Genomic DNA, 288,358 nt, shown 5'->3' on the forward strand with positions numbered 1-288,358 from the left:
AGTTTTCATCCATATCAAGGGGGAAAAAAAGCAATTTTTTTTGAAATTCAGTGTGTCTTTTTAAAATAAGCTGTTTGTGTTCTATTACTTCTTATGGAGTTAGGGGGAAAAAATATTAAAAAAAATCAGTCAGCAAATGATCCCCTCCATTTAAAAGGATTTTATCATGCTGATAAGAATATAGATTCTGTTTTGCTTACTGAAGCCAATGGAAATTCTCCTAGCAATTTCGATGTGAGTTATAACAGCATGTAATTTTTTTTTTATATACAGATGTTCATCACAACATCATGGTATATCCCTTTAAATAGCTACCCTGATGCAAACAGCAGTAAAGGAAATGTTGTCCAATATTTAGCTAGATGCGGCATGATTCTTTAAAGCTGCTGTGAAATGCATGTGGTACTCTCTCTTCAGTATGAAATAGGAAACTCAGAAAACAGACATTCAAATCCTATTTGGTAACTCAGCACCTTTTTCTTAAGCAAGCTTGCCTAGTGTCTAAAACTTGGATCCTTCTTCTATTGTTCTTAACGTAATAGCTTGCATATCTCTTTTATGTCCCTCTTTTCATGTTCACACTATTTCCTAAGAGCAATTAGCTCTTTCGGCTTTACAGAAAGACTCAACAAGATTCTCAAGAAAAGGTCCCAAAATTGCAGAACTGTTCTGAGAAATGCTATTAAAATTCAAATACTGTATGATACTCTTGCTATCCAGTTTTAGTTCTACCTCTAGGAAGACTAAATCTAACATGGTCTTTAAAGTATGTACTTCTGACAAACTGTAAAATGTAACCACTACTATCTGTAATCAGATTGCTAATTTTTCATCAGATTTTTTTCAGAATTCTCACCCACTGCAGTCTATCAGATCCCAAACCAGAGGCAGTCCCTAATTATTTTGATTTACCAGTAACTCTAATTTAAAAAACAAAAAAAGCAAACAACCTAAAGACAGAAAGCCAAGCCCTGATTCATCTTTATGGTAACATTGAGACAATCACAATAACCGATCATAGCTCCTAGATTACTTAAAATCATAAGATTCCAGGCAAACACGATTTGGCTAAGATACTCAGGTTTTTTATTTTAAATGTGTGTTAAAATGAAAAGTACTGTACGGTATAGCAGAATATAAAACTTGTTTCTTCTTCTGCTACTTAGTGCATTTAACAAATAAAGCTATTAAGCAATAACCCTTCCAGTAGCAATATTAATAAAACAAACCACGACAATAATTTCCTACTCCACTCCTTTTGAGATGTGTATTGGCAGCAGAAAATAAATTACTCTCTCCTTTGTTTTGAGCAACCGATGTTCTGCAATTCTAGAAACTAATACTGAGTTAAGGAAAAACAGGACACGATCCTGACCCAAACACAGTCACCAAAGCTCTGAATAGCCTCAAAAAACTAGAATCTATAATGCCTTCGTAAGGGTTGCTTTTTCATAGCAATTACACCACTTTGCTTTTGCATTGGAACCATACAAGTTTTACTAGAAGAGGACAATACTCTCCATTTCCATGATAAAAGCTAAAGAGTTCTTTTTCTTGGAAGAGCATTTGTATTATCACTTCCACGGCAGTTATCTTTCACTTAATAGCAAACAGGAGATCCTTCAGAATACTTCTAGTTAGGGCCATAAAAGAAAATAAGGTAAAACCCCACACAACCCACTCTCAGTCTGGCTTCTGTTCTACTTTGGACTATTAAGATTAGTTTGAGTTTCAAGAGTTATTAAAAGGAGAATTACTCTTTTTGCACTTTAGAAATAGAGGTACTAACCTGTTGCCACTCTTAAGGCCAAATATGAATCCATTTAATTGAAGTAAATATTATGTAATATTTTCCCTTCATTGTTGGACCACATTTTCAAGGTCTCAGCTGTTTCATTGACTCATTATTTAAAAAAGATCTAGAAGAAATTAAAATTTAGAAGAAATAAAATCTCATAGGAAAAAATAGCTTACATGTTATATATTCAGGTTATGTTTAGCTTTGGACTTTCATCCAAGTACCATTCTTATGCCTTTGCCATTAAAAAACCCCACATAAACCAAAAAATTCACTAAGCTAGCCTAGTCAGAGATTAGGTTTATTTTGGCAAGACATCTGTAAATTTCCCCTCTCCCTGAAATGTTCTAAAATCAGTATTTATTCTAAACATTTGATACCAGTGGCAAACAACTATTTAAAAACTGATTTCCAAAACCCAGTAGAAGCATCTTATCACTGTAGAACCAGAAAGGGTTTAGGGGAGTTTTCCTCTAGAAAGAGCAAGTGGTGAACAGACATCAGGTTGGTTTTCAGCAGAGGCAGTAAGAGGTGTGATAGTAACAGCTTGCTCTAGAACAGAGCAGTGGTTATGCAGAGCATTGACAACATTGGTTCATGAAAACACTGATGAAAAAGCTTCAGCTTTTGGCTCAAAGTGAGTGAAAGCCTCTTCAACAATACAGCACTCCAAAACCTCAACAAGCCAAGTGAAGTTCTAGTTGTCAAAACAAGAGCATGCTGCTACCACAACGTCGCGCTCAACAAGGCCACAAGTAGTCGTCCCACCTACTTTAACAAAGAGAAAAGCTACGATATCCTTCACCCTCTGTCTGCAGTCTCCCAAAACACAGACAACCCAACAGCTGACCCCTGAGAGGCGGGAGGGGGCAGCCCCCAGAGAGCCCCTTAGGCCGCACCGGTGCCTGCTGCTAGAGGGCGGCGAGGGCGGGTGTGGCCTTTCCCCGCCCCTTCCCACTTGGGGCTACTTAAAGAGAAGAGCGGTAGCCAAAAGAAGCTGCCTTTCTCCACCTTTAAAAAAAAAAAAAAAAAAAAAAAAAAAGACTGTCCAGTGTTTGTTTTCTCGGAAGAGTTCGTTTTATATTTGTTTTAAACACCTCGTTAATTTTTAAGTGTGTGGGCGCTGCCTCAGCTTCAGTGAATGATGGTGAGTGTAGGGGTCGGGACGAAGGGGGAGCCATGGTTGGCACCGTGGGGGGTGGGACAGAAGGGGTGCGCTTGAACGCTGAGCCGTGGGGTGGCTTTTTGCTGGGGGCTGTAGTGGCTTGCTCGGGTCCTTCCGTGGGGAGCGGAGGTGAGACTTGAGCTTTTTTTGCTTGTTCTTGGCGTGAGGAACTGGCATCCCCACAGCCGCCGTAGCGTCGCTTTGTAACGGAGCGAGGGGTGCGCCGCTGCCTGGGGTGAGCCCCTGAGGGTTACTGCCATTCTTAGTAGCATAGGGCTTTAAAGTTTTAAGAGGAAGTGAGAGATTAAGGCCAAGGGAAGGAATACCGCAGCTAAAAAGCCCGGGGCTTGTGGAGGAAAGTGCCAGGGCTCGCAGCCGTCGGCGCCACGGTCTGGTGAGGACTTCGCGACGGGAGGCGCTTCACACCACGAGCGGCCATTTTGTGGCGGCCCTGCCCTGCCACATGGCGCCGGGCTCTTCCCGCTCTGCGCATGGCCTGGCCGAGCGGCGCCGGCCGGCCCCGTCCCCACCTTCTGTCCCCGTCGCCGCTTGCCGTGAGGGTCAGGTCGGAACCCTCGCCCCGGGTCTCGGGGGCGTTCAGACAGCTTCCACTGCCCTCAGAGGGGCGCCTCCCCTTCTGCCCGTCCCTCGTCCCCCGAGTCACTTGGGCGTCAACCCCGCCTTGCCCCGCGCCTCGCCTAGTGGCGAGGCGCGAAGCCCGCAGGACGTGAGGCGGCCGCCCCCCCGACTCCCTGTCGCGCTCCCCTGAGGTTCACCCTCTGTGGTGGTTTGGCTTTTTTTTTTTTTTTTAATCTCCCAGAAAAAACTGACTTCGTGTAGTGCGTTGTGGACTCCGTGTGGTCAGTAGGAGTTACTGCCTGAACTGGCACGTTGCTCCTTCAACATGCAAGTTGCTGTTTCTTCTTCAGAAATTTTTTTGCAAAATGGAATTTGCGACTGTAACCCAGACACTTGAGCAACACCTTTTAAAAGTAGGGTATTTTTAAAAAAAGTTAAGCCTTGTAAGTCGTAGCTGTTAGCGTGCGAGCGTCTTAAGTACTTGACTGAGAGCTCCACCTGCTGCCTAATGGAAAGAGCACATTGTACCGGCGGACATTTTCTTTCCTTAGGTAGTGTGCTGTCATGGTAACCGATTCTTGTGCACAGAAAGTAGTCTGCGGGACATATCAGGAGTTTTAAATGCTTAAATTAAAACCCAAAAAGTTTAATAGTTCCTTTAAACAAAGAGTGTATGAGATCAGGGAAAGACAGGGAGAAGCCTAAGAAATCGGGGACTTCTGTGACCGAAAGAAAAATTGAGGTTTTCCTTCCTTAGATGTGCATAAGACCGAGTGATGTTTGTAACCCACTTGAGTAGCTAGGTATTTCCACCACATGGTCCTAACGGTAGGCCTTTTCCACCTTTTTTTTTTTTTTTTGCCAAAAGTCTTGATTAGCCTCATGACTACTATAATCAAGAGATTAATCCAGTTTCCTGGCATCAATTTAAACTTGATGCTTGCTGGAATAATGCAAAAAGAGCAAGCTGATTAAATTTACCTTGTGATGAGAGAAAGGAAAAAAACTTGTTAATTCAGTAAACTGAAAACCTTTGAATAAGCGCTAAGTTTCCTAACATACAGAAATTTGATTTCAAAGGTATTATCTGAGAAGGATAGACAAATTAACCCCACTTAAGGTGTTTTTGAAGAGTTGAGTCACTTCAGCTGATGCTATAGTTTCAGGGTAGCCAATTATCATGTTCATGATTTTCCAGATTTTGAAAAATTTAGGTGGCTTAGGATTTGGACACTGATTCAGCAGCAGTGTGAGTTCTTTGTCCATACTGTATGTGGAAGTAAATTGTTTACCTAATGCTATATTAGGTAGTCAAATAACATTTTACCAATGCGATGTGTCATTAACGTGGTTTTAGATAGGGCAGTACGCTGTTCCAGTTGACAGAAGTTTTGCGTTGTAGTACTGAAGACTTGAAAAGTAACTTTGAAAGATTTTGTTCCCTGTTTTCATACTGTAAGACTTTTACTACAGTGCATTTTTCAACAGCTCTTTTTCAAGTTCTGAGAAATAAAGGTATTAACAGGTCTTAAAGCTTATTTTTGATGTTGACTAATTTGTCAGAATGCCTAAGTAGCCTGTTTGCTTCCTTTGTAAAATCATTAAATGAGTGTATTTTCGTTGAAAATTTTGTTCTGCGTCATTAGTGTGATAAACGAACGCTGCACTTCCATGGCAGCCGAGGCCATGGATGACTTGGGTACCAGCAGTATCTGCGTGTCTACCCACTTTCTTGTGCTGCTTCTGGCACTTGTTGGGTGCCTCTGCTGTGAGCCGTTTCCTGTTCTAGGTTGCCAGAGAATTTGCACGGCAAAGTGAATACTTCTCTTTTAGCCTGGTTTGCTGGAACAGATCCAGAAAAAAAGAAGTAGAAGCCACCTTAGGCCGGCTTAAGGTTGCTGTGGAGTTGCAGTCTCAGATTTCAGTTCAGATGCGCTTTAGCTTGGGGTGCAGCCACAGAAGTGGTCTTCTCACCTATTGCTTTGCTTTTGCACTTGTTGAATTCTTATACTAGCACAAGTATTTACCTAACTGCAGAATGAGCTCAGATCAGAAGTGGATGTGTCTGAAAATTAGTACAAAATTTTTCTCCTGTGAAATGTAAATGTAGGATTGATTTCCCTGCATAGTGATATGAAGAGCTGTTGTGGTACAATAGGAGGGAAGGGGGAGAACTACCCTCTTTCTGTTTACAGCAGAAATGTTGTATTACTCAATCTTTATTACCATGGAACAGTGGAAGTTGCTGTCTCCCAGCTTCACTGGAGGGTAGAGGGAGTTCTTAGATGATAAAGGGAAAGGATCGACTTAAAACTTCTGTTGAGAATTTGCAGTAGGAAGCATAGTTGGTAAGTAAATTGAGCATAGGCAACAGTATCTGGTGTGATGGAATCGGATTCTGTCGGAGGCATAGCTTCATGAACTGGTTTTGAAGTGACTTTATTGCTTAGTGCTTCTCAGAAGAGGCTAAGCTGCCTCCATCTGTGTTTCCTCTTCTGCATCCACTGATCCTGAGGTGGATCTGGTGCTTGTCTGATTCAATAGTAAGCTGATTGAATTCTCTACAATAGCAGAATACTAATTGGGTGAAAAACTGCTCACTTTACATTAATCTTCTTGCCAAATTTCTTGAGCCAGCTTAATTTGAACTGACAAGTGTTAGAACTTGTACAGAGGAGGCGCGGGCAAACCCTCTCTGGCTTTTAGTAATGGTGTGTTGTTAATTTGGTTCAGTCACACTGAAATCGTATTTGGAGGGCAGAATTCTCTTTTGGCTTTGTTTAATTGCTGGGCAAATCAAGTGCTACATGTATAATTCGGTTCTTGTAATTTTCTCATTCCCTTACTGGGTGTCCAGTTTGAATGAGTACTTACCACACACAGCTGCAGTTCAAATGTGCATTAAGCATGAAAATTGTTACATTGAAAAATTGGATGCTACCTATTGCAAATTATTAGGTTTCAAAATAGTAGATAACTTTGACTAAATCAAAGTTCAGAATATCTGAAGTGGGGATAATGTCAGACCAGTTGAATTGTAAAGAAAAGCTTATTAATGTTTCAAAGTACAGGGGGATGAGTGACTGAACTTGTCAAGAGTAGTTTATGTTCTTAGCAGCCAGGCAAAGCATGGCACATTGCTAGAACATTCAGATAGTAGAAGACATGGGGGTCTAGAGTTTGTGGTGCCAATGCTGCTTATGTTGTATTTTAGTTCTCGTAAATACATTTGTAAAACATCAAACCTTACGCAGAGTATGGAATGGATGTTTACTAGCATCAGGAACAAGAAATGGAATTGTATATGGTCTTTTCATCTGAAAAAATACTGAATTACTCTTTAGGGAGCATTGTATCTTCCTCTGCACTGAATGATTCCGTAACTCCTAGGTTGTTTCAAAATGCTTTAGGACCAAAAGGGTGTGTCTGAAACAGGGGTGTGCAAAGCATATTGTGACTAGTTGCTCTATAATCATAATGTTCTTTGCACTGCATGCACAGAAACTGCATGCTTCAGATTCTGCTTTGGTGCAGACAACTCAACTTCGTAGTTATTTATATTTCTGTTGTATTTAAATTGACAAAATCTTTTTTTCCTGAGAAAATGAATAGTGTGAATGTTCCATCAAGGTCTCATTTCCCTTCTTGTAGCTAACTTACAGTTTAACTCCATTACCTGTGCTCTTAAGACTGTTTGTAAGCTTACTCACATCTCAAGTATTCAAAGCTTTTGACCAGAAAGGCGATGGGATTTGTTCTGTTGGATAATCAATTTACAGTAAATTGTATATTTAAAGAATTTAATTTCTTGCTTACATCTGAAAGGAATTCAGTAAAGTTCTGAAATGAATTATTTTGATGTTCTTGCTGTGTGTCTGGTAGTAGCAGCAGTGGTCATGAAGCTTCATATAGCCAGACAGGGCTACTTAAATTAGCTGAGGTTAGGTCTAGATTTAAATTTTTAAAGCTTCTTAAAATAATTGCTTAAACTTTTTTCCAATGAATGGTCTATTTGCAGCAAGTACTTCCTTTAAGGAATTGGGAAGGTGCTGTTGAAATTCACTCTTCCAGGCTATATCTGTAGAAAGATGCAGGCATTCTAGTATCTTGAAGTGTACTTAAATATGTATTTGTGTTTAAATTTTTCAGTCGGCAAACACGGAGGCTCAGCGTGCAGGTATCTCAGAGGACAATACCCCTTTGTCAACAACCAGTACAGGATATGTTTTGCCAGAAGGAAAAATCATGCCAAACACAGTCTTTGTTGGTGGCATTGATATAAAGGTATTTATATACTTCTAATTGCTTAAGATGGGTATAGGGCACTTCAGTGGGAAGGAGATGGGAATTTAACTCCTGGAGTTTTTTATTTAATGTGTATCCTTACCAATCTTAAGGTATTGCAGTGTCATGAGAGAATTTTGGAACAGGTGAGTAACTTCAGTTCTTATGGTAGTAGAAGATGGATTTAAAAAATGGTACTGGCTGGTTTAAATCAGTTCTACAGTTGAATGTGTTTGAAGAAGTTTAAGACTTTGTTTCTTTTAGATGAATGAAGCAGAAATTCGGAGTTTCTTTGAAAGATACGGTACTGTGAAAGAGGTAAAAGTAATCACTGACCGAACTGGGGTTTCCAGAGGGTGAGTAGAACATGAATAGTTGTTTCAGGTTGCTGCCTAGGTGGCTGTAATTCTGTCATAGATGTTATGAGCAGCTAACTACTTAGAGGCACACTTGGTCATACTTAAGCCTTAATGCTAGCTGCAGTTTTCTGTTGTGGTAAATTAACACTGTGAAACCTGTAAGTCTAGATTGTTCCATAATCTTATAAAGAATAGCCTGATTTTTCTGACTTCAGTTTATCTGTTCAGGGAAAAGAGGGTTATTGCCACTTAGCCAGTGGAAACAAAGCTTGAAACTTGTGTGATGCTTATGCAGACAGATGTTTCATAGAATTTTTCTGATGGCTAAAGTAGTCAACAACAACCTGGAGAGAGTTGAGGGTGGTTAAGAGAAGTGGTAGGTGATCTGTTCAGGGCAATAGGACTGCAATCTTCTGACACTCAGGGATAAGTTAGAGAGAAAACAACCAAACTCATTTGGGTGAAGAGTGAAACTGTGAACAAAGTTGAAGCAAGGGAAGATCCCACTGGATATATAGAAGAATTCTCAATTAATTGTCTGTGGTGAAACACTTAAATAAGGATGTGTAGGACCCTGGGTTCTGGGGAAGCTCTTCCAGGTTTGAAGTTATCCCTGCTTTGAGAAGGAGTCTTTACTCTCAGGATGTTCCTTCCAGCCCAGTTCCTTTTCTGTCATTCTATAAGCAGATCCTAAAAGGTCTTGTTTTTTCTTAGGCATATGTATTAATTCATGAGCTGGAAATCTGTTTTATTTCCTCATATCCCTTGCTAGTCTTCATGGTGAATTCTGATGTGCAATTAGGCAGTGTATGTTCTGAGTATTGATAATGAATTGGCATACTCCATTAATTGACACAACTGTGTTCCTATAATGCTCTGAAATGATCTTAATTTTATAGACTAGATAAACTAGGGGGACAGTGAAATTGAAAAACCTCTTCAAGGATAACTTCCCCCACTGGTATTATGTTCCTGTAATGCCTGCCTTCATCCAAACCTCTGTACTAAATGCAAAATTGGATGATAATTCAGATCTTAAAAGTTTTTTTTTTTTACTTTGGGTTAGTAATATCAACAATAGTGCTCATTTTGAGTAGCTGAAATGGAAGAATAGCCCTTCTGTTTCATATTATTCTAGAATCTGGCATTCAGTTCCTTTCATCTGGCCCAGTAGTATATGCTGCTGGTTAGCAGTAAATAGATTTTCATGCTGAATTATAAATTCATGTCCTACTTCTGTCATGCAATATAGTGTACCTGCCATATATGCTGTTAACAGATCTTGTTCAAAATGATTCAGCTAACAGATCAAAATCTGATTATTGAATAACCTGTGTTTTCTTTTCAGGTATGGATTTGTATCTTTCCTGGACAATGTGGATGTTCAAAAAATAGTAGAAGTAAGCTCTTTGTCTAAATTATCTGAAGAAGTTAATATATGAAGGTTGGAGACATGTTCAGGGGAAACCAAATTATTATGTACCCTGTAGAGTAAATTAAGACAAGGAAGGTCTGGGGCTGCCCAAAAAGCAAATTCACTGAAGTGTGGTAGAGTCTTTGTATATTCAATTGAGAAAGAAAAAAAAATTAATTTTAGTCTTGGTGTGCTTGAATGTCTCATGTTGTTCTATTTCTGGTCGCTCTCATTCATTTATGTGCTTGAAAGCCTCACGCGTATGTTTGGCTGCTTGCTTTTTGTATCAGATGATCATCCTAGAACCCTTGTGCTTTTGGCAGATACAAAGACATGTCAGCATTATTGTTGGGAATAACAGTAACATGGAAAACAGCATTAGTTTTTTTACTTGTGTCTCAGCAGTTGAAGTATGTGTTTCTCTCTTGCAGTATTTGTGCATTTGGATGTTACCAGAGGGCAAGTATTTTTTTTAAGCCTCCTTGACTGTAAGATGCAACTTGTTCACGTCATACAGTTTTCCTGTAGCTCACACAGGAGGTAAAGGGCTAGAACTGTTACAGCCCTTCTGCTCTTAGAGTTCAGTATCAGAGAAATTTTAAATCTCAGTGCTCGCAATCAAATCTGTTACTTGGCTCTGATAGACTTGAGCAGGTCACAAGCCACTGACAAAGCTTTTTGTTTTCCTTTCTCCCCAAATGGAGTGCAATAACTGAAAATAACATGTATTGAAATATTTCCCTCTGAAGTCTTTGCTTCAGAAAACTCCCATGTTCCTGAAGGATGAACAGTCTCTCACTTGCTTCTGAAGCTCTTAAATAGGAGAGTAGATCTGAAAGACAAATCCAGATAAATGTGCCAGGCATCAATCTAGTGTTCTGTGATATGTTCAGCTGTGTTTACTGGCTGTCCAGCTCCTTAAAGGGGAAGAGAACATGTTCAAACAAAGTGGAGAGCAGTGAAATTTCAGCAGGAGGTTCTTGATGCTTGCCAAAAAGCTTGCTTTCTTTAACTCATGGTAAGCTGACAAAAATACTGCTGTGTACTTAGCAACAGACTTTATATGAGAATACCTTTTTTTTTTACCATGGGTTAGATTTATTGTACTAGATCAGTGTTGAATGCTTGCTTTGAGGCAGCAACCTCTAGAGGTCTCTTGAGTAGCATTGTCATTTGAGCCATGCGCCATTGCTGATTTTCTGTGCGTCTTCAAAACTAAAAGTGCTTAGTGTATCTCTATTAATATAGTACTCACTGATGTGACTTTGTATACCAGAGGCCTTGAAAGACCTGGAGGTGTATGGTGGATTTTTTTTTCAGTGCAAATTTCAGGTGTACAGGCAGTAAATAATTGCTGCCTTGTCAGGAAGAATCATGTCCAGATAGAAATCGTCTTACAGAGCTGTTGACTTCTGGAGGGGATGGAAAAAGGGAAAGAATGAAAATCTGCATTTTAGAGCTCAAGTCATAAGCAGAGATCACTTTGCTAAACTATTTTGGACATTATCTGTAGTAAGTGATCACAATCTTTTATGTAAATGAACACAATAGAGTCCATGGTTAGCACTCTAGATGCCTGTGTTTATCTGCCTAGCTCTATAGCTTTGTGCAACCTGAAAGTATTTTTTTGTCTGATTCCATTTGTAACTGCACTTTGGTCCAGCGTGAGCCTGTTTGCAGTTCAGAACAGAAAGCTGCCTTCTGCTTTGAGGGGAGGTCTATCTTCTGAGAGCTCTTGTTGCTCAGGTGGAAAAGGTGGTTGCATGGTTCTGGGCACAGTAAGATTGCAGGATCAATTAAAAAAACCCAAAACAAACCTGTCAAACTAGTCAGGGTGTTTCACCTTTTTTCCACCCATGTCTTATTCTATTTTTATCAGTATGAGAAGATGATCAAATAAGACATTTTTTTATATCACTATTTTTCTGCTTATTTTGCTTATTTTTACATTGGACAATAAAGCTGCTGCTATCTGTTCAAAGCACTTCCTTTAGTAGAAACGTGAGAACAAGTTTATTGAGGTGTCTGTTGAAATTACAGACTGCGTATTTTCTTCTAAAGCAGGCAGGTCCTTAGTGTGAGGCATGATGTGAGAATCTAGATAGTCTGTGTAGCTGCATCTAATTCTGATCTTAATACTTGGTACTAAACTTGTGTTAATTGGGGTAAGACAAAAATCTTCTCAGTGTAAAGCATTTGTAAACATCAATGTAGCCCTCTGAACTGTAACAGTACCTAGTTTAGGTAGTGTCATGTATGCTATGCACATCTTCATAGGTAGGTAAACGTGTTTCTAGTTACCATTTTGGCAGAGAATGTGAGGTCAGACCCAAAAGTGAATTCTATTTTGGGAGTTTTGTGTGGAAAAGTTACTGAGCACCTGAACAAACATTAATCTGCTTAAATCCATGTATTAAAGCAGGTTTATATACTTCAGACTTAAACTGTATTCTTGTAGAGAACAAATCTTACAGGCCCTCTTCTACAGTCAGTCCAAATAGACCTTGAAGTGTAAGCATGTTGTGGTGCCCTTTCAACCTACGTTTGTCAGTGAATGTTCTGGTTTTCAAACTAAGCAGTTTCACTGAAGAACGTAGAATTCAACTTCTGCAGGGAGGGAAGAGTGCTTTAAATTCTTCCTGTGCTTTTGTTATGGCTCCAGATACTGTGCTGCAAAGCAGTAATCAGTCACTGATCATTGAAAGTCTGGAATCCTGCCTTCTGAACTAGCATTTGGGCAGAACTTGGAGGATGAGAAGTGACACGTGTCTCCGGCATTTGCTGACTACTGAGGAGTGCTTCCAGCCCTGTCTTGCAAGTCTTTCAGATGCTGGGTTTGGGTATTTGAGGAACATGCAAACCTTCAGTCTTACTCTTTCTTGATTAGTCTGTGCTACATAGATGCTTTGGCCAGAAAAGTTCTGAAATGTCGGTGTGTTTGAATGTTCTGAAGGAATGCATGTGAGAATTTCTCTAGAGAGAATACAGTAATGTGCGGGTAAACAGTAGGGCTTACCCTTCTGTTTCCGTTAATATTAGGTATTCAACTTCTAACATGTTACGTGGAAGCCTCTTAGGAAGGTTGTGGTAAGGAAGATAAGTGGAAGATAGGGTTTCAAGGGAACCTAGACTATGGTCACTACATAAATATCCTTAGTGAGGCAAGAATAGTTGAACTCTGTGTAGAAAACCAGAAGGCTGACAGTCACTACTAATACATAGTTGCAAACTACTGGTAGTGCATGTTGCTGTTGAGGCAAGTGGTGTGTAGTGGGTTTGGAAGGTCAGTAAGCAAATGAGTGCCAAGAGCATTGCAGGAAATTAAAGGTAAAAGGTGTAAGATGTTGAGGCGGGAGAGGAGAATGGAGGCTGTTGAGCCTGTATGCGAGTTGAGAATACTGTGTTGTAGAAGCGGAGTATAGTCTCTTTCAAATCAAACCAACCACCCACCTCGCTGATTCCCCAGCTTACACAATAACCTGTTTTTCAGTCACAAATCAACTTCCACGGCAAAAAGCTGAAACTGGGGCCAGCAATTAGAAAGCAACAAAACTTGCGTAAGTATATATAAACAAATTTCTTCATATTACAAGTATATATTAGAGTGTTTTTTAATTATACGTTAATATCCTTGCAAATCCTTTTAATCTGATGAAATGTATATTACAGTTAAACTTCAGTTCTGAGTTTTATGACCTCACTACTTGTGTGGTGTACAGTTTTGGTAATAACTCAGGTTGGTAGCACAGTACAATACAGTTAATGTTGAGTTAAATTTAAGAGTCAAAACACGGTTTTTTGCAGCTTGATTTCAGATTACTAATACATGTGAAAATGTCTTAATACTTTTTATTTCTCTTTGCTTTAAAATAAGGTTCTTATGTGCATCCCAGCCCATTAATCTTCAATCCTCCTGCACCACAGTTCCATAGTGTATGGGGTAATCAAAATACAGAGATACTTGTGCAGCCTCCAGCTGTAATGAGCCCAGTAACCCAGTATGTTCAGGTAAGACTGTTCATGTCAATGATTTTGAAACATAATTAAATGTTTTTGAAGGTGCAGGCACATACAACTTCAGGAATATGTATTTGAGGCTCCAATCTTAACATACCGGCTTGTTTTCATATTACCTTCCCCAAAAAGAAGCATCTGACTTCAAACCACTTTAAAAGAATGTCAACAACCTTGGAAAATTAATTCATTGATGTGATCTCTTTTGTTATAAAACAAAGACAGAGATATTTTTTATTTTGAGAATGAGAGGTGGAGCTAAGATTTAATTATGTGACAGTTCTTAAGTGTTCTTATTACTTGTCACAGATGCCCTTCACAAATCAAATGGATCCAGATATTTAATGTACTGCTGCCCTGTGTCAGAATAAACCATAAACTTTAAAATTTATTTTTTTTAAACATGTATGGAATCAGAAGTTGGCTGTGGTACTGCCCCCCTGCCCCAGCTTCTTGTTTCTGAACTGCTGTTGTGTCTTTGTAAGAGTACTGTGTTAAGCATCTGCTGTTAAACAGCTGTGACCAGTACTGTACACCTACAGGACATCGCTTTATTGGTACTTCAGATAAGCATGCTTACTGAGGTGTAGGTGGAATACTTCTGGCCTGGTTTTGAGTCCTGTACTGTGAATAGGCGGCTTTCCAGGTTACGGTCTCTTCCTGTATTAACCCTATATGATATGACAATCCATCAGGGCTGTGATTCTGTTTTGTGTATTAAGTGAATGAAGACGAGCAAAGTGACTTGCATAAATATTTTTTCTGAAGTAGAGCGCTTGATAGTAGTACTGTTGCTGATTCTCTTGGGTCTATTGGGAGAGTGAAATAGCATCGGAGGAACTGATTCTGGAATGTGCCTTTAAGTATTCTCTGAAGAAGCTGAGAAGGTTCCAGGTTAACATTGTGTTAAAATGCTTGCAGTGAAGAAATGCCTGGAAATTGTCAGAATTGTAATACTTAGTTTGCCTTTGGCTCCAAGAAGATGATCTTCAGGCTGTAGTCCATTACTTCATGGTAGTTGGTCTGTTTCAGATCTGCTTTAGAAAGTTTATGGGATGAGTTCTGAAATTACTTAAAAAGATCAGCTACAAGCAGATGTGGGATTTTTAGATATGTAATACACTACAGAATCCCACTTCTAGAGTTTTTTAGTGCCTGAAGTTATGAAGCCCAATGGGGAATCTATAAGGGTTGCTTTTAAATAATAAAGCTAGTCTGACAGAGGAATTGAAGTAATAATGTGACTACGTACCTCTAAAAATGTGCTCCTGGCTTTATAAATACCTTTACAATATCATACTTTTTATCTTGCTTCAATCTTGCATTTTTTAAAACTTTTCTTCGCAGACATATCCATACAGTTCACCAGCTTTATTGATACAGCAGCAAGTTCCTGTAGGGTATCAGCCAACCTACAACTATCAGGTATGTAATTCTTTAGTAGCAGCAGAAAGGTTGTTTGATGCTTAACAAAACTTGAATGGAATGAAGTGTTAACTGGAGCCTGATCTTTCTGTGTTCCTCTTCCTGTGAATTCTTTTTCCCTTCAGCTCCTGCTTCACAGAAAAAAAACCTAGTGATATTCTAATGCAATGAAAACTATTGAATAACTGAGCATACTTTTAGTTTAAATTTTTTTCTTAAATACGCAACAATAAGGCAACTTCCAAATTAGCAAAAAGTACATGGATCAGTAGTACTTTTTCTCATGGGAAGGAACTTTGTGTTTGTACATGCTATACTGCAGATAGTTGATGTTAGTTACTTAAAACAGAATCACTGAGTCTTACCAGACTATGTAAATGTGGGATGTATATAGAGGGGATGTGCTCCTGACCTCTAAAAATGGCACTTGGCTGATAGTGATTTTTGAACTCAAGTGAAATGTGTGGGGAAGTCCTGTTACTGAAACTAAACTCGAAGTAGTTTAGTAACTGGAAGTAACTACAGGTTTGAGATGTTTTCAGTGTTGCTGCTGTGATTCCACTGATTTTCCTGATCTTTGGAAATCTTTTTTTTTAAACTTGGAATGAGGAGAGGAAGGAGGAGGAAGCTGAATTTGTGGTAAGGATGACTTTGTGCTGAACGCTACGTGAGGTACACATGAAAAAGCTATCTTGCTGGATGGAAGACTCTACTGTTTAATGAAAAATCCAGACATGAAATGTTATAAATGGTGGCTCTTAAAGAGTCTGTGTTGGAAATGAATCAATAAAAGCTAGTTCTTGTCCAATTCTTGTTTAAGGTTCAACCACAATGGCTTGCTGGGGAGCAAAGAAATTACGTTATGCCTCCGGTAAGTCTACAAAGTTAAACTTCTGTCTTGTCAATTAGCACACTGTTTTGACAGTTTAATACTTAAAAAAAAGTCAAACTGTTGTTTGACTGGTTCTGTATGTAATCTGGTCTATACAAATCTGTAGCTGCTGACAAGAGTAGGTAATTGTTTAGGATTTCCTACTGAAATGGTGCTTTTTCAGGGGCTGCCTGGCAGAACTACCTGTTTTATGGCATTACTCTATGTGTTCTGGTCATACAATTCTGGAATTTTAACATGAATGGAATTGGTTTTTCATAAAGTTGAAGTAAAAGTAAGTGGTGATCTGATGCACAATCCTGACTTACAAGATCTGTATAAAGTTACTGCTTATTGTTCCAGATTTTTTTAAATCTAAAAAGCCTCAAAATACTCTGCTTTGCAAGTACTGATTATTTTTTTGGCTCCTTTCAACAGCCTTTTAAATTACTTGCCAGACTGCTGTAGACTGTAGATGGTGCTGATGGCTTCTTAAGAAATCACTTGCTTTCTGTGACTTTACACAAGAGAGGAAAAAATCTTATGTATTTCTTTCAGTGTTGGAACTTAAACTTGCATCTTAGGGCATTTTTATGTTCTTTGGGTATATCTTGTATTTATTGAGTACAGTTTCTATTAAGTGTTTAAAAGCTGTAATACTTAATTTTCTTCTGAACAATAGTCTTTCAAGCTAATTCCCAGCAGATGTCTGTAGAATTTGTGAAAGGTAAATGGGGAAAAACGAAGAAAATCGAACTTTGTACATGTATATTGCTGCCCACAAGCATCTGATCATATTACAACAATACTTTATTTCTGCTCACTTCCAGTCATGAACTAAACTTTGCTTTCAGCTTCTTGGCAGAGAAGCAGCCTTTTTGTTTTCATGGAGAGTCTGTATTTTTTTAGTGAGAATTACCTTTTCTTTAATGGGGGCAGAAACAGACTCTAATTAGAGTTCAGAAGTCACTGAAATAACTGATTATCGTGTTGACTTGAAATAATTTTTGTTGACTACCATCCATGAACGTGATAGAGCTGCAGTATGTCACAACAATTAAATGGTAGCAAGCCAAAGAGTTTTTAGAGTAGGTGTGCATCATGGTTTTCATTAGACATTTTAAACTTGATTATATGAGCAGAGAACTTTTCTAGAAGTATCTCAGTTAAGCAACTCTAAGTATTCTTCACAGATTCTTTGAGGACAAGCATATAAGGAGATAGGAAACTTCATCCTTCAGGCTACTGCTTTATACCTACCTATTTGTTTGGTGGATAATCACAATTTCCATGCATAAATGGAATGTCCCCACTGTGATGAGGTCAGATATGATACCCTTTCTGATGGTTTGGGATGGTGCTCAGAAAGGAATAGTCTGTGAACATCGTAGGCTTCTGCCTCTCCCAGTATTGTCAGCTTGGAATTACAGTTTTGGTGTTGAAGGGATTTTGAGAGTGTCAGGTGGCACACCTTGTGTATAATCACAAATAACATCCTTAAGACTGGTGTTGCAAGAAACCGAAAACTACTGTCCAGTCTGGGTAAATCTGACTAATTGGGGGGGGAGTTTTGCCCCTGAAAAGTGATAATACTTAACCTTGCCGTTGATCCTGGTAAAATTGGCTGTAAAAGCTGCCGATCCTCTCTGGAAGCATCTGGAAGGATGCTTCCATAAAGAGTAACTGCTTTATCAGCCTCTTTGCTATTGTAATTAAACTCTGCACTGGGTTACCACTGTACTGTAAGCAGAGGGAAGTAGGGAGAGGTTTTTCTTAAATAAACTGTAAAATGGCTTGTGCTTTTCTAGACCATTTTACGTCTTGGAAAAATGTTAATTAGCATGAAGGAAGTTTCAAACGAGAAAGGAACTGTATAGAGAGAAGCAACTTCTTGGAAGGGCAGCAGTAGTAGATGTTTTGCTTCCCTTTCATTCGATTTTAGTGCTTAATTTCTTGAAGTTACCTGCTGGTTGTCTCAAATTCTCAGTGAATGCCTTCATTGCTCAATATGCTTGATGGCAAAACCCATACATGGAGGAAGTAGGTTGGGGAGCTAACTCTCAAGAGTGATTACAGTGGGGAGAAGATGTTACAACACATGCTTTTTGGAAGAAAGTAGAACTGTCTTAATGGATCAGGATATGGTATTTCCCCCACTCATGAAACTTTATCAAAAGTGTGAAGATAAAGTTGGCATACTTATGGGTAGGTGAGGACCAGTGACAACACAACTGTGTGCATTTTCCCAGTGTTACTGAAATACTGCAATGTTAAAAAAAATTATACAGGTTTATACTTCAGTGAGCTATCACTGCACTGAGGATCCAGAATTTATACAGACAGAATGTGCTGTTCCAGAGCCCACACAGTCGTCTGCCAACAGTCCACAAACAGTAAGTGCTTTCTCAAAACTTCCATGTTTTTTGTTGTCGATCCTATTCCCAGAAATTTGCATATGTGGTTCAGTGAAGAGGACTTCTGACAGGCATCCTAAAAATTAAGGTTACAGTTGCTGTATTAACCAGTTTGCTCAATCTATTGTATCTGATTTATGTGTACAACTTCAGAAGCTTCATGTTTTCTTGAAACTGTTAGTGCTTGTCTGTAGTGCTGAGGGCTGTATAGAATGTGTGTTCTGCTTCATTAAGTACCATAATGTTCTTAAGTGACAAGGCTTTACTTAATCTGCTGAGAATTACAGGGGAAATTGGCAGGTACTGAAAAAGCTGGTTAGGTAGTGCTGCCTGCTATCATATGCAGATTTATTTTAAGCTTCAAGCATATGAATTGGTAACATTTTATTCCCTTGTTCACTTTCTTTTGTGGAAGGTGATGCCGGTTTGGTCAGCAGTTTGCTCTGAATTCAATTTTGTAAAGGAGACTTCCTTTTTCAGCTGTCAGCCTATTCCACAACTGAACTGAGGTGTCACTGGTCAGAACTGTTACCTTGTAACGTCTAAGGGTGTTAATGAGTTACCAACATTAAAAGATTAAAAAAAAAGACAAAGAGATCAGGAAACATAAGGCAGTTGAGAGGAATCACAAATGCAAAGTAAACAGTGACACCCACACTGTTAGTAGTGGGCTAACTAAGAAAATCAGTATTGTTGAAGATGTGTAAATGTATTTCAGAAGTTTGTGGATAAAAGCATACAAACAGTAGTATCCTGTCTGTTTAATCCTGAGAACCGCCTGAGGAACACCTTTGTATCACAGGAGGACTACTTTAAGGTATGTAGTGAAAGCAAAATTAAATCCCTAAAACACAGCTGACCTTCAATTTGTTCACCTGCAGGATATCATAAAGATGAAGGGATTCATATCTGGAATGCCATTTGAATTTTTTTCTTGTACATGCTCTGAGACGTATGGGTTCGGCTCTCAGTGGATTTAATCAAGACTGCATAAAAAATTGCTGAACAGTCAACTCATGGACATTTAAGAGCATGAGGCTCACTAATCCTTCCTCGGTGACAAATTGTTGAAAGGATAGTGGGTTACTCCCTGGTTTGGATGGAGGATGTTGAGTTTGAGCCTTTTAATAATCTTTACACCAGTTAAGTACCCACTGTGGATGGTGGCTCTTCATACTTTGTGTAAATGCCTATGCCTTAACCAATAAACTAGTCCATGTTGGTAGCAGGTCATCATATTTTTGCTGTGTGTATTCAGTCTTTGTAGAATTGCAGTTTCTGATTCCATTCCAAGTGATGTTTAATTTCTGTTGTTTATTAATCTTACATTTAAGACTGTTTTTTAAAAGGACAGACACATGAACTAGGCACGTATACTCTGAAACAGGAATACAGAAGCTGTATTTATCAGTTTAGGAGGGGGGTAAATTAGAGTACAGAATGTCTTGAGATACTTTTCATGAAACTTCAGTTGCTTTATTCTGATTATTACCTATAAAAAATTGTCTTCCTGTCTTTTCTCCTATCTCAATCTAGGAGAGGAAGGCGCATCACTTCAGAAGAGGAAGAGCAGTACTCAAAAGTGTTTGATGAACAAAGACTTTAAAGTATCTAAATTCATTAATTTGATGTTACTACAGTTCAATTGAGCAATATATGCAGTATAACCTTTTTCAAAAAGTTGCTTCCAGTTGAAGTTTGTGTTCCTGTTCTACCTGTTTCGGTAGTTGTTTTTGCTTGAGTAGCTTGAAGTTTAAAGTTACAAGTTGACAAACTTGCAGGTTTTATTAATTGTTTGCATGTTTCTGCTGATAACTGGAATGTTAAAGAGTTTTTATATAGGAAAAACACTTTGATGCATGTTGATTTTCTTCTGAGCTTTAAGGTACAGTTTGTATGTTACACTTAATTTTTCTTAAACCACAATTCAAGTGACTAATACTGACCAGCTACCGCTTGCAGTTTAAAAATGGAAGCAGTTATTTGCCCAAGAGGTTGTATTTTAAAACTGAGCTCTTGATGTCTTCTGTTCCACTGATTAAGTTGTAACTCAACTGAAGCCCCTAAGTCCTGGTTGTCTTTAGACTACCTAATCAATGTGGTTATGTTCCCAAATGACAGTTTATGTACCTGCAGTTGTGAGCATCACTATTAGTTTTGGGAAAGAATTAAGAGAATCCTGAAATTCCTATATGTAATTTAAGATGCAAGAATGTAATTAGCTATATTGGCTACTCAGTAGAGTACACTTTTTACTTGAAAAATTTTAGCAACACCTGTATGTTAAAATTGTGAGGAAATACTGCCTTTAAAATATGCCTTAATGTCATGCAAACTGTTAATCAGAGACTATCTGTAAGCCTATTTTAATAATTATGTAGATTTTAGTCATGTAATTTGAAACAATTAAATTTTTATTTTGACTTGGTTTCCCAGATTTCTGGTGACATGCTAATATAATACTAGAGTTAATTTTAAGCTACCTTGAAAAATACTTACAGCATAATAAAGATTTGTTGATGCTATTAAAAATTTATTACCCTGTATGAGAATTCCAGTTTTGTAGTAACAAACGTCGTTTTCTTGTAGTTACTAGCTGCAGTTTTGAAAGAACTGAGAACTGTATTCAGTCTTATATGTTGGGTCCTAGTCTGCTTTTCTTACCCTACTCCCCTCAATCTCTTCAGACAAAAAAGGAAATGATGCCTCTCTTGTTGAGGATGTATACATGAGTTTGAATAGGATTGCATGTTCTGCTGCAAATTTCCAGAAGGCTTAGAAGTAGTAATGGCTAGGAAAAGACTTGCCCAGAAGTAGATGTTAGTGAAACGTATACAAGGGAACTGAGTTGTTGCAGACCTGGACATCTAAGGGAATATGGCCGCAGCATGGAAAATGTTCAAGGACTGCTTCTTGGGAGTGTTCTGGATGAAATTTTATTCAGGGGGCAAGGGGAGAATAGAAGTGATTATAGGTTTTGAGCCACTTTATGCAGAGTTGTGCTGATGTTCTGATAATATTAACAGCTTTGCTCTTTCAGGTCAGTTTACCTTTCCTCTGCTCAGACTGTTCTGTGTCACTGCATGTACCTAAACAGCCTACTCAGGCTGTTAAAGCTGTGATGTCAGTTTATTGATAAAGGTAATTGTTTCTTTGCAAATGCAGATTTCATTTTGGCTTAATGTTTTAGTTGGCTTGATTGCCCTGGGATGTATTTGAGGCTTTATGCTGTAGCTGTAAGAAAACACAAAGTGCCTATGTGTAGTTCTTATTGAAGAGTCAACACCAAAAGAAGAGATAAAACAGAAGATATCTACATAGAGTGCATATTTTATGTTTATTTGACCAAGTGTTACCCATAGGACCATCTGGTGAGTGAGTTGATTGTTCAGTATGTTTGAAATGGTGGTGCTAGATAGGAACTGTTCTTGCAAGCATGCTGAGAAGGCTTATCACAGTGAAATGCATAGCCCAGACCTTATGAGCGCCATTTATTTTCTCTTCCATTAGATGATGTTGTGCTGGTTTTGTTAGCCATTTCTCACCCGTAGGAAACTAATTTTTTTATTCCCATCTGGGAATTGTACATCTTGTGGCATATGCCAGTAAAAGTAACAAGTTATAACTAAGAACGTGCATTTTTAATGTCCTTTTGAAGTACCCTATAAGCGTAACACAAAAACAGTAGGTAAATCTCTTTTGTGTTGCATTCAGAAAGTTGAAACATCTGTTTAATATGGCTGTAGCTGAAGGCATTTCCAAAATAGGTGCACAATTGGAGCTTCTTGCAAATTTGTACCTCTTGTATTATCAAATCAAGTGGACCGTGTTAATTGTGAACTAGTAGGCAGTAGGGAGTTCTTGTGGATCTGCCTTTGCTTGCACAGACTATGTACATTCTGTGTGGGACCCAAAAGCATGCAAGTCTCCTGTAAATAGTAAGACAGCTTTCTGTCAAAAGAAATGATTGTTGAGACAAGATAGATACATAAAATGCTTGCATTTACTTGGTATTATAGGACTATGGCACTTGCTTGTTTTACAGTTCTTACCTGAAGTGTCCCAGTGAGCTGCTTGGTGCTGTGGCCTTTTCATACTGTGTTCACAAGCCTTGCCACCTGACAAAATTATTCTTGGAATGAGACAGCCAGCCAGATGGTATTCTTGGATCTCCATTAGAATGATTGTCTGGCACAGACACTAATTCCCTGTCAAAATGGAAATATTTTTTCCTTCTAGGTATTTGTGTGCTAAACCAAGATGCTAAATTCTGTCTTACGCGAAGGTGATCTGATCCTTAAATGCTACAGTGAGACAAAAGGCTTTTCTCTTAACTGTATTTCACAGGGTTTTCTTTTGCATGCCTTAATGGAACAGATTTTTGAAGTCCTTTAGCAGGTATGCAGTCTATATTCCTTGCAGGAATGACTCAGTTGACCAATATTTTAGGATAGATGTATAATTTAAAAGCTTTAATGTTTGTAACTTACAATGTAACTGAGAAAGTAAGAAAAGATGATTTCACACTATAAAGAGTAACTATCAAGGCTTCTTCAGATGAAACCTACATCTCAAGAAAAAGCTTAAGTAGCTTTACAACCTAGATGGATTCTTTATACTTTTTCATTTCTACTCTGAGGTGAATGTCACTTTAAAGTTTCTTGAAGGGGTGTGGGGAGAGAAGGGGAACACTTTCACTGTAACTTTTTTTTAAGAAGGCACTAGCTGAGGTTACAAAGGCCTCTGTATTGTCCCAGTGACTGTTCTGGCTTTGACTGAATACAAAACTTTTTTCTAGTAGTTCTGGTGTGAATTTCCGTGTACTTGGTGCTCAAGACAAACATGAAAAAGGGTTGTTCATTCTTTTAGCTTAAGGTTGGGAGGTTCTAGTAAGTATAATAATGAGGAGGACAGGTTTTACATTTAAAGATATGTTGCTGTAAAATATGATGTCAGAGCTGAAAATAAGGATCTTTATTCATACAGTGACTGTTTTAGGACTAGCACCATAATTAAAATCACAACCTCTGAAAACATCTGAATACATAGTTCAGTAAAGATGCATGCTGTAATCAGTATGTTTCTGATACAGTGAAATATTAGAGGTACTACTTGTAAGACAGTATTCTAGCTATGGATCTGCAACACTCTTCTGTTCTTCTTGGGGTGTGTGTTTGTAATGATGCCTTCTAAGGTTTTACCTGTTAAGCTGTTTCTATTGGTACTTCTGTAGTCAGGTGTTCAAATATCAATGATTGTTTGAACTGTCAAGGAGGCTGATTTTCTTTTCCCCTACCCAGTTCAAGGTAAGTCTGGCTTTATACACTAATGCTTTCTGTCTTAAATTTAGAGGAATAACACTGTGCTCAGTAGTGCCTTTTCTTGGCTAGGACAAACAACTAAATGTTTTTCCCCTTTATTTTGTGCTGGTTCCTTTAGTACACCATGAATGAGTGTTCAAGGAATTCTTAAACTTCTTGTGAAGTCTTCCTGGAACATTTGAGGACTAGAACCACTAGTTAATAGAAGTTGTTCACTTTTTGCCCTGGGAAGAATTGGTGCTTAGAACTCTAAAATCATAGAATGGTTTGGGTTGGAAGGGACCTTTAAAGGTCTTTTAGTCCAACCCCCTTGCCATGGGCAGGGACACCTTCCACTAGATCAGGTTGCTCAAAGCCCTGTCCAACCTGGCTTGTTGGGGGATGGGGATGGGCCATCCCCATGTTTCCAGGGAGGGGACATCCACAGCTTCTCTGGGCAGCCTGGCCCAGTGTTTCACCACCCTGACAGTAAAGAACTTCTTCCTTATATCTAACCTAAATCTACCTTCTTTCAGTTTAAAACCATTACCACTCATCCTGTCACTACCCTCCCTGATACAGAGTCCCTCCTCACCTTTCCTGTAGCCTCCTTTAAGTACTGGAAGGCCACTATAATGTTTCCCTGGAGCCTTCTCTTCTCCAGGCTGAACAACCCCAACTCTCTCAGCCTGTCCTCACAGGGGAGGTGCTCCAGCCCCCTGATCATTTTTTTGTCTTCCTCTGGACCTGCTCCAACAGGTCTGTGTCTTTCCTGTGCTGAGGACTCCAGAGCTGGACACAGCACTCCTGATGGGGTCTCACCAGAGAGGAGTAGAGGGGGAGAATCGCCTCTCTCAAAAGTTTTGGTCTGTAGCAGTTCATGTGGTCATACGTGGTTGAGCTGTGCAGCCATCTAGTTCTTGCCATAGGCTGGCTTTAAACTGATGTAGAAAGCAGTTAAATGATTAAAACAGGACTAATGGCTCCTGTGCATCATAACAAGAATGATAAATGATGCCTTAAAATATGCAAAGGGGATCCTACATGCACGTGGTGGACTAGTCTTTCAGGAATGCTTGTAATTGGGATGGGTGCACACTTCTACCTCTGGCTTTTAGGAGGATATTAAGGCAGATAATGGAATATGCGTTGGTCAGAGTCCATATACTACATCATAGAGTCATTTAGGTTGGAAAAGACCTTTAAGATCAAGTCTAACTGTAAACCTAACACTGCCAAGTTCGCTACTGAACTATGTCCCTAAGTGCCACATCTGCATGTTGTTTAAATACCTTCAGGGATGGTGACTCAATGAGGTGAAGAAATGTTTCCTAAAACCTAATCTGACCTTCCCCTGGTGTTGAAGGATTTCACCAGACTGCGGGTACCTCTAGGCTTGCTTTATTAATGGATCAGAGCTGGGCTATCGCCTCAGTGAGTGGCACCGGTTAACAAAAAGCGCCCTCTATATATATGATTTTACATAACATGCAATACAAAGAGTCTTTGGTGATTTCCCAGGCACTTTTCAGCTCTCAATTTATCAATTTTAAAAGTCCATTATATTCCACAATTTTGCTAGTTCTCGTTGTTCTGTTCCAATTCTGATGCCACTGCTCACTGATGCAGTCTTCAGTCATCATGGTTACTTATCTTCTGAACAATCTTCATCATAATTCACTCTTAGACTTCTGAAAAAGACTCAGTGTTCTGTTTAACATATACTTAATCTATGTCTAGTTTTTCATTACCTAGCTTTTCTAAATTGCTTACCCCAACTTAATAACTTACTTATCTTTTGTTATGTCTAAAACTTAATACCTAAGATTAATTTTTAGTAATTCAGCTTGACTGGGTTTTAAGACAGCCATGATGAGGGCTGTACAGGGGACAAATGTGCAGTATATGCATTGAACTGCCAGTATTGTTTCTAGAGCACCTGTGCTCTATTAATTAAACCTATAAAACTATTTATTAATTATTTCTGCTATTAATAATATTCTAAGAGAAAAGAGTTTTCTAAAAGCTTATTCCTTTTACTCCTGGTGCAACTTGAGGCTGTTGCTCTTGTCCTATCACTTCTTACTTGGGAGAAGAGACCAACACCCACCTCCCTACAATGTCCTTTCAACAACCCCAGTTCCCTCAGCTGCTCCTCATAAGACTTGTGCCCTAGACCCTTCACCAGTTTCATTGCTCTTCTTTGGGCACACCAGCACCTCGGTCTCTGTCTTGTAGTGAGAGGCCCAAAACAACACAGTATTCAAGGTGTGGCCTCACCAGTGCTTCAGTATAGGGGAATAATAAATCATTTCCCTAGTCCTGCTGGCCACACTATTTCTGAAACAAGCCAGGATGCTATTGGTCTTCTTGGCCACCTGGGCCCACTGCTGGCTCATATTCCTCTGACTGTCCACCAACACCCCCACATCCTTTTCTGCTGGGCAGCTTCTCAGCCACTCTTCCCAGACCTGAGGCATTGCACAGGGTGGTTGTGACCCAAGTGCAGGACCTGGCACTGACCCTACTTGAACCTCATACAAATGGCCTTGGCCCATCAATCCAGCCTGAGCAGATCCCTCTGTAGAGCCTTTCTGCCCTCGAGCAGATCAACACTCCTGCCCAGCTCAATGTCTGCAAACTTACTGAGGGTGCACTTGATCCCCTTGTCCAGATCATTGGCAAAGATAGTAACCAGAACCAGCCCCAGTTCTGAGCCCTGGGGAGCACCATTTGTGACCAGCCACCAACTGGTCTTAACTCCATTCACCACCACTCTTGGGCCCGGCCATCCAGCCAGTTTTTTACCCAGCAAAGAGCACACCTGTCCAGGCCATGAGCAGCCAGTTTCTCCAGGAGGATGCCATGGGAAACTGCCAAAAGCTTTGTCCAGGTAAACAACATCCACAGCATTTCCCTCATCCACTGAGTCACCTTGTCACACAGGGAGTTCAGGTCAGTCAAGCAGGACCTGCCTCTCATAAACCCGCGCTGACTGGACCTGATGGCCTGGTTGTCCTGTATGTGCCACATGATGACACTGAAGGTGATTTGCTCCATAACCTTCCCTGGCACCAAGGTCACACTGACAGGCCCGTAGTTCCCTCGATCCTTCTGGCTCTTGTAGATGTGTGTCACATTTGTTGTAGATTTGTGTCACACAGTCAACTGAGACCTCCCCAGTTAGCCAGGACTGCTGATAAATGATGGAAAGTTGGTGAGCACTTCTGACAGCTTGGTTGGCACCCTTGGGTGGATCCCATCTGGCCCCATAGACTTGTGTGGAAGTGGTGTAGCAGATCACTAACTTTTTTCTCTTGGATTATGGAGGCTTCATTCTGCTCCTTGTCCCTGCCTTACACCTCAGGGGGCTGGGTTCCTTGAGAACTGGTCTTACTACTAAAGACTGAGGCAAAGAAGGCATTAAGTGCCTTAGCCTTATTGACATCCTTTGTCACTATGTTTCCCCCTGCACCCAATAAAGGATGGAGATTCTCCTTAGCCCTCCTTTTGTTGCTAATGCATTCATAGAAATGTTTTTTACTGCCTCTTACCGCAGTAGCCAGATTAAGTTCTAGTTGGGCTTTGGTCTGTCTAATTTTCTCCCTGCAAAGCTCTGTGACATACCCTTAAAAGTATCTTCCTTTGTCTTATGTGCTAGGGTGGAAATCTCTGAAGGTAGTATGTTTAATTACTGGGAGAAAATCCTCTTCAGGCTTGGCAGGATTCGTAGGACAATACCCCGTTGCACTGAGCAGCTGCCCCTGTGATTTGCAGGTAGATTTAAAGTTTGCTATAGATGTTCTCACCATAGCCATTGGAGGCCTCTCACGTTCAGGGCTACAGAAAAGGGTCACACTGTAGTAGAGAGATGTCAAACAGCAATCAAGCTGAAAACATCATTGGTCAAGATATGTATATATAGCACATAGACAGAACTTTAAATTGTGGAGAAAATTTCCCTTACTGTGCCTTAAGGCTGTTAATTACCTTTTGAGTAAATATGCAGAACTGATTTGCTTGCAATACCAGAGTAAAACTTCAAAAGGAAAAAGTGTTTTTTTTTTTTTGCTTTGTTAGACACTTCACTTGTGCAGATAACTTACTGGTACAACACTAAATGTTTGGAATGCTAATTGAGGTTGCTTCTGATTCTACTTTTCACTAGAACAGAGATCTGTATATGTAGTTAAGCATCTTATTTGCTGAATCTCTTCTAAGGAAAAATATTGCAACAACAGATCTTTATTGATAAGACATTTCCTGTAAATGCTGTAGTTACCTATTTTTGACAAGGGAGTGTGTGTGATCTGTTTGAATGTTACAATAGCTTTCATAGAATGTGTCAGTTGTGCTTATCTCACTGTTGCAGCAGTTATTCCTGACTTAGGAAACAACCAGACTCAAAAATTATTTTCTTAGGTGGTCTGTGGTAGTTTCGTTAAAAGTGCAATTCTCTTCACAGGTTTTAAAAACAGATTTTTTTTTTGAAAGATAAAAAGGATCAGTAGTGGTGGAGTTTCAGAAATGATATTTTAGTTTTGTGTTGCCTGTTAGTAAATTGTGAAGGCTGAGCTGCTCAGCTTTGTTTTGCTGTGGTTTCTGGGGATTTGGTGAGCGCACAGCACTCAAGAATGCTAGGCTGCTAGAAAATGAGGAGCTGCTGTGCTGTGTGACAGTTCACACCAGAGTATGCTTTCTGACACTGAGACAGTACTAAATGTGTCTACTGGGGTGAAGGAAGCCTGAATAGGGATTTTTGACTTGTCTTGCTACTTGACTGTGTTTGTTCAGCTTCTAATAACCATGTTTTAGGCAGTTAATTCCATGCAGGAATATCTGCAAGAGGTTCAGGAGTCTCAAGCTGGGGAGTCAGGGGACAACTAGAAGATAATCCTAGAACTGACACTTCAGCAAATGCTGTATGTCCAGGAAAAGAACATTCCTGTGTGAATTCAGGGCTGCTGCAGAAACATTTCATGTCTTGGCATAGCTGAGCAGGTGTCTACTGACTCCATTTCACCAAGCTTGAGGGGATAGACATGACAGGCCCATCTGCCTCTGAAGGGTCCCTTATTCATGCTTTTTCAAATTATTAAGCAGGTCCTAAACTCAGGCTAGTGCTAACTCCAAACAGAGCTCCTTTGACCAAGTGAGGTTTGGTTACAAAGTGAGCAGTAGACTGTATGTGTTCTTTAAAATAAGCCAAGCTTTAAAACTGTTCTTTCAAATGGCATTCTCAAATGAGACTGAAATATTTTTACATTATAAGCCTTGACTTTTGTTTCTTCTCCTAGACTCTGATCCATTTCTGAGAAACTATACCTGAATATAACATAGCCCAGTATGGTGACTGAGCTGGGCACAGCTGAAGGTGTAGGAATTCTTACAGACTAAAAGATACATGAGGAGTTCACTGTTTTTGTAGTATTTCTTATTCACATTATGCTTTGTAATACTTCCATGTGATCAGTCCAGATGGATATTAAAAATCTTAGACAAACGTCTGTTTTGTAACCATTTAGGTTCTATTTCTGTATGTTAATCTTCACACTGTGGTGGACCCAGCTGTGCAGTCCATCTTCTACATAGAATTGTACTAGTTGCCATGACAGCATATAGCTACCTGCTGGTGACAGAATAATAGACATGTGACTTCTTTGATAACTATCACAATGTAATTTAGTCATCAGCCAGCAGGTGGGGCATTAAGCTAACAAAAACCTAACAAATACTGTAATTTAAAAAACGTTTCTCTTATGGAATGCTACAGTCTGTCGTTTTTACAGTGAATGCTGTCTGCTGCAGAATGTAGCAGTTCTTATTGTAGGCTAATTCATTTCTGTATTTAAAAATACAGCTGTAAGTGATGCAATGAAAATACTTCTTAGGTTACCAAAGGTTGTGTTACAATTCTTGATGGGTTTGGCAGAAATGTGGAGTTTGTTAGCAGGTTTGACACTGGTTCTGAGTATATTGTCAGGACTGAGCTGGGCACTCCATAGGGAAGCAGGATAGGGAAGTTTAAACCACTGATGTATTTTGTAGCTGAAAAATTCCTGTCAGTTTGTTCATAACTCTTTTTTTCAGTTCCTCTCCTTGTGCTTGCAAATCAAATCCTTAAGTGCACTTGACACTATTTCAGAGAGTTGTAAGTCCGAAAAGGTGCTGGTCCTCCTGCTTTCAGGTAACTCTAGTTTATTCTACAATCCCAAGAAATTGATTAATACAAAATAGTAAAAAGAAAAGCTTGTAGTGATACTTCAAGCTCAGTATATTCTGAATGTATGCGTTTAGTCACCTTCGTTGTTGCCTTTTTTACAGAGGTAGGATTGAAATGAGTAAGAACAAGGACCACTTTAAACTTGGGTACTCATTCTGGATCTCTCTTTTTTTGTAAATGGAACACAGTAACTGGCAACGGATGGAAACGCAGCTATGTGGTTTACCTCTGCTACTAGTGCTTAGTGTTGTCTGCTGTTTTCAGTGTTCCCTAGGACCAGATCCTTAATAGATTGGTTGGAGGAGGGGAGGTGGTTATCTAGCAGAAATTGTGGATAACTTAATTTTCAGTTGCTGTGTCTGCTTCCCCTAGGGAATTACGAGCTCTCTGAAATGTTTGCTTTATTGGGTGACATTTTCCAATATAAATGACACTTTATGACAGGGTATTATGAAGCCAACAGTGAACAGGCTATAAAAAAAAAATAGTTAGGGTTCACTTTAGATGTATGTTTATCTTGTTATTATAGAAGCACCACCCAAGAAGCAAAAAATAATAAAGTATTATTTTGCTGGGTTCCTACAATTGGTGGTGACCCTTAAACAAGCTTAGTTAAGAACTACTATACTTGTCCAGACTAAGGTTGGTTTAGTTCAGTGTTGTAGGTCATTACTGGAAACCTGTCTGTAAATGGAAAAGTAAAAAAGGTGAGAAAATAGATCCTCAAGAACATGCTTAGCTTCTAGCAGTTTGTGCCTCAGGGTTTCTGATCTTGTTTTTGATCCTTCCTTTTGGTATATATTGAATGGAGTAGCAAGGCGGTCTGTACTACAGTATTTTGCCACAATGTCACAGAATGCAGTTATAAATAAAAGGAGTTTATATTTGCTGCGTGAGTCCGATATGTTTTTGTCCTTGCCTTTACAGACTTAGTAATGTTTTAACCTAAATAACAATCCATTAATTTGCAACAAAGCTGCTACTTAAAAAAAAAATCAAACCATGAAGCAAACTTATTTCTGCCATACTCGGTGTTCTGAAAATAATTTAAATTCTGTATTTAAAAAACCCAACCATGTGACGGAACTGCCTAAAAAGAAGGCAGTAGTAGATAATACTATGTATTATACCTAGAGTTCTCCAGAAGTACTGAGCAATTGTTGTGAATACGCTAAGTTTCAAGTGCTGTGTACATGCTGCCTAACCAGCCCAAAATGTCCTGTATGCAGGATTAGAAGCAGCTCCTGAGGCCACAGGTTGTGTCCAGACAAGCTAAATTGGGGAAGTTCTAGTGTATATGATAAAGTATTGTCCGAATAAGATTCTTCTAATAAGTAAGGTGACGTACATAGCTAATAATGACTCTCACTGCGTTCTGAAGCTTTTGGGTTCAGCTACTACAGTGGTCTCTGAATCCAAGTGGCAGGGGTCTGTGTTTGGGCAGCAGACGATGTATTATGTCAAACCAGCCTGCTTGGCCTGTAATGTGCAGCTTCAGAAACCATAAAAATTCATGTTGCTGAGTCTGTTCCCTCATGTATGTACAAGCGAAGGATGAAACAGAATTGTATTGTACTGCTAATTATTTTGCATAGTGCTATTAATTATTCTGGAAATAATGCTTTTCAGCTTGGAAAGCAAAAATCTCAAACCTCATTGGAAACAAAATTCTGTCTTTAAGCATAGAAGCGGATAAGAGGATTGGCTGAAATGACTGTTAAGTGCCCCTTGCAAGGCACTGTGGGAAACAGACATGATCTTTCTTGCCTAATTTAAGAGCAAAGTTCATTTTACGTTGGTCTGAATTAAATAACATGGAGGGTTGACCTGTTGGGAAACTTTAAGTTTGAAACTTGTTTTTTGTGATACTGAATTTTAAGAATCCTGTTAGCTGCTCTTTCATCCTGTGTGTTGCGCTTCATACCTAGTGATAAAGAGAAGGTGGAGCTAGCAGGGAAAATGGAGTTGCTGTGACTAGTCACAAATGTCACTAGTGTTTTCTTTTACTGTATTTGTTACCTATGACAACAAAGATATACTTTAAATATACAAACTTAACTGTGATGTCAGGGATGAAACTTAATGGGTTTATTTTTCAAATACCGTTCCCCAAGTGCATTGCATAGCAGAATAATTTTTCTAAAGACTTGCAGCAGGTTTTGTACCTTACCATCCTAGAAAACTAAAATAGTGGAGAAAATACCAGCTTTTGCTGTTACAATTAGTCAGTCAAAATCCTTCTTTTAGTATAAGTGTACAGATAACATCAGACAAGTTTATGTTTTATTGTATCTATATGGAAATGCTAGTGAGTATAGAGTCCACATTTACCTGGTTCTAATGCTAGTCACTTTGTTAATCTGTCACATGTTCAAGTGGCTCCTCTTCAATACCATTGGCTTTCTGTCTCTTGCGTCAAAGATTATAAAGTTTTGCATGCTGAAATCACTTCCATAATGGAACTGCCTAGATCATATGGTGTTTTAGTTTTCAAAATCTGGAACTAATGTGTAGCTCCTCTACTCATGCTTTTCTCTTGATAACTGAGTCTCTTTGGAGAAGGCTAATCCTGTCCTGAACTGTTACTTCTAGTTGCACCTAGTATAGAAAGTGCTTTTTTATGTTCATTCTTTATACTGCCTCTTGGGAGGCTGGGGTAGACCGTGGTCCTTGTTCATATTCTCCCTTGCCAAGACTTTTCTTATTAGCTATATCTCATCCAGTACGCAACAAAGATAGCCAAAAAGTCTTGCACATTTTACAGTGGAGGGTAAAGCACTGTTTGAAGACTTCAAGGTCTGAGTAGTTTAAAGAAAACTTAGAGGTAGGGTAGTTCAGGCCAAGCTAATACTTCTGGTGTATTAACACACTCAGAATATATGGTTCATGTACAACTTGTGTGAGATCCTAAGTTTGGGAAAAGGATTAATTCATTACAACTTTATCATTCAGTAGGCATTTGACTGCTTCAGTGATTTGTTTGTTTGTTTCCAAACTAGCTTGGAGATGCATCTGCTTTGTATGCACAAGTTCAGTTTGCTGTACTCAGTAATGATTTCCTTAGGTGTGGTAGGCGTAAGTTAGTTTTCACCTGCAGGTCAGGAATCTGTATGTGTTTCTGCTGAGCAGGTGAAATTCTAATTATTGGAGGATTGGCTGTGCATTTTCAACTGTGGTGCAGCATGTATAAAATTTTTCCTCATACTTGCTGATAAAGATCTTGGCTTTAAAAGATTTCCAAGGTTTCTGTATCTTCTTTAGATTCTCTTCTGCCACAAATTGATAAATAATTGCCTGAGACTCTACACCCTTTCATCCTGATTGCATTACCTGTACAGGTACTTACTTCCAAGGGTGCTGAATGTTAGGGTGTATTCACAGACCACCTAGACTCAAGGCACTTTGCCCCAGTTATTATTGCTCAGTGTGACATTATGTACCTTGTACTGAATGCACTGGGTGTCTGTGCAGCTGTACAACATCTTTCGTAAGTTTGGGACTTCATCAAAGCTTGCTCAGATATATCAACAATACTGAATTTCTGAGATACTAATTCTAGTGTAAACCAGGCTCTACATACCACAGTGTCTTTTCACGTGGTGTCTTTTCTTTTCTTGTAATACTGTTCCCCGGGAATTGGGGAACGAGTTGGATCTCGGTCCTGTGCATCCATTGAAGCTGTTACAGATCTTACCTCTTTGTGACTAAGAAGCCTGAAGTGTTGTCTTATAGAAAACTCCCTGACAACAAATGTGAAATTGATGTGAAATTGCTTAGAAATTGATGCCATCCTCCTTTACCAGAGCTCAGACTGAGGCCTGAGGGCCATGTAAAGGATCATGGCTGCCATGGGATGTATTCTTTTGAAGGATCTTACCACTTTTCCCTGTTAGACTAGTCAAGTGGCTTTTGAATTGGGAAAAGTGTTCCTTGACTGGAAAGTCTGATTGTGATCCAGATCATTAAGTTAAAAGCAGTATCAACTTGGATGATTTAGATTCTATTAAGTTCCTATACTAAGCTGTTCTTGCTTCTCCCCTTCTACTACCCAGAAATATTTTATTCTGTAGGTTGGGAAATTGTACTTAACAAAAATACCAATTTTCAGATCATTGCATTAAGTACTGAATTTCCTGGTACTGTATCTATGTAGTGTTTATTCAGAGGGGAATGAAGCAAACTCTTTTTAACAAGTTATTACCAATAGGGCTAGAATCAGGTGCTCATAAACTTAAGATAGTGACCCGTTGTAGTCTTTTGCCTGGTCTAAGTCACTGTTTGTACCATTGGAACAGCTGAGCTGCTGCAGATTTGTGGAGTATTTATTTTCTGGGGTGTATCTTAACTATCCATCTACTATAAAGGTAATGGACTGTTTAACACTTAACTAAAAATTTCATGAATCTGTCTGCATTATTTAAAGTGTTGGTTGCCTAGTCCTCTTTCATATTAGTGAAATTTATTCTAATGAGAGTCTCCATTAACCTTGTTAGTATAGTTGGGCACCAGGTATCTGGTAGATAGAAATCTAAAACATCAAAAGTTCTAAGAATTACTTTCCCTTATATGTGAATTAGCTTAATGCAATGGAGAAATTGAAAAATGAACTGATTGGTTATAGTGCTCTATTAAACTTCTGGAATGTTAAACAGAAATATGAGTACATATCTTAACTCTGTACTGATGGTAGAGTAGTGTTAAGTCTGGATATCCAAAGAAAGGAAAAAGATACTCTAGCTCCTTCAGTAATTTAGTGTTTCTTGTTAACATTAAGTCTTACTTACCCTTCTGCACTGGCTTATTACTAGATGACCTTTTATATAGGGTTTTCACTCGTAGGTTTTTGAAGTACCTTACAAAAATTAATATAACTCTCCATTTTTTACTTCTGAGAACAGAGATGCAAGAGAAACAACTTGTGTAATGTAATCTGAAACAGGTCATAGCTTCTCTCATGCTTGGTTAGATTGGCCCTTCTGACAGAGAAAATCTGGCCACCATTTTGATCACCTAGAGCAAGAGCTGCTTTAGTGCCAACTTTGATACAGCAATAAATCTTGCTCTCTGGCCAACAGGCTTTTATATGCAGCCATTTTGGGCCATCTCTCTCCTGTTTCTGAAGGTTCTTCTACAGCTTGGATTTAACCAAAATTATTATTGAAATGAGAATGTGAAATCTGTGTTTGTCAGATGTGTACTGAAACATTCAAGAAAGGTAAAATAAATGGGGATGAATTAAATAAAACTGTCAGTAATTCTCAAATGTATTCACAACTTTACTACTCTTACAGAGGCATATCCTATCAGATGCTGTTCAAGTCAAAATTACGTGCACATAATCTTACATGTATTCTTCAGAAATGTATGTCCATAAATGTATTTTAAGTTTCAAGACTATAGAAACCAGCTTTCAGAAAGAGCTTCCAAAACAGAGAATTGATCCTTAATTATATGTAGCCTCTGCAGCTCCCTAGTAGTTGCCTACAAATGAGAAGTAGAAGCACTTAAAGAATAAAAAATTAAAAAAAAAAATTTCCTGGGACATTAAAATGCTGTAGTAGGTAGAGTCATGTTTAAGTTACTCTTCTTTGGAAATAAAATATGAGCTATTTTTAATAACTAATTGGGCTAAAATTATGACCCTCTGAGAATGTAAGTGTGCATAGGCTGCTTCCCTATTCTGGAAACCTGAAAAGGCAAAAGTAGCTACCGCTTCTGAGCAAAGGTCGAATTGTGTGCTGCTGCTGGGACAGAAAGGGTTATATCACCACCAGCAGCAGTAGGGGACTGGTCTAATTCTCTTTAGCAGCAATATAGACCTGACTTCTCCATACCTTTCTACTCCACCTTGGTTCCTTCTGTGATTTGGAGGCAGTTTTTCTGGTGTTTCTGAGAAGCTACGGCTTAGTTCTGAATAACACCCAGTGAAATAATTTCTTTGCAATAAGAAAACAGTTCAAAAAAATTTAATTTTCACTCAAGCTTATCACCTCTGTGTCTTGAGTGCTTCAGCCTGTTGATGACTCAAACCTGTTGGAAACTATGACGTTCAAGATCTTGAGAGTGCAAGAGCCTTGGAAAAACAAATTAGAACCTGACACAGGTCAGACAGCTACAGATCCTTTATTGGAGCTACCATGGTGGCAGATTGCTTGGCACTAAGGAATTGTGCAAAACTAAAGGAATTGTTTTCCCTAGCCATCATATCAATTTGTACCAGTTAAGGTGGAAACAGTAGTGAGTACAGGGGGAATGATATATTTGGCATTGGTAAGACAGAGGTGCTTTCTACTACAGTGCCCAAAATATAAACTAGAAATCAAAATGGTAATTTGTCAACAAATAAAGTCTGATCCTGGAAGAGTGAGCTGTTTCATAGCAGTTTGTACTGGTGATCTGAAACTAACAGTAACAATAATGAGGAAAATAAGCTAAAGGACTTGTCTACCTCAAATATAGTCTGGTTTTTCTCATTTTGGCTTTTCTTTCATGTTTTGTCTTAATAAAAATCTCAGTAGATACTAAATATGCTTTTGCTGAGTGGTAGGTAAATAACAAAGCTTAATTTTCTTTACTGGTATTTTTGTATCTGTTTCTGAATAAATTACTTCTGATTAACTTAAGTTTTGCTGAATCCTGTTCAGTGTGATGTTACAGGTGTTGCTTTTTGACAGAGGAAACAAAATTTGTTCTAAATCAGCTTTAAATATTTTTCATACTGCTGTGAAAACTAGAAAGATGGGATGTGGTTGACTTGAATGCTGGAGTCTATAGTGAAAAAAACAGTAACTGACATTACACTGAGTTTCATACAAAAAAATAAATGGCTTACTTGTACGCGGATTTTTCCAACTGGTTGTTCAAATTACACTTGGAATAACCAAGCAAGGGATTATCTAGTGGCACAACTAGAAACACCATGCATGAGACAGAAATGCTGCGCATGTGATTTCTCGCTGCTTTTCACAATGTGTAATCTTCTCTGCCTATGCCAAAATCAGTACAGCTATTTGGCAAAGCAGAATTCTTCAGTGCCCTACCAATAGCAATTTACACCTACATTGAACTTGCCTTACCCAGCTGCACCCCACACTACAAAGTGCAAATGGAAAACGTGATCACTCCTGCTTGTGATACAGAAGGTTGTAGAGCTCTGCACTGCTAAATGTGTGGATATACAAGAGAGATGGTACTGGCTAGAAACAGAAATAAAATGTATCAAAGCACTTTTTAACTCCTAAGGTAAACGAATATTCCCTGATGGAGTGTCTAGGGGCATCATCTTGCTGTTGATTAAAGCAGTAAAGTCCTCCAGTTGTTTATAGTTAAATGGTTGTTAGAGCTGTATTTTACTATTTAATTACCAAGTCACTTGTGTTTTGCAGTAGTTTATTGTTCTAGGAGTGTGTGTGTATATATGAGAAAAAGAACTCTGAAATGACTAGGATGCTTGTTTAGGTTTTTTCAAGTTCATCAGATTTCTCATAGGAATAACGTTGCCTCCTCTGAGTACCACATGAAATTACAGTCAGAGTAAGTTCTAGATCATATCTTACCAAATCTGTACCAGAATGGTTCTGAGAGGCAGATAATCTCAAAATAGGGGAGCAGTGCATACTTTTTTTTCTAAAGAATATATGAACACTTAACAAGCCAGAGTGGAATTCTGAAATTCTCACAGTGGTAGTCTAGAAACAATAGTTTAGATGTACAGCATCAGTTTAGGTTGTATGGTATGTTTCAGCTTACGTGCCTTGATAGCAGCCACTTGAGCCATCTTTCCAATGTAGACATCTCTACTATCACCTATTTGGGTGTATCCTATCCTGGTAATTTGCTGCTTCTGTAATAGACTTTTGTAGTCAGAGAAAAACACCTTCATGTCAAAAATCCTGCGGGACAAAATTTTAATTCAAATTTGTCTCTATTTAAAAAGTGCAGAAAGTTCTTAATGTGTTGTATATTTAACACTGGAATATAGGAATTCCAGGTTGAAATTGGTGCATCAAAACAACTTGTCTCTGATAGCTCTGAGCTCGCAGACATGTCTGATAGTTATTGACTGTGAAGTGGGTAGTGGAAAGATGGTTTGTAGTGGTGTGGAAATACGGTCTGTGCTGTGTGACCCACTGTAAACATTAATTTGAAACACTTTTTGTCTGCACAGTACTGTTGCTTCATATCAATCAATGGTCATCCAGGAATGTTGTTTTCTTAGTGTTGATGTCCCTTTCTGTATCCGAGAAGACTTTGCACCAGCAAAAGTCTTTAATGTTGTGAGACATCCTTTCAGTTCAACTCGAGGTGTAGATCTGCAAATCCTACGGTGTCTGCAAGGTCTGGGGCCCAGGATGCTCCTTCTGGAGCCATCTATGACTTGAAGTGTTTATAATACATGGAAAGCTGCACTTCACTTCTTCCTACACACTTAGCCAATCCTTCCCCATATGCTTTAACAGTAGTATCAGAAAAAACAGCTCAGTTACATGGCACCCTGATGTGACTGCATGCTGCTTTCTCACACAGTCAGAAAGCCAGAGAAACTAATGAGCGGAGGAAAAATGATGAAGGACAAGGAAAGAGGAAAAACTAAACAATTAAATGGAGAGGAAAAAACCAAAACGCACAAAAGGGAATAGGAGAAGGAGATAGCTAAAGTCACCACACAAAAGGCACTGCTGGTGTTAGCTTCATAGTTCATCACTGGTAAAGAAGTAACTTCATTTCCCCACTTCCAGTGTTTTGATGTTATGCTTTTGGCTATGGACGACTAGCTAATGCTGATAGTTGTGCTTTAAGAGGACTTGAATGCAGACGGAGGCCACTCTGGGGAAATTTTCTCATTCCCTGATGGCACTTGAGGGAAAAATGGAGGAAGTGCTTCCAAATAGATTTCATCTGTCACAATAGCAGCCTTAAATACAGAAATGTTCTGCTCTTAGGAAGGAATTGGGCTGCTAATGTAGTGTTTGCTTATATATTTTAATTTGTTTTATGCACCTACACAGTAGGGAGAGAGATTCTTAAGTGGACAAAGTGTAGCAAATGTAGTTGTGTCTGCTGGACATAAGGGCCTCAAGCAGTTTCGGTATTAATCAAGGGTGTTTCAGGAGCTGTTGAACAGGTTTCTGGCCTAATAAGGGGAATTACAATGAAGGTGGCAAGCAAAGTTCCAGACTTGGTCCACAAACGTGGTGTTTGGGATGGAACATGTTTTTCTGGAGAGATGGGGAAGATGAGGGTGGAGGGTTGCTCCTGTAAAAAGAGCAGGTGGAACATATGGAGCTTTTGGATAACAACAGGCTCGTTGAGAATGCTGAGGATCAAAGGAGAGGCTACTGAGGATGACGTGTTTGGTGAATTACAGAGCAGCTACTCATGATGAAAGTTGATTAAATTAGCAACTCAGTGGCATCTATGGGTCACAGATCCTCATTTTTGGAGAGGAATTAATCTCCCTGACAACTCGAAGGGTAATATGGTGGGATGCAAGCAATCCAGCAGATTCCAGGAAGCTTTCTTGGTAGATACACTGAATGGGCCAACCGGAGATGTTGCAGAAATGGATGTCCACCACCAAGGAAGAGTTCAGGAATGTGATAATAGCAACCCTTGCTGTAGTCATGATCATACAGTGGAGCACAAGATCCTGAAGGGAGTGAGGAAGGCAAGTTCTTGGACTTCAGAGAGCAAACTTGCTTATTTGGGCAACTGGTAAATGGGATGCCATGGGAGGCAGCTCCGAAGGGTGAGGGGAGCATGGGAAAGCTGGCAGGCTTTTAAGGGACACCTTTTCCCTATGCAAGAGCAGCACATCCAAATAGGAAAGCAAGTTGATGAGTTGGGATGCTAGCTAGGCTAAACAGGGATCACCTGACAACAACTTCCTTGGAAAACTCATGGTAGAAGCAAGAACAGTTTATGGCGAAGAAGTTATTAGAAATGCTGCCAAGGCATGTGGGGATGGTGTTGATGCACACAAGGGCTTGTGGAATCTCATGTTGCTCTCAAAAACTATGTTAACAGTAAGAGGCTGAGAACAAGGAGCATGTAGGCCTGTTGTTGAACGTGAGCGTAGGTAAGGCCGATGTACTTGGAGCTGCCTTTGCCTCAATTTTCCTGACCGTGTGCTTGGAGGCAAGGTTCAAGCAAGTGAAGAACTACCAGCAATGGGTGAGGATCACGACAGGGATTGTTTTTGAGAACTTAACCTGTACAAATCTTACACCATCTGGACTGTGTCTGAGGGTGCTGGAAAGAGCTGGCTAATGCTTTGGGAGCAGCTTCTCTCTGTACTACTAAGAGTGGGGTGAGGAGGGTCCACAACAACTAAAGCAAGACAAATGTTGCACCTATTTTCAGTAAAGGCCAGAAGGACAGTTTGAGGAACCATGAGGAAATTGGGCTCTGGGAAAGAGTCCCCTTGGAACAGACTTGCTTTTGTGTCTTTCATGTGTCTAGAAAGGGTGCCATCATGCCTCACCAGATGCCTTCTATGATAGAGTGGCTGCATTGGTAGGCATGGGGATGGTAATGGATGCCATGGCAACTTCAGTAAGGTGCTTGGCACTGGCTCCTGTGCTATTTTCGTATGTGCTTAGGATTCTGTAGTCTAGGTGGGTGGACAGCTAGATGGGTAAAAAGCTCAATGTGTAGTTGGGCTCAGACAGCTGCAGCTTAATGGGTTGTGCTTTGCCTGGAGGCCCGTTTTACTTAACATCTTTTGCAAGGACTGGGAGGAGATGGCAGGACCCACTGTTGCCATGTCTGTGCGTGACCCCATACTGGGGTGCAGCTGACGTGCATCAGGGCTGGGCTCCTGTCCAGAAGGACCTAGGCAGCCTCAGGAACAAGCCAGCATGAACTTTCTGAAATTTAACCAAGACAAACACGCTACCTCTGGGAAGGGAGGGCACCTTGCACAGACCTGGCTTGGGAACTGCCTGTCTGGACGGTAGCAGCTCTGTTTCAAAGTCTGTGGGCGTGTGACCACAACCAACAAAGGTAACAACAGCATGGCATCAGCTTGGAAAAAGCGATTATCCTTTTCGGTGATCATTAGGGCTCTTCTCGACCACATGTTCTGTCTGGGTGTGTCATTTCCCCTTCACAGTCCTGGGACAAGAAAGTTGTTGACAGCTGAGTGGAGGGCTACCGAGGCCAGGGCTGGAGCACAGGGCCTGCAAGGCGAGGCTGAGGGAGCTGAGCTTGTCTGGGCTGGAGAAGGGGGGTTTGCCTCCACCTGAGGGAGGAGGAGAAAAGGCACGTTTAACGGAGAGGTTCAGGCTTTGAGTAGGAGGCCGGTGGCACTGTGGACACCCCAGGTGTGGCTCGACAGTGTTGGGGCTGAAAGCACCGAGGTAGAGTCCTCCCGGCCCCGAGAGGAGGGAGCAAAGCTGCAGCAGGGGGTAGGGCCGGGGGCTGAGGCGGGCAGTGCGTGAGGGACTTCCAGCCCTGGCCGGCGGGCGGAGCAGTCCCCCTTTCAGGGCCGTGGCGTTGGCGGGAAGCGCCGCTGCCCCTCTCCCTGCCTGATCGTGGCTGCCGCTGGGCGCGGGGCTCGGGGCTCGGCCCCGCAGCTCGGAGGAAGAGGAAGTGGCCGCGGCCCCAGGCCGGCCGCGCTCGGCGCGGAGCGGAGCGGCCCGGCCCGGCCCCGCGGAGGCGCCTCCCCGCTCCGTGCCACCGCCCCCGGGCTGCGCGGCACAAACTTTCTGCCGGGCAGCGGGGCCGTGTGGCGGCGCGGCGCTACCCCGGCACCTCCCTGTCGCGGAGCCGAGGGGGGAGCGGCCCCGGAGCGCGGCGGGCGGGCGGCAGCCGTGGGAGGAGGAGGAGGAGGAAGCACTGTCAGTGGGGCCGGCCGTCTCCGCCCGCCGGGCATCCTTCAGCACCGCCGGGCTGCGCTTCGCCCGCCGCCTGTCCCAGGTACCGCCGCGCACCCGCCCGGCCCGGCGGGCAAACTTGGCGAGGGGGCGGTGGGGGGGTTCGGGGCCGGCCGGGAGGTGGCCGCTGGCCAGGGTCGGCGCGGCAGAGCCGGGAAAGCGGCTCCGGGGCTCTGAGTCGCCTTGATCCTCTTGGCTCCCGAAGTTCGGAGCGGGGCCCGGGCTGGCCGGCGTGCCCGGCTGCGGAGGGGCTGCTCCAGGCTTTCTCGGGGGGAGGCACCCCCTCCCGCCCTCTCCCCCAGCCGATTTCGGTTTGCGCGGCGCCGGTGAACCGCTCCTCCGGAGGGAGCGGTGGTCCCGGCCGCCTCGGTCCTGCCGTTTGCCGAAGGGCCGGTGCGGCACTCGCCCGCGCTGGGCGTTAGGCCCCGGGAGGCGGCGGGGCCGGCGGCCGGCGCCGTCCTGTCAGGCGGTGAGGGGACCCCCGGGGCTCCGCCGGGGCTTTCTGCGGCCGGGGCGCCGGCGGGCACCGGAGGCGGCATGGCTGAGAATCGCTACCAGCCAGCGCGGTTCTTCGCGTCCAGCCCCCGCCGCGATGGGGCATAGCCGGGCAGGGGATTGCTCCGAGCGGGGCTGGGAGGGGTGGGGTGGGGATGTGCCCGCCCAGCCCGGCCCCGCTCGGCACATGTCGGGCAGCGGGGCGCGGCGGTACCGCGACGTGCCATCGTGTGGCTGGCGGGGGTCTGTGCTTTTACAGTTGTTTTCAGAGGCTGGGCTGGCTATTGCCTTTTTAAGTCCGCGACACTGTTTCAGCACGCTTTTATTACAATATAGGGAGAGGCAGGGTTACCACGAGTCAGCATCTGTGTGTCTGAGTAGGGAATGCATCTCTCTCCTCTCTGGTTTAACTGAACTCTTGGCGGAGCAAACTCCTCCTCGCAGCCTGCGTATTTCTGGAAAAGGGGAATTTACTTGGATGGACTTCTAGAGCTCTTCTGTGATACTTCCACCTCGGTCAGGTAATTAATGGCAGGCATTCGTTCTCCACGCCGACCGAGCGCGCTTCGCTCCGGAGCGCCGCCAGCTCGGCCCCGGGGAGCCCGCTGAGGCAGCGGCTGCTGTGTGGCGGGACAGGCAGCGGGGCCGGAGGCGGCTTGGGGTCTCGGGAGGGGCGTCTGGTGTGCTAAAGGGGTTGGTTGTTGGGTGCGAAATAATAAAAAATTAATTATACCTGACAAAGCGTTCTTTAATGTTTTCAGCCAAAGTTTGGAAGCTATGGTATGATTTTATACAGCTTCTATTTTTATTCCTATAAAAAAAATTACGTGGTTGGGTTTTTTTTTTATTTAGTAGGAGAATAACCAACATTGTCAAGACATAGCTGATCTCTGCTTTACAAGGGGAGATCTTTTTGGACATCTGCTTTTATGTTTTATTTTTAATGAATCCAAGCCATTTCAGCTTCTGGTATTGAATAACAAGTTACTGGCAATAACCCTTTTTTTCACAATACTACTGGTCATATTGGTGTATTTAATTTCTTTTTTTTTCTAAGGAAAAAAAGTCTCAGAATGAAGGGTTATTTTAGGAATCTAACTTAACCTCAAGTTAGTTACACTAGACAAGGGGCTTTCCAGCGCTTGAATGCTGGCATTCCCCTGGTATGAGAGCGAGAATGTAGCACAGAATGAGTATATACAGCTGTGATTAAATACCTAGGGGAGTTATGAGCGGTGGTACTGGGAAACACAGATACCATACTGGCTGAAATGAAGTGGCCTAAGAATCTGTGGTGAAAAAGCTGAAAAGCTGGAGCCACAGCCTTTCAAAGAATTAAGAATCAAAATTGATGAAGCCTGTCTTTAAAATCCCATAACTATTATTCCATCCCCCAACTTCATGTGAGATCCCACAGCGTCACATCTGGCCACTTTTCCTTTTACCCTGTGTTGGCCAGGGTTTTACTCCATGGCAAACTAGCAAAAGACAGTAAGCATATGACTGTCAAGTCTGTCTAGCTTGGTGTTTTACCATGGTTTTATTCACTGTCCTTGAAGCTACTGTGCGTACCTTGCAATATGCATCTGTTTTTCATGCTTGTTTTCTGTGGGTTGAGTGGCATTGGATTAACTTTAAAGGAAGGTTAGATTCGTATCTAACATTCCTATGCATGCTTCTGTTGGGTCCATTCAGTCTTTAATTTGCTAGACAATAAATGTTAGGTGCTGTAGTTTCCCCTTAAGTTCTTGAGAGTGTTTCTCTAGTCCTTCTTGGCATCTCTGTAGTCTCTTGTCTTCACATGGAGGCATCTTGCTTGAACATTTGCAGCCGTGGTTTTTCAGAAGAAATTTTACCTGTGCTTTATCCAGTGACCAGAAATACCTTGCCAAAAACTGTTTTGTAGAACTGTGTGGTACATCTGAACCTTTTCTTGTACTGAAAGACAGCATCATGGTATCACACAGTATTAAATCATTTGGATAAATCCTATAGAGTGATGTAGGTGGGGTAAGAAGCAAAGTCTCCCATCAGCCTACTGTTCCTCAGATTGCTCCCCAACACCAGCACAACACTTGCCTCTCTCCTCTACCAGTTCTGTCTGATCCTGTTTGCTTTCTTCCTCCCACCCTCTCGCCCACGTGCACACACACACAAACCAGCTTTGTTTCCCCTAGAGAGGGTTAAGCGCAGCTGGTGGCAGCCCCTGGTTGAAGTAGCCTTCGACCTTCGGGCCCAGGGACAGCGCAGAGGAAAGTGGGTGTGTGTTACGCAGGGCAGCAGAGTTGAGCCCAAGACTAGTGTTGTGAACACCCTAATAAAAACAAGAGCACTTAATAATGTTTTGTTGAAATCATGTTATTGTGGTGGTGTGTTACTTGACGTGCTGCATGTGTTTCTCCATGAGCTGTGATTAAGACCTATCAGTCTGTTCTAACTTTGCTGAATCCATATCATATTTATCTGTGTATTAGTTTGTTTTCTTAAAGCTTCCTGAAGTTTAGCAAACTCTTGAGGCTAGACTAGCAATTGTCTTAACTGGCCAAATTATCTTTCCCCTTTTTTTTTTCATGTAGGCAGTACGTTTTCTTGTCTCCTAGAGAGATGGTGCGAAACCTGGTGCAATAGTTTGCTTTTTAATTCTAGCAGCTGGATTTGCAGTTCATCATGACAGGTCTTCCAGGGTTCTTGGTATGAGTCCAAATTAGTCCTCCTGATTTGTGTTCTGCTTCTGTTTAGTTGTGGTATCTTTGGCCTCTCTAACTGGGCTTGACTTCTGGCACATTTCACTTTATGCTGGTGTTTCTTGATCCAAGACTGTAGTTTCCTCTGCTGAGCTTTTTTTCCTGTCCTTTGAAAGCTCTCTGCTTATTCTACCTTAACTTCTTTATTAGGTAATTCATCTCGCTGGGTCTGGAAACCTTCTTATGAATTCTCTTGTCACTTCCTTGGGTTACAAATTCTGCAGATACTCATATTGGAGTTTAAACATGTTCCAGACCTCCCCTGTGCTCACGTCCTCCAACTTTCATTCCTGTTCATCTCACTAATGAGTTCCCCTAGTTTTTGAGATTTGCCTTTTTGAAATTGAAAACCTTAATGGAGATTTACTTGGGTTGCTCTACTGTTTAATTTAAAGAAAATCAATCATAAAGAATAAATCTAGGATTATTTTTTCTCCAACCTTTCTATAAGTAGAGATTTAGTTATCAGCTGCAAGTCTAATATCCTGATAGCGCTAGTTGAATTCGTAAGTATACGGGGAAAAAATTGATCAGTTGTGACATCTAGCAATGGATAGGACTGATTTACTGTAATTGTTCTTTGTATTTTCAAAATAAATCTTTGCAAATCTTTTAAATTATTTGGTAAACATTAGTTACTTAAACGATCCTTCCCCACAAAGAATAATTATTGCAGTGTTTATTGAATATATGCTTACATAGTTACCTGTATGGTAATACTCTTCAAAAAGAACCAAGTAGGTATCTCTTGGTATAGAATTTCCCTCTTAATGAGTGTAATCTCACAAAAAGCCCATATAGTGTTAAGCCAGAGAAGGAAAAATGGGGATATGTCAGGAGCACAGCTCTATTCTGGGAACCTATAAAGGATCATCCTAGCATACTATTCTCCTTTCTTTGTTTGCCTGTACACCCTGTTTGTCAGGTCTGGTGTTTTTAATCCTCTGCTTTGGTTATGCTTCCCTGGCTGATGTTTTTTTTTTTTTTGCCTTGTTATTGCTCTTCTGCTTCATTGCTTTAACTATGCTAGGAAAGGGACTCGGACATAATTTACAAGCTCTCTCAGGGTTTGTTTAGAGCTGAATGGGGGACTAAACACTCTGATGTTTTTTAGACTGGGAAGGATGCAAGAATTAAGTGACCACATGCCAGCAAGTGAACTGAGTTGAGCATGAAGTGCTTATTATTTTGAAAATGGAAAGGTCAGGATCGCAGGAGTGAGGGTTTAAGGAAATAAGTGCATCTCATTACTGCACAACAAATGTGAAGTCCTGTAATTATTTGTAAAAGCCTTCTAGCATCCCTGTGAGGTAGCTAAGTATTACCCACGGAAAGAAGAACCAGGATGAAAGGACTTAACCAAAATCAAGAGAGAAAACCTATTAATCCATTGCAGTTACCTTGTTTCACTGCTGTACTCACCAGTAAGAATCATATTCCATAATTTTGTGACAGGAACTTTAGCAGTAGCTTATGATATGTTTTTTAAAAAATAAATTCACCATAAAGCTTACAAAATGAGGTCACTAGTTCTGGACAATAAATTTTTAAAATGTGTTAATGCAAGCAAGCTCGTTCGCACTAACTGCTTAAAAACAAGCTGACAGTAGTGTAATCAGCCTGTACAGCACATTTTCTTTGGGTGCCATTATAAATATCAAAATTACCTTGTTTCAGGTGGTAGTGTATTGCAGTTACATATGTGTTAGATGATATTTGAGTATTCAGTCTAGTGCTATATGCTTAGCAGTTGACTCCAGTACTATGTGTACTGAGAAGAATTGTGTAGGAAGTCTTTTCAAATCATCCTTGTAAGTAGTCATTGACACAATACTTTCCGTAATACTGCTATAGTTGAAATAAACTGTTTAGCCAATATAAACTTAGTTGATAAACATCCCTTAAATTAGTTAGTCTGGTAATCTATTCAAGCTTCCATTAGCCATGTGGTTCTGCTACGTTTCAGTGTAATTTTCATTATTATTCCTTGGAGATAAATTGTTACGGGGTTCCATGAAAGGAGGGGGGCATACATCAGAAAATTAGCTCTATTTGTTCCCAAAAAAGCCCCAAACAAAAAATCAGATAGAAGGCAGGGGTTTTTTTCTTCTCTTCTTTGTGCCCTTTTCCTGCTGAAAAGGAATCCTGGGGCCTGAGCCACCGTTATCAAGAAAATAAGTCGTTAGCTTCTTGATATGCTTTTAACTTGTTCTTCTTTGCTAAATCTCAACTTGTTGTATTTCATGTATTTTGAACACAAGCTAGTAAAGTGAGAAGGCAAACCCAAACTGCAGAGAGTATTTTAACAAAGCTTAGGTTCAGAGATGATGAGTTGAAAACTTGGCAGATCTCTAAAAGAGCTATAAAAATTCCTGTATTTTATTCAAGATATGCTCATTTTCATGGATCATGGAGGTGCTTAAAAATGGAAATACTGGTTTTTTTTGCTTGCTGAGTACAATTTGTTGTGACTTTTTGTTTTTCATGGTGAAGGATGGTACCAGTTTCAATAAAACTTGCATTGGGAAGAAGTGTTCAGGGGCAGGTTAATTGCTGTGCTGAAGTGGGTTTCTGCTCTGTTCCTCCAGATGCTCCTCAGAGCTCCTCTACTCCTAAAATACAAGACAAAGGACAGTAATGGGGAGGAGGAGGAGGAGGTGGTGGTGGCAAGAGGCTTCTTCTGTGGCTTGCAAGTTGGGTGTTTGCTTGGGATGTACAAAACCTGGGTTAAATTTTTGAACTCAGTTTGCAGATGCAAACTGCTTGTTTCCTAACCAGTGGGGGCCTTTGCTGTCATTCACAAGACAAGCTTAGGAATTGACTGTAGGCTTTGCTGTTGTTCTGCAACTCATCACAGCTTCCATTTTTCATGTTTCTCAAAATTAAAATGAGATATAGACTAAAAAAAATAAATCTCTTGTTAGATCTGGGTTTCAGTTCCAGTTTTATCATCATGTGGCTGAACACAAGAACAATTTTAGAGATTATCAAGATCATAGAGCATGTGTAAGATTAATTCACAATCTAAGTGAGTTTGTGGACAGAATTAGTTTTTCCAGCATGTGTAGCTGTAAGAGCCCATAGCTAAATCTTAATTTTAGTGGTTAATATTCTTCATTGGATGTTACTTTTTCTCTCACTCATTTCTTCTAAGTATGGAACTAGTGAGTTGATAATTTTTACGTTAATTAAAAGGAAGAAGAACCTTTGTCTTAGAACCTACTGGCAGAGCCAGTATGAAAATATGTGACAAATAAAATATGTGACAATTTTGCAGTGTTTTTGAAGGATTGTTTTTTAATTTACTAATAAGTGAATATTAGTGATAATAATTTGTTTTAATACTGAATAAAAAAAAATACAATTTGTATACAGGTGTAGAAAGCCAGGATAAATATATGTATTACAGTAACCTTAACCATCACTTACAGCAAAACAATATAGCTGCTGAAAAAGGGGATTGAGGTGGGTTTAGATTACTTTGAATGCATCAATGATGAACATTTCTTACAGCACTCATTGGTAACTTCAGTGTAGGAAAGTAAGAAGGTGAATAATGACCTGTTGACAACTAGATTTGTAACTGAAAAGCAAGGAGATGTTTTCAGACGAGGATGGAAAGACAACAGCACTGACTTTGCTGCAAAAGAAAGGAAGAGGGTAGTAACTAATGTTAAAAATCTTTGGAAGATTATAAAGCAAGCTGTCCCGGTAAGAAGTTTGTGGGATAACATTGAGCAGAATTTGGTGATTCAGTGATTACTTGTCGTACACACATCATCAGTATCTTTGAGAAAACTTTAACTATTCATACATCTCTGGAATTTTTTTAATAGACTTCTGTATTAAAGTAGGAACTTTATTTCTTAAGCTTTATTTTCTACTGCTGCAGAACTGGCATCCTAATTACTGCGGAAAAGATTGTGATGTTGTGAAACTTCTTTTTTCTACTGATACCTCATTTTTGTTCAAGTGAAAACATCCTTTTCCATATGCGTGCTTTAGTAACATAAATATAACTGTGCCTATACTTAATGAAATGTGAGGAAGTATTTATCCTCGAGGATACTAATGGAAGTTTTAGCCAAGCAGCAGGAAGGTGAAAATCAGTCTTCTGGTAAGCAGTCACTTAGTGAATTAATACAAAAAATGTATGTTTTCAGTCCGGTCCCAGGTGGGCAGGTATCTCCATACTGAATGGCTTGTAGGTTGGCACAGTTTGCAGAGATCATTACTCGCAGGGGCAATGAGGGTGGACTGGTTTTCTCAAAAGGGTCGAGGAAATGTTTGCTAGAAAAGCAGTGGAGAGTGCCCATGGCTGCTGCTGGAAGAGCAGGCTTGTATTTTCTAGTGCTTTCACCCTAAATTAGGAAAGAATGCAAAACTCTCCGCGATGTGAAATACTGAGTCCCCAAGGCCTCCTCTGCAGCCATCACTGTCTGAAAAGTCCTGTGGATTTCAGACCCTTTGCATAACTGAGGTTTGCAGGCAATACTGCCTAATGACCTCTGAAATGGAATTATTTTGCTTACGAAATGCTGTATTGTATACTTATGATGTGTAAGAATTACTGGGCCATTGCTGAAACAAGAAATCTGATACACTTGCTAACACTTAGTGCTAGCTCACTCTACAATATATTAAAGCACAAGTATAGTCCTAGATGTGTTCCATTACAGTCCATGTTAGGAACATTAATATACAATATACATTTGTATATTAAATAACATTTTAGACTTAAGCTAATCATATTGCATGGGCAAAAGAAAGAAGCTGCTGTATAGATGAAAGAATAACCTTTTTTTACTTAATGGTAGTAGTTGTCATTGGAAAAAAGAATAAAAGTATCATTTTGGGAACAGAAAAAGATCCTGAGGATTTCTAACCTTAAATGCCAAAAGAAAAAAAAAAATCCCCAGACGTAGCTTTCATTTATAGAAACTGTTAAAGTAGTTTTTACTTTTCTGTCAAAATAAGCAGGGAAGGTTGTTTTCTGGTGGATGAATCCCCGAAATATTTAAAGTTCAGGAACATGTCTGACACATCATCCGTTTTTCTTGATGCTGCAAGTCTTTCTAGGAAATGTTTTTTCTGCTTCTAGTTTCCAAGTGATCAAATATTTGCTATGGTGGTTTTTTTTAAGGTTTCATGTGTTAGTCAGTCCTATTTTGATGTATTTTTTAGTGACTTTGCAGTAAGATGTAGATGTGCACTTACAGACTCTGCAGATGATGTGAAGGTGGGTGGCATTGCTGAGCCTGGAAAGACTTCCAGTTCTTTCAGGGGTGCAGGAGAATGGGATGAGATTATTACTGAGTAGTAGAAAAATGCAAAAGAATAGAGCAAAGTTATGGGGGATGAGTCGGAAACTCCTGTTAGCTGGGAAGCTGACAATAAACTGTGAATGTGATTCAGCTGTGAATGATGATTTTAGGTGTGGTAGGCATGTTATTTGCAGTGAAGACAGGGAAGCATCAATGTTGTTTTAATAGACCTTGTTAAAATCTCATTTTGAGCATATGGTCACCTGTGTTCACATAGAAAAATGAAAACAGGAGCGATGCAAATGAAAGTAAGTGGAGAGATGGAAGGAGCAGAAATCCTGTCTTGTAAGTGACAGGGAAGGACTTGAGCACATTTATGCTAGCAAAATATGGGAAGGGATTTGGTAACTATTCCTAAAAATGATTTCACAAGGAGATATGAGGGAGGGACAAAAATTATAAAAGTTAAAGCACAATGTAAGTATGAATAAATTTCTACAAGTAGATTCCAAATACATTGGGGCTGGAAATTTGACTAACTTTTTAACCCTTTGGGGGATGGAGCTGTGGCATAAGCTTTTACAAACACCTCTTTGGAGACAGGGAACCTGAACTGGTTTTTCATTCTCTGCTTCAGGTTTAGTAACTGTCAAGGTAAAGGCAGCCCTAGTCCGTGACTGAAGTTTTTCAGGTGCTTGTTGCTATCCGTCAGAAGTTGCAGGGAGGCTGAAACACCGATCTTTGTGATGCTTCATGCAGCACGATTACACTGAATGGATCCTATGCCTCAAAGTGTCTGGGTGGCCTGTGGGAGCCCCTCTTTGTTGCTGAGTGTTTATTCTGTATTTCCCTCCCCATCCCCAAAGCATGAGTTTCTCCATATAAACAGAGGCAGGATATTGGGTGGGTTGTAATAAAAAAACCTCAGGTGCCTAGCTGGTGTGTCTGTGTCTTTTCGTACTCACTGCTGGTTGAAATAATTTGCCTCAGTCTGACCAGCATTGTTGAAGAGGATTGAGAGGATTTGGATCATCTGAGTATTTTCACAAAGCAATTCTTCCATTCTTTCATACTCAGATGAGCTATAATGTGCAGGATATTGAGAAACATTTACTGTGTAGCAGAAATGGTTGATAAGAGTAATCCTTTAAAATGTTGTGGACTGACAGCTTATTAAAGAGAACTAGTCCAGTTCTGTGGTCATGTGCCTCTTCTGGTTTGAAGATGGATTCTGTAAAGTGCCATTATTTCCTGGGGTTTACCGGAAAAAATGAGGTGGAAGGAAGTGAGGTAGTTTCCTAAATGCTGGTAGTTCTCTACAAACCTGCTTCTTCCATTGAATTACAAGTCTAGATATTGATTTGAATGTTACAGAGATCTGTATAAAAGATAATGATATCTGCTCTCATAGTAACTGCATATATAGAAATTGTTACTGAGTAGTCAACCATTATATTAGCAAGTTGTTTTGCATTTTCAGCCACTTTTTATAATGGAACATATGTCTTCCAGAGTATACTATTGAATACATTTGAAAGATGTAAAATACATGCATTAAGCTGTCAATTTTCCAATAAAATAATAGCATGCCTGAGGGTTGAGATGAGTAGTACATACTTCAGTTACTGAGCATTTATTTAATTACACTATTTCATATAGTTTGTAGGTAGCTTGTATTTAAAAACTGAAAGTCACGGTAGTGTGACAGGCACTGTGGTGCATGAAACTGGAAGGAAAAAAACCAAAATAAATAGTGTTTCTGCATTTTCCCTTTTCCCTTTCCCTGCCTCTTTGTATCAGGAGCTGCTGAAATGGGTTGTGGATTGAACAAACTGGAGAAACATGATGAAAAACGACCTGGTAATATCTATTCAACTTTGAAGAGGCCCCAGGTAGAAACCAAGATAGATGTTTGCTATGAATATCGATTCCTGGACTTCACAACACTAAATGATAGTAAGTACATAATATTTTTCTTTATATTTTTTTTCTTCTATTTAAATTTGCATCTTAATTGCACTGTAATGTTTTTTCAGTAGTAGTTAAGTTTTTCAAATGTCTTCAGTTTAAGTAAATTCCTGTCTTCAGTCATAATGCTTACATGCAGAGATCTTACTGAGAATTAGAGCTAGTTGTAAGTTACCAGATCTAATTCTCTTATTGAGAATTAGAGCTAGTTGTAGGTTACCAGATTTTAGGTTCTTTTACACTCCCCCCTCCCCCTTTTTATTTTGTTACTCTAATATGGATATTTATTTCCTTAATTTGCATTTTATCCAAGTTTCATATGGTAAAGCAATACAAGTCTGCCAGGTTATATACTTTACTGCTCTTTTTTCTTCCTCCCCTTCTGCTCCCTGTGCTCCCTCAGGAGTATTTTGAGAGGTTGAAGTTAGTGTTTTCAGTTTTGCTAACTTACCTTAAATAACTCTTATGTGGTTACAAATACTTACAGGTGCACCCAATGTGGGTGGAAACGGGATAGTGGGAGACACTGAAGATCTAAAACATCAAAGTGGTGAAGGTCCAGTTTCATGCAATTTTTACCTTGTTTTTTTTTTTCTGTCTGAAATAGTCTTGCTTTAATTCACATGACAATCCAGAGATACTCTATTTCTTTCCTTCCTGATTGACATCAAGCATCTCTGCCAGTATTGCTCACACCATCGCCTGTGCCCTCTTTCACTTCAAAATTAGCCTGCTCTACAAGCAATTACTCGCTCACACCATTTGGAAATCTGAAGCTTGAGCAGAAGGCTGGGACCTGCTTCTTGCTATATATAAACCAACACAGTACCAAGATCTGTTATAGCTAGTTGGCAGGATGCCAGGTAGAGCCTTTATGCTTTTGCCCTGCAGTGTGCTGCTGCTTCTCTTGTTTTGCAAGTCAGGTCAAAGGAAAAGCCAAAGCGGTACGTCTCTCACTGTGTGAGACAAAGAGCTTCTGGTATGTCGCTTGATGTGTCACCTCCAGTGCAGTTCAGTATGTTCAGCCCAGAGTGATGTGAATTTGTTTTTCAAAACTTGCTGCAAAGTGAACTTGAATTTGGAAAAAGCTGGAGGTTTGGAGTAGGTGGTTGGACAGGAGTGTGCTTTTGTAGATAATGTGGGAGCTGAGAAATTTTGTCTTTGCAGACTTCCTTTAGTGCCTATCTCCTGCACTCGTGGATTCTTATGCTTTTTGTTAACTAATTGGGATGCACTGCAGTTACTGAGAGCACCGAACAAATGGGAGAGGAATTGTTTTCATGTTTATGTATTGCAGTTGTTTCTACGTTTATGTATTTTTATTTCAAAGTGAACTGTTTATGTTCTTTGATAGTTTGACAACTTTTACTGAGATGTACTGTATGTTGTGTCACTAATGAAAATGAATTAATATTGAGGACACTTCTATAGGCTTTTCTGGGATGCTCATCACTGTTCTGTCTGATTGCCTCACAAGCTTTGGTGTGTGCATTCTCCTGCTACCTCAGGAAGTCTTATCTTTGTCACTGTATGGAGGAAGAATCAGTACATGCGATGGCAATGTGACTTGCCTCAGGCACAGAGGATGTCTGGCACAGAGCAAAAAATTAAACCCAGACTTTCCAAGTCTGATTAAATGGATAGGTTTGTTGTAAAGCATACTTGTACGTTTTTCTTACTCATCATAGATTGTTTTATTATGAATTTATGAGGCATGGTTTTAAAGAGACTGTAAGTAGAAGTACTTCTATCAAATTCTTTGGCTTGCTAAAGAGCATAAGCTATCCAGCTCCCATTGAGTTCTGCTTTGGCATGTTGTATACCCATCGCTCCAGTCTCTGAAGATGCCAGTGGATAGGCAGATGAGGAGGGGATGGAGCTGTTGTTCCTGCTCTTTCTCCTTAATATCACCCACGACTGTGTGCTCTCAGGATTGGCAGGGCGCAACAGCTTGTGGTTATGCAGCTCCCTCTCTATTCATGTCATTGACTATATGAAGGCTCAAGTCGCACTACATAATGTTATGACGTTCCAGGTTTTTCTCAATGGTGACAGCATTGCTGGTTCATTTATATTTTTGCTCAGAAATAACCTCTGCAGATAACCAGAGCTAATGATGAGTGTTTCACCTATGTCTGTGTGCATTCAGAGGCTTCTAAAAATGAAATGCTCACAGCTGTGAAAAAGGAACATTTGGGTTGTGAAGTCTATCTTCTGTGAATCTACTTCAGCCATTTCAGTGTGTATATATATCCTGACATAATTTTTTCCACAGGTTTTCTGCTTCATTAGGTTTTTAGAATAAGCCATGCTAAATTATGAGTGGATGCAGAGTATTTTATTGTATTCTTATTCTAGGCTTTATTTACAACAGTAGTAAGCCTGGCTCTGAAGACAGGTACTCATTTTTCTCTGGGGCTTTTCTGTAACATTGACTGCTCTGATAACTGTATCTCTCACAAACATTTAATCTTAATGGTGAGAAGGATGTGATTATCTCCATGTTGCAAGTGGGGGCTAATACACAGATCACTGGCAGAAGTTTTCAAAGTCCTTAGCGTTTCTTCATGTGTTCCAAAAGCAGCGCTTGTTGACTTCAGATGTAAAGGTGGATACTGGTCATATATGCAGTTTGGTACTCCATGTACTCTCAAATCTGATATCCAGATAATGAGAGATCACTTCCAGAATGTGCTGTATGTTTTTACTGCAGTTTCACAGGCGGCTAAGTGGACATAAGTTTTCTGCAGCTAGATGTGAGGATATTGCTCCCCTCACTCGTCTCCCCGATGAGCTCTGTGAATTGATTTAACTCATGGATCTGGCAGAAGGCTATGCAGTCTTTTTGTTTGGTTATCCTCTGCCAGATCTGTGTCTTGTGGAAGGGTCTGAAGAATGCTGGAGCTGGTAGAATGGTGGGAGTATGCAGTCAGGGCAAGAAATAGGACCTTCTTTAAATCAGCTCACACTGTTATGAACTCATTCCATTAGCATGACTCTGTTGAAAATGTCCTGCTGGTCATTTCTCTGTTAAGTTAGCCAGAAACTTAATTTTGCTTGCTTGCTGTCTTTGGTTACTGTTACAAGGAAGTATACTCCTTTATTATACATTTTTATTCATTTTCAAGCTTGAGCCTTGCTCTGCACTGATGCAGATGTCCAGTGGAAAACAGTGTTTGTTTGTTTAAGTACTGTATAAATAATGCATAGATGCAAAAGACAGAATTAAGGTTGCAAATGTAAACTTCGTTCTGACATTCCCAATGTTACAGGATTGATGTACTTGGAAGTAAAGTGTCTAGAGAAAGATTTCCTAAGCTTTCAAGGAAAGCAGGCTATGAAGAACCCATCAGTTTCCATTGTGTGCCACAGCGCTGATAATCTTCATGGTACTTCAGAATTTAAATGGTTAGATTTGCCGCTGTCCTTTACTTCTTGAGCAAGTGTGATAATTGATAGTAGCAAAGGTTTATCGTCTAGTGTAGGTTGGCACTTGAGGGATAAGGAGCTCTTGGTAAGGCATTTCAAAACCTTGAGGTGGATGTGTTTTCTTGAGTTGTTGGCTTTGTAATGTCTGCTCATGAGCCTTACCTTGTTTCTGCTAAGGTGGCCTCTTTCAAGAAATCACAGGCTGTCTTCAGCGTTGTCCCTTGACAGTGTCATCCTGTATCATCTTTAGTTATCTGTACCGTGCAAAGCTTGTGGGCTGCTGCATTTCCTCAGGTGAAATCACAACAAATTTCACCCAAATTAAATTGATAAAATCATCACATATTTTTACTTGTCAAGAAGACATTAATAGGTATGTAAATTGGATGGCTCATTGCTGGGTTAGCAAAATGCCAGAGGAGGTGCAGAGGAAGAGCAGGATCTTCCCTCTGTGGGCAGCAGTGAGCTACTAGGTTGCCCTGACTATAACATGTAGCTTCATACCTGGTGGAATCATCCAGCTCCTGAACTCTACCCACCTCACTGTCATCTTGTAAGGCATTGAGTCAGGCTCATCTGTCACTGTACAGTCCAGTCCTGTGTCATCTCCATCTTCAGCTGGTTTCTTCTGACAAGTTTCTACCTCCAGTCATTTCTTCTGCTGCTCCCCCAAGTCATTCTGTCTCAGACCTGTCACTCCCAATGGTGGCATGCACTGGGTGCAGGTGATGCCTCGGAGAGGGTGCGCACTTTAACATCTTATTCTCAATAGCTTTATCTGCAGTTTAAATGATCTTCTAGCTCTCTGCTGGCTAATCCTCACTTCAGAGTTGCTCAGTTGGTTGCCTTCTCACTGGCTTTGAGACAATACTAATGCTTAGTGGCAATGATTGAATTTTATAACAAAAAAATTGAGGAAAGTAAAAGGCAGTAGCATGAGATTAATGTTGCAGCAAGCCTTTTGCTACAAAACCTTTCAGACAGGTAGGGTCTATGTCTGTATACTTCAGGCCTTTACTGGGAAAAAACCCCAAAAGATTATATCACTTGCCCAAAAGTAAAAGATTGTTGTTTATTTTGCATCCCTCTCCACATAAGTAGAAGGACCTGAATAATGATCATCTTGTACTTCTCTTATCTCTAAAATTTATTGGAAATAAGAGGTAAAGGGTGAGCAAACCTGAGGAGGACGTGCTGACAAATGGAATAGCTTTAATTTAAAGCAACCATGTTTTCAGCAGTGTCTCCATGGGGCAAGCTGGGTTGTTCTGGTTTGGTTTTGTTGGGTTTTTTTTGAAAGAGAAATATCTTAATAATCTGCATTCCTTCCGTGCTCTTATCTGATCTATTTATTTTGGAAAACTTCACTTGCAATGACGGGTCATACAGAAACTGAGCTCTCCCTCTTCTTCATCCTTATCTCTTTTCTTTCGCCTCTTTTCAGTTACGCTGACCTTCCGAGAGAAACTAGGATTCTCCTCAGAACGGTGTAGAGTTTTTTTTGGTATTTAGGTTTGGTTTTTTTTTTTTCCTGACTTGATTGGATCTTTCTTTGCTTTGCTTTACATTCCTATAGTAATTCATTGGCCTGATGAGTTACGACAGGTTTTGGCCTTGAATAAAGTTGGCATGAAACATATGCTAGCCATGTGATGAGAATGAAATGGGGGTATAAATTTTTTTAAATGGGGAAAGGCTATACTCTGAACAAGCCATTTGTGCTATAAAACCACTAAAATCCAGATGTTTTGACTGACGGAATGAAAAATAGCAATACTTCACATGTCCCAAAGAAGTTCTTAGGTTATAATGGGAATACAAGGGCGTATGGTTTTTATCCTTATTGTCAAGAATTTGTGTCTCTAGTAAAAAAAAATCAAAATGAAGAAAATTATTTAAAAAGTAAGATCATTAGTTACATTTTAACATTTCCACCCTATTTTTTGCTTGAGTGTTGTAAATGTTAAGGACATGTGTTTTACCAGGACAATACTCCTAGTATGACAAATTTACTACACACATAAAACCTTCTGATTCGAGGCATTTTTTAAATGTATGTGTATATATATTTTTATATATATATATAAAATTTGGAAGTGTATCTATCTTTCAAGTTCTGACAAGCTTCTGGATATTATACGGTAATGTTTTGGAACCAGTTACACTGCTCAAAAAACGTTTGTTACAGTCTTATCACAACTGCTGTGGCTGGGCTTTTGATTGATTTTTATTACTTTTTTTCTAATACAAGACACAAATAATATGTTAATGAACCTTTATAATTATTACATTACTATCAGTAGTTAAAGAAACCTTTCAGTATGCACTTATTATTAATTTGTGTTTAAATTTCAGTTGTGTGTAGGCTTAAATTAATAAAAAACTCAGTTTTCCCCTCAGAGAGGGAAAAGAAGTTGTCTAATTGGAACTTGGAAGTGTCATGCATGGGAAAGTGTGTGAGTTGAGGATAGAGAAGACATTTTTCCTATAGAGTATGTATGCATTTTTCATCAGGAAATTCTGTTTACTACAGAACGTAATATTTGTTGTTGACTTCAGTGCTTACCATCTCTTCCTATTGGTAATTTTTATATTACATTAAGCAGTTATTTGTGCCTAGCTTCTGCTTTCATGTTTCTCTTCACCGTTCACTTAAAAAAAACCACAACCATCAAAAATAAACAAAAAAACTCACTTCTCTGAACAAGCGGCTGTACGTCTGAAAAAAGAACAAACCCTGCAACCTTGCATTTTCAGGTGTTACTGTTTGATTTAAGACTAGTAAAAGCAATTGTTTCTCCATTGGTGAAGTTATTTAATTTCCTGTTTCCATTTCTGTAAGCAAAAGAACATAATGAAATTAGTATTGAGTTTTGTATTTCAAGTTGACCAGGTCTGTTACCACCATTTTATCCTCAGGAGTGATGAAATAAAATTAGCATGGCAAAATATTGTTAGGTTATTAACGGGATGTGATAGCTTGAACCAGACTGTGTATAGCTCATCTACAACAGACTAAAACATTGCTTCAGAGGGGATTAATATCTAACAGGTTCAGAGCAGTAAGACGATGAGCAGAAGAGGCCAGTGGATTACTTCTGCATAACCCAAATTTTGCTAATGCTTCCCTTTGGTTTTAAGCTTTGTCCATGTGCGTATCCCATTCAACTTAGTTTAATTATATGCACATGATAAAAAGAATCAACATAAGGGGTTTGCTGGATCTGGGCTTCGGTCCTCTCCATTAATGCAAACATGAAGAAATGAAAGTTTTTGGCTTCTTTTGGTATTCTGTTTCAAGTGAATTACAGTCTGTAGTAATATGTAACCCTTCAGGACTTGCCACTGTAAGTCACAGCAAAAGGAAACTTCCATGCTGTAGCAGTTTATAAAACCTACTTGTGAGTCTTGGGAAACTTGCAATTTGACATAAAAGGAGCATTCCATATGTTAGTAGTTTAATAAATGCAATAAATTACATCATAAATGTAACTGCTTTAAAAAATGGTTAAGAATCATTTGAACTTCTTTACCATGGCTGCCTTTTTAATAAGGATGAATAACTCAAGTAAAATCTGTTAGATATATTCTAGTTTCTAAATACAAGGTTTGCTTTCCATAATTAACGTATCTAGATCCTTGTTATGGTAGACTGTATGCACACATTCTCTTGTCTATATGTATAAGCGTATCTGTATCTGTGCATCAATAACGTGTGTAATATGTATGCACACATATGTATTGTATATGCATTTATATTATTGAGAGGGGTAATTCAGGAGGATATGAACATTCAACCTTTTACATTTTGCTTTATGGCTACACTTAGTTGTACTACAACAGAAAGTACAAAGAGCTTTATCTAAAGTCCTCTGATGACTGTGACAGAAGTGGGAATAGGCCCTGGGCAGTCCAGTGCTTTGGTGGCTAGATCATGGCCTTCAAAGCACCCTTCTCACTGAATCTGAAACAAGAAGCTGGTCAATATAATGAAATAAATTTCCTAGCCCATTATCTTAACAGTTATATACCTGCAAAAAAGCTATACCTTTCACATACTTCCAAATGGAAAAAAAAAATTTGTTCATATTGCCTGTCTCCTCAAGATACAACTGAACTGTGGCACTGCTTATTTTCTGTTAGAACAATACATTATAGGCTAGATGAAAGCTTAGACACAACAAGGAATGTGTATTAGAAGTCTCAGGTATGTTACAGAGCATATGTATGATGCATTTTGGAACAGTATTTTCAACTTGGGATTGGAAACATTTTTATTTTAGATGCTTTTATGGAATCTCACCCCAAATGCATCTAGCAGTGTAATAGCCACTTCTCCTACATGGATTCTACATATAGTTGGGCAGTGGGTGTGTGCCAATGAAAAAATGGGCTTGGAAGGGAATGAACATATGCAGGATGTTTTCTATTTATGCATGTTCCACATTGTGAAAAAATATGGGTGCTGCAATTGTCATGTTTGTGCTAACTTTCCTAGTCTGTACCTATTCTTAGACTGAAGAATGGGTAGCTATAATACCATGCAGTCATTGATTGTATCTACTGTGTTAGCTGAAGCTTCTTCTTAATGTGGTTATTGAATTCTTACAAGAGATGCGTACTGTACATCACACATACATGAATGTTGTAATTCACTTGCCTGATGGAAAAACAGTTACAGATATGTCTAAAAAGAGCTCTGAACTTCCAAGAAACTTTTTCTTTCTATCAGCAGCTCAAGAATTGCACATAATCTGAGTGGCCCTGTTTTTTCTTTTGCCTCTGGCTTTGCACATTTTTCCAATCTTCATGTGGTTTTCATCCTCCTGATGGATGCTGTTCAAGAGCCAAGGAGCTGGATTTGGCAGTCTGCAAGCTGGTAGACAGGCATTTGTGAGGGAATGGTGAAATTCTTCAAGCCACAGGGGCCCAATCCTGTGTTCTCAGAAACAAAACTTCCCATGTTTAACTGGAACAGTAATCTGCTTAGTCTTTTTATGACTTGTTACTACAAATTCCTTGACATAAGCCAGATAAAAGATGAGATGCAAAATCTATGCAATATTTTAATTTTAATGGAGTTCTTAATAATTTACTTTAAGTGTGTTGTTTGGCTAAGATCTCATGCGAATGAAAGGTTTAGAATTGGTTAGTCATGAGTGGAGGATACCTGCTTTGAGAGAAAACAGGAATTGTTGGTGTCAGCTGCTCTTGGCTGATATTAAGATAATAATCTTAATTATACTGAATACGCTGAATAGATGTACCTTGATTGTGTGGGATTTTTTCTGTTTCCGTTTATTTTTCTAATCTTACTAAATGAAAAAGAGAGAGTCTCTATTGTGATGGAAACAGTGTGGACATTTAGCTATTTCACGTGACGTACAGCAGTGCCTTGGTGGGTTAGACCCAAGGGTCCACATAGCTCGGCACTGGCTGGTATTGGGCTGTGCATCTCTTAAGCCAGTAGTGTGGTGCAGGAGGAGTAGACAGCCAGGTTGGAGCAGTTGCTTCTGGGGAGTTTACACTGCCTTAAATGCATTTTGGGGGGTTTACTTTGAACAAAAGTTAGTGTCCTCCTGTACACTGAACATCCCATTACCTGTGTTTCAAAGCAGCCTGAAGGAAAGTCTGAAAAATGTTTGCCTTCTGGCTTGCAAGCCCTTCTGGGGGCCACTCTGGGAGGTGCCATTTTGTCCCAATGTCTGTCTCTCACAGATGACTGTAGCTTGTCATTGCCTCTGCCAGTGACACTTGTAAAAAGATTTTGCGTGCAGAAACAAATCCAATTTCTGCTCTACTTCTCTTCTGAGTTTATTTTCTGTTCCTGCTTTTTCATACATGCTACCATTACACCTACTGCCTGACAACTTCTGACTTTTTTGCCACTGGCAAAAATGATAGGCGTCCTCCTGCAGCTGTGGCAGCTACTGTGTGAGCACACTCCAGGCGAGCTGACCTCCGTCCTGCTCCCTCCCTACTTCTGTCTGAGGAAGACGACATGGACTGTGCTTTACTTTCTTGAGTTTGCACTCTTCTATGTGCTCTGCCCTACATCCACAGGAGGTTCCTATGTATGGGTGTGGGACTCAAGGTTGGACTGGTAGGGCTAGTGGTTGCCTCTATGCACTGAGGATGGTGTGGTGGATTGGAACTTGCTGTTGTTACAAGCTACTGCAGTGACTTTGACATCACTGGATGAAATTTTTGAAGTCCAAACCTGCTGTCACAGGTGTGACTGTCGCCCTATGGAACCCCATGATTGCAGTACCTGTTGGTCAGTGGCTAACCAGTTTGGGAAGGGAGGGCAAATTTGCAGTGGGCAAAAGTCATGATTGAGGTCTGCAATGCCATTCTTCAAACAGTTCCAAACACTGCCCTTGCAGAGAGGCACAGCAGAGCTGAGTGTCTAGAAGTGAGGAGATTCACTCTTTTCCTGGTAGCATTTGACAATTTATCCCTTTTAGGTTGGCATAGTTACTTTGTCTCTTCCCTGACCCTCAATGCCCCTTTTGACTTTTTCTTCCTGTTGGCAGATGCCTTTGGCTGGTGGCTCAGCGGCTCTCAGGAAACGTAACGGATTTAGGACTGAGTTCACTAAGGAAAAGCATAGCTGAAAAGTAGCAGCAGTACACCATGCAGGAAGATGAAGGGGTGAGGTGAATCTTGTGTCCTGTTCTGAGAAGTGACAAAGGAGGGAGAACTAACAAAGGGAAGAGTGATAAAGTCTGTCCTGCTCACCTGTATTGGAAAGGGGAGAGACTTTTAAGGACAAGGAAGGTGGGTAGTACAGGCTGATTAAGTCCTGCAGTATGGAGATCAGGTCTCCCCTATTCTCAACAAGGAAGCATGCATCTCTCCCTGGGAAGCATCTGTTTCTTCCCTGTTTTCCTTTTAGCTTGCAGAGGAAATGGCCTGCCAGTCCTGTTCCTAGGCTTTTGGCTGAAGCACCCCGTTCAGAGCAGGACTGTGCCCTGTCAGCTGCTTGATGGGCTGTCAACACTCAGCTGACATGTCAGTTCATATGAAGCTCCAAAGGGTCTTCATAGCCAGAATCCTTCAATCCTAGAAACTGCCTCCACACTCTTTCCCACAAAAAAATGCAGCAATCAAGATGTCTGTCAGCCTTGTGATGAGCTGTAACATCCCTAGCCCAGGCTCCCTGCCACAGCTTTCCTGCTGCTGCACCCCACAAAATGCAGGCATGTTAGGCTTCTCTGCTGAAAAAGTGGAGTGGAAGCCACTGATGCAGCTGAACAGCAGTGGATCAGGGAAAGAGTTCAAGCAACACCTTTGCCAGCTTTAATTCTCAGAGAAGACTAACATGATCCGAAAGTTACAAGGAAGTGAAAAGCAAAGGGGAGAGTGGGATCTGGAACTTCTGGAGCAGGGACAAAGATAGGGGAAAAAAGGATGATGGGGTACTGATATGGCCAGAAACATTCTCCAGTGGACCAGCATGTCCAGAGGATTAACTGGAGCAAAAACTAAACAGCAGAGCCCAGTTTGGGCATCTAGCACTGCACCTACAGTCATGGGGAGAACATGAGAGGTACATGCTGAAACCGGGAATAAAAGCAAGTCTGTACCCAACATCCTTCCACTGAACACCACCCCCACCCCCCATGTCCCTCCAGTACAAAGTGACTCATCCATGCTGTGGGATCTCTGCAGAGGATCACACACACACAGCTGAGAGGAGCGCCAGAAGCAGGGCCATATTGCTGCTGCTGCTCCCCTAAGGGAGTATGTGACCAGGTGACTTTTCATGAGTGTGGAAGGGAAGGGCACTGTTCTGATGGCCTCTGCCACCTATTGCGATGTCTTCCAGAGAGGTACAACATGGCCTGGACCTGTGCTGTTGTGTAGGTCATGGGCATGGAGACCTCAAATATTGCACATAGTGCCATTGTTGTGATGTCAACTGCTGTGTTCCCCTGTGTTTGGACAGGGAAGGGGCTTCACAGCAGCATCTCTCTGTGTCTGGAAGCATAAGAGGGCTATGTTAGTGCGACACTTCATATGCTCTGCTCACTTTGTTGCTAGGATAGATGTGAGCACTTGTGCACAGTGGGAAGAGGAGACAAGGCCTTCAGAAATGAGGAGGCATCAAGAGAAAGTAGAGCAGATAAAACACAGAAAGAATATCGAGGGACAGGAGGAGCTGAACACACAGACTGAAAAACTTTGAGGGTGATGGATGACAGTAAAAACAGAGGGACAGGTATCATTTGACTCGTTAAGCAGAAAGAGAAGACATGGCATTGCATGAGTTTTCAGTGTTTTGGGAGCTTTCCATTGCCGGAGGGGTGCCTTTTTGTTGTGTTGATATCAGTGAAGCCCAGCAGGGACTGTGGCTGTTGTTCTGACCAGATTTGCTATCAAGTTATTCCTGAATAAAACCCATGGTATTGTGCATGGGCAGGCACGTGGTTTTGTACTGAAGAAGACAACTTAAGTCCTGGGTTTGGATCCCTTTTGGGTCTTTCACGACAACTTGTTTTGTGTTTTTGAATCTGAGTGTGACTTCATTACTGAACAGGGAAAGGTTACTTTAAGCTTTAAAATACTATAATTTCTAGGAAAGATCAACATTTGATTTAAATTTTGTCTGAAGAATAACCTGAGAACATTTAGGTAGTTTGTATCTATCATGTCTGTTGTGCCTTAAAACTGCAGGATTCCTTATTTTCTTTGCTGAGTTCTGTAAATAAGTAGAATTGTTGCTTTAGCAACAAGCATAATTATGACTGCAATTTAAATTAAGGCTATGAATATTGTATTCAACAAAATAGTGTAGTTTGCAAGCCTTAATGATTGTGTCTAAAGTGTTAACTGTTCTTCAGGGTAGTTATTTTATGGCAGTTGCATGGGTTTTGAGTGTGAATGCCTGATCTGCATTTTCTTTACCTTGACTTTGTATAGAGAGGCATTGATCCTATGTCCCCAATAGTGTGTTATCTACATGAGACCTTTGCTTCTGTTTTGTTTTTCAGTGCTTGTGTGTATGTGCACAGGTGATGGGTAGTTTAATAAATGTTCTGTCTCTACAAGATGTAAATATACTGCCAAGCAAACATTTCAGATTGGGTCCTATATAATGCGCCTTTTGGATTAGATCTCACTTTAGTGTTGCATTCCAGGTGCTTCTGACACAGGGCCAGCATGCAACAATTTCGGAACTCTTCAATATAATTTCTTAATAAAATACTGTTTCAGCCTTACTGTCTCACAGCCATAACATATTACAAAGCTGATAAAGATTGATCCAGGCTTCCAGATTGTGGCCTTCTCTTTAAGTAATGAGGCAGTCTGGAAATATGTTCATGGCTCATGTGGAGGACAAGAACTTGTTAGCATTTGCAGAGCACTGTGCTAGTCTTGCTTCCAGCTCCCAAGCTAGCTCCTTTGGCACTCATTCAGGTATCTTGGCAAAACCCTGGCATGTGTTGTATATTTTTGCCCTGTATCTTAAACACTAAACACAAGTTTCAGTGACTTGGTTTCATTTTATTGCAGTCATACAAATATGTGATAACCTGGACTTAAGAGGACTCCAGGTGACATAATTACTGCATGAAATTGCAACTTGCTGTTAGTGATATAACTTGCACACCCAGCAAACTCTTGTTTTGTGTGGAGTCATGCTTTTGCAAGTGATTTGATACTTGTGACACACTGTGCTATATGATAAATTTAGGATCAGCAGCAGTGTTGGGGGTTTCCCAGATATGAGGTGGCACATGAGAAATTTCGGCTGAGTCCCATGCTTACTCAGCTGCTGTAGCTAACTGGTATGGCTCTTACTGGTAAATAGTAACCCATGCATTGTGAGTGTACAGGAACTACAAGTTTAAGGCTTTCCAGCCAGTTGGTTTTTGCAAACCCCGCTTATTTCATGTAAATGGAGCTCTGTTTAGTTGAAATTGTAAAGAACTGTCTCAGCTTCTTTCCTTTCCTTCTCCCCCCAAATAATCATCCTCATAACTTGAGACTTGCAGTGATTAGCTACAGATTCTTCTTGAAAGAAACAGTCCTTTCAAGGGGAATCTCATTAAGCCTTTGCTGTGAGCTGCAGCTCTTGATCAACATACGAAAGACAAGCTTGACAGCCATCAGGTGAGTTAAGAACTGAAAAAATACTGCCTGTCTCTGTTAAACAGTCATCAGTTGAAAGAGTTCATCTCAGTCTGAGAGTACAGAGGCTTTTGCGTACTGTGTGACACAAAAAATTAAAGACATCAAGGATGTGAGAAGTCCTAAAGATGCCATGTGTTTCCAAATGAATTGATAAAAGGCCTTAAATCTGAAAGAGAATGAGGTATGAGGTTTACAAATAAACAGATGGAATTTTGAGAAAGTTAGAGATAAGCCAAGACATGGTTACTGGTGAAATACACATAAACAGCAGTCTACTCTTGTAGTTCCTCGGTTGCTAAGCCCTCTATTGGTGTTCTTTTATTTGAACAATTGTTTCCTGAATTTCTTAATAACAACTGATATAAGAATTGACAAATAGTGCTAAATTGCATGGGTTAATTCACTAGCAATTATTGTACAGATTATTAGTAAGCAAAAAAAATTAGCATCTACTTTTATCTCAAATCAGAAAACAAAAGAACGAAAAGAGAGTGACAGAATAAATGGTCTTTTGTTAAGTTATTGTCTCACAAAGTTTGGAACCGTGTCAGAATCGCTTTTTTGTTTTGTTTTGTTTTTGTTGTTTATTTACTTAGGAATGCTCAGCTCAGATGCAGCATCTGTCTTTGCAGTCCTTCTTCTACCCGATTTTTCCAGCTGGCTTGAATGCCTTGATGAAGCCTTTCAAATGATCAAATAGATAAAATTGTACATATTCTGTGGGATTATTTTCATTGTTCTTCACCACATGTTCACTGAATAAAATACTTTATAATTGTAAGACTTTGTTTTTAAGCTGCACTACTTGTCGGCTTTGTTGATTGTTTAGTTTTTTTAATATAGTAAATTTTGGGGAAAAATTATTTTGCTCATCATCAGATACTTCCAGGCAACCCTTCCAGAACCACTGGTGAAAACTCTGGCTATTTTATCAGTGAATATTTCATTATTAGCCAGTAGCAAGTCTGGCCCTTCTTGACCTAAAACGACTTAGAAATTCTTCTCTGGTTTGCACTTAGGAATGGAGAGAAGTGAAAGTGTCTTGAATGTGGGCTGTCATATGATAAGAAGTTAGAACCATGTGAGGCTGCTTGTGACCTCTCTTTGGGCTGCGTATTTAGGAACAGCGAGAAAACAGTATTAGCCAAGGCATAGAGGCACTGTGCTTTGCTTGCTTCCACAGGTTTGCTCCTGAGGTATTGCTTGTGCTAGCAGTGGCTGACAGGAATAATAGCGAACAATTCTGTTGTATGCTGGCTGTGAATATGCATTGTCACACACCACTGTGCCACCTGTAAAGTTTACTTTCTGTTCCTTGTAAAGGGACCTGAGAAATTGACCTGTTTATGTGCTTCTGTATTTTAGTATTTAATCAGTAAGAATGTGCATTTATGAAACTAATTTTTTGATGTCACTAAACCAAAAAGGGATCCTATCCAGGGGGTAAGGAAAGTGTTAGATCTTAAGATTGTCTGTATAATGCTTCATTACCACCTTCATACCATGAAAGAATTCTGTCCCTGTTGGACAGGACATCTGTTGCATCTTTATTGCATATACTTAATACTTTGGGATTAGATCATAATAACTTCATTAACTCATTCTTTGGCAGCTTTGAAGGTAAGGTATCTCAGGTTCTCGCCTTCTCATTTACGATAAATGTTTTAGATGCAGCACTTTTTCTGACAGAACTACACTGAGAAATAAAGGTAAAATGATGCCTTCTCATAGACATTTGAAGAAATACTCTGTTACTCTTTGCAAACAAAATTGAAACAACAACCATTTTATTGCAAAATAAAGTATAAAAAGAAATTATAATTTGGCTTTGGTCATTCCATTTAATGGTGCTTGAATTTGTGGCCATGTTCCCATGACCCATATTAAACAATAGATTTGCATGCTATCAGTATTGCTGTGTGGGAATTCTTCACTTGAAAACAGAAACTGGCCACATTTTTCTGAAGAGAGGGAGTAGGAGTTCAGATTCTGGAGAGTGACAGGAAAATTTGCTCTAAGCAAAAAAAGCAGGTGGTTTTGCCAAGAAAAACTTTTTTCTTTAGTAAATCCATCACCCATGCTCTAGCAGACTTGCTTAAAAAAACAAAACAGTACTTTTGGGAAGTGCTTTGTTAACTTTTAACAGCCTTTTCCACTACTCTTTGGCTTTCTGTCAAGTGTTCTTGCCAAGTTGAAGTGATGTGGTGTGTTTGGCAGTGACATGCTTCTTTTAGGTGCCAGTGGTGAACTATTGCTTGCTAGTCATTTTCAATATTCTGTGAAAGCCTTATCACTGTTAAATACACTTAGAGGTGTTACAGAAGGCAATATCCCATAATACCTTTTGCAGGATTTTCTTTTCAGGTCCTTAGTTTTGAGGGATTTTTTTTTTTTCAGAGGGTTTGGAGGTGGTAGTGTGATGGGTTTTTGTTTTGATTTTGAACCAGTTTCCTAGGGAAACGAGTTAAAAAAGGCTCACAGTCTGTCTGTCTCATTCCTCCAAATAATTATAACTGCACAATTTCAAACCAATTCGTTAGAAATTTTTAAAGACAATTAGGCTACTCCTAATTTTGTGGAAGCTGGCGGTTGGGTAGAGACAGAGACCTGTATTGATCAGGAAAAAGTGAGGAGAACCAAGCCATGGTTGGCTTGGTTTCTCACCACACTCTTCTTGGTGACAACAGCTTGCTGGCCAGCAAGCCAGTGTATTGCTCCAACATAGCCACAGAATCGCTGTTTCTCATCAGTTTGAGGAATCCTAGGGGTGGGAAGAAAAGAGAAGGGAAATTCAAGGCTGTGGCAGCAGTGAGGTTGGAGAACAAAAGCCTCATCAGTGGGAATCATTCTTCATTAGCTATGCTAATGGAAAAAACCTTGAGTAGGAATTTGTATAATAGCACTATATACAGTGATAAAGGTAGCAAAAAGTCAGGAAAAATTGTCTTATCTAGTACTGATTTTAATCAGATATTTAACCACCTTTGAGTACCAATAGAGTCAGCAAGTCCAATAATGTATTGATTGTAGAGTAGGTCCTCTTTGGTATAGCTGTATCTTTCCCTTACCTCATTTCTAAAGGATGTAATTGCCTAATTCATTGTAAAGCAACTGATCCATTTGATGGTTCTAGTTTTATATGTCCCAGAATTAATTTTAGTTTATGTGGTCATTCTGAAAATCGTAGGTGGGGTAATACATGGCTCTTCCACATGCCGAATTAATCAGGAACCATTGGGGAAATTGCTTGATTGGAATTACTGCCACCCTGTATTTTCATACACAATCACAGAATCATCTAGGTTGGAAAAGACCTCAAAGATCATCTAGTCCAACCATTAACCTCATACTGACCGTTCTCAACTACACCATATCCCTCAGCGCTATGTTGACTCTGCTCTTAAACACCTCCAGGGATGGGGACTCCACCACCTCCCTGGGCAGCCCATTCCAACGCCTAACAACCCATTCTGAAAAGAAATGCTTCCTAATATCTAGTCTAAACCTTCCCTGGCACAACTTGAGGCCATTCCCTCTTGTCCTATCGCTTGTTACTTGGTTAAAGAGACTCATCCCCAGCTCTCTGCAACCTCCTTTCAGGTAGTTGTAGAGGGCGATGAGGTCTCCCCTCAGCCTCCTCTTCTCCAGACTAAACAACCCCAGTTCCCTCAGCCGCTCCTCGTACGACATGTGCTCCAGACCCTTCACCAGCTTTGTTGCCCTTCTTTGGACACGCTCGAGTAATTCAATGTCCTTTTTGTAGTGAGGGGCCCAAAACTGAACCCAGTAATCGAGGTGCGGCCTCACCAGTGCCGAGTACAGGGGTAAGATCCCTTCCCTGTCCCTGCTGGCCACGCTATTTCTGATACAAGCCAGGATACCATTGGCCTTCTTGGCCACCTGGGCACACTGCTGGCTCATGTTCAGCCGGCTGTCAATCAACACCCCCAGGTCCCTCTCTGACTGGCAGCTCTCCAGCCACTCCTCCCCAAGCCTGTAGCGCTGCTGGGGGTTGTTGTGGCCCAAGTGCAGAACCCAAACAAACCCATACATTCCCACACAAATCTTCGCACGTTAACTATGTCATGAGAGAGAGGATTTCCTGTGACAATTTTGAACAGTGAGGATTTGGATCACAAGATCTTCCTCTTCAGTCATGTTTTATCAGAAAACCTTTAGTCAGTGCTGTGGGGTAGCTGAGATCTCTAAGTACAGCTCAGTGGTGACAGTCTTTTGGGGGTGATAGGAGGTCTGGTGTGACAGGAAAATTTAAATCCTGTCCTAAAAGAGACACAAACTCTTTGCATGAAATTCACATACCCTAACAGAGGTATTCTTACAATTTGCAGTGATGGGAATATATTCCCGTTGTTGATACAACTGAACAAAAAGTAGAAGTGTGGGGCAGGAGAGCCTAGAGGAATGGTGAATCTTTCTGGAGAATGTTTTGCATTTGGTTTGTCATTGCAGTTCCCCAAGCAAGCCTCACAATTGGAAATTAAGAGAGATATAGTTTTACTTCTTATTTCTTTTTAAAATTTGGAGTTTTCCTGGAAAGTTCAGTGGAGATAGATGCATCAGTTTTGTTTCTGTTTATAATCTTAACAGCTGTTGTGTGTTCTGGGCCTTGTATAGGTGCCCGTGGAATTGTTTGTTTTAGGATTACTAGAGGGTAATGTATTTAAAAAAAATCCAAATGGATTATATCTCCCTTTCCTCTGAATTTAATTTACCTGCCTGTGAATATCTCCTGTTTATGTTGAATTTCATCATGTAGCATTCTCTTACCCAACTTTCTTTTTTAAACATAAGCAAACCTGGGGCCAAAATCTAATTGAGAATATACCTTCAAGTAACACTGCTTGCTTGGTTATACAATGCATGTTACATTTTTGGCTCCTTTAACATTTATTTAGTTTTGCCAGTAGAGCTGAAAACAATTTAACAGACATTTATGAAAAATTATAGGGTTTCCCGAGTAGGGGAATTTGATTTAAAGGAGCACCAAAAGAATACTGAAAAGTTACACTTTATGTTATCTTCCAAATGAAAATCATGCATAATTTGGAAACTTCTTCTATCTAAAAAATTTTAAAATATTTCAGGCCAGGAAAAAGATAAAAATATGAAAGTCACTATGATATTTATTCTGATTTAAAATATTAAGTGTTCAGTTGTACCTCTGCCTTTTGAAGAAAAGGAATGTTACTAGTTGATGCAGTCAAGAAATGAGAACATCTGAAATAGGGTAATATATGGACTTTAGTGACAGGATTGGAAAAAAATCCATTTCTAGCTTGTAAAAAAAAATCAAATAAACTTGGCACACGGTGTCATCCAAAATAAGACTTTACAAGAAAGGCTGAAAACACCTATTATAATAGAAGGGGAAAATGCATGGGAAACACTGGAAATTTAAAGTGAAAAGAAACAGAAACCAGCAGGTAACATCTGAATAAAGCCTTCAAGCATTTATAAAGCTATCTGTCCTTTTCTGTATATATAATGCAAAGTGTTATGTATAAAATATATACAGGCATGACCTGCCAAGAGGATTTTGGTTTCCCTGGAGACCATCAGTTCTCTGTTACACAGGTTAGCTTGGGGAATAAGAGATATCTTGATAAATCCAAACCTTTCTTGCTGAGGTTATTGGATGTGTCAGTGAATTTAGATCTTTGTGTTTGAAGGCTAAATTTGTAAAATATAAACTTTTAAATGTTCTCTCTGATTTCTAGTTATTTCTCCTGGCGTGTACTTAACGATATGCATCAATTATTTTGTGAATTGGGGGGAAAAAAAGCCCTTTATTGTAATACTTTGGCAGTTTTATCTTCTTGTTTCTCTGAGTTGGGCCAAGTCTTTGATTTTAATCACAATTTTCAGTGTTTCATGAAAAACATATCATAGTGTATGTATTCAGCCAGTTACTACTGTTGACTTCTTTCTACTCCCTTTTCCTTAAAAGTTTTGAAATCCTCTTGACGTTTTTCAGTTTGGAAACTAGGCTCCAATCAGATTTATACTTACTAACTTCTTGTGAATATGGAAAAAAAATCCTAATATAATGCGTGCAACCTACTTTGTTCATCTGTGCTTGATTAAGAATAAAAACAGTAATCTCAAGGTTGTTCTCCATTGGTTTGGATGGAAGTATGTAGATTGATATACAAACCTTTCTGCTTTTTAACTCCTTGAAGAGTCATCACATGCAGCGTTTTATTGACAATAGGATATAGTGATTTGCAAAGCTTAGAAATGCTACAAATTCCATTTCAGAGGAGATTTTTCTCTTCTAGTGAAGTATACCATAAAACGAATAAATTTGCATAATTTGGAACTTATTAAAGTAAGCAATTTTTTGTACTCTTCTGAGGATATTGTTTGTGCTTTTTACAGTTCTTTTACTGTGGTCCAAGTTTGCTTACTGTAAAATTTGCAAAGAATCCAGTGCTGCTACTTTGTTATATTCTGCAGTTCTAAAATCTGAAACGAAAATTTGCCAGAAACGTGGAAAGAACGTCAAGGTGAAGCATAAAACAGAGAGGAGCAGAGGAAAGGGAAAAGGAGGGATTTATGCCAGGAAGATAAGACACATATGTATTAGAAAGTATGAGAATGAGAAGAATCTGTAGGCTGCAGGGTTAGCTGTGAAGCACACTAGTGTACATTAGTGTTGCTGCTAAGAAAAATGGTGAGCACATTAGCTAGAGAGGGGTCAAAGCAAAAAAGATGCATCAGCCCTCCAAATTTTATGATGCCACCAACTTGTAAGATACCAGAAGATCTCTTCAGTAAGTTGTGTTTCTTTTTTCTCCTTGGATAGCTCCTCCTTCCCTCCCTTTTAAAGATTGATTACTGGCTACTTGCTGTAAGAGGATGTAACTTGCTGCACCACTGGTGGAAGTGATGGGAAGTCCTATTTCACTACTTAAGCTGTTAAAATTAACAGCATTCAGTGTTTGACTTTGGCAGCTAAAGTATTGCCATTGGGAGATTAACTTGGTGTCTAAAGGCTTTAGGGCAGGGAACCAGTACTTTTTTGGGGGTTGGAAATAGATGCAAATTAATATGTTGGCTCTTCTGAACTAATTCCTGTAGTTCAGAATTAACCCCATCCCTCCTCTGTAATTCATCATAATACTTGCCTTCTGGAGTTTATACAGATAACAAGTCTGTATGAATAAAATATTGCAACTTTGAAAACTTTCTCCTTTTGGTTAGACATAATTGGAGTTTTCTTGGATTTGTGAAATGTAAATTATCTGTCTTTGTTGTTGCTGTGTTTGGTCTGCATCAATTTAGGAAGGAGAACCAAGCAGGAGGGAGGGACAAATAAAAAACTACATTTCAAAAAGCTGCTGAAGTACAGAAGGGATAGGATTTAGTTCTTTTTTCTGTGCACAGTTTAAATGAGAAGTCATTCCCCTTTTCCATCATCTTTCATTTTGCTTTTTGCACAGTCATTAACCCTTCTTACATCTAGGTGGTCTTAATTTTACCTATTTTGCATAATTTTGCACACAAGCTAATATATATAAGCTGTGAGTCATTTAAGAAGTGCTTGTCAATTTATTTAGGTAACTAAACTTCTGTTTAGTGGTTGTTCTTTCACATAGTGGAGGTGATAGCCTGGGTATTCCTTTTTTCTGAAACACCAAAAATGAAACCATCCCATGTATAATCACCTTACGTTTATGGCAAACATACCCAGTTCTTAAGATACTTATCTTATGCTTGCAAGATACAGAAACGAAACTTTGACTGGACAACAAACAAGATAACATAAAGATGTGATGAGATCAGACAACGCAACTGATTAGACAAAGTTGTCTAATCTTATTGCATCTGTGCGTTAGTACTTTTTTGATTTGACTAATGCACACATCCACTATTTTCTAAAGGAAAGAAAGGAATGTTGGTGTATGTGTGGGTGTGTACATATATGCACAAATATATGTATGCATATATATATACACATATCTATATACATACATACTTTCAAAGGGTATATATGCAGTTTCACAGTCTTTCTGTGGTTTTTCCCCTCTCTACCTTCTTAAGATCCAGTGCTTTGCTTTTGAATATTTTTAAGTTCCATTACTACATTTTCGCTAAAAGCAAACACGAGGAGCTTCTTGAACAGTCATCATTTAAAGTCCTGATTTCTCTTGCATATTCATTCTTACTTTCTTTGATGGGGACATTTATTGTATTTACCTTGAAGATTGAAAGAAAAACCACTGAGAGTGTAATTCAGCATAACCAAAAAAGCAACGTGCTATATTAACATCCAGTGTCTTGCCTCTGCTGATGGCCTGGAACAGTAATCCACCCAGACTGTTGTCTTCGAAATTAAGGAACTGCTGTATACACCTCATGGAAGCTCGAGCTCTATAGAAATGAAAAGAGGCTATAGTACAGCTTGTATAGTTGTTACTCCAAAAGCTTGAGCTTTTAACTTATTAAATTCTAGCATTACTGTGTTTCAGGTAATTAAAGCTGTCCAATAGTGTCAGAAGCACCATATATTTTCTGCTAAGTTAGTCATACTGCTTCAGCATTTGTTTGGTAGATTTTAGTTCAGAAACAATTATTTGGATTTCTTCACAAAACTCACCAGAAATCTGTTTAGTGTTTGTGTTCTTTAAATTACATTATTAGTGGGCTTGCCTTTATTTTCATTGGAAGTACTCTGAGTCTCTGATAGGTTTGTTGTTGTTGTTGACATGAAACTGTTTGTGGGTTGAATGAGGAAAGAACAGTTAAGTGAGAGTAACATGACTGCATTGTTTTGCCATGCAATTTGTGCTGCATAAAAGAGAGTTCTTTAGTGTTTGTAACAAAGAATGAAAATTTTCAATAGATGCCTTAATATTTTTTTGTTTGGGATTGACACTGATTTAACCATGTTCTCCCAAGATCAGTCAAAAAGTGTTTCAGTAATATTTAAGTAACAGTTTGCTTTCTGCTCTCTGGAGTAATGAATTGGTCTTACCAAGCCTTAATAGTTGGAAAGGATGATCATCTGGATTCCTTCAGCTAGTCCAAACCAACTGCTAAATAAGTCAGTGAAAAGTGCCTTAAAACTTTCTTATTTATAGTACAGAGAGGGGATCTTTTCCAGTCTGTGTTGCGTCATTAGATGAAAGACAACACTTCACAACAGATTTTTACCCTGCACCTTCCTCCAGGTGAATTCTGATGTTCACCCGTCTCTCAGCAAGGAGTTGCAGTACTATCCAGCCATCAGGGCCTGCACAGATAAACCTGAGGACCTTGGCAAACCAAAAAGAGATCTGACAGGATGGTCCTTCATTTAGCAGTGTTCAGCTTGCAGAAACTAGCTGCTTGGAGTGGCACTGGTTTGTTTGTGTGTCCTAATTGTTGTGAGTGTGCACCTTCTGTCACTGCAATTGTACCTTACAACAAGAAATCACAGTTCCAGTAACACAGGTAATTCGAAAATTTCAAGTGGAGTGGACATTCACAGAACCAATGAAAAAATGCTCTTGTTTAACCACTTGGATCATGTAAAACATTAATACATTACTTCTATTTAAACTTCTGAACATTGTCCAAATTAAAAACTTTGCTGCATTTGACATGTTTCTATGAAATGATTTAATGTAAGTGAAACTGCATCTCCTGACAGTAAACTTTCTAGTTAATTTTTTTTGACTAGTCCTAATGCAAAGACAAGGTTTTGCTGTACTAGAACTTAGTCTGCTGTAGATTTTATTTCTTTAAATTAAATTAAAGTTGCTGGAAAGGAATTAATATTAAATTAAGAAACAGCAATCCTCATAGTAAATAGAGGAAGTGTGCTTGCTTTGGTATTCTACAAAATGATCAGGGCTGATATAAACAATCATAAACATGCTTGGGAACTGCCCTGTGTGAAAGCATGAGACGTGTTGTGGACTCAGGACAGATTTATGTGTCTGCACACACATGTGCTTGGTGATATAATCTCTTCCCACATTATTGTCTCCATTCGTCGTTGCTATTCCTGCCAGCAGACATGCAATTACACCACCTTGGTGGGATGTGTGAGGCATAACAGAGCAAGCTAATGCCATTTTCCATGAAGCAGTCACTAAAGGCAGGAGGTAAATAGCCAGATCTATTATAAAGCCCTGCAGGACATCAGTGGATGGTGTTGGGGTAATGACTGTATTACCATATGACCATAATTTTGCTTGTACCTTGTTTTCATGTTACGTGCTCATTGCTAGATCTGTTAAGGACTGTAGATGCTAATGCCCGGCCACTGTTCAGATTCTTTCAGGTGGTCTCTTACATGCTCTGCAGAGTGCAGGAGGGAGATTTGGGTGCTTTAGAAGGACAGTGGCAAAAAATTCATGCTGGGTAAGGAGCTGCGTGGAAGTAGCAAGCAGGAGTGACTAAGTGCGTAGCATGCTGAATGTTTGCTCCTTTCCAGCTCACAGGCACAACCCTGCTCAAGGGCGACTAACCTGCCTTTGAGCCTGCAGTGGGGAGAGGGACAGCTGCACTTGAGGCCCTTCTGTTGGCCACCTCCCTCTTCTGAGGAGGGCTCCATAAGCACTGAGCTCTCCTGGGGAGGAGACATGAGGATATCGTCTTTTCCATGAGTCACCTGGAGCAGCTGTAGCTTTGCAGAAGGGCCTGCAAGTTTTGGGATGCTGGAAGGAGGATGTACAAGGAGGAGCATGAGTGACTCCATAGCTCACTGCCTCTGGGTGCCTCAAATGGGAATGGCTCACAGAAACAATCACAGCTTGGGAGTGGCCTTGTCCTGTGCTTTGAAAAAGAAAAGAGTTAGGATTGTATTTCGTGAAGTGTCTGAGCCTGCTGATGCATGTTAGGCCTGAAAAAATGACATAGTGGGATCAAGTGCACCCTCAGCAAGTTTGCAGATGATGCCAAGCTGAGTGGTGCTGTTGACACACCTGAGGGAAGGGATGCCATCCAGAGGGACCTGGACAAGCTCAAGACATAGGCCCATGTGAACCTCATGAAGTTCAGCAAGGCCAAGTGCAAGGTCCTGCACTCAGGTCAGGGCAACGCCCGGCATCAATACAGTCTGGGGGATGAAGGGATTGAGAGCAGCCCTGTGGAGAAGGACTTGGTGGTACTGGTGGATGAAAAACTCGACATGAGCCAACAGTGTGTGCTTGCAACCCAGAAAGCCAGCTGTATCCTGGGCTGCATGAGAAGTGTGTCCAGCAGGTTGAGGGAGGTGATTCTCCCCCTCTACTCCACTCTCATGAGACCCCACCTGGAGTCCTGTGTCCAGCTCTGGGCCCCCCAGCATTAGGAAGACATGGACCTACTCAAGTGGGTCCAGAGGAGGCCACAAAAATGGTCAGAGGGCTGGGACACCTCTCCTATGAGGTCAGGCTGAGAGAGTTGGGGTTGTTCAGCCTGGAGAAGAGAAGGCACCAGGGAGACCTTATAGCGGCCTTCCAGTATTTAAAGGGGATTTATAATGAAAGATGGGGACAAACTTTTTAGGACGGCCTGTTGCAATAGGACAAGGGGTAATGATTTTACACTAAAAGAGGGTAGATTCAGACTAGATGTAAGGAAGAAATTTTTTACGATGAGGTTGCCCAGAGAAGTGGTAGATGTTGCATTCCTGGAAAGTCAAGTTGGACGGGGCTCTGAGCAACCTGATCCGGTTGAAGATGTCCCTGCTCCTTGTAGTGGGTTGGACTGGATGACCTTTAAATGTCCCTTCCAACCCAAACTATTCTGTGATTCTGTGAAATAGTATTGTGCTTACAGCTACTAGGGAACCAAGTTGCTGCATCACTTAATCATGTGGGTCCATTGAGTTAACCAGTCTTCCTTTTTTTGTTTCAAACCCCATTACATACCACAGTTTGGGTGTGTATTGGTGCAAAGTGCTTTCTTCTGTACTCAGGATAGACAGAGAGTGGGTATGATCTATGTACCCACCAATTTGATCTTTGATTGTTTTAATGCAAAGAAAAAAGGCTTATTTAATATTTCATAATAAATTGAGTAACAGTACTTTGAAAATGCAGATGAACATGAAAACTTTAAAAGGGAACAGAAACTAGTTAAAAGGAATCCAGTATTTTTATGGAACGTTTTCATGTGTAATGTGAACTGTTGTTAAGGGCTCCGTCAGTCTTTAACAGCTGTGACTGGAATAAGAGCATAAAATCTTAATCAGGAAAACATGTTAAAAAATGAAGACCAAAAAATCCCAACACTTAATTTGTTTTGTTGGAGTAAGCAAACTAAGTAAACACCTAACACGGGATAATAGAAATTTAGAGTAAAACTGTATGCTGGTCTTTTTAAATAAATTATTAAGTGTAAGCACCAAGAAACTAAGACCTAAATATGACCCTGAATTTGACCATTTCAGTAAAGAGGTATTAAATAAATGCCATTTTGGCATTTAACATTTTCTTTTTCCTGGAGCATAGCTATCATTCAAGTAGAAAGAAATTAAAAACCAATAAAGTTTGTTTTAGCTTTGTCATAAAACATAACTAGCAGGAAGGGAAAATTGCTGCTTATCAAATAGAATAGAGTTAAAAGCATCTGATTCTGTTGAGTATATATAATATATAAAGATGTACTGTAGTTGATGATTGTCATTATTAAGCATGGGCTAGTAGGTGAATCCGTGCTTTATTTTATAAAGCATAATATACCTTTCTTATGTGAAAGTGTTGGTTATAGCATCTCAAAGGTACCCAAATCTATTGTTTTAATATAGAAAAATTAGCCTAGTTGTTGTATACAGTTGCTATAATGGTCTTTTCTCTTAGTATTTGATCAGGATACATCTACCTCTTTAGCATGGACCATACAGCAATTGTCAGAGGTCATATGAGATGTTTCAGTTTGAAGCTGGTCGGTGGCTGTTTGATCTCTGTGGTAGCAGCGCTGGATGATCCATTGGGGGGGAAGGAGGAGCTCCTTAACACAGGAGGAACCAGTTCTCCTCAATACCTGCCTCCCCAACCATATTTCTCAGCGTGTTCTTGGTCCCTCGGGATCCCTGTGGCAGACTGCAACACCTTCCTCTGTTTCCCATAAATTGCTTTTTGGAGCTGCAGAGATGACTCCTTTCAAATATACATGACTCAACCTGTAGGTTTTTATGTCAAGTCAATCCTTTTATTGATTTTTTCTGTGGCAAGATGGGGACAGTGTGAGTGTTTGGTCAGGTTTTTCCATTAGCAGCAAAGAATGCACAAGTCCCTAGACCCAGGAAAGTCACCTTGCAGATATCAGTTGTGTATCACAAGCTTTCTTTTCTTTTTGAAGGATCTCTAAGCTGTAGTTTCCTGTATGTATCTGAGCATTGCTGGGAGGTGTTCTCAGCTTCAATTGTCAGTCAGGCAACAAACTAATTTGCCTGGTAATCAGTTCCAAAAGCAGCCAGCACTTCTATTTCCACTTTCAGCCTTTGCAAAATTACACAGCATCTGTCATTTACAAGTTTCTTACACACTCATCTAGATGTATATAGAATAAACAAAGGAATCTTTTGAGGTCAGGTTGTGAAGTGCAACCATAAATAAGGAGACATGGAGCTGAATATAAATCTTAGAGCTAACTGCATTTCAAGAGCAACATGAAGACTGCTAAAAGAATTCAGCTTTATCTTTTGGCAAAACAAAGGCTTGTAATAAGCACTGGAGCTGTACAAGATTTTATTTGGTCTTTCATTTGCTTTTTTACCTTACACAAGTCCCTGTTGTACACAATTGGTTTTCTGTTTTCTTTTGAAAGTGGCATGATTAGAATTCCCTTTAACAACTAAAACAAAAGTTTTGATGGATTTCCTTAGTACGGTTTTTGAAAACATTAGCCTTTTTCCAAGGTAAAGTAATGAAAGACTGGATCAACAACTGGTGTCATAAATTAGGGATTTTCAAGTTGGTTGAACCTACAAGTATGCACCTTAAGAGGAATTAGCTGAAGAAATAATTGAAATCTTATTGGAATTTGAAGACTGTTGAAGGATGGATACGACTCTCCAGGAGAGCGTGATATCCTTTTTCAACCTACTTTTAAAGAGAACTGTATGATTTTTAGCCTAACTTAATGCCCAGAAAGATACTGGAACAAATAACTTACAAAATGTCCATGGGATGATGAGTAGCAGGGATTTCTGGGGAGGAATCTGCATCACATGAGCCAGTCTGTGTGTGGGAGGGTAACAAGAATGCACAGCACAGGTCTGTAAACCCAGGAAACTCATGTAGACCTTGTGAGCATTGCTTGTGTAACAGGAACTTTTTTTTCTTTTTGAAGGATCTCTAGTCCAAGGAGAAATTAGCAATAGTTCAGCATCAAACCAAAAAGGTATACTGACTGTAAGGCTTAAAATGGTTCTGTCCAGAGTCTGTTAAAATTCACCATTTTCATTAACTATTCCAGCAATAGACTGCTGAATATGGTTATTGTGGTTTGCCAATATGAGAAGTGATGTTTGCGTTGTGGAGGTCAGAATCCAGAATAGCCCTTGAAAACAGAAAGAAAAAACCCTAAAATTCACTAAAGGCAGGGATATTTGGCCACTGTTAGTTGTGGGGAAAAGACTTTCATTTTTTTTCCCAAAATGATGTAAACTGATTTGAGATGAATAATGAGTATGAAAGAGCTTTTCCGTTCTACAAAGCAGTGATGAAGCTTGTGCTGGATCTCTGTGGTGAGGCTTAGGTACTAGAAGATGTGGACCAGTGGAAGAGAATCAGGAGAGAACAATCAAAAATCATTTAGAAATCCAGAAAACAGAAGGGAACAGAAAACATTGAAAGGACTGAGTTTATACAGTGTAAAGAAGGTAAGATTAAGGCATGACAGGTATTAGGAACTGTAAAATGCTGAAAATGTAGAAAATAAATATTCTAGTGAGGAAGTAGCAATCTTGAATTTTAGAGAGAGAAATTTAGGCCAGGTGCTAGGAAGAGGTTTTGAATAGTAAGAACAGAGAAGTACTAAAGCATGACTTATGTGGCTTGTAGAATCTCCATTACTAAAGGTTTTTAAAAATAGATGAGAAAAACTGTGAGAAATAGCTAAACTAGAACTGATCCTGCCTCTAGGTAATAGGATGGACTAGTTGGATGATCCCTCCCAGCTCTATTTTCTATTACCTTTCTTTTTTAATCATCAAGTGTACATCCCAAGGCTTCAATTACTTGCATTTTCACACTTTCCCCTCATGTTTAGCTTTTAGGAGAAAGCAATCACTTTCCAATGTTAATGACTAGACTTTCTACTGGTTTTACTAAGGCATCCTCAGAAGAATCCTTATACTAGGTTCATATGCAAGGCAAGCATCCGTTTTCATAGATGATTGTTAAAAATTGGAGTACCATTACCAGGATTAACATTACTAAATTGTGTTTAGTCATTCCATTTTATTCAAGTAAAACTGTCATTTAGAAAGGTATTCTGGCTTTCATATTCTTTTGATTAACTAAATTATTTGCAGCATAGTCTAAAATTTTTGGAGTCTCTGAGACACAGGAGGGAAAAAGTGGTTCTAACATCTGGCTTTTCCCATTTTGATCCCCAGTAGGGTCCAGTAAGTAACAGTCAGTTTTATTATTTATTATGCATTATTCATTGTGCCATCTCTTTTTATGACTGAAGTGATTTATATGCTGTTGTAGAAGGTAGAGTCCTATTGCCTGTCAATGTGCACGTTGCTTGGATTTCTCATTTTATTTGCAAAAATAATAAAAATTCTGTATCTTACAGTTCTTGGTCAAAAAGTTCCATTATTCTCTTCTGGAACATGGTCTTATATGAAGAAAAAGCATACCAAGCACAACTATTCTATTATTATTTAAATTATTCCTCTGTATTATTGGTTTTGAATATTTATTAGTTTTTTGATAACCTCTTTCATTATTCATAAAGGGTAGCCACACAGTTTGATGAAAAAAGCAGTACAATGAAACCTTATTTTGCATAGCTGGCGTCTTTCATACAAACTGTTCTCCAGTGCTTTTTTTTTTAATGAAGGCCTGCAAGATGCTGGGAACCTCCATCATGTTTCTTGCAATATCCCCTCCTTCTTGGTTTCAGTGGGAGGGGAAACCATCCGGTACCTTACCACCTTATATGCTCTAGCATGGCTAGGGATGAAATAATAAATATCCCCCAAGAGAGATGGAAATGAAGAGGCAAAGGTTGGGAAAGAAAGATGTCTTTTCACATAAGATATGAAAAACATATGAAGAATTACTGATGTAGAGAGAAAGAGAATGGAAGGTTATTTTAGGTGATTTATGGGATCTTCTTTTGAAGTCCACAGGACTCTAAGGAAATAAGGGCAACTGCTGTACTGACTGCAGTATCTGTGTGCATGTCAAGTGTCTGACAGGAGTCAGCATCAAATGCTTCACAGGAAGGCATAAAACCCCACAGTAAGCAGATTGGGGAAGGATTATTTTCATGCACTAGGTCTCATCCTCATCTCTAATATGTATAGGTTTGCTTAAACCCTGAGGTATAAGGTTTACTGTCTATAAAAGGTTTCTCATCAGTACAAGTATGCATTGCTCTTAGCATTCTTATTATTAATATACCTACAAAGTACTCTTTAGACATACTGGTAGATACTTGGTCTCAGCAGAGTTTTGCATCAGTGATCTCTTAGTCTGATAATACAGCCTTTGTGTAGACGGATGCTGCTGTTTATTGCTTTTGAATTTGACATGTTCTACCTTCATTGACTATCTGCTTTCTCTTGCTTTACATTTTTGATGCATGACTCACTCTCCTCAACTTAGAATCTTTTGACTGACTGCCTTGTTTTTATTAAATCCTGCACTTCATCTCTGCCAGACTGTGTACTGAAATTGGCATTTTAATGTATCTGACTTCTTGTTTAATTGCACCAGTCTCTTGTGTGATACGAGTCCTTCGCCAAGACAGCCTGGTTAAAATCTGAAATACAAAATGGGCCTCAAGAAAGGTCAATTTTTGTGTTAATATTGTAGATCAGTCTGAAGCTTGCTTGACTCTGAAGAGCCTGGATTTTAAAAAACATGATAGTCCGGTGTAGGATTATTGACCAATTTCTCTTTGTTTCCAGCTGAGCTGCCAGGATCATCTGCAATCAAGCTCTCCTCCTTGCGTGATCTTCCAGCTCAGCTGCAAGAATTGTACCAGCAGGGCTTCGTCTTGGCTGCTGTCCACCCTTTCGTGCAACCAACTGATGAAAAAGAGAAAACTCCCCAGGAACAAATCTTCAGGGCTGTGCTTATCAAGAAAACAGAAAGGTAAAGCACTTCCAGTGAACTGGGATAAAAATAGACAATGTGATTTCCTGCTGAGTTTTGACCTACATCAGGAAATTATAGCAGAGTTTGCTGTGCAAGACTTGAATTTTTTTTTTTTTTTTTAGGGGGCTTGAATAGGCTTAACATGTTCTTCATGTTTACAATTCATCTGCAGTTTGGCAGACAACTCAGGGAATAACAAGTTGAAATATGCTCTGTATTTTGGGATGTGTTGTCATGAGAGGCAAACAAACAAGCCCTATGCCTGACAGTTTGTGAGGATGATCCCATTGGTACCCTTTAAGAATTTATTAGATTAAATTAAGACAGAAGAAGTGTTTGCTTAGAAAAGGCATATTAGATGGTTACAGTTGATGTAATTAATTTGAGAACTGCAGTACTAATGCATACTTAAGTTTATGTGTAGACTTTAGGCCCTTTTTTTCCTCTAAACAATACAAATTCTTTTAATTTTTCTCTCAGTGCAAACTCCTTAAAAAAAAAAATTACTCTCCTGCTTTGTTCAGTCTCTTAAAATGCATTAAGAACATTCTACATAATCAAAGTCTGAAGATGAATAAACAAACAGTAATACTGTTCTTTCATGTTTTAATCTGATCTAAAAAAAGTCAGTAGAATGTGCTGCTGAATAGCCCAGAAGAAAATTAAAATGTGAATATTTATAAACACACGTTTATGATTTTTAGTTAGTGATTTAAAACACAATTTAATGTTATCCAACCACCCACAACTCTGAAGCTACCTGTGTGGTTGCAGCCATTCTGTACAGCTTTCCTACCTTAGCTGCATTCTCCAGTCCACCCCTTCTAACAGTGACCTATGCTGAAGGCTGGGGGATAATTAAACCTCCATTTGCCAATCCTAGACCCACTCTTTGTGCTGATGCTTGAAGGAAAGGATGTAACTGTTTTAGACACCTCTTTAAAACTAAAGTAGAACCACCATTAAATTTGCTACAGCCGGTAATCAATCGGTAGCAATTACTGACAGGGTCGAACATCAGTCTGTGACCTAAGGAAAAAGTTTTGCATTTCATTAGCAAATATATGTAGGCATTTGGTGTCGCAGGCAATTTTAGCTTCTGAAATAACTCTCAATTTACCTTGACTTGCTTTTACTTTTAATACAGAACTTCATGCTGGCTTGCCTGATACTATTGTTTAAAGGGTTTGCAGTTTTATGGTCAAAACATAAAATGTTTGGCTGAACTTCTTGAGTAATATTGGGCTGAGCTTGCCTGGTTTTGGTGCCTTGCTTTCCCTGGCTACAAAATACCCTGCTGCAAATAATGAAGGTATTTACATTCATGAGTTTGCAATGTTAAGTAAGCGCTTAAGCACTTCTGCTGGATCAGGGTCCAAGGGTTCCGCTTCCAGGACTGATCTGTGAAGACATGTCAGGGAAGAGCAGCATCCACCTCAGCAGAGCGATACGATCTTCAATCCAGAGTGCTCAGTGTGTTGCTGCTGTCTCGTACTGAATCCAGTAGTTTACATCTGTGCAGAATGATTGTGAAAGAGTACAAAATCTTAATTGCCTACTTACTCACTTGGGTGCCAGTGTTTCACACACTTTAGACAGCTGTAAATGACTGTACAAAATTGAAGACAGTAGAGAGTCTTGAACCAATTATATTTCCTTTTACATTCACACTCCATTTCTTTGCATTCCCTTATTTGTCATTTCTGACTGCCTAGGGAAGTGGAAGAGACTTGGTGCAGTGGGAAAAAACAGACAAGTACCAGAAGGGGAAGTGACATCAGTTTGGTGTTTCATGTAGTTTAAATGTTCCTGAGTTTGGCTGAGAGTATGGCAGAAGCTGCTTCCAGAGTGCATGGGTGCAACAAATGTTTGCATTGCCAAGCACAGTGAAGAGAGATGGGTGTTGCACAAATTTCACGTGACTATGGTCTGCATAGAAACCAGCTGTATTTGAACTGTGAGTTTATGCCATTCCACTAACAGCTGGGGAGAAAAAATAAGCGACAGTAGGGAAAAAAAAGACATACCGTTAATTTTCTTAATTAACCTTTCTCATTACACTGCTGATAAAGAATAAATGATACATTTTTCACTGGGGACTATGAGGTCTCTGGCATCTGTAGGCTGTCTATGTATAAAACAGTTGAACTCTTGGGTAGAAGTTAAGGTCAGTTTAGGATATTGATCAGATGAGTGTTTATTCCTGTTGTAAGATTTTAGGAGTGTAAGTACTACAGCTGTAGTTGTAGGATCACTAGTAACATAATGTATGCTCTGAAGTACTAAGTGGTCCCTTGCTGTTTTCTGTAACAGTGGTGCCAGCCCTTCATGGAGAGCCAAGGAGTCATAAAAAGCTCTGTAGTTTGGTCCAGGGCCCACCCTCGGGCTTCCCGGACACTTTCTGCAAAACACCTGAGGCTGTAGCTCCTTTCTTACTGAAGGTGTTTCACCACGGATGGCTCCAGCACTATATACTTCATCTGGCAGTTGTCTGGTTTTTCACCTTGTGATTTTTGTTGCCTGAATGGAACAGAAGTGAAATTGTTGTATTAGTGCCTTTTTGGTACAGTAATGTCAATTCTGTGTATACAGAGACAGAACTGAACACTTGAATTAGTCTTTAATCAGTGTTGCACATTTATATGTCAGTTTTATGTTTTAAAATTAATACTGTTGACTCACATTTTGAGGGGGCTTAGTTTTATAGCATTGTCTCTCCAAAGGTGGGAAGAGGCTATACTAGCTGCAGCAGATGATGTGCATCAGGAGTTACGTGCTGCTGCTGTCGCTGAGATTTGCAGTGCCTTAATTTATTCAAGAATAAAGTGGAAAAGGTAGTGCTTAGACATGCTATGCATTAAAACAAAAAAAGTACTTATTAGTGTTATTCCTCCTATTTTGCCATTGTCCTGGAGTTTTAAAATTCTCGGTGTTAATTTGCAATGTAATTCTACATTTAAGGTGACTTTTAAAATCACTATACAGTAGTTTTGTGTTTAAGCTGTACTGGTATCTCTGCGGCGTCGTTATCTTAGCTATCTAATAATTTCTGGTAAATAAGGAAGTAGGAGTCATTTCTGTTGTAGGACATTTGAGGAAACACGTTCCTAACATATATGGAAGCTATAAATGTTGAAAAGCAATGTTTGTCCCTTGGAAACATTAGGGAGAATATGAAAGTAAAGGACAGATTTATTTTTTTTAAATCAACAATACAATTGTTTGCACCGCAAAAAGCGTCATGGTCAGTTAAAGTAAATGAAGTAAATATAGGAGTGTTTAATTCTTTAGAGGTACCGGGCATGAAGGTAGTCTACCAAGTAGCTGAAGGACTCTGCCATTGCTCTCATTAAATTTAATATAATAAATTTAAATATTTTTGTAGCACCAGATTGCATTGTGCACACTAACCAGTTGATTGGAAGTGGTTTGGAAGTTGAATAGAGTCGGATAAAGGAATAACAACTTCAGTGCTCCTATGAATACTTTCTCTCTTTTTCTCTCTTTTTCTCTCTTTTTGTCTCTTTTTCTCTCTTTTTCTCTTTTTCTCTTTTTCTTTTTCTGTTTTTCTCTTTTTCTCTTTTTTCTCTCTCTTTCTCTTTTTCTCTTTTTCTCTTTTTCTCTTTTTCTCTTTTTCTCTTTTTCTCTTTTTCTCTTTTTCTCTTTTTCTCTTTTTCTCTTTTTCTCTCTTTCTCTCTTTCTCTTTTTCTCTTTTTCTCTTTCTCTTTCTCTTTCTCTCTTTTTCTCTTTCTCTCTCTCTCTCTTTTTCTCTTTCTCTCTCTCTCCCTTTCTCCCTTTCTCCCTTTCTCCCTTTCTCCCTTTCTCCCTTTCTCCCTTTCTCCCTTTCTCCCTTTCTCCCTTTCTCCCTTTCTCCCTTTCTCCCTTTCTCCCTTTCTCCCTTTCTCCCTTTCTCCCTTTCTCCCTTTCTCTCTCTCCCTTTCTCTCTCTCTCTTTCTCTCTCTCTTTCTTTCTCTCTTTCCCTCTTTCTCTCTTTCTCTCTCTCTCTTTCTTTCTCTTTCGCTCTTTCCCTCGCTTTCCCTCTTTCTCTCTCTCATTCTAAATTTCAATGGACTTAAATAAAAAGCAATTGACTTAGTGTTTGTGCTGAGTTCTGAGATACTTGGATTTCTCGTAGAAGGCATTTCCTAAAAAAAACATGCAAAGAAAAATCTTCAAGCCCGGGTTTTTACAGGGTTTTTTGCTGAACATAGGAAAGGCTCAAGGTGTGAAGCATAGCCCCTGGCCTGCTGGTTCGTGTTGATTCACGCTTGAGACAAGTTGATTCACACTGATTTACACTTGAAGACAAGAATCTCAGGAAAAGGGATATATGGTGGTACACTGGAAAGCACGAATGTGTGACAGTGTGTCTCTCCTGGTGAAAGGGACAGGGGAAGGTCCGTGCGTTTGGGAGGTTCTGGCTAACCAAGATAAGGAGAGTAGCACGTGTGTTGCTTAAGTTCCCCCGAGGAACAGAGATTGTTAATTCTTTGTGTGTGTAATAGCCTTTCTATCTTTGCCCTTTCATTTCCATACTCACTAGGTTTTAATATAACAATTTCTGTTTAGGTGTCTTGTGCGTGTTACTATTTCGGACAGCTTATGGCTGTTGCAGATAACCTGTTCCCTGCAGAGAAATTACAAAGTCAGCCCCTGAACAAAACTGTAACAAAATCATAGCACAAAGCTGCTTTAATTTATTCCCAGCTCCCTGTAGTGTGACACCCCTGTCTGATATCTTAAAGTTTCAAAATTCAATGTCAGTTAAAATGTTTTAATTTCCCTTTCTAAATACTCTGCACCAGAAAGCATGCTCCATTCTCTTCCACTAGGAAAGATACGTGGTCCGGGCTCATAAACTGTCTGCTTACAAAAGTTCTGACATGTTTGCAGATGCTCCATTTCACCACAGTAGAGTGAAGCAGGGGATATAAATTGAATTCCAGGGAGTTTTTTGTCTCTGTTGCTCCATCTTAGGACATACCCTTCTACAGGTTTTGCCTCCAATCAATAAAGCAATCAGCAGGGAAACATTGCCATGCAGAAGCAGACTAAGTAGTATAATTTAAGAGTAATTTTTTTAGAGTAGACTTCGATGTTTACCTCAAACAACTTTGCAGCTGTTTTCCCTTTTTGTAAAATAATGAGGTGTCAGGTGTTTCAGTGATTCACTTGATGAGATGATTCTGATTCTATTTCTAGAATTTCCCTATATCCAATTAATCCTGATGAAATGCAAACTTTCATCACTTGGCCAAAAATAGTTCTATTTATATGCAAAGGAATTTGACAGACTGAGTTCAAAAGTTTAATAGTAAACCAGGATTTTTACAATTTCTTGGTTTTGCTGGTATGCAACATCAATTCCAAGTGATTTCAATTAATGGCATCTTCTGAGATATAGCTAAATTTTTGTGTCCTCTGTGTCATTTAAAGTCTGGATTTACAGAAAATGTAGAAAATTGATTTCTAGAGAGTCTGGATTTATAGGAAATGTAAAGTAGCATGCTGTAAATGCAAAAGATTGAAATGGCTTAAACATGCAACATGAAATGATAAGACAGTAGTTGTTGTGTTGTTTCTTTGATGCTATGTTTGCATTTCCAGTTGTCAGTGTCCACTTGGTATTTGCTTAATTATGTTGTCTGAAGGGGAAATCCTGATTTTTCACACCTGAAAGACAACTCTTCACACTCTCTTTTTCCAGTCATGCTAAACACCCCTTTAATAGCAGCCCTTCCCATGAAAGAAAGGAAAACTGTATTATACCAAGGAACTGATCAAGTATGAAAAAACATAATTATGTTGGGAAGAAGCAGGAGCCCCTGGAAGCATTATGCTTTGTGAAGTCTTGGTTTGGTCCTCTGGCATTTGGATTTGCACATTTGCCTTCCAAAACAAAGGAAAATATTTCTAAAAACATTCAGACAATCAAATTTCGGATTCTTAGCTGTTTGAGTCACCTTCTAGCCCCCAAAAACTTTTCTTCTCTTCAAGCTTTTTTGATAGGCACTTGAAACAGGGAGTTCTTGCTTTGAATTTGTGTAGAATTCAACGAATAGAGCCTTGAGCCATGGCTAGTGCCTCTGCCTGGCAAGCCTGTCTTTGCGTTTCTGTGAACATTTCTTCATTTTCCATGTGAAAATTTTTCATGCCACATTTGACCTTCAGTGATACATCGCTGTATAAAGCATGCACAGTGGTCAAGTGTCATGTCAGCTGCATCTCCCGCTCTGATGTCATTTGCAAACTTGACAAGAGCACACCTTGTCCCCTCCTCGGTGCCATCGATAAGATGTTAAACATGATAGGCTTCATGCTGCAGACCCCTGGGTGGGTGCTCCACTTTTCACTGGTCTCCAGACAGGGCGTAACCATTAACCATGGAACTGGTTTTCACTCATCTGGTTTTCCAGACTGTAGTACCCTAACCTGCATACAAAAATAGTGTGGGAGCCAGTGTAAAACCTCTTGCTAAAATTGCCATCAATGATAGGCCACTGCCCTCCCTCCGCTTGACAACAAATCCACTCATTTTAACATCAAAGGCAATAGAGTTGGTCAAGTATGATTTAGCTTTGCTACATCCATGCTGACTGTTCCCAGTGCCCTTCTCCTTCATGTGCCCTGAAATGTGCTACAAAAAAATCTCTGCAGAAATACAGGAATTCCAGCTGAAGGCGTTTCAGAATAATGTAGTCTGACTGTATTATCAGTGATCTTGTGCTTGCTTGAGTTGGTGAAAGTGGATACTTTGCATTGCTACAGTATATTTTTAATTTAAATTTAAATGCCTGTGTGTGTATATATATATATATGTGTGTATCTGCGGTTTTCATGTAGGATTTAGGCTTGAAGATGGCAAATGTCTGACCTTGCCTTCATGAGCATTAGGATCAAACATGTTTTGTGTGCAAAAGCAGGGTGTGTTGTTGCTCTCAGCAGGCTGATTTCAGTTTGCTGAAAAAATAATATTTATTCCATACCCATCTTCCTTTAGCTCAAGGGACAATGGCTTGACTTTTTAAAGCTTGCTATTTGTTTCAAGTTCAAAGAAATACATATTTCCTTGCAACAACTTTTAACATTGACCCAAAATAAATGTTCTTTCATCTGTGTTCTCAAAATTATAAACACAGCACGTTAAAGATGCCTATGCATCCATACATGCCTGAACTTTTCACAAGTAACTCTATATGCTCTTGTTAAAAAAAGTTCATAAATTTTACTAACAAATAATATATATTCCAGTGATACGGTTTCCTATATAAGAAAATTCCTAGTAAAGAAAATGCTTAGGTAATAAAGTTAAAACAGTGTCATGTGGGTTACAGTTGAGGTTGTTATGATGCAATATACCTACTTTTATTTTTATTAAAAATGGTGTGTTTGTTGGGTGGGCATCATAAAACCTATGGGTTTTTTAATTGCTGCCATCTTGGTTTTCAGGTACTCTAGTTTTGCTAGATTTTTAACTTGGAAGTACGCAGATACAAACTGCTCATGTTAATCACCTTGATGTGCTTTTATTTTTTTGTAATGTAGATCAGTTTGTTATAAATGTACAGTTATTTTTTGAACTGTAGAGCCATTCCTATGTAGTGGAAAATCTCAAAACAGCACTTACATTCCTAGCATCATCTTAATCAAGTAGTCATTTTTAGACTGTCTGGGCAGCTTAGAAGTGTGCTTTTGGCTTTCCAAATTCATGGACGTGGAGAACTTCAGGAAGATTAGGACCAAATGTTGGCTCCCTCATTTCCTTCTTGTATCTGAAAAGGACTGGAAATCCAGTTTGTAACAGACACCAAGTTGTCAGCTTTAATAGTTACTGTGTAAGTTCCTGGTACTCTACAGCTGGTAATGGTTTATCTACCATGAAATGGCACTTAACTGCAAACAGCTGTACAGGAAATGACAGCCTACTGAAACAACCATCATAAAATATTTTTGGCCAGTGAACTTCCAATTATAAGTGAAAACCTTATTTATTCTCTGTATTTTCTTCTTTAGTGGCACTAGAGGTCCTATTTAGGATGCAAGACACCGCTCTTTAAGACTGTGGTCCTCAGCCTTTTCCATATCAGTAACACTTGAGGGTACCCTCTACCCCTGGCCCTGACATGCCTGAAAATGCTGTCCCTCTGCACAGCGCCACGTAGACTGAAGTTTCCTCTCAGCTCTTTGCCACCCACTGGTTAAGATTGTCCATGGTGGTCACTGAGGATATCTAGAGTGACAGAAAAATCCTTCTTCGGGAAGATTGATAAAGATAAACAAGCAATGAGATATATAACAAAGGAAGAAAAACAAGTGGAAGCCCAGGGTGTATAAGATATGGTGAAATTTTCTGTCATTCTCCACGATTAACCAGTGGTTATCCTCGCCTGGGCAGACAGGCGGGAGACTGCCCTTCCCCACTGCAGGTGAAGCGATGACATTGTTCACACTGTCCCTTATATTTCTCTCAGGTATCACAAAATGTGTTATAGTGAGTAGAGGATGTTGTAACAGGTTGGGATGTACCAGCTTCTCCAGTTCATCTTAGCTTCCAAGAAGGGTACAGCCTTACTGTATCCAGGTGTCCTTCTTTCAGGACTGGGCCATTTTTAATTAACCCAGGGATTTTTTATTAGAGGAACAAAGATAATAAAAACCTTGAATGTTTGAAGACAACGGAGGGATGAAGATTCAGTTTTCCAACCTAGGAGGAGGAAGAGAAGAGGAAGAAACTGCTGACTGTACATCCAGAAGAAAAGGAAGGGCCTTCAAACTGTTGGGGCTTACACATTTTTTTGAATAAACTGATCTCAGCATTCCTCTTTCTCTTTCACTTTCTGTTGAGAAATGTTTTATGGTGGAAAAGTGGAAATTAAATTTACATAAAACCATTGCTTTAATTTTAAAATATTTTATACATTATACTCCCAGTAACTTCCTGTGCTGTAAAACTGATAAGAGACTACAGAGTATGGATTATTGGGTTATTTTTCAAATGATTGACATCTAGTCCTTCTTCAGAAGAGAACAGGGAGTCAGGAGTCCTGAGTTCTGCTTTTGACTTCTCCTCTGACTTCTGTGATCTTGATAGATGTGTGTATTTTGGGGGTCCCAATTCAGTCTCAATGAAAGTGGTCCTAAAAGTAGTCCCATTAAATGAATAAAACCCAAAATATAATAATTTCTGTTCAGTATAGAATTTACCTGTACCTATATTTAGCTACTTCTCTATGGCTATACTAATAGTATTCAAAGAGTTTAATGAGAGACTTTTATGATATTTATGAAATGCATAATTTATTGTGTAGAGGCTGGAAATAATTTCTTGCCCACCTGGGTTTGCTCAGAAAATTATTTTTGTGGTCTGTGAAATCCACAGCTATTTATTCTTTTCATGTGAAAAGCTATGGCTTTTGTTTTGTTTGTTTGTTTTTGACAGAATAATAGGCTCTTAAATGTTTCCTAAAAAGCTGAAAACTACCTCTATAGACAAAGAGTTGCCTTTAACATATATGGACATATTTTACTTGAAGGCATGGGAAAATACTTTTTGGAAATATATATAGAGTACTTCTGTTGGAACATTTTAACTAAAGATTTTATGGCCTTTAGCAGGATCTGTTACGTGTATTCTGTAAAATAATGTTCCTAACAGAGTGCAGTGGTATTTGATGCATTTTGTTTCATGAGCCCTAGTGCAGAGGTAGCTCTGAGACTTAGAAGAAGAATCCACTGTCTCCTCTTTGCTTAAATATTTACAAGCAGCAAGTGTATTGTTAAAGGAGGAAAAATAAACAGGTCATTTTAAGCAGCTGCAGTAAGAATCACTATATTTTTATGGATATAATCTGTATCTCACATAACTTGTGCTCCTTTCGAAGAATTTGGAAGTAGGTCCTCAAAAAACTGCACAAAATCAGAGTCGAGGGAGCTGTTGAGGGGGAGGAGAGGAATTAGGAGAGAGTGGTTCAAGGGCAGACTTCCCTCTTCCTTATGCCTCTGTATGAACCTCACCAATATAGGTTGAAAAGAATTCGTTTTACAGTTAACCAGTGGGTTTAAACATGAAAATACAGTCTTTCTCATTCTTTCAGAGCAATTAGAATAGTAATTTATGTTTGTCACAGCAATAGTTTGCACGGAGACCTGATGACTATGTAGGGAACAGGCCCTGGTAAAAGAGTGGGAACAGAAAGAAATAGCATGTCACATACTTCATTTCTGGGATTTGATATCTTGACTTTGAATTTGAGCTATATAATTTCAGTCTCTGGTCTGGGAATATGGCTTCCTCAGCCAGGCTGGAAGGGGGCTGTGTTGAGTGAGGTCAGTTGTCCCGACGAGGGAAATGGCAGAATCATTTGGTCCTCATGTTTGTAGAGGTTTGCTGTTGTCCCCCAAAAAAGGGCTTGATTGTCTAAAAAGGACTTGGTTCCTTGCTGACTGTTCCTGGTAACCCACTTCTGGGTTGTAATTAAACAACAGCTGAAGCACTAGAGAATTGTTTTTACTCTGTTTGATGTTGTATGGACTTTGCATTGCAATATCAAGTGGCAGTTTTGATGGTCTGTTAATTGCTAGAACATTAGATAGCCCTAGCTCATACTTATTTCTATCTGGAACTTGACTAGATAACATCAGGGCTACATTTCCAATTAGTCATATTCAGATTTTAGAAAAAAAATGGAGGTATAGTACTAAGTACTCTAGCAGGGAGACTTTCTGAAGTTTATTTTTATGTTCTTGAATTCATTGAGTTCATCTGTGGTGGAAAATATGCACAGAATAGATTATTTTATCTAGGAATTTATCTAGGACAGCAAAAATGGTTATCTGTAGTTCATGTGTTCCCCCTCACAAAATTATTTTGTTTTTTTTCTTGACAAAGCTGTTCTTTGCTGCTTAAATTAATTTCTGTACACCTGTTACAGAGGAGTAGTGGTGGAACACTTTTAGTCCCCCAATAATGATTTTTGTAAATCCTATAAAGATGTTTGGAGAGTTTCCATGGACACCAATGTTTTGTTAAAATTTTCATCCAGAATCAAGAACAGGATGGGGCCACAAGTTATGAGAAGAACTTAGAAAGGAGGGGAAAAACAAATAAGGAAAGGACTTAAGTGTTCCCAAACAACTCAGAGTCTGGTACCACCTGTCCCACATATAAGTGAGATAAAAGAAATGAAGTGAGAGTATAGCCTGTGTGAAAGTGGGAAGATCAAGTACAAAAAATGTCATGTGATACTTGAGAAAATGTCTGCAGTATTGCCTAGGAAACACACTGCCAGTTTGCAGTCAGCAGCCTACGCATCTCATGGCTCTGAGTAACTGTTAGCATCTCGGGAAAGCCCCTGGGACCATCTGTAGCTGAAGCGTGTTTTACGTGTCACACAATCTCAGTCCCCAGAACAGGGCTTTCACACAGTCTTGCCTTTGTAAGCACCACACGCCAGCAAAGCCGTTGTTTTGTTGTTTTGCTGCTTCCTCAGCACTCTCAGTACAAACTTCTGCACCTTTCTTCCTGTCCTGTAGGTACCCAGTGCATCAAGTGACTGCTGGCCAGGATTAGTTCTTTACTTCAAACTAGATCTTTTGATTCTCCATATAGGATGTTAAGATAACTACTTTGTTACTAATCCCAAGAATTACAGGCTAGCTTTTATTTTTGTACGTTCCTCCACATGTTCTTGTAAAGAACTGATAGAACAAATGATTCTCTAGATTTCCTCTATCGATCAGGCGTATCAGTTTCCTTTCATGGGAGTCCAGAGAAGACGAAAACTGCCTTCAGTAGCACTGCTTTGCATTGCACGCCTACGGACTGTTTCTCAAGATTATTCAGGATAACTTCCAAACTTTCCCTTGGCATGTTTTGACCGATACCATGTTTCCACAGCACTGACTTCTTCAGCAATGTCTATGGCAGATGCCATACGCTTTGAATTATTTTAGGAGTTAGTGTCTTCTGGAGAAGGGATTTCACACATAGCTTTTTATTTCTTAACAACAAATCATAAGGTAAGACTGAAGGATAGACTGATTAGCCCCTGATTTTTAAATGTTGACTTAGAATGATGGTAGGTAAGAGAAGGGTTTTCTTTAATTACTGTTAGTGAAACACACCCTACATCAAGCTGCCCTGTGGGGCTCAGAGCATCTGTCAGCCCATTACATTGGAACCTGCTTTCTGCATATTCTGAGTTACATCACCTGTGCATCTCCTTGGACAGATAAAGAAATTTGGAAGTCCCCGAGGCTTTCCACCATCTGCAGTCATTGGTGTGATCTCCTTCCCTAGCAAGTAGGTGAGATGCTGTAGCTACCACTTGTCAGAACTGTGTCAAGCTCAATGGAATGAATGTGTGGGAACCAAAGTTTTGTCTCTAACTCAAAGGTTAGCTCTCCATGAGAAATATTTATAAAGGGGAAGTCTGGGTATCCAGCGTTAACAGCAGAAACTGATTTGTTTTTTCTGTCTGCCTTTTTAGGTCTCCAAAAGGTGACGTCCATAGTGAAGGATATGTCTTGGAGGTAGAATGCTGCTCCTCTTTAAACCAACTTTCAGACAAAAAGGAGGTACCTGATTTTATTAAGAAAGTGAGTAAAAAAAAAAAGGGGCAAAAACCAAAACAGTATACTTTTATTTGCACTGTAATAACTGCTTCTAGTTCTGTCAGTTTGACAATAGGAATATGTGTACATTTTGTGCAGTTGAAACACTGCACTAGAACTTGGTGTTTTAAGTATCTGAAGGGCAATTATTGAGAGAAACACGTTTGATCATACTATTATGAGAAAATGATTTGTAGTATCACAGGAGAGTGACCTCTCACAGATGATATCAACTAATTTACCAGTGTGGAAGACAGTCCTATAATAGTGTAAACATTTTAAGTTATTTAAATTTTGTTGCAGTATCACATGATGTTAGCAATTAGAGGTGGTACTGGTAACCTAAATCCCTTTGTCATCCAGAATACTGTTGCTTTAAATAAACTTTTGTATATATTGTGGAATTTGAAAAGAGCCCTGCAATTCTTTATTTGAGGCCTTCTTTTTAAAACTATTTTTGATTCTGTAATATTCTGCCAGACTGGAAATTAGCAGGTTATGTCCATTTTAGCGAAGACAGATTCATTGTGCATGTTTCAAATTTTGCAGCATCTGTTGTGTCCTATTGCATGTTATAAAACCTAGCATTAAATACTGTATTTACTTAGCCACATGGTGTAAGAATAGCGCGAGTAGGCATACTCCCCTAGCTTTAATCCATCTTGCAGAGGTAATAGTTAAGAAAATTTTGTAGAACAAATTTTAGCACAGGCTGTATGAGCTTGATAGGGACTCAGCTTGACAGACTACACTCATGTTGAATCTTTCCTTTTTACTATGATCTGTGAAAACTAGATTAAAAAATAATGCAGCTATGACCATCTGATCATCATCATACTTAAAAGATACATAGATTCTGGTATCAGAACATATCTGAATATCATAACTAATATTCAGAAGTTTGAGTCCGAATTTTCATTTCAGGGTTTATTGTGTTATTGCACTTTTATTCTGACACTATCTTTGATTATTTCAATATATTCACACTTAGGCAAAACTGGTGTAGTTCTTGTGTATCAGTTTCAACATGTTTGATTTTGTTCTTCAGTTCTTTGAGTCGGAGTAGAAATATAGGCTTATCTGTCACAACTGGTAGCAAAATTTTATATCATTGCAACAGAAAATTTCTTTGTATTTTTAACTTCAGAAAGAGTATGGCTAACATGAAAACAAAATGACAATCCAGGAGTCAGCTTATTTCCATAAATACCCAATTCTGAGGCTCTTTAGAATGCTTTTCTAGACATGATAGTGTTTCTGTTGGTAGAAGCCATTTGATTATGGGGTTATGAAGATGCCTTTTTGAAATATAATAATTTACATTTTAATAGCTAAAATGTATATTTACTGTTTCTCTGTAGGCTGAGTATGTCGCTCATCCTCAGATGTTATTTGATGTAGAGGAATTTGAAGTTCTTTGAAGCTGTTGCTGTCAAGTGTGTGCTGTGTCACTGTCTATATCTGATTAAACACACTGTGAAAGTCTCAACACTTTTATGTAAATCTGACTCAGGAAACAGGACTTGTTTGGGAGTAGGAATTAATTGTCATATTAACTAATTTGTCGGAGCAACAAAAATGGCCATTGCTTTTAAGGGCATATAAAACAGATGTTTACAAACAAAATAAATGAAAATAAAGGATGTTCTTCAAAGTAAGTTATAACAAAAAGCTGTTAGAGAGGGCAGTTGCTTTCTTTCAGAAAAGAACAACCCTATAATTCTTCTCAAACTGTGGAATACAGTTGAAGTTAATAGTGTTGTAATTGAACAGGCACATCCTTGATTGCAGAGCTTTTCATAACAGAGACTTTTAGTACACGTTTACCATCTTACTGCATTGCGAAATACTATATTTTAAAAAAAGATAGTGTAGCCATATTTTCAAAACAAAATAAGAAGTCAAAATTTTCTCCAACTGTGAAAAAGTCCTTTACCCTGAGAAAATTGATTTTATTAATTTTATTATGTACTGCTGAGCAAGTACTGTTTACATGGAGTTTGAACAAGGATGCAATGTTAATAACTTCTTTTCTCAATTGACTTTTTGTTGCATTGAAAATGTATGTCATATTGAATATTAACTGCTTGCTCCTGGCAAACACAGAACAATTTTGCAATGGCATACAGCATAGGTAATATCTTTTTTATTCTTCTATAATCCATATAAATGTTTAAGAGTAATGAAGTAGAAACAAGGAAGTTATTTCACCTGGAGAATGCTTCTCGCTCACTGTAACAAAGTGCCTCAGTACAATGTTGACTGTAAAACATCTAAGAAATGCCAAAGAAGACTCTCTGGTCAAACCTGTGTTCTGCTGCTGAGATCCTTCTCCACTTCAGGACCCTGTCCCAGTTCTCTACTGTGTTCTGTACATTTTTGCCACCACTGTGGTTTCTGACTGCAGTTGTGAGCCATGGAAGACAGAAGACAGTTAAGTATTGGGGACATAACGTTGCACAGGATATACTCTTCCTGTACCTTAAAATCATGTTGACATCACCACATTCTGTTTGTTCTTTCCTATCAGTGTGGATCAAGTGCAGCTCAACCTGTCCTAAAGAGCTCAAACAGTCCCAGTCTTTGTCATGTAATTCCTGGGCAATGAAAGAAGTAACTTAACTGTTGTGTATGTACTTTACTGCTGTCTTTAATTCTCAGGCAAAACAGAGATTAAAGATTTGCTCATATGCTTTTTAATGAGCAAAACTAACTTCTGAACTTCTGATCACTGGCTCAGATCATTCTGAAGCTGTTGCAAGTCAGAGATGTTACTTCTAAGATACCGTATTTTGTAATACTTTGACTTGTGTCTCATGTAAAATAGGGTAGCCTTTAATTACTTCCTTAGTTGCTCTTTATTTCTGTGTACCCTGTTATCATTTTTTTCATCTGAGAGTGTTCTGAATCTGCTGAGACAAGTAAGGGAAGGAGAAGCTAGGCTGACATCCCACAAAAAGAGTTATTTTGGATACGCAGTCATATATGAATGCCAAATATGTTTCTCATGACCTTTGTTTTCCACATCAATCTGAGTTATATGCTCTAGAAGAACTGTAACAGGCAGAAAGTTTTACTCCTGTGTTCGCATCTTTGCAGTGTTGGTGACAGGTTAGGAAATGGAGAATAGTTTCTGTACCATTTCTTCTCAGTTCTGACTTCTTAAAATTTAGGAAGCACGTCTTTGTATTCTTGGTTGCCTGCTTAATAATGCTCTGTCAGAAGGAAATTCTTGTATGCTTTTTTTCAGTTTGACCACATTGCAGAGTTGATATTTCTTGTCCCTGTGGACTCATTATCCTTCACTGGGGAGGTATGATAAGCGTGGAAAAGCATGAGTTTAAAAACACTGCAGCTTAACTGAAATCCAAAGGCAGGCATCTTCCTTTTGTGTTGTTGACTAGACAAGGAAAGACTTCTTCCTGCTGGTCTGTCTGTACTTGACTCAGAAATGAGTCTGATTTCTTTCAACAAACCTAAGGCCATACATATGAGTAATTATTTTTGCATTTTCAGAAGTGGAACAGTTCAGCTTGCAACATGACTGCCATCTTGAAACACTTACGTAATGCTTATCTTGCGATGAAATCTGCCACATGAGACAGTGTTTGTCAAATCTGCTCATTGCTGTTCCCCCTATTCATAGTCTTGGTGAAGTCCAGTGAGCAATCCAAATGCCATCACCAGCACTAGCTCAAAAGCTGCCAGTAACATGTCACTCCCTTAAGTGGTCCTCTGAACAACTTCTGTAGTCCAAAGTACTTGAGAAATAATCTTGACTCCTGCAGATGGAGTGACTTTACCCATAGGTTTGTTGACATTTGTCTTCTGGTAATAGTATTGCTGGGCCAAGAAGTGAAGGTATCTCTCAGACTTAAGTGAGTGAGATCCCAGGGAGGAATATGCCAACAAAACACATTGCAAGGATGCTGCCACCCATGTACTTGTTCTAGAGTTGGCATCTGAAACGGTGAACACCAGTTTGCCCTAGTACAAAGGCAAGTTGTGTAGGGAATTCTACTATTTTGAAAGAAAGTCCATACAATACTAACACTTGTATGAAGAACTCGCATCTTACGTTGCTGAAAGGATCTACCGTATTTGAGCCCTCTTGCCAGTTTTATGGAATATATGGTATCAACTGGTATTTACTGGAATTTTTCTAAATGTCTTTTAAAAAAGAAAATACCAGGAATAGAACTGGCACGAGGAATTAGTATGTTTCAAGTGTTAGTTTATGCACTGGAAATTAATACACATTACTACCAACAAGTTTAAACTGTACTTGAATTTAGTGTACTCCTGAAAGGTGAGACATTTCTTGGAGGGGTTCGTTCCTCCTGCCTGTTATCTGCCCTCGCTCCTTTGGAGGGGATGGCAGGCAGGAGACTGGCAGAATGGTTGGGTAAGGAACTGCTACACACCCCGAACTCACACAGGTCAGTCTCACTGCATGTTTCTCCATACTGATGTTTGTGTCAAACTACCAAGATACTTACTTTCCTGCTCCCTTGTTTTTTCCCTCCATTCATCTGTAGCTGTTTTGGTGTTATCAAGATAACCGCTATCTTAGTTCATGCGCATTGTTTTCTGGAGAGTCATTTGTGTTAGAACTCTAATTGGTGAATAATTTTTGTATTAGTATTGCTGTTAAAAGGCAGGTTGATTCTCCAGCTTCTTTTAAGTTGCTAGGTAGAAGCAGGGTTGGAGTATTTAGGAGGACTTGTGTCTCTCCTATAAAATAAAAACTGAATGCCTATATGAATGCTCAAGAGCCTTTAAAAATTATTTCTGTAGATGTTCCCAGTCAAGGCAGTGATTCAGCCCAGACTTGACTCTTCACTTATTTCCTACATACTTACATCAGAGTGAACTTTTGTCTTATATGATCAAAACAGGGGACTTCACATATCCAGGTAGTGTGTGAAAGCAATATTAAAGGATTTTGAATTCTCAGCTTCAGAGTTTTAAAACTCTCTTGAGCATCTAACTATGAAACAGCAAGAAGATATGGAAGATGAGAAATGTGACATTGGACAAATTTGTCCATAATAATATGTATTTCTATATATATATTTATTTGTGTTTGTTAACAGTATGACAAGCAAATGAGAAGACAAAAGTCTGCAATTTTCTAGAAAAAGTGAATGTGAAAATTACTAATCTTGTAATTTTTTTTTTACTTTTAATTATAATCCCTAAGAAAAATATGGGGTTTTATATAATTGTTCCAGTATTTCTCACATTCTTGTCTCTGTTTGTCATTTCTTATTCTTCATCTCTTAATCTTTGCACTGAGATTTCTTTTTTAGAAGGAACAAAGAGATGCAGCTTATGTGTTCTGAAGAGCGCTAGACTGTTGGTGGATTTCTTGACTCACTCTGTTGCTACAGTCTTACAAGGATCTCTTCTGTGAAGTCTCCGATTGCTCTGTCGGTGCCAGGGTTCCTTAGATGGTTATTGTAATCCTAAACATTATTCTTTACTTTAAACGTGTTTTAGCTGGCCTGTTCAGAAATTTCCTGCAGGGTATTACAGTCAGAGCAGGTGGCAGTAAAAGATAGAAGAGGGGAAAAATTGAGTCTTTAATATTGCTCAGAGGATCATTCTTCAAATGAATAAGCAGTTCAAATTTACTTCTGTTGCTAGAAAATGACCCCTCTAGAGTACTGTTTATTACCTAGGATTACTTATCTAGATGTGATTTCAACCTCTTCTAAAATCATTTCCATCCTTAAAACAAACCGAAAAAATCCCACCCCAAAACCTTCACTCTCCAGGGTATTTGGAAAAGAACAATACAACATTTATTTCTCTAGCACAGTGTAATGAAAAACATTGCTGAGCACTTAGCTGACTGCTTTGTTTTCTGCATGTTTTCAGTGCAAACAGAGCCCCAATTTTATTTTTAAGTATTTGGATCTTAGATATAGTCATGAAGCAGAAGTTGAAACTCAACATCAATGGTTCAGCTGTTTGTGATCTGCTGTGATAATATTTATTAAAGTGCATTTTGTTAACATTTTGTAAGTGTATATATAACAAGAGATGGTAAAAAATAGCATATACTGTATTTTAAACAGCCTGGTGTGAAGGGAAACATCTGTTCCTGGTTAAGCTGCTTTCAACTTGTGTTCTTTTGACTAAGCCCTGTAAGAGTGGTGTTGATATATATCTTCCATGAACATTGCAAAACTATTTTCAGGACTCTCCCAGGAGCCTGCTTGTGCTTTTATAATCCTTTGCCCCCAGCAGCTTTCAGAGTCATCCTCTTGACCAAGATAAAAATAGATGTTATAAAGTATGTAGTTGATGTTTTAATGACCCCACTTCTGTCTGGTGGGAGAAAAAACTTTAAAAAATAACAATAAATACGATAATATTTTATACTGTGCTAAAATAAAATATGGGCAAATTGATCAAATTGTAATTTTGGCTACAAGTAACAGATGTCTTGATGAAACAATGTGATTTTAAAGAAACACTCTGGTTTATATAAAGATAAAAGAAAGTGTTCCCTGCAAATTAAATGTAAAGTCTGTAAGTCTGAGACTGAATTCTTAATTTTAAAATATTCCTGTTGTCATGAGCCTTTTGGTTATTTGTTTTCATTGCTTAGGACAGAGATGGACTAAATCAGTGTCCCAGTTTTGAATCATATTAGTGCTAGCTGATCACAAATAAGTGACTGTTTTCCTATGTTCTACAAAGAACACAGGACTGTGTTCATCCAGCTAAAATGGTTGTTAGATACAAGACTCAACCATCTATCTCTGTAAGTCTTTATTTTCCCCTTGCTTATGTTCACCCATTAGTGTAGGAGTTTCTCTCGAAAGGTTCATGCACAAGAGATGCCTATTTTCTAGAGGAAGCGCTTGCGACAGAGTTTCTACAGACTGTTTTTTGACGGTGTATATGAAGTATTTGGGTTAAGTGAGCATAGCTGGCTGCTCCCTAGCAGTTTATCCCATGTCTAAAACAATTTTTACGGAATAAATCCTAAATGACATGGATAAATTCAGGATTTTTTTTTCAGAGTTTAGGGCAAGGATGGGAGGATGCAGGTATGTTACATGGCTTTTGGACAGGTACTACAGTCACAGTACCTTTGTAGCCCGTGTCCAACAATGTTCACCCTTTGACAGCTCTGTGAAGGAGCAGATGCTAAAATAAGGTAATAATTTGAGAAGAATCATCGCGCCCAAGACCACAGAGGATGAGACAGTGTGGTTTCAAGAGCTGTCATCTAGTGAAATATGCTGAAAGGAACAAGTGTACTCGCACCACGCTGTCCGATGTGTTTAGTATGGTTATATTGTTCTCAGGAATGAATGTACAGCTAACACAAGCTGAAGAGGAATTTCAAGTTGTTATTCTCATCCCAGCATTGGCTGCAGTAGCAGCAGACATATAACTTGTAACTTAATATCTCTTGGCAACACTGTCTTAAGAGCCTATCTTCTGTTTTATTCAGCATAGCAGTAAGCTGCAGTAGCTACTTGCTTCATTACATTTCTCCCTGTTCTGTTTGAAGCTTTCAGTTCCCTTTTGCAGAGGCTGCTACCAATGAGCATGTTGTAAAACTGCAAAGCTTGTTTTCTTTTCCCTGTTCAGTGCCTTGTTATGCTCTACCACAAATGCAACAAGAGCTTGAAGTGTCAAGTCAATGATTCTGTTGAATGGGCTGTGTACCACAAGGATGGAAAGGCAGCATACAACTGTTTCTTCAAGAAACTGATTAGTTTTTAGCTTTTGGGCTTGTTTTTGGACTCTATTATCTTCTCTTGGATCTGTCAACTTCTTCCTAAAATTTCCCAAACAGTAAAATTCTGGTCAAGATTTTCATTGGAAGTGTCAAGATAAACACTGTCAACACACTGCTTAAAAGACAACTCTGTGGTTTGGGATTATGGTACCATTTCTCAAGGCATCCCTCCGATGTTTTATCCCTGATGGCCTATTTTGATGTAATTGACAGTGAAAATACTTGGTCATTTGAAAGCCTAAATGCAGACTGGGAGGGCAACGAAGCTGGTGAAGGGCCTGGAGAACGAATCCTATGAGGAGCGGTTGAAGGAGGTGGGACTGTTTAGTCTGAGGAAGAGAAGGCTGAGGGGATACCTCATCACTCTCTACAACTACTTGAAAGGACATTGTAGAGAGGTTGGTGCTGGTCTCTTCTCACAGGTAACTAGCGATAGAACAAGAGGGAATGGCTTTAAATTCCAACAGGGGAGGTTTAGACTGGACGTTAGAAAAAAATTTTTCACAGAAAGAGTGGTCAGACAGTGGAATAGGCTGCCCAGGGAGGTGGTGGAGTCACCATCCCTGGATGTGTTAAAGGGTCGTTTAGATGCGATGTTGGGGGATATGGTGTAGGGGAGAACTTTGTAGAGTAGGGCTGATGGTTGGACTTGATGATCCCAGGGGTCTTTTCCAACCTGAATGATTCTGTGATTCTGAAAAGCTACATTTATATTTACTTATATGAACATGAACTATCTATCTCAAATTCAGAATTGGTGAGTGTAAACTGGAGAATGCATGGGAAATACAGACTTAAATGACAGAGCATCCTAGTCAGAAAGGTTTCATGGTTTGGAAATCTGCGGTGAAACAGTGAAACAGTCTCAGAGTAACAGGAGAGAAACATGATTAGCAGTTGCTGCTTTGCTGTCTGATGAGTAGAATTATCTTTTTTGTAATGTAGTATTAGAGATGCAAAAATGCCAAAGTCGCAAAAGTTTTGAGTTGTTTAGGAAGAACTAAACCCCTCCTTCAGAACATTAGCTAAGCTTAGTTGATTTTAAAATAAGCAGTAAACTCTTGATGACTGTTGCTGTCTTCTCAGGAAGGAGCATGTGAGAATTACAGAAAATATCAGAGGCAAACTAAAAGCCTGTCTTAATTTTAAACATCTGTTTTCAGAAATGTAAAAACTAGAAGGGGGATGTGCAGTATTTGTGATGAAGCATGTAGTACTAAATATTATGAAGGAGGGCATAGTTGGAAGACTGTAGTCTTGAACATCCTTTTCCAGTTCTAACTCCTGTCACGTAGTACATAACTTTCTTCTCAAACCACAAGATCATGGTCTTTGCATGAAGATCCTTGGTGCTATGTCTGTTGTCAAAGGAGATTTGCTTGAATCCTAAAAAGAAGGTAAAAAAAAATATAGTCTTGTTTCTGGTGCACATTATGAGGTCTAATGCCTCTAACGTTGTTCTTTGAAAAACAACCACCAAATAGACAGACAGGCAAACATTTATTTTATTGGCTAAGACAGTTTATGCCTGGTTTAAATAGATCGGTCTGAGCAAAATTAACCAGCTATTATTTCAAAGGCCATGTTTGGCCATCCACAGAACTAAGTATCAGTCTTTCCTTTAGTTCACTGCAGAGCTAACTAAATGCATCTGACCATTGGGAAATCACTTCATTGCTGCTAGAGAATATTGTCCTTTCTCCAAATCCATTTTTGCTATGGATGCTCTTAGTAAATTGTTTCTGTTGTTTTTATATTACAGAGTCCCCTTTACTGGGTTGCTGTGACATTCTTTCAGTACCTTGTTATATCATGAACCATATAGCAAATCTGTTAATGTAATGTTCAGTCCTAATGCCTAGGTTTTGAAGGTGTGTTTTTCTAGATCATCCGGAAGTGTAAGCCTTGAGACCATTTAGGACTGCTGTAAACTGAAGTGCCTTGATGACATTAGTAAAACTGCTTTTCCTCTGGATGCATCCCAGAAATGTCCAGCTGCTGGCATACAAGACTTAAGAGAAATTCCTAACGCTTGTCTTATTAAATCATTTGTTTGAAAATCCTTATCTAAGAGAGAGATCCTGATTATTAAATTGCTGTGCATTATTTCCAACGTTTATTGATGTGGGTGGAATACTATCATGAGCTTGGGAGAAGTGTTTGATTTGCTGTGTGCCATCCTGTGGGAGAAATGTACAGAATCTCCCTGTAAGCAATTACCAAAGCTGACAAAAATATATGATTCTGTTCAGCATGGGATCTATACCCTCGAGCTTCTGTATTTATGAGTAGTACCATAATGGAGATTGTTACAGAGCTGATAATACAACAAGAAATGCAGAATCACAAACAAATGTGGACTGTACAGTGAACTTACCAAGTGTCTTTATTCTAAACAGATTTGAAAAGAAAACCTGTATGTGGCTGTTCAAAATGAGCTTTCAACCTGGAATCTCTGCATTTCTTTCATGGCCATGAGGCCTATAGTTTAAAAACAAGTAGTTTCCATTCAGCCATACTATCGCCAGGTGTGGTTTTACAGATCTTTAAATTAGACTGGTGGCCATTTTCCAGTTAGGTAGGGAGCCTTCAAGAGAACCAGAAGTATTAAAAAAGATGAGACATAAATTTGCTACATCAACATAATGTTTAGTGACACAGCTTTGTGTTGCTGATGGTTCCTTTTTTTCAAATGCAGTATAAAAATAGCAGTCAGTTCTGAAGTAAACAATAACACTTCACAAATGTTAAGAATGTTAACGCAAGTGCCGCAGCTAAAATTCAATTAAGGTAGTGACATTGGGGTTGGACATGGTGCTTATTCCTATTCCTACTGCAGTTAGTGGGAGATTTGATATTTATTTCACAGATAGCAAAGGCTAAATCTGTCATTTTTTTACCCTTGGGGAAAATGCCAGGTTTCTAATCAAGCAAATTACAGGGATGACATTAACTTCTTTAACTGCCTTGGCCCTCTGTACACATGAAATTTCACCCCTTCTTTAAGCAGGTTCTATTTTTAAACTAGTGTAAATTCAATTTGTTGCAAACCAGTTAAAAATGAATTTGGATATGCCCACTTAGGGGTTTATCCAGATTGAAATAAATGAGTTAAGTTCTGCTTTTGTTGTTGAACAGTAACATTTTTTGTGATGGAGGCCTGTTCTTGTACTTGTGGTTGATGTCATCCAAGCAGCACTTTATGAGGCAATAAAAATGTTTCTCTTCCTATCTGGGGAAAGAACCAAAGAATTTTTTAAAAATTTATTTTAAATTTTGTTGGAACTTCCCTTTTTAAAATTTCCCAAAATGTAAGAGCAAGCATGTAGCATATTTAAAATACAAAAAAAGGCCAGTAAAGCAACTGAAATCAGCATGACTCACCTAATGTAAGGGCTTTTTTAATCTAGCTTTTTTTCTGATGTGGTAAGTAGTGGAGATGCAGTTGTTGTTCTGCTTTTTATGCTTTTTCCTCTCATTTATTCATACAATGTAGTATGACAAGGACCTTTGTTAGTATGGTTTGTTAGTACTCTAAACTGGCACATAAAGACAAGTAATTGTAGTATTTATCTGATCTGGAATATGTCTGGGTCACCCTGTCAGAGTAGCATCATGTTCTTCCCATTGAGTTCAGCTTTACCCCTGCTTTCTCCCTGCCCTCTTACTGATTCCCAACATAGCATCTGTTAAGATACTTTCCCAAAAGGCTGGAACAGACATACCTGTCTGTGCGTACCAGCGCAGGATGCCTCAAAGGGTCCAAAACCTGCAAGTGGCTGGTAGAAACAGCCCTTCTGCCCACGGTAGCTTCTGAACATGATCTGTCCGGGTACTGAGGTTTGTGCTTGTTTAAGCCTGGGTTTTTGTTTTTTATAATTCAAATAATCAGTATTTCAAATACAGGAAACAGAAAATGTGAATGTATACTGGATGACATTCATTCTGTATGTGAAGGCAACTGAAAATTTGTACTATTTAAGCTCTCAACAGATGCTGAAAAATCAAATTGTCTTTGTAGTTTGAAAAAGTTCAGGCTTTATACTTTATTAATGATGAGAGCGAGCCTCTTCATGGTTTTCTGGAAAGTTGGAAGGAAAGACTGTTTGCGTCTGCTGATACATCACTTTGCTGTTCTGCAGCTTACATTGCACTGTTGAGGTAACATTTCCTGCTTAATTGCCTTTATTGAAAATAATGAGATGCTTGGTGCTCCCTTATGTAATTGGGAAAATTTGAAATGCAGGTTTAAATAAGATTTTTGTATTCTGTATGCTACCAATTAACTTGTTGGGAAAGGGCCTTGAAGATACAGTCTCTTTTTAAGTATTTCTGCTAAACTGTTAGGGTGATAGGGCTTAGACAGTCATTCAGTCCTTAGTTCCTCTATTTCCATTCTGAGAACAAGAGCCTCAGAAGAAAAAAGGCAGCATCAGGTATTCCTTAGAACAAACACTTTTTTTTTGAGTGAGCCAAGACTGTAAAACATTGCTACAATAGCTGTGCAAGCTGTTCTCATCCAAACCACAGCGTGGGAGAGTGTCTGATACAGATTGACAAGCAGTCTTTATTGACAAAGACCAGTAAAATTAATGCATATGTACTATCCTCAAACTGTTAACAGTTGCATACTAGTTAAATTTCTATAATTAGCTGCCCTACAACCTACTAAACAAATGTAGTGGTGTGCCTGTAAATGAGTGATAAGAGGTGAACTGAATTCGTAAATCTTTGACTATAAAAAAGTATTTGTAAAGTTACAGCAGGGAGTCAGGACCATTAAGCATATTATGAATGAATCTATCATTGACATTCACTTAAACCTTTCTGAGCAAGCTAGGTACATGCTAACTTTCTGTGTAGACAGATGCTCATTTGATCAGGATACTGCTAGTAGTATTTTTATTTGGAGGTTATTGTTGTCTTTAGCAATGAGCTTTAGTTAAGTCAGCATCCCATGCTCACCAGGCTAAACACCTGTGAAGATCATTGCCTTGTTTCCTGGAGAGCTCTGTTTAAGTTCCTGTGATCGTGAAATCAAGAGTTAATTTAACATGGAAAATGTAAGTGATTTGAAAGAGGAAGTTCTTCTTGTTGATCAGGTATCTGTAGGTTTGTGTGTTCAGAACAGTAACACGTTACCAGGAAGCAGATGATTCATTTTTAAAAAAAATAAATTCTGGGTAGGGAAGATGCAGAAATGAGCTTCCTCTTAAATTTAAAAAAAAAAAAAAAAACTGTACAAAATTCTTCCGATTTACTTGCTGTCGAAAAAAAAAGGCCTGAACTGTTCAACATACATTCATACTAAATTGAGCCTCAGAGAATAGTTAAGACACTTTATCTCTCTGGGATTACATGGTATGCAGAGAAAGTGAAATTATTTCTCCATTCTCAAGGCATTTCTTTTTGAAATATTTATGTGTGTTTAGACTTTATATTATATGAAGAGCATACATTACATGGAAACCTTTCCTTTTTGGTGGGTGATTTTGATAAATGCGTCAGCAGACACTCATATATTTTCACAGAATTCTGGCTTTCACTGCAGCTTCTCCTGTGTGTGAGGAGTGTGAGGCTGGTGACTTGAATGGATGGTGCATCTGTAGTGCTCTTTCTGCTTTGTCTCAGACCTTTCTTAGTTAATTCTGGCTTTATCTAATTGTCATTACTACTAGCCCAATGTGTTTTTCTTAGGATCTTTTGTGATTTGATTCCTTCATTTTCCTCCTTTACCTAAAGCATAAAGGATTGTTAATACCACCCCTTAGTTTACATTTTTCTTCTTAGCTCATCTTATGCCTTTTTCTATTCCGAGTTCTGTATCTTCCCAGAAGTGATGTATTAAAATAGCTTTGCTTTTATGTACTCATTATATGAAAGTTTGCCATTTGTATCTCAATCCAAAATAGGACAAACAACAACTGTTGTTATAATGGTGCATATAACAGAGAGAATTAATAACATTTTCTTGCATAAATGTCATAATCACAGACGTAATACAGCAGAAGATACAATATCAAGTCCTTGACTTTGTAAGTTTGATACTAAAACTTTTTGTGACTAATACCATTTCTGGTAATTTAGCATAAATAAAATTTTCAAAGATACTTTATCCCTTGTGAAGGAATACGTAGGCATTTTCTCTCTCTCTCTCTCTCCCTTTTTTTTTTCTTTTTTATTTTTTTCTCCACTTTCATATTATTTCAGATGGTTTAGCGAACTTTTCATCCTGCTTCTCTAGAATGTAACTTTTTGTGTAAATTGTCAATTTCTTGTGGTGGTGGACAAAAGTAGCAAACCAACATGCTAGCTGGCTTGGAGGGTGTTATATTCTGTATTTCTCTTTAGCTAAGACAGCTTGACAGTTAAAAATCTAATCTTCTTTGACTTTTAGATTCAAGATGCTGCAAGTCAAGGCTTGAAATTTGTTGGAATTATACCTCAGTACCATGCCCAAAAGAACTGTCTTGTGAGCGCCTCCCTGACACCCGCCAGTAACAACTCTGTGCAATCAAGAGATAATAAAAATGTTTCAAATTACCCCGAGGATCATGCTTCACCAGATGGAGAGAAAATTAATGGAAGCAATACTCCAGCACCGAGTGACGAAAGTGCTGACCAATGTGCCACATCCAGGGAGAGCTGGAGAGGTGAAGGACAGGGTGCTGAAGAGCTGAATCTCAAGTCTGCAAAGGGAAATGAAGAACAGTTTCAACATGCGAACCCAAGTGTAACAGAAGCAGCAGACAAGCCAAATGGACTTGCAGAGAATGAAACACCAGCACGATGCTTAAAACCACTTACGGGCAGTAAGTATTGTAGTGACCTCTCATACATAAAAGCCAAGTTAAAATTGCCTCAATTACATTCCCAGCTCCTTTTGCGGGGTGGGGATGTGGGAAGGACCTTACCGTTGTGATAGCAAAGAAAAGATGCACCAAACGAGCCACTTAACATGATTCAGCATGGTTACACGGTTCACAATGACTGAGTGTAAGTCTGATGGCAAATGAAGAGATAGTACAAGCAGGTACAACTTTGTTATGGCCCGTTTGTATGCCTGAGTGTAAAGACTTATTTTTATATGCTGTTCAGCTGAGTTGGTTCATTTCTGTATTTGTTGCGATACCCTGAGAGCTCTTGATCTTTGTATCCTTTTTGTCTATTTGAATAAAAAGCTCTGCTGATCTGCCTGACAGGGTTTTGCAGCAGTAGAAGGAATAAGTCACAAAGACTTATCACAGTTAGCCCCTTTGTAGCAGGTGACCAGATAGCTGAATTTAAACCACATGAGGATCAGCAGGAATATATGTGATCTGGACTCTGAAGTCTCCTAGTATCCTGTAGTCAGGCTGGGGTCAGTGCTACAGTCAGAATTGTAAATTCTGGAATGCCACAGTTATTTTTGTTAATGGCTCATGTTTGCTATTCTTAATAAAGATCCTCTTGGTAATGGTGCTCCTAATAATTTGCCTTCCAATTCTCATTTTTTGGTAAGATTGTTTTCATATACCAGTTTTCATTATTTCTTTGACATATTTTTCCTTGGGTCTGCTGTCCACTTTTAAATGTCATTTTATGCCATCAAAAACCAGAAGTCTCGGCTGAGGTCTCAAAATACCCTCCTTTAAGGTGCTTCTTGCTCAGAGGTTACTTCAGTAGCAGGAATTGTAGTTCAAAATAGGATGTAGACTAGAGTAATTTAGAAAATGAAAAGTCATCAGAAAAAAATACTCTTGCCCCATTTCCAGTTTAAACCTCAAAATATTTTTCTTTCCTGTATTTGCTTAAATCCTAGAAAACAGCATGTACAATCATTTCTCCTACTGCTTTGCTTACTTTCCTTACAAGCTACAAAGCTACATAAGGAAATTCCATCTATGTTCCTTTCAGCTGGTACTGTCCTTGACTTTAATTTATCCCTATTCTTTATGTCTTACATAGATTCAAACAATCCTACCCCTTTGGGGATTTTGTATCTAAGACCAAGAATGACTTTGTGTTGTACCCTCCTTGGACTATTGGTTTCCATTGCATTTTGGAGTAATTAGCTTTTTGCCATCAGATTTGGATCACACTTTAGTAACCTTTCACCGTACGTTATTCAGTTTCTGTTGGGAAAGGGAGCACCCAGATGCAGTCAAAGCATAGCTATTGTTTGAATAATTTGTTCTGGTTTACGCTAGAATCATACACATTATAAAATTTCCCTTAGTTTTATAGTCCTAAATTAGTTATCTCCAAGCCTAACAGACCAGTTCTTTCTGTTTATATACGCTGTCTTTGAGAGAGTTAACCTAGCAAGTTTAATCATCTTTTTAATGCTATTCTTGTCCATACTGAACAGTGAAAATCTTTTGCTGCAAGTAACCATGTTCTTAATATTTCTGTGTAATGTGAAATGATCACCTCCAATCTTCCCAACTTCCATCTGTAACACCCCAGGATTTTATTACAACTGCTGATTTGCTGGATAAGAGGGTTTATTTTAAAACTGCATTTAGTTTCCTTATTTATCTTTCTTTCTCTGAGTGTTTTTTTGGCTTTATTTATTTCTCATACTTTTTTTTCAGTTGGTGAGTTTTGCAAATACTTTCCAAGACTGAAGGTCTGAGAAGGCAGCTTTATGTCACAGCTCACCTACAGTAGGATTTTCCCAAATCTATTGCCTGTACAACACTGCTGATTTCTTTATTACTCTTGTATGAATTTTTGTTATTACAGCAGTCCCTTTTCCTCCCATGGAAAATGTATTTCAGTCTTTGGCACCAGTTCTCCATCCTTCCTTGGGAACATGAAGATAGAAAGCATCAGGTGTTCGGGTTTTTTTTCCAATTAGCCTACTTATTCCATAGGAAGTTACCACTCTTGAACTCCTTCTTCCCTACATAAAACTTCAGAAAAAAAACGTATATTTCTTACTATTTGTGGAATCTTATTTTTGTTCTTTATTTTAGGTTTTATACTATTCACAGGTGCTATTTTGATGCTGCTTCTTTTTTTTTCATGAATATTTTGTAGTGCTTGTTTATTTGCCTGTGAACAAGGCACAGATATTCCAATGGTATGTCCAAAAGTGCTGTGTTACCTACAGCCAAACTAAAGGTGTCTTTGTCCATGCTTGAGCAGTCAGGCTCGCTGGTGAAAACTGTTGTCTCAGACAGTGGTTAGGACTGATATAGTATACACTCAGTAATGGTGACAAACCAAGTCAACCACTGAAAGACTCCCACACATCTTAAATGCATGTTGTCAACAGCCCAGTGTCAAATCCAAATTATCATTTCCCTATGGATTTTCAGTTTCATGATTTGCCATTGTTAGTATAATGTCTTAATATGCACCAGAAAGATCTCAGTTTCCAACATGAGTCTATTTTGGGGATCAGAATCAAAATGATCATAGAATTTTTCTGTATATGCTCTTCTGAGTTACGATTACCATAATTTTATTCTTTCTAAACAAGTGGTGAACAGCAAGAGGATTCCTATTACCAATTTATTCCTTTTTTACTCTATTTGAATCATGGTTCAAGTCTGAGATTTGGTCTCTTTTCCATGCTTGTTTATATTGTGAGCTTCCTGTTCTCTTCTTCAAGTGCTGCCAGCCTGTCTCTGAGCATCTCCCTTCTAATATCTTTTGCAATATTTCAGTACACAGTACTTCTTGCTCAGTGATGTTTGTTAGAGATTAATCTTAACATTTGTCTTGACATCTCTTTCTTTAATACTTGAACTTAGAATACAATAACTTGGAAACAGAAGCTTATTGAATGAATGAATGAATTTCATATACTGCCTGTACCTTTTGTATTAATTTATTTTGGGAGAATTTTTGGTATTTGGAAGTCAATAGAAATTTTATCATTGATTTTCATCTCCATTAATAAGTAAAATACTAATGCCCACATACTTTTTTATTGGTAATTTTATTGACAGTTGTACCCTTCTGAGAATTTAGGTCAATCTGCACTTAAACTTGCTTCCAATTCAGGGCTGTGACAGCTCATCTTTTTTGTTTTTTTTCTTTTTTTTTATTCTTCTTTTCCTTAAAATGGTTTGGATTGGAAGGGACATTAAAGATCATCTCGTTCCAACCCCCCTGCCATGGGCAGGGACACCTTCCACTAGACCAGGTTGCTCAAAGCCCCGTCCAACCTGGCCTTGAACACTGCCAGGGAGGGGGCAGCCACAGCTTCTCTGGGCAACTTGTTCCAGTGTCTCACCACCCTCACAGGAAAGAATTTCTTCCTTACAAGTAATCTAAATCTACCTTCTTTCAGTTTAAAACTGTTACCCCTCATCCTATCCCTGCAATCCCTGATACAGAGTCCCTCCCCATCTTTCCTGTAGCCCCTTTAAGTACTGGAAGGCCACTATAAGGTCTCCCTGCAGCCTTCTCTTCTCCAGGCTGAACAACCCCAACTCTCTCAGCCTGTCCTCACAGGGGAGGTGCTCCAGCCCCCTGATCATCTTCGTGGCCTCCTCTGGACCCGCTTGAGCAGGTCTGTGTCCTCCTTATGTTGGGGGCCCCAGAGCTGGACACAGCACTGCAGGTGGGCTGTCATGAGAGCGAAGTAGAGGGGAAGAATTGCCTCCCTTGACCTGCTGGCCACACTTCTCTTGATGCAGCCCAGGATACAGGTGGCTTTCTGGGCTGTGAGCGCACATTGCTGGCTCATAGTCAGTTTTCCATCCACTAATACTCCCAAGTCCTTCTCTGCAGGGCTGCTCTCAATCCACTCATCATTGAGCCTGTATTTGTCTTGGGATTGCCCCAACCCATGTGCAGGACCTTGCACTTGGCCTTGTTGAACTTCATGAGGTTCACACGAGCCCATGTCTCCAGCCTGTCCAGGTCCCTCTGGATGGCACATCCCTTCCCTCCAGCGTGTCGACCGCACCACACAGCTTGGTGTGATCGGCAAACTCACTGAGAGTGCCCTCAATCCCACTGTCCATGTCACCAACAAAGATGTTAAACAGCGCCGGTCCCAGTGCTGACCCCTGAGGAATGCCACTCGTCACTGCTCTCCACTTGGACATTGAGCTGTTGAGCACAACTCTTTTGAGTGTGACCATCCAGCCAATTCCTTATCCACCAAGTGGTCCATCTGTCAAATCCATGTCTCTCCAATTTAGAGATGAGTATGTCGTGTAGGACAGTGTCAAATGCTTTGCACAAGTCCAGGTAGATGATGTTGGTTGCTCTTCCTTTGTCCACCAACTCTGTAACCCTGTCGTAGAAGGTCACTAAATTTGTCAGGCACGGTTTGCCCTTACTGAAGCCATGTGGGCTGTCACCAATCTCTTCCTCATTTTCCATGTGCCCTAGCAGAGGTTCTGGGAGAATCTGCTCCGTGATCTTGCCGAGCACAGAGGTGACATTGCTGTCAACAATGACTTTTTTGTGATGGTACCTACATTAACTGCTCCTACTAAAGGAGATATGGAGCAGAGTCTAGAAATTCTAATGTTCTCATTTGTAAGACCTTTCATGATTCCCCTTTCAAAATTCATTTTCTTTTGGGTTAATGTCTCACCTTGGCTCAGACCCAGAGTAAATCAATGAACCAGCTAGCATAGTCTCTGCGTTAATGATTCATTGCATTTTCTTTAGATGAGACTACTACTTGCTGGTTCCATGCCATTGTATTATCAAAACCAGGTTATTTAATACTTTAATTTAATGGCCATGATCTACAGAATGCAGTTCCTCCTAAATCTGCAGTAAGATTTTGTATTTGAACTGTCCTCAGTGTCACACCTCTTCTATAGAAAAGTAAAGGTGCTCTGTGCATTAATTTTAGTGATTTTGTGACTGCTACAGTACTTAAACCAGTTTGTGCTATTTTCCTATCTTGGTTTATGCTGATAACTCTGGTGAGGGGGTTGTGCATTAGTACTCAGGTATTACTGTCTTTAAATGTTTTATTATCAACAGCGAATGCATTATTAGTAACAAATATTGTATCAGCAATCAAAATACTGTATTAGGGTTTGGGAGCCTACTGTGTTGGACACTGCAGAAATGTGTTAAGGAGAGAACCACATCCCAAAGTACTTTCTGCAGTTTCACAGTGTAATTGGGCAAGGCCAAACAGTGGGTTATACATGTTTTGGCTGAAATATTATGATATGGTTGTTGCATTACTCCATTTTTTGCTTTTTGGTAGAAGCAGAGATCTTCGCTCTCTTCAACAAGCCAAAAACCCCACAAAGATGCAGCCAGTATTATACAGTGACTATTCCTATGAGGATCTCCCGGAATGGGCAAACTGTCAACAGCTTAGAAGCAAATTGGCTGGAGCACATGACAGATCACTTCAGGAAAGGAGGCTCATTGGTAAACGCCATCTTCAGCCTTGGAATGGTAAATGGTATGGAAATTACAGAAAGCATTATGCTGTGATTATTTTCCTTTCTCCTCTAATAGAGGTCATTATCTTTGAAGAGAAGACATTTGGGAGGTGCTTTAATATAGGCTTGGGGCAGATTTGTTTCAGATCAGCCCATTTCAGTGAAATGGAATGAAAGCACAGGAAGTATTTTGGCATTTGAATAAGGAAAACAGATCATGTATTGTATTTTATAAACATACTAGAAATGATCCTGTAATTGCAGAAATATACAGAGTTAATAAACAGTACCAAGTAAAATGAATTAAACTAATAAGATTGTAAAGCAGATGACATAAATGGAAAAGTGGCTTTCCTCTTAGCTGTCCAGCCACAACTGCATCTGGGTCTGATTGTAGGTCGGTGTAAGGACCCTCTGGTTTCATCTGGCCAGCATGTAGTCAGTTAGTCCCAGTTCTTGCAGAGACCCTTTCCACCTTGATGACACAATGTTTTACAGAATTGTCTTCTATGTTTGTTTCATCCCAGCTAGTGTGTTCATATGAGTGATGGATAAATGTTGGTCTTAATTTAAGAAGAGAAGATAAAAAAATAGATCTTTGTATGTTGTGAAAGTGTGGCACTGAGTCCAGCTTAATACTGTAGCCAGTCTGTACTATGCTTTTGGCCACCATGGCTTTGAAGACAAGCCTGCTGTACAAAGAAAGACTTTGGTGCATAGTAGGGATCTGAGAGGCATAACCAGGGGACCTTGAGAGCAAACCAATGGAAGTACTCAAATATAAAAATGTTGAAGTTACAGCCAGATTAATTTTACTGGAAAATTATGTGACTACTATACTTCATGGTTAAAGTGCTTATAACTGAATCTTTCATGTGATTTTGGTTTGGTTTGTATTCTACAAAAGGAATGTGGTAACCCATAGATTGGTCGCTGCTACTAAGATTAGTGGGTTTGTACCTCAAAATTACAGGGGAACTGCTTCCAGAGCATCATCTTCCCATTTTGCTGCTGGCCACAATTCCAGGACCCATGACAAAACACAGTAATATGAGTCAGTTCTGGTAAAAGTCAATCAGGATATTAAGAGGCAATCTTAATTTTTCATTTTGCAAGCAAGTAGCAAAAAAGGAAGGTCTAAAGTTCAGCTGATGGAATGCTTCCACACAGCTTCCTGGAAAGCCTTGTAATTGCTAGTTAACTTGCTTAAAAACAAACAGTCATTTACTTTATGTGTATAAATTGCAACTCATAGATGTAAACCTAATTGGCTCTATTAGGCTCAGTGTTTTCTTTAATAAAAACTGCTTATCAGTGCACTCTAAAATGCTTTAAACACAGCATTTTTCTGTTATTTAAACTTCTAAAGTTCATTTACATAACAGAGGCCTAGGGGAAGTTCATGTACTTGGATGCCAGAGTGAGGAGTGCTGGATAACTGCCTGCAGGCGTAGATAAAGTAGGCTTGAATGATGACAGTAAAGCTTCAATGCAAATGGGACAATGAATTATGTAAAAGTGGACAGATTCAGGATTAAGTTAGAGATTGAAGATGAACAATTAATAAACATTTTTATTAGTGTTTTACAGTTATAGGAAGAATAGGTTTAGAAGTCAAAAAGCTCAGAGTTAAGGTTTCTAATTAGTGTATTAATTAGAACAGTTACGTTAAAACGCCATGAACATGCCCATGCTATTAGAAGAACATTTGCTAAGAACATCTGTAAGTTGCTATCAGTTGGAGTTAAATGTTTATGATTTAAATCCTAAATTTTTCCTCTGCTGCAGAGAAACAGAACAGCCTTTTCATTCATATGCCAGCCAGTATGAAACACTCCAGGGTAGGGAGGAGGGAAGAAAGAGGGGGTTGAGGGCTTCTCAGCTCCTTACTTTTTTCTAGTCTTTTATGGCAGCCTATCCAGCTCTTCATAGCTGGTCTCCTTATTCACTGATTAATCCTCTTCTGAATTAAGGTAATATTAGCACACTTTTTTTAATTGGTTGTATCACATTTCTTTGTTCTGCGGGCTGTTTTTTTTCTCTTTGACTTAAAGTACAAATTCATTATTTTGCTTATTAGACCTAAAAGCAGGGTCATTATCTTCTTCTTTTCCCCCTTGTCCTTGGAATGCCCAATGAAGTGAAGATTTCCAGATTGTCAGTAGTCATAAATCTGTTTCTTCCTTCTGCCAACAGTTTAATAATTAGTCTTTAAAAGAGTTTTAAAGTTCACTGGTAACAATTGTTTCTTTTTGCTTATTGTACCAGATAATTATAACCAGAAATATAATACAATTGCAAATTACAATATGTAAACCACAAAGAATTATACCATATATTAAATGTATTCAGATTTTGCTAGTAAGTTAGAAACAGCAGCTTGCTTGGTCCCTGAATGTTCCTATGTTGACAAATAACAGTTATTTAAATTTGGACTTCAGTTACTTGCTGGTGTTTTTCATCCAATTTATGTCATTACTAATTCTGCCTGTAGTCCCAGGTGTAAACTGATCCTGCCTAGTGATCTAAAGTGATCATAGGGCTTCACCCTTACCCTCTTCTAGTGAGAAATGGAGACTGTAGCAGCAAGCTACAGGTTAATACAATTGCAAATAGAAAGGATGCAACAGGCAGGGTCTCTTTCTTTCCTATTACAGCGAGTCTCCAATCAGCAGTGTGAGGAGGAGTCAAAGCTAAGGTTATATTTTGATGCCTTAGAGTAATCACAAGCCTGCTCATCTTCAGTTGTTTTGAACTGCAGGTCTTAAAATGCCTGGCATTCTTGTATTTGTTTTACCATTCTGTCTGTGAATTTCATGTCTTTCAAACGTAGAAAAAGCCAGCCAACCATCCAGAAAACATTGACAGTACTTAAAGCAAATGAAACAAAATGTGAGTTGTTTGGAAGAGGAGTACTCAGGTTTTCAGAGGGTCAGATTGATTGTGTTGTATTTGCACTGCCTCTGACAGAGATGAACCAGTGATGCATTTGGCCAGATATAGTCACCTTATCCACTGAAGTGTCTGGGAGTTTTATCATCAATATGGGATTATTTTTCTCTGTGTGTACTGAAGGTGAAAAGATTCAGGAGGAGGGAGGAATATAAATATGAAGCAAAGGCCAACATTCAGGTCACGTGCCACATAAAGCCACAGATAGCTAGTTTTCCTCATTGAGAGCAACAGCAGCCTAAAGGTTAGTTTCCTAGATAACGGGGATTTGTAGTTCAAAGACAACAAGGGGAAAATTGTTGCCCGCTAGGAAAGCTGTCATGGTAAAGTAAGAAATCTTTTCTCGTATGCTTCTTGTAAATCAGAAGCAAGAACATCAAAATAGCTTTTCATCAACCAAGCTACATCAAATATTTATACAACCCAGTGAAAATAGCTTTTTGTGCACAGTAGGATACCTTAATAAAAAATTCAGTGGTAATGGAACATTTTCAGGGGAAGGACAGTGATTGTAACCTTTAAGTTCAGAGCCTTTTATTTAAGAAAGAGTGAAGTTATGTCAGTTCAAGAGTAGAGATTGGGAAATGATACCACAAACAGCAAAGTCAAAATGGTTTGTTTTATTGGCATTCCTTATTGCCCTATTGCAAATGAACTAATGTTTGAAATTACTAAAGACCTTTTTAATGTAGGCTAAGTTCCAGGAGCTAAATCTAGTTAAACAACAGAATACCACTTCATCAGAATGAGGAGATACCTTGCATGAGAAACAGTGGAAACTGGAGGGACCAACTCACCATCTAAAGCTTTAGAGGGCTGATCTTTGTAGATACATTTGGTAAAATTCAGCTGAATAAATGTAGGCAGGGCACACGCTGCAGGTATCTGCATATGAATTGTCACCCGAGAGTGCCATTAAAATTGGTGGAGATCTAGGCCTATACCAATATAGTCAGTAGGATTTGTGTTGTGATCCACCTCATCCTACATCAAATATCTAAAAGAGATCAGAGAGATTGGAGTGGGTGATTTAGTGACAGCAGACCTACATAAGACTGAGATACTCAATGCCTCCTTTGCTTTAGTCTTCACTGACAGTCTTACTGGCCTCTGAGCTTAGAGGCAAGGTTCAAGGAGATGCAGGACTAGCAGCAGTGGATGAAGATCAAGACAGGGATTGCTTGAGTTCCTGAGACCAAATGGTCTGCATCCAAGAATGTGGGAGAGCTGGCCGATGTTGTAACAAGGCCACTCGAAGTCATCGTTGAAAGGTCATGGAGATCAGGGGAGTTTTTCAACACTTGAGAAAGGCAAAGGTTGTGCCTGCCTTTAAAAAAAGGTCAAAAGACAATCCAGAGACCTATAGGGTGGTCAGCCTCACTTCATTTCCAGGTAAATGAGTGAGTCCCCTTGGAACACATTTCTGGACACGTGAAAGAGAAGGTGATTGAGAACAGTCAGCATGGATTTAACAAGAGTAAGTCATACTTGATGAAACTGATTGTCTTTTGTGATGAAATGACCGGATTTGTGAATGAAGGAAAAGCAGTATATGCCATTTTAGGTGAATTCGTCAAGGAAGTGCAACAGTGGCTCCCACAATATTTTTATATCCAAGCTAGGACCTTACAAGCCTAGACAGGAGGGCAACTAGATGGGTAAAAAACTGATTGTGTGGCTAAGCTCAGAGGGTCATGGTTAATACGTTACACTTTACCTGGAGTAACAAGTGGAGTACACAGAGATATATCCTGGGATCTGTTGTGTTTAACAGTGTGCTGGGTTTGTGTGTGTGGTGGGGCTTTTTGGTAGCAGTGGAGGGGGCTACAGCAGTGGCCTCCTGTGAGAAGCTTCTTGAAGCTCCCCTGGCTCTAAGATGGACACACCTTTGCACCAAGGCCAGGCGACAGTGGCCATGCCTCAGTGATAACATATTTAAGAAGGGGAACCTGGGAGGACGAGTGGGAGTTGTGAGGATGAGTTGTGAGGAGGACACATATGTGAACACTGAGGTCAGTGGAAGAAAGGGGGAAGGAAGGGCAGCAGGGTGTGCTGGTGTACCCTCCCTGCAGCCTGTGGTGAGATGTCAGGACCACCCCCCCCCACTCCTGCTGCCCATGGACATCACTGGTGGAGCAGATGCCATGGAGGACCCCACGCTGTAGCAGATGGCGGTGCCCGAAGAAGGCCATGACTCTGTGGGAAGAAGCACCTGCTGCTGTACTTTGATGCTTGGAGGACTGCAACATGCAGGAGGGATCCACGCTGGAGCAGCACAGGAAATGCTGCAGCTTGTGGGAAGGACTCATGTCAGAGAAAGTTTGTGGAAGACTGTCTCCCATGACAGGGTTCCCACGCTGAAGCAGAGGAAGAATATGAGGGGTCTTCCCTCTGCGGAGGAAGAAGCGACGGGACTGACCACACCCCCATTCCCTGCCTCCTGCACTGCTGACTGGGAGGAGATAGAGAAATTGGGAGCAGAGCTGAGCCCAGGAAGAAGGGAGGGGTAGGGGGAGGTGTTAAAGATGTGGTAATGCTTCTCACTGTCCTACTCTGTTAAGTGTTGTTGTTGTTACTGTTTGAATTAAATTAATGTTCTTTTTCTTCCCCTGACAATTCTGTCTCTTGCCCATGACTGTAATGGGTGAGTCATCCCTCCCTCACCTTATCTCAATTCCTGAGCCTTTTACTTTATTTTCTCCTTCCCATTTCTGAGGGGGAAGGGGTGAGTGAGCGACTGCATGGTGCTCAGTTGCCCTGTGGGCTCAAACCACAATAAACAACTTTATTAATGATGCAGAGGAGGCAATGGGCTTGCTTTTGTCAAATTTACACATGATCCTATACTCAGGGGTGCAGTTGATGTGCTTCAGAACTGGGCTGCTGTCCAGAGAGACCTGGGCAGGCTGGAAGAATGTGCCAGCAGGAGTTTTTTTGAAATTCCATGAGGACAAATATCCTGCTTCTGCTGGGGACTGCCTGGCTGGGTGGCAGCTCTGTTGAAAAGGTACTGGGGGATGTTAGCAGGCAGCAAGCTGAAGATGAACCAGCAGTATGCCCTGGCAGTAGAGAATGCAACAGTATACCAGGTTGTAACAACAAGAATATAGCCAGCAGATAAAAGACAGTGATTATCCTCCACTACTTGGTGCTTATTGGATTGCATCTAGACCACATACTGTGTCCAGTTCTGGGCCCTTCCCCAAAGGGGCAAGGAAGATGCTGACAAACTGAAGCTAGTTCAGCAGAGGGCCAACAAGATACTCAGTGGCTGGAGCACTTGTCCTGTGAAGAAAGACTGAAGGAGCTGGATTGGTTCAGCGTGGAGAAGGGACATCTTTGGGGGACCTAACAGTGCCTGGCAGTGCATATGAGGAGACTATCAAGAAGATGGATCCAGGCTCTTGACTGAGGATGAGAAGGAGGTAGGGAGGTGAGAAAAAAATGTACGTAAATTCAAACAAGAGAGGCCTTGGTTGGATATAAAGAAAAACTTTCTCATGAACACAGTCATACTCTGGAAGAGGCTGCCCAGAAAGTGCGGTCTCCATCCTTGGAGATTTTCAAGATGCAACTAGATAAAGCCCTGAGCAATCTGCTCTGCACTTGTATTGAACCTGCTTTGAGCAGGAGATTGGACTGGAGACCTCCTGAGGTCCCCATCCACTTGAATTATTCTATGATTCTATGAAAATGGATCTTGAATGAAATAATGGTTATTTCTCTCCATCAGGTGTAAAAAGAGCCTTGGATGACTAACTCAGCAGTAGACCTCTATATCATAAATATCTAATGTTAGATTATGTGAATCTCAACTAGTGGGCTAGCTCTAGAACATGTAACTATAGACTTAAGTTGCTCTTAGAGCTAGAGCATCTGGGTGATAAAGGTATTGCAGGTAGACTCAGTGCATGTGTCCATCTCCTTGCCCTTCTACACCTCTGTGTAAGAGTTTCCCTGGGATTTCTGCTGATCCTGATACTGTAGCATGGGTTATGTGTGCATGTTCTCCAGAAGACCCTGTTAGCTCTTTCTGCTGCTTTCTGCGTTTCCCCAGTTATTCTCAGCATCCCAAATGCAAAGGAATTAATGATCTAATTACTCTTTACCTCCCCTTTTTATCTGAAAGAGTAGTGGATGACCTGTAAAAGGGAAGATGTATGGCCAAGGTGTGAGAATTGGTAGATGTGCATTCATGGCATGAAAGTTTAAACACTGTGGCATGACAGGTAGGGAGGAGGTTGGTTATGGTTAAGGGGGAAATTCTTAATGAGCGTCATCAGCCAGTTTCTCTTACAGAATTTTTCATCAGCATCACTCCATTGAACAGACACCAGTATGCAGCAGCTGTATCTCCCTCATCATTTTTCCCCTTCCAGTTTTCTTATTTTTTATAGGTTTCTTTCCTGGCCAGAAAATTAATGGATCTTAGTATTGACTGGCTGTAACATTCAGCAGTAATTGTCCGTCCAACAAGGAAGCGATGTCATAGAATCATAGAATCATTTAGGTTGGAAAAGACCTTTAAGATCATTGAATCCAACTGTAAACGTAATACTGCCAAATTGATCTGCTGCCTGTAGGGTCTCACGAGCTCAGCTATTAGTTTCTAAAACATTACATATGTGCCATAATGTTCACATATGTGGAAGCTGTGAACTGCATGAGTGGAATGCGCAGCAGAGTGAAATGTAAAGGATGATCTACGAGTGAGTGTAAACACACGCATACTGATTGTGTTTTGATCGCTTATTAATTAGCTGGCAAACACGTGGGGCGAGCTCAAGCTGCAGTTGTGCCAACAGTGCAACGCTGAATTTCATTAAGAGAATTCACGATACAGGAGCAGTACACCAACGCTGTATAAAGCTTCCTGGCAAGATCTGGATGTCTGTGTCTAGCAGGGATCCATGGGTTTCTGCTTTCAGCCCTAGGGGCTCTCCTGTCATCCCTGCTTTGGAAAATTAAAGGCCTATTTGTACATTATGCATCTTAAAACAGATTTGGGTATGGGTTTGGTTGTTGGAATGTGATATATTGCACAGAAGTTGAGTTGGTTCCCACCTTGAAATGTAGGGTCTAACAAAGTGCCATTTCTGAATGAAATATGATAACTAAATCTTTTACCCATTTGAATGTGGCAAGCTTGTTCTCTCTGTTTGGTAACCTGTAACCCAGCTACTTGGTGATCTGGCCTGTTATTTCACAACAAAAATGTCAGTTCTCACTTGGGTGAGAAATCTATCTAGATGACAGGAGTTACTGCTTTGTAGTCCAGCTCATCCTCCTCGGAGCAATGTGTAATACTGGTTTGCTGTAGTGGTGAACAGTCTTTGTCTTTATTCTAAATGGAGTTGCAGGAAATCTGCCTGGGGAGACAGTCAGTGTGAAGGTAGACAGTGTATTTTTCTACTTCTTTGAATATCCCAACAGAATCCCAAGGAGAGTCCCTAGTAAGTGGTTTACAACTTGTTTCCTTCACAACCTAACTAAAAAAAAAAAAAAGCTGTGTTAGTTTAGATATAGGTATTTGCATCTGCTCACTTACAACTTAATGACTTGATTGAAACTGCAGCAAGAGATAGTACTGGACTGTGCACATAGAAGCAATGGGGTGTGCAAATGTTTGACACCTGCAGCAACAGTCTTGCTCCAGTGTGTTTGTAGACGTAAGCCTCCAGCTGTAGGAGTCTGTTTTTTTATGATTTCCAGATAATGAATTGAATATAGATCATATAGTGACATCGGAAGCTTTTGACTGAGAGTGTGTCTTCAAGAGGTAAGAAGCCTCTTAATCCTCTTCAGTGCCTCCTTTGTGGAAACTGGTTATGAGTTTGATACACATTTTCCCTTGGAGGCAGCGATGCCTTCCCACTGGCATTTCTTTACCTCATAACATCCACCAGAGAAAGTGGGAGGACCTGATGAAACAGCTAAGCAGACGTATCCAGAAGATTCTCCTGTCAGTGCAGAAATCTGTCAGTTTGGCATGTGTGGTTGCATTTAAAAACCATATATCATACCAGTGCAAGGAACACAGTTTTTCTACAAATGTAAAGAAACTATCATGCAAAATAGAACACCTGGGGAGGGGACGAGCAAGGTCTTTATAATCAGTCATACAGGGTAAATGTATTATTTAAACTAGAAAGGCTGAAAAACACGCTTTGTGACAACGTGAGAGGAGTTTTCTGTGTTCATAAAGAGTACAGTACTGCTTATTTACAGTTTTTCTATATATTCTATTGCTTCATCATTTAGCTTATTTTAGCAAAGAAAGGTAAGTCTTTTTTTTCAGTTATTCTGATTCTGTTCTGTCACAGAGCTGACAAAACTTGAGTTCTTGTATATGGGAGTGATTGCTGATTATGGAGTATACAGCTAAGTTGCAGGAGAAAGTGCTGCTCAAGTAATTTTAGTAGTATGTGTTGTCTGAAAAAAAGGCTGAACGTGCTGGGAATACAAATGAGAATAGAGAGGCACTAAACCAGATGGTCAAAATGCCTTCATAAATTGATTAAATAGTTAGGAATGTATCTTTTCTTTCACACCATTCAGATATGCCAGATCATCCTTAGTCCATGTAGATCACTGTAACTGCAATGACTGATCCATATGTAGGGTTCTGACTCATGTGAATGAATGGTATAGTTATTAATACCAGTGTACCTTCAAAGCCCTTTTGAAACGTTGACATAATACATGGTCTTTAGCCCGCAAAGTGTGTGTATACCATCAGGTAGGTGAGCAATACTGCTGAACTGAGGACTGAATTAATTTTGCCTGCCTAAAATGGAAGAGCTGTGTTTTTTGAGGACAAACTCTGGAATAACATAGTGGACTCTGAGGTTTGCTATTAGAGAGTAGGATTGCTCTTAAAAACTACTAGAGATATTAGTCTCATTCATTTCATAGAGCTGGACTGTCAGAGGAAGGTCTATGCACGTTTTTATTGATATCCTTGGAAGAATTTGTTATTAATAAATTCAAATGCCTCATACACATCGGGTTCCTTCCATAAAGCTTACAGTTAACCCTCTGTTTTCATAGATTCTTTACATGGTACAATGGATGGAGTATTTCTCTTTGAAGATGTTGCTGTGGAAGACAGTAAAACCATGCAGGGCTATGATGCAATTGTTGTAGAGCAGTGGACTGTCCTGAAGGTATGTGTGCAGTTTTTATTTTATTTTTTTGTAAATCAAAAGACTCCAAGACTGTGAGACAGACTCTCTCACATAGTGATCTGTGCTTCAACAGTACCAGACAGGCAACTGAGGTAAAGGGTTGCAACGTAACAGTAACGCGATGCGCTTTTGATCTTGATAATCTCTTGGGGGGGGTAGGAAATGTGAGTGGTGGTGAGCAATGAAACTCAGGGCTATCTGTCCCAAAAATACAGATGTCTGCTAGATTAACTGTAAAGAGGTCTCCATTGGTTGTCAGGGCAACATGATCACACAAGTCACTGTAGCATGGCAGTTCTAAAGAAGGCGGTCCTTTATGTAGGTTTAGCTGCAGTAGGAATATACAGGTAACTGCATTTGCTTCTGTCTGACCTGACCTCCTTCATATGCGGAAAGAGCTGTATATTCTGGATAGGTCCCTATAAACAAACAACGTGTGTCACAGATTGGCTTTTCATTGATCCAAGTGCACACTCAGATCAGAAGAAACGCTGTTTAGATCAGATCAGTCAATACTGATCTTCCACAGTGAATTTGATACACAGATAGGTATTTGAAAAGCTGGGCTTAAAATTCTTTGTGACTTGAAGCAAAAAGATCATGGGGGAAAAGAAGATAGTGTTGCGTAACTCTTAGAAGTTTTTTCCTGTTTTATTTGATTACTCATCTGCCAGAAATAGATGTTATGTATCTATAAAGGCAATACCTGATCTTTTCACTTGGAATATATCACAAATAGTGTAAAATCCTAAAACAGACAAGCAAGGCACACACATGCGAAAAGGGTGGATTAAGGGAAAATGGGACAGATGCTAGACTAAATGTGTAAAATTCCAGGAGACTAGGATTAAGAGTTTGGTTATTAGATAATTACTTCATAGTGTAGCAAGAAATGGCCATATAATAATGGCTAGAAACTTCTTGAAGAACAGTGTAATGCATTAATGGCAGCTTTTCTTGTGCTAATGTGCATCTGAACAAACGATTCCTATAATGTATTTAATGTTATTCCAGTTATTACAGACCTGACTGTGAGTTATTGTTCATTTTTAGGGTCAAATTGTGGTGTTACCACTCAGGAGCAAGGTTTTGGGATAATGACAGATGGTTCCATGAGTGCATTAGGTCAGTGCTGATCAAGAAGGCAAATGTTAAGAAGCATTAATGTTAACCATATGTTAAAAACTGTTAGGAAAGGAATAGAGGGTGAACCAGCAAGCATATGCTACTACATACTGCTGTAAAAGCCGTGGTTTGACAGCACCCTATTTCAGAAGGTTGTGTTAGCACTGTCATTGTTCAAAGAGCAGAGCAGTGAGGATGATCAGTGATACAGCCAGCTTCCATGTTAGGAAGACTTTACATGGTGTGTCCTTTCAGCCTGGAAAAGAGAAGGGTTGCAGAGAATGGAATAGGTGGAGGTCTCCTAAATCATGGGAGGCATGTAAATAGGGATTGACTGCCATCTCTTCCAGTATAAGAACTAAGGACTGTCAAATGGCACTAGTTGGAACCAGGTGCAAAGCAAACAAAAAGGAGATATTTCAGGGAATTCTTTATGGAGCAGGCAACAGATCTGGAGAATGCTGCGGGTTCAAGAAGTTTAGATGGGTTCAGGTGGAAGTGATGTTGGTTTTTGCTCTACCTTATCCATCTCTGTGTTCATACAAACATTTTAATTCAGATGAGGAGTGCATTTTGAGGAACCCCTGATGTTCCCCACTTAATATGCCTCACCTAACATCACAGAATGGTCTCATATTGCACAAACTGGATTCCTTTCAGTAGAAACTAAACCAGACGTGCTGAGAGGAAGTACACAAAACATTTGCAGCAGGTATCCTACACGGTTGCCCTGATATATATATATATGTGTGTGTGTGTGTATATATATATATATGTATAAAAAAATAAAAAACCCTCTTCCTTAGCTGTCACTTATAGCCATGTTGGAGACAGCTTTCTGAGTTAAATGGATTCTTCTTGGTGTGAACCAGTTTGGCTCTTAAACAACCAGTGAAAGGTTCTCTGTCTCAGTAGGATAGTGCAACAGAGTTATGCATAATGACCCTATGCACCTCTTGGTTTGCTCTGTGTGGACACAAGAAAGTTTCATCTCAAGCTACATGACAAGGACAGCATCTGGTAACAGGGATCCTGTGATGGCAGAGTGGTGACCAAAACACTAGGACATAGCAGAAGAGTATCTTCTAGCAGGGCCCCTTGAAGCATTAGAGGCCTGCTAGGTGGAGTATCATTTGCCTTCAATTCTAGCAATTCCATGCTGGAGACACAGCTGGTCACCAGATTAAGGAATCAACCTCTCAGTGCCATCTGGTATGTCACGAGAGCTGTACGGCTGCACACCGTGTCTGTGTGAGGGCTAATGTGGAGAGTGTCTTGTTCCATAAGATATAAGACATAAGATTCGGTATGTGCAGTTTCAGAAAATGACATATACACAGCTTGTTGATATGATCAGATTGTTCTCTGCTGTAATTTAAAATTTGGATGCTGGGTGTTCTCTGCAGTTTTGCTCTTTTGAGATCAAGTGCCCCTCTTTTGGGGACATTATGAACGTGTTACCCAACCAGCCAAAAGTGGAAGAATACGGAGAAGAAAAAGCCTGTTGTAGGAAGGAGATTGAGGCATTGGGGAACTCTTGCAAAGGTCTTACTTATTTAGAGGAAGAGCAGAACTGACCGCCTCTGTTTTCTTCTCCTGACATTTAAATAACTGCCTGGATATTTCATGCCTCCTGCTTTCTGAGACATAATAGGCATAGGTAGGTAAAGTCATCGAATGAAAGAAAGACTAGAAGCCTGTGGATCTGTAGGCACTTGCCCAGTGTTGTACCCAGAAGACCAAGTCGCCTCTCTGTTATACCCCATCGGAATTCACCTTTATTTACCGTAAATGTGGAATAATGCAGTGGCAGAGGAAGGGAGGTAAAACGGGGGATGTAGAGGGAAGGAGACGGAGTTCAGTAGTGACAGATGATGTCCGAAAGCCAGTAAAGGCTTTGTTTCTGTTATAAGTACTTCAAAGTATAATTATCACAGAGATAATTATGGAGTAGTGGAATGACTCATTAATGTAGACTTTCTTATTTTTTTGGTATAGCTTCAGCTCTGATCTAGATTAACCTTTTCCATTTGTCGTTTTTGTTTGTACCAAGGCAGTGGAAGAAGCCCTGATGGGTAGCATGAGATAAATGTGTATAATGGATCCTGATTTTAAATTTGTATCAGATTTGATTATCTGGGTAAGCCATGGACTTGTTCGGATGTGGTCTGAACTGAATGTAAATTTATTGTGCTGTATCCCAATTAAGAAGAAGAAACAAACAAAAGAATCTCAGCCACAACAAAAGAAAGCTGTTTTAAAAAGGAAAACATGTAGCATGTATTGATGCCCTTAGTAATAAAAAGAGAACCTTTCTAAATGAAAAGGTAAAGTTTTGCTGTTTAACCATAAAGGCAAAAGAGAGGGGTTGGCACACTTCTTAGCAGAGAAAGTGCTGCGTTTTTAATTGCTAAGGCTAATAGAGAAAACAAGCTGAACAGTGTGATGCACTTGGTATGTGTGTAAAATGTCAGTTTGTAGAGGATGTAAAGCTCGCAGCTGTCACAGTATGTGGTCCCGCCAAGCAGCAGACAGGATGTAATAGCTCTGAGTAATTTAACTCTTTCTTCTCAAAGTAGAGCTGTGGCATCCCCTGCAAATGACCACAGGACTTCTAATGACAAAATGCTGCTCTCTTCCTTATCACTTTAACTCTAAAAATGTCAGGGCATGTTAGTTCCACTGCAGCCTCTGAGATCTAGCCCTAAAACTTGTTTGATGCTTTTAATTCTGCTTGTGTAGGCAAATGTGGATAGACAGTTCTGATTAATCAGAGCCTGCATGATTCCCTCTCTCCAACTCTAATCTGTCACCTTTTCTTCCCCATTAGCCAAGACAAAATAGCTAATACTGTCTTTAAAATTGAGTGCTGTAACATTTATTTTAGATTTCTGCATTGTTCTGCTTCTGAAGCCTTGTTCATTTTGAAAATACTGTCCTTAGTTTACAGGTATTTGCTCATTGAAAATCTTCAGCTGGTGATTCATCACTTCTTTATTTTCTGCTATAGCATATCTTTGGTGTACTGACATGAAGTAAAATCTCAACTACATCATGGTGTTGCCATTCCCTGACAGAATTGAATGGGGTCAGTGTCTGCTGTAGGACATGATAAACCTTTTAAAGTGTGACATATCAAAAGATTTTTAAAATTATCTCTGCTGAGCCTAAGTTGCAAGTTGCATTAATGTAAGCCTTGAAACAAATTCTCTGGAAATGAGGATTTGATTTGTCTGTAAATCTGATTTAGGTCATATGTCAGTTAAGCTATGTTCTGCTGTCTCTGGCCATTGGGGAAAGGCATGACGAGGTCAGCAAAGGAGCTGATGACGATGGGCATGAAAAGCAGTTGTGTGCATGACCCTCTTTATCACCCAAAGGACATATATGTTGCCTGGGCATAATATTTCAGCATTTTGCCCCTTGTTGCTTTTTAAGAAAAGCTGAACAAAACCTTCAGGAGCCTGTTACCTTGAAAAGGTTTTTATAATTCTTGTTTCTTTCTTTTATAAAAGATACAAAAGCAGCATATATACATACATATTTGTCTGCTGAACTCTATACAGGATTAAAATCCACAGGCTAATCTTTCTTTGGTTTTGTTGATAAATTTAATAATAAAATCTAACAATAGGAACTTGTAACTTTCCTGATACTTTTTTGTGGCACTGGCAGTATTGAATGTCTAACAATGTGAACACTTCTTCCACGTGAGTAAAGGGTACTTGAAGTAAACAGGCAGAAAAGCACAGGATTTAAAACAGTATGAATAAAATGTTCACTTCCTGTCTGTCACAGTTTGCTTAGGTTTGTGACAAGATCTGCTTGCCCGTAAAATCTTTCAGGAAAAAGTGAGCATACCAGATCTAAACTTTCCACTTAAGAACAAGCTGTGAAAAAGTATTTCAGTTCTCTTTTACACTTTCTAAAAAACCACACAGGGCACAAGTCACGTTTCTTTCTCCCAGCAGGTCACCTTTGGGCAGGCAGTAGTGCTCTGGCTAATGCACCTCTTTGAGCCTATGCTGCTGCCAGGCAGGTTTGGGAGGGGCCTGAGCATTTTGAGGGATGAGAAGCAGGTGCTGGGACCCTGTAAATCGCATACACAGCCTGCACGTAAGTGAAGGGCAATGCCAACGTTTGCTCTCCTGCTGCCTGAACTGGTGGCAGTAGAGGGTCTGTGCTTCAGCTGCATTTCTCTCATGGAAATAGCTTATTAGTTCCATAATGGTGGGAGTGGTGCACAAAGCCATTTTGCAAACGCCAAGTTTTGTTTTGAGAATAAATTATAACCAAAGGAAATTATGTTGGGGAAGCTGCATGGAGATGATTAAGCTGTGTGTGGTATGGCCCCCTGGAGTATACAAGTTCTCAGGTAGTGTTTTTCTATGTGGGTTTTTTTCCCCAGAACAGTTGACGACCAAACAGTAAGATCAATGCTCACCTTGAGATACAGTGCGCAACTGTTGCAGGAATTGTGAAACTAAAAATGCCAGAGTTATTTAAGAAAATGTACTGATGGATCACATATTTCTTGTGCTCCATGGCCAATTACGTGGCATTGTCCTATCATGTGTGCGTTGCCTGTGCAATGGTAAGTTTGACACATTTCATAAGATGCTTCCGTGCTTCCTTTGTGGAGAACTCTCCATGTCAACACGTTCACCTTGTGGAGCTTATGCTACCTATCATGTGCTTCTATAAATGCAACATTGTGTTGCTGTGCAAATGTGCTTCTGTGTTACAGGTGCAGGCAATATCAGGAGCACTCAGATGTTTTTATTAGTTTATACATATGCTAGAAAGGAGAATTGCATCCGCAGAAGTGATGGAGAGAAGTGGGCTTTGTGGGCACAGGAGGGGTTTTTGGTTGTTTTTTTTATTTTACCCTAGATGTGGAGACAGAGGTGAATGCTACTCAGCAGCCTGTGTGTGTATTGAAATGGTGACTGGATACATCTGAATCGCAGAACTGTCTTAACAGGATGCTACCCCGTACAGTATTACAGACTTACAGTCTCAAAAATATTTCACAGTGCATGAATTCACATATATTAAATAATCATAAATAACTCTAAATTACATATGCCCAGAATTATGAGCAAAAAGCCTGTCTGTGGATTTATTACTTCTTGTTCTATTAACTTTCCACCAAGGTCTCAATTTGGCACCCACTCTATGTTGGTCAGTGACCTATCTGCTGCCAAAAGCCACTGGTGGTTTCTAAGGGTGCAGGAGCTGTCCCACACTCCTGTGCTTTACAGCTAATGGGTGTGTGGCGAGCGTCCGCTAGCAAGGTGCTGTGGTGTATTACACATGGAAATTTAGGAGCACCTCAATACTAGAGGAGCATAGTCCAACTTTTATTGCTGAAACACTTGTGAAACTTCTCTTTTGCTTCCAATAAATGTTTTTAATGGATCGATAATGTTATATTGTTAGCAGAAATTACCTTTTGGGCGAAGTCTGAAAAGGAAAAAGGCAAATAATTCACAAATTTAGAGCTTGGATTTAGTCTCCTTGTTGTCTGTTACTGCAAACATAAAACGTTTGCTGCACGCTTTTACCAGGTTATTCTCACACAGCCCGTGTATTCAATTTCTCTCATTTTATTTGTCTTTTCCACTGAGGCGCAAGTCCTGTCTTCACCACTTCCTCTTCCTCCCTTCAGTGCCTTAGCAGAAAGCTCTGGCTTTGGCAGTGGTGGGTACTGGTAACCAGCCCCGGCTGGGGGCGCATGTTGCCTCCCTCGTGGGCTCTCCCCTTTATTTTTTTCATAAGGAACCGGGTTTGAACACACTGCCCGTTTTCCTCACCAAACAGTAGGTTACACTTTAAAAGCAACTCATGTTTTTTATTTCCCATCCTCTTTGCCATCTGTCTGTAGATCTTAGTATGCAGTCTGTTAGGATTTGCTGATAAAGGTTTTATTAAGATGTATTTAATGTGATTTTCAATCTTCCACTCTTTAATCCATGTTGGAAAAAAATATTAAATAGTGACAATCCATAGCTGCCTTGTGTAACTAAATCACATTCACTTAACCCAGGAAAGAATGATTTCTAAAGAACTTCTGTCTCACAAGAGCTTAGTAGTTGTCTTGTTTATTATCTTGCTGTGGTTAAAATTGCGGCAGTAGGGGGGAAAAAGAAAAGAAAAATTGTTAACGCAGTTGTTTGTGTGGCTTGCCCTAGATATTATTGTTACAATTTTTTTATATTTGTTTTTCTAATGAGCAGAAGCAACTGTGAAAGAAGAAAATGTTGAAAACAGTACAACTATAAATAAAATTAATTCTTTTCATGTGATGCAAGTCAAGGGAAAAACCTAGCTCAATATGCTCTGGCTTCTTGACACTCAAGGTGTGATCAGAGATTACTTATCATCCACAGGAGAGTGGGAAGCAAGTTAATTAAAATTTTCCACCCTTTCACTGAATGAAATGTCTCCCAGTTTGAGACGCATTATTTGAACACTTTTTTTTCAGTAGAGCTCTGGCATGTACTTTCTACTTCTGCTGGCGTTCAAATCCAATATTTGCTAGCTAGAAAGAGCATTGCAATTTCATCTTATGGAACTGTATGTTTGAAATTTTATTTCCATTGTATCAAATAATAATAGATAAAATAATTTTAATTATTGTATTAAATATAAAATGAATGCAGGATGACTCTTTTCCTCTGCACCCGTCCCTCAGTGTATTGTTTGTTTAGAATCATTTTTGCTTTGGAAAGCATTTAATATGACACCAATTAAAGGTCTGTATAACTGTGACTCCTGCTGGCACACAAATTCCAGTCTTGGGGTAGGATTACAACCAATGATTCAGGAGGGGGAGGGAGAGAGAGAAGTCATTTCTTGTAGTCTTAAAGAAAGCTTCAATTACCTGTATTTGCAAGTTATGAGCTTAAAGCCCATATGAATTACACCTGTTTATTCAGGAGTGACTTCTTTCTCTTGTCTATCATCTTCAAACGCAGCCAATTATTAGGAGTAGTTTATTCCCCTGGGGAGCTGGGGAGAAGGTGCGGTGTCTGCCTCCAGCAAAGCGTCGTGCAGAGGCGGAGAGAGCTTGTTAAAGAGCATGTGGAGCTCGGAGGAGGTGTGCACCTCTGCACAATGTATACGCTTCCTTCCTCCAAACAGCCTAGCACACAGATTGTGGTGTCGGGTACCAGCACATACGAAAAGTAAGAGGTCACCTTTTTGTAACAGTTGTACAGCACTCTTTCAACAGAGTTTTTTACATTTCCAGATTCTTTATAAAAATTTTCTTTAAGCCCAACTGACTTTAATTTAACCTTAAATTTATTTTCCAATAACTTTACACTTTTGAATGTGTTTACCTGCGCGTTTCCTTTCTGCACCACTGGGATTGTGAAATACAACATCATCTGCTGCAGATGAATGCTTAATCCTGACAAGTCAGACAGGTCCAAAGCCAGCCTTGTCTCGCCACTCAGAGCCTGCAGGGACAGTGGGCTGTGGCAGGAGTGACGGCGCATCCCTGAAACAGTTTGGCTTCTGCAGCAGCCAAATGAGCTCTGCGTGGTATTGATGTCCTTCCTCATTGCTGTAATCACCCTCTGATTTTTGACGTTTGTTGCACATTCTGATGCAAGAAGGTTCTCCTTGCTAATCGCCAACCTTAGGCAATGAATTCAAAACAGAAATCCTCTTTGCAACATAAGATGTGGCTTGGGGCACAAACAAGTCCTCTGTGCCTGTCTTTCCTGACCTGCTAGTCTTCCGCCCTCTAAATGAGTAAGCTCCTTCTGTTTTTTCTTCTGCAAAACACTGTTTGATGGAGGGAATGTTTTGGTCAGATCATTTTATGTGTTCTTCCAGGCACCTCGTGGTGGGCTTGCGATGGTGGGTGCTCTGACCTTATTCTTAATGCTCATGTTGCATAGTTTTGTCTTTATTTTTGGAAGGTGTTGTTGACCAGTCTCATAAATCTCAGTATGTTACTGTGTTTTCTTGAAACATTAGCTCTTAAAGGCGTCTAGATATGCCATAATTTTTGCATTACCTTTGGACACTCTATTTTAAAAACTGGAAAGAGGGCAGAAATATCCATCTTATGGAGGGAAATGGGAGTCTGAGGAGACTCTGAATCTACCACAATCACAGCTGTGGGATAAGTCCTGATCACTTCAGAGGACGTGAGTCAAAGGCTGCGCCTTATTGCTCCCTTCTTGCAGGGCATCTCTTTCCTCTCCTGGAGTTAGCAATTCTGTTTTGTACACGGTGATATTGTAAAGTAGCAGTATCTCTGCAAGCCCCTGAAAGCCTCTGTACAGAAATCAGAAGTAATGTTAGTAGAGTGTTCTTTTGCGTGCACTTTCTGGAGTAGCTTTTTAAAACATTCTCCTTTTTAAACAGGAATGATACAGCTTCTTCAGCTATTTGCATTTGTAGTCATGATCAGGTTTTTAATAGGTATAGTCAGGCAGTCATTCAGTTATAAAGATATCAAGTGACCTAAATTGCATTCCTTAGAAGAAAGGAATAGCTGAGATTGGAATTCACTAAAATACCTTGAAATAAGTACAGCAGGATTTGGATTAGTTTTGATCAAATGACTATTTCATTACTGCGGAATAAATGGATTTTTTGGAGCTGCAAAACTATTGTGCCTTACCCAGTGTTAAGAATTGGCAGTTAAAACTCCTTGCGTGCACATGAAACAGTGTAAGTGCCTGAGCTTTCTGGCAAATACAATTGTTATTCCAATGGAATATAGTTATATTTGTAGAGAGTAGTAGTTACCATTTGCCTGCTTTGTGTTTTTTAAAATTAAAAGCTAGTAAATATGCTCTAGCATCTATTTGTTAAATTACTGGAAGTCTTGGCAATTAGACACCTCACTGGAGCAATCTTTGTTGAAACCACCAGTGGTTCTTTCTGTGTGAATTACAGAGTCTGCCATTTAGTAGAAAGAGAATTTGCAAGGCTCGGCTGGGTAGATCTGCGCTGGAGCCAGACTTCTGCACTGAAAGGCAATGCTTTGGTCTCGCCCACAGATTTCCTGATTCAGAATAACAAGGAAGCGATGCGTATTTGGGGGTGATAAAAGGAATAGATCTGTACTTACATGTTATTTTTGTTGTTGTTGTTGGCTGTTTTGCTCTTGATCCATCATGGCAAAGTAACTAGACTGATTTCAGTACAGATTTTCAAGGATTTACACTAGCATAGACAAACACAGATTCTGGGCAAAGCAATGTTGTCTTTTTTTAACTACTGAAATATCTTTTTGCTTAGGGGGAGATAATTGATAAAATACAGTGAATTTGTCCTGTTCAGAGCTGGAATCATCTAAAGATAGATGGATGACTCAGGCAGTGTAAAAACAAGATCACAGATGTTTACCATTTTAAACAAGCTCAGTTTACCAGTTTGCGATGTACAGGTCTTGTGTCTCATGTTTTCGAACGTTTTCCTTCCTGCCTAGCTGAACATACAACCCACTTCAGTACAAAACCCCTTTCTCCCTCCCAGAAAATCTACACGCATATTTTTTTCTTGTAGTTTGGTTGGGTTTTTTGTGTGTCAAACTGAATGTCACAATCCAAGTGGTGCCACTAACTGTTGATTGTTCTTTCCTAGGGAGTTGAAGTGCAGACAGATTACGTTCCGCTGCTGAATTCCCTTGCTGTGTACGGCTGGCAGCTGACGTGCGTGCTTCCTACTCCAATTGTGAAGACAAACAGGTAGGGAGAGGGTGGGTGCTGCCTTTTGGCCAGGGAAGTTGCTGTACGAGCACCACAGTCTGTACAAGCAATTCTCTGTGCAGTTAGCGTGGATTTCCTTGCACACACGCAGTGGCTGCCCTTGCAAACCCCGCTGCAGCTGTTCTCTGGGTTTTCCGAGCATCACAAGCCGCATGTGGCAGGAAGCACATGTCTGGTGGGCAAAATACTGTGAGGTGGCAGTACGGTTTCTGCATGAATTTTCTGGATATTGTCTGCCTCTCTGTAAACTCCTTGACTGTAAAATTCCTGCTCTGGATCTTCCAGTATCTCCTCTTAGAGCAAAGACAAAACATGTGATAATGTTTGGAGTGAGATGTTGCCTATCTGAAGAAAAGTAATTTTATTCTTAATCGTTATCTGTCTAATGCTGCTGATACACACAGTCTAGCTGAGCTTAGAACCGGGTGACATTGGTGTGTATCATCACTCTAGTAGCCTTGTTTGCATATATAATCATTCTGTGGTCTACTTTGCTATTGTTAATATTCTGAGTTTTTAAATATAAATGCAAATCACTTAAAAATATTCTTAATAACTGTGGTGAAAAAAAATCATCCAGCTTGTTAATCATGAAGATGGTGCTTTCTGAATTTTCACTGGTCAGGAATATATTTATATATATATATACACACCAATAAAATCGGCTATGATTTTTTATCTTAAAAAAGTAAAAATATGCCCAGTTCTTTATGAGATGTAGATGAAGACTACTCCTACACATAAAAACCTAAAAAGTAAAGGCCATCTGTGCTGAGGGAAAAACGATATTTAAGCTTTTCTTATATGTTTAAATATAGGCATGAATAGAAAATCACAATTATGATTTATAAGCCTTGTCTCTTAAAGGTATATATGGTTTTCTTCTAGCTTTCCTTATCCCATTTATAACTTCAGTAACACAGGTCAGGTTGACAGTGCAGAAGGGTACACGCAGTCTAACTGCTGGTGGCATGTGATTGTGCATCCTACCATGCTGCAGACCTGTAGGGACCACCCAGCCCCGTTCCAGATCCGTGCCCGGGAGGGAGGGGGCTCTCCGGTGTCACTGCGACACAGGCACTGGGGCGCTTGGGTTTCTTGCTTTTTTGTTCCAAATAGTTTATTCTGTATTTACACACTAATGCTAAAACATTCAGCAAAAGTATGTCACAGGCTGACAGCCTCTGTCAGGCAGAACAGTTGCTCTTTTTTCCCCCCAAAATACCAGGCTGCTCAAAGACACTGGAGGCAGGCAGTGTTTAGGTCCTTCTTCATTTTGTTCTTCTTTGACCTGCAGAAGTAAATTACTGAGATGGATTTTTGCTTTGAATGATGCTGGATGTGAATTTAATTCGTTCTCAGGAGTGTGCGTTTGTTTCTTTTCAGGGAGGGGAATTTATCTACAAAGCAAATTGTATTTCTTCAGAGACCTTCTTTGCCCCAGAAAGCAAAGAAAAAAGAATCTAAGGTAAATAACCTTGAGTTCTGGTTTGTTTGTTTTTTGGTAGTGGTATTTTAATATTGTAATTGATTTCCCGTAGAAGTAAAAATGGCCTATTCAATGTTTCTGTAATACGGTAGCAAGACACAAGGAATTGAACCATTCAAATGAAGGAAACAAAAAATGCTCAAATGATGTGAAAACTCTTATATTTCATTCTCTGTTGAACTCATGGCAGCAGAAGAAAACGTAGATTTCCCTTTAGATAAACCGGGTGTATTCTCTCACCTATTGCCAGTCTTTTCGGTTTAAATTGCTTTCTCTTTCTTGCTCTGTGTTTTGGTAGAGCCTAACACAATGTAGACCTGATCTTGGCTGGTGTTTCTATCTATTGTGTGAAAGTTAAGTGATTCTGCTAGAATTTAACCAAAAAAAGCCTCCCAAATCCAGCTAAATTATTCGAGAAGGTAGCTGACAGCTAATGATGTATCTGTGTGGATACACATATGTATTTGCATTTCCATTTTTAAATGTGTTGCTGTGGGAATCCCTGCCCAAACCTGTCACACTCTACAGCTGGGAGGGAAATACAAGGACTGGAAACTGGGAAAGTGCTGACCTTCCTATAATACTCGAATTTGCCTTGCCCTTTCAGTATGCAGAGGAATCAGAAAGGCCAGGTAAAGTATGGAAAAGATCTCTGAAACCATGTGATGAAAAGTTTGCTAATTAATACAGGCTCATTTTTATTTAGCTCTGTGCACTTACGTGAGTGCTGGGCAGCCAAACATCACCTGAGACCGCACGAGGCCCTGCAGAAGCTGAGCTAGAGTAGGAGATTGGAAACGCTAAGCAGAGCTGAGCACTAGGAGCATTCTACCCAACATTTTAGATAATTACAGACAGTATTCATCTATAAAGCCCTCACTGTTTTGAAGCCTGGTTCTGTTAAAGTCATCTTTTAGATACAGTGGAGACCAGGAGAGAGTTTGAACTGACTGAAGTAGGAGAGGACTGCTGGGAACACAGCTGTGATTTAGGATTTACCCTCTCATTAGTGAAGCTGGAGCCCAGAGTATTCTGTGAATGTCATAAAGCTCATCTTTCTAGTTTTTTCTCTTTGTTTTCAGGTGATTAAAGGGATTCTTGGGATGAGGGTTGGAGTGCCTGTATTTGGTCATTCTTTTCCTACCGCTGTGTGTGGTTTTAAAGGAAGGGGTGGGAACCTATAAGTGATTGTCTTCAAATAGAGAAATTAGTATGATACTGATTTCTTGTATTATAGTAACAAATGCATACCGTCCAGATGACTCAAAACTTTGTTAAAATTTTTTCATTCAGAGATATAAAAACTTATTTAAAACGTCTGGTTCACAAAACAAAGGATTTACTCATTGGCAGTGTTAAAGATATAGACATATTTGAGGGCAAAAATCACTACAGCACATTTTCATACCAGAGGTCAAGGAGAAATGGGGTACATTGATTATAAAGAAATGTAAGACTGGTTCAACATCTGTAAGTGGTTGTTGTAAGTCACATCAGAGATGCCAAACCCAGAATTTGCTTCAGTTGCTGAATATTCTGCACGTATAATGTCACAGGCTCTCAGGGTTTTTTTAACTTGTGATACGGCATGTCTAAAATCTTTATAGATAACCCCTCGGAGAAGGGAAATAAGCTGATAAGATTAAAAGGACATTGCAGTGTTGGAAACTGATTCATCCTATCTATGCACACCAACCAAAGGCTGTTTAGTTTAGCCAGAGGAGCAGAAAAGGAAACATGCAAGTAGTGGTACAATTTGCTTTTCGATAAGACAGAAGTACTCTTATTAGCTCAATATTCAGTCAGAGATGAGGTAACCGTGTTCATTCACTTCATACAAAAGCGATGCTTATTTCAGCAGAAACTAGCTGTATGTATTTCTGTGAAATACAGTATAAATACCTGACTAGGTATACATATGTTTGCACGTACATACAGAGTCTCCTACAGTTTGATCTTTATCCCATTTAGGGCCCTGATCTTACCTTCCATCAAAGCTTTGCTTTATAGGGGAGCTTTGAGTGCCCGGCACTTCTGCAAATTAAAGAGGAAAATATTCAAGTGTCTCTGAATTTTAAACAGTTGAGCTCTAGAACTGAGATGTTATCTTTCCTCTTTCTCTAAACTGTAATGATATTTAAGTGAAAGATAGCTTCCTCTAAGTAAGACCAAGAAGAATCTTGTGAAAGCAAGTTTCTTTTTTTTTCCCCTTTTCGTTTTACATTAAGTTCTGTCTAGCAGAAGGAAAGAGCATTGTTCCGTCTTTGAAATCTAATAAACTTAACAGGTTTTGAATGGCCTTTTGATTAAGGAATAAGTATCTGGATCAAAAATTTACGAACACGAGTCCTTCTTTTGACCAACTTTGGCGCAGACCTGGTTGCACTGGCATAATGGCTTTTGGACTACAGCTGAATTTCCTGAATGTCCTGATGAGATTATTTACGCCATCCAAACATCAGCCCCTAACCCATCCCTGTGTTCCCATCAGCATGAGCACTGCTGACGAAATGTTTGTGCACATTCACATGTACTTAGCAAACATGTAGGGTGGCTCTGCAGTGGCATGGAACATGGTCTGGCTTTCCTTGGAAGGTCCATTTATTTCAGAGTATTGTACTGTTTGGGTATAGTCTTGAGTGTGGTGTTAGTTCTGCTGCTCACCTGGTGAAAAACATTGGAATAATGCCATAGGATTGCTTCCTCTGTCTGCACTTGTGCAGCTTTGCATAGTCTTGCTTTGCGCAGAGTGCAGGTTGGGTGCCAGGGTGCTGCAGGCCTCAACAGTGACACAGCGTGTGGAGAGGAACCCACTAGGCATTTGAAACAGCAGAAGCAGAATACATCAGTCTCTTTTCTCCGGGTAAATATGCGTTGGCACAAATGATCTTAAGCCGTCTGTTTTAGTCATGCAGGTTTCTTTAATCTTAGGTTGTTTTGGTTAAACTAGTCTTTGAATTAAATAAATAATAAAAACATTTCTACTCAGGAAAGTAAATGTCCATGTGAGATTCTCTTTAACATTTGGATCTCTTCCTTGTAGTTTCACTGGAGGTTCTCCAAAGAAGACATGCACAACAAACAAATGAAGAAATCCACAAAGGCTAAATTAAGTACTAGGGAGAAGCAAATGGCAGAGGAGAAGCAGGAATTTGAAGTCACAGAGAACACAAGAAACTTAGAAGCACAAATCTCAACATCAGCCAAGCCTGATCCAGAACAGCAGCTGGGTGATGTCATAGACTTGGGAGATGAGGTAGCTGGGACCAATGACAGAGGTACCCATCACGATGGGGCGTCAGAAGAAACATGTCCTGCCAGTTACGATACTGATGACAATGATGTGCAGGTTTGCCTCAGCCAGAGTACATCTGGCTGCTGTGCGGATCAGGTAACAGAGGGGGGAGACTGTGCTCCAGTATCGGACGGCTGCAACGGCAGCGATGGGGCAGGGCTGGACATGGACTGCTCCTGTGAGTAAGACCTACGTTTGAAGAATCCTGTGAGTTGCTGATACTTTGCCAAGACAAAAGAACAGATTCTGCTAATCACCATTGCTAACTCCATTGCTCAATTCAGCATTTCTTTGGCATTGTACTTACTTTGCTCCTTAGCACACCGATATCTTGATGTTTTCAGTAACTACAGGGCCTGGGCTTTTTAACCCACAGAAATTAATTGCAAAATTCCATCCTGTTTACAGAGTGGGAAATGCCCTACGCTATCTCCTAGAGCTACACTTTAAAAAGTAGGAACAGAAAACATACTTGGGTTTTTCTAGGTTTGTATCTAGGTCAGGGCAAACATTCCACTTGGTCAGATTTTACTCTATAATACTTTCTTGTCCACATATCTTTGCTGGAGAAGTTATTGTGCCATATGTTATTTTGTCATTAAGCTTGTAGTGTCATGAAAATGGTATTTGGGCTTAAACAGGCTGAAATTGGAAAGCTTAGGTAAGATGTCTGATATCTGTATTTATCTCAAATAGCATACTTATTGATGATTCTCTCTTCTGAATTTTATTAACTCTTGCAGATTTTTAAGCAATAAGCAAATCACATACCTATTTTAGGCACACTGGGTAAACAAACCCCCTGGTAAATTTTTGTGAGGCAGATGATTCCAATCTAAAATGCGGTTTCCTATTTGCTCACCTTTAATGTTCTCTTTGCCAGTCAACAGTTCATCAATAGTTGGGGGGGTTTCAGAAGATAGAAAAACAGGAAACAAAGCAGGTAAAACATGCTTCTGTCAGTGGCTATCTTCACAAAAATTGGAATTAGATGTTACCTCCTGATCCTTCCAGGTGATTTTGCATTACTTCCTCACTGTTAGGTGTTGTGAGAAAGAACTGAAATTGTAGACAAATAGCAGGGGTCACTGGCCACCAAACGTCACTAAATAACCTTACAAAATGCAAATGCTTTAATAGAGGGGCTTTTTTATACAAATAACCATATTTTGGGACTGATACCTAACGGGATTCTGTAAAATTACCAACATTTTTATGTTTGGACTTACATTTAAAATATTTACAAGTGAATGTACATGTGTAATATAGTTTCTGTGCCAATGTTCTCCAAGTACTTCAGTATCCTTAAAAATGTAGGAAGTAGTTGTTTCCCTCTTCTTAACCACCTTCATCCCTGTTTAGAAGTGGTCAAATAATCTGTTAAGAAGGTGGGAAATACATTCTAAATTCCCCTGCTTTTAGTTTTTTAAAGAGCTCTGTAAGTGATTTGCTGTTTTTTCCCTTGACTGATTTGTGCCTGATAATTTTCCTTAGTCTTCAAATCAAAATGCTGTACAAAGAACTATGTTGTGTATCAAATGTACACCTAGAGTGGTTCAAAAGCATTTTCCACGCCTAAAAATTACACAGTTGGCAGAACATTTCAGAGAAGGGAAAAATCATACCACTGTGAATATTCATCTAATTGGGACAGCGGCACTCAAGTTTAAACCATTTGATTTCACACACACAAAGCACGGTGATAGTTTTTTCATTGATTAAAGAGTTTTTTATTTTGAATTCAGTGGTTTAAGTAGAGGACTATAAGTAACTTCAATTTCTGGTGGTATTTTTCAATTATTTCATTCTGTTTCTTGAGATTAGACTGGAGTTCCAATAGCCTCAAAAATAGGTTGTTTCAGTTGTTCTACTTAAATACAAGGTCTCTGTTCTGTACAGTTTTAAGTACCTGTTTGCATATTTTATTAGCATAAGATCCTTCTACTGATGGTTTCTATTTCAAGGACTAGCTTTGTATTAATCTTGTTTAAAAATTCACTATATTTAATGAACATTCTACTAGTAGAAAGTGTTGCAGTAGGAAGAACTCTCCAAATATTTCTGAACAGAAAGCATTTATTGGATTGCAATTTTGACCTTGTTTATCTGGATCTCAGCTTCTTACAAAACTAAAGGGAAATAAAGGTCATGTGGAGATTTCTTATTTGTGGTACTTGCACAACTGACGATAATTTGTCCCCAAAAGGAGAAACTTGGTGTCTCTAAGTGGTGATGAGGGGAAGCTCCTTACTACTGAATTAGCAGTAGTTACCAGTGCTAGAGAACTGGCTACTTGGTTTTTCGTCACTGGTGTGACAGAGCATGTAAAGGTCTGTGAGGAAGTTGCACTTCTTTAAGTGAAAGCTTGATTTAAAACTTTGTTCCTGTAATGCCAGCTTGTTCCTGCATTACAGTTCCTGTAATGCAGCTTAGAGTTGGGAGGATTCGAAGAGAACTTTAATGTTTTTTTCAGTTTAAAAAGGGCAAACGGGTTTGGTTTTGTACCCACATAGTTCCAACTTGTGACTTTGAATTACTCTGAGTTAGTTCAGCTGTCTGGAGTTGTGCATGTGCTTTCACTGTGCCCCGTCTCAAGTAAGCTGAGAGAGAGCTTAAATCTCCTTGTAGACGGATGATACAGATGTGTTGAGGGCTGGGGAGGGTGGGCGTGGGGTACAGCAGCTGTTACGTGCATTTTATCACAGCTGCCTTTGCCATTTGAGGCTTGAAAAAGCAAGACCACCGGAGCAGCCAAGGAAGTGAAAGCAAGCGGTCATCACCTTAGTTGAAGCCTGAATGGAGAAGAGAAAGAGCTAGGCCAGAGCTTAATTCCTGAATCTGAAAGCCTGACCAATGTGGAGAAATACGCCAGCAGTGGAGACACCGTGTGTGGGAGAGGCTGAAATAGGAGTTTGGCTGCAGAGGTACAGCCTCAATCTTCCACTCGTGGGGTGAGGGCAGGCTCCATACCAACTTCTCACCCAGAGAAGCCACAGATACTCTGAGCCAGCAGCTCCATAGCAGGGTTTGTCATCCCCAGCAGAAGGTGGAGAGGGAAGCCAGGCCCTTTCCTTTCCCACAGAGAGCCACCATTTTAAGCCCAACCTATTCTTTCCCCCAAACTAGGCAGAATCTCCCAGTAAGGACGCAAACTAATCTTACCATTCCTCTCTTGTAAGGGAAGGAGACACCAGAGAGTATTGCCAGCATAACTGGGGAAGCAGCTGATGGGTTGTGCTACCATGTGTCACTGATGCTGGCTGGTGACAGTGAAGCACAACAGCATGCACAAGTGGCACTTCGGTGTATTTGGACATAAATTTATTAGAGCAACAAAACTCACGTGTGTAGACCGGTCCCAAGAGTTACCTGTCTTTGAGGAAGGAGCACGCGGGCTGCTCTGTGGGGAGAAGTTAAGCATGCTGGTGTTTAGAGCAAGTGGTCATCTAAACAAGACAACAATTGTTAAATGGGATGAGTTCAAAAGAGAAAATCCAGCTTAGACAAGTGAAGAAATGTCAAAGGCTGAATGAAGATGGCAAAGAGCAGCTGAATTAAATGAAAGATGGAAAAGGGGGTTTATATTGAAACAAACAGTGGGGGGCTGGGGTAGAGGGGTAGAACTAACATGGGTAGGAAGTCCAAAGTGTTGAAGCATCATAATGAAAATAGTTTAGAGTTTAGAGGGGGTTAAATGAACAAACGATTTGACTGACACTTCATCTTGTGTAATTTCTTTGATTATTGGATTAGTGCACTTGAAAACAGTATGATTGAAATAGCTCAAAGTAGCTTTAACATAGGCATGGAAATGAAGCTAAGTACAAAACAATATACTTTTTTTTTCCTAATTTGGCTCCTCTGTCAGCCTCAGTTTCTGAGGTGAGCAGGGGAAGGGCTCTGCATTTGGATACCCTGCTTTTTCTTTGTAGTTGTCATCACTCCATACATTTGCCTCAGGGAGCCAATTATAGGGCAGAAATAAAGCACGATCAGCTTTTTACCCAGGAATTTCATCCTCCCAAAACCAAAGAGTATAAGAAGAGCAGATACTAATTTCTTGCCGATAAATGCTTCTCAAAAGTATGAGGAATGCTGGCTAACAATATCAACACACCTACGAATTAAGAGTTGTGGACGCAATTCATGTATCTCCAGGGCTGTTAGTGGAGATGTGCTTCTGGCTTTAAAAGGCAATCCTTGCCAGAGCCTCCACCAGCAGAAAGGTGCCTGTGGTGCTGAATGTGGCAGGTGACTCTAATCAGTACCTTACCTATATGCTGAAGGGGGAAAAAGGCTTTCAATTTAAGTGCTTTCTGTTATTCACTTTAAAAGCACCCTACAAACTCAAATGATGTAATGGTTACTGAATAGCCACTTTTTTTCCCAGTTAATTAATGCAAATCCTATAGGAATACTTCATATTCATTGTACCAGATGAGCACACAGCAAACTGGTAAAAGAAATGTCACAGGAAGAAGAAAAAGATTCCGTCTAAGATGACTGTAACACCAGGTAACTCACAAACCATCACACTAAGTTCAAATGTAAATGTATAGATAGACACATATCTATCTCACTCCTTGTATTTTGTTACAAAAAATGTATCAGTCTACTTTTCCTCCTTAAGTTGCTCCTTAGCTGATGACACAAAGGTAAGAGGAATAAATATTTTCTAAGATTACATGTTATGATTCAACAATGTGATGAGAATATTTCTCCATCTCAGTAGCTGCTGGACAGCAGCAGTTGCTCTCTGTTCCCGCCAGTGTAGGCTAATATCACATTTATTTAATTATTTGTAGAGCATATGTTTATATAGGTTAATTTTCCTGTTGGTTTTTTTTTTCTCTCTTCAATTATGGTGGAGTCTTTAAGGTGAAACTGATGTTTCACTACAAGACCACTAAAGTCTAGAAAGATTTCCAAAGATTCTTAAAGTCAAGAGGAAAAGGCTATGGAGCAAGGGGATGTTAACAACTTTCCCAGCTTCTTGGCTCAGAAATGGCATTTATCACTATGACTTGCATTACAGAATGAAGGTGTTCTGTGCCCTTTGGCAGGATAACTGCTCAAGGTAAGAGAGAACTTCCTGTTAACAGTAACTGAGGTTACTGGTCTTTGGGGGTGGGGAGGTATGAAATTTGTCTTCTCCTCTATCTTTTGATGCAGAGTGTGTGTGTGTTTAATACGCCTCCTCAGGCGGGTGAGCCCGTACAATTAGATGTGTCCTTGCCCCATAGCGCTCAATCTGAGTATAACAGGGGATGACAGAAAGAGGTTAGAGGGAAAAGAGGATGATTACAGAAGGAAAGGGTTTTGAAATGCCTTTTGTTAAATGGACGTTTTGGTGCAAGTCTGAGGAGTGGTTTGTGAAAGAGATGTCATTTGGGCTGAAAAAAGCCTGTGCATTAAGGGAAAAAAGGGTAAACCAGTTTATAATCCACTTAATGATTTAGAAGTTGTAAAAACCCCAACATTTAAAGGCTTCTCAGAATCTTTTTATCATTACACTGGTAAAACATGCAGGAGCCTAGCGCATGGTTTTTATTTCAGGGCACCAGTACCTCCCAATAGCAATGTATTGCATGTTTCAGCGCAAAAAAAGGTCCAGCTTCCTTCAAGCATCAAGCTCCAACCTGTCAGTTCTGATCTGTGAACACAAAACCCCCTTGGTTTTATTTTTTGTGACAAGCATGCTGTCCTATTTACATTCCAGAGTGAACAAACAAGGACCATTCCTTGGAATAGGGGTACTCAGAAAGAATCTTCCTCTCGTTTGAGTAGGAGGGAATTTGGCGAGACATCCCCCCTGGCTCTGCAGTGACTGCTGCAGAAGCAAGTCAGCTCAACTTGCGTGTAGAGCACGTGGTGTAGAACCGCAGACCTAAGTGGATGAGGCTGCAGGCACCAGAAGATGAAAACTTACAGGCAAACCCTCCTCGTGGTACTGTCCCCAAAAGGCAACTCTATAAGGTCCGGCACTCAAGAGTCTCCTCCTGATTGAAAGTAGAGCCTGTTGCCTCACGTTCTGTTTGGTCTGAGCTGCAGCAAGTATGGATTTTTTCTTTGACACTCAGAAAGCGCTACGATTATTTCAGTTGTTCACTCAACTGCTGCAACAATTACAGTAGTATTCTTGTGCAAGGGCTTGGAGTTTCCCAGTTAGGCTTTCTCACTGGTTTTTCAAGATGAGGTGAATGTGGATGTGGCAGTAGGTATCCTACAAGCTGAAAAACATATCAGATACTGATAAAAAGAGGTTAAGACCAGAGGCTAAACTCAGCATACTGAAGCTGAAATGATTTATTGGGAGAGAACTGCAGCTGGGCTGGAGGCTGTTTTAGCCAAGCATGGGGAAGTTATGCTTGAAAAATAAAGTGCTTCACACCAAGAGCGCTGTTGCAGGCTGGAAACTGGGTGGTAGGATCTTCGCATCCTCTGTTTAAGGCAGAGCACAGGGAGGCTGAGGGCAAGAAACTTGCTGCATTACTTATTTGACTCGTCTGAAACATTTAACTCAAGGAAAAGAGCCACTAACAAAGAGGAGGCTTCATCTTTTAACACTTTTAATAATTCAATAATAATTTAGTATTTTTGATAATTTAAATGTTCCTTAAATGTACACCACTTAAGGACTTGAACTGTCTATACAGATAATTAACAAACTCATTATGGATTTTTGTTAGTCTCATCATCTCTATGATGAGTTTTTCTCCAAGTTGGGGGAAGAAGCTTCATTCACGGAGGGCTCAGGCATCAGCCATTACACCCAGAGGTACACTCCTACCTTAAAAGAGCAAACTTGCCAGAGACTTTTTTCCTAACAGAACTGGTGTGTCCTGGAGCCTTCTACAACCCTGTGTGGTGGCAGAATGACAGAGATCTCCTGTCCCAGCTGTTGCTGGCCACTGCTGCTTTTGAGGATGTGGCACATGCAAGCACAAGCTGGACGGGCTGTCACAGCACCAGCAAGGGATGCAGGTTCACGTGAACAACTCTGTACAGCGCTCTTGGATTCTTAACACTTTTACACTCAATGCTTTTAACTCAGGTCTGAATATGATTATGAAAAAAATGTCTTCTACTGTCAACAGAGTTGACTGCCTTAAATAAACCACATAAAAGGCGGGTTTTATTTTAACAAGAAGTGGCAAGAGAAGGAAGTCACAACACAGCAACTCTACTTCTATAAAAATATTAATTTATTATATAGAACTGGGGAAGGCAGGGTGTTGACTCATTAGCAAAACAATCTGGAGCAGATTCAGAAGTTGTGGCTTGAATTTATTATAAACTGACCTGGCCTTGCTGCACAACTAATTCTCTACAACTGCTGAATCAGACTTTTAAAAGTCTTTTAAAGGCTGACTAACAAAACAAGCGTATAAAGTGAAAATATGCTGCCACCTGTAAGAAGTAAGCAAACCATCAAACAAACAGAAGTTAATCTCTTTAATATAAAATCACTTTTTTCCCCCAAAAGCAGCAGCGTTGTATTACCAAGTGTATTATATTTAAATTAAAGGAACACCATCATGATTGAGGACATCTTCATGTATGAAGTAAAATCTTCCAAATAATTCATAGTCCATTTCTGTACATTTCAGCTTATCAAAATACTCTGGAAACAAATAATACATTCTCTGTTCAGCAGGTGTCACTACCACCATTTTTCAAAGAAAACACAGTTTCTAGGAACACCAATGTTAGATAGTAGTTTGGATAGAGATTCTATCATTGGAGGTGGACCACAGATGTACCATAAAGTATCCTTAGATACATGTTCTTCTAGATCCTTTTCAGATATTCTTCCCTCTGACAAAGAAGAAAGTAGGAAATAAGAACAGAAATATTAATCATGAATCAATGTCAAAAAGAGTGACCGGTTAGAGGTAGCTCAAGCACTAATGTCTTAAAAATGTGAGGCCTGTTTAAGGATAATAGGTATCAAGACTTGAGGCTTCCAAAATCATTTGTTCTTCTGGAGATGTGGATCAGTACATCCAGTCAGAATGCACAGGATATTAGTCACTGAGGAGGGACATGGCTTATAGACAACTAATGATCCCACATTCAGATGAAAAAAAATAGGTAAATATCTCTAACACAAATACAACAGAAATGAAACATCACAAAGTATCTCTTACAAGCAGTCAGCTTGTCCATCAATCCCACCTTAAGCAAAGTAACTACTCTGCTTAATAGTTTCTGGAATAAAGTTTGCAGTGGAGAATACCAGTATAAAGTTTAGAATTAACAGAGGAGATTTACTAGAAATGAAAACAAAAACTGCAAAGGGAAAAATTTTTCTCCAAAGCATAATATGTACAGTGAAATTATTTAGGTTTAACTCACATCTCATTTTGAATCTTTAAATGTAAAAATACTAAATTATGCATGTAACTTCATCCTCAAGGAAGTAATCAAACCGAGACTTGAGATACTATCTCTGTACACTGCCATTATAGTTACCTGTAACATGTGGCTGAAGTTCTTCACAGATCTGTGAACTCTGTTGGGTGACGTGGAAGTGACATGTGATCTTTCCAGGAAATGCATTCATCAAACCAAGAATATTCTTCTGTAATGTTAAACACACTTGCTTATACCACAGGCTGTTAAATCAAAGCAGATGTATGCGTGTACAGTCCCACACCACCAGTGATTGCTACCACGTACATTTCAGCACTGAGAACTTGATGGGCCTGATTTCACAGGGCTGACCTGCACACCTACACAGAATTTCCATACCTGGAATGTGCATACGCTACCAGCTGTGTCCTTAGTGCTCTTCTCCTTTTTTACAATACGTTGCAATTTGTAAGATTTGGACCTAAGAATCAGTTACATCCTTTCCTGATTTCTTTCCCATATAAATTCTCACTATTTCCTCATTCCACTTCCATATGGGTTTTCCATTAAAAAAAAAAACAAAAACCTGCAGTATTTATTTACCATTTCTTAAGAACTTTTTGACTCTTGTCTGCGTTATCTGGTAAGATTATGAGACCCTTTACTCCCTCGTGTTCTCCAAGTAAAACCAACTACAGTGCAATGCTGCTATTTTTACCAGAGTAGAAACTGTAATTTTCAGTTCCCTAAGTCACAACTGTGATAGTTACCACCAAAAACCCAGCTGCTTCAGTTTAAATCATAGTAAAAAAATAAAAAAAAATCTGTCAGTCAGATGTTGTAGTTAGTTCTGAAACTAAGACTTAGTTACTGTCTAGATTCTGCACTATTTGGGATTTTCACAGCTGGAACGGATACTGGAAATTCTTAAAATATCATAAAGCCATAGAATGGTTTGGGTTGGAAGGGACCTTAAAGATCATCGAGCTCTAACCCCCCTGCCATGGGCAGGGACACCTTCCACTAGACCAGGTTGCTCAAAGCCCCGTCCAACCTGGTCATGAACACTGCCAGGGAGGGGGCAGCCACAGCTTCTCTGGGCAACCTGTGCCAGTGCCTCACCACCCTCACAGGAAAGAATTTCTTCCTTACAAGTAATCTAAATCTACCCTCTTTCAGTTTAAAACTGTTACCCCTCATCCTATCCCTGCAATCCCTGATACAGAGCCCCTCCCCATCTTTCCTGTAGCCCCCTTTAAGTACTGGAAGGCCGCTATAAGGTCTCCCTGCAGCCTTCTCTTCTCCAGGCTGAACAACCCCAACTCTCTCAGCCTGTCCTCACAGGGGAGGTGCTCCAGCCCCCTGATCATCTTCGTGGCCTCCTCTGGACCTGCTTGAGCAGGTCTGTGTCCTCCTTATGTTGGGGGCCCCAGAGCTGGACACAGCACCGCAGGTGGGGTCTCATAAGAGTGGGAGAATCGCCTCCCTTGACCTGCTGGCCACACTTCTCTTGATGCAGCCCAGGATACAGGTGGCTTTCTGGGCTGTGAGCGCACATTGCTGGCTCATAGTCAGTTTTCCATCCACTAATACCCCAAGTCCTTCTCTGCAGGGCTGCTCTCAATACACTCATCTCCCAGCCTGTATTTGTCTTGGGATTGCCCTGACCCATGTGCAGGACCTCGCACTTGGCTTTGTTGAACTTCATGAGGTTCACATGAGCCCACGTCTCCAGCCTGTCCAGGTCCCTCTGGATGGCACATCCCTTCCCTCCAGCATGTCAACCGCACCACACAGCTTGGTGTGATTGGCAAACTCACTGAGGGTGCCCTCAATCCCACTGTCCATGTCACCAACAAAGATGTTAAACAGCACCGGTCTCAGTGCCGACCCCTGAGGAATGCCACTCGTCACTGCTCTCCACTTGGACATTGAGCTGTTGACCACAACTCTTTGAGTGTGACCATCCAGCCAATTCCTTATCCACCAAGTGGTCCGTCTGTCAAATCCATGTCTCTCCAATTTAGAGACAAGGATGTTGTGTGGGACAGCGTCAAATGCTTTGCACAAGTCCGGGTAGATGACGTCAGTTGCTCTTTCCTCATCCACCATCATGGAAGGCCACCAAATTTTTCAGGCATGATTTGCCCTTTAGTGAAGCCATGTGGGGTGTCACCCATCATTTCCTTATTTTCCATGTGCCCTAGCAAAGTTTCCAGGAGGATCCACTCCATGATCTTGTTGAGCACAGAGGTGAGACTGACTGGCCTGTAGTTCCCTGGGTCTTCCTTTTTTCCCCTTTTTAAAAACGGGGGTTATGTTTCCCCTTTTCCACTTATGGGAACTTCACCAGACTTCCACAACTTCTCAAATATGATGGATAGTGGTTTAACAACTTCATCTGCCAATTCCCTCAGCACCCGCGGATGCATCTCATCAGGTCCCATGGACTTGTGCACCTTCAGGTTCCTTAGATGGTCTCAAACCTGATCTTCTCCTATAGCGGGCAGTTTGTCATTCTCCCAGTCTCCCCCTTTGCCTTCTGCAACTTGGGCTGTGTCACTGGAGCCCTTGCCGGTGAAGACTGAGGCAAAAAAAGGCAGAGTGCCTCAGCCTTCTCCATATCCCGAGTAACAAAGTCTCCCATTTCCTTCTGGAGAGGGCACGCTTTTTCCTTAGTCTTCCTTTTATCACCAATGTACTTGTAGAAGCTGTTCTTGTTGCCCTTCATGTCCCTGGCTAGATTTAGTTCTATCAGGGCTTTGGCCTTTCTAACCTGATCCCTGGCTGCTTGGATATAATCTGAAATAAAAATAATTTCTACTCTGTGAATAGGTAAATTAGCTCATTTTGTTATCTGTTTGCTTTCTAACTAGTTCCTACACTGAACAGTCTGCCATGGGTTGCTTCACAAAAAACACCAGACAGATTTTAGTTCAGAGACAAATCTATTTCTGATTGCCTAAAAAGACATGGAATGAAGAGCAGCACAGATAAGACACTGCTGTACGCTGTTCCGCCAGTACGCCTGCTTTCACTGTCTGACTAAACTTCAGTCCCCTTCACACAGAACCACATACAACTTGATGGCACTTTTGAAACTAATCATGTCCTGTTGAGTTCAAGTCCTAGGAGCAGGCCAGAAAGCATGCCTAAGGTATAACTTCACCTGCTTAAGTAATCCTGCAGTCATTGACACCACCTACTTGTAACCTATCACTGTAATTCAGAGGCAGAAAGTGGCAAATACTGTACCTGTGACATCAACCATCAAAGTACTATTTTCTAGTATCCTAAGGCAAGAGACAGGCTCTCTTTAAGTGAACGAAGGAGAGTTTCAACAGCTCAGCAGGCTCTTTGCAGCCTAGTGAGTTCGAGTACAGAACAAAGCAGACAGCTGAGCAATACAGACCTAAGGGAAAAGACCTATCCCCAGTGTCCCAGCCACAGTAAGGAAATAAGGGTCAAATTCAGTCCTCACAAACTCAGGAAAACCCAGCTAACTGCATCCAAAAGTAGCAAAGTTAGTATGCTGTCTGATGTAATTCTAACACTCTGTGCTTCTACCATTTTACATAACGAGGTTTTCAAAAGCAGAGCATCTGCCTCTGAAATGAGAGCACATCCAAAACGCATATTAGACCAATTACTACATTAGTGTCGCCCTTTGTCCCTGTCAGCCTACACACAGCTGCTGCTTCAGGGAGCAGGTCCTGCAAACCATTAGCAACAACCTAGCTGTTCCTCTAGTGATTCTATTTCCTCAATCCTCTGCACAGAAGAATTTTTGCATATATGTTCTGAATTTGAGGGACACGTGAAGAATGAATGGAAAGATATATTTTAAGCTCTGCGACACATTATTGTGTTCTCTTCTGTCCCAGAAGCTCTAATGCAAAAGCTCTGCTGTCATAACACTGCTGAAGTGAAACTCAGAAAATGGAAGCTCCTGCACTGAAAAAAAAAATGTGTATGCTTAGAACAGACTGGGAGATTAGTAGTTGGCCAAATGGAAGAGCAGATAAGTTTCAGTTTATTATTCTGCTCCTAGCAATAAACAAGTGACTTTTCAAAGAAAGTAAATATCTTCATATCTAGAAATATGGTAGAAGTACAGAAGAACTAATGATGGATCTTATACACAATTTCAGGAATTATGGTAGATTTTTTCACCTTTATCTTGCAATCAAAAGCTTTCAATACTGCAAAGAAACCTAAAACAATAGGGATGCTTCTTCACAGAAGCTGTCCTGATTTGACCCTAAAATGTTATCAGTGACCCTTAATGGCTGAGGGTGACAACTGATCTTTAACTGCTAAGTAAATGATGATGAAGTACTATACAAGCAATTTTACAAGTGGTTATAAACCCTTCATTCATACACTAGTACCCAATAATAACTAATGCAAAATCAATAAAGCTTCCCTAGTATTTTAGAAAGTACTTCCTTTGGATATAATTGCTCTTCCTAGTCTTTAAATTCAATACAATCTACACTGAGACTATGTGGTTACAGTATTACAGCATATAGCATTATGCATACTGTTAGTGTGTATATACACATATATATTATAGTATATATAATCTTTAGTATACTACAATGCTCTTGTTACAGTAAAATGTAAACATTTAGGGCTAACTGACTTAATGAAGTCAGTGAGACCAGGTATGTCCAGTAACAGCCTTAATTTGTACACTGGCATAAGTAATTAACAAAACACACATGGTATTTGAGGCAGGAAATTACTTTTGTCTCTGTACAGTGTCTTACACAGAGGGGCTCTCTGGGATTTGGCAATAGAATGACACACACACTAATAGCTGAATATCTGTGATCTATTTTTTTAAAAACCTTTTTATTTACCTTAAATAAGAGTTCGCTTGTATTTTTTGCACTGTAGTACAGCTTCACTGTTCCCATTTTGTATCCATTTCCTTTACCCTCTTGGTATCCATGAAGATCTGCTATATGCAGCAGTATAGAAAACAATGGGTTAATTCCAACACCCCCTGCTATCAGCACTAGCTTTACAGGGGAGTCACCAGGCTGAGGATCAAAGAAGAAATCACCTCCCACTCGAAGAGCCACTTCTGAGTCAAGAGCACACTAGGATGGAAAAGAAGATACTTAATTTCAAAACTAAAATCAAAAGTTGAAATACTATTCTTCTTGCACCACAGTCACAAGACTTGCTGGGCTCTGATTTTTTATTTTTATTGACCAATGAGGGAAAACCAAAGTACTTTAAAAGTTTCCAGCTAAAGTAATCTGTTTCAGTGTCTCTAGGGATCTAGTTCTACTTTCAGAAGTTTCAGTCTTCTGACAAGGCAGGATGGTGACAGCCCCTTTCCACCCCTGTAAGAGCTGAATGATTCACGCAAGGGTTTTTCAACAGCAGTAAGTGGTTGTGAAAACCTGAGGTTAACATGTGAGATCACACTTTTACCCAAATCCAGCCTCATGTCAAAAAAGGCCTTGCTATGGGGTCACAGAAGGAAGTCAGACTGAGCTGCACAGATGAAGAAGGTCATCCCCCACTCCTAAAAAACAAAACACACCCAGAAGCGAAACAAGTATCCACAAGAATATTTCTTGCGGAACCACTTCTGCATTTGCAACTTCAGAGTTGCAGAAGAAAAATCAAGGGGAAGCCTTCTCCCTTCCTCTCCACTGGTACATAAGAAATTATTTCTTAGAGAAATTTGCCAAAGCATGGTTTTTTGATACATGGAAAGCTAATGCTACAACAAAAAAAAACAATTTGGGTGAGTGTCTTCTTGGTAAACCAGCACTGCATCCCGGTATGAAGGGTGAAAGTGCAGTACAGAGAAGTCAGATGAGTTCTCCCACATCACTGCAAGCTAACACAACAAATAGGAGCAGAAAACAGAACTCATTTCAGGCCTTATATAGGGTTTAAAAAATAAAGAGAACAGGGAAACCAAGGAAGGTGGGAAAGGAGGAGAGGAAAGAAAAAAGTAAAGCTACAAGAACTGCTGAAAGATTAGCAATTAATCACTTACAGAATAAAAACACTTCCTCCAAAAAATCCTTTTGATACCAGGAAACAGTAATTGAAACACAAGGATTCCCATTAATGACAACTGTATGGTAAGCAAAGGTCTAAACAGTTCCACCAGGAGGAAGGAGGCAGCCCTTGGACACGGGTACTACACAGAACACAGATGTTCCTAAAGTAGCGAGTGCGGCCATCACAAAAAAAGTTTCTTGCCTTTCTTAATTATTGCATAAAGTATTATCTCTCAATTATAGTGTAAGACAATCGGCATTCACTATCTGAAACTAATTTCTCTCTCCTTTTTCAATGTACACTGCCAGACTTTCCCAGCATGTTTTACTCTGTTTTAAAGATGTATGAATCCAGAAGTGTTCCAGATTCACGTGGCAGGATGAGGACATAGAATATGGAAATAAGCATTTTTGGAAATAAGCATTTTCAGGGAGAAAAATCTCATTATCATCTAAACTGCCTCCTTAACCAGCTACAGCTCATCAAGATTGGATATAGGACACAGGAAGAATCTCTCTTAACCAGCAGTCTCCCACATATTTCAGTGCTTTAGCCATGGCAATGATAACAGTAAGTCAGTATTCAAGAAAAAACAGTAAAATTCTGGAGTAACATAGTGAGAAAGTGTTGTCCTTCAGCCTAGTTTGTAAATACAGCATTGAAACAGCTTAGGCAGAGAAGTGAAGCAATCAATGCATCACATGTACATTCTTCTAAAGAAAAGGCTATGTTTTCCTAAAGCTATAAAGTACACTGTGCTAAAATTTATGATTTTCTATGCAGTAATATTAAAAATAAATACCTCTAAAAAACCCAGATACAGTGAGTGAATAAGTACTAACTATTCCCATAACATCTTTTACCCTGAGATCAACTTCCTTTAGAAGTAACTTTTAAGCACTTAAGTACCAGAGTTTTTTCACCATATATACAACCTTTTCAAATTCAAATTGCTATTTTGTTCTTCTTCTTTCCTAAGAAAAAGCATGCCCTTGTGTTTAGCTAGAACAGTCCACTATACCCAGAGGTTTCTCTACTGCATCAGATTTGACCTAGCTTACCCGCTAACTAAAGATTTTCCTATAAATTCCACCAGAACACTCAGCAACAGCAAACTGATTTACGACATCAAAAATCCTAAAGGAGCCTCCAGAGACCAGGAAATATGAAGTTAGGCCTTTATAGTCTCTAAAGAGCAATACCAAAAACCAGAAAATCCTCTTAGGCATTCTGAGGTCTGCTGGCACATGCACTACAAGTTCTACACAACATCTCAAAAGGGTTATTTTGTTTGTTCCAGTGGAGATAACTTGATATGACACCAATTAAAAAAAACTGTGGATGGTCACAGGCTAACTACTAGATTAGCACCACTTTACTTACTGTAACTGTTGGCCACTGAACAAAACCTGCAGAATTTGTAAACCTACAAGAATCTGTCAATTTAAACTTTGCAGCCACATTTAAGAAATACAAATGCCAGGCAGGAAACAGTAAATAGGACAGATCACAGGGCGTTCTGAAAGAACAAAAGTTGATAGGACAGACCATCTATGAAATATGATCAGCAGCAGAAATAGGATTCTTCTGACTATAACTAAATGGGGTAAACAGGTGAACAAAACACTGCAAAGTTTCAGACTTTACTTTTAATATAGCAAAAAATCAAGTCTTGGGTTATGTCAATATTACAAAAATATTACAAAATTACAAAAATATTACAAAATTCTGAAGCAGTCTGTTGTTTTATCATTTCAGAAAAACTGATCTATATATATCCCTTTGCTCCCCCCCTTAATAATCTATATTTATATTTATCTCACAATAAATCCCATTTTATATTTGTATAAATGGCCAGGAATGATGGCAAGTTATCAGATGTAGTTTTATAATGTGTAACACAGCCTCTTCTCTCGGACCCAAGTTAAAACAGAGGTTTTTCAACATTTTCCAGTTCATTAATTCCAAAGGAGTGAGAAGCCTTATACACACTAACCACAATATCACTGCAAGTCCACTAAGCACAAGTGGAGTCAAAAGATCACAATAACCATATTACCACATAAACATCCAATTTCAGTCCCTTACTGAAAAAAAGGTTTTAAGATTTCCATTGTATTAAAAATGGTTGAACAAGTCAACAGGAGTTCTGCGCTCAATAACAAAGAGTGGTCTGAAGTCACCCACAACACCCCCTCCACTTCCCAAGAAAAACAAAACAAAACCAAATCTCACAATTAATCTCATTTACCTCAGTGTGAATCCAGTGAGCAGGAGGATGAACAGTGTACTTTACTGCCAGCTCTAATATTCCTTCTTGTTCCAACAGGCCAGGGCTTGAACATATTGAGAATCCTCCAACTACAGATATTCCAGGAATAAAGAAATCAACCCTAAAAATAGACCAGAAACACAAGTTTAAAAAAGCCAACACCACCAAACATGGAAAACAATAACCAAAACAAAATGGCTGCCTTTGTTTCAATTACCCTTCCTTTACAAAGGCATCTTAATTTCCATAACATAACTTTTCCAAAAAAGGACTTAATATTGAGTAACGCCATTTTCTTAGAATTATTTTCATCTAGAAACATGTCATCACCTTTGTTAAACTAGCAGGTTTTTAAACTGTTCTGCTTTTAGCATTAGATGCCACATCTTACAACAGACTAGAATTTTAAGTGTTTAATAAATTATTTGTGTACTAAAACAAAAACACAATATGGTCTGATAGAGTGGCTTAAATTCTACTCTTTTTTGTCCCTTTGATGGGCTCTTCAATTTTCACACATAAAAAGATTGGGAAACTAATTTTAGGTAAATGACTTTATATTAAACCTTTTATTTTCTTGGGCTGACAAAATATCTGAAGTAAAAACCACAGTCTGTAGAAAATTTATGTGAAAAACAAGTTGCTAGAAGCAGAATTGCTTTACCTATTGAACTGCAGTGCCCTCTGGTGGCAGATACTTCTTTCTAGCTGATAGGGAATTGAACTGGATTGAATTACTAACTTTTTTTAAAAAGTAAACCATGCATGGATTTCTACAGATCAGAAAGTAACATATGGCTAGGCTTCTGCAACACCAGCAATTAGAGAGCATAGAAGGCAAGCCATCACTACACATGAGCTATAATTCATTTTCATAAAAGTAAGGCTTTGATATTCCAAATAGTATCAGAAAAAGTTAGAAGTTGGTTTCTGATCTAACATTTAAACTTCTCTGTGTTCATAAATCCTTAAATACTTCAATTTTCTACAGCACATAAAATCCCTGTATTTAAAAAGAAAACTAATGTTTAAAACTAATTGTGTTCTTCCACTTAGGAAACCACCACACTGGTAAGCAACGCCAAGTACTAGAGAGCCATTATTCAATTCAAGCCTGAGTTAGGCTGGCTCAGTATGAGTTAAATGAGAATGTAACAAGAAATACACACTGACTTCCACTGCATATTTTCTTTAAAGAGCAAAGCTGTATTCTTCATGGAGATCACAAATTCTTGAGGGAGGAGAGCACTTTGTTCACTACTAAAAAGTTCACTACTTTTTAAAGAAAAAAAAAATCTTGCCCGCTTACTTCCCACAAAGCTTTACCTGTCAAAGAAAAATATCCCTTCTCTCGAAAAACACACAAAGTGTGATACATACAATACTATAGTGATAATAGTTTTTAACTTTATGCTAGTAAACTTGATCATGTATAAAGTTATCTGACTGCAAATGAAAGGTCAACAACCAAAAAAAAGTTGAGAAGGCTTATTTTGCTGTCCTCAGCTTCTGGAGCCCCACTGACTATGGGGCTCCGCTTTCCTGGCAGCAAGGATCCAAGAGATTAGAAAGGACGACTCTTGTACTGCAGCATTTATTGTATCAAAGAACACCTCAAGATGCTACTAAAGCTCTTTACCACCCTCTGGTGGAAAATAATCTTACTGCTTACAGTAACGAAAAAAAGAAAAGCGTTTATGCTGTAAAGTAACAACTTACATTCAAGTCAAAATGTTCTGCCTGACATATAAGAGAAACAATATTCGTGCCTGGTGGGGATACATACATACAAAACATTACTGGAAAACCTAAATCAAACAGAGTTTACCCTTCTAAAGTACTAACATAGGCGTATGTTTCTTTCTATATTAGTATTTCTTTCCCAATTGCATAATTATGGAAGATTTCAGGACATAGTATGCTATATTATAGCGGACTAGCTTGTATATCTAACAGCTTCTCTCATTTTCACTGTGCTCAAGAAGGATAAGAGGACTCCTAAAGAAACACTATCTGTACAGCTTGAGTGAAAAGAGTAGTTGCAGGGGAAAAAAAGAAAAAACCGAAAAAACCCTATATAAACCCACAAGGAGAGGTGCAAAAAGATGTAAAAAGATCTTATGGTGGTTCTTCATTTCCCTCCTTTTAAAGGCTACCTAAGCCAAATCTTTCAAGAAAAGAACAACAATTAGCAACTGCTGGAGGAAGAGATCAGAAACATTAAAACCATAAAGTTACTTCTTCAAAGTATTTATAACATGCATATACCTCAGTGCATGTTTTTAGTAAATCAAAATGGGTAACAGCAACAAGTCTCTTCATTATTACTTGAATTCAGATAAAGACCAGTATCCGCCAGCATGCTTGCAAAACAAATTCACTTCTGAAAAACTTAATAATTAGAACACTCTCAAAAAATATATAGATTCTAGTGACAATCTTTGGCTGTAACATCTTACTATAGCAAATTCTAACAAGTTAGCCTTTTCTACTCAGGAAATTGTGGCCTGATGTTTTGTACTGCTCATCAAAAAAATGCAACCACAGTTTATAGCTACAAGTATAGAAAAGTTGCTGTATACCTTACAATAGCATTAGAATACTTTCAAGGAAGAAGAAAATGAAAAAGAGTAATTATAATTAAAGCTTTCAGTTTTCAACATGGTAATTTCTAAAACATTTTTGGAGGGTAAATGCACTTTCCAAGTACTGGCAAGCAAGAATTTAATATGAGTCACTGCACATGTGCAAAAACTGCAGCAAATTACTCCACAAACAAATTATTGCAATCAACATCTTGTGTTCTGATTCTAAATTTAAGAGCCAGCATATTAACACTACATGAGTAACATATGCTGTTAATACTCTAGCAGCTATACTTTGATTCCAGCAAAACCACTTTCAGATGGCCTAAGCCAATAAAAAGTTTAAGGACATTTAAATGTCCAATGCCAAAAGCAACTACTCATAGTTTTAAATTAATTTTTAAGAGAGGAAAAAAAAAGGTGATTGAGTGGGAGTATTTTTCACAAGGAAGACAAACATGAAAATCCACTATTTCCCTGGGAAAAAAGCTGTAAGATAGCTTAAACAAACAGCTAATTATTTCAAAGGCTTAATAATTCAAGTTTTTTTATTTTCAAGTTTGCCTATCTATATTTACATTTTAATCTGTCCTAACAGGCTTAATTTGTAGAGTGGAAACTTTTAAGGGAAGAAATAAAAGTTAACGGGCAATTCTGATTTAATTATAAACCAAAACTAACTTGCAAATCAGCAGTCTCGGCTCTGCTGCAAAAAATAACTAGTAAATAAAGACAGTATAGGCAGCTTGCAGAATAAACTGAAGTCCACTTCAAAGTACTCTTGAAGAAACAATGTAATATAACACAAACTAGAGGAAAATACTGAAATAACCAAACTGAACTTTTGAAGAATATCTATTTTTGCCCTTTTGAAATCAGTATTAGCATATTTAATAAAGGCTATTTTAAAATTATGCCAAATATCAGCTATTTGACAGAGCACCCAATAATAAAACATCCTAGTATATAGATTAATGATTTTTTCCAAGGCTCAAGTATCAGAGGCCTTTCAACATTTTGTTATAGTGGACTTCCGCTAGTAATTTTCCCCTCAAATATCAGAAGATCTTACCACTGTCCTGCTTTGAAGGTAAAATCTTTATTTGTGATAGCCAAACGAAGTCTTTTGACTGTCTCCGATTCATTGATGATTCCACACACTTTTGCTTGTGAAATTACCTAACAAAAGAAAAATAAGCCATTGTGTTACATAGATATCATTTGCAGCAAAAGTACTCGAGAATCTGTGTATGAGACACCTATCACTTCGCATGTTATCTGCAGCATTTAATTACCTAAAGCACCAATATTTTTTCACTGGGGTAGAGGAACAAAAATGGATTCACTTACATAGTCACTGAACGGAGAAATAGTTTTCTACTTACAGTCCACCATGTCTGTCACTTTTGTCAGGGTTACTCTAAGGTTATATACAAATTTATTTTATTTCAGTTGAAGAGAACATATCGATAAAGAGAAGCAATTGCTAGTTACCACTGTCAGATTCTTTTGACATCTATACAAGACAAACACTCCTATATCTTCCAGCAAAGTAAAAAGATCTCTGATATAAAGACAGACAAAGGAAACCCGTAAAAGATCAGCTGCTACTGAAGTCCCAGGGAGAATTCTGGATCTGTATCTAGTTTTAAGTAATTAAATGCATTACTGAAAGATTATGCATTAATGAAAGAAAACCAACAAGCTTTGTGTTACTGCTTTTAGACACATACCCATCTGACCACATGTGATCTATGAACATGGGGAAATTGCCACACAAGCATTCATTGCTAATTAACAGAAAAGTTTTTCTTTGGCAACCAGATGGGAGGGGATGCAAAAGCCATTGTTGATACCACTTTTAAAGAGATTAAAAAAATAAAATAATGCTTTTCTAAATGAAAAGCAGGTTTTTGCCACAGGACAATTGGGAAGGAGCTCCCCACTTAAAACTCTTTGATGCCTATCAGTACAACATGGATTTTCATCCCCTCCCCGCCCTTCCTCTTCAGGTATTTTGGAGTTATAATTATTAACCTTTTTCCTCTACAAAGAAAGTAATGCCCTAAATATCTTCTACACAGGCAAATACACAGATTTTACTGTGTTAAAAAATGCTGATGTCATTTACCACACTAAGAAATGCAAATACTACCACCACAACTCTATCATTTCTCATTTGTGTAAGATCAAACAGATGAAAAAAAAAATTGAACTTTAAGCAACTATGCTCTAATTTAAAACACATGGCAGGAAATTAATTTATTCATAAAGCAACATCTGAACACGTCCACTGTCCCATTAAACAGCAGGACATTTGCCAATTTAAAATAAAGTAGCATACATTTCTTTTCCACTTTAGCAGACAGTATTAAATGGGGAATGCAATCACTCTAAGTTAACAAGAAATGTCAGACACATGACTTAAGATTTCTCCATCAGAACAGCCATTTAAGTACAGGAAATGGACATTAGGTTTGGATCTTCAGTCCCTTCTTCACTCTTCAGTACACTCCCTAATTTGTTCTTTGGCTGATACATCTGACAGAGCACCAGAAACATAATTCTTAATCAGTATAAAGTTATTACAAAAATTGCATTTGAGTCAGGGTGATCAAAGATATTCAACCAGTATTTTGGACCATCCCAAGAGAATTCAACTGACCCAGAGCAAGGCTGCAGTGAGAGGGAGGAGGACACAGGACTCCAGACTTCGCCTTTGCAGTTTAGGAAAGCATTAGGCACTTTTTCCTGCCCTGGTCCTTCCCATTACTGCACTTCAACAGGCAATACTGTGTAGCACACACTAATGCAATACAGAGCTATGATTCTTTCATCTTTCTACAGGACTGAAATGGCTAAATAAGGCAATACAGACTGAAGGAAGCCAACTGCTGATTATATGGAATTTAAAACCAAGTAGAGGATTTAAAATAAACTGATTTTAAAGTGGACAGAAATAAAGTAACAAAGAATAAATCAAGCATTAAAAAAAGAAACAGCACAATCCTCTGATATGCAGAGAATCTGCGGTAGCAAGAATGAGCCCTGCTCTTTCACCTATTCCACACAGCTTCCTTCTCTTTCTCAGGCCTTACACAGTTCCCTCAGAGCTTCCACCTCAGAGCTTCCACCACCTCATAAGGATCCATTTTCCACATATTTTCCAGCTACCCAGTGTTTATGTTGAGCAGAAAAAGTAAGCAAGCCAAGCAATCTGAAATACCCAAGATTAAAAAAACATGGTTGCAAAACTCATCAGTGCAATCATTTTGTCCATGTCAGAAGCAAACTAGAAAGTGCATCTGTCCATACCTGTCTCTACACTCATTTTCTCCATGTACTGAGTTAATCTGGTACAAATCAGATCCACCTGAGTGGCTGGACGTCCACAAGCAGTGCTAATCTGTACTCAAGTAAGAGCTGACGTTAGGTGTGACTAGCTCTGAGACACGTGGTTCCCAAAGCTGGCTCACACCCTTGACGAGCAGAACGAGGCTGCATTTGTCTCATCCACCTACAGCCTATGTCACAAGTGCTGAATCTTCAGTTTTGGGGGTTACCCATATATCCCCCAACCCAACGTCCTTTCGAGAGAATTCACTCTGACTTATTCTCAGCTATACTTAGGGAAAAACCCAGCAGAGAAGGACTTAATTATGTACACATATGCACACGAACATCTGTGTAGTGTGTCTGAGAACACAGTTTGTCCTGCTGTGTGACACATGCAAGACTGGCCTGTCATGAATGGCTACTCAAGACTGAGAGAAGCTAAGTAAACAATGGAGAAAAATTGGGCACCGTCTCCCAACTCCTGGAAATTAAAGATGGGATTTTTCAGTCAAAAGAGTGCCCTACTTCTCCTGAAAAGTCTAAGAAAAATGCAGAATTGTTTCACCTTTGAAACATTTTTGAGAATTGAAGTCATATTCTGCCAGTATTTAAAACTTTAAAAATATCTACTTTAGCTAATGACAGAAGGGAAATACCTATATGAAATACAAAGTATGGTCATCTCTGAACATTATGAAAAAGAATGTTTATTGCTCAAAACCGAGATCCAGAATAAGCATTTCTGGATTTTGATGGAGAACAACACTCTATCTTCCTTGCACTTAAATTTGATTTAAAATCGATATAAACTAAGATGGTTTCTACAACTGTCTATCATCTCTCCCTTCAAAATGTCTACAATTTTTATCTTACCTCCTTGGTCATAAAAGGACATTTTCCACATTTTTTTAATCTTAAATTTGAACCAGAATTGTAGAAGTCTTTAAAAATCTGAGAAGCCTGTGTAGAGATGATGGGTATTGGTGTGCTTTCATTACTTATCATAACCCATACTTGACCAGAATTCTATTAAATTTCTTGTCCAACATAAACAGCACCACATCACCGACAATTTTTATAACTCATTACATTTCACCCACTGACCACAAAATACAGTTATTTTACAACAATATCAAATATGAAAAATGAGGAAAAAAAGAAGTAAACCAGACACCATTAGAAGACAAAATGAAGCCTAAGAATCAAATACAATTATCCGGTTTCTTCACACTGAAAAAAAAAAGTTACTCACATTCTAAAGAACAGAACACTAACCTCCTGGCGAAAATTATTTGCTGTCCTCTCTAGATGATCCATTTTCCTTTTTGATTTTATTGTGCTGCAACAAAAAGCAAAGATAATTGTCATTGTAACAGCTGTGCTACTGTCCCTTACTGATATGAATTTCTATTAACATAACAATTTACCAGTGTAATCCAGACTACAGATGACAGAAGTCTCAAGAAGAATTAAATATAAATATATAATTGGGAGTTAAGTATTTATAGATCTGTAACAATTTGTCGGCTTCATTTTGACAGTGTTACCATGACATTCTCTTTAAAAAAATAATTTTAAAAAAAGTAGTTCGTATGTGGATAACCTACCCGTTCACTGTGCAGTAACAAAATACAGAGTGCCTCAACACCACCAATGCAGAATGAGCAGGGAAAATTCTGCTAGCACCTCTCAGTAATTGAGGAACAGTAAAACCCACGTAAATAGTAGCATGAGCCATGATAACTGGGCCGTCTTCAGAATCACCAGCTCCTGAAAAATCCATATAAATATTTGTTAAATAAAATACTCACTGTTTGACATGGCTTTTTTTCACCCTTTATTTCCATTAAATCAGAAAGGCCAAAGCTCAGCTGGAGCTAAAACTAGCAATAGACATATAGGGTAACAAGAAGGAATTTTAAAAGTACGAAAGCATCATAAAGAAGTTAAGTGAAAATGTGCATCCATTAATTGGAGGGGAAGACAGCCTTGTCACACATAAGGAAAAGGCTGAAGTACTCAACACCTTTTTTGCCTCAGTCTTCACAGGCAAAGCCTGCACCCAGACCTCTGCTTGTACCAGTGGTGTTTGGGAAGGAGATGGATAAGTAGGAATGTGGCCAGCAACTGCTTAGAGAAGCTGGATGTATTCAAATGCACAGAGCCAGATGGGTTACACTCAAGGTTGCTAAGAGACACAGCTGACATGCTTGTGAGGCAATTTGCTATCACCTATGAAAAACAATTATCAGAGAAAGTCTCCAACCGACTGACTAATGCATGGTCATTTTCAAGAGAGGCAAGAAGAAGATCCAGTCAGCATCAGCTCAGTGTCTGGAAAAATACTCAGAGCTCATCCCCTTAGCTGTGGGAAAGCTAAGAATGTAATCAGGGAGATTCAACGCAGATATACCAAAGGCAAATTATGTTTGATAAATCTGAACACCTACTGTGATGAAATGTCTAGTCATGCAGCTAAGGGGACAGCAGTGCATTCAATACTTCTTGACTGTCCTGTGGTTTCTAACACCATCTCCCATAGCATACACATCAGGAAGCTGAGGCCAGATGGACAGTTGGGGTGGTTAAAAACTGGCTGGGCAGATAGAATTGAAGACTTGATGGCTTCAAGTTGTTTCAGTTGCTGGCTAGTAACAGTAAGAGTACCCCGGGGTTGACATTGGGGCTGATATGGTTCAATAAATTTATCAATAACTCAGATGATGAGACAAAAGGTACCATCAGCAAACTTGTGGACGATACTAAATTAGAGTGATGGTTGACATGCTGAATGGTAAAGCTTCACTTCAAAGGGGCACTGAAAAACTGCAGGACTGGAAAACAGAAACTGCATAAACTTAAAGAAGTGCAAAGGTCTACCCCTGGAATTGGCTTAATCCAGTGCTAGCAACTGTCCTGTTCCAAGCAGGAGCTTTGACTAGATGACCCTCAGAAGTCCCTTCCAGACAACATAGCTGTGATTCTAGGTGGAAAATTTTATAAACATTAAATAAATCTGCTTGTTTACAGGTTTATTTAAAAACATGGAAATCCTTCATACTTCCATATATCCTACATAATACTTGCATCTCTAAACAGTTAAGTGGCAGACACTTACATATACCACAGTGGAAACTTCAAAACTGCATAGTCAAACAGAGCTATGACAAAGAAACTGACGTGTACAATACTCAAAATATGTCAGAAATACCCTTCATTTACAAAGCGTACGAACAGGTTCATAGTGAGCCAAGAGGTATTTCTCATTGCTTGTAAATCTGCCTTTGTTTCTCCTAAAATGAATTAGCATAATTCTCTATCATATTATCATCACCTATTAAATTTTATTATTTCTACGATGCAGTCCATTCCTTCTTTAAAGAATTCTTAATCTTTTACTTCCCTTTAAATGTCTTTTCCTGCATTCTTTTACAGCATGTAATTTATTTTCAAAATGTTTTTGCTTTTCATTTTGAATCCTTTGAAATGGCAACAATCCAGCTTGTTTAACTAATCAGGTCTATACTCTCTAGGCTTTCACTAACAGCTGCATCGGCTGGTCACTCAGTAATTTGTCCTGTTTGTAAGCTTGTACAAATGGGAGGCAGAGCTTTCATAAATTAGGCTGCTCAGAAATGGAATACATTTACTGTAACTACTCAAAATGCACACTGTCAAGCCTAAGAAACACTTCCTGCAGCTTTTAACTGTCCATAATTTTTAATAGCTTTTTAGCATTTAATTCCACAGCAGCTTGCAACTTTTCAACATGGAATTATTTAAAATTCTTCTACCAGCAGTGAGCAAAATTAATTTTTTTTGGCCAGAGCATATAGAGTACTCTATTTAAACAAAATACTTTAGCACTTTCTACATGCAAATGTGTAGAAGTTATTGATTAAAAAAGTATTAACAATCTTAAAAGATTATAGCAAGACAAAGTACACATCTAATGAAGACGACACATTCCTCTACCTCAGCATGTTCAGTCTGTAAACCCAGAGTCCTCAGAAATCATTGAGTTACTCAGATTCATGAGATCATTTTATGATCTGGAGTCTTTTAGATAGCATATCTTGGTTACATTCACCTACATCTTTTTTTTTTTTTTTTTAGGCATCATGCTTTTTGATTCATGTTTTCAAGCTTTTCACTCTACCACATTAACTAATTCAAAGTAAAAATGATGTTTGAAAGTGAACATTGTTACATAAGCTGTTTATGCCAACAGCTGTGACTTTAATTAAATCACCACAATGTCAAAATGAACCACATAAAGTCTGATGCTTTGCTTCAGAGGCCAAGGACTGAGAGTAAAGATTTATTCTTTTCTTGTCTTTTTTTAAAATCACCTCACATCCCTCAAAACCCCTTCTGCAATTAATTGCGACATCTGCTGGTAAAGTAAGTGGCTTAACTTTAAAATCCAATACAAAGATTCCCATTTGTTTATTTTACATATTTGGTTTAATTCTGCTGCTAAAGTTGACAGTCATTTAACGCTGACCTCATTCTCATTTTCACTGCTACCACTTTAGGAAGCAAATACGTTCTACACATAAAAATGTAAAAAAACCAACCAACCAACAGTTCAATATCAATACATAATACTGAAAACAAAATAAATGTCAGCCTTATTTTATTGCAGCAGCTACAACTTTGAAGTCAGAGCTGAGAGAGCCTATTGATACAGACTATTTTAAGACTGAGACTCTACCCTAAATTAAAAATAACTCTTGAATGGCACTTCAAGATACTTGCTCCATTTACACTACTATCAATCACTTTCCAGTCTTTAAAGTCATAATAAAAATCAGTTGTAATTTCTACTCTGTAAATAATAAATTCCAAAATCTCATTTAATGAGTCCTGGTTCTCCTCTACCATATACAAGTCTGAGTCATGCCTTCATAACACATGAACAGCCTCTCCCCCATCTGTTATCTCTGCAACTTTCTTGGCTCATCCAGCCCTTTGCCAGTTCCCTGCCCTCCAAGAAGTGCAGTGCTTCACCGTCCCAAGCTCCTGTCTGGTGGGATGCTCTCCCTCTGTTTTTTATTCTCTTCCTCCCCAAGCCCTTACAGAAATAGCCACTCCAAATACTCCCTTTCTTCCTTTGCTCCACGGAGAGAAATGAGTGCTACTTTGGTATATGACTCCTTCCTCTCCTCAATTTTAAAATCAAGCAATTCATTCATTCTCCTTACCCTCTGACCCACTGGCCCTGGGTTAATATCGCTTGAGATCTACGACTGCATCTCTTCCTCAATCTTACATCAGTATCTGAAGGGAGTGAGTTAACCTGTAACACACCAAAGAACAAATTACTAAAGAAGTTAATGCAAGAGTGTCGAGGGGGAAGCAAAGATACTTAATCAAGCAGAATGGGAAATTTTTACCCAAAACACGTATATAGATAGGCAAGAGATACCCTTCTAGACACATTGTCCCTCCTGCAAAAGCTTGTCCCCTTGACCTGGGATTAGGGCGCACACGGGGCGGGGAGTGGTGAAGCACGGGAGAAGCGTGCTGGCGGCTGAAGTGGGGCATTACGGAGGCTGGACGGCCGCCGTCCCTGCCGGGCCCAGGGGAGGGGGAAGGTCGCGGCGGTCCCCTCGGGCACCAGGGATCACTGCTCCGCGCCGCCTGCCAGGCGGGAAGGCGGGGAGCTGGCAGGGCCGAGGAGCGGAGGGCGCCAGTCGGAGCGGGGGGCCGGAACGTCGAACCGCCGAGCGGCCCGGCCACCGCTTCCAACCCCCCTGAGGGGCTCCCGCGGTGAGGAGGGAGCAGGGACGGACGGACACTGGAGTCCGGGGCGGGTGGGGAACTCCGACGGTGAGAAGGGGCCGCACTGGGTTGTGGGGGCTCTCGCGGCTCTGCCCTCACACCTCCTCCCTCCCCTCCCCCCGCTCCCTAACAGCCCCCCGGGGCGCGCGCCCCGCGCCCCGCCGCGCAGCCCTACCCGGCGCCGCGTCACGTGACGAGGGCCGCTCTCGCCCCGCCCTCTCAGGCGACGGGACGGGCGCGCGGCCGCGGCGCGTGCGTTTCTACGTCCCTTCCGCCCCGCCCCGTTTCCCGCGGCCGGCGCCATGTCGGTCTTCCACGATGAGGTGGAGATCGAGGACTTCGAGTATGATGAGGAGACCGAGACCTACAGCTACCCGTGCCCTTGCGGGGACCGCTTCCTCATCACGCGGGTAACGGCGGCCGGGCAGGGGCGGGGCGGCGGGGAGGGCGGAGGAGATGACGTTAGGCCGCGGTCCCGCCTCCGCCGGCCGCGGGTGTCTGCGGGTCGGGCGGGTGGCGGGTCGGTGACAGCTTTCCCGGGGCTTTTACAGGAAGACCTGGAGAACGGCGAGGACGTGGCCACCTGCCCTAGCTGCTCCCTGATTCTGCGCGTCATTTACGACCAGGTAGGTGCGGGCGGAGGGCTGTCGGACACGGCTGCGGCCTGCCTCCCCCGGCGCCGGGTAGGCCAGGCCGAGTTTCGTTTGCCGTCCCCGGAAGAAGGCGCGGTGACAGCTTTTAAAAGGCACTTGGAAACGTGGGCGAGGGTTGTGTGAGCTAGTGGCACTTTTGTGTGTGGCTACGGTGTGTGCCTCATCTCTTTTTTTTCTGGTCTCCTTCTCCTGCTGTGTTTGGGCTCTAAAACATGCCTGATAGGGTGAGCATGGGGTGCAACACAGGCAAAACAATCTCGGTGATGTTAAGATCTATCTATGACTCTAGCAGCCTTGTCAGCTAGCCTAGTAGTTTTTCTTATCTAGTAGGTGTGTTATGGTGTTCCTATTTTGGGAGACAGATTCTTACCAGTTATACCCAGGCTAGAAAACAAAATGGTCATCTGGTGTTTTTTGAGGGAGCAAAGATCCAGAAATAATGAAAGTTAACTAAAACTCTACTTGCTGTCTTTAGGAGCAGTTCATGCGTGGTGAAGTCGTTGCAGAACCTTTGACAAACAAGGAGTTGATTAAGTGCTGATGAATATGTCATGAACTGTTGCTGCTTTAGAATAAGAAAGAATGGGGATGGCAACTGCGGGAAGAGATGTGGTCCTCCTCCTGGAAGTGCTTGCTGCTGTGAGATACAAGTGCAATAACTGGCAGTCTTCATAATTTGAATGAGAATTCGCCGGGACATCAAACACATGAATGGGTTTTGTTCAAAAGGGTTATACGTTTTAAAAAAATACAGAAGTTGCCGTATGTATTCTAGAAGACTTGAGGATTGTGATTCTAATTGACAGCACGTCAATATACAGAAGAAGTGCATGGAGTTGTGAAATTACATTTATGTAGAAAGGGCTTCTTAGCCTATGGAGAAAAGCAGGCTTTGTGTGGGTGTGTACCAGTGTGAAATGGCAGAGAGCTGAAACATTGGGAGACAAAATTTAGAAGTCCATAAGACATGATGCCATACAGAATTACAGCTTTGACCCAGTGCAGTATCACCTGGGATGTGGGCTTATGTACTTCCAGCCCATACTGAATGTGGGGAAAAATAAGAGACCCAGAGCCAGTGCTGTTGGTAAATTTGTTTTTACTACTGTAAGCACAAAGCAGGTGCAGTTGTATTTATATCTGCAGTGGGGGCAACACCTGAGTTGACACAAATTTGTTTCTTAAATTGCAGTTGCTTTGAAACAGCTTTGGTAGCTGTTACCAAATGACTCTCTGACATAATGATACACTTTTTTGGGTGTTGCGTGGAATGAGACAAATTTTTGAAAAGAAGTCAAACTTTTTTACCCCTGCAAAGCTAGTAATGTGCAAACGGACTTGAAGTGGATTGTGATTTACGCATATTTTCTCAACAACTTTGTGATGTGACTGTTGCAGCAAATATAAAATGGGCTGCAATTCTTTGTGCCATTTGTAGTAGTACATTTGCTGAATTTCTCAGTCCTCCCTTGTTAGGTTCTGACACTTCCTGAACAGGAGATGCACAAATTTCACTTTGTAAAAAGGATTTTTTTAGGCTAGAAAAGAGGTGGAAGAATATACTCCAAAGTACATTGATTCCAAGACTACTTCTTGTTTTACAAGCCACTGTGTTTAAATATCCATTTAAAATTATGGTCATTCATATGTTTTAGTAGGATTTGACATCTGTGAAGTTAAATTTCAGGAAAAATACTTGCGTAGCATTTGTATAGTTATTTTGCTCCAGGCACTAAAGATAAGCAAGTTGTACTGAATTCTTGCATTTAACTATTTTTGTTCTTACAACATTCCGTGAATGTTGAAGATGACATTCTAATTATTTTTCAAAAAACAAAAGAAAACTACACCCTTTGGTTCGTTTTGAATGCAATTAAACTTTGAATGCACAACCTAAAGTGTTTCCCTGCCTAAACCAGAAGGTGGCACTCCTGTTACTTCGATATCTGTGCTTAAAAAATAAAAAAAGCTGTGGTACTTTGGTTAGCTAGATCTTATCAAATATTTATTTTGACTATTTAAATAAAGATATTTAAGACTCCACTGGTGGTTATAATGGCCATTGCTTGTTCTGTTTGTGCACCAGCCACAATGATTCCCAGAGCTGTTGAGTTGCTGCCGCTGCTGCTGTAATGATCCTGGAATTTCTTCAGTTTAGTTAATAAAAAGTGTTTCAGTCTATCAATAGACGTTATAAAGCAAATTTACAGGAGCCCCATTTAAGCTCCTATTCAAATTCATAAAAATGCATAAATATCTTAAGGATTTTTCCATAAGTGTTCTGCATATAACTAAGAAGAGTAAGTTTCAAAAGGAACACCAGGGAATGTATACTCTGATGGAATTACAGTAAAGTAAATTGCCGGGTGTAGCATCTCTAAAGGTGCATAGATTTTACCCAAGTAATTTGACCAGATTTCATTTTATAATGAAGGTAAGGCACTGTCATAAAGACTTTTGTGACACTCATGTAGAGAAATATTTATATTCCCTATGGTTGAATTCCTGTATGGTTGTAAAAAGTGTTTACTAATTTAATTTTACTTGGCATGTGCCAATACAAGCTTTGAAGTGATTCTCTGTAGTGTTCCCTTCTCCTCTAAAATAAAGGTAGTGGCTTTTTTAGCAGTAATTGTAGCAAAATAAATTACTTCATTACATCAGTTGGGACTGATGGTTTCATGATAAGCATATTCTTACCAAGTATGAATAGGATCCAAGTTGTATAATGCAATTTTTATCCACATTAAAATTATTTTTGGTTACATAGTATAGATCAAAACTTTAATAAAGTATGCATTATGTTTGCTTTCCTGGAGCTTTTTTCCAGCATAGCAACAGTAAAATGTTGTGGCTGACTCTTAGAGAAGGATGTGGCCGTGTTTGCCCACATAAGTTGCTCTCAACTCGTTCTTGTTGCAGTGTCTTGAGGATCTGAAGGCTGAAGTTGCTGTCCCCGAAAAAAGGAGGCAAAACAAGGCTGGATGTCATGTATGTCTCTCTTTTTGTTGCCCTTGGGGGATGTGACAGAGATGTTTAAAAACTGCTGAGCTCTTCTGTTGCTTTCCCTTCTTGTGCTCTGTAGAGAGGAGTAGAGTTCTGTAGCAACAGTTCATCCTCGATGAGAGCTCTGTGATGCTAAAGCCAAAGAGCTGCCTGCTTTTGTGTTTTGTTAGCCTGTGAGAAGCTTTTGACTCCAGTGATTGCAGTCAGCTTTTTAAAAATTCTTCCATCCTGTATAATTCCAGAACACCAGTCAAGGCAGTCTGAGTAACCCGCCCAGAAATGTTCCTCTTCAGGAATTCTGTCACGAGGTTTCTTTGCAGCACCACAGGCTCTTGCACAGCATGCAGGCCCCTCATGCATTACTCGTGTATTGCGTGTTCTTGGAAACCAATGGTTCACTTGTCTTCTGAAGAGGCAGTTGTGTAGGACACAAAGAAGTCCTTTGCTTGCTGTTTGCATCTGACAAGCAGATTGATTGATTATGTATTTGATTAGGTCCTTGACTCTGCACAGAGGAGTCCAGTGTGATGAAAACAGCATCATGTGAACGTTAATGGAGTAAGTCATATTTACTAGAGATTAGAGGGAGTGGAACAATTTATGATCAATTTCAGACATTCAAGCTCTGAAATTACTAACGCTGTTAAACACCCCTAAAGTCCCATATAATATTGAAAGCAAGCAGTACACTCTTGACACAGTTTTATGGGAAGAAATGGAAGATAATTTGCTCTTCATTAAACTAGAGAGGCTCAGCTTCTCTGAACAGTCGGATTCTTGTTTGCATTTCAAAGAAACTTGCTGAGAAGGTCATGTACTTTTGACTCATTGTGTGTTAGTGGTATACATGATTAGTTTAGAATAGTTGCTCTAGAAGTCTGTGACAGAGACCCTGGACCTCCGAGACCTGAGGTCATTAGGCCACCAATTTTAGTAGTTGCACTTGTTCCATTTGTCTGTATGTTGGGGAAGTCATAATATCCGAGAGGACCCTTATGTAAATTCCTTGACATTTCTTCCCTCCATCACAATTTTTAATTTTGATTCTCAGCACCAGTCAAAAAAAAAGACATCCTTTGCAGAACGTCAGTTTAATAAAGATCTTTACATAGATTACCAAGTCTGTCTACCAAGAAGCAGATACTGATTAATTTCAAATAAACTGTCAAAATTTCAGTTAAGAAAGTGAACTGACAACTCTGTATTGTCACTAAAAAACAAGTTTCCACATGTCCCATTTCCATCTCTATGCCAGTTTAATGTTCAGATCAGGCTAACTGTAGGGATGGGTATTTGTTAGACTGAAAACTTCTTGAAATGTTTGTACAAATAGAATTTATCAAGATATTTAATGTAGTAACGAATCTTTGCCATGATTTTTGTCCTACCAGGGTTCCTTGTGGATTGCTTTCGCTTTATATTTCATTAGGACATAGCTTTGATTCTGCTTCATGGTAACTTAAAATGCTGATTTGTTAATGTCTGTCCATAGTAGCTGTGGCATGGAGGAGACAGAGAGGATCTGGAGAATCCTGGGTAACCATGAAGGTGCTGGGCTCATCAGCCCTGTAACTGGTCGAATCTTTCGAGTGACAGAGGCAATGACTGACAGAAGCTGTGCCAAGCTGGAAAACAGCTGTCACAATGTCACCTGCAGTCAGGGAGGAAGTGGGTCAAAAGGGACTAACCCAAAGGGTAAAAGCTTAAGTGACCTATCATCGCTCCTTCCCACCCCTTGCTGTCACCATTCCGATCTGTTTGCATACCAGGTCACCTCTCCAAGATTCTTGGCAGCTCACCAGGCCAGCCCAGGCTTTCCGTCATACTGTGGAGGATCGTTGCCGTGCTGTTCACCCTGCCGCTGAGCACTGAGCAGGGCCAGCCAGCAGAAGCTGGCTCCGAAGGCTGGGCGGTGCGCGAAGGTCAGCAGCAGAGTGGCCCCATCCGGCAGTGCCATCATCCAGCCAGGCAGCCAGTCGCCATAGCTACTGTGAGAATTATCTCGCTAAAACAACCCACCTGAATGAAAAATTAGTATTTTCTGCATTAGGTTATGTGCTGCAACACACAAATGTAGCCCTTTAACCAGGTGAAGCAGAAAGCGTGGCTCTCGGAGAGTTCTTTAGAGCTCTACCTGTGTGGATTTTTTTTTTTTTTTTTTTGAGCCAAAAGCTTGATCCCAGTGTCCACCAATGTGCTCTGAGGCAGGAATAGCCCTGTGAGCCTTCGCTCTTCACTTTCAGTGTCCACCCTTGTTCTTGGCGTTTATTGTCTTTCCCTAGGGAAGGGAGGAGCTCTGCTGGTACTCTAAGGGAAGCATTCACAACATGTGTGATATTGGTTTTGGCAGCTGTGTAATTGAGAAGGAAACTTTTGGGACCCCCGAATAACAGGTCATTGTTGTGACACATTTCCAAAGGAAACAACTAGACTAACTCATGAGTATTGTGATCTTATGCCTGCTCTCTTCCTTCTAGTGGAAACATAATTTAATTTGCATTCATGGAGTAGTAATTAATTCATTAATATTCCCCCATGTATATTTTGTTAACTAAGCATCTTTTCTTTTTAGTCTTTTCCATATTTTCAGTTGTTGTGTGATAAATAACTTTCAGTGTCCCATTTTCTTCCCAGAGTCACTTTCCTGACAGATTTTGAGTCAACTCATTGATGTTGCTGAAAACAAGCTTTCAAAATTTATGAGTCAGGCCCCTGGAAATCCTGTTTGTCTTAAAATTGTAGTATTAAAACAGTATTTTATATTTATTCTTTCATATTGAAGCTTTTAGGGATCATGTTTTCATTTTGTTACCAACGTCCTCTTTTTTGTTGCGTGGTGGTCATTTTTTATTTTTAAGTCAAAGCTAAGATCCTTATCATGTTGTTTGAATGCTGAAGCTGTTGCTTTAGGGAAAGATCCAACTATGACAAGACTCAGGGTAAAGTCAACAGGAGCTGGCAATACACTGACCTCTAAGTCACTCCTTCAGGGCCCTCTTCAGGCTCTTTCTGCTCCATGGCAAATGTTTTTGCTTTGGTCTCAGTTGTAGTCCTTCTGGACAAGTTGGAAAACAACTTTTTGACACATTCATTTTTTCAAGTAAAAGTCCACCAGAACGCTAAATAGCTGCAACATCTCTGAGCATGATCTTTTGTGCATAGTCCTACAGTGTTTACACAAAACACAAGTTTCTGGTATAATTTTAGGAAGAATAACCATTTCACACTCCCTAGGAAAAAATTGCCTTTTTCAAGGGTATTTGTGTTTTTCTTTTAAATTCATTGAAGTAGATACTGCCTAACAGTACTCATGTCTGCATATCTCTGATCATAGGCCTGTTGCCGCTTCTTTCTGTGGAAATTGTGTACTTACACAAAGCCAATGCAAACATCATCTGGTATTTATTTTATCTTTCAGACAATAGCGAGATTGGTGAGCTCCAACTGAGCTTTGTATACTGCAGCATAAATTTATCATTTCCTATCACACTATAACAGAGATTAGAACTGATTTTGTAGTTTGCGACAGATTTTAAGATTCATGTTTCATTTAATTAAATATAGACAAGAGTAGATGAAATATGAACTCTACATTATCCTACCTTTTCTCTCATTATGGTAGAATACATTTGACATAATATGCAGGGGCTTCTGTGACCCCCAGTGCACTGCAGAGGTGTTACCATGTTGGTGGGTTCTGGTGTACATCCCTTGGCTTGATAATGAAAACCAGATTTTGAATTTAGATATGAAAACAGTCTGGCGGCAGAGATACAGACAAACCACCTGTCAGAGTGCCATTTCGGAGCCAGTAAAGAAAGCTCCTGTCCTAGAGGCTGAGATGACCTGTGGTAGCAAAATAGGTAAGTGCATCAGAGCAGAACTGGCTGTCCCAGGGCAGACCAAGGGCCTCCTTGGTCCCATCCCCAGCACTGCCCTGCAGCTAACGAAGAGGCTGGTAATGACCAGGGCAAGCATTTGGGGGTACTGCCCCCTAGAACACCCTACCACACAATTTGTAAGTCTTGGACTTCTTGAGACTGATGCATTTGTGTTTCATAACATAAATACGGGTTTCCCTGAATTTGTCTAATCATTTTTTGAATCCACGTCACAACTTAAAATCCACTGCATTCCATGGAAAAGTGTTACACAATTTAAGTACATTTTGTGAAGAGACATCTCTTTTTGTTTGTTTTGAACCCATTGCTCTCTAGTTCATTTGAAGACACTTTTTTGGGTAGGGACAGTTTTCTGCTCTATCCTACTGATTGTTAAGATTTTTTTCTTATGTCCCCTCAGTTATTTCTTCTTCCAGCCTGTGAAGTCCTTGTCTAGTCAGCCACTCTTCACACAGGAGCTGCTCCCACCTGTGATTGTCTCTGTTGCCCTCTCTGAAACTCGTCCAGCTCTCCTGCACCATTTTTGAGAGGAAGGGAGATAAGAACTGTGCACAGTCCTAGACACAGGTGCATCATGCATACATTGGCACAAAAATATTTGTTCTCTGTTCTGCTCTCTGTTTTCTAAAAATTCTTAACATTTGATGTGCTTTTTTGACACTTGCTGAGCATTAGGCTGACATCTTACAACTAATGTTTGATTAAGGGAAAAACCTTCTAGAATCTAAGCCTCAGAATAACCATGTCTTTCTCCTACTTACTCTTGCTCATGGCCTAGGTGTCTTTTAGAAGACAAGATGATCTGAGTCAGGTATCATCAGCTCAGGTGGTCTTTCTGCTAGGCCTTCCCAGTAGTCGTTCTACCACAACCTTCTAATGGCAGCTGATGAAGGTGTGTAAACTCCATGATTTTGGTAGGACTGTCCCAGACTGGTTAATGCTCTTCTCCTCCCATCATTTAGCTGGCCTTATTTGTTTAGTTTTGTTATTTGTTACTTCCCTTCCGTGTTCTTTTTAATTAGCCATATTGCACTTCTCACACAGCTTCATCTCTTTCTTCAAAGCCTCATCAGTGTGCCTCTTGTATTTCCTTCTCTTTGCTACAGTGGCTTTCCTGATGGGTATCTGAGTTTTCCAGGCAGTGAAGCCTTTCACTGGAGTTGGTGGAGTGTTTCAATGTGAGATTTCTTTAAATTTAAATACACTGTATTTACTTTCCTAAAAGGAGTGTGAATACTGCCCAAGATGTACATATACATAGTGCCCTTTTTGAAAGGGCAAAGAATATTTTTTCATTCGAATCTACTATTTCCTTGTAACTTTATTTTCTAATACTGGCCTGGGGGGGGGGGGGGGGGGGGGGGGCGGGAAGTCTTATCCTGAATAAATCAGGAGTGATGAATGTGGTAGAATGAAGAATTCTTGCTTTTCCTTTTGAAGAAGGGGTTAATTGTAACACACAGTCTTTCTCCTCTTGCAGAACTACTCAAGATAAAGCTATTTCTTGGAAGAATACCCTTAGGAAGTTAGTGACCTAGAATGAGATTGGCATAGAATTGCCTTTTAGCCTTCACTGTGATATTTGCTGCTGCTGCTATCTCCATACACAAATGGTTTTTGACAGGCTTTGCAAACAGCCTGGGGTCAGAGCCTACGAGCTTCCCTTGGGCAAGTAAAAGCTGTGGAGTCGGGAACTTAATCCGTTTCTTGTTGAGACAAACAGCAAAATTCTCAGACGCTGGGATTGGTGTGCAGTGGGACATTGATGGGCAAATGCAACCCCTCGTTGTAGGACTGTGAAAAGTACATGGTTAGCAGCAAAACATGCTCCCTGCCAGGGATGGTTCATGAGGTGCAAGCATGCCTTTGAATTGGAACCAAGACTGTATTTTTAATATCCCTTGACATAAGGCCCAGGGGAGAGCAGGTGATGGCACACCAAGCTGGCATCCTGCCTTGGGCATCAAAATATGTTTCTGTGGCCCCCACACCTCCACTGCAAGCTGCTTAGCAATCTAGAGATGTGATTTTGCTGTGGAAGCAAGGGTGAGCGGGAGAGGGGGCTGATACCTGAGCCTTTCCTATCCAGATTTCCTCTGTATGCATGCAGGTAGTGGGGCAGTCTCGGGGGACATGCTGCTACAAGGCCCACCTCCTCCCATGTATGAGAGGAAGGATTTTCTCCCCACCCCAGCTGTTTGTTCAGGCACTAATCTTAGAATTTGTTTCATGCTCAGTAAACCTAGCAAGTAACCTAGCAGTTAGGGGTGCACGGTTATCCCCTGTGCATAGAGCAAGTGAGGGATGATGTATAGAAGATACACAGTGGAAGAATTTAATCTGGTCGCTACAAAACACTGATCTTTGCAAATTCTCCCCCCCCCCCCCCCCCCCTTTTTTTTTTCGTTCATAGTTTTTGCAAGTCTGAGATTTTCATAACTGACGGAGAATTCAAATAAATCAGCAACCGGAGAAAATGCCAAACAACCGCAGTCAAACCTTCTCAGTGTTTTAAACTAATAGACCCCCTTCTCAAGATATTACGCCTAACAGGATTTGATTGCGCTTTCTCAGCCAGAGAATTTCTGTCAGTACTTCTGCCAAATGCACGGTCTCACGGAGGGAGGATTTGATAGCAATCCAGGTTAAGCCAGCCTCTTCATTCAGAGACAATGACTGCCAGCCCCACACAGACTGCAGCGAGGCCACCCAAATGTCGAGTTTCCATTGAGGAAGGCCAAGTTCCCCACACTCTTTTTATTTTTGCAACTGTAGCAGGGCCGTGTCCTTGGTTTCTTTCCATGCCAAATAAAGCGTCTGCACATTTTGTCTAGTTCAGTTTTGTACGGTTGAGGCGTTTATACCGGGAGCACCTGCAAAAATAGAAGTCTGAAGAAAGAGGTTAGTTTCTAACAGGTTAATCAACCAGAGGAATAAGAAATTACTGTGCTAGATCTGTAAACACATTTGCAGGTTGCCTTGCAAGGGCAGCTTGTGAAGCTCGCTGGGGATACTCTGAGCCCAAGGCACAGAGCACCCTGTGAGACACAGCTAATCTAAAGTGCTCCAAGGCAGATCCTGCCATCCAGCACAGCCACGTAAATCTGGGGTAACTCGGGCTGCTTTGTTACTTCAGATCCACTTCACCCAACAGAGGGGCAGAATTTAAATGTATTACCCATGAACAGAGAATAAAGAACATGTGCAGTAAATAATAAATTTCTGGGTTTTCTGCCCTTCATGACTCTCTCTCATAAATATTTCAGACTCTGTCTGATTGCTGCTTCACTGTGTCAGCCAAAAGATCAGACTGGGCAAGTGCATTTTGGTGTCATTCACGTGTGAGGCTGTTACAGCTCAGGGTGAGGCAGAACCACAGACAAAACCCTGATTTCTAAGAGCGTGACACTGTCTTCACCAGAGCCGTATTTGAAGTGCCACAGGGCATGTTCTGTGACTGCTCTTGGTCAGATATGGCTCCCGTTCTGTTTATTTTTTATCTCTTGCTGAACTGAAAAACAGGTAGGAGAGAAGGGGAGCAATTTTAAATTCATAAAAATCAGTTTGCTCCAAAACTGTCAGTTGAAGCATTTTGGCATTTATGAAATGATTAATTTCATTCTGAAGAAGTCAGTATAAAATATCACAGTATTTCTCACCCTGCATGATCCCTCCATGCAGGCTGGCACTTGACACCAATCTGTGAGCAGTTTTGGTTCCTCTAAAACTTCATTTTTCAGGGGGCTTGACTCAGTGAGTAGTGAGTCTGATTTCTCTTTTTTGTACATTACTGCTGGATTCTTTCTATTCACTTATTTTGTTCAGCAACTACACAATCTCTGTTACAATACCCTCCAGATGTAAGATACCCGATGAGAATCAGCCTCTCTTGCCGTAACTTGCTTTCTGAGGTCAGGCTATCGGCCCCACTCTCCGATGCACCTGAACACACCCCTGCTGTGTTACACATACTCTAGTGTTGTTGTGCAACACTAACTGCGGAGCAAGATGCTGTAGTGATATTTGAAGAGCTACATCCGTGCCTGGAGACACAATGACTGTTAAGAAACATCCTTTTGAGAAAATCTGAAACTACTCAGTTTTAATGTTCTACTTTCTTACTGAGTTGACTTTCATATTTTAAACCTGTCCAGTGTGTTTTATCAATGTGAAATACTGTTTACTTTTGCTCATTCTTGCACTATCCAGATCTTTACCGTGCAGACTCTTTCCGGTATTTTCCCCCAGATGTAGTGTATTGTAATTCATTGCTTATGACTGCCAAGAAATGACAATTCCAAGACTGTCCATAGTTCACAATACAGTTACTTTGCTGGTGAAAATTCCATCATTTTTTTCATTATAGCCAGTCCAGCAGAAAGCAACTGGAAAGCTAAGTGAGATGAGCCTCTCAAATAGGGCAGGGAGGAAACCTCAAGTATAGATTTGTGCATATTTTTGACATGTCCATCCAGAAAAAGAGAAATCCTGGTCTCAGCAGAACAAATGACCACCTGCACATTTTCACAGTCTGAGAAATAACCTCCTCCATCTTGCCACTTCTCCTGCTGTTATGTGCTCTCCTGTGTTGTCCATTAGGATTATCTTTCTATTGCCAAAACCAAGAAAAAAAGATACGGCTCTCCTATGTTCTTGCTGGATGTAGACTTTGTCCACATTTAGGGGTTTTATTCATTTTACTATTTATTTTGCAGATGTGTTTTAAACATTTTCAATAATATAATTGCACTGATGAGACCTAGTATAGAAGCAGGTATAAATTGCTCTTGCCCTCTTTGCAGCTTAATACTCTCCTCGATTCAGAGGGGAAAATCACTGGCCTGGCAAAACTAGATCCACACAGGGTGTGGGGTTTTAGTGGTACTGGCACAGCTGGAGTGATCTGGCTAAGGGCTGCAGACAAAAACCAAGTTTTTTGTTGTCAAGGGTCAAAATGAGGATTATCTGGAGGGACAGAGTTTCACGGTCTACAGTACATTTCCAATGTTCATCATGCCAAGAGTATTCCTATTGAGAAACAGAAAGTTATGGGTTAAACCTGTCATCTACAGAGTCACCTTGAAACCCCATAATGAAATATCAATAATTGAGGATGGCTGTTTGCTAAAAAGATTACTGACAGGCATAAAATAACAATCACCAGTAGCTATAAATGTATTTTATGTCTTGGATATTTTCCTGGCAGACTTTAGTCTTTCATTTAGTTATGCAGTAGCAGCCCTGGATTTGGACAACTTGTGCTTAGAAGAATAGTGGGATGTTTTTTGGGGTGCCAGAGGGGAGAAAGAATAGCTTTTTTTTAAAACCACTGTGCCGTAATTTTCCTTGGTTAGCACGAAAGCATACTTCCCTCCACAAATGGAGAACTCCATTTCAGTTTGTTCTTTTGCAGAATCCTGTATAAGAAGGAAAAAAGGTGAGATAACTCTCCCTGGAGAAAATCCAGAATGTTAATTAAAGAAATGGCATTTTGATATTCGTTCCTTACTGGCTGGAGTTCATGGCCATACTGGTATTTCACGTCTTGCTTTCATGTTAAGGGCTTTCCAAGATGGTCTCTACAAAATGCCTTTTTCTGCCACTAGAGGTCCTAAAAATAATAAGGAAAGGAGGCACAAAGTACCCATGTATTTGACAGTAGAGCATTCTCACAAGGTGGACCTGAGTGCCAGGTCACCGAAACCCCCAGTGGGTTGGCTGACAGCATGGGCTAGTGTTAGGCAGGCTGGAGGAATGGCATCTGACTGCTGAACCCAAAAGATTAGCTTTGCCTCTGATCCCGAGTGATTTTTATGCATTCTTGCCACATCCCTGAGGAGTGGGAGGGAGGCTTTTCTTACATTTGGGCGATGCTCAGGTAATTTGTCATGCCACCCAAGTTAGAGCAGGGAGGATTGAGTGTGGAGGAAGGCTCAGGCTGCTCAAATCTACCTGACGAGTGAACTGCTAGCAGGAACCAAGTGTGAGTCAAATGCCAAGAGATTAAACAGCAGGGCAGCTACCACCAGCTGAAACAGCTTCGAGGACTTGGTTCTGGGTCCTTAATCCCCAGCCTCCTGCTTCATCCTTTCCCCTCCGGAGCTTGCTTTTGCAGGTAGGGAGAGATGAAAATCACCCCAGGTGCTGAGGAGAGCAGAGAGAGCAAATGGCTGGAATGCATGAAAATGTAGAGAAAAGCTTTCCCGGCCAGGCATGCCATTAGGAGCCAGTACTTGCAACGTAAACCTGAGGCTGCTGTTACTGTTGTAGCCCTGTTGGATTGTTCTACAGTGTTCCAGTGCTGTAAAAAGAACTGGACGGATGTACCTGGGAATTGAAATTAAATTCCACTTTTCCCATTTGCCACTTTCCTCTATTCTTTCCCTCTGTTAAAAACTGTCGATTTTCCTCATTCTGCTGAGTCTGCAGGCTTTGCTAGCATGTAATTGTTGTAAACATGTTCACAAGAGCTGGCAAAGAAAATTCCAGCAAAACAATTTTTTATCAACATTTGCCAGCTTGTTGAAAGCAAGACATCCCAGAGGAAAACATTCTTTCTTATGATGGGGTGACAAGGAAGTGGATCCCAGCACCCTGCCATGGGCAGCCCTGGCCTGGGGACCTCTCTCCTCATACCTCTGGTGAGCAGCCCAGCTCTGTTTCAGAGAGTAAAGAAAACACTGGGTCTTGTTCCACACTGAAAGCAAACTGAACTCAGAAACCTTGGAAATTCTGCAATTAGCACTCTATGCCAAGCCTGAGCGTCATGTTACAACATCTAATGTTCAATGAAAACGTAGGAAATACTGTATTTTTCAGAAAAGATGGATGTTTTCTTGTAATTAGGAAATTGTGGTCTCGGTGAACTTATTTTGCTTATCAAGTTATTTTTCAGTGTCAAGACCTATTTTGTTTCACCCTTCCCTCTCATCACTGACTTAAGAGTTGTTCTTGGCACTAGAGACTCTTAAGAGTGCTGTCACGGGCTGCACGCAGGAGGTTGTTCCAACAGCAGGAACTGGAGCCGAAACTGCTCATTGTTTATGTAAAACTAAAAGTTATTTCCTTAGCATCAGCACCAGGCTCCGTTCCTGAGGTTGTACGTGTGCATATCTACGCAAACACCACAGGCTGACTGTGGCTTGTTACACTAGGAAATTAATGTTTCCTTTGCTTCTGCAAATAAAGGAATGGATGGCAAACTGCCCCAGAGAAGCGGCTCTTGCCACTGGCTGGGGGCTTGGCACGGCAGCTGGTGATCCATCAGCTGAACTCAGGAAGCATTCGTTGCTCAGTCAGACTAAGCGGTCTTCCAGGCTATAGGTTTTGTTGACTGATTTGTAAGTTAAAACAGCTCTTGGCACCATAGACAATGAGTTTTCGATGGGTATGACAAATACACAAATTAGATAAGATGACAAAAAGCCAGTGTTTTAGACAGACAACTTGGCCAATGAGAATGTTACTGCAAGGCTTATTTTTAATTGACGTGATGAGTTTTATGCATCTGCCCACTTGAAATATTCTGATTATGAAACTGTCTTTTTGTTCACTGCTTGGCTCTTGATTTCTAAGCAGGCAGAGCAGGCAGTGTGTGCTAATAAAAGGAAAAGCAAAAGAAAATGACACTAAGGCAATGAACTATCTTCTCTATAGGACTGTTTCACATTAAACATTTTGGTTTGGCTACAGCTTTTGACCACTTTTGGTTTGTTCAGCAATCCCAAACCATATGTATAAAGAGTGACTGACAGAATACACTGTTTGAAGCAGCCTCTCAATGGTTTGTACTCAGATATAAATATCTGATGTTCTAAATCTTGAGAGATGAACTCCTGATGCATCAAAGAACCAGTAGATTTTCTTTCATATCTGCGATTAAATTTTTCATGTAAATGTCACATTAAATGATGAAAAGGAGACTGTAAAAAAACCTGTTTTCACCTAATAGGATATCAAGTTAAGAAGTTAAGAAAAAATACTGTGAAAAACATAATACTAAAGGATGTAATCCTTTAAAGCTCATTTATGCTTATAACAATATAAGTGACATTATTGGTCTGTAAGACTGAAAGACTAGTAAATGTATGGCAAAGAATGGAGATTTGTGGTAGCAATCTTTTGAATAATTGCACAAAATAATTTAGATTATGTTAAGATATCTTTAATGTTTTTATGTAATGCCTATTTTAAAAATGGATTATTTTCACCATCTTCTCAATTTGTAACAAAATTGCCATTAGTGTAAATAAATATCATGATAGTATTACCAAAGGTCATGGACTTTACCAAAGGTCGCTGTATAGCTACTTAGAAACTGAATAATGTATTCAGCCTTTAGGCTGTTCTGTATGTAACTGAGGTTCAAGCTAAAAAGAAGAACCTTGCTGACAATCCTGACACCTGTATCTGTTCTCTACCATGAAAATTCTGCTGTAACTTTCTAGCCTACTCAGCAGAAAGATATAGAAGATTTATCATTAATATTAGAATTAACATCTCCAAAGAGACTTTTCTGAAAATGTAAATTTTTATTCCATTTGGAACAGATTATGCTGTAACACAGCATCCTACACAGGTTTGTGAACAAAGAAGCTATCTTGAAAAAAAAAAGTGCTGTTGGTGTAAGCTTAGTTGATGAAACTGCAGACGGTGGCAAGGGAGTTTGTTCTTGCATGTCATCATTATGCATAAAGCCAGATCTGGGGGGAATCAGAAGAGCTGGGCAGTGGGGTTGGGCTCCTGGGGGGGATTTTAGCCTGGGTACCCTTTGGCTGATGTTCCTTCCACCTAACTCCAGTTTAAAAGCTATGCATGCCATCTAAATTAAACATGAAGACTCCCTTTCTAATCAGTAGAGAAAGCAAGCACTTCTAGATAGTGTTTCACCCATCTTGTTTAAATACTTGTCTTTGCAAAGAAAGACGTAACCTCTGGGAGTGTTCTCTGCTGACCAGTAGAAGCAGCCTAGACAATTAGCTTAGTTGTGTCTACTGTTTATGTGGCTGTAGTTAACAGAGGTGAATCCCGTCCCGTGTCTCTAACGCATAGTAATCCCCAAGTGGGATACTATTTTACAAAAAACCACCATTTGCAGCTAGAAAGACAGCAAAAACACTACGCCTGCTACCCCAAGTCATGTAGCCAGATTGTTTTTCTGGTACATCCTTCCAAGCCACCCAGTGAAGAAACAGCTGTGAGCTGTCTGAAGGGTGTGCCAGAGATGATGCTTTCCTGGAACTCTAGTTCTGTAGTCCCTGTTCACACCTTTCCACTGAAACCAATAGAAATTATGGCAAAGGACTATAAAATCAACCCCCCTCTAAAATGTTGGTGGAGGCAAAGTCCTCCTGTACATTTCTGTAAGACCGTTAGGTGATGGCTAAATGAAGCTATTGCCACTGGAGGCTTTCCAACAGGGTCTTTGCAGACCAGCTATTCTGCAGCATGAGGAAGAAGAGGCATTAGGCACTCATATCACAATGAAGGGGAATAAAAAGACAACGTTTCACTGTGCACTGATATACTTTATTCAGGGCAGACATGTGCAGTTTGTATAGCTTAAAAACATGAGCCAAGAAGTTACCAATATTTGCAAAACACTCCTTTTTTACTCCCTTCCAATACGTTCGTAATTTGAATCAAACCTCTGGAGATAAAATGAGATACAAAGGCAGAATCTGAAAGCTCTCACTCACATGTAACCTTCCAGCTGTTGCGCAACTCTAGGCTGTTACTGTTCTTGTCTTGCTGCCTCATCATAGCCCCATTCCTTCCTGGGGAAATCTGTAATTGAAGCTATTGCATTTTAGTAATCAGACAGTATTACAGCTCAATCAACGTCTCTAAGGGAGGACCTGGAGGCACTTCCACATGGAGTGAGAGATGCCCTGAACGCTTCCGTGCTACAGGATTTAGCACAAAGGTTGCTTTAACCTTCCCCCTGCTCAAACTTCAGGTTAACACGTGGAGAAAAATGCTGCCATTCTGTTTCTCTGCGTTAGTGATGACACCTCACCTAACTGGACAAACCCCAAACTATGGCCAATACCGACTGCATCAACTGGGTCTAGCTTTAAAAGTAAGGTGAATAATTCTTCAAGCCTTTATGTTCTTCTATTTCCAGTTAGCTGGAAGAGGAATAAACCAGGCTATTTAATAAGTGTTGTCAACCGAAAGGTAACATGTTCGTGAATCTGACCTTTTAGCTCAGCTTCATGGGTGGGTTTGGCTCAAAGCATTCATTATGCCTGGGTTGCCAAATTCAAAGAAACAGGTGGAGTTAGACTGTAAAATGTTTACTTATGCTATGCTGAATTTCCTTTGCTCTTGCCCAAGGCTTTGCTTTGGAGGCCTTCAGAGTTAAAACTACTACTCCATCCTTGCCTGAAACATTTTGTTCTTATGTTTCTCTCCGGTCAGTGGGAATCAGGGGAACCTGAAATGTTGTCCCTGTCTAAATACAGAGCTAAAAGTAATTCCATGTCTGCTAGTGTTGTGTGAAAGGTGGGCAAAACTGAGGAAAACACACTAGCACCCTCAGCAGAGACCCTCTGTCAGGTCCCCTGTACAACCTGCATGAGGAGAAGGGTCTAGCTGATGGATCTAACCACAGGGACAAAGTGTAAATGGAGAAACAGCGTTGGTACAACCAACCAATCCAGTTAAAAGGCGTAGAGGAAGGGAACTAGGAAAAACGGGATAGATGTTTTCCCTTTGTTTTTTTTGTGTAATAAGAAGTTATGTTTATATTAGAGGGAAGTGTGCACCATGGTATGCCTGGCTGTCCCCATATGGAGACCTCCTAGACCACACTGAAGCTCCCTTCTGGCCTGTGCTCTGGGGTTTAGTTCCCTGGGAAACCAAACACACATCTACACTGTTACTAAAAGAAACAAGTGTCATAACAATTATTTTTTAAATGGTACTGAACCATATATTTTCATTTTGTTGTTGGAAGAGGTGTTATGTAGCATATTTTTCTATTGTGCATGTATCTACAGCAAACCTTATTTTCTAGGGTTTTATTGTTATGTTAAAAAGCAGTATAAGATGAGGATGTCCACATCTCTTAGGTTTAATTCCAAACATTTCCTCTCTAAACCAAAAATATTTTCATTCTTGTGATAAATCCCACTTGTGATCAATTACCACATTTGTATACACTTTTAACATTAAGCTAAATGCTGAAGGAATGATATTCCCAGTGTAGAGTCCAAAATATAATAAATAATACATTACTAAAAAATCTGGCATACTTATAATTTAAAATAAAGGAATCACATGTCATTAAAACAGCATTTCACTCAGCTTTTATGCAATTTTAGAAATTCTTTCTTCTCACCCTAGATTTGGGCAATGATCAGGGATCACTTGGTGTTCTGGACGAAGTTACTACCATCCTTTCAGCTGGAAGTTGAAGCATTTTCAAGAACGTCACAGGAAATCTTAAATCACACAGCAGCAAATGGTATTAGATTCTGATGCTATCAAAGAAAGAGTAAGTGATAATTAGGGTGATTGGAGTGACGCCTGAACATGGTGTGGAATCTGTAGCACTCAAAGCAAGCAGAGACCCCACTGGGAAATGTTTTGGACGGCACAGAATGCTGTTCATGACTTCTGTGGTAACCAGTTTTATATGCTTGAAACCAATTTATTATGATTTACCAAGAGCAGGTGACTGGGAGGCTCTGAGCAGAATATTCTGTTATTCCTTCCTTTCTCTTAAGTTCAAACAACATACTGTACCTTTTACAAAAACCCCCCCATTTTCCGTCTCTTGAAAAAAATTTCAAAAACAAATTTAAGTTTCATTAATGATGCCCTTCCCCTTTAATAAATACCTATGGTTATGACTGATTTATACTGTAAATCAGGTGTGGTGCTGATGTGAGAAGACTCCCAAATCTTTGTTCTTCTGTCTTAGCAGGCTCTTGGAAAGTGTCATCATTATTAGTTTTAGCTCCAAAATGGAGAGTCCCCTAACAAAATACTGAGAGAAAGTTGCTTTGGTAGTGCACACTGTATGAGACCATTCTCATTACCTAACACAAACTCTCATTCACTTCTTTGAAAGACAGGAGGTCAGCAGGGATGCAGGCTCGGCAGTAGCTTGTTTAGAAAATTTTGTATGCTACTGTCTTTTGAGGATCAGCTTGGAGACCCACAACAGCAAGAATCTAAAAGATTTTCTGGGCTAAAACTGACAGTGTGAAAGACTTACTCACTTCCACAATGTGAAAGACTTAGGCTGCAAGCAAGTGAAGTAGGCACCAGTATTTTCTTCCTAGGTAGCCACTGTTGAAACCTGCTTTTTCCTTTCATTGCTGTTTTCAGCACTTTTGTCACTGGAATAATAATAAGCTCATCCCATAGCTTTATAAGAGCAAATAGATGCCACTGATACTTTCCATTTCAAAATATGCAGAGAAGTTGTTACCCTTCTTTCTAATCTAGTTCAATCTTCTTCCATATTCCACAGAAGTTTCCTGAAGAGTTGTTCTTAAATTTCATTAAAACTCATAAACAAAAGTTGTTAATATTTCAGTCTCATTCTCCCATCCAAATTAGACTGTGGAGGAAGAATGTAAGGAAGGGTGTGCCAAACACAGGACTGTTGGTATTCCAAGTCAATTAGAGCAGTTAGTGCCTAATTAAGTGCTAATTTATGCTCTGTGCAATCTCATAGAGGGTAGAAGTTTGGTTCAAGCTAGTTGGAAAACAAAATTTTAGCAATTACACGTGAAAACATCTACTACTTTTATGTATACAAAACCTACTTTGTTTTATATGAGTCGAGTGCACTGTAAAAAAAGGCTAAACTCTTTATCCTGGTTTGGCTGGCTTCCTCTCACAGTTTCAAAAGTTTCACAAACATTCGTTTTCCTGTATCCTCAGAAGTCACAGAATATGCTAAAGACAAGCTGTCTGGCAGCCAATTTTCCATGTTTCCTTCAAAGGGCAAACTTAACTAACTTCTGCAATAGCAGAGTTGAGAATCTGTTGATGCTCACAGTATCTTTATTCCCTGCTTCACAGAATAAATAGAAATTTTAGCTAGAGCTGAATAAACCAGGAACTGGCGGCAACTATTTGAGCCAGGCTTTCAAAGGAGAGACCTTCCTAACTTCCCTGCATACTACAGCAAACACAAACATCTTTCTTGTCCATGCAGGAAATGTGTCTTAAATCCCAAAAAGAAGTAATGTTAAATTTTGGGGACTTGACCTCCACAGAGACCTGTCAGTCATCTCTGACGTAGCACACTGGAACGTTCAAATTGCCAGACCTGGTTTGCATTCTTGTTACATACACACAATAACAAGTCCTTCTCATCTTCACTCTTTGCTGCCTCTATGCATTTGCCAGAAAGGACATGGACAATCATTCCATTCTACAAGATGAGAGAAGGGAAAGAAAGAACAAATTAAAAATAAGGGATTTCCAGTAAAAGCTAGGCCATGTTTCTGAAATGGTTTACATACAATAGATCACCAGTAATGACTGGTTGTTCAAAATTTTTAAAGTATTGCTCTAAACATAATGACTAAATTTAGCTTTGAGCCTAGGGCACGGTGAGTATTCACAATTCCTTTCGAAGCTGACAGGAATAATTCAATAAATCTCATTTCCACCACTATTTGTTTCCTATGGGTACAGGTTGTCATCAGCATCAACTACAGTACTACAGGCCACAAAATTTCAAAAGGACCAGTGCTTCCCTTAGGAACCAAAACAAATTACAGTAGGAACTGTACCAGAGGATTGCAGCATCCCTACAACTACAGTAACTGCTATTTTCCCAGGCTGTCCTAGAGCATGACATTTTTCAGTCTTGTGGACGAGTTCCTGCTCTGCTGGGTGCAGTCCACTGAATTCCTCTGTTAGGAAGTTTACTTTTCTCTCACAATGCAGGAGGAATTTTAATGTTTGCCCTGCTCCCAAAGGGAGGGTTCAGGATTTCCAGACTCTTCCTCTATCCAAAAGAAATGGGCAAGGATTTGCCCTGCTCTTATTTTCACAACTACTGATTCTGATTCTATTCCTATAAGGCCAGTAAGACAAACAGGTAAAACAGGACGTAGGAATTTAGGTAGGATTCTTGTAATTTGTATTTTTAAACCAAATTTATTTCACAAAGACAGTGTAAATGGACAAGAGGCATCCTAAATTTCCTGGGTGAAAATGGTACAGAAGTGAAACTTGCCCTTCAAATATCTCGTCCCTTCCCCACACACGAATCCTGTCAGTTGCCCAGTGATCCCACAGTCCCTGTCAGCTGCCTTACCCTCACAGCAGAGTCATTACTGACCTCCTGGACATCCCAGTGCTGTTGTCTGTTGTCTGTCTCCTTTGTACAGTTTTGAGGGATAACCTTCCCATGTCTGACATCAAAGCAAAACAGCGGAGCAGAACCAAGCCGGATTTCCTTCATGCTGTTATATTCAAAGTACTGGAAAAGGGAGGATTTGTTTGAACAATGATGGAAGGACGTCCCAATTATTTTTTAAATACTAATTCCAAAAATAATTTCCTGTTCATGTTTGTTAAGATGCAACCCAAACAGGAGTGACTGGGACCCAACAGCCTTGACCCTGCAAAGCAATTCCCCCCACTAGCTAATTCTGGCATGACTATTTACCTCAGGAAAGGCTTTGTTGACTGTAATTATTTATAAAGTAAACCTATCCTATAAGAAAATTTTCTAGTTTAATAAATATTTTAACAGAAGAGTGTTTCTGACAGTGCCCACACACATTGCAGTTAGAAATGTGCCTGCAGCTCACCCTGAGCTCAGTGCGAGCAGCAAAACTTGCTTGGGACTTGGAGTAAATATCTGCAGTCGATCTGTATTGGTTTGGCTTCTCTTAATGCATGAGCTTGCTAGTCTAATGCCAGCTTGGGAGTCTACATCAATTTTCCTTTGGTCTTTGACTGCAGTTTAGGCACTAAACTGAAGTTTTAGGCACTAAATGGGGAAACCCATCCCCATTATTCTAGAATTGTTATATCTTTTTACTCTCAGGCTTTCTGTTCTCCAGATAATACCAAATATACTAACAAATAGGCACTTCATGATTTCTGCTGAAGCAAAGTGTGGGTATCTGCCCTCAGTGACACATGGAACATTGCCATTTTTTAAATGACACTCAGCTGCAGAAGAGTGGGCATCATTGCCTTAGCACATGCCTAATTTTGAACACATCAGTATTTCCACTAATATCAACCCAGCCATTTACATACGTGTTGGAGTGACTGTCTTCTGGATGGTTCCCTAGATCTGACAGAGTGCCGATGTACTTGAAGTATACAGTACCTGGGTGAGACTGTGACTGCAAGGGGAGAGTTCAATAGAGCCTTCTGCAATGGCTTTTCCAGGTTTGTAATCTGCACAGAAGCCAACACCCGTATTGTAAAGCTGTAAGTAAAGGTTTGTACTGAAATAAAGCGCAATCAGGTACAAACAAAATATCCTTCAGCTAATTTTTTGTATCTCTTTATACTCTATGTTTTTGCTCATAATTCATGCAATATTTTTTTCTTTCAGACTAGATCTTGCATACTGATCTTGCAAACTGACCTGATATAAGAGGCAGAGTCTCCCTAAAGGTCCGTGTTACCCAGTGAGTTTTGTTTAAGTTACAGATACTCACTTCTGGTTTTAACTATTATGATAGTTAAAAGAAATCTGTCAAAATGTTTATGCTAATGGAAATTGCACTTCAGCTGGACACTGTAGTCAGAAAAAACCCAAGATATTCCAGAAGAAAAACCATGTGACAATTCCTGTGATCCACACTCTTCTTGAGCAAACTTTGGTAATAAAGAACAGACAAAACAGTAAAAGGACACAGTAAAATCTGTCTACAGATAGCAGAGTGTGACATAATTAGTGGACCTTGTTGCCTTGTTGGGGGAAAATCCCTTCCAGCAAGGCTGCCTGGAATAAATTCATATTTAAGCTAGTGATAATTATTAATTTATGTGTTTTAAAAATAAAACATTGAGAATATTGCCTCTTGTACACAGTCAGCCAAGGAACTGCTATTGCTACCACCTCTGCCCCTGGGGGAAGTGCAGGACTGAAGAAGTGCTTTTTTCTCTTCATGCACATGGACCAGCACAGAGATATCTCAGCTGCTGTTGCAGTTACCATCTGCATGAAGCAACACAATTCTTTTCCTTTTTGAATGGCACCTAAACAACCTAAAGTTAGGATCCTCTGAGCTGTGGTGCTGAACTGAGTCAGACAACCTGGGTTCAGCTCCTGGCTGGCTTTCAATGTTTATGCGAGAATTTGGACTAGCTGTTTGTCTCCTCTGTCCTTTTCTTTCTCTTCCCATCCTTGTTGCATTGTCTATTTGGACAATAAACTATTCAAAGCAGGAACAGTCTCTTACTCTATGCTCACTGAGTACTTAGTACATGGGAGGGATACTGGGTCTCTGAACAATGCAAAAACATTCATCATTCTTTATAGTGTGTTTTCTCTTACCTTGCCAGAGAATCTTGGTGTGTCTTCAGGTTGGGAGAGCTCAGGGTACACATTTGATACAAACCATTGGAAATTTCTACAGCCGAGTCTCTTCTGTAGCTGAAGGCGCTCATTGCAGTCTGGCTTCTCTGCCTTTATGGAGAAAGCATAGGGGCAACAAGGTTACCAGTGTACTTGTGTTAGAGATGCTAGAAAATTATGACATAGGAATTATTTCTATCACCTCTTCTATCCTGCATGTTATAGATATTGAGATATATCTCTCATTAGTATGCAAAGGAGGAGGATCAGCTATAGCCTTCCTCCAACTTTGTGCTAAACCAGCATTTAGCCTCGCATTGTGATGGAAGTAAATGTTTCAGAAGTATCATACACTGTGAAAATAAGTATTTCCTCTAAAAATGATTATTATACTGCAAGATAAGTCAGTCGTCATCTTTTTAATTAAAAAAGTCGGGGTCAAGTCTGATATTTATTGCACTGAAATCAGTGGGATTGTAATAGATTGTTATTCACAGAATCACAGAATCATTCAGGTTGGAAAAGACCCCTGGGATCATCGAGTCCAACCATCAGCCCTACTCTACAAAGTTCTCCCCTACACCATATCCCCCAACATCTCATCTAAACGACCCTTTAACACATCCAGGGATGGTGACTCCACCACCTCCCTGGGCAGCCTATTCCACTGTCTGACCACTCTTTCTGTGAAAATTTTTTTCCTAATGTCCAGTCTAAACCTCCCCTGTTGGAGTTTAAAGCCATTCCCTCTTGTTCTATCGCTAGTTACCTGTGAGAAGAGACCAGCACCACCTCTCTACAATGTCCTTTCAGGTAGTTGTAGAGAGTGATGAGGTCTCCCCTTAGCCTTCTCCAAACTAAAGTCCCAGCTCCTTCAATCGCTCCTCTTAGGATTTATTCTCCAGACCCTTCACCAGCTTTGTTGCCCTCCTCTGCACTCACTCCAGCACCTTGATATCTCTCTCATATTGAGGTGCCCAAAACTGGACACAATACTCAAGGTGTGTAGTGCAGGGGGACTATCACCTCCCTACTTCTGCTGGTCACACTATTTCTAATACAAGCCAGGATGCTGTTGGCTTTCTTGGCCACCTGGGCACATTCAGTATAGAATTTGCCCTGCTGATTAAAATTCATTTTTTTGGCCTTTAACAGCCCAAATTACCCAGTTATTGTCAGTCCTCCATGATCAGAGGATGTAAGTGATGACAGAATTTAGCTCAAAATGTAGTCTATCACATTATTATCTGACAGTTACTAGATCTAGGAAGTTAATGTGTTTTGCGGCTATAAAGGCATAAACCCTTTCCTATGATTTATGTGTTTTCTTGAATTAGATACACACAAAATCAACTCTCACCCTTCCTGGTAGCAACTCTGTTCTGAAAAAAGACAAGTGCCTTCAACCCTTGGTGCAGCTACGGGCATCTGCACTGCAAAGGACTGACAGTCTGAATATTTGAGGGTATTTAGCACTGAAGGTAGCTAACAGGGTTCTGAAAACCTCTAAGCAGGTAAGTGTCTAATCCTTCCATTTCAAAACCACACAAAACACTTTTCCAAATCTCTCAGTGCCCAAATACTAAAAATATCTCATCACCCTTAAAAGTGTCTCTCCTCTTTCTTGCCAGCGCTAGATCTCCCCCTTCACGTTTCTACTTTATAAAATGCAGTTTTGGATTCCAGGAAACTGGTCTGGATTCCTACATGAGAAATTAAAATTGGTAACATAAGCAAAGAATTGCCTGTAAATAACTTTTCCTCAGACCAGCTATTTCTCTACATCCATAAGAAAGAAAAAAGGACTTGGCGACATGCCTGGAAAACGCTGACAAATGAAGGGCCTTGGAGATCAAGGGAAAGGTATCAGTTTTTAAAGGCAGGGATCAGCCGTGCCACGTGGCGGTGTTTGCCAGCCCCTGTAAGCTGCACAGGCAAAGCTCAACAGTTGCAATATGTTAAAGAGAACCTCATAGTTTAGTATCAGTCTTAAGATTCAGTATGCAATTCAGCACCACACAAACCTGTCCCCAAGAGGTTTTCTTGCAAAAGGGAAATAGAGAAGTAAAATGCTTCCCCTAAAAAGAGATGTTTCTCATGAGACTCTGCTTTGGCTGAAGAAGGCAATGGCAGTAAATCTCATTTTGTCATACTAGTTACAGTCTGCATTTGACACCAAATAAATGGTGTAAATAATGTAAAGAAAGTCATTATCCATGTAAACCAATCTGAAAGGAAACTGTGCTTGTAAATTAACTAAACAAGCCACACAAGAAAACGAGAAAAAGAGACAGTGGCTGAAATAATAGAGAGCTGGGAAGAGCTTTATTCATCTGCATTAACACTCATGCCATGGGCATCCTGTGCAGGATGCGATGCAGACCATAAAACGCAAAGACTTCTAAAGCCACCAAAACGGGGATCACTAGTTATTTGCTGCAGTGGGCAATGGCAGCGACCAAGGCTCATGGACATTTTTGCCGTGCTCCCCCTCTCAGTGCAATAAATCCCCATGGGGCCCATCTGCAGCTGAGCAGCAATAATGTCATTACTTGCATGTGTCTTTTGAATAGCGTCCCGCTGCACTGACATACTGAAAATATTGGCTGTGAAAGAAGGGAACAGAGAAAAGGGCCTTTTATGTTATGGTATGCCGAGCACAGAGATTGTAAAATTGATCATTTGAAGGACCATCATACTTAGGAGTACTAAAAGTATTCTGGCTAGAATAAACTCTCAGGCAAAAGGTCATGGTGCTTAGAGCTAGTAAACTGTATCACTGATGGCTGTAGTGTTTAGTACAGAAAATTGCTTCTGAGTTGACAAGAAAGAACTTCAGGATATTATTACATGATTTAAAGACCTAACTGCCCATCTTAAAAGACTTGGCCTAGCATCCTCCTTGCAATTCCATGACTGTAACCCTTGTGTGTCAATTGCTGAACTTCTGGACAGCGGAGTTCAAACCTACAACACAGACAAGGAGGGAGAAGCTTTTTTAAAAAGTGGAAATAGAATCAAAAAAGGAATGTGATAGCTTCAGACTCTAGGATTAGCATAGCAGGCTGACTGGAGAGGCAGATCCACTGGTGGACTGTAAGGTCAGACTAGGTGACAAGCGAGAAGTCACGCTAAAGCAGGGCCCTTTTCCTCTCCCCACTACAGTGCAGCTCCTGCTGTATCTGCCTTGCTTAGACAATGGCCAGCACTGCAATGACTGAGGCATGCAGGACTCAAATGCAAGAGCAAAACTGAATGGGGAACTTAGCACACCACCTACCCATGATCTGCCAAACTGTTTTCAGTGAATCTTTTTCTTCTTAAAAGCATGGCATTGTTAAATGAACAAGAAGATGAATTACATGTTTTCATTCACAACTGCTCACAAGTTTGCCCTCTGCCTTGTAGGACAGGATACTGTTACAAGAAAAGGTATTGGAGCCAGAGAATTCCTGAGAACTGCAGCAACATTAAGAACTTCACATCATTAACAGCCTAACATTAACAACATTAACCACAGCTGCATGACTCCCAATAAACAAATATCCACTGGTTTGTAATACATGGGATATACAGTCCCTTGACTGATCCTGATCTGCCATGGATTATACAGTGGCTTTAAAACAAGTGTGGCTGTTCTGTAGTTGTTGGATGGTGTGTAGCCTGCAGATGGTTCAAGCGTGGCTGCATGCCAGGGCTACGCCACACACCTGGCTGCAAGCCTGTCTTAGTGTACAGGTTGCTGGGAATCCAAATCCCTGGAGGCCATATTGCTGCCTCTGTGATGCTTCTGCTGAAAAAGTAACTTGTAAATAGTGGCTATGTTGAGATCTGACTTTCTCAGTTACAGACAGTTGCTTCTGGACATCTGTCAGTTCAGGAAAAAAAATCACCTTTTTTGTCACTAGACCACTCAGATATGTTCCCTTCCAGTACAAGAGACACCACAGTTTGCCACGTGCCCATGAATATTACTGAATATCCTCATGAATCACATGAGGAAGAGCTTCAGTAATGAAGAACGAGTCCTCTAGGAGGGCGCTTCGAGCACACAGTGCTACTGGCTTCCACTTCAGACGCACTCCAATTCTCCATGTACTATCGGTGGAAAATAAATCACAGCTTGTCAGGCAAGCTGAAGAAGGAGTTATCTGGAGAAAGAGTCATACTCTAAGAGATTTGATAACTTCAGCAAACAACTCTGAGGCACAAGTTTCTCTCCTTCCTGATCTGACAGCTCTTCCACTGGAAGGTTTCATAAGAAGACTATCCCCAGCACCATGCACACTGAATGTTTGACTGCACACAGACACCCCCGCCTCTATTCCACCCCCTACCTCAACATGCTCCTTGCCTCAGAAACAAACTGCTACAGATGTCTTTACCTTGCTGATTAAGAAAGCCACTGTGTCATGCTTGTAGAAGTTCTCTTTAAAAGAGCCCAGCCAGGTCTCTGCTATTCGGATTTTGTTCCTCACAATGGCCTCTTCATAGGAGAAAGCACGGGGAAAGTGACTTCGATAGACATGCCCAACTCGGGAGCATGGAATAATTTCTACAGAGCCACCACAGAGCCAGGTCTGAAACACAGGTGAAAGAACAAAAAGAGATTACCTTATTTAGATTACCTTTATCTAAAAAGGAGAAGCTCCTTTACTATAGATTCTGCCTCAGGAAATCCTAATCTACACATTGCTGGAAACAGCAAGAGTATTATTATGTGCTTCTTCATACACTTGTTCCCCACAGATACAGAGACGCAGAGAAGATACTGGGCAAGACAGACCTTTGATTTGACCCAGTATGGCTACTCATATGCTTTTATGTTTTTCTGTGCACAAACAGTGCAGTGGAGTGAAGAGGCCTGGGGGCGCACCTTCTTTTGTCTGGGACATTAAAGACTCTGTACTCTTTGTGTCTACAATTGTCATTGCTTTTTAATATCATGCACTCTTTGTATTCAGCAAATATCAATGCAAACAATTTAATATAAACAATTTGGTATTAAAACTACAGGTTGGCAAAGAAATAAAGCTACTCTCCCTTTGGTGCATGTTACATGCCAAAAAAGAAAAGTCAGCTTTCAGAAGGTGCCAAAACCAGTGACTCTGTCCTCAGGCAGATAGTGATAGTCGGTGAAACTTCCTTCTCCTGACATAATGCTCCTAACTCTCAGCAGCTGCATGTTCTTGTATAGTCCTGACAGATCACAGAGCATGGGGAGAGATTTCTGCGAGGAAAGTGATATTCTCCATGCCTCAAGACAATTCTGCACTTAATTGCTTTTATAAATAGCTTCTTGCCTTTTCATTCAGGTTCCTTAAAAGCCCCATAGTTACCACAGCTTGATGTTTTACTTAAAATTCTTACCCTTATAGATAGCTCCAGATTTTCTGCTCCCCACATGGTCATGTCAGAATCATAAGCTCCAGTGTTTTGGAAGTAATGTCGATCCATGGCCACCACTGCACCAGCTACCACAGGACTCCTATGTAGAAAACAGTTTGGAAGTGAACACCTTCAGTTTTGGATAGGGAATTATGTGAAGGATGAAAATCCTACCATTTCCATAGAGGTAGTATTGCAAAATGATTGAATGCTACTCCACATAAGCTTGAATAAATTAATTATCTAACCCAAAGAAAGAACAACTGGAACTGAATTCTAGGATTTGCTTGGGGAAGGGAGCCAAGAGCTGAATTATTAAATAAAGCTCAGAACAGTGGGAAATGTTACATAGATATACACCCAAAATAACAGACAAACAGATCATGATCAAGACGTCTCTTTTAACTCTGCATGATCCATCTTTTGGTTTCCCTACAAACCTCCACACCTTGTCTGGTCAGGTTGTGTACAAGTTGTCTCAATTTGTGGAAAATATTTGTCATGTTGAAAGTATGACTGCAATCTAGTTAGAATGATTACTAAAGGCCAAATAAACTCAGTGTAAGCCAAAAACCTATCCCTTCAAAAAACATTAACTGAGCATATGCAAGTAACCACGTCTCTCTTCTGTTAGCTGGAAGATGACCCAAATTGTACAGTTTTGCTGCTGAGCTTAGTGGAGGCATATTGGCTGATGGACTGTTACCTGATAGGGCTGATGGGAGACTGTCGTACCTTCTCTTCATGCTCTGGCACAGGTTCCCAATGAAAATCTAGTTTCCAGTCAAAAACACCTCTATGCAGGCCCACAGAGTGATAGTACTGAAAAGTCTTCCAGTCTATGACATCTATGACAGGGGAGACGACACTGTTTCTGAAAAAGACAATATAATTTATTTTCAAAGCCAAAGCACAAATTAAGCTCACTACTCTGTTAGTAAACAGTGGTTCTCCTTTTTGACACTGTCAAGCACAAGCACTTCTCTAGATGTTGAGTGCCCTTATTTTCCTTGCTGATAGAAGCTCAGGTGCTCAGTGCATGGGAATACTGAACCTGCAGTGAGCAATCTAAAGATCAGTAATTTATTGATAACCTGTACCTTGCATTGTCATTTAACGCTACTCAGATTCTTGCTACAAGTTAACCATCAGTATTCTTATAAAGCTATTTCACACAGAGGCCCCAGCCTCTGATGCTAAAGGCTCTGCATGGATGCAAAGTTTATAGCAAAAGGTTATTTTGGCCTCACACACTTTACCATCCTTTGATTTTCCTGTAGACGTTCCACACACTTCATGAGTTTGTCACTTCAGGCCAATGAAGAGTGCACTTATCTTTATTTTGTTCTGCAAAAAGCATTTATCGCTGAGTTCATAAGCCAGTTTCTGTTTGTATTTTATCACAAGCTTAAAATGCTCTTGCAAATGCACTGTCACAGTGTGGAATCTACTTTTAAGTGCCAGAACAGAGCCATTGCACTGTAAGCAGCAATCCTCCAATTCATTTCTAACGAGTTAAATTCGGATTAGTCTGCGAAGAGGTATTAGACACTTCCCCATGGTGAACATGTCACGGTATTTCACAGTGTGCTTGTACATTATCTTGGAATTAACTGGTAGTTCAGAAAAGCCACGAGCATTCCTTGTTTTCAGGTCAATGATGTATCACATTTGGAAATTTTCAGAGTATAAATGCAATGGTGTTAGGGATTTCAGGAAAAACAATATCATCCATTTCTTCTCTGTTATGCAAAAAGGATGGTCTCTGGTCTCAGTGTAAGGGCTTGCCTATAGACAGAAGGTCCTCTGGAGAAAAATCAGTAACAGTTACTGGGGATGAAAGTACACTGGGAAAAATTACTCTTGTTCTAGACTAAGAGTATCCATATAGGAAATTATTCTGAAGTAGCCCTCTTCCTAGAAAATAACTTCTTGTTACAACTGAGAGAGAGAAATTAAATGGTCAATTTTGGGGCAAGAAGTAGAAGGTTTTATCTCCTCTTTTAAAGATTTATATGTTGGTCAGAGATCACTCTTGAGAGAAATACACTTAAAACATAATACCGTCAATGAAGAAAGGTCATCTCAGAAGTCTCCAATGCAGTGAGCCCTTTGTACTTTCCTACAGCAGAGACCAGAACCAGCTGATGAAGATGGTAGCTCTGGGTGATGTTAATGTAATCTTGACATATCTTCTCTGCCTTTACAATCACTAGAGTAATGTTTTTTTCAGTATCAGGGTGGGGGAAACTCCAAATTTTGTTTTATCACAGTTGCCATTTCCTGTAGAGAATTTTAGAAGTCCATGGAGAAACAGAGACTACTGATTGTCAGTGAATTGTATGAACTATGCAGAGGATAGCGTTAAAATGACTCATTATTCCTTTGTTTCCTAATAAGAGCAGACTGTCCTATGATGAGCTAAAGGCAGAAAGATTTAAAATGGAGAAGTGATTATATTTCTCCATCCAGGTGTAAAACCAGTTTTTGTAATATGTAATAATAGGCACTCTTAGAAACAAGCATTGGGTTTACAAATAGATGAGAAGATTTTATGATCACCTGCAACATTTGTAGGCATATACATTAAGTCAGTCATTTGCTGTCATTCTCCCACAGGACTCAAAAAGAAATGGAAAGAAATTATACAAAAAAGAATAAAGCTGATATTCTCCCCTGATTCTCTTGATGATACCCCTGTGATAGTTTTGTATCCAGGGCAGGAGCAACCACCTCAAACTCAAGCCAGCAGGAGCCTTTCTACTGAAAGCTGTATTTAACCTTCACTCACTAACAGTATGAAAAGGAAACTAACTGCTTCTGGAAGTTACTAAAAGTTAGTGTCCTGATGGACTCACACAAGCAGGTGTTTTTTCTTTGATATGCTGAGAAAAATCCATCTAACAAGTTAAATGGATTTTATATGACTAAACTTCAAAAAATGAAAAGTCACTGTAATTGTACTTTTTACAGCCTGCTGCATTCTCCACTGTACAAGTATCTCTGACAACTGTCTGGTTAGGAGTGCAGCTGGAGTTGTGTACTTCCCAACCACAGTTTGTTGCTACTTGTTGAAATGGGTGCTATCTATTGCTACTTGTTTATCCATTCTCATTCCGCAGGACCGAGGAACTACTGATCCCAGGTTAGTTTATTTTACAATTTCAGAGTCAAGAGGGAAATAGCAGGAGGGCGTGCTTGAGTGCCAGAGGAGGCAATGTAGACTAAACCATTCAAAAAACCTTGACCATGAGACTAGATCACACATGCATATTCAAGATAGTTCAGACAGAGACAATGCGGATACTCAGTTACGCTCAGATATGTTCTGGATCAGATATATGCTGGATCAGATGATCCAGACATTTCAGACTATCCTACATTTTCATATCATATCAGTCATTTAAAACCTGTTCTTCTTCTTGGATCCACCTTAAATTTGTTGCCACTATCGAACTCTTAAAACTTTAAATATTGGGAGTAGCTTTCTGATCTGAAATAGAGGAATCCAGTAACTTTATCTTATGTGAAAACTGGTCAATGTCCAATTTTAATCTTAATCAAGCAGTGCTTTACATATCTTTTGCTATTAATGCTTTTTTTAATAAAAGATCTGTTTTCTGCATATTCACTGATGGTTTGATGTTTGTGTCGTTCTAAATGCAGATTTGCAGCAGAAGGTAATTGAAAGTTGGAAGATGTTCCTAGCTATTCTTTTTGTTTTTAACTGGATAACTGGCAGACAGTCAGCAGCTTCTCAGCATTTTGAAATGAAATACACACTGGCAAACTACTGCTAATTTTACTCTGTGGAATCCAAGGAAAGGAAAAAACAGGAAATTTGAATACAACTAGCAGCAAGGCTAGTTTGACTAATTTGTGAATATTTCAAATGCTTGGAACACACATGAACTACAAAAGGTCACAATTCCATGAAAAAGAGCAACCCAAACAAGAACAATTTCCTGGTTTGGGATTTTTCAACCAAATACAATTGCAAATGGAATGTCTTCCCATGACCCTTTACAGTCACCATGGACATTATGTTCTTTTCTATTTTTAGAATAAGTAACATGAGAAGAAGAAGATTTAATTAACACATCTGTTTTGACATTTTAGATACACTGTTTCTTGAAAGTGTTTTTTATTGATTTATACTTTCTTTTGGTAGGAAGGGAACAGATTTTAATCTGTTTAAAACCCCCTTTAAATAAGAAGGAACAAAAAAAAAAACCAAGCCATGAAAACTATGTATTTCCCTCAACCAGTTTCAGAGTGGGTCATTCCCTGCAAAAATTAGATAGCTAGGAAATCCAGGCAGTCCATGTTCTCTGGCTCTGCACGTAGTCAAAACTTCAGTAAGTAACTGAGAACCCAAGCTGGTTCCACAGCACACTGCATTTTCAGTGAAAGCACCTTGCTGGCTGGCTGAAGTCTTCAGGGAAATAGTAATGTGAAGCATTTGAAATGAGATAGGGTTAATAAAAAGATAAAATGCAGTAATCAGGGATGTTAAAGCTATGGTATAAAGGATTACCTAAATGCTGCCTTACAGACCAACTCCAGACTAACTTAGGGGATGTGAACAGTCTCCTTGAACTGATGGACTACTCATACGCTAAGCACAAAACATATAATTCAAATCTCTGCTACGGAATAGTGCTAAGGGAATGTTTTATTTAAAAAAAAAAATCTTTTGAACCTGTCTTTTTTGTTAAAATACACAAATTTGTATGTGGTTACCAAAATCTGTGGGAGTGATGAATACCTTTTTACACTGGACAGTCAGGGCACTGTGCCATGAATCATGCCTAAATCCTCACTGCCCCTTCTTTTGGCAGTAATATTTGCTTTTGGCTTTAGCGTCTAATCTTCAGTTTCTTTACCTCAACTTCTTTAAAATAGGTCACCTACTGATCCTGATCAACTGTGACAGATTGCAAAGAGATAGCGTATCTTCACATAGCATACCGTGTAAATGCAGAACATTAATTTACTGAATTTGAAATGACTGCTATTGACAAATGGAGGATATAAAAGGATCAGGCAAAAAGAGAAGTCCCAAGAAGCAGGCTGTTATATGTGAAGTATATGGAAGGTTTTCAAAACAAGGAAAATAGTACGGAAATGCATGCTCAGATGCTGGGGTTGTGTAGGCTCTGGACGGATAACATCATGCTTCCCTGGGCCTGTGAGAGGGTAGAAAACAGATGGCTTATGTATTTGGTAGCTTGAAAAGATGGGGTATGGGCCACTGAGAAGTGGAGAATCAGATGAAAAGAGATGAAGGAGCTGTGGTGCAAAATATTTCCCTTCTCTCTAGTGTATTACCATAAAACTAGAACCACATGAAAATTTTCTGGACAGCAGAACTCTGTTTCTATTCCTGTATCTGCAAGCAGAGGCTCCCATTCACTCCTGAATGGGAGCAAACAGCAGATAACTTTCCATTGTTATGTTCACTTGTTATTCAGTTTGACAGCGTTTTCATTAGAGACCTAGAATCATAGTGCTAGAAAGAGGCACTTTGAATTTTAGAAACCAGATAGGCTTCTTTTAATAACATCACAGGCTTCTGTTTCCTAACGTAATATTTGAGCTGCAGTATAGGCAGTGCACCAGCACAGAGGGAAACAGCCCTTCCAACGAGGAGCAGGGGAAAGGTCCTAAGGGCAAGCTATCCCTTTGCAAGCCACCTCTCTGTCATGGTCATGGTGCCCATGCCTTTTTTAGAGGTGGAATTCCTTGTCAAGGGTATAAACAAGGCTCATTTTGTTTTCATGCAGTATTCTCAGTATTCTCAGGAATCACACTTTGGATCTTTTTTTTTTTTTTTTAAATCATCCTGCTTCAGCATGGTGGTCACTGTTTTTAGGTTAAAGGAACATGACACAGTTCATGATATGCCCCCTCTGCCTTTCACTGCCTTTGGACTGAATAAAAAATAGCAGCTGTCTCCTGCAGTCTCCTGGGAAAGGCGAACCCCTCAAAAGACGACTGTAATAATTACACAGCTGCATTACTATGCACCATGCTGCTCACCTGGAATTATCCAGGAACACAAACAGTTGTCAAATGAAATGATCTGTGAGGCATCTCATCTAGTTTTCTAATGTTGTCCAGGTGCCTATGGTATTCATCCTTGAATAATCCAAATGTCAAGGGATTCTTTGCAAACCGCTGAACCATTCTCTAGGCAATATACTAAGCTGATGCACAGCTTCCCAGTCGATTTGCTAGGTATGGTTCACAGAACTAGTCCCAGTCAAGGTGCCCATAAATGCATGTATAATGATTTTAGAAAGACTTAATACTTTTTGGAAAATAATTTTGATTGGGCTAGTGAATAAAACCATCATGTAGGGAGATAAAATGTCATCACCCAGAGCAAGTCAAATAGCTGTCAAATATTTCCACACCTGTAAAATCTGAATAATTTTTCTCATGTTTGTCCTGTCTGTCATTACCACAGGCTACTAAGGTATCTCCCTTTTTGTGGGTATGTTCAGCTCACAGTGAGTTCTCAGTTTGGGCAAGGGTCTCTCAGCATCGCTCTAAAACAGGTCACAGTAATAGTGGTAGATCTCCCTCCAGCTCCATTAAGCTCCTGCAAAGGTTTGAGCTTTGGAAAGGCTGCACTTTGTCTTGCCAGCAAACAACTTACTCACTCTAGGTGATTAAGTGTTTTCCCATCCTGCCTCTCCAGCAAAAGTGCATGATTGGTACATTGAGAAGAGGAAAGATGGATATTTCACCAGCCACTGTAAGCTTTTTTTCACTGTACTTTCCTCATTTGGGTAGTCTCTGAGAGTGCACATGATTCAATTTAACAGCTCCTCAACTGCTAAATGAAGCCAAGTTGACTGTGCTAACGCTTTACATTTCCATGGTGATCTGCATGCGAGCATTACAAGCAATTTCAGAAAAATCATGAATTAACTTCCTTATCAGGTCAGTGTTATTATCACCATTCTTCAGCTGGGGAAAGAGGGACAGTGATGGAAAGCGATTGCCAGATGCCTTAGAGCCTGTCTTCCCTGTGCACTGGAGAATGGTACTGGTTCCCCACACTAGCAGTGACAAAGCTTCCAGGGTCAGACACAGTGACTGATACAGCATACAGAAAGGGATGGCTTAGCCCATGATATTATCCAAATGCTCTTCCACCTTTGTTCCATTAATCCAATTAGCCATTAGCTAACTCAGTGTTAAATTCTGCCCTTCTGGAGGAATGAATAAACATGTGGACCCTATAGAGGAAGTGAATCCCTTTCTCATCCCCTGGTGACAGTGCTACAGAAATCTCAGAGTGATAGTAGGCTTGGTGGCGTTGCATTCCTTCAGAAAGGATGATTTTTGACAGTGAATCACTGCACTTGGGGTGGGATCTTAACTTCTCTCTTGCCATTGTAATTCTCCCTTCGTTACAGCTCTCCTCTGAGACTTTTTGTAACTCTTAATTTCAGCAATACAGCCTTGAATAAGGACTGGCCAATTGATACAGATAGGAGTTTTGCATAAACATCAAGAATAGACTGTAGCTCAAGGCAGAAGAATCATGAAGTATATTAATAATAAACCATCTAATAAATCAGCAGACAAAAAATAATCTGCTTTTCCAAGAAGGACCTTTTAGAAAAGAATGTTCCTGACATCCTAGGGCAGCATTACTCTTCCTTTCAGTATTCTTAATATTTTTATCTGAATGATGTAATAATTTCTAAAAACTCACATTAATTCTCTTATAAGCAAACATAATCAGCCATAAAAGCAGCTTGTTCCAGTGCCTGGGAACAGCCTTTGAAGGTCTTTAGTATGACTATTTAACGGTCTGGTAAGAGTTTTAAAATTTTTTTTTCTTCTACCCCCCCTAGCAATTATTCAGTTTTTCCCAAGTGGCTTATGGGTAATGATAGACAAGTTAATGTACAAAATTTTCTTTCAGAAAAGTCCCTTTAATAAAGGATTTACTGCCATGTAATTTTTGAAATATTTGCAGTGATTTAATCTCTTTGAAGGACTTGGGGACTGCATAGATAAGCTCAGCTGTACATTAGAAAGCAGGCCCAAGCACCAACCTAAACATGAAAGACTCAGAAAATACAGATCTCTATCTTCATCTCTCGGTTTGGTGTCAGTGAGAGTACCCACGATTATCTAGAATGGTCTAGACTGCCAGAAAGTCTATTTTTTCTGTGGAACAGAGATGGTATAGGTGACATTGGTATGTAGCCAAACTGGATCAGGAGGACAAAGCATTTTATCCTTGGCTTCATCACTGAGACAGCTAAAACGTAAAAATAATGGAGTCTTGCAGTAGTTTCTCTGGTGGATGTTTGCCAAGTTGCAAACAGCTTGAGACCACAACTTTTTTAATTTAGACTACCAGGAAGCCTTCTTATAGTTCTAACTGGAATCAAACTCTGACAGTTCAGTGATACTGGGTGTGGTGAGGGTTATCAGATGTGTGACCTATCCTGCTTCCCATATATCTGTGATGCATGTGGTGATAAGGTAGAAAATAAAAGCAGTGTGACCAGAAGGAAGAAGGTAACCAAGAGAGGATAAAAAAAAATACTCAGATCTTTCCAAGTACATCTCTTTCAGCAGAAATTAGCATATGCAGGGATCTCAGAGATCACAGGGGTATTTACCGGTTGCTGGACAGCCTGGCTAGGAGGGGTTCCAGCCAGCCCTTCTGACACTCGCAGTGTGAATCCATGAAGACGAGCACATCTCCGGTTGCCCGTGCAGCTCCTAGCATCCGACCTCGGATGACTCCAAGCCTCTTGTTGCTCCGGATGAGTTTCACACCATCCAGCTTAGAAATGTATTCACTCAGAGCTGACTTCAGGGGTCCTGTCAGAAACAGAACAGTCACTGAAATGTTTTAGCTTTGATTCAAGCTGTTACAGAAAAGCAACAGGCAGTAGGAGATGCTACTTCTTGCTGGTAAAATGTTTTGGGGGCATTTGTTTTACATGGCCAAGTAGGCCATGTTCCAAATACTCCCACAGCAGCATAATAACAAAGAGAAGTAGAGACTAATGGAAACTGAGATTCACTAGGTGTGAAACTATTCCTGTGGGAAATTTAATAGCCTCCTCTCCTGTTTTCAGCAAAAGGTGGATGCTCTCATCATCTCATAAAAGGCGCAGATCAGAGTGAGATACTACAGGTGTTTGGCTTTCTCAAGTGCTTTGGATTACTTTAGCAATGTGAAGTTTTCCACTTCATGCTTCAGCCAAAGTCCAAGTCTGGAAATTATTACAGCAGATCTGGTCCAGTGGGAAGGCTAAGATTTGCATACTGTGATCTTATTTTAAAGTAAGAAAGTTCAGAGTGATTGGAAATGATAGGGGAAAAAGCAGCATATTCCAAAGTTGAATGGCTAAGCTGAATTCTAGGAATGGAAGAGTGAAATCTGGCAGCCAGCTCAGGGCTCTGCTTAGCTCTCTTCCTGAGAGTCCTCTTTACCTTCTACTCTCTTCACACACTTCTTGGAGGAGGACAGTTTCTTCCCTGAAGTTCTGGAAAAAACAGCTCACATACAGAGAAATGGAGGCTACCTTGCTGGCTGAGATCGTCGACTAGGATGATATCCTTGAGCGAGGCCTTTGGGGCTGTGTCCATAATGCTGTGCACAGTTCTCAGCAGAGTAGACCAGGCTTCGTCATGGAAACAGATGATGACACTAGCAGTAGGCAGACTGGAGTCATATTCTTGCTGTAGGCACCTGCATGGGATCAAATGAGGGAGACACTGGAAACACTGGTACAACTGGCTACTTTTTTCTCAGAGCAAAGCCATAATCTACACCTAAACCTTCAGGATGGAAAGCAGTTTAAGATCTCAGCTCACTTCTAATGAAGAAAAGGAAGTATTAAGGTGTGCAAGACTGGAGTACAAAGTGAAAATGCGGTAATGACTCTATAAAAATTAAAATACAAAAATAGGGAAGTTTTGCTGTGTTCTGGGATACTTTTTTCTGCTCTGGCTGCCTCAAAACACAGAGCTCTAACAGAAATGGTCCAGAAGGCAAATAAAAACTGAAAAGACAATTAGACAAAGCAGAGAGGGGGATAAAGCAGGTCAGTCAGCCTCCACCATTTTCCACATCTTCTCAAGAAACAGAGAAAAGAGCAAACTGAAGTGCAGTACCTTTAAGACTAATAAATAACTCATCTGCACAACAGATCAGTATACCTGTGCACTGCCTGTCCAAGATCCTAGTGAATGAAGCCAACATTTCAGACTTGTACAGGAAAGAAATGGATCCTTACATGGGCAATGAAAACAAATACAGACACATTTAAGAAAGTAAATGTAGTTCCCCTATAAAGTTTGTACAGGTTGCTTTTTCTGATGAAAATGAATCACTGATGAATGAGGCTCCCAGCTGGGTAGATACTCTCTATATCATTTTCTGCTACTTACTTTACAACTTCAGATACCGACACAATCTAGTGCAGGAGGCCTGGCTGCACAGGTCACTGTACAGCGTTCTTAGAGATGCTCCAGAGTGCCAGCTGGGGCCCACGGCTCCTCAATTTTCCATGGGCCAATATTTCACCCATGACATTGAAACAACTTCCATCAAAATTACTGTGAATTAGAAGTTGCTTTGACAACTCAAGCATTTAAGAATGAAAAACACTTCCTATTAATCCTCACAGAATCTGTATATGAAAACTATAAACCCTCATCAAGCAATGGCTGATTCATAAATGTAAGTAAAGGATCTACAAATTGCATTCACGACAAAAAGTGTTTTCTGATGTGCCAGTCTTGGTTCAGAGACACAGGACACACTATATTGGCATGAGGATGCACATTTTCCAGGAAAGGCTTTCAAATGCCCATTGTAGAGATGCAAAGACTGTGCCTATATCTCTGCTTTGCTTACATTAGAAAATACATTTTAAAATCTTTTCATTTCCTGAGTAGCAGTCATTCAGTTTCCTAACTCATTTAATCTCTAGCCAGTAAGAACTTCTTTAAGAAATACAGAATTGGCTGAATTTGGCCCATTGTTATTTCAGCGTTTTTGTATTGCCAAGCCTATCATCGTACAGTTTTTACACTGGTTTTTAAACAATTAGCTACTCAGCAGAAGCTCATGTAAGGGATATAATTTTAATATTGCTATGTTTATTACCATTTTACTTAGTGCTTCTATTCATGGACTGAGGGCCTATGATGCTAGACACTATCCAGACACAAAGCGGCTTATCATTCAAGAGAATCCATAGTCTGAATGATTTAATAACAAATACAAATAAACGAATGCTATAGATACACTTCTAGGAATATAAATTTAAAATTACCACAATTATAATTATAGTTTATAATATTTCACATTAGTATCTTTTTTAATAGAGAGGCTAATTTTTGTGATCATCTTTACATTGTAATGAATCTATATTGTCCTTGGTTTACCAATTTTCTGTAAGCAACAATGCTGTTATTTCACAATTTCATATGGGATAATTGTTTCTATTTTCAGCAGGATGGAGAAAAGGATACTCTCCTGACTTGGCAGTGTTTGTATTTTCAGGCAGAAGAATCTAGAGGTAATTAAGAAAAGTGAAGATCTGATGCAGTCCTTTTACTACCAGCCAGCTTCCAACCAGGAACATTCAGTACAGCTATAAGCACCAATATTTCACACCATAATGCTACAATGCCTTTATGCAAGTACTGTGGTTACAGCAAGAAAATGAGACTGTTATGGAATCTTAATTGGAAAAGAATTGAAAATAATTGTACTTGAATACATAACCTAGGTGGCGAGTGTTTAGTTGCCATGGAGATTAGCAAAGACTTGCAATATAGATATCTAATCTTCAGATGCAAAAGGGTACTGGTATACAGAAATACCTTCCCTGTAATTTGGAGCAGTTTCATAGACTGTCCATCATAAATCAGCATTTCAAAAAGTCAGGGCTGTGACTGATACAGTGATTTAATCCAATTTGTGAAAAATAAGGAATTGTCACATGCAGCAATGAACAGGAGAGCAATTCTGACACAGCAAAGGCACTGCTGACAGGAACTCCCACTCACCTTCAGGAAAATGTCTCGCTGAGATTCAGCTCCCAACAGCACTCAAGTGGAAGCTATATTTTTGTGATGAAATTCAGAAGGTTTTTAGATACATTGTGAGTTTCTGTTTGCCTGGATATGTGTGACCCTCAAGCCCAAGAGGGAAAACAGATCATTTTTGGGGCAGAATCCCCATCATAAAGTCACAATGGCAGGCTTGATTCAGGTCCACTGTCCCAGGAGGGTGTCCATGGCAGCTGAAGCAACTGATAGCAGCAGAAAGCACTCTGAGGGATGAAGGTACCTCAGACGATGAGCCTTGATGTGGAAGAACAACTTTCTAGTACAACTGGACAAGTTATTAGGGTTTTTCACCCAGAAACCCTGACTATGTCAAAACTGGTATTCAAAGTAAAACAAAGTACCTGATTCATCTGTCAGGGTAAGTTTTACTGTGGGAGCAGTAGTGATCCAGGAGTGCTGGAAGGAGTGTTTTATGCATCTACTTTCTGAAAAGTAGCGTAAAAATCCACCTTGAAAGGCATGCAGAAATGTGGGTTATGTTAGAAGCTGGGGTTGGGTGAGAGAGGTCTAAAGTATCACTTTCCAGGTGAGGCAGCTGGATCCCAGGCTGTCAAGGCACAGCACAGTCCACAGGCTCTGGTTTGTTTCCAGCCGAGCTCAGTACTCTTCACATAAGAAGAAACTGTAGTTATGCTGCTCATTGCTCCAAGGCAAAGTACCACAGACCTCTTTATGTGATTTTCTAAGGAACATGAACTAAGTATATCTTATGGCATTTACCTTATATCTTACACTATGGTTTAAGAACAAACATGAAGAATGCAAGTGTGAAGTTTGGCCAGTCTTAATCTACAGTATCTAGAAGTACTTTACAATTAGTTCGCACAGCTTCTGGTGTAAAGAATTTGCCATCTAATTTCAAGTGAAATGAGAGAGACTGAATCCATGGAGCTAACTCACTGAAATGCCTCTAACTGATTGGGTTCTCTCTAACTACATAATAACAGATACTATTAGGAACAACATGATTCAAAAACAATAGAATAAAAGACAATCTGATTCATTACTGGCTCACTCTCATTTTACACTGCTATAAAACTACATTGATGGAGTTGTGAGCTAGGCCCCAATAGTAAATTACACCTAAAAATATCATAGAATCACAGAATGGTTTGGGTTGAAGGGGACCTTAAAGATCATCTCGTTCCAACCCCCCTGCCCTGGGCAGGGACACCTTCCACTAGACCAGGTTGCTCAAAGCCCCGTCCAACCTGGCCTTGAACACTCTCAGGGAGGGGGCAGCCACAGCTTCTCTGGGCAGCCTGTTCCACTGTCTCACCACCCTCACAGGAGGATCCACTCCATGATCTTGTTGGGCACAGAGGTGAGGCTGACTGGCCTGTAGTTCCCTGGGTCTTCCTGTTTTCCCTTTTTAAAAATGGGGGTTATGTTTCCCCTTTTCCACTTATGGGAACTTCACCAGACTGCCACGACTTCTCAAATATGATGGATAGTGGCTTGGCCACTTCATCCACCCATTCCCTCAGGACCTGCGGATGCATCTCATCAGGTCCCATGGACTTGTGCGCCTTCAGGTTCCTTAGATGGTCTCAAACCTGATCTTCTCCTACAGTGGGCAGGTCTTCATTCTCCCAGTCCCCCCCTTTGCCTTCTGCTACTTGGGCTGTGTTGCTGGAGCCCTTGTTGGTGAAGACTGAGGCAAAAAAAGTCACTGAGTACCTCAGCCTTCTCCATATCCCAGGCAACCAGGTCTCCCATTCCACTCCAGAGAGGGCACGCTTTTCCCTAGGTTTTCTTTTATCACCAATGTACCTGTAGAAGCTTTTTTTGTCACCCTTGACATCCCTGGCCAGATTTAATTCTGTCAAGGCTTTGGCCTTCCTAACCTGATCCCTGGCTGCTTGGACAGTCTCTGTATTCCTCCCAGGCTTTCTGTCCTTGCTTCCACCCTCTGTAGGCTTCCTTTCTGTGTTTGAGCTTGTCCAGGAGCTCCTTGTTCATCCATGCAGGCCTCCTGGTGTTTTTTTTTATCATTGTGGTTTGTGTGTTGTGCCATAAAGGACAGGACTGCCTTAGAGGTAGACCTCTGCTGCAGGTTTATGATGTGGATTTAGATCTGAACACTGTGAAGCCTCAGATGTCCAGATCTGTGGTTTCAATACGGACTCTATAAGCTGTGGTGTTGATAGCTCTTTAGGCTGTAACTAGTCAGGCAGGAAAACCCATCCAAGAGCTCTGAGACCATGGCTTAAATCTTACCAAGATTAGTATTCACTAAACCTGCCCCTAGTAGGATAGCCCTTCAGCTGCCAAAGTAAAACTGTTTTTTGACTCACATCACAGGCAGTAAACCAGGGTCATTATTCCTCCTTTGAACATTGCGTAGGTCAAAGAGTTGCCAGTGAAGCATGGTGAAAAATAACTGAAATAATATCAGCATTTCATTATTCAATGGCATTACCCAAATTAACACTGAACCTAGTCAGCAAGTATAGAAAACAGTTTCACTTCTCTTTCCTTAAGATTGTCCGCTTAAATTAGAGCCACCAGCTGTCTTTAAACATGTGAAAATCACGACTAGGAAAGATATTATATATATTCTGTGTCTTACTTGAAGTGTTTTCTGGCACATCATTCCACCATATCCTGGGGGAAAGCTACAGTAAGTCGCATTACAGGAGGCAAGAAAAAAAGATACCCACCCACATCCCTTTCCCTCTGCTCTGGACAGGAGAGCATAGACACACCTCAGCCCCTTTTTAAGAATTGTGATGAACTACTTCTGGGCTGTTGGGAGTAACTGGCTCTCGGCTCCCCAGGCTTCAAATGCAACATTCGGGGGCTTCAAGCACAGCCCTTGTCCCGCGCAGCCTTGCAGCCTGGCTGCCGCTAGCTACTGCAGCGATGGCAGATGTGGTCGGACAGACCGATCTCCACCCTGCTTCCTCCCAGGATTTTCCTTTCAGTGGTTGTCGGGTCACTTCTTATACTAAAAAAGCCAAAAGCCCCAACTCCTGACGGCTTTATCACCCCGTAAGCCCGGCGTCCCCACAGCCCTGGCCGAGGCCCGCCGTGAGGAGCCGGCTGAGCGGGCCCGGGGCAGGCGCAGCCGGCGGGTGTGCTGGGGCCGGGGCCTGGCCGAGCGGGGCAGCCGCCTTTCCCGCTCGACAAGCCCGCCCGCCCTCGGCACCTAGCAGACCCCGCCAGACGGACAGACGGGCACCGGGGCGGGGGGGGGCGGGGGGCGCGGGCATGCGGAGCGCTCCCCGGCCGCCCCCCGGCACCTGCCGCAGCGGGGGCCGCCCCCCGCGCGGCCGCCGGCAGGGGGCGCTGCCGCCCGCCGGGCGCCGCGTTGCCGTGGTGACGGGCCGGGCCGGGCCGGGCCGGGGGGAGGCGGCCGGGGGGGCCGCGGGAACCGCAGCTCCATCAGCTGGGCCGCGGTGCCCTCGGTCGTTCTCCCCTTCCTGACCCGGAGCCCCGAGGAAGCCGTAGCTCCCCCCCCTCCCCTTTTGCCGCCCGTCGGCTCCTGAGGGCTTGTAACGCCGCCGGCGTTTCGTGCCGCCGCCGCTGGCTCCGGCAGCACCTGCCGCGGGCTCGGGGTGCGCGGGGGCTGCGGCCCAGGGCCGGGGCGGCCGGGGCGGGGCGGCCGCCGGCCGCCCGTGGGAGCCGGCTGGGGCGGCTCGGCTGCCGGCGGGGGGAGGCTGGGGGCACGGCTGGCGCTGAGGGACGGGGGTGCTCCTCACACGGCACGGGGAGAAACGTTACCCCGAACAGGAGCGGAGAGTTTGGTCGGGAAGACGCGGGGCTCAGAGGAGAGGTTCGCGGGGGAACGGCGACGGGGGAAGAGGCGAGTTTTCTCCCAGAAATTAAATAGTCTGTTTTACTTACAACGGGTGTCGTACCTCAGGCAGGTCCCTGCGCAGAGAGACCCGCTCGCTGAGCGCTTCGTTAAAGCCGTGGGTTTCCAGGCCGAGCGGCTGCTCCCCCGCAGCAGCCCCTTCCCCAGCCTGCAGAGGAAGGGGCAGGAGCTGGGACTCCGCGTCCCCCTCTGCCTTCCCCTCCGGCCGCCTGCTCGGCTGCTTCACCACGCGATAGCCCTTCCTGGCCTTGCTGTGGTTCCTTTTGCCGGTGGGCGACACAACGGCCACGATCAGCTCATCCTCCCGCAGGGAGATGAAAGGGGATAGCCCATCCAGAGGGTAGTACTGCTGGCTCTCCTCCTGGGTCTCCAGCATCTCTTGGGTCTCCGCAAAGTCCATCTGATACCCTTCCCGGAGGTTGAACTCCACAGGCTGGAAAGTCCCTTCCTTGCTCTGGTTGCTGGGTGGTGGGTTCAGCATTGTAACCATCAGTAGCAAAAAGCCCAGCATCAGCAACAACAAGAGAAATTGCAGCTTACGTGATCCATATCTGCACTTCTTCCTCAAGAACATGCTGTTGGTGACAAAACGATACAGATTGTCATGTTAAATATCACTTGGATCTTCCTCAGACTCCAGTCCCCGGGTTGCAGCAAAGCCCTGGTTTTCACTATCTGCCAAGAGGATTTTTTGCTCCCCTCACATTTCACTGATGCCGTTTCATGCTTTCCTCTCTATTTACAGACAAAATATAACATTCCTATTAATGTTGCACTTACTGTAGTAAACCGTAGCATGGATCCCGTGAGACAAAGTAGATCCTTTATTATACAGAGTCCCAGCTTAGTTAGGAAAGCGCATGCTTAGCTGATGAAAAGAGTAACTAAAGTTTTGATTTTTTTTTCCTTTTTAAATTCTAAGTAAAAAGAAACTCCATTTCTTATAGTTTCCTTCCAGAGTAGATCCTGCTTCTTCAAAGTTTCCAGTTGCTGCCTGGATTGAAGCGCCTTATCTCTGCAAGCAGATCTGACAGCTCTCCCCCGTTCAGAGCCTTCAAGTTAACTGTGATCAACAGATGAGAACTAGTCGGTCCCTGACTTTGTTTCACACATAACTACGGCACTCAGTCAGGAAGCACTTTGCCAGACATAATACAGAGCAATGTGTGCGTCTTTCTCTTGGTCCTAATGCCCTCACTGTTCTTGTCCTATCAAATCAAAACTTTGCAAAAGCTGTAAGAGGCGAAATATAAGAAGCAAAACGTTGTATTAGAAAAGAAATCAAGGCACACCACGAATCGCTCAGCTTCTCAATATATGTATTAAGCTAACAGTGCTCAGAGCAAGAAGCAAGAATTTATAAACTGAATAAAAGATGGAGTGCACATGATTTATTTAACGTTAGATTTATTCATATGGTAATGTGCTAGCTGGCGTATATGAGTATATTTCATATTCAATAAATATTTACAGCTGTAGAATTTTAACACTGACATAAGGATGCCAAATTATCACCTGGCAGACTGAAGTTTTCTCCTCATCCATAAGTTTGGTATTGCAGGGCAAGCAGCACTTCAAGTTTTCGTTCGTCCAGAAATAACACGTAGAAAGCCTGGGCTGGAACAACAACTACTGACACTGAAAGAAAACAACGGCTTCTGTGATTAAAGGGAGAGCTCAGTCTCTGAGGTCTGTTTGCTAATATTGCTGGCACTAGTGCTAGTGGGCACGGACTGTGTCATTTTTTGCTGCGAGGTGGATGCTCATCCAATGGGAAAAGGGGTGAGACAGTCCACATGCTTCAGCGTCACACACCTCTTGGTCTGGCAGAGATCAGGTATGGATGTAACTCAGGTGTTACCAACCCTTTTGATGCTGAGGGAATGGGATGTGGTTTATTGCATATCTTGTAATATTTGATGAGCAGAAAGCTCCAGCTCCGGGAGGCATGTGATTACTGGAGAACTTCCATGTTCACCTTTTGTTAAAAAGTACATTTCTAGACATTAGAGGTAAAAGAAAAGCCTGAAGACATGAATGAAGTATACTCTAAAGGGAACCAAGGATTTGTTCTTTTTTTCCTTCTCCCCCATACTTCCCTGTAAGATGTTCTGTGAGTTCAGCCTATGGTTCCTGGTAAACAGCTTCCAAAAATTTAAATATGAGGACACCTATTTTCAAACTGAGACATGGCATTCAAAAGGAAGGATGGGATAGAGCACCTTAAAATTGCGGGAGGCATGTAGTGCCTCTCATTTCTGTCTCTACTCCCCTAACTGTCTTACACAAAATGCCTTGAGGTGGTATGACCAGTCTGCAGTGTCTTGGCACCTTCCCTACCTCAGCTGTTCTTGAAAAGATATGACTGTTTTAATCATGTCTTGGGTAGAAGGAAGATTTAGCCAATATTTTCATACTTCACCATTGTGTGTGTCTCCCTTTTTTAGCTTAAATTCACATCCCAAACAACCTTCAGCCATGAGAATATTACTCTTTATTCTACTTTTCATAGTGTTGATGTTTTCAATAGGGAAGCGGCACACATTTGCATTAAAAAAATCTGAGTTCAAAAGCATTCATTTAAATAACAATATGTGTCAGCCCTAGAAAGACAAAATGAAATGGAAGTGAAGAGACCTGTCCTGGGCACTCTGCAAACAGCTGACACCAGTGACTTGCAAAAGGTTCAGTTCCACAGAGTCCCATTATCAGGCATATGGAAGAAAAGAAAATAAAAGAAAATAAAAGGAGAAACTTAAGAGTGTGTGAAATAAATGCGAGAAATTATTACTGGCTTTTTTTCTTTTTTTACTTTTCTGCTCTACCCAAGTATTTTGATTTAATTTAATTAATATTTTTGCCCTGGCCAAAATATTATAACAAGATGCTGTAACAACGCTGATCAAGATAATTCTAGCCTGCAGTGGTAACTGCTGTATAAATTCTGTCCTGGTATATTCTGTGTTGCTGAGCAAATCCACCTGGGTCACTTGTGCAGCTATATTTCAGCTACATATGAAAAGAGACCCAATTAACAAATTTACAGCAATCTTTGCTACTTCAGGGACAGAGCTGATAGGTAGCATTATCACTGAAACGTATGCATATGGAACCTGGCCTTTGAATATATCCTGATCATTTTAACAAAGAAGAAATGAACAATTACAAAGATGTTTGGAGGTCAGTCTAGTCAATTAAATGTGCAAGTATAAAACACTGGGTGGCACACTTCCAGCAGCCTCTATTCCCTGTCCAGCATGGACCTCTCTGTTGAAACTTCCTCACAACCATCTCCAGTTCTGCACAACAAGCCTTCCTGAACCATCATCTCCCATCAACCAGTCTGTTTTCCAACCTCGTCTCTTAAAAATGAGCCAGGAAAGCACTGTGGTTTTCCACTGCCAGCACACAAAAGAGACATTGTCTTTCCAATGGATGAGCCCTTCAGTGTCTGAGAGGACGTCTTGGTTCTGAAATGCACTTGAAGAACAGCATCACTTTCTTATCACCTCCTCACCTGGAAGTCAAGAAGACCACTTCCATGGTATTTTCTTTCTACCTGTGGTTACTAAAAAGCATGCTACAAAGTAAACCCTTCCCTGGGACACAGAACAGGTTGCTCCTCATGCCTAGAGTCCCTCTCCCCAGGCATCCTAGGACACTTTCCTGTGCATCTTTTGATGGGAGAGGAAGGAGCACTGCATGTCCCAGGCTCTAACCTCAGGCCTAGAGCCACTGCCTTCTTCCCCACATCCAGGCTCTTAAGTGCTGCTTCATCCATGTAGCCCACGAAAGAGGCTGGCCACAAAAGGTATTGTTGTCCTTGGACTGCTGTTCTACAGCAGACCCTAGAGCTGCTGGTCAGCGGGAGAGGAACGTGTTGCAGGCTGTGCCAGATACATCAGCAATTGCTCCAGAAAGAGCCAACCTCTGGTGCCAATACTGATCAGTGCCAATACTGTGTTGTCTTTCCTGCTGGTCAGCCCATGCAAGTGGTGAAAGACAAGCTCCTACCAGTCCTGCTTAGGCAGACCCAGCTGTGGAAGGTATACATACCTTCAGTAAATACAAAGTCAAGCCATATTGACTACTCCATTTTTTAATGTTTGCTCCTGCCTCTGATTGATGAGGAAGAAAATACTTGCCATCCTTCACTGGTGCAAATTTTGCTCATTAATTTCCAAGCGCTAGAACATGAAATCAAATCTAGCTAGTCTTATTCATTTAAAAAGCATTGGGAAACATAGTTGCCTTATCCAAAGCAATAAACTTTTCAGTCAGGTGGTGTAGCTGTTTGTACTGACCCTTTCCTCCCCACCTCATTTTGGCTTGTGTTTTTGTCCAAAACATTCCCCATCAGATACTTGTTAAATATTATGTGACATGTTATGTTATCCATACGGGAAGAAACAACACATACATTCAATGTGCAGAGCCCATATTTAACTGCCAGGAAAATAACAAAGCAAGAACAAAACCAAGGCTGGATGAAGGAAAGAGCGTGTGGACAGGTTGTTACTTACTCTTTAATAAACATCTTGGATTGATTTACACCCCTATGCCAAAAGCAGATGTGCCACCTTCCATTTAAAGACTCAACATGTAGCAGCACTCATGGTTTCATAGCTGCATGTATTACATGCCACAGCTCTTTGTGCCTTGTAAAAATGGCTTCATTTGCACAGATGTGAAGAAAGTGCATAAAATGAGACTGATTACATGGTGCACAGGATTTGTGGTGGTTTTATAGTCAAGTTACTTTCCCCATTCTTCCCAGGATACAATAAGAAATATGTATTTTTAGATTATCACAAGATATAATTTATTTGCAGGTGTTGCAGATGTTTTGTGTACTTGGCGTTGTACCAAATATTGTTCCTTCAGTGAGATTTTCTAATAGCAAGTTAGTAATGAATTAGAACAAGATTCTGTGGAACTTGGTTTTGGAGGCAATCAAAGCTTGATAAAATCTGTTTTGATCACTGGCAGGGATTTTGGCACTAGCACTGTGATTTATAAGATGTTTGCCAGCCTGTCAGTGAAGAAAATGCAGCTGAAATTCCATTTTTACAAGATTTCTGCTCATAAATCATGTGGCCAGTGTAACACAGAGCGTGGAAGGCATGGACCTTTGCACTGCTTTGCAAAAGCAGTTCTGTGGGTGTGAAGGTCAGCAGCACTTGATGGAAAGTAGACAGAACATATCACAGGAGTGACAGCTTCTGGATTTACTTCACCGCAGCCACTGGCTCACTCAGAAATGGTAGGTCTCAGGACTTTAAGGGCAGTAGAATGTGCTCCATGCCTGGAACCTAGCCTCTAACACAGCCTTAGACAGTTACCAGCTATCTGTGAGGGGTGAGACTTTTGATCATTATAAACCCACCTAGAAATTATACATCTCAAGCACTGTGGGCAATACACATACCATTGCTACCTCCTGCCTCCTATACTTGGCCACTATTAATATACTTAAGATGGATACGGTTTTGTATACCTTCAACCCCCAGTACCCCAACCCGAGGTAACCTGAATCCAGCTCTAAACTGTTTGGGACTATTTTAGTGTCAACATCCTTCAATAGAAAATCATCCCACGTTGACCATAAAATCTAACCCACCATTAGAGACAGTGGGATAGGTTCTTAGCTGGCTCTAAATTGCTGTAGCTGTACAGGTGAAAATAGAAATAAGGTGGTTTACTCTTCTGGAGTGGCTGTCCTGGCCTCTTTGGATTTAAAAATGAAACAAATGAGGTAAGGAAAATTGATCCCTCATGTAGTATTAACAACATCAGTAGAGTTACTTCAGGGATAAATTCAGTTCTATGGGTGGAGACTCACAGGAAGAAAATCTCCACCACGGTTCCCCCTGGGGAACTCTGCTTGTAGAGTTTCATCTATGGTCAGAAATTTACTTCCACAGAACAGGCCATGAAACCATTTGTGAAGAGAGCATCTCTAGAAATCTGAGTGATACTAAAGATACCCACAGCAAAGCCTTTTTTTCCCTACCCAGTACTCTTTCCTGGTGGGCAGCTCTAACTTCACATCTACTCTATTTCTTTCTGCATATACAGGAGATACATAAACAGTGTATTCTTCCCAGAAACTTTAAATACAGACAGCATTTAAAAGTCACAATATTCGTATGGAGAGGCTGTCCCTATAGAAAGTATTTTTAGTTAAAATGGTGTTTAGGCTAAGTAAAAAAAAAAGCTTTAAATGGTTCTTGCATCACTTGACACACTGAAGTATTGAGTGACATGCAGTTACATAACTGATTGCACCAGTTTCAATGCAATGGTCATCCACAGTACATAAACTGGAAATTACTTTTTTTTTTTTTTTTTAAATAGCTACATATTTCTGCGTACACTGTATAGTAAATAGCTGCTTTTCAGATACCTGCTGAATATTAGGGGTTTGATTTATCAGGGAAGTTGGCAGAGAGTGTCATAGTTGCAAAAACCCTATTGAGAAGACAATATTTAATAATAGTGTGAAGAGCAAATGATTTCACTGTTGCTACAAAGCCCAAGTTAAGTCACTGCAGGTGTGCAGCTTAATGAGCTGCAGTTGGATAGCAAGTGAGCATAAATTGGGAGCACAGAGGGCATATTTGGGAATGCTGTTATGATGGAAGAGCTGGAGTAAAAGTGGATGTATGAGGTAAAGCTACAGTATATATTTTTCTGTACTTTCATTTTTAATATGAGGAAAATACAAAGAAAAGGAAAGTAAGTTATGTTAACATCACAAGTGTGTGAGTTGGACTTATGACTTCTCTCCGTATCTCCTAAACAAAACTTGTATTCTTTAATTATTTATTAAGAGGAATGTGGAAAATACTCATCTTTGTAAGCCTGTTGTCTTTATTGGTTGTTTTCTTCTTAAAATATCAATTTAAAAAATGCACTACATTCATAAGAATTAACACTGAAGTTATCATGCACTTCAGCTGTCTGTATGTAAAATTTAACTTTTGAGAATAAAGGCCTAGATTCCTTCTCCTCCTCACTCCCTACCCTGTTGAAGTGCAGCTCATGATGGGATGGATATTCTACAAAATATGAAGCATTGCATACCAATGTAGATCTTAGAAATGTTTGTACAAGAATCCAAAACAAACCCTGTGCTTTTCTTTACATTTGTTTTAGATCATCAATGTTTGTGTAGAGTGAATAAAAGTTAAGTGTAAAGTAGTATCAAAAAATGAGGCTGGGCTTCATGCTTAAGATATTCTAGATAAACTAGGTTTAGCCCAAAGATGCACATATGCACTGCTGCTGCTATCTGTGGCAGCTGTGTGTGTGGCCTATGTATTTAAGAGCAGGATTACATTTAAGGAGAAAGAGAGAAAGGAAATGTGTGTATGTATGTGTATAGAACTTCAGCCTGTGTATATACTATATATGTGTGTATATATGACAATATAAATACATAAAATAAAAACAACCCGGTCCACTCTCATGGCTCACGCATCCATTCCCACCTGGATTATCCTACCATTCTGTCCTATGTGCTCTATTTGGTTTGTGTCAGGGTGACTAAAGAAAGGAGTAAACCAACTGCTGAAGATACTTCCTTTGTTGCATTTTTTTTTAAAACTGGAATAGATAAAAACTCTTATTCTCATCCCTGTAGCAGTATAGAACTGAATTCTGTACAGCTGAATTAAGTATATGGTTTTAATTTGTTAATATATTTTTAAAACTTGCTGTCTATATACGTTGTTGGTTAACACTGACGTTCTGAGAAGTTGCTCAGTAATGGCTGGAACTTAGAGAACAATTTAAAGCATATTCTCCAGCAGAAGCAGACTTGCTTTCATGTTGTGACAATCACTGTGAATCCTGTTTTGTTTTGGATGAGCTATTTTCTCCTGTCTTGAAATAGGAGATCCAAGAACCTTGAGTAAGGAAAGCTGCTAATGGACATGAGACCGTTTTCTTTACTGTCTTGTGAAAATATCTTCATGTTGGCAAGCCATTAAAAAGAATAGTAGGGTGGAAGGAAGTGGCAAGACAACTGAGATATGTGTTAATTTACTACATTCCCTATACAAGTCTGTTTTTCCAAAGAAACTGCTCTGGCAGAAAGGAAAAGAACGTCCTTTCCAAACTTAGCCTTCGAAGGAGGTGAGGCATCCAGCTGCAAGGCACACTTGCTACAAGAAAAGCTTCCTCATGCCTGTAGTTTGCAAGACTTGTGATTTTCTGTGCTTTCTCTGTGATTTTTCTGAGCTTGCTTCTATTCTTAACAAAAACTTAGGCAATAATGGGGATTTTGGAAACTATAAGAAATAGTATTGTCATAACACTAGGTTAAACCTCTAAAACTTCTGACTTCTTGCAACTTAGGAAAGGGGCAGGGGTGGTGGAAGGTACAGGCTGTGGTCACTTCTGACTGCCAAACAAGAGGCAATAGGAATAGACATGAACCATTTTACTGCTATGATCACAAGCAAGACAGATTGTTAATAGACATCAATTTTTTTAAAAGATATGCTTGCAAAATTATAATCCAGGTTGTAAAGGTCATTGAGGCAGGGATTTCTGACTGTCAAATGCCAGGAAAACTAGGGTCATTCACCAGACTCTGGGCGTGCTTCGAGCTGCACAAGAACAGAGATATGTGACTGATTATTCCAGTTCATTTTCTCTGTTTATGACTGAAGTAAAAGTTTATTTCTCTTCTCTTACTTAATTGCTGTATATGGCACAAGACAACTGAGATTTTTCACTGACTCCTTTCCTCTTCATGTTAAGCCTTGACTTTTTAATTTTTTTTCTGTTTAGAACAAATGTTCTGTAGGCATGGATGGGGTGCTTGGTTTGTGAAGGTGGTTAGCAGATGTAGTCTGAGAAGCTAGTTGGTTGGTTAATGCTCACAGAAATGGAAACAAATGATAGAGCTGTTAAATGGGGAGAAAATGAAAGCTCAGGAGGCAGGCTTGCAGTTAATAATTTGAACGAAGTCTTTGCTCAAGTACTTGAGGCAATCTGAAGTACAAATACAGGCTGGGAGATGAGTGGACTGAGAGAAGCCCTGCAGAGAAGCACTTGGGGTTATGGGTGGATGGAAAACTGACTATGAGCCAGCAAGGTGCGCTCACAGCCCGGAAAGCAAACCATATCCTGGGCTGCATCAAAAGAAGTGTGAGCAGCAGGTTGAGGGAGATGATTCTCCCTCTCCACTCCACTCTCATGACACCCCACCTGGAGTACTGTGTTCAGATCTGGGGCCCTCAACATAAGAAGAACATGGACCTGCTCAAGTGGATCCAGAGGAGGCCACGAAGATGATCAGGGGGCTGGAGCACCTCCCCTGTGAGGACAGGCTGAGAGAGTTGGGGTTGTTCAGCCTGGAGAAGAGAAGGCTGCAGGGAGACCTTATAGTGGTCTTCCAGTACTTAAAGGGGCTACAGGAAAGATGGGGAGGGACTCTGTATCAGGGAGGTAGGGAGAGGCCAAGGCGTAGTGGTTTTAAACTGAAAGCAGGTAGATTTAGATCAGATATAAGGATGAAATTCTTTCCTGTGAGGGTGGTGAGACACTGGAACAGGTTGCCCAGGGAAGCTGTGGCTGCCCCCTCCCTGGCAGTGTTCAAGGCCAGGTTGGATGGGGCTTTGAGCAACCTGATCTAGTGGAAAGTGTCCCTGCCCATGGCAGGGGGGTTGGAACAAGATGATATTTAAGGTCCCTTCCAACCCAAACCATTCTATGATTCTCAGAAATCATGCTCTTGGCTTCCGTACAACAGAAATTGAAAATGCTAAGCAGACAATTTTGGTAGGAAGAGTGCTACTTTTAAAGGTGTATACCTGGAGATGGCATCCTGTTTTGGGAGAGCCTGGTGACTGTAGATTTTATATCATGATGTGGGTACTGGGAACCTAGGCTGTTCTTTTGCTAGCACTAACATTTCTGTCAACAGCCTCAAAAGAATAAGCTCATGTGAGTTTTGGGACACTATTTTGGGAAAGAGTGATTCAGAGATTCTGCACCAAAAGGGAAAGTGAGGGAGGAAATTTTTCAGTAGATGTTAAAAAATGGTCCTGCAGGCTTCTCAAGATTTTTCCTATGTAAATAAAGTCATCATGCAGGGGAAGAAATAATCACTAGAATCATTGTGGGAGATCTCTGGCTGGGGTCAAAGACAGTCAGAATTTGACACTGACACATCTGAACCCACTGGTGTCCATGGGCTGGGCAAGACTCAAAATCATCATCTGAGTCTGAACCTGGTTCTCTGGATCATCTCCATCTATTAAGATGTTGTATTGCTTCTACCTTGTAGTAAAGCTGTATTCCTACACAGCTGTCTGGGTTATAGAAAGGCAGATCTGTAGTCCTGAAGTATACATGAAGCCATACACCAAAAGCTGGAAAAGTGGCCTACAGCTTCAAGAGGGATTCTCCAAGTCAGAAAGTAAAGTGAGTGTGTGTGTTCAGGGGGTGCTGTTAGACTTCTGGAAACAATCACTCAGCAGGTATATGAGCAAAAATAACAAGTCTTTATAGTGGTTTTAATAAAGTGCACTTTATAGCACCTTTCATCTTCAAAGCATGAACCAAATTTATTGTTGGTATAAACCCACTGGGACCAATGAAGATGAAAAAGAGGGTGCAGTTACCCCTTTAGTAATCAGGGTCGTGATTTCACAGGACTATTATTTTGTACCTTGTCAGTAACTATTACAAAATCTGGGAGGCTGCAGTACAAATTTAGCAGCAAAAGGCAAACTGAATCTTGTGACTGCAGGCTTAATGGCCATCATTAAGTATAATATATATGCATAGCTGCAGTACACTTCTTTTGCCAAGTTTCTGGAAAGATCAGTTAAGTAACTGACTACAGGAGTGTAAAATTTATACTTCATCTCACTAATGACTCTTTTTATTCCTACTGCACACAGTATGAAAGTCTGTAGATCATATTACATATGAAACTGCTCCTCATTCTCACTCTCACCCCCTTGCACTTGCACAACATCACTTTTGGTGCATTCCTTGACAGCATGGAAGCTGTCAAACTTCAAGTTATGGAAGGTGAAACGCTGGACATCATACAAGCACCCAAGAAGAAGCAATGCATTTATGCCTGTTAGTAAAGCAAAGGCCTTTGAAAATGAGGATACAAGCGAGCTGGCCTGTGCGTTTCAGCGGGGTAAGGAGAACATTTCTTCCATGTTGCCTCAGTCATTTTATGGTGTGGAAAGGGCACAAGGCCAGTGAGGCTAGCTCTCTGTTTGTTTTCCCCTTGGCCCTACATACTGTGAGTGCAAGCTAATGCATTTTGCTTGGCTCCTGCAAAGGAGTTCAAGGATCCCCTCTTTATCTGAGCAGGATTTGGCAAAATCTGTCTGTGTTTTGCTTTTAGTGGGAGCTTTACAGAGAACTACACTTGCTAATGACTGGCAAACTCATGTGCTGGAATGTCTCAGATGTGACTAATCTGTTTCACCTCTGATGTTTTATTGGGGGGGGGGGGGGGGAAGGGGGGAAAAGCATCCCCAGGAACACTGTCAAAGTGAAGGCATAAATTTAACATTATGTGCTTAAATAAAATATGCAGAACCAAACCCATTCAAGCTAGATGTAAAACTGTTGCATTACTACCAGTATTTCAATAGTTTGTGGATGGGATTCTTTAAGAAAAGTATTGGTCTAGTTTCATCTAACTTGCATGAATTTTTGGTGGAACAACTGTTGTCCATGTAAAAATAGTTGGTTAGTGTGGGACTTCTTGCAAGTACTTTGCAGAGCTCTATCTTAATTACAGAATCGTGCAGTAAGGAGAGATTCTAGCATTATCTTTCAAATTGCCTTTTTAGAGTTTAATTTAAAAAAGAATGGGTGGACACTGTCCAACATGGAAAAAAATTGTCTTCCTACAAATAAATATCAGCTTGTATATATTTATTAAATGCTTAAAATGCTTTGAGAATTTAATCTGCTCTGCTAGTGTAATGCACCAATTTTTTTGCTATACTGTAATTTGTCCCTGCACTTGGTTAGGCTCTTTGGTTTCTGTGAAATGATCATCTGTTCTTGGTGCATAAACATTGCAAAGAGAAGTAACCAGGAAACACATTTTGGTATTATGATAACCGCAGAGTAAGCGACCAGGAATTCCTTTGGAAGCTGTACAGACTACTCTGTTACTTGTTGCTCTGTAAACAACACTAGAGCATATGCCTTGTGGTACTATCTATGCATTGAGAAAGGTAGAGGGAATATGCAAACTCTTTGAAAACTGCTTCAGAAAGATGTAGCTAATGGTGACAGTGCCCTGGAAACAGCACAAAGGGGGGATATGAGGAGATGTGGATTCTCCCCTCTGTGTAGCCATTGCTGGTGGATCACTTGCCTTTGGTGTTTTTTTTCCTACGTTTCTGTCTGTTTAGATTTCTCCCTTCTCCAGATGAGACCTGTGTTATGTCAAATGTTCATACAGCATTTCTGCAATGTCAGCCTTACCTTAATGGTAGTTGTGTAAAGGCTGGAGTTAGTGTGGACAGCAAACTGAGGAAGCACTTAAGTTCAGGGGAAGCTGCTCTTAGCTTGGCTCAGGATGTCATACCTTGAGTCCCCAGCTACAGTAGTGTAGCATCAGACATATTAATAGCCATAATGAGGCTCTTTTACAAAGTTGTAAAAGAAAGTAACCTAATAGGTAGATGTAGGTGGAACTGACTGGTGTAAACAACTGTAGCTCTGAATGACAGATCCCTTGTATGAGAAGATTTACTGGTGGAATGGGTTTGCAGCTAGAACAGCCTTTCTACAAAGAGACTCAAAATGGCTAGGGCATCTCAACATAGCAGGGTAAGAGGTTTGTCTCTACTAATCCTCCACTGGCTCTTCCAAATGTGGGTTCACAAACTGGAGCTTTCAGTGCTGTAGAAAGAGCTCATGATGTGCTGTTGCTCACAGCTCAGTGTGGCTGTTAACATCTACAAAAAATTATTTATTCTCCTCCAATATTTAATTATTTACCTGCTGTCCACTGTATTTTTTTTAAGCTTTTGCATGGATGAAAGTGGTGTTCACAAGGAGTCTGTATACTTCAGACTTGCTAACAGACTTGTTCGTCTCTTACAACAGGACAGTGTATGCTGTTGCTTGAAGAGTATCCTTCTAACAGTACAGTACTAGATAATGTAAGGTCAAATCACATCACTTATACAGAACTTGTAATAAAAATTCCTAGGTCTGTATCATCACAGATATTATTCCTGCAAATGATGAGAGGACAGCAGTTTGCTCCTCTCTCTTGCAGATAGCAATTGCTACCACAGGACTGTCATTTCCTTGTCTCCTGACAGACTTTTGTATTAGCGTGTTAAAACAACCACCCCACACTGTCTTCTGGTTTCACTGAGCTTAAAGTAAATCCACAGATTCCCAGGCTACCTCAACTCTTCAGCTGCTCCACGCTTCTGGCATGGTCTGGAGAGATGAGGGACCTGTAGTATGCAAGGATCTTGCCATTGTCTCCCAATAATAAATGTTTGGTGTGGAGAAAAAATGTCTGAGATGGCTAGGAAACCAGCCTTCAAACCAAGAGAACCTTGATGAGTGGTAATAAATAATGATGGATATTTTGCAGTTCTGATGCGTGGGCTGCCCGCTAGCCAGCGAGACAGCTATTCACAGACTGAGGATTTGCAGCCCCAGCTTGCAGAGACTTGCACCCATGGTACATCTGTCTCTGTGATTTGTGCTCTGTGTTGAACCTGTGGTGGTGGAAATATGATGCATGCACTATTGCTCAATTATTGCTTAGTGCCAAGGGACTGAGGCAGAAGAATGAGTTATAAACAAAGAAATAAGCAGCAGTAAATTTATTTGGCTGGACCTGTTGCCTCAGTTGATGTGAGAGGTGTGTCTAGTGACAGGGTGACAGGCCAAGTGTCTGAGGCCTACATCTGTGGTAAATAGAAAATGCAGTTTATTTTGTGGTTGCAGCTCTTTAGGCTTACAGAGGGAGATTCTTGATTACTATTGGGTGGGGGCAATGTGCAAAATGAGGGGCAAACTGGTTGAATCCTGATGAGCACCATCACTCCTGATACCCTATCAGCACCCTCAGACCCTTGAGATGCTCTATATCCATACTGCCTCCTTCTCCTATACGCCTTCAACGTTGGATGCTGGCCTGCACTTGCTCCATTTGCTCTTTGTCCCCAGCCAGCAATGTTCAGCTCTGCACATGGCTGCACGATTTGCCTCTCGTTATCCACGGTTGCTCCATTCATGCAGGTGCCTGGGCAGCAGCATGGCAACATAGGCAGTAGTTTAGTCAAACACATTTTGAAGTTTTCCTGCTTGACAAAAAGGTCTTGCATGCCATCTTACATCCTTCTTTAGCCTGACTTCTACCCTCTTCTTTCCAGAAGATAATTTTTATGTAGGTACCAAACCCAGTAGCTGTCTGACCCTACTTTATCTGGACAGTGCTTACAGCTGATAACTATTCAGCTTCTTTTCAAATTTATTCTGGGACTTGTCATATTTAAATGGTAACTTACTAATGGATCAAATTTACTGCTTTTGATTGTAAAGCAAATCTAGGAGCTGCCACTATCTCTTTGGAGACAACAGCAAAGACTCAGACAAACACAGCTAAGTTATATCCAACCTACAAACCTAATTAGAAGTCCATATTTGGTCAGACAAATGCTGTTTGAAATGGTACTTACTACAAACAGTGCAACTGTGTAAAGTCACTAATTTTAGAAAGAGAAAAGGGTGGTGAGGGGAACAATTTTGAAGCTTCCTCTCATCTAGCAATGAGCAATTAGCTAGAGGAACATGTTTCATGGTATGTGTTCTGTTCACCCAGAGATGTATTAAAGTGCTTATTAAAGTTAATTTAATGGCAAATTAAGTCAAAATAACATTATAACGGTGAAGAAAAATGTTTTCCTGTGACAGGAATTCCTACTTTTAGGGAACTTTTCCTAGAAATGCTTGTTTCAAACAAATATTGAACTCTCCGAAAACACTTGCCCAACTTGTTCCCCACTTGTGTTGGTTAAGGATTCAGTCTGCATCTCACCTAGATTAGTCTCTGGAAGTCTTTCCATTTATTTCAGTGGATGTGAGATCAGGTTTCTAACTGTGAACTCCAAGGTTCCAGTCAAATCATGTTCTGTGCATCACTGTAGGCTTGTCTGCTCTTAACGCCAGCTCTTATGCACCTTCATTCTTTCTGCTTGTGCCAAGCTCATCTCAGTCTTACAGTGGTTTGTTTTGGTTTTTTTTTGTAATATATCTGTATTGTCCTGATGCTCTTCCTAGAGCAAGAGACTATCAACACATCTCTAAGATGCTTTTTGACTGCTCTGAGAATGAATTTATCTTAACAACAAAGCAACTGGCCCTGCATGTTCTGCTCTAATTGCTGTTGTGCAGAATTTGTCAGAAATTAATGCTGGAGAATACCCCTGTGTACTTTGCCCTGTAGAAACAGACAGGGCTATCTGTCTCCCATCACCTGCTGCCCAGCAGGGCTCTCCCTCTGGGGAGACATGGGGCTCTTATACAGCCTGAAGATGGCTCCGGTGGGGGGCTGCACTCTGTCCTGCAGTCCAAGCTAATGAACATTGCCCTATGGGACATCTGTTCCTGCCAGGTCTTCCTCTTCAGACTGAAAATGTGCTTACTTGTATGGCGCTTCTTGAGACAAACATCTAAATGACAGTAATTTACAATCTACACACTGATGTGATGCAGAATTCCAGATGTGTTAGAACAACCTAGGCACCTGTTACGCTCAATTAGTCTCTGGGGTGTGCTCTGCTATTTATTATATGAACTTCTGGACTCCTCAGAAACATTGTCTGTACTGCTGCTGAATAAAGTAAGTCCACTTTTGCCTTGCCATGCCAGGGTGGCTGTCTGCCACAGCCTGCTGCCTTGCAGAATGAATGGCCGCATGTCTGATTCTCACAACTTTTCTGGAACAAGAAAAAAACTTCTTAATTTTTCCATACACCAAGTTCACTTGTAGTGATGATTTTTGTATGACCACTGTGTTATATCTTGTGAAATAACAGACACTTGGATCTTATCATGGATGCTATACGCTAAATCGTTCCCAGGACACTTAGAGGTTTTGGGGTTCCTAACCAGACGCAGGGCTCAATTTTTGCCTATTTATCTCTCTAAATCTTCAGTAACTCTAACATGAGTTTGTAACAGTGTAGATGTTCTTGTTTTCAACCTTCTAGCAAACAAATTGTCATCAGGCAACCATCTATTCTCCACTGGTGTCTTTTAGTTTAAGAGTATTATATATGGATCAAAGTCTCATTCTATCGCTTTTACAGTAGGCATTTTATTTTGACACTGTTTTCTACCAAGCCGTTAATTAGGGCTAATGGGAATTGCTTGTTACGTTTTTAAATCTGCACTTTATTGCAAATGATTTAAACTCACACTTGCTAAGCTGTAGCCTACCATCACATAGAGTCTCAGTTGTGCCATTTCTAATGAAAATGGTTTTTACGCTCTCTGCTGTAGTGTGGTCATTTTGTTAATGTTTTGCACAAAGGTGTAAGACAAGTACATAATTTTTTTTTCCCCCTGCTAATATAAAAAAATTTTTGCTCATGTTGCTCTTGAAGCGAAGATGGGCCCATTTACCTGAACTGAACTCTATATTGTCTATTTGCCACTATATGGTCTATTCCTTAGACATTCATGAAGAAAATCTTTCACTTAGCAATCAAAGCCCCAAATTTAGGAACATGGGCAATCTTGGGATGCAGGGTTCATGTCAGTGTTTTTATGCAGGGCTACTACTTAACCAGTTTTGCATATTGACATTCAGTCTTAATGGGGGTTTTTGTTTGGTTTTAATCTTGGCAAAATCTTCCTTATGTTTTACTGCCTTGGGAAACATGATAATTGTTTTAGACGCATGTCTTAAGCAGATGGTTTTGACCTGTGGGAGACAATCAGTGAAAATAATCCTGCAGTGAATCTTTAGACCTTTGTAAAAAGCAGCATAGGAAAATGTTTCTCCTGTCTGGAGGTTTCCCTATTACATCATAGGGGTGACGGATTGTCTGGAAGAGGGAAGGCTGTTGAAATGCTGCGACCTAACTTGCTTGATTCCGTTTATATAAAATATCATCATTAGCCACATCTAATCTTTGTTGTTGCTGGTCTAAATGGCTCAATGCTTCATCCCACTACGAAAGTCTGCTTTTGCTCAAATGTGGTGTGCCAACATCTTCCTTATTTCAAGGGCAATTTTGCAGGAGTTGGGAGTGCTGTACCTCAGCCTGCTTGGATATAGTCCAGTTTTTTTAAAAACATTCAAGATTTTAGAGTGCCTCAGTAACACTGTGAGGTCGTGGGCCCTGCTTTTATCCTTTTATATGCAGCTGCTGTAGCCAAAGAGTCAAGTTTTGGCTGCTTCTGCAGAACCAATATGGCTTTAAATTATGACTCTTCTCCATTTTAATGTAGCTGCTATGCCATTTATCAGATCTGATGCCTCTGTGGATACAGCCATATCTGGTTTTGATACTTAATTTTACTAACCATCTTCCTAGATGAATTGGTGCTACTTGGAGACATTCAACTGGATATTTATCTTGTCCACTGAGTTGCTTAAGTTGTAGATATTTAAGTTGTGTAAACCACTGCAGTTCGTACAGCTATCAGAAGGCACAATATGAGGTGCCAGGGTCTGTACAGCTGCAGTATAGCTGTTGTGATGCTTGAGAGGAACTACAAGCTATGATAAGTTAGGTTTATTTTCACATTTCAAAGGTTGTTTACAGGGACTGTAATCTAAAATAAAAGAAAGGCTTAAAGAGTTAATGGTTGACAAGGAAATGACAAAAAGAAATGGAAGTTTACAGTGCTACATTAACAGAGTGAAAGTAGAGCTGGCAATCACATTTCGTACAGAAAATTGTATTTCAGACTTTGATCTACCATATAAGTCAGGAAAATAAGGAAAATAACAGTTCTGCATGATGATACAAGATGCTTGGTAGGAGAGACAGCTGAGGCAGTGCAGTATGACTTGCCTGCTGCCTTAGTCTTTGTTTAAATTGCCTGCCTGCACTTGTTAACATTCAGAGTAGCTATTTACCAAACTCTTAAAAGATATTTTATATCTCTGTATTTCACAACTGAGAGATACTTAGCATATCTGCTGACACTTTTTATCTGTGCCTTTATTAATATGTATTTATCTCTTTTAGTTCCATTTAAGACTGGATTACTTCATCCAAATCCATTATAAATAGATAGTGTTATTGTAGCCACAATCATCAAATGTATAAGAGAAACAAGCCTCACCTCCTCCTATAAATTGGAGCTTTCTTATACAATTGTTAAATGGTTTGATTTGTTCCCATCAGATTTTTTATTATTTTGACAGCTGAAATAGTTTGATATTGTATTTTTCCAAATAATATATCTCTGATTATTTCAAGAGGGTGTTTTCTTGCACATAAATGAAATCCCATCACAGCAGCTGTAGTTCTCCTTAAAATGCTAGCTACATAGCAACATGTTCAATGTTTAATTAGCCTTGCCATGTTATTAACATCTCTTTAATATTCACTCAGAAATACTTGGCTGTTAAAATCTAGAAAAGCTAATGTATACATATAGCTTATTTATATGCATAAATTAGTATAAACATGAAAAATACGAATGAAAAATGTAGGCTAAATGCCCAGATAATCTTATTTGACAGACAGCTTTGCTAGACTGTGGAATCAAGCCTCCTCTCGGGCAGCCTTGAGCACTGGAAGATACCCTGTGGCACACAAGGCACAGAGATCTGAGTTTGCCAAGCTCTGGGATGGATGATCTGGCGTTATTTGATTGCCACTGTAGTGGACTCCCTGCTGACAGCAGTGCTCGGGCGCTTGCCTTATGAAAGGGTCAAGGCTTACTACCTCCAGGTAAAGGTAACAGGGTGATTTATGCGTTACCAGACAGTGTCTGCATTCTGATCTCAGGGTTGAGAAGACTATCTGACAAGGGACAGCTAGTGCTCTGGTGACACAGTGTGGCAAACTCCCTGGTATCAGTGCAAGTGAGCAAAAGTGGAAGCAGTGACTGTGGGAGGTTCTGTTGCTGTCCCAGGTGTGTTACAGGGCACAGCACACTACTTGTCATGGTGGTACTAGGGAGTCATGCCAGGTGCATTGCCTTGGGTGTACTTGTGTCCTCTGGATCTCCAGACAAGGTGCTGCTCTGGGAAAAAAACTCACTCCAAAGTATCCTTCTGGAGCAGAAGGACTCATGGCTGCTTCTTGTTATAGGACAGACCATTTGCAGGATTCAACCTCTAATATCAGAAGTGGTGGTTTGTAATGAGAAGTAGATCTACTGATTTACGGCTGTGACTTTTCCACCTAAGTTTGTTTCTGAAATCTGTGAACCACAGAAGGCAACTAACAACAAAAAAGTATTGCCTGTTGATTTAAGTTTACTATAAAGTGTCTGCATCTCACCTGGATTTTTTTAGGAGTCTAGGGGAAAAGGGGTAAAAACACCCACCCTCCCCTACAACAAGCTTTTCAACTGCCAGCGTTATCATGCCAAGAATGCCATGGAACACATTTTTCATGTCTCCTTTGCAGATTCATTATGCAGCATCACTCACTAATAGGCCTTGCTCTCTGGGAACAGTTCTTAGTAGTTGTACATTTGGTGATATTCCTGCCCAGAGTTTTACAGGTATGTCTATACTATTAAATCTCACAAGCCAGTCCCTGTGGGAGAGAGAGAGGTATGGCCCAGCTGCATGGCTACCAGGTGTCGTGCACCTCTGGCCACCTTCTCTAAAAGGACTGCTCCCTGACCTGTGCTGTCTGAGCATAGCTTGAATTATGGTTCACAAAGGCTAAAACCATGCCAGTCACTATGCTAGTCAGTTAAATGCTACAAGATGATCTTGTGCCAGTTATTAAGGCTTATGTCTTGGCCATAACTTGTTTATTACTATAGATTAAGTTACTGTAAATGCTTCTACATGTTTCAAAATCCATTTTCATGTTGTCTTGTGAATGTCCTGGCAGAGAATCTTCATATAAAATTCTTGCCCTACCAGACTCATGTTCAACTTGAATTTGCCAAAGGTCTTGTCACTCAGTGAACAACTGTTGGTGACATGCCTTTATCTCATTTCCTTTCCTTGGATCAATTAGGGAACAAAAGAAGGGAGAGTGACTAATGCTAGTGGTGCATGACTTGCATGACCAGTATTTAGATATGGCCACAAGTAAACACCTCTGGAGAATCAATGGAGAAAAACACTTTCCCCAAAGCTTGATGTAGAGCAACTTGGGGTAACACTCCCTGTAAGCAGCGAAGTGGGAGAAGGAAATGGCTGGGCTTTACATAACAACTTCCAATTCACTGAGAGAGGAAACCTTTCTGACATTTTAGATACTGTCAGGTTTCCTGCTTCAGCTGCTCATGATATACCTCTTGCTGCTTTCAGCCAGTCATCATCTCCTCTCCCATGGAGTTCTTCAGACTGGAGGAGGGAAGTGAAATGGAAATAGTTATCCTTTCTTGGCATTTTAAAGGTATGAGGACATGCTTGAGACATTAACTTTTTTCCCTTCTGCTGTTCTTCTCATATTCTCTTTCTTACCCTCCCTCTTCTTTCCTCTAATGGGAGGTGCAGGGGGAGAAGGATGGGAAAACTCACTGAATTTCTTTCCAAAGCAAAAAAGTTAAAGGACATAGGAACTGAAAAAAAACCCCTTTGTTTCTTACTGTGTAAATAGACAAAACATGGTGGCAGGCAGTAAGAATGGCAGCTAAGGTACTCACAGGCAGATGACTGTAAAGCTATCTGATTTACAAGGTGGCTTGACACAAAGGTAAACTATGCACCATTCATATTGGGCAGGGACTAATTGAATCCATATATCTTTGTTAACTCATACTCTGAGAAGAAAGCTTCCTCCATCTGGATTCTGGTGAGGTGGTAAATTCTGCCTTAATTTCATAACCTTTGCCTTGTCCATGTTCATAACTGCTTAACTGTAAGAGAAGACGAAATGTCAGTGTTGGATCTTTACCCTTTACTCAGCCACCATGACTCAAATGAGGCACGTAACATTATGTTGAGGAGCTGTATTACTGAACACAAGAAGCGTGTTCAAAGATCCTATTCTGAACAGAATGGGAAGGTTTTGTCAGCAAAGTGCAAGGCTAATTGGTGTTCATTTAGAGAAAGAAAAACAATAAATACTATTAGTACGTGAGTTTACTAGTGTAACCTTGGAATGTCTCTGACAATTGCATGCAATTATTTGCTTCCTTCAGTCTGGAGGCAAAACTCTGCAAATGTTCCCACACTACTGTTTGACAAGGCATAAATGTGGCACCCGCAAGGCAGAAATACAAACTGTTATCCTTGCAGGCTCAAGTTGTACTAAAGCCAAGGCTTGCTGCCATCTCACTGATATATTAAATGCCAAGCAGTTGAGAAGAAGAAACTGTTACTTCATCTATCTTCGTGACTGAATGCCCTTGCTTCCCTTACATCTTGTTTATTCATGAGTATTTGGAGACATTCCTCAGTGTGGGCTGTGTAACTGCAATTTTGTCTCCTTGGAGTTTGCCTCCTGTCCGCTTACTTTGTTAAATGTTGTCTTTGCATTTAAGGCAATGCTGCTTATTACTTGGTTCACACCAGCCTGTTTTAGGGAAAAGTGTAGGAACTATAATTAGAGGAACAAGTGCAAAGAGGCGGGTGTGCAAGAGGCAAGGGTGAGAAGGGTGGCAAGAGCCTCCATTGAAATAGGGTTAAGGAACTGGGAAGGGAAAAGCAGGGACAAATATTGCTGGAATGGGGGGTGGGGGGAAAAGCCAAACCCAACTTCCTAAAATAGAAGGCTAGACATGAGGGAAAAATATGAATTCCTTTATTAGTGTGTAATATGTTTGTAGGGCAGCTTCATTCTTGGGTTATGAGACATGGCTGATTACTAGTTCGAGAGAATGAAAGGGGGAATGGGCGTAATGACTAAAGTTGAGGAGTAAAGAAGATTGGCTCCCTTTCTGTCAGCTCCGTCATAACACTGGTTTTCCTTCCTTACCTGTTGCTCAATGTAATCAGAGTGGCCCCAGCTGATGAATCCTGGAGAGGACTAATAAGCTTTGTTTTGCTTCAAACTGTTGTGATTCCCTTGAGAATTGTTACCAAATCTTGTAGTCCATGAGTTGGAATATTTATTCATTATCTTACATCTAAGATTCATTTAATTCTTATTTCCAGCTATTTTGGAAAACCTAAATACACTTAAATAGATAAAACCTAAATAGATAAAATAGTCAAAATACCACACACAATTTCCAGCTTAGTTAGTGGAAGCCTAAGGGCTTAGTATTGAAAAAAAACTACAGGAGTGTTCCAAGAGTGTCAGGCAGGCAAGGAATTAAAATGGCCAGAGTTAATGCATTTCTAAGTTGTAAGCCTCCAAAATTTAAAATCGGCTTACAAGTACACCGTAGTATTTAGCCCCCATTTCTGATACAAGATACTGAGATAAGTTGGCCTCCTGGCTGAAAGACAGCAATTGTCCTGCTCTTTCTCTGTGCTCTCTAATCATGCCACAAGTATTTAAAGACAATATTATGTTAAAAAAACCCCTGCAGAATAAAGTGTACCCACTGAAAAGCAGATCTCTTTGCTCCCAATATTTGCCTCAGCATGCAGAGCTGAGGCATGGTTGTGCTGTAGTGGGGAAGGTGCACTCCTGGAAGAGAGAAAATAGGAGCCCCAAACCAGGCAACAAGCTGGTCCCCCTCAAGCATGAGCAAAGTCAAAGGCAGGCAGTGAACTATGTTTCAAGAGTAACCTCAAACCACTACGCAGTGGGGCAAGGGAAGCTGTGGATACCTGTAGCAAGTCTTCACGGCACAGTGAGGAGCAGATGATACCTGCAGCTTTTAGATGCTTTGTGCCTGAGTTGGAAATGCAAGTGCTGGTGCATCACATAAAGTTAGTGCCAGGTGACTACAGAAAATGGAATAGAGCTGTTGGGTAGCATGGAACATAAAGGATGCAAAAATCAGTGAAACCGCTCCAATTCCCATTGCCCTGTGCAAACTAACAGATCCTTCACAATGAGACTATAGGCTGGGCTGTTTCCCATGAGGACACCATCTTCTGGTGTCTTTACTGATGCCACTTTTCACACTCTCCCACATGATGGTGAGTGGCAGGATTTGTCAAAGAGGGGCAAGAAATGGCCTTGAGCTTTCCCAGGTAGGGCATTGTCCTGGTCTGTGTGTTAATGCTTGAGCAGAGCAAGGTGGAGGGCTGGATCAGGTTGGCTGGAGGCCTCTGTCCCACCTCATCTGTGTGGGCTGCTGTGAGCAACATGCTGCTGCCTGGATTGGATGTGGAGGAGGCTTGTAGGACAACTGAACTGTCAGTCCCCATCCCTGCATGGATGTCCCAGGCTGTGCCCTGGTGAGGGTATTGAGTCTTGTTGGACAAACCTAGCCACATATGGAGGCTGACCTTCTAACCATACACTTTGTGTGCCATATCTCTTTAGTTGTATATGCTGAGACCTATCAAAGCAGCATGAAGTAGAAGGTCTTTACCTACTTGCAGGTTCTCTCCCACCATATTTAGCATGTTAGTTATGTTAGAATGATGCTGTCCTTGGCACATCAAATACTATCATGGTATTTTTATGTTCCTTTCCTGAATTAACTGTCTGGGCTGGATTCTGATTGTGGTTACAAGGAGCTGTTCTGGATTTAGGTGGTGTATATTGTAAGTAAAATCCAGCTGAGAGGCAGGATGAATATTATGTGTAGCTGAAAAGCATATGCTTAACTGTACCCATAGAGAAGCCACAACTTGTCAGCTCTGGAATCGTGATAAATTGGGCTGATTAGTGCTGGGAAAACAGTACTTATTTTGTTATTACCAAAAATGTGAAAACAAATCCTGCCATGAAAATAACAACCACTGTTATTCTGGTGCAGATGAAAACAATGCCAAATCAACGTTAGCAAGTAGGAAAAAAAATAATGAAATGCATGTTTAGAAAACAGTTTTTAATAGAAATAAAAGTTTACGCAACCAATAAAAACTGTGAGTCATCTGTACTTCTTCACCCCAACTGCAGACTGATGTTCCAAAAGTATTTCCCAGAATTAATACATAGAGAGTGTTTATAAGTTGAAGTCTAAGTTTAAGACTCAAGAGCAGGCAGCTAGTGCACAGAGGGTTTTATTCTTTCATCCTACTTGATGTGTTATCCGTAAAAAGGATGACCACTTGGATCAAATAGTCTATAAATGGTCCATGAAGATTTCTGGCTCGTAAAGTGACTGAAGTCATTCTCTCCTTCCTGACGGCATTGGATTCACTGGTATGTAATGGCTGTGCAGTGTATTTGAAGGCTGGTTGCACCATAGGGCCCTGCCCACCACCAGAATGAGCCACACAGCCTGCCAGGCTAGAGAGGGTTGGCATTGGTGGGCTACAATTTGCTCAGCAGTGTTTCTATAATCTTCCTGCTGCTGTCTGTGGAGTCAGTGTATTTGTGGCTCTGTGCAGCTATCAATAGTGATGCATTGATTGTTCAAAGCTGCCTTTTGTCTCTCTTATCCTTTCATATCCTAAGACAAACAGCTAGTGTGAGTCTACTCCCCCAGCTCCTCATAAATTGCAGGTCACTCATTAACAGACTTTGGAGAGTGTAATCCAAAAACATTGTTAGAAAGCTTTGTTTTTATTTTGTGTTATTTAGCACCATTATGCAATTATTATGTTAGTCATGGAATAATAATTTTTTGAATAGCTAAACCACCAAGTGTTACAGTGAAAAAGATAATCATCACACTCTTAACCCATACTTCTAGGACACTTCTGTTGCTGTTTTAATGCAATGATGCATCTAAGGGTTTTCTTTGGAAACAAATGTGCGATATCAGAGGTTAAAAGATATTCACTGATTCAGATGATAACAAAAGGATACCAAAGACATTGGTCTTGACAGATCAGTTCATCAAGAAGTACTGATAAGCCCTTGGTTAATGGAAGTTCTTTGTTCTAATATGAAGTGGACAAACCAAATGATCATTTTTTATGAGCAAAACTATTTTCAGTTGGTGAAACTTCTAGCTTTTCACTTTGTAGAAGGAGCAAAAGCAATGCATCAGCATAACAAAATGATAACTGCACAGTTGTTCCCCTTTGGAAGCAGTGATACACAGAGATGAAACTTAGGTCTGGCAAAACTCATTCATTTATGTCATTGTCTCATGGTATCCTTATACGTACACTCAATGACATAGTTTGTTTACTTATTTAATATTGGTCTTTTTACAGAGAGAAGACATCAAATTATTTAAGTTTGGGTGCATTTTAAGTGCTGGTTTGTTTCTTTCAGTGCAAGCAAGAAGAAAAGTTTGAGTAATCCCCTCCAAAACCATTAGTACAATGGATTAGGCATACTCATGCCATCTGGCTTCAGTCAGATCAGGATTTTTGATCTATGAATATCTGGAGGGGTAAAATCAGTAAAAGTGAAAGCTTTGAACAGACTTCATTGACATTAGTTTCTTAACTTCCTTTGCTAGAAGATTATGTGGCTTGAAACTGTGGGAAAGGTTGAGAAACTTTACGAAAACAGACCCCAAATAAATCAGTCCATCTGAGGTAAGACTTGGTAGGTAACGTATCCACACAGCAGGTGTATTTTATGTAAACCTCATAAATATTTTATATGATCCTTTATAGAATTACTGCACACTCTTGGAAAAAAAACCAAACCAAACAACCCTCATGAATTATTTAGATAATACAGAATGAGGAAGGAACTGACGTAACAATTTCACACGCAGAACGTGGCAGGCCAACTTCTGACTTATTGAAAAGTGACTTTTCCTGCCAATGTAGAATACTTCTTTCTCCTTCTCCCATAAACAAACTTCAACCAGTGCTCAACAAGCACCAAAAAGGCGGCACCAAGAGGGGTTGAAATGGGAGTCAAAGTACAGCTGAAGGAGCTATACCAAGTGTCACCTCTAAAGATCTAAAGAAATGTGTGTCTTTTTTTTTTTTTTTTAAATATGTGATTGAACTGATATCTCAGCATCAGGCCTACTACAGTTGTGTGTAAGAGAGTAACTGTGTGAAGAAGCTAAGTAAACAGTCATCTTCTGACTGCACTAGCTTAAAATTTCCTGGCAAACATGTTCTGGTAAATAGGCCAGCAGCAAACTGATCAAATCATGGTGGCTTTTTTAAAAAAATATATGAAGTTTCCAATCTAAGTGACTTCATTCTCTGTTTGTGTTCATTCCAGGTGGTGGAATTTCATGAAATAAGTATTGAATTTCTAGATTTTTGTACAAATTCTTATGTGGCTTTTGGCATTGGTTAGTCCTGATATGACTGTGATCCTGCATTTTAACCTGACGTTATACCAGATTTGCTATATCTTTAAAAACTTTCTAATAATTGAGTGGATGACCTATTGTGGAGCATCCACTGAAGAGATCCCAAGATGATATGGAGAGCATCTACTCTCCTTCCACTTCAAACAAGAAAATTCTAGGCGTGAATATGTGTGACGTGTAATATTGGGAAATGTTATGTGTTGAGTCACCACGGCAACTAATTATCTTAATATTTTGCTTCTGAGTTTATCTTAATGTTTCAGTTATGCCTTGCACAAAAATTGACTTCACTGATGGTGCAACAGACAAGTTGATCCATCCCAATGGCAGATCCATCTGATTGGATGAATCCCAATCCATCCCTGAGGTTGCATTTAACTGGTCCTAAGTGCAGTATATGAAAGCTTGCAAACTGTGATATAATACTACCGTTGTAATGCAGTGCAATGTATCTAGGTCATAAAAACAATGATGCTTCCTGTAATGGTTAGAAACTGGATGGATACCTCAAAATATTTTTAGGAATCCTCTAATGGACCTCCTTGCTTCTCATTGCAGAAGCCATCTCACAGACACAACATAAATAGGTAGCCAGGAACTTCCCTTGGGATATCAAAGTTGCCCAGGGCAGCAAAACAAAAACAAAACCCACCCAAAACCAAACAAAACACACCCCTGCACACACCCCCCACCCCCCAAAAAAAACCCAAACCAAACAAACTAAAAAACCCATCCCCCCCCCCCCCCCCCCCCCCCCCAAAACTTCCCCAAAAACCCCCCTGCCCTAATCCTAGTTTGTTTGCTTGGGAGCCCTCAAAGACCAGGGTGTTTGTGCTGAAGGAAGGGCAATAGGGTATCTAAGGTGTCACTCAGAGTTATGGACCACTAACCTTGCCCTTCTCTCTTTAGGACAGCATATAGTCCAGTTTCAAAGGTTCACAGGTCTTTTTCTCTGGCTCTACATCCCATCTGTGCCCCCTTTTTCATTTGTCCTTCCTGTCATAGGAACAGCTCAACTTCCAGTTCAAGCTCTTTATTCCAGGAAGCAATATCCAATTTTGCCTACCTTGCTGAGAAGTCCTAAGTCCTGCTTATAGCCATGATTCTATGAAGCTAGAGAGCATCTTATGGACCTTGCTGTGTCTCTGGACTCTTCATGTTTCTAATGCTAATTTGACAACAGAAGTTCAGTGTTTCCTCATAGCTGAAGTAAAATCTGAGACATACCCTTGAATATTTTTTTACAGTCATTGCTAATCATCTCTCAACACTCTTTCTCACAGGGGTTCCTTTGGAGCTACTTCTTGGGTATAAATGATCAAGTTTGCAGAAGACATAATTGGAAAGGCAGCAAACAGAATCAGATTCTAGAATAAAGTCTGATTCTTTTCTATAAAGACCTGGAAAGAACAGAGTTTTGAGACTGCAAATGAGAAGAGTAGTGAATTATTTGAAATCTTACTCCTGGGGAGAAAAAGTAGTAAACACTGTTACACAAATGGGGATAGAGATTTAAGTAGTGACTGCACTGTTACAGCCTGGAGTTTAACTTGTTGCATTTTTATTGAGGCGATAGTGTTCTAACTTTTAGTGCTGCCTGTTCAGGGAAGTGTAACCCAATAGCATCTGGTCCTTTGCTGCATACAGTCAGTGATCGCTTTATACCCATTATTTCCTTGAACAAATATTCAGCTGCAGACAACAGATTATTTAAAAAAACCCCAAACAAACAAAACAGAAAAAAAACAAAACCAAAAAAACCCAAACCAAAATAATGGAGGCCTTTCCCATAATCATGTTCACATTACAACTGACTTCTGTTTAGCCTGTCATAACAGAGAATCTACTGCATATCATTTCATGTTCCTGATAAGTTTTTGTCTAGATGGACAGGGGAAAAAAAAAATCTCAGCTTCTGGGGAAAGTGCAATGCGGTCACAGGGAAACAAATAGCAACCCTGAAACTGTGGCATGAGGAGGGGATTGTAACCAAGGCATTTTCTTCGGATTTTTCTTCTCCTACTTTGCTGCCCTGGGGCAGAGCACAGGGCTTGTGGTCAAAGACAGCACAGTCACTACTCTGTTTTAACTTTCTTTGCCCTGTTTTTTTCTTCCCTTCCTTTCTTATTTATTTGAATTGGAGCTTGTCTGAGCCAAGGACTGTGTGATGCAAAATCTACCCATGGGTCTCAGACTTCACGGGAGGCTCTAGAGGCTGGCTGTAATGATAATTCTCATTTTCTACATAATTCCGTTTCCTTTAAATTTTTCTTACTTTCATTTGTAAAGTCCTTGAAGAAAAAACAGAAAGCTGAACCATGACTTCTTTCTTCTTGGACTTTGCTCCAGGTGAATTTGTTCTGCTCCCATGCAGGCCACTGGTGGACTCTTAACCGAGTAACTAGTTTGGTAACCCCAAACCAGTTTAAACCTATTTGAGCTGGAAAACAGACCATCTCAGAATGGAAAGTAGCCAGTGATAGCATACAGCACGAGAGTCCTGGTAGGGAGAAGACACCAGGTGGGACCCTGAGCAGCACCAAGCCTCCCTGTGGGCAGGAGAGCCCTATGGATGTTGAGGACATAAGCTATAGTGGTATAGGATATAACACAGCATTGCAGACCTGCACATGTGCAGACAGTCCTGGTGCTCAGCAAGTGCCTACCTGGAGACACCAGCAATAGCTGCGCTGTTACTCTGATTAGCAGAAACACTTTTGGAAGGCTGTTAATGAGTTTAATAAGAACTTAAAAACATTGGTTTGAATGGATTTTGGTTAGCATTAGGTCTGATTCAGTCCCACCAGGGAGGCATAGAGACTACTTTCTGACCCTGGGTGTTGACAAATAGCACATGCTCTGGCAGCAAATTTCCCTGAGGGAAGATCTGAACATGAGGCCCAAGGACAGTGTTTGTTGGTTGTCATGGCTCCACATGCCAGGAGAGCTCTGGCTGTCTACAATCTGTCTGCTCCATGTTTCCCTGATCACTTCGATGCTGCCAGCCCTTGTCATGGCTTTGAAATAGGGTAAGCCCTTGGCTCTTCAGTTTGGGCTGGCGAGCCCAGCATACCCATTAGCTTCATTAAACAATATTAATTGGAGACAAGGGTTTAACCCTTTATAGCAGGCCTCAGTCCTGTGGCACAAAGAGCAGCCAGACAAGTGAGTTTTTCGACAGTAAACAAGATTATCCTCACCCCTGCAGGGCAGGGTACACAGCAGGAGAGCCATGATTCAGTTAGCAAAACTCTGGCTCAGACCTGCACCTCATCTCAGTTCCTGAGCTGGTTTTTGAAGTTGCAATGTCTCTGGTATCTGCAGTTTTCAGATTTCCTGAGGAAATTCTATGGTTCCTCAGACTTGCTGTCAACCTTTTTTTAAGAACCTGGAATCTTTCAGGTTCTCTGCAGGAGCCTTCCTGAGACGGTAATATATTGCTGGGGGAGCTCCCCCTTGTTTCAGCCTCGGTCCTAATACTCTGGAAATAGGCCACTACTTTTTAGCAATACTTTTTGCCAGTTTTCATTGTTGTCAGGTCCATGGAGGAAGTAACCTAATTCATTCTTCTTTAGGTTGTACCAGTTATTTAAAGCACTCTTGATCAGTAGAGATGGGGATGACTGCCTAGCAGAATTAAAGTGAGAAAAGATGCCCTTGCTTTTATTCATTACTATTAATCTTAGAAGTAGTCTGCAAGTCTCCAGAGTCCACTGAACTCAGGTTGAAGACAACTGTTTATCACTATACACATAACTATGGGAACTGTGGCAAACACCTTGTAATATATTATCCTATTTCCCATATAGCTATTAAAATGCCTTTCTCTAATCAAAATCAGCATGCCCATAAATTTGTCAGAAGTTTGTTGTTTTTTTTTTTTTAAATGTAGAGGCATTAATGTGTTCAGTGATGCTGCAAAGCCTGTGGAAGGTGCTGCATATTCTACTTCTGTCACTTGTCAACCTAATCAGACCTGTATTGATTCACAATCCATAGTTCATGACCTGGGGACCTATTTTCCTCTGAATGAAGCACATTTAAAAAAATATATAAAAGATCCTCAGTCTAGTTGTTATTGTGAACTCTGAAAATAACAGTTCACTTTGGAACTCCAACTGGAACACTCAGTGATGCTTCACATTAAATTCCCATCCAGAAAAATATTAGAGGAAGCTCCAATGAACATAAATTTAAACGCAGGTTCTATTTCCCTGGATTTGAAGCAAATAATATTGTTTTGGTCCATATTAAAGGAATTTTTCTCTTGATACTCATACAACATATTTTGCGGTGAGCTGGAAATATGAGCAAACAACAAAGGCTGCAGGGTTGACGAAATAAATGATAGAGAAAACTGAATAGGGAAAGGTTGCCATTGAAAAACAGTAAGTTTGATATGTTTATTAACATCTGGATGCTGTTTGTGAAGAGATGGAATGGTGGCTGATGGGAGTTTGGAAGGGAAAGAAACTAGAAAGGCATTGAATTTCTCATGCCTGTTTTCACGCAGACTGAAGCAGCGCTTGACTGAACTGGTGCATTTTACAGTACATGAAGCAGTAACAGAACAACTGTAAAAATGCGTAGTGATGAAAAAAGGTGAGGTGGTTTTACGCTGCTGCTCTCTTAAAGTGAGATGGAATGTGTTACTTGCAAAAGAATGTGCTAAAGATTACACTGTCTTATGGGAGGAAAACACCCATCCCTTTCAAAGGTTTCTTTGGACTTAGTGATCTATTTTAGCCTGTGAGTCAGTATTTTGTTTTGCTTCCTACTTGCTGGGAAAAAAGCAGGCTTTGGAAAAAAAAAATATAGTAAGAAGTGAGGTCACTACAAGAAGAACTATTGCTGATACTCCTTCTAGGCAAAGCTCAGGAGCAAGGTGAGCTACCAGTAGAGATACATGGACATCACTATTTGAGTGCAAAATACAGAGCAGAAGAAAGCTTGGCAAGATTAAATCCTTAGGGGGAGTATCTCATGTGTGCTTCTCTATGAAGTCAAGTCAGAAAACGTTTGACGTCTCTAGAGTTGTTGGACATTTTGCTAAGCAGGGACACGTTATAAACATTACAGGAGAAGAAAAGATCACAAAGGGCTGGCTCTAATGACATTTAATTCTGCATATCTACGTAGTTACAGAAGGAGAGCTGATAAAGCTTGACTTTGGAAACGCATTTAATGTGCCTTCATTGCAAGCCCCTCAAACAGCAAAACTATACGAACATAAAATTCTTCTGTCTAAGCACCATTTGACATTAACTAGTATGTTTTTATGCTGGCTGCCTCGCTTTACCATTTAGAAATACCTTCAGTTGATGGCTGAAATCCTGTCCTTATTGAACTCAATGATAGACTCCTGTGCATTTCAGAAGGGACAGGATTTAATTTCATATACTTTTGCAATGGAGACTAGGCTGTGATGCTACCTGTATAATAGATATGTTGCTCCTTGAATCAGCCATAATTTTTTTTTGCCTATGAATCATCACCAGATCAAATAAAAATGCAGTATGCATAAAGCAAACAGTAGGGAAAAACATGAACTTTAAAAGCAAAATCCAAAAGGTTTCTATCTGCTAATTATTCACAAGGGTCATCTTCTCTTTATTTATGACTGTAGTTTGGATCAGTGGTTTTTAACTGTTTCCTTTTTTCGACTACTGTCTGTACTGATGGAGTAGGTTCCTTTTCGTACCTAGCACAGTGAACAGGATATAGTAGCAGCAATGACATCAGTGTACAATATCAAGGTTGCAAAGCTCTGTCGCCCTGTTTTGATAAACAAAACCCTGGAGGAAAGGTAGCCTATTTTTCCAGGTTAGGACATGATGCTTTTCTTCTATGTGACATGATGCCTTGGTTCTATTTTTCAAAAATGCAGGTTTGTGCCCAAAATGACAATTTAAAGGGCAACACTAAAAGGAGTAATCACTTTCTAGATAAATACATGCCTACAAGCAACAACTTTGTTTACAAAAGATGGTTGCAGACTTTGCTTTCTATTATGAGCAGTTCTAGATATTACTGACATATTGCTGAGAGAAGCATTTCATCCAGCAAACTTTCACTTGATAAACTGCATTACATTGAAGGTTTGTTTTGCTTTAAGTGAAGCCATCCTTTCCCCTTTCCTACATTTTCTCTTCCTAGATTTAAGCAGACCATACTGCTTTCTTGTGAATAGTCTCTGCTCTTGTTGTTTGTAGTTTTCCTTCTCTTCCTAGTCAACAGTCCTTACAGGATAGAAATAAAATGCATAAAAGGCAAAAGGAGTTACTACAGAGGCAAAAATAGCAACCTCGTCACCCAAGATGTGCTACGCAATCATTTGGCTATTGCCTACCCTCTACCAATTCTCTCTCCTTCTGAGTTTAAGATATGTAGCTGTTATGTAGATAGCCTGTACTGAACATTTCACTGTGCAGTGTGTACTGCTTGTTTGATTTTATTCAGAGCATGGTTCATTTGGTGCTTTATGAGGTTTTGGTGCATGCCTTGTGCATGCAGCCCCATGAATTATGTCCCTGTAGGAATGTAATCTATTATTAGCTCTGCAGGGTGGACACTGACTTTATGGGAGGCTGCTGTGATAGAGCCTTATCACAGAAAGGTCGTGTGCTATTTTTATTAACTCTGTTGATGCAATTGAGAAAAGGTTATAGCCTTATAAACTGAGGATGACACTGGAGTTGGGACTTCCTAATCCTGTCCCCAAGAGTAATGCCTCCAACAGTCTTGCAAAGATACACAGGGACAGATCCTGTAACGTGTTTTGGTACCTGAATCCCACCAAAGTTGGACTAAATAAAATCAGGAAGCATTTGCCTACCTGAATCATCTAGTCTTCTGAGCCTGTATCCACTTGTTGAGTGGGATGTGTAATGCTGATAGTAGCATTGTTGGAATCAACCTGTATATTAGGTTTGGTTTTTTTTTTTTTTAAAGATATCTTAAAGAGAAAGTTGCTTTCAGTTCCAGAAACTGCTCTTAAGATTTAATTCCCCTGTCATATTTACTGAAATTTCCTGAAAACCTACCTTAAAAAAAAAAAAAAACCTGATCTGTTAGGAGGTAATGAGTGCAAGTGTAAATAATCCAGAAATACACAGAAAATGGTGGACCTCTGGACTCCAGCGTTGGTTTCTCTGACTCAGGCTGATGTATGCCAAGTTTACTTTAGATCTTTTATTTAAATATGTATCTGTGTCTACAGTTATATGGAGCTCTGCTTGTTGGTTTAGAAACTCTGCAATTGAATGTTACAGAATACACATCACTTTCACAGCAGTTTGTGGCAAGAATCCCTTGAGAAATGGTCGAGAGAGCATAAGTTTGTTGCCAAATAATAATGTTTAGTGACTCAGAAACTGCCATCTGTTATATAGACTCTTTACTTGAGCTCTGCATGTTGAAATAGGCCCTGAAACATCTGCAGGTTTCCTCTTGACATTTGGGCTAAAGCATCCACCTAGCTGGAATTTCCCACCTCATCCTCAACCCTCCCCCCTAGAGATATTTGCTTATCAAGGCTGTTTGGTTTTTTTTAACCTATCATAGCATACTGTCAACCATATCCACTCTCAAAAATGTCTATGATTTCATGCTCTTAAACTAATGCTTTGTTCCAGCCACTATAGCCTAGCATTTCTATGGTGTTCCCCAGGTGAAAATTACACTCTTAAAGACTTTTGAAATCCTGAGGGGGAATGAGAGTTGTACCACCTGTGTAGGTAATACCGGAAGCACCATATGCTCCTGTCCAAATTGCAATGTTTTGTCAAGTGAGCCGGTTCTCTCCTGGGTATCTGGAGTCACCGCAGCAACCCTGTACATGGCCTGTGCTGGGGAAGCAGCTGTGCAGCCGTCTGAGGAGCTGCTGTCTGTTCGCTTGATGTTGGCCACCTGCTCTATGCCTTGCTCTCTGGATGCACCTTTGAAGATTATATGTATCCCTGAAAATGTGCTGCAGGGGTGGAGTAAGACAAAAAGTGTCTTGTAAACTTGCTGCTCTTCATCAGTCTAACTCCCAAGACTTCCCATGCGTTGTAGTCATAATTCGGTCTGGTCTCTCTTAATCTTCCCACCCTCCCTACTTCTTGCCGCTTTGCATAGCACTGAAGTAACCCTAATCCCAGCATTTGAGAAATTCTGCAGGAGGAAATTAGGCCATTGCATTAAATAGTATGGTGTTTTGGTAGCACTGTCTCACACTTTTGTGATCTGGTGTGAAGTATCCAGAACTAGTCCCTGCGCACAGGGATCTTCCAGGCAGAGGTGAGCCACAAGTGCCTAGTGAATAGTCAGCATGGCTGAACTTTCATCTCGGGTTTTCCTTCTTTTGGGGAAGGCAGAGAAGGAAGAAGGCAAGGGACATAGGCTGGAAGCTGCAAATAGCATTAGAACTGGCAGAGATCTGTGCAACATAGCTATGAAATACAAATGTGAACGGAGGATGTATTGATGCATGGGTGTTTGTGAAGGCATGTTACACACTGTATTCCTTTCAGATAAGTAACCATAGATGAACATTAGAGGAAGTGACAGTTGTATAGTTTTGATTCTTGGACTTATTTTTACACACTGAAAATGAAACTCAAGGAATTGAGAGAACTCCAAATCACAGGTCATCCACAGGGAATGCCTTTCCATTTGTTTATTCTGTAATTTTTCCAGTACGTATAAAGACATTGTAGTCCAGGAAAATGTCCCAATGCATTTATGTGATATGACACTGGCTAAGGGTAGGAATAATCTACAGCAACACATTAGTTTTAGCCAGAAGCTGATCTCGTCTAAATATTACCACAAGATTCAAGTATCTTACCAGAAGAATGGCTATGAATAAAAGTCTTCAGAAGCACAGAATAGAGAGATTTTGCATTTGATAGTACAGACAAATAAGATCCCAATAAAGGAGTAAACCTATTTTTTTTTACTACTCATTACACAAAAGAAGAAATTGTTTAATTCAGTTATTCACACTTTGACTTAAGAGGAAGATTTGAATTCTTAATGATGGTGATGACTCATGGATTAAACATCCCTGAGAAGCTTTCACATCTGTCTCACCAGTGAAAATCCACATATATGATCCATACCCCATTGTCTTTTCCCTATTTGCTGGTGGCATGTGTCCAGTGTGGGCACAGTGGGAGACAGATGTTTAAGCAGCTGGGGCTGGTTTCCTCTGAAAGCACAGGTAGAGGGGAAAAAATGCGGGAAGAGGACTGAACCTGGGGCAGGGCCACAGAGCTGTGGAGAGTTGAGATTTTGCTGTGGCCCTTGAGGCAGACATGGGAAAGTACTAAAACGTGGGCCCAACCTATGCTTTAAAAGTTTTGCTGGCAGAGAAATGTCTGTGAGGAGTGAGAGCCTTTTGCTGATGTGGCAGTAGCAGTATAGCCCCAGTACAAATGCTGGCCAAAAAATCCATTTGCTACCGTAGCATGTTCTGCTTAAGGACTAGATACAAACCACATGGACAGAACTTTTTTTGGCCAACTACTCGTGCTTACCCTAGAAGGAGTTGCTGGTGTGGCTATAGCTTTTAAATGCAAAAAGACTGTAGACCAAGAATTAGATGCACATTCTCTCTCATTTTTGTCAAGGGCTGATCATGGCATGTGGATTACAGATTAATTCATGGATTAATTTATGATGAGTCAGTGCTCAGATTAATTCAACATTTTTGCATCAACATTTAGTATGGAGAAGTAGAACTGTTTCAGTCTATAATATAGCACCTAAAACTGTCTTGGTATCAGCTGATTAAAAAGTGGCAAATGTGACTTCAATATATAAAACAGATTTTCAGGAGGGTCTGGGAATTAGTGATCAATAAGTCTGTATCAGGAAAACTATGGATAGCACAGTAAAAAGTACACACACAAGGAGACACATAAGATATTATAGGAAAGAGTTATCATTGCTTTTCTAGAAGGATCTCATACCCTTGCAAATTTATTAGAGTTTTTTCTAGAGTAGTTACTAGCATATATGAAAAGTTGATATGGTAGGTCTGAATTTCTAAAACAGCTCTTGACAAACACGTGAAAAGGAACAAAACAACTAAGCAATGTGATTGTCTGTATATGAGTCTGCAACTCATTAAGAAACAGGAAACAGTTGGATTCAGTGGCCTAAAAATAAGCACTTTGTGCCACCTGGGATGCTTTGTGATATCCAAGACATCTGCACAAAGCTGGCAGATGTGACCTGGGATTTAAGGGAAACATGCTTGTCGGCACCATACAGGCTATGCCGCACATAAAATTACATGAGATGTTTTCTTTATATGCTGAATCTCACTCAAACTGTAAGAATTACATAATGAGTTTCCACAAGGAAGGAGATCACTGGGGATCAATGCTAGAGCCAGTGCTGCCCAAATTGTTCATGGGTGATCTGATAGAGAATGATGAAAGGAAGTTTCAGAGGAGAAAACAGAGCTTCAAAATGGTGTAGAAAAATTGCATTTCACAACTAGGTGATAAAATGCCATCTGATGCTGTTGATAAAAGCAAAGTAGTACGCTTTGGAGAACAGTGATAGACTGTGAAGTAGCTATTAGTAATCACAGAAGATCTTGGAGTCATTTTGGACAGTTCTGTGAAAATGTCAGTTAAGTGCTCAGTGAGGGTCAAAGAGGCAAAAAGAGTATTAGGTGGTGATAGAAAAGGAGTAAAGAAACAGTTGTGCTGCTCTAAGAGCTGATGGTGTGCCCAACTCATGAATCCTCCATTCTCAAAAAGGATGAGTGAAGAGAAAGCATACAAAGAAGGCAGGCAGAGATAATAAGAGATACAGAATGGCTTCTGTTCAAGGTAAGATTAAATAGATTACAGATCTTCAGCATGAAAAAGAAATGACTAGGAGGGAGGAATATGATAGAGAGCATATATAGTAGAGTAGCAGAGAAGGTAGACAGGGAACAGTCATTCACTGTTTTCTCTACTACTTCTGTTACATGATGCCAAGTGAAATAACAGGTTCAAAAGTTCAAAGCAGGCAGAGGAATTTTCTTCCATGATCCATAGTTAAGTTCTGGCAGCCTTTGCCACAGAGTGCTGTGGGGACCAAAACTCTACCTGGGTTCAAAAAGCAACCAGACAAGCTCATAGAAGAAAACTTCTTCAGCAGCTAGGATACGTGAGCGTATGCTTCTGGTTTGAGAAGTCCTAAAACTGCTGATTGCTGGGAGTACATTCTGGCAAAGCATCACTGTGTGCTTAGCCTGTTCTTATAGTCTGACTTCAGCATCTCTTACTGGTCCCTGTCCAAGAAAGGATACTGAACTGGAAGATATAGCACTCTGGCCTAGTATAGTTATTCTGACCTTTCTAACCCATCTTTTTTTTTTTTACCCTGTGAGGAAAGTGCCTATTTGATTCAACAGCTCCACTGAGACACAGGTGATAAAAACAATAACTTGCATCTGGATGTGAATTAAGCTTAAATCAGCAGTGTCCCAGTTTCTCATTATGCAAACCTAGCCATATTATAAAGTGCTGTGACACTGCAAGCAGGTAATACAAGCAGGACAGGATATTGATGCTAATTATTACTTACTGGTACGTTTTTTAAACGCTGCATTTCTCTAAAAAGCTTCAGTCTTTCCATCCTCTAGTGATCCTCAGATAACTCTTGAGCTACTTCTGTTTTAGCTTGGTGTGAAAGTGAGCTTGTCAACCAGAAGTGAAGGAAAATGAACAATATCTTTTAGATTTAGTTTGGAGCTCTGTTAACCACTTTGAGAGAAATACTTTCATATTGTGTACAGTTTAAAAAGTGGGGAGGGTGGGTAAAAACAATGTCTTTTTTCTTTTTTGCAATATGAGCTTCATAATCCCCATAGTGTTAACCTTGCTATCAGACATTATAATTCAAAGTAATTTTTGTGTTTCATGACGTTCCAATTCTTCAGTTTCTGGTGCCTTTGTGGTATGCCACAAAGCTCTTCAACTTCTCAGTTGCTAAAAACCAATCTGGCAATTATTAATTCCCTTCAAAATAAAATTCTAGCTTGCATAGGTTGCTCCAGTTACCATAATCTTTTTCAAACAGCAAAAGTACTGTAGAGTCTAAATGCTGAAGGAAGATGTAACTACTAAGACACAGATAACAGTTTCTTCATATAGGTGTTGCTTGGACTAGCTAAGTGGGGGAATTCTTGGGTAAAATTGTTAACAAAATCCTCAGTGGTGTTGTCTGTTTCCCTTTCTCTGTCTGCTTATGGCAATGTGCAAAATAATCGGTTAGGAAGTAGCCCCATGTCCACCAAATTTCCATAGGCATAAATGACAACAAGACCACCCTGTCCTCCCTGTTTTGTTTCTTTTGGAGGGGCATGGGGTGGGGTTGGGTTTGGCTTGAGTTTGGGGTTTTTTTTGAGTGTGAGTGATTTTAGTATGTTAGAAATGTTTTCTCAGAGGAAGTTAAAATCCAGATTAAAGCAGTTGTCACATAGGCCACAAATAAGTACAAATCCAAGTTAAAATACTTTGCGCTTGTGAGGTTTTTTCATACTTCTAACTATTTTTCTTGATCCTGGACAGTGATGGTGGAAGGCTGATGTGGCAGAGATTTAATGGTAGAGTGAACTCGGTGATCCTCACTTAACTGAGTTCAGAGCCCTGCAGAAGTGAACAAATGCATTAATTCCCTAGGACCATGAGGGCCAGAGCCTGCTATTGTGGGTTTGTATTATCCCTATGTTTTGGGGGAACCTTCTGCCTTTCTCCTATTCCTGTTAATGCTCTTAAAGGAGAAGACATGGGAGGTCTCACAGGATTGGCTTCTTTGAAAAGCAGCAATCTTCTTGTCTTTAGTCACTGCTTAAGGATAATGAGTATTTTTGGGGAAAAAAAAACCCAAACCTATCTCAAAACTATGAATTTATTTGGAAGAAAAGAAACCATTGAGTAGGAGTATTCACTCTTAAGTTAGTCATCTCAAGAAGAACAACTGAGGATTTGGGAACGGAATTGTATTATCGTTATCACAAACTCACAGATGCTACAATAAATAGAAATGTTCATTTGATGCTTTTTCTTCCTCAATTTCCAGAGTAACAGAGAAAGCTTCTTGAGAAATCTAGATAATAGGCTTTGAAAGAAGGCTTCCTCAGGAAAGGTGTGAGTTAACTGTCCTCTTTTATGTCTGTCATGGATGGGAGAAGAGTGGTTGGAAAATCTAATGGAAATAAAATACCTACTCTGCTGAAGATGAAAAATATAAGCATGGACAATCAAAGTGTTATTTGCTACTTGACTACTGTGGATAGATGGGACTGCTCACTAGGGAAAGTATATATTGAATAGTTTCACAGTGTCAAGAGGGCTAATTATGTGAGAAGTGTCTTGGAGCAGAACAAAATGCTGCAAGCACCCTTGTTGTGCCATCACCCTCACCAAAGACAAAACCAAAAATTCTGCCCATTTTCCAGCGCTTCTTCCTTTTCTTGATTAAAAGTTGCTTTTATTTCCAAATGTTCGGTGAAAAACAAAGCAGCAATCAGAGTAATGAAATAACACCCTCAGGCACTGCTTGCCATTGTGGTCTCATGTTCAAGGCAAGGGCTGGGACTGTCATAGGTCTGGTGGCACTAGCAGGGCATCACTGGCCATGACCAGTCCCCCTGGGGCCTTCCCATGCCCTGCCTGGTTTTATTCTGATTTGTTAACTTTTCTTTGAGAGAAAAATGGTAATTTGGAAGAGAGGAAGGGTTTTGGCTTGCATGCTGGGAGAAGAGTTTCAGTGATTAAAGAATTGGGGAGCAGACCTGAGCTGGTCCTGCGCCACCCCCACCACATTGCCACCACCCCAAAGGATGTTCCTATGTGGTGATGGCAGCTGTAGGTCCTGTGGGGTTGAGAAGGCCCTATGTCCCACCAGAGCACACACCAAGGGGCTCGGACCGGCAGACTGGGTGCTGCAATGGCAAGAAGATCTAGGGGAACACCAAGGCCAGATGGGGATTAAAGGAAACATTATGTTGTAGCTGTGTCCCATTGTGGCTGCATCTGCTTCTAACAAAAGCATTACATTTTCTCACCCCCTTTCTTTTGTTCTGTGCTTGCCCAGGGCAAGGGGCATCTCTATCCTCCTTGTCTTGCAAACGTGGTGGAAACAGAACACCAGACACCCTGGGCCTCTTCCTCTGCATTTGTCCCAGCCTGGGTTTGCCCTTTTGTCTGGCTTGGGACATTCAGCCCTGGGATGCTCTGGCCTTTCCTTAGGCAGATAAAAGTCAGTCCAGGCAATCTTAGTAAGACTGTGTTTCAGGTTCTTTTCTCTTCAAAGAGCTTTAGAAACAATACATCTTCTCTGAGCTTTGCTTTAGTACTGACAAGTTAAAATTCCTATAGGACAAAACTTGGGTAACAAGTCCCCAGATTCACCCCTGGTATCTCCATGGCACATCTAAATAAGGTCCTAGTGATGTACTGTGTTTCAGACTGAATGTGGATAAAATGTCCTTGATAAAGGAAGTCCAAGTATTTGTTGCTGAGGGTAGCCAGCAAATTGACAGATCATACTGTCCTGGCACAGCCATCAGTAAATTTCTATATTGAGTCTGAATATGGCAGTTTTTCATTAACTTTATTATTTCTCAGAAAGTTCACACAGGAGGGCTCAAACCTATTTTCCTTCTGTCCCAAAGGCTCCCAATAGTTTATGGCTCTGGCCTTGGTCTTGTATTTTTTTCCTGTTTGCCCCTCCACCAGTTTGGACAGTGAGAGAAAGTTATTGGTTTACAGTGCCTTTATAGCCCAATGCTATTTCTGTGATTCTATAGCAACTAAAATCCTTGAAGAGGATGTGGGAATTTTCTGTCCAATTTTTTTGACAAATATCTGTCACTTGGTTTGCCTACTCATTCCCTTGTTACTGCCTACGTAATCTTCACTTTTGCCCTGGAAAGAAATGGAAAACTTGGAGGCAGGAGAAAACCTACTTGTTAGTGCTGACTTTTAGAAGTTGCGGGTCTATTACACAATTCGGTGACTTTGTGGGGAGCAATTTATGACATTTCTGCTTTCCCCTGCCCCTCGCTCCTGTCCCTGCTCTGTGCTTCATTGTTGCTCCTCAGTTTTATTGGTAAGATTGTTAAAAAAATTACTTTTTCTTGATGCTTTGCTTCTGAGAGAGATGGCAGATAGAGAGTAGCTTATGTCTGCCAGGCCAAACAAGCTCAAGTGTATGGATCCAGTGGTGCAGTGCAAGAATGCAAACTGCTTTGTCTGCTCTGGGCTGGATTAACTCCCTCAAGCTATTGAGGGCCTGTTGTGCCAAGCTCTGTGCATACACACGCATCGCTGGTGATCCCTGACCTAAACACATGTGGTAACTGCACATAACCAGAGACAACCTGCTATCAGATGAGAAGGTGATAGGTGAAATGGCCAGTTAGGCTGGTTGGACAGACAGTGTGTACTGACTGCATGTCACCCAGTAGTTAGATGTTCCACTGCCCATGCAGTGATGTTGATGGTGTTGTCCTATAGGTAGGCACCAGTTGAAGCCAGAAAAGACATCCGTGATATTGCTAGGATGTCGAAAGGAAACAACGTATGGTGAGAATGATATTCATCACTTCAGGTGGAGGTATGTGGGTGTTATTCTGTACCCACGTTCTCAGGCTGAGGATATTATTGATAATTGTATGGCACCAGTGATGGAGATACTTATTTTTGCCTACATCTGAGTAAGTCTTTCTGATGAAGATCTCTCTGTGGTGACATATGGTGTCATTGTTGGCAGACTGCAGAGCTCACCACTTTGGGGCAGGAAAACGTAAAATCTGCTTGTAACTGAAGCTAGTGCAGACTGTGTTGGATTGCTTGGGTAGCCTTACATGGAAAAATGTCATTTCATGTCTGTGAGGCCATCTCCTTGTGTGCTCACAGGCAAAGTTAGGTGTGTTGCTTTTAGTAGACCTGCTTTACCTTCAGGTGGGTGTCAGGCAGCCATCAGCTGTGACTGCTGCCTCAGTAGCTTGCTGCTCTGCCTGTGGCTGTGCTCCCTGACTTGGATCCAGAGGGTCTCTCTAGACTTCTTTCTCATTTCTGTGAGAGGCTGAGTAGCTCTTGATCACAGCTCTCCACTTAATTTTGGTGTCAGGTTATACCGACTCTATGACGGAGGATGAATATGATTATGGTAGAGCACAGTATAGCTACAGGACTTCCTTTGGGTTGACTTGAAGATGGAATTAATGGAGATGGCTTGAGCAACTACTGCCCTTAATTCATGTCACAAACCTTTTTCCAAAGGTCTTTATCAGTGCTGGAGGCACAGCCAAGCAGAAATAAATGTGACCATGAGCTACAGCTGGTAGTGAGTGCATAAATATGAAGTCAATCATTTTATTTCATGTTAATGTGTCAGGCTGTAAACTGTGACAGGTAGATAGTCCACCTGGCAAGCTCTTCGGCAGGGATGGCAACATTTGGAGCAGGGTAAAAAGGACAACTGAAGGTCAGCAAAATACACTTCATGTTATGAATGGGAAGCTTTTGTTCTGCAGAGAGGAGGATGAAAAGGTCTTAACTGTGACTTGGGTTTTAAGCTTGTATAATGGGGGTCCTCTTTTTCCAGAGAAGTTGACATTTAATTTGTTGTAACATTATGATAAAATACTGAAAACTAAGGTCTTTGACCTGGCAAATTGATGGCTTGTAGGAGTATCCCATGGGAGCCAGTGTTCAAGGAAATAGGGCTTGCAAGATCAGGCAAGAGTTGTGAGTATCAGTATGTTTGGTGAGACTGCCTACTTACGGTTTATGGATAACTCCAGTCCTGGGATAAATTATGCAGCCTCACATCCTTGTATCTGCTGCCATTATAAGAATGCCCTGTGCTTGGTGATTGGCTATGTTCCCCGGAGTGCTCAGGACTCTCATCAGGACAGTGCTCCCTCAGGCTATAGATATCAAAGCAGGATCTTTGTACGTGCATTTGGCATGATTTGGTTGGCTATAGGAAGGTTACGTGCTCACATATGAGGCTCTCCTGGAAAAGTCTTCACAGGATATTTCCAGCCAGGTTTTGCTTTGAAAGCTGCTGCAGAGCACTGGCTTTCACAGGTTTATACTGCTTTGAGTCATTTGCCCGTTTAAATATCACATCCAGTACAATGCTGTAAACAAGTGAGCAAACAGCCACATAACTATGGTTCCCAGGAGAGAATGATCTGTTAAAAGGGAAAAGTGCTTGTTTGGTCACAGCTGAGTTACTAATATTCCTATAAATTGCTTCTTTAAGGTTGTGTAACATGTTTGGGAATGTGGCAATAAGAGATGTTGAAATGGGTAACAGACTTAGAGGAGCAGAAATGGAAGGAAGCCAAGCCAAAATACACAGTGAGCCTTTTCCAGAGACAGGTCAGCAGTGATCCAAGTGTATTCCCACAAAATGGAAGTTCAGAAGGGAACTGTAAGCAGTGGAAAATATTACATGCTCAACTTCTGTTATGAACCTCAGTCACTCTGAGTTCACTGCAGAAAAAATGTTCCTAGAGTTTAAAGCTCCTTCTTATTCTTTTCTTTTCCCCCCCTTTTTTTTTCTCCTATGTTTAAATATTTTTGGGTTAGGTAGGCTAAAACTAGGAGAAAAAATTAACTGTTTTTCTAACATAGGAAACTTCAACAATAAAAATACTTCAGAGCTTTTAATTTGTCAGGATAAAACATTCGTTTCTCCTTAGGAGGAAGGCAGCTCAAAGGGGAAAAGTTTTGTGGAGTATGTTTCCACTTGGCTTTTATCTTTGTTTTAAGCTTGAAAATTTCTTGCTTTTTACCATCTTTGTCAATATAGACACTGTCCCTCTCTAAAAACAGCTGCCCAGGCAGGGGCAGGCAGCCCCTCTGTGAGTGGGGAACCACCTGGCCTGAATTCACTGTTTGTTCTCAGCTGAATGTTTTCACTGGGGAGCATCATACAAACAGTAAGACAGTCTTAGGTGTAGCTGTTACACTTACAACTCAGACTGGCCGTTCCCATGTACACTTGGCCTGGTAGTTGCTGTTTCTATTTCAGACCTGGAGAAGGGCATACATACTCCAAAAACCTCAACTGTTGCATCAGTTGTGCATGCTTGCCTAATAAAAACTATTACAGCCTTGCCTTTTATTGTATCTTGCTTGTTTGAGATATGCTAGCTCATGTCAGCCAGACAACCATCTCTATAATCTTTCAGCTGAAGGTGGGATGTTTTTGTTTGCTTTATTTGTGTGTGTGTATATATATATATAAAATAGCCTGTCTGTTACCTTTATTTTGAGTTCTTTAGTGTCCTAATGGCTACACGTTATCTCAGCTAGGGAATAGTACCAGTGATCACTTGCAGTGTGCAAGCACAGTCCTATAAGCCGTTTTCTGTGAGTAGGTCCCCATGAAGAAGACTTTGTGATGTTTATTAATATTTAGCTTGTCTTTCATTGTAAAACTATTGTTTGTTGTGTGCATATCTGCTACCAGTGTGTTGCTATCTAATCACAAACTGCATGCAAACTGTGCTTTTGTTTGGAAGCAGACAGAAACCATTAGGAAAGATCAGAGAACAGTCTGCTCTACAGCTCTGACACTACAAAGAGAAAAGACAACGTGGTAGTACTAACAGCACCAAACTTCTGGCACTGATTATGCCCCTAAGTCAGGAACTAGATTCCTTAACATTATTAATGGAGAGAGACAGAGATGCTTCCTCTATTGAGGAGGGGATTTATAGCAGGAGTGTAATTTAGATAAACTGGCTGACCCTGGGGATGTGCATCTGTCTCTCCCTCTCACTATTACCTACAGAGGACCTGAAAGACTTACGGTAAGTATCAGCAGTTTGGTCATATGAATATCCACCTCTGCCTCGATTTCTCAGTTAATAAGGAAATCCTGTACCACGCTTGTTTGTGTGGGGTTTTATTACTGCTCTTCAGAAAGCAGACTAGACATCTTTGTGGGTTGTCCCTGCTCTTGATCTCCCAAAAAGAAATAGGTCAGAAAGCCTTCTTCCCTTTCTGCCATCTGTGGCTGGTCAGGTTGTCTGTCTCTGTTTTCTTAACCCAGTGATAATTATTTTGTTGGTCTAGACAGACCATTGTATGTTGTACACTTGTTAAAGTGCTTCCGGGCCAGAAGCTTCTGCACTTACTTTATATTGAAACTGAAGTAAAAGAGAGGAAGAAACATCTTCCTAAGGCTGATATGAACAATTCTGGAAATTCAGCTGATCTGAAACTTGAGACTGGGAAATTCCCTTTGCAGGCCAGTCATAGCGAGCTGGTCAGCCATGTTACTGCTGTTGTCCCTATTCTGCTACCATGGGAGATCTGAGATCAAACTCAGTCTCCTGGTTCATAAAGGCCTAAATAACTGGGGATTTAACAACTGCCAAATTCATCCTGCCAGAGAGTTAACTGGACCCTTTCCCACCCTGCACTTTAGTGGTTATTGTACAACGCCTCTCTGCAGGCTTTTTCCTGAGGTGTGATGCCTCATTGCTTGGGTGGCTGCTCAGCCATGCTGAGGACATGGGAACCACGACTGCTTGCAGTGTCATCTCTTTCCCAGCTGCTGCCACAAGGAACTTGTTTTTAGCCTTGGTAAAAAGTTCCCCTTCTCCCAGCCATGGGAATTCAGCTTTTTACTGATGTAGCTGGCTTACAGTTACTGCTTTCTATACCTCTTGGCTACACTTTTTTTCACAGTTCCTTAAAATTTGATCTGTTCCTACCTTTAAATGACATGTTGCTAGTGTTCAGTGTGTGACGTGACCATAGGGATTAGAAGTGTGTTTTCCTGAAAGACATGTATTAAGAGGCGCTCATTATTTGCCTACTTGAATTACACATGCTGGGGTCTCCATCTGCTCTGGAGAGCAGCTTCCCAGATGCACACTGAGTTCATCATCCCTACCACCTCTTCCAAGAAGAGAGAGATGAGCTGCCCTTATTGGAGCTCATGGATAAGTGAAGTCTCTGTCTGTTGGAGAACCCAGATTCTTTCAGAAGTAAAAATGTCTGGTTAGGGTGAAAAGCCTGAAATTCTATTCTACAGAATAGCAAGTGAAGAAAAGCATTAATCCAGATTCATTTTTGTGGTGCTGATCAAAGTATTTTGGAACAGTATGTTGTACAGTATAGCAATACTTTGTTCTAGCTCAGGTCAGAACAAGCCTGTGTCCCCTCTGCTGTTGCAGTGCCACATGAAATTTACAGTTTGACGGTCTTGTGCTTCAATTCTGTATAAGCATTTCTCCCAGGCTGACCTGCATTTCTTGTGCTTGCCTATGATCAAAAGTCCCATGAAACTCAGCATTGATCTGACCATAGTTTGGCAAAATGCATTGAAGTAAAATGGCAACTAATGCCTCAAACTGCAGCTCCCTGAGCCTCAAAACCCAGAAGGCCAAACAGTTTAATAATTGAGAGATGTATGATTTAATTCAGTTTACCTGTTAGATTTTATTCAGTTTTCCCACAGATAAGAAAAAAGAAGACAGTTGAAGGTATATTTCATATGATGGGAATTATTTTAGCAGAAAAACTGTTGTTGAAATATTTTTCCAGTTATACAATCACTCATCAAAGATCTTGTGTCTAAAATGCCCTCAGTTTGCAATTCAGACTTGCTTCCAGCTCACAGGTGGTACTTTTTCAGACAGTCTAGAGCCTTGCTAACCTTTCTTATTATGGAGGATCTCAAAATGGCTGTTTGTGGCAGAACAGACTGCCAAAAGAGATCACAAGAGATCACCACAGCTGACTATTTTTGTTTGTTTTTGTGATTTGGGGAAGAACTTCAGAAAGTAACAGCTTCCTGAAATCTTTCTCACAGACCTTAAAACAAAAATAACAAAACAGCTCTTAAGAGTTAAAAAAAAACCCAGCCGATCCCACAGGTGTGCATGAGTATGTGTAATATGGAAAAAGAATTAAGTATGCTCTCCAAGGTCATGTTAAAAGCAGAAGTGAGTAAAAACTAGTTAACATGTGGGTTCACCTTTGCTTTTTTTGTCTGCAGATCCCACCCCTGGTAACACATACAGCTCATGGAGCACAAATTATATATACCGGGTGTTCATGTGGAAAATCTGTATGGCCAAAGCATCCCGACAAACCCAGTTCCTGCTGGGTGATTTAAGAGTCTGTCTTGAGGGAACGAGGGATTCAGAACTCCCCATGCAGGTGAGTGTAAATCTCTTCCTCCTTTCATGGTTTTACTTTTGCTGGTGGTTTTAATTTCCATTTACAACCATTTATTGGAATGAAATGAGAGTCTTGAGGTGCTGCTGCATGGTTCATTAACCCCAGGGTTTTTGACAGGCTCTTTCCTTGCTGAGGCTTCTCTGGCTAGCTCTGCTCACTGGAGTGATTCTGAACCTGCTGCCAGTCTTGCCTGCATCCACAGTGTAAAGGGAAGGTACAACAGGTGTCCATTTGCCTTGGGAGCAATATTTCATGGCTTCTGAGTCATGCTCAAAAGGCCAAAGGGGCTTTTCTTGCATCACTTTCCCCTGAACCAAACCACTTCCCAAAGTAAGAACTCTGGGCACATTAAACTTGAGATTTTTATTTACTTTTTCATAATAGTAATGAGTTGAAAGTGTTTCTGCATTATGTAATCACCTAATTCTGTTTGTTTGGTGGTTTGGTTTTTTTTAAAAAAAAAAACAACTGGAAACTAGACCTCTGAGTGTTGTGGTGAATTTATCCCTTCAAAATTAGTACAGTCCATAATGAGGAGATGGGATGATGATTGGTTAAAATTAGTCTCCCCCTGAGCTTCTGGCAAAGGATTTCGAAGTGTAATTTATGCAGCAGGCTTTTTAAACCATGAGGCTTCAATAATGTAGTAAAAATATATTAGTAATGTAGATACATGTGGCTGAGGTTAACTGCCTCTGTTGAATTTTTCCAAAGGAAAAAAGTCTCAGCAAGCTCTGAAGGCTGTATTGAGGATGAACTCCAAAACAGGTATTTCAGCTTGATCAACTGATCATTTGGGAAAAAGCTGTTGTCTTCAGGAGCCAACAGAAAACTGCCACAAGTACCTTGAATATCTACTTGAAGATAAAACCCAAATCTGGTCTGAGATGTTGGAGTATTGTTGCCTGCAGTCAGCAGGCCTCATGTCTTTTGTTATTGTAGGCTGTAAAACACAAACATCTGGCCTGCATAGGTAGACATGGAACAGTGCTGGTGCCAGGACTGCTCTACAGTTTGTGGGATCATGCCTGACCTAGTGAGGAGATGTATTACCTCACTGTGTTGGGCAGCCATGTACAGTCAAAAATTACAAACTTCATTCTGTATAAGGCTTTTAACAATTCACAAAAATGGCTTTGTCCCTCACCCAGAATGGTTGAAATTGCCTCAGTGAACTTTTAACTCTTACAAAGTGTAAAATCCCTAGTAGTTGGTGCCAGGTTGCACTGCCATGTCCCATGGCTGGTAGAAGAAGGGACTCCCCCAACCCTCCTCTGGGGTCCCCTTAGTATGGCCTCACAGGCTGAGCTGCAACTTGGTTGGCTTACCTGTGGTGAGTCCACATGGTTGCCCAGAGCCCACCTGCCTGACAATGTGGCAGCCACTGCCAGGGCAGTTTGTCCACATTACTGCAGGCTTGGGGCTGTCTGAGGATGGACAGCTTAACAGCATAAAGCCCTTACTATAGAGCAGGGATGCCATATGTGGTTGCTAGCAATCGCTTCACATGTCAAATAAAATTCCTCAGCAGCAGAAAACAAAGTTATCACAGCAGGCCAGCTATATATCCAGATATACAGGAATATGTATGTACTTTGTCAGCCTCACATAGGGCTTGTGGAGTGAAGTTTTGGAGTTGTGAGGTCTTCCTGTTAGCCAAAACAAGAGGCAAACTTGCATTCCATGCAGGGCTTCTATTTTTGGAGGGCAATCATTCATCTTATTTAAAAAAATATTTTGCTTAGCCCCATGTTTTGCTTTCTGGAAATGGCTCAGCAATCTGAGCATTATCCATGCAAACCTCCACGGAAGTAAAACTTGGTAACTATGAAGGCTCAAGGCTTTGCTCTACCCAGGAGTAAGTTGTCTTTGTGCTACTGAAGTCAGTAACGCTATGCACTTGCACATCTGCTGAGCATCTTGTCCACAAGTATTTGCAATAATCTTGCAGTGATACTTGTTTCATAGAATAAGGGGTTTTTTTATTCCTCTTCATATCATTCAAGATACAGACTCCAAGAACTGTTTCTCATCCTCTGTGTCTGAGTCAGTACTCACATGAGAGCTGTCCATGAATGTGACCAGAGAATTGGGCTTCTGGCCAATAAAGCTAATATTTTAGAAAAGGACATATCAGGCAATGTAAACTGCCCTCACAAGGAAAGTTTACATGTCTGAAATGTCTAATGCTTTTTAATCTTCTGCCTCCCCATGTACTGCCAACTTTCTCCATGAGAATCAAGCTTCCTAAGCCATCCTTTCCGACTGTAAATTATATCTGGCCAGGAGATAGACTATGTAGTTGCTGGCCTGTCTCAAATGGATGTATCAGGTAATTATTAGTCTGTATAAACAATTCACAATCAGCTAAAAAGATTTTTGGTTTAATTGTATGCATGACAAATGAATACATTAACCTTTAATCTATTTCTAGTTTCATAAGCAGCAGAGGAGCTAACATTAAATACACTATGAATTATTCTAAATCCTCTAATCCTGGAGTTTGCGAAGAACTCCGTTTTCCTTCCCATATCCTGCTCTTTCTAGACCTGAGTGAATCATCACACACCAAGGTGATCATGACTGCGCTCAGCTGGGAAGCAATACTTAAAGAGTGTGCTAGATTTTCTTGGTTCCACTTACATTCACTACCATTCCCCGATATATATATTCTTTTTATCTTCCTTTGGCTCACACTGCCTCTCCTCTGGGGTTTATGGAGTTCCTTTAGAAATTAGCCCATTCAGCAGTTGCCAGAGAAATGCTTTTTCTTTCTAGATTCATGGTTTGCTTTTTTTTTTAGCATGTAATATGTGCATGCCTGGGGACTCACAAAAACCTGAGGCCTCTCATATGTTCCACTGCTCCTGTCACTGATGCACAGAGTTTAAATGCTGGCTATATGTGTTTTGCTCTCATGAAACCTTCAGTACCACACTGACTTTTGCCTCAATCCCATCTGTTTTAAGTGAGTTTTTTCTGCAACATCTCTGTGGCTCAAGTCCTTGTTTAGTTTGCTCTGAAAAGCTACTCCAATTCCCACAGTACCTTTTGGAAGCTAAAACCCAGTGCCATGCAGGAGTTAAAATACAGAGCTCTGCATTGTATTCAGGAACATAGCAACCAACTCACAGAAGCAGCTTCATTAGAGACAGATGCCTCTGGGATGTTTTTGATACTGTATATGTGCATAGGCCTATGCCTGTGACACTTTTCTTTGTCTCACTTTCTCATTATATTTGCAAGAACTTACAATATTCTCATTTTTAGCATTAGTGGCCTATGTCGAAGACTTTTATTATACAGAATTTCAACAGGTGATAGTCCCAGGTGTGTTGCCCTGCAGGTTAATACTCTCTACCTATGCAAACTTAACTTACCAGGTTTTTAAAATGTCAATTTAACAGTATTGACACTGTTTTCCATAAGGCAGCTTAATTGTAATTCCCTGATTATGAAGTAATGTCATTCAAATCACAGCTGTTGCAAAACATAATAATCAAATTGTGATCCAATGTCTGTCATTACCCTCAGCTAGTTTGTCATAGGTATTAAATATAGAGGTTATACATGAGATCATATATCATAGATCTTTAAGGAGATCTGGATAGTGACAAGAGTAATGCAGAACCACTACCTAGAGTCAACATCAACAAATACTCCCAGGCCAAATTTGTACTGTGGATTTAACATTTGCTTGCACGTATTTGTGTGTGCAATGTCAGACTGTTTTCATTCTGCTTTTTGTCATAAGTTTTAAACAATGTTTATTTTTTTAAAGAAGTTTTCAAATATTAAAAACAGTGTCTGTAATGGAGTGTCTATGATATTTCTTTCCTTGCTGTCAATTTGTTTCTTCCTTTGGTGTAGTTTTGCTTACACTGAGTTTTACATTATATGGGACTTAGTCTAACTGCAGGCCACCAGAAGAGACAGTCCCACTCCCCCTCCATTGCCTGTCATGCAGAGCCTGGTTATGGTAAACAGCTGGTAAATGTCTGGTCAAGGCAGGAACTGGTTCAGTGAGCAGATTCAACCCCAGTCTAACCCCCTGTAACAGCAAGTAGTTCTGTGGGAGATAAGCGAGCTGGACGATGCATGGGAGGATGGCAGATGCTGCAGTCCCAAAGGGGAATGGGGAAGGAGATGGCCTTCCCCTCTTGGTGGCTGCCCACAATTACAGCACATCAGCTTTCATGCAGAGTTGTGCTCTATTTTCTTCCTCTTTACAGAAATACTTCCTGTTTTCAAGGTTTTCTCATCCTCTGCACTATAAACTCTTTAAATGAAATATATGCACTGATACGTTTTCAACCAAAGAACAGGTATTCCATTTCCATAGATGATTGTAAACTTTTTTATTTCTCAAGACTTTATTTCTCCTTACGAGGAGTAAAATGCTCTGTGTATGCCTCAAGTTTTACCCATCTTTATTCCACGAGTCAACTTTCTCTGCAAAATCTTTATTTTAGATTCAGATGTCACATTAATCAGGGTAGTCACATCCTGTTCGTGATAATCATCTCATCTAAATCCAACATAATATTCCAGTCAGTGGATGTATCTAGCTATTGAATTCTGATATTTTTTTCCTTTCTGTAGCTGAAATTTTTTTATTTGGAATACGTGTGCTTTGGACTGGTCTTGGGTATATTCTTTTCCTTTTCACAGACTGATGTGAAAATGTCTGGTTTTCCTGCAGACAGAGGAGTTTTTTCCAACAGCTGGACACTCTGCATGCCTGTGCTTGCTCCCACGTGTGCTCCTTACCTCCTGCAAGTTTGGGCTGTTCACAGACTTTATAGAATAAGCACACCGAGTTGCCTGTGCTACTTACTGTCTGAAGGTCTTCCCACCAAGATCTGATGGGTATGTTCTGTACGTCTAATCTTTATGTTTCTTCTAATTTTAAATACAGCAAGTTTTAAAATGTTTTGGATTTCTGATCCCCATTAAAACACTGGCATGACTAAAAGACTTCATAAACAGTCCAGAACAAAGTGCTTGACTGCACAGTCGGCATCCTTCATTTCTCTGTAAAGTTATAGCTACTAAATGTCTCTCTAATGCCCAAGAGACATAAAAATTGCAAAGCTATGGCTACTTTATGCTTTGATTTTTGGTTGTAGGGTGTTTTGTTTTCAGAAGTCTGTACCCTGTCATGAAAAGAATATGTCCCTATTCAAAGCTTCTTTATTTGTTGCATTCCTGGAAAGTTCAGGATGCAAAAGAGTCCATGTTCCTTGCACATTGTTTTTTGCTTTAGTTTCTCTCTTTTAAAAGGCTTTTTTCTATCTCTACCTCAATTCTGCTAACTAGGCAGCATGGTTAGGTGCCAGCTAATGAGAAGCAATCACCAGAACTTATGACGTAGAGGGGCTGCTGATATAACTAAGAAACATTAGAAGAAAGTGCCTAAAAGGAAAAGAAAACAAGAGTATATCTGCCTTTGAAGGCTTCAGGTCAAAGCTCTGTGCGACTAACTAAACTGGTTCTTCTAGACTGCTCCATTTTAGCCCAAGCTGTAAAGGCTGAATAGCCTTACAACTTCTAAGAGAATTTGGAGGCTCTGCTATTGATTTGTGGAGGCAAAAAGCCAAAAATTTTCTTATGTTTGCCTCTAAACTTGCAGGCATCTTTAGCTTTCTAGGAATGGGTGTCACAGCTTTTCTTAAGAACCAGATAAAAACTGAGCAGCTTTCATTGTTCAGCTCCCTGTACCAGCACTCACATGGCTGGTGCCCATCTCTATTACTAAACATTATAATTTTAAAATGTTACTTGAAACTAATAAAAATAGGGGTAGTTTCCATAATGTGGTGCTCTCTTGCTTTTCCACTGAACAGACCCAAAAATACTTTGGCTCATGTTAGATAACGCAGTGAAAGAGAAAACGCTTTTTCTTTGATCCGTAGAGTTTGAACTGCAATGTAAACCAGATGGAAAAATCCCAGCAGATAATTTTCCCTTCTTTTGACCATTGAGGGCCATCAATCCAATCATATGAGCTCAGAGAGCCCTTGAACAGCCATAGCATATTTACAAAACGAGTTGGACTGAGAATTTTATTGTTTGAACACAGTGGCTGCATGGAAATAATTTAATGATATACCTATCATATTGTCTAAGGAAAGGCTGAATTGTATAAAAGACCTTTCACTCTAACATGGATCTGAAACAGGGTGACTGGGGCCAGGAAATCAGGAAATTTGTGGAATTCATAGTTTGACATGCTTTAATTTTAGTTGCCCTAAGCACTATAGGCAGCTCAGTTCTTCAATGTCTGCTGTACTTCATAATTTCGCTTACCCTACTGCAAACAATTTTATTAAAATGTGTACTAAATTAATGCCAGTTTTACTGAAAAAGTTTCAAAAGAACATAAAACAAATGGTAAACTGAAGTGGAACAATCTTGAAATACAATAAGCCTGTAACAGGCTGTTTATCAGACACATATGTTCCACCTTTAGGTTTTACGTGCTGAATAGGTTTTGTACAGATACATCTCTGCTGCAGAAAAAACACTGGTAGAGAAGCAAAACCAGTGATGTGTAAACAGGCTATGTAAATGCTTAAATCGCCTAATAAGCATTCATTAAAATGTCTCCATTTAAGACTGGTGTACACGGGCGTTTACTTTTTACTTTCTTAGCACTTTGGTTAATTAGGTATACTTTTACTGCACTGATGCTAAAATCTGTAGCAGTGTTCTCATTGTTAGTTTGCAGTCAACAATGAAGAGCAAAGTCTCAGATTGCTTTGGTTGTGTCCAGGATCTCTCATACACCCCTTCCACCTCATGAGACACCAGCATCCTAAAATCAGGCCCTGCTGAGGTATTTACACAGAATGGCACATCATCAGACCCACAAGGAAAGTTTAGGAATGATAATTTTATGGAAAACTTTTATATAAAGGGGTACTTACTCCAAAGCTGTTGGCACCTGGTCTGTCTCTGCTGTAGCTGTCTAGCCACACCTGTGATATTCTGATTAAAGATTCAGCCAGTAAAGGAATTGGCCCCATTTCAGTAGCAGGTACGGATTTCTGTGGTCTCAGTAGTGACTGGCAAAGGGAGATGACCTCTATTTTAACAGATGAGTCCAACAAAGGTAAGGAGACTGTAGGCTTATGCTGCTGTAACTCAGCTGTTTTTAATGGATTTATTGCAATACTGGCATGAACCAGCACTGGAAAAGACTCAAGGCCAGACACAATCCACATAGTGAAAATATTTCAGTTCAATCAAACATTTTCTGTGGTACAGCTGTTTGTTGGCAGCACATAGACTTCAAATCTTGGAGAGCTGATCGCAGGCAGGCAGATGTATTACATTATAGGAACTGCCACACTTGGCACTTCTGAGTGGTGTCTATTGTCTTTGCAGGAAGAAAAAATCTTTGATAAAGCTTTCTGATTCAAATTCTGTAGAAAGCTTGTTCACCTGGAATGGCTGCTGTATGCTCTGGTGTTAAACTTGTCAGTGCAGGGAGAGCTGCATTCCCACATACAAGCATATTGGATAACTCATCTGCCTTTAAAGTGATCTTGGCATTTATTTTGGAGGCTCATCTGAATATGTGAACACAGGTGTTCTTAATTCTTATCTCTTCAAAATTCTTGTTAGTGTGTGGATTGCAGAATTTGAGCTTTTTCATTAAGAAATTAAGTTTGTCCTGCCTAGATCCTAACAGATACTTAAGAAAGCAGTCTGTATTCCAGTGAACCCTGTTCTGTTTAAGTAGATGCAAATGACTCTCTAGCAGGTGGCTTAGTGATCCAGTACAACCAACATTTGCATACCTATTTTGAGCTAAGTTACTGCTTCGTGACTGCTCTTGTCCTTGCAAGTGAGTTACAGTTTTAAAGATAATGCATACAAATGCAGAACTTTGTTCTTAAATTGTGCCAGCCAACTAGTTTATTAGCTTGAGCAAACACTTTAGCAACTTGCTCAGTCCTTTGGAGCACAAAGACTAGACACTGCAAAGGAGGAGTTTTCCAGAGAAAAACGTGAATAAAGTTAGAGCTTAAAAAAGAAATTTAGGCTCATATTTGTTGTTGAATAGACGTGTGATACCACCAGCCCACTGGAAGCGAAGGCATTGTGTCTAATTATTTTATGAAAGATATATGCTCATGTGTCTGCTTGGCAAGACAAAGTTAGTTTTGAACAATAAGAAAGGATTCAGAGTAAGGATAATTTCAGTCACCATTTCTGCAGTTGTTTCCATAAGACTGAATTACAGATTGGGAAGTGCTTTGCCTAGGTGTTTAAATGAAAGAAAATGTGAAGCCTACCAGTAATTTTTCCATGCTGGGATTAGATGGAAAATCTCAGTTTATTGGTTTATTTTTCTCTTGCAAAATCCAGGTATTCCTATGTTTGCTGTGAAGAAAACCAGGTAGCAGTTCAACTAGGCTAAAAGAACAACATCAAGCATTTCAACTGGACTGCCAACGAGGGCAAAGAAAGGAGACAGATGCGCAGCATGAGCAAAAGATGTAAGGTTTCTCATACTCTCTCACGCTTTTTCAGAAAATGTTTTACTCTGTGGTTTCCCCATCCTTCTTGTTCAGACCTGCATGATTTAAACACTGCTGTGGACCAGGTTTGGTACTCAGCAGGGTTATGAATGTCATGAACAGACAGTGGTTTTGAGGTTTGTCAAAAAGCTTTTGGTGGCTTTTCTTTTCAAGGTTATAAAGCTATAGTACATGACAATTCATTGGAGACTGAGGTTTTTGCCGAAGTCCCAGAATATATTGCAATTCAGCCCAGGGAGGCTTTGAGATTAGTCACCACATCTTTGTTATTTTCTTTCTGTCAACACTGAGTCCCTAAACTGCAGTTCATTTCTTACCCCTCCCATTGCTGCAGTTGTTGGGCACCAAATTCAATGGACAATTATAAGGTGACAGCTTAATGAGGAGTAGTGGTCACTGCAAGCTCCTTTCCATTGCATTTCATTTGCTCACTTGTTTGGGTAAGGATGAAGGCATAAACTATGGCAAAGAGATGTGGATTCTGCTTCCATCTCTGTCACCAAACTCGCATCGTTTTGGGGAAGTCACTTCACTCTCTGTGCTGCCCTTTTATTGCTTACAAAGTGGGAATGCTGAGCTCCACTTTCCTTTGGGAAGTGCATTGAAAACCACAGACGCTAGTTTCTGTATGACAGCCCTGGATGAACAGATTTTCTGCTTTGCATCATGTAATGTGATGATCTTAATAATCTTGCTTATTAAGAAAAAAATGAAAAAGAGAGGAAGGTAAAGGTAGATCATGCTCCACAGCAGCCTTCTCCACTGAAGTGTCTGCTCTCCAAGGTCTACCTCCAGCACACTGTAACTACCTATAAAAAAGATCCAGCCAGTGTAGTTTGAAATTCTTGTTTGCTTTGAAACAACTGTAATGTATGATGTTAATATGTGGGTAGTTCTAACCAGTCTCAGAGTATTTATATACTCCCAAAGTGGGTGTGTTTTTGACTAGTTATAGTGTATTTATGGGAAGGATTTGTCATCCAGGAAGATTTGTTTGAAAAAGTGGTGCTTGAAATGAGTGTTTTCCAAATCATGATTCAAATTATGGTCCTTCTGCCACAAAGAATTTGTGTTGTCCCTCTTCTCCCTGACTCATCCCCTGCTAAAACTTTTGAGTTTGACCTGTTCAACACTGAGATGATCTCTAAGACCCCGTCAGGGATAGGATATACATGTCTGTTAAGTCTGTAAAGCAGCTCAATTTAGCTAACAACTTCCAGTAGAGTAGCTGAGGCAAAATCAGTGTGTGGAATAATTTTAGTAAACATGAAGACAGTAAATTCAAAGTTAGGCTTCCAAAAGGCATTTAGTGGTAGGAAGGTGGGCTCAGGCTGTGGCTCTGCTGAAAAATTCTTTGTCTCACTGAAGTCCTAGAAGAAACAGAGGTGGATTTGGGGAATCTCTTTTTCTATTTGAAGATCCATTTGTGTTTTGCAGCAGCTTTAACAGTGAGAAAATACTTATGCCACCAATACTTTGAATACATCTATCATACTGCTGAATAGTAACATATTTTTCATATTTCACCTGGTCTCTTCTATTGCATACATGGCCTTTTCTATTCTTTAAGCAACCACAAATAGGGAGCTTTTATTTTTCCCTATATTCTTTGATTCTCAGATTCCCACACAAGTTTGCCAAGCATTCAAGAAAACATTTCACTGCTTAGGCATTCAGTGTATTTTATTCCTGCTTCAGTTTCTCTTGGTCATTTTCTCTTCTCCCTTAGGATTGAAGTCAGCTCTTTTTTTTTTTTTTTCTCTCCTTGGTTTTGTGTTTTTTTTTTTTTCTTTCTTTCTTTTTTCAACCCTAATGTGGATTTTTTGACTGTCCTTTCTTTTGGCAAGTTAGCAGTAGATGGATTTTTGGAACACTTTTGCTTGAATGTTAATTGTCCTTCACAAATTAGCCAAGGTCACTGGCTTTTGAATCAGTGTAATCTGCAGAAACAAGCATAGGGCCATGAGTAAAAAGGAAATCAAAATATTCCCTTGGCACAGTAATTGTCTAATATACAAGTGGGTGTAATATTTGGAGTATGTCAGTGGTGTGGCCTATTAGATATTGATTTGAGAGAAGGCTTCAAAATGTGTAAAGATTTAAATCTTTCTTGAAAAAACCACATTTTTCTTTGGTATTCAGTTACCTGCATCTCAATTCTCAAGTGCATCTTGGTCTATCTTACAGCTTATTTGTAATGTAATTGCAACATAAAGGCTGAGTCTTTGAGCTGGATTGTAGTGCTGTCGGTGCTGGTCAAATACAGAACAAAAAGTCATCATGCTTCAAAGACTTTAAAATCTATTCACTTCAAAAGTAGTGTAATGAATGACTGAGGGCTTTTTTTTCCAATAAAGTACGGTGCAAGTGGTGAAGAAACAACAGAAATGCATCTGCAGTGAGTACTGAGAGGCAAGAAAATTGTATACAACAGGATGTCCCAGCCTGTATGTGTATAAGCTTACCACTCCAAGCAGGTCCTTTAAAATCAATGCAGTTCATGAGTATAGATCTATGTATCTGGGTGTTAAACATCAGTTTTCTCAGCAGATCTCTTCCTACCAAAAAATACCCTCATTTTGAAAGTAAATTTTTTGGAAGAACATGTTTTTAGAGTAATCTTTTAAAAGTGCTTGGATAATGTTAGAAGATAGATAGGAAAAATTATGCACTTTCAGCTGAGATGAGCGTTACTGTAATTTTGAGGTGTGAGCAAACAGGAGAATTTATCATAAAAATAAAGTTACAAGAATCTAAAGACAAGGAAATTCCAAATCAATATCTTAGCTCACTCCTAGCCACAAATAGAGGAAGCAGATAGTATGCAAAAGCCACCTTAAATTAAATACATGTAAACACGTGTGTCCATTATGTAGATACTTATACACATTTATAATGTTATTTTTGTACATGCTTTAATGATTCAAGCATGCAATTAAAAGCTGTACATAAGACTTTCTAAGATCTAAGTGACTTAGATCTCATTTTCAACAATAATATTGACACTCATGAGCCTTTATTTCCTTGAAAGTTAATTGACCATACAGTCCTAGATATTTGGAGCATTCACATTTGCAAAGGGAATTTTTTATTTGTGCTTGTTTAAATACTATTTAAAAACGAATGATTTATCAAAATGTACGTGCATGAAGAAGCAACATTAAGAATGTCTTTTACTTGAGCATTTTTTTTCTGCCTTGCTGCCTCCTCCATATATGAGCGGCACAAAGCAACCTGAACACAGGAGAGATTGGGGGCCTTCATCTCTTGGGTCCATCACTTAGGCTGGAGGAGATTAGGTGTTGGGAACCACAGATCTCCTGGAACCTGGTGGAAATGCTGCAGCTGCGTGATGGTGACACCTTTGCTGGTGTAGTTTGTCCTTTGTCAGGTCAAAGCTTGCTCTGCAAAGTGCACCCAGTCAGTGGCAATATGCTTTCTGTGGGAGGGGAGCAAGCCCTGGAAGGTCACACAGAAGGCCAGTCCTCTGATGGAACTAGTCACAAATATTCCCACTGTGCAAAAGGCCTGTGATCCCACTGTGCACCAGGGAAGACCAGGACAGGGTTGGTATCCATACAATTTAAAATACCAGCATGCTGTGACCATAACAACTGTTAATAAAAATATTGTGATGTGCATCCTCCCCAGTTTTACAGATAGGGTTGTGTCAATAACACAGGTGAGATGGTTCAGGCGTGTCTGCCTGGTGACTAGCGCTTAGGGATATGGTGTAGTTGGGAACTGTCAGTGCTAGGTTAACAGTTGGACTAGATGATCTTCAAGGTCCTTTCCAACCTAGATGATTCTGTGAATGCAGAACTGCTCTACCACTCCAGCACTGACCACGGCATCAGCCTAAAGGTTTTGGTACAGTGTGTGCCACATGGAGTCTCTTCCATGTGGCACGAGAACCCCACACAGACCTTTCTGAATAGCACCAGGCTCGCCAGTGCCTGGGATGTGTGTGGCAGGAGCTTGAGCTTCCACCAGCTACACTCTGCTTCAGCAACAGAGTAACTGAAAACTGGCCAAATTCAGCTGTGCATGGGAGGGGGCGGGGGGGGGGGGGGTGGCAGGTCCTGGTACCTTGCGCATCAAGTCCACATCAACTGAATCAATAAGAACCGTCAGCGAGATGGTGTGACACCATTCTAACTTCACTGTTGTCTTTCTGCCAAATTTCAACTTCCTGCTCTGAACCTTCACAGTGATCTTCACAAATGGGTGCGGAAACCTGCCTGTGTCACTAGATTTTGTTCTGGAAAGTATCTGATCTTTTGGGGGTATTTCCTAATCGACCTCAGGCAGAGAAAGAGCATGGAAGATTTCAGACCTTAAAAGTTAAAGGTCTGACAAAGTTACAAGCAACTGGAAACAGTGGGTATGATGGAAAGTATTAGCCTGGTGTAACAATGGATGGAGCAGTAACAACACCTACAATTATAATTGTAAGTGACAAAACAGAAAGGAAAACTATGTTCCAAGGGATTTAAAAGGATTGTTTTAAACCTGGGCCAGATTGTCTCCTCCCATGTTAAAACCCACGGGAGGGGATTTCCGATTGGAAACTGCTACGTGGTGATCTGCAGACCTCTCCCAGACCGACTCATCCCAGAGGCAGAATCTCCCTTTCTGCTCTCCAAAGGGTGCAGATTTTCCCTTCCAAGTGGGCACACAGATGCCTGAGCTAACTTTTTTCAGGTCCTGCCCTATGGGTCTTTCTCACCCCTCACCTCACCCATACTCCCACTTAGGCTCTTTCCTGTGGAGACACCCTCGTAGCTGTCTTGGTTTGTTGGGAACAGTCTCCAGAATGGAAAGGGGAGAGATATGGAAACGATGCAGCCTCCGGCCCCTGGGCTGCACAGGTTATACAGAGAGGGAAAGGGACAGTAGAGGTGGGTAAAAAGCAGATCTGGCCTGGATGCAAGGAAGCGTCTGCACAGTGTAAAGAATGCTAATACCTTGCTGTTTTCTTAAAATATTACATCTGCCCTTCTGAGGTTGCTAAAAAACCTAAATAAAACAGCAATATGTTATACTAACATTGTTTCTTTTTTATGGTATGATATTTTTAATATAACTTTTGACAGCATGTGCAGAGAAGCAGAGATTTTCACTGAAATGTGGGACCTCAGAAGAAAGTCTGTTTGTCCCAAAGTGGCATGTTGTTTCATGACCTTTCACAGATGTTTAATGAATTTGTCATCCTGAGCTAAGAATTGCTTTTGTTAGGATGTAGAAATAGCTCTGTACTTACAGAACTGTTGGTGACATGACTCATGGTCCCCCTGCACAGACTTGGACTGGTGCAATAGCTGGATAGAGGGAGGAATATTTTTTTTTTTCAGTCTGTTATGGTAACAAACCAGAGAAATTGCACTAACCTTTGCTTTCTCCCCCTCCAACCAGTAGTAAATGTCTTAAATATATTCATAAGAAAAATGAGTGATGATCTGTAGTAAGGATTTATTACTTTACCAGTTACTTGAATTTCTCCCTTAAGATTACACAAAGGGCAATTAAAGTGGTTTTTTTTTCTCATTCATAGAGAAGGGTCTAGGCAAAACCAGGTAACAAAGAGCAAAGCTCAAAACAAATGACGACATTGTGAAAGAATCTGCCTTACACTGAAGAGTCCTCACAGTCATCTAGTTTATCAAGAAAGAATAGTCTTGGATTTTTTGTCTAACAAATATTTATTTTTAACATTGAGTGAGTGTTTCTCAGATACATGTCCTAAAAAATGAGGGGAACATTCCTTTGAGCACTTACTGAAACTCTCTTTGGACATTATGGAGCCATCTCTATCCTCTCCTTAATGACAGCAGCCACCCTTTAAGCCAGCCAGCTGAGATACTTAGAAGTGCCTCTTTTGGGTGGCCAGGTTGCAGGACAGAAATAAAGAACAGGTCAAGCCACTTTTCTGGACTACAGAAACCTAACTGAGGACAGAGAGGGTACAAGACTGGAGGGTGGAGGGACATCTTTGGACCAAACTGAATGGTCCTCAGAGCATGAAGGCCACTGCAAGTGCAGTGACAGTACAGCAAGAAAGAGACATGCTTCCCTCTATGGGAAAAGTTACCCTATCCTTCCTGTGACTGAAGAACTTACAACTTTAGTCCTATCTAGGGGCAAGGCAACTCTGATGCTAACAGCTCCACCACCTTCCCAGCTGCATCCTTTTCTATTGCCCCTGGGTCCCCACTGGCTCCCCCTTTACTCTCAGCCTGCATCTTGGGGAGGCCTGGGGATCTGGCAGTTACTGACACCCCCAGGATGAGCAAACACCTACAGCAATAGGCCTAAGGACTCTTCCTCTAGCGTCCCTCCATGCTTTTGTCATTTTGAGCTAAGAAGGTATGTTAACTAGTTGATGCTCCCAACAAGAAAAATATGTCCTCTTTTGTTCCTACATATTACTGAGAGAAGGGAACGATTGTGGAGTTTCTGGACTGCAAGTGGGGGAAAAACTTTCCCTGAGGACCCTTGCAGCAGCAATGCACATGGCAGGAGGTGCTTGGCTCAGCCTGGCAAGTTTGCACGGTTGTTGTCAGAAGTTGTGCCTCATGTTGGGAAAGGTAATCTCAGATGCAGCCTGTACAAGTCCTCAGGGAGACTTAGCCTCCTGCCCCATGGTGTCCTTTTCAGAGAGCCATTTCTTAGAGATGCCCTATTTTTTTCCTGGGGCTGCCCCGCTCTTTGTTCCTGGGAGGACAGAAATAGAAGCAGTAAGACAAGGGTGTGAAATCAAGTGTGATGAGTTGTGATATTTGTAATTATGGGGGAACCCTCTAAAGTGGATTGTAACACATGAATTCAGTCACTTCTATATCTCTTTTGTATTCATGCAACTTTTGAGAATTAAATCTGATATTCAATGAACAACTAACTAGTGAGTCAGAGCAGGAAGTGAGCCTCAAACCAACAAGCATGTTGTAAATGTTCGGCTACTCCTAGGAGCCAGAGTGAAGAGAAGGGTTTGCTCCATAAGGAGAGCAGCAGCGACCACAGCGTAGCCATGAGCATGGAGGGTCTGCCCAGGCATGTCCCAGAGCACGTCTTCTCCATAGCACCTTGGAGATGTACCAGATGTTGTTCTTGATGTTTGCTTGAAAATACCAGAGTGAAAGGGTGGTCTACAAGAGCGTGTTTTCCTTGCTTGCCTCAATGCTCAGTGTCAGCACTAGGCCAGGCCACCTCTATGTGTCCCAGAGAGGGGGTGGTGGAGTGGCACAGCTATGTGAGACAAGGGGTGTCACTGGGGAAACATGCTGAAGGGGTCCCTGACCCCTCCCAGGAAATCTGTGCCTGGTATCTATGCAGGTGTGGCCAGTATACCACTTCACATGGACATTATGGAGATTCATCACCTCTACTGCTGTTTGCTGACCCAGCTAGCTCAGCTCTCAATTGCCACAATTAAGGCTGTAAACTCTCTGCCTCTACAGCCAGTAGTAATGGCCCACCTGTGTTCAACTGTCCAAAATTTTTGTGACATGGATGGTGGCATGTTGGTGCTCTTACTTTGGTAGCCAAGCACATTGTGTATTTTACAGTTCATTTATAGTCTCTGAGGTAACTAATGCTGAATTATGTCCTTCCACTGTGAAACCCTAGTCTTGTGGTGTCAAAATGGCAGGCCTGCTCCCAGGATGCTATTAGGACCAGACATAAGCACAGTCAGCTCACCATGATGCATGTTTCTCACTTACCTTTACAATATCCCTACAGGGAAAAGAATAAAGCTTATTCATAGCCTGCCCATCAAACCTTTTAAATTTTTCCTAACAGAGGCAGCATGGGAAGGAAAGTGATAGGTGTAGGAACACCATCAATGGCTGTCAGATTCTCAGTTGTAGAGTCCAGCCTCTCTGATATCACTAGTCAGCGGAAATCAGTGTGCAGTGTCAAACCTGGTGGCCTTTTTGGGAGAGAGGCCTCTTGAGAGCAGGATGGACTCTATTCACCCCTGCTGCCCATAAGGACTCCCCACTCAATCCCTGGAGCTGCTTGTGCAGCAGCCACACCAGATGACTGAGGCTCCTACTCTGTGGAACTTAGGTGGGGGATGTCTGGGACAGTTTTAGGCTGCTTTTCTATGCTACATTCCCCTTGCATCACAGCCATGAACACTCGGACAGTATCGTTGTTGAAAGAATTTTTAATCCAGTCCAGCTAAGATAGATCTCTGGGGCTTTCCCCTTTGGCAGTTAGTATTGCTGTGTGAATAGGCAGTTAAAAAAACATAAAAACATAAAACAAGCGAGTGGAACTGCCATGGTAGGTCAGACAAAAGTCCTCCTGTTGCAAGCAAAGCAAAGATACCAAGAGGCATACGGTGACATTTCTTGTGGTATGTACTCCCAGCATTCTGGCCACCGGCCACTTAGGGACGTTCTGTTCTAGTCACACTGCAGCCTGCACCTCCTGGCACTGCTTTGGTTGCACATAACATTGTCATTACAGTGACTCCTGAGATTGCAAGTATGGATGAGCGCTTTGCTGTGTTTATCAGCAGAAAGACTGTTGAAGGCAGTCTTGCCTGTGAGCTTGGCATGCAGGTGTCATTCTCTGCAGCAGGGAAAAGATGCAAAGTGTCAGAGTTCAGCAGAAAAAATAGAAGTCATAGGGAAAGAAACAGAAAAAAAATGTATCTGATTAATTTTGCATCTGTTCTTGCTTATGGACTATGATCTTGTGTTGACTGGTTACCTCAGATTCAACATTCAAAAGTAACACGTGAATTATTTTTAACTCCAGCCTGGTAAATATCAACTATCTGCTGCTCAAAGTGCATTAGCAGATAAGTTGCCAGGCTAAAGTGAATTCATTAACCGGCAACAGTAAAAATATTTACAGGACAGGAATCATCATCAGAGGAGGAGGGAATTAAGACATCCCAAAGTGCAAGCAAACACACCCTGACAGTTCCCCAGTAGAAAAATCAGTCAACAAGACTATGAACTCCTGAACTGATCTGTGTCCCCTCAGCTTGGCCTCCCTGATTGTAAGCTGGAAGAAGCCTCCATCCAAGCAGGCTGAAAACATCTGCTGCACAACAGCAGCTTTTCTCTCCACATCCACCAGCCTCCATTTTCCTGATTGCTGAGCTTATATGAACGAGCTGTTGGTGCAGCTCCCTGTCAAGCAGTCTCTGCCCATCAATATGACTTTATTGACGAAGCATCTGCATGTCCTACATGCCCAGACATTTCAGTGAATGTCATGTGGTGGGTGTGACTCTAAGTCACCAATTCTTTTGCCCGTAGTACCTCCTTCACGCTCAAGAGCATCCCACAAGTCAAAATAGGCAGTCCCAGAGACACAACCCTTTTCATAATCTCAATGTTCTGTAACATGTTTTTTTAATTAGATGATAAAGAAAACAAAATGATTCCTTCATTCCTACTCATATGGTTCTCCTTAGAGTAACCTTCTTTCCACCATCCCTCCTCCTCTTCCTCCAAAACAAAGAAACATTCCTTGCTTTGCTCACGATGCTGTTTCCAGGAGTGCTGCCTGCTTCCAGAAAGCAGTGGTGCCCCTCTGTTCCCGCATTTCAGACTTGAGAGATGGACTAGCTGACTGAGACCTTTCGAAAAGAACATTTTTCCAGTACAAAGAGCAGCATTTGCATTGCTCCTTGTACTTGCTGCTGCCAGCAGGCTTTGCAGGGTCCCCAAGACATGTGACAGCAGGCTAGGGTACCTCAAAGAGCCAGTGGTTTCATTTGCATCTTATTACAAGTGTGACAAGTATCAATTCTGAGTTGCTTCCTTTTCCCACCCTGCCATCTCAGCTGTGCTTCATAGGGACATTATCAAGGGTTTTTCTGCCAACTACACAAGAGTTGCCATAATTTGCTTTTCTTCCTAGCACAGAAATATAAAGTTTCTTAGTTACCTTAGGTGGGCTCAGTGGTTCAGAGTTGGTTCCCCAGTTGATGGTTTTTCTCAATTAGATTTGTTTAAAAATGGATGGTTTAGGATCAGTCACCACCTGGTAGCTAAAGCCCTTGGGGGATTCCACTCCTATAATCAGTGAGAAAGCTGGACTAGAATTAAAAAATGAGAGTGGGACTGTGCATGTAAATATAAGAAAAAGGACAGGTGGACCAACAGAAAATAAACACCTCTTGCTAAAACACAGAATTTCACTTCTGAGAAAAGCGTGAGAGGTGGGATAGATGTGCTTGGGGTCAGCCTCACACAGATGGATACATGGCCTTTGGCTCAGCTAGGAGTGGGGCAGGATGGCAGCACCATCCTTGCACCTCTGCAAGGATGCTGCTCTGCACATCCAGGTAGGAGGGAGATCTCACCAAACAATGAGTTATGGACCTCTGTCTGGCCAGAGGTGTCACTCCTGACTTGGAGCACTTGGATCTGGAGGCACATAGTCCAAAAACAGGCTGAAAGATGTCTTCATCTGTGAGTGGGGTGTTTCAAGGCTTCCTGTGTATAAGAAATAACTCTGAATATGTTTTTACATAGTGGGAGTTACTCTGATGATGTCTCTATTCTGGCTAGAATAGACAAGATCTTGAATTTCAGCCGGTCAAATCAAAAGGGATAACTCCAGTTCACAGCATTGTAGCTGAGAGTTGAGTTAGGAAGAAACAGCAGAGCCAGAGCTGCGCCATACCATCTTTTTTCTCCATCTTGAAACACATTATTAGAGACTTGGGTGAGAATGTAATCTCCATCTATAATTTTGGAAACTGCTATCATCTGCTATATACTGCTATAACCTCTTCTCCCCCAAAATCTGCACATCTTGTCAGGTGCTGCCATTCCTCTTTAAACAGAAATGTTCCTCTACTGCAGGTTCTTTTGACAGGTTTTTGCTGCTAATAGGTCAGGAGTTAAGGAAACTTGGTTAAGTGCTTGTATTTCACGTATAAGGTCTGTTCCCACTAAAAAAATACATGTTTTGTACATAATGAAATATGTGGAAAAAAATAGGAATGGTGGTGGTGCAGGGAAATTTTTTGTGTCAGGAAAATAAATGATCCATTTAATTTTCAAGGGATCTACATGAAGATATGGTCTTTTCTGGAGATAAAGTGGTAATATGGAGTGTTCATTCAAAATGAAAATGGTTAACTTGCCAAAAGATTTTGATTAGCCAAAATTTTATGCTTGGAAATTTACATCATTTCTTAATCCTGTTCCATAAAAATATACTGCCATACGTAAGTGTTTAACATTACATTTGTAGGAATTTGATCCAGTTTAACACATAGTAAATTAGTTACATGAAGGTTGCTTGCTTTATGCTACTCTGTCTGTTCCTAATACTCTGCCTGTCTGACATTCCACTCTGCCCATATGTTCCATCCCTGACATATAAAAATATAAATTCAAGATGAGAAGATTAGGACCACCCTGGAATATTCTGCCTTTACTTTTTTTTTTTTTTTTTTTAAAAAAAACCCCAAGAATCCTGTATTTTGGCTTCCAAATAAATCAAGAAAAAAGAAGGATGATAAGAATTCATTTGCAGATGATACAAAATATGTACCTGCATGGATTTACAGCATGAGTCTCTTAATTTCTGCAGAGTTACAAGGCTCACGTCATGTTTTCAGGGTCAGGCCAAAGAGAAGAGCAATGAGTTTGTAACACAGCAATCATATCAGTCAGAAGTAGAGACATGTTTCCCAGGTGATCAAAGTACATTTTAAACCAGCTGACTTAGGGAGCTAATATTAATTTGGGGGGGATTTGGGTCAGATATGAAAGGAGTTAATCCCCACATAGCTAATCCTCCCAAGAGCTAATTTAAATGAAGACTGATCTGTCAATTACAGCATTGCTTCACTACACAGTAGAACTTCTGAATTACTGAGGCTTAATTTAGCTTGAAAATTTGTTAAAAGTGCTCTGTTACTAGTTCAAATAAAATGGAAGCAAATGACTGAACGGAGAAAGAAGTCTAGTTTTTTTCTCTCATCATTGAGGATGGATCCCTTTGACTTAAATTCTGTTTGGGGAGCTTGCTCAAGGGTGGATCTTTGTGATGGTTTTGTATTTGTTGGTCAAATGTGTCCAAAAATGCAGATTCAAGGCAAAGAAAATTATCTTTGAATTTGTCAGTTTATAGAACCAGCTTTTTAAGCTGGCTGAAAAAGAAATCTAGATGTTTAGTCAGCATTTTCTCCTAAAATCCATTTGTTATTTTGAAACAAAATTTAGTTTTTATACCTGAAGAGCATTTTGAAGAGCCTACCACCTCCTGCACTCCCAAAATGAAACGTTTCATGTCAGGTTGACCAAAACAGTGTGTTTGACCAAAGGCAAAACATTATGGCTATTAATTTCTATGTCAAAACTTCACATTTCATTTCAGACTACTCTAGAACAATGCCTTTGATTTGAGGGTTCATTCATCACCCCCCAAGCATCTGTTATTTGTGCAGTTCTTCTCGGGGACTCTGGTAAGTCAAACAGCGAGAAGAGACCTCGATAAGAGCTGAGCTGTGGAACTGGCCCGACAGATCACGGAAAGCATTCTAATTCAATTATGAAAAATGTTCTCCTTACGTCCAAATTTAGTTAAAATTCATGACTTTTGAGTCCCATTCCACACAACAAATGTTTTGTCAGACTCCATAGTGATAATGTAGCAGTGTTTCAATAGCATTAGAGAAGACAATGACATAAGCAGCCACCTCAAATTGCCAGAAGTTTTGCACTCAATAATAAATACAGCTCAGTCTTGACTGATTAAATGTGGAAGTAATTTATCCAATTGAAATGCTCAGTCTTTTGCCAAGATTTTGTGTGTGTGTGTGTGTGTGTGTGCTGGATTGATCAAGAGTCTAAGGCATGCTAAGATGGGAATCTCTGCTAGGTTTGGGATAATGTTTCTCATTTCTGAACCCTGCTTGCTCCCCTAGTTTGCTGCCACTCAGCGTAAGGACATTTTCAAAAGAGAAGGGTAGGGTGCAGGGTTGTTTTCTCAACCTGTTGGTGTATTCAGTCTTCTGAGTCCTTATTGTCTTCTGCTTCTGCATCACACTTTGTAGCATTCATTTTCTCTGGAAAAAAACTGACTGCCACACTTCATTTCTCCTTGGCCAGCTTCATGTTGGGCATTTATCAAATTCTCCTTCAATGCAGTGTTAAGGTTCCTGTTGATTTCAGTAAGTGCTGGAGCAAATCTTTGTGCTATACTACCTGCTTTGTTTTATGTTGATGGGTTAGTGTGGGTCTTTGCACTCTTCTGTCTCTGAAAGCCTTTGAAGGATGCCTGCCCCTCTCTCAGTGTCTGTTCTCCCCTTTCCTCCCCATGACTGGCTGCGAGTGCCCTGCTGGCACCAAAAGGTCTCAAAAACGTACCCAAAGCATTGCTCAATAACACAGGGCATTGGCTGCTCTGCCTCTCTGGCTGTGTAGCAGAGAATGGACCGGGGTGCACAAGGGCCACTGAGCTCTTTGGGGAGAAATTGCTGGAGGCACCAGAAGGTTTTTGCTGCTCATAGGAAGCAGCAGCTCAGCAATTGCCACATGCAGGCCAGAAGAGCGATCAGCTGCCTTAGGATTCCAGTGAATAAGATTACCAGGAAAAGCTAATGAAGCTGACCTGGGACAGCTAAACATCCTGCTCTCCACTTAGCGGATCAGAGCTTGACTATGGGATAAGGGCACAGCATCTCTTCTCTACCACACCGGGGCACCTGGCCACTGCGCACTGCCTTGCAGGGCAGCATTCACCTTGGGGCACAGCGTGCCTCTCCTCCGGCCATCATGAGTTTGATGGGAAGAGCATGCATTACTCGAATTTACTTCATGTGTCCCTCAGCCGAATACACCCTTCTGGACAAGTACTTGATATTCGTGTGCAAGAACATAAAATTTGATGTGTCAGTGCTTTTTTCCCTCTTCCTCCTCCATATATATTTGTCTTTTCTGAACTTTAATGCACTGTAGCCAGTTTAATAAAATATGACAGTAAAGATCCAGGCTTACCTATGTTGTAATTCATTGCTTTTACTTAGCACTAGAAACTTCCTGTGGCTGCTAGACAGATAAAGAACAGAGTGGCTCTGGAGCCAAAGGTGGCATTCTGTATTATCCAGCTGTTTTTAAAGTTTTTTTGCTAGACATAATTGCCAAAAATAGCACTGCTGGTAAAAGCAACCTTAACTTTTATACCAATGTAAAAGACTGCTAATAAGGGACTTTGTTTTACAGGAATAAACAAAGTTGGTTTTCTTTATTTTGTTCCACTTCCTCCAAGAGCCTTTAGATAATTTGGGGACGGAGGTTAAGAAAAGCTCAGAACATTACTTTCCCTTTAATCCTTAGATCCCTCAGCTGACTTTACACTTTGTTTTCATGCTGAAGGGGAAAAAATATTTTCCTGGCAGGTTGAGAATGATTTTTCCATTAATCTTTTCTTTTGGAACCAAGATACATTTTTTCACAGAGATCTGATGTGACATAATACTGTACCTGGAATTTCACACTAAAGAGAGTGGAAAAACATTCTCACTACAGCAAGCACTCACAACTGGGCTACAAACCCTCCAGCAAAAGAGCAATTTAAAAAAGGGGACAGGAAGAGAATATGGGGTATAGTAATTTCCCACTGGGAGGAAAGCTCTGAAATGTCATGCTATTTATTAAAGCCTTTAAAGATAAACTGATAGAATATGGTATGTAGTGTCACAGGCCAACAATTATCTTACTTGAAAGTTATCTCAGCAGTTTGAAATCCTATTAATTAAAAAAAAAAAAAAAAAAAGGCACACCAGGACAGAATCTCAAAGTGTAAATGCAAGGAGCAATAAAAATGTTTTAGATTAATGCAATTCAAAGCAGAACAGAAACTGCTTCTGCAATTAAATACATATGTACATGATCTTGGATTTATGAAAGTTGATAGAATCCACCCATCTCCCTATTTTTGGCTTATCAGTGTTTTCTTTCAACATTTAAAGTGTTTTCTTCAAAGCCCAGAGCTGGACCATCTCCAGGCAGTTTAATTGTCCAGATGTGGAGTGGATTTCCTAAACACTTGCAGCATGGAGAAGACATGATGGTTTTGGCTTGGAAGCCAATGAAAAGAAGAGAAATATTTTCAAATTCTGACTTGGTTTTCAAAAGGACTTGCTGGAATGTGTCTTGAAAAGTTCCCAGGCCTCAACAGACAAATACATCTGTCTCAATATACATCTAATCATGGTTCTGAGCTGAGTTTGTCTGTGGCTGCCAGTGCATTCACAAGACACAACCATTCCTGAGTTGGTTTTGTACCCATAGTAAAGCACAGTAAACTAAGTATTCAAAGGACTTTCATTAGAGATGGCTGCATTTCTCCTTAAGCCTGACAGAGGTGTATGTTGTGTTTCTTGGTACTAGAAATCCTCAAACAATACTGGAATGGGAGATAGATTCAACAAAAAAGGTCCTTCTGGCAAATATTTTTCCACCACAAGGAAATTTCTTGGTTGCAATATGTCACAGATAGTGCTTACCTGAACTGCAGTTACCCAAACTCTGCTTTGTCTTCCATGACAGTCAAATTTGTTGTCTCCCAAGAGCAAGCTAGATGTAGTGCACTTCATGCTCTCGTGCTGCATTGCTATTGCAGTATCCCTGCAGCATCACACCCCTGTAGGAAGGGACCAGAAAAGGTGGGCTTTTCTTATCTTTTTGTCAGTGCATTCATCCTACTAGCATTTTGTGAAAAGCAATATTGACTGAAATGACATTCCAGAAATTCTCTAATCACAGAATCTGATTTTTTTTTTAGATTGGTTTGATTTTCAACTTTACATTAGTTCAGCTCCCAAAGAAAGACGAGACAGCCCTAGAAGCCAAAAACCAGCCCTGGTGTATGCGAATACCACCCTCTGAAACTCTTTCTGTCTGCATAAAGCATACCTGAGCTTGGCCTGATATTTCTAGTGACTGTAGCTCATTTACAGAGATTTAGTCCACTGAGGCAGCCAGGAGGGTGCTGGTGACTTCCTGATGGGATAGCATTTAATGTACTGGAGATACTTGCTTACATAGGGCTGGCATGACATTGCTTAGCCATGTCACTGACAGCTACTAAAGAAGAACCTGGATGACTGGTTACATGGGAGACTCTGTCATAACTAAATTTTTTTAGCTTGTCAGCCTTGACTATACAGTGGAAGTACAGAAATTATTGGGTTTTTTTATTTTATAGTGATGGTGTAGAGGAAAAGCTGCCCACCATAACAGCTGCTCCTGTTTCAAAATAGCTCAGACATTTCTGGTGTTGAAGGGCTGAGAGCTGTGTAACTGCAAGCAACCATTGCTGTTGTGTATAGTGCCTTTGTGTGAAGCTAGCCTATAGAGAATATACATTGAGCCACTCTTCATCTTATGCTGAAGTCCTACACGCTGCTTCCCTCTCCTGAGAAACTCATGCTCAAGCAGGAATGCTGCTGGAAATGCTCCATCCGTATCACCCAATGCAGGACCCAACTAAGCTCCCTCATTCACCCCAGCTGAGAGAAGCAGTCACTTCCTACATATGAGTAACGAAAAGGTTTTTCTTACATTAAAAATTCTAATAATTGTCAGCCCCTTTGCTCTATGCCCTGGGCTCCATAGGCTTACTATGCTTTATTTGTATGACTCTCTGCCGAACTATTTCTGAGAATTGTAAGTGTGAAAACAAATAGAAAAGTTATATGTGAGGGAAAACCTACTGTCTGTGTTTGAAATCAGTTCCCATATCTGTGGCTGGCTAAACCTCACCCTGATGTTATTGTGTGGTTATGGATTTTGGATGTTCTTTTTGCTGGAAGGAGCGAAGCCAACATG

General features: G+C 40.3%; 5 protein-coding genes and 3 long non-coding RNA genes across 15 annotated transcripts; 6 read left to right on the top strand and 2 right to left on the bottom strand.

The window, feature by feature from the left end:
* Positions 1–3,426: 3,426 nt before the first annotated feature.
* Positions 3,427–19,913, top strand: DAZL (deleted in azoospermia like). Its single transcript, XM_074866492.1, has 11 exons — positions 3,427–3,690; positions 7,692–7,826; positions 8,091–8,182; positions 9,534–9,585; positions 13,090–13,156; positions 13,474–13,607; positions 14,961–15,038; positions 15,859–15,909; positions 18,198–18,302; positions 19,042–19,140; positions 19,860–19,913. The coding sequence occupies exons 1-11, from the start codon at positions 3,427–3,429 to the stop codon at positions 19,911–19,913; spliced, it is 1,131 nt and encodes a 376-aa protein (XP_074722593.1).
* Positions 19,914–41,667: 21,754 nt separating this feature from the next.
* RFTN1 (raftlin, lipid raft linker 1) lies at positions 41,668–143,725 on the top strand. 2 transcript variants are annotated; one of them, XM_074861454.1, is made up of 10 exons: positions 41,668–41,765; positions 52,026–52,181; positions 82,849–83,035; positions 95,527–95,635; positions 109,813–110,227; positions 115,594–115,797; positions 125,780–125,895; positions 136,654–136,757; positions 138,165–138,246; positions 141,311–143,725. In XM_074861454.1, the coding sequence occupies exons 2-10, from the start codon at positions 52,037–52,039 to the stop codon at positions 141,746–141,748; spliced, it is 1,800 nt and encodes a 599-aa protein (XP_074717555.1). In that variant the 5' UTR covers positions 41,668–41,765; positions 52,026–52,036; the 3' UTR covers positions 141,749–143,725. The 2 variants fall into 2 exon arrangements, with proteins under 2 accessions (XP_074717555.1, XP_074717565.1); XM_074861464.1 differs by lacking the exon at positions 41,668–41,765 and adding an exon at positions 42,502–42,738.
* Positions 143,726–148,744: 5,019 nt separating this feature from the next.
* On the bottom strand, positions 148,745–170,231 carry OXNAD1 (oxidoreductase NAD binding domain containing 1). Of its 4 annotated transcripts, none has more exons than XM_074861508.1 (10): positions 170,106–170,231; positions 169,351–169,445; positions 165,751–165,913; positions 165,419–165,482; positions 161,880–161,986; positions 158,202–158,343; positions 154,989–155,025; positions 154,783–154,880; positions 150,038–150,146; positions 148,745–149,380 (listed from the first exon to the last, which is right to left on the bottom strand). In XM_074861508.1, exons 3-10 carry the CDS (start codon positions 165,879–165,881, stop codon positions 149,226–149,228), a joined length of 843 nt encoding a protein of 280 aa, XP_074717609.1. In that variant the 5' UTR covers positions 165,882–165,913; positions 169,351–169,445; positions 170,106–170,231; the 3' UTR covers positions 148,745–149,225. The 4 variants fall into 4 exon arrangements, with proteins under 4 accessions (XP_074717609.1, XP_074717598.1, XP_074717579.1 ...); XM_074861497.1 differs by having other exon boundaries at positions 154,783–154,883; XM_074861478.1 differs by having other exon boundaries at positions 154,783–155,025.
* On the top strand, positions 170,179–172,626 carry DPH3 (diphthamide biosynthesis 3). Its single transcript, XM_074861519.1, has 3 exons — positions 170,179–170,340; positions 170,482–170,556; positions 171,059–172,626. Exons 1-3 carry the CDS (start codon positions 170,233–170,235, stop codon positions 171,122–171,124), a joined length of 249 nt encoding a protein of 82 aa, XP_074717620.1. The 5' UTR covers positions 170,179–170,232; the 3' UTR covers positions 171,125–172,626.
* A 14,371-nt stretch (positions 172,627–186,997) lies between these two features.
* Positions 186,998–216,992, bottom strand: GALNT15 (polypeptide N-acetylgalactosaminyltransferase 15). Of its 3 annotated transcripts, none has more exons than XM_074861533.1 (11): positions 216,863–216,992; positions 215,377–215,922; positions 208,968–209,134; positions 208,053–208,257; positions 200,105–200,272; positions 199,381–199,498; positions 198,396–198,590; positions 193,990–194,121; positions 192,811–192,912; positions 191,806–191,946; positions 186,998–190,887 (listed from the first exon to the last, which is right to left on the bottom strand). In XM_074861533.1, exons 1-11 carry the CDS (start codon positions 216,886–216,888, stop codon positions 190,741–190,743), a joined length of 1,947 nt encoding a protein of 648 aa, XP_074717634.1. In that variant the 5' UTR covers positions 216,889–216,992; the 3' UTR covers positions 186,998–190,740. The 3 variants fall into 3 exon arrangements, with proteins under 3 accessions (XP_074717634.1, XP_074717644.1, XP_074717652.1); XM_074861543.1 differs by lacking the exon at positions 216,863–216,992 and adding an exon at positions 216,128–216,301; XM_074861551.1 differs by lacking the exon at positions 216,863–216,992 and having other exon boundaries at positions 215,391–215,484.
* LOC141940544 (uncharacterized) lies at positions 191,955–198,385 on the top strand. The gene is made up of 4 exons (XR_012628010.1): positions 191,955–192,872; positions 193,042–193,103; positions 195,348–195,524; positions 197,419–198,385. It is a non-coding gene; the product is annotated as an uncharacterized LOC141940544 (long non-coding RNA).
* On the top strand, positions 215,216–218,134 carry LOC141940540 (uncharacterized). Its single transcript, XR_012628009.1, has 2 exons — positions 215,216–215,335; positions 216,295–218,134. It is a non-coding gene; the product is annotated as an uncharacterized LOC141940540 (long non-coding RNA).
* A 17,719-nt stretch (positions 218,135–235,853) lies between these two features.
* LOC141953335 (uncharacterized) lies at positions 235,854–267,778 on the top strand. Of its 2 annotated transcripts, none has more exons than XR_012631904.1 (3): positions 235,854–235,926; positions 262,808–262,971; positions 267,695–267,778. It is a non-coding gene; the product is annotated as an uncharacterized LOC141953335 (long non-coding RNA). The 2 variants fall into 2 exon arrangements; XR_012631903.1 differs by having other exon boundaries at positions 267,664–267,760.
* The last annotated feature ends 20,580 nt before the right edge of the window (positions 267,779–288,358 follow it).

Source organism: Strix uralensis, chromosome 1, assembly GCF_047716275.1.
Source record: "Strix uralensis isolate ZFMK-TIS-50842 chromosome 1, bStrUra1, whole genome shotgun sequence".
Lineage (NCBI taxonomy): Eukaryota > Metazoa > Chordata > Aves > Strigiformes > Strigidae > Strix > Strix uralensis.

What these genes read in the sequence shown, in the direction of transcription:
- DAZL (XM_074866492.1), top strand. Translation starts at nt 3,427, where the DNA reads ATGGCGCCGGGCTCTTCCCGCTCTGCGCATGGCCTGGCCGAGCGGCGC. An exon ending in CGAACTGGGGTTTCCAGAGG is followed by an intron (nt 8,183 to 9,533) that starts GTGAGTAGAACA and finishes TTTTCTTTTCAG; the next exon opens with GTATGGATTTGTATCTTTCC. An exon ending in CACAGGAGGACTACTTTAAG is followed by an intron (nt 19,141 to 19,859) that starts GTATGTAGTGAA and finishes ATCTCAATCTAG; the next exon opens with GAGAGGAAGGCGCATCACTT.
- RFTN1 (XM_074861454.1), top strand. Translation starts at nt 52,037, where the DNA reads ATGGGTTGTGGATTGAACAAACTGGAGAAACATGATGAAAAACGACCT. An exon ending in CTTATCAAGAAAACAGAAAG is followed by an intron (nt 83,036 to 95,526) that starts GTAAAGCACTTC and finishes CTGCCTTTTTAG; the next exon opens with GTCTCCAAAAGGTGACGTCC. An exon ending in CAAAGAAAAAAGAATCTAAG is followed by an intron (nt 138,247 to 141,310) that starts GTAAATAACCTT and finishes TCTTCCTTGTAG; the next exon opens with TTTCACTGGAGGTTCTCCAA.
- OXNAD1 (XM_074861478.1), bottom strand. Translation starts at nt 165,881, where the DNA reads ATGGCTCATGCTACTATTTACGTGGGTTTTACTGTTCCTCAATTACTG. An exon ending in CAAGCGAACTCTTATTTAAG is followed by an intron (nt 150,147 to 154,782) that starts GTAAATAAAAAG and finishes TTAACATTACAG; the next exon opens with AAGAATATTCTTGGTTTGAT. An exon ending in ACTTCAGCCACATGTTACAG is followed by an intron (nt 149,381 to 150,037) that starts GTAACTATAATG and finishes CTTCTTTGTCAG; the next exon opens with AGGGAAGAATATCTGAAAAG.
- DPH3 (XM_074861519.1), top strand. Translation starts at nt 170,233, where the DNA reads ATGTCGGTCTTCCACGATGAGGTGGAGATCGAGGACTTCGAGTATGAT. An exon ending in ACCGCTTCCTCATCACGCGG is followed by an intron (nt 170,341 to 170,481) that starts GTAACGGCGGCC and finishes GGGCTTTTACAG; the next exon opens with GAAGACCTGGAGAACGGCGA. An exon ending in TGCGCGTCATTTACGACCAG is followed by an intron (nt 170,557 to 171,058) that starts GTAGGTGCGGGC and finishes TGCTGTCTTTAG; the next exon opens with GAGCAGTTCATGCGTGGTGA.
- GALNT15 (XM_074861533.1), bottom strand. Translation starts at nt 216,888, where the DNA reads ATGAGGAGAAAACTTCAGTCTGCCAG. An exon ending in TCTCCCATCAGCCCTATCAG is followed by an intron (nt 199,499 to 200,104) that starts GTAACAGTCCAT and finishes TTTTCTACATAG; the next exon opens with GAGTCCTGTGGTAGCTGGTG. An exon ending in TGGCTTTCTTAATCAGCAAG is followed by an intron (nt 194,122 to 198,395) that starts GTAAAGACATCT and finishes TTCTCCATAAAG; the next exon opens with GCAGAGAAGCCAGACTGCAA.